Source organism: Gopherus flavomarginatus, chromosome 3, assembly GCF_025201925.1.
Source record: "Gopherus flavomarginatus isolate rGopFla2 chromosome 3, rGopFla2.mat.asm, whole genome shotgun sequence".
NCBI classification, from domain to species: Eukaryota; Metazoa; Chordata; order Testudines; family Testudinidae; genus Gopherus; species Gopherus flavomarginatus.
This window is the reverse complement of record NC_066619.1, coordinates 222,250,975-222,539,332: the sequence shown is the minus strand read 5'-3', so window position 1 is coordinate 222,539,332 and position 288,358 is coordinate 222,250,975. Positions and strand designations below refer to the sequence as shown.

The 288,358-nt window shown below is 42.8% G+C and overlaps 4 protein-coding genes across 8 annotated transcripts; 1 reads left to right on the top strand and 3 right to left on the bottom strand.

Moving 5' to 3' along the window:
* Nucleotides 1-5,710: 5,710 nt before the first annotated feature.
* On the bottom strand, nt 5,711-14,771 carry ING2 (inhibitor of growth family member 2). 2 transcript variants are annotated; one of them, XM_050945403.1, is made up of 3 exons: nt 14,594-14,748; nt 13,763-13,918; nt 5,711-7,034 (listed from the first exon to the last, which is right to left on the bottom strand). In XM_050945403.1, the coding sequence occupies exons 2-3, from the start codon at nt 13,773-13,775 to the stop codon at nt 6,367-6,369; spliced, it is 681 nt and encodes a 226-aa protein (XP_050801360.1). In that variant the 5' UTR covers nt 13,776-13,918; nt 14,594-14,748; the 3' UTR covers nt 5,711-6,366. The 2 variants fall into 2 exon arrangements, with proteins under 2 accessions (XP_050801360.1, XP_050801359.1); XM_050945402.1 differs by lacking the exon at nt 13,763-13,918 and having other exon boundaries at nt 14,594-14,771.
* A 22,126-nt stretch (nt 14,772-36,897) lies between these two features.
* On the bottom strand, nt 36,898-41,020 carry CDKN2AIP (CDKN2A interacting protein). Of its 4 annotated transcripts, none has more exons than XM_050945324.1 (4): nt 40,584-41,020; nt 40,329-40,459; nt 38,607-39,250; nt 36,898-38,210 (listed from the first exon to the last, which is right to left on the bottom strand). In XM_050945324.1, the coding sequence occupies exons 1-4, from the start codon at nt 41,015-41,017 to the stop codon at nt 37,140-37,142; spliced, it is 2,280 nt and encodes a 759-aa protein (XP_050801281.1). In that variant the 5' UTR covers nt 41,018-41,020; the 3' UTR covers nt 36,898-37,139. The 4 variants fall into 4 exon arrangements, with proteins under 4 accessions (XP_050801281.1, XP_050801279.1, XP_050801280.1 ...); XM_050945322.1 differs by having other exon boundaries at nt 36,898-38,534; nt 38,619-39,250; XM_050945323.1 differs by having other exon boundaries at nt 36,898-38,534; nt 38,655-39,250.
* Nucleotides 41,021-112,194: 71,174 nt separating this feature from the next.
* LOC127047275 (claudin-22-like) lies at nt 112,195-112,863 on the top strand. Its single transcript, XM_050945413.1, has one exon. It carries the CDS (start codon nt 112,195-112,197, stop codon nt 112,861-112,863), a length of 669 nt encoding a protein of 222 aa, XP_050801370.1.
* Nucleotides 112,864-117,103: 4,240 nt separating this feature from the next.
* On the bottom strand, nt 117,104-275,092 carry WWC2 (WW and C2 domain containing 2). The gene is made up of 23 exons (XM_050945314.1): nt 274,557-275,092; nt 216,415-216,524; nt 191,199-191,402; nt 189,261-189,337; nt 183,009-183,088; nt 174,427-174,556; nt 172,467-172,613; nt 170,668-170,741; nt 165,832-166,074; nt 159,729-159,818; nt 158,285-158,907; nt 149,827-149,950; nt 145,148-145,228; nt 144,974-145,060; nt 142,090-142,282; nt 140,028-140,192; nt 139,073-139,182; nt 138,067-138,262; nt 136,333-136,497; nt 133,996-134,088; nt 132,038-132,280; nt 123,793-123,920; nt 117,104-118,937 (listed from the first exon to the last, which is right to left on the bottom strand). The coding sequence occupies exons 1-23, from the start codon at nt 274,685-274,687 to the stop codon at nt 118,871-118,873; spliced, it is 3,561 nt and encodes a 1,186-aa protein (XP_050801271.1). The 5' UTR covers nt 274,688-275,092; the 3' UTR covers nt 117,104-118,870.
* Between the last annotated feature and the right edge of the window lie 13,266 nt (nt 275,093-288,358).

The following is a 288,358-nucleotide window of genomic DNA, read 5'->3' as shown; positions in this document are numbered from 1 at the left end:
GCTCTCCAAGATTTTGATTTTGAAATTCAACACATCACAGGAGCTTCTAACAAAGTAGCTGATGCACTCTCCCGTGAGAGTTTCCCAGAATTCAGTAGTTTAAAAAGTGTTCTTAAAATGTAGAAGTCTGTTAGTTATATACTTAGGAGTATATGTAAAGGTGTATGTGTTGTATTAATCTGTTTATTTTCAAGTTCTAGAAGGAAATCGCCGCCAGTGAGCTTCCCCACTGTCTGCAATTTGGGGGGCGTGTCATAAACAGATAGCTAAGGGTTAATGTCTCTTTCACCTGAAGCACCTGACCAGAGGACCAATCAGGAAACCGGATTTTTTCAACTTTGGGTGGAGGGAATTTAGTCTCTGTGTCTTTGTTTTCTGGCTGCCTGCTTGCTCTGAGCTTTGGAGAAGTAGTTCTACTTTCTAGTCTTCTGTCTCTAAGTGTAAGGACCAAGAGATCAGATAGTAAGTTATATGGTTTCTTTTCTTTGGTATTTGCATGAATATAAGTGCTGGAGTGCTTTGATTTGTATTCTTTTGGAATAAGGCTGTTTATTCAATATTCTTTTAAGCAATTGACCCTGTGTTGTATCATCTAATACAGAGAGAACATTTGTACTTATTTTTCTTTCTTTTTATATAAAGCTCTCTTTTAAGACCTGTTGGAGTTTCTCTTTACTTCAGGGAAATTGAGTCTGTACTCACCAGGGAATTGGTGGGAGGAAGGAATCGGGGAGATCTGTGTGTTGGATTGCTAGCCTGATGTTGCATTCCCTCTGGGGGAATAGGAAAGTACTTTTTGTTTCCAGGATTGGGAACAGAGAGGGAGATTCACTCTGTTTGGATTCACAGAGCTGGTGTCTGTGTATCTCTCCAGGAGCACCTGGAGGGGGGAAGGGAAAAAGGATTATTTCCCTTGGTTGTGAGACTCAAGGGATTTGGGTCTTGGGGTCCCCAGGGAAGGTTTTTCAGAGGGACCAGAGTGCCCCAAAACACTCTAATTTTTTGGGTGGTGGCAGCAGGTACCAGGTCCAAGCTGGTAACTAAGCTTGGAGGTTTTCATGCTAACCCCCATATTTTGGACGCTAAGGTCCAAATCTGGGACTAAGGTTATTACATGCACTTACTAACTTCTATCAACCACTGCAGGTATAGAGTGGTGCTCTCCAACCCTGTGGTTTCCTAAAATCCTTGTTAGCACTGACCCCCCCACCCCACCCCACCCGGCAACACCTATCTTTTCATGTGCTGTATATTCATGTCTGCTTACTGTATTTTCCACTCCATGCATCTGATGAAGTGGGTTATATCCCACAAAAGCTCATGCCCAAATAAATGTGCACGTCTGCCACAATGACTCCTCCTTGTTTTTACTGATATAGACTAATACAGCTACCATCTGAAACTTCAAATCCATAAGGAATCCTTGGATATTCATTGAGAACTAGGCTATTAGTCAAAACCCCATACTCCACATCCTCTCTGCGCCATAACTTTATGACACTTAGTACTACTTTTAACTGGTTCACTACCCACACATGCAGTGTAATCCCCTATAGCATGATGGAAATAGCGTTCACAGCACAAGGAGGAACTAATTTAAGATAATTCTGGTACAAACAATTTGTACAAGCAAATAACGCTTATGCACATATCAATTTTGTGCTTGTATATTGATATAGTGTCAAACATAAAAATGGCAGCCATGTTGCAAAAATTGGGACATTAATGCAAAATCCAGTAAGCACAAGGGAATAAAACCTTACCAGAAGAACACTAGTAATTCTGCATCACTAGGAAGAATTTGCGTAACCCAATGGAAAACAAAGATCCATCCCTGCTTTAGAAAGAATTAAATCTTGCATACTGTCAGAGTTCCATCAAGCTCAGAACAAAACATGGGAATGACTGCAGACAGCTATGAGACAGGAACAGTGCAGGCAGCTGAATGAGATGCTTAGCAAATCTGATGTTCAATGCCACTTAGAGAGAATGGCACTGATATCAAAAGAATGTTTTTGTAGATTCTAAGAACATCTGAATATTTGTTCTGTTAGAAGGTAGAGCTTGATTGGTTTGGACTATCTGTTTTAATTGTCAGGCTGCCCGCAGTTTAGGATAGATACACTTCTACTGTATAAAAGCAAAGCAAGTTTTAAAATTTATTAAGGTCTCCTCAGGGGCTTCTTAGGATAGGTCTACACGGGGGGGGGGGGGGGGGGGAGTTAACTTAAGATACGCAACTTCAGCTACACTAATAGCATAGCTGAAGTTGGCATATCTTATGTCAATTTACCTGGCTGTGAGGACAGCGGTGAGTCGACCGCTGCTGCTCCCCCGCTGACTCCACTTCCGCCACTCACCGCAGTGAAGTTCCAGAGTCGTCAGCAGAGCGATCGGGCATCGATTTTATTGTGTCTAGTATAGACACAATAAATCGATCCCCAATAGATCAATCACTACCCACCGATCCGGCAGGTAGCGTAGACATACCCTAAGACTCATCTCCCAGGAAGCAGCTGCCACCAAGCACCTTTAGATGATTTTTTTTTTTAAAGTGATTGTTAGAACTGCCTATCAACCACTCTCACTTATCTGACACCTACTCCTTTATTATGGATGAGAAAACAGTTCCTAGTACAAGTTACTGTTAAACTACAAAATGATTGAAAGCTTAATTAATAGCCATAATTTAACTGATGCAGAGCCCCTTTTTGCCTCCCTTTTCCCACCCCACTGTGGCTCATTATAAAAGAGGAAACTGGAGAGTCTGGATCAAAGGAGGGGAGTATAGTGCGTTTCTATGTGCATGATGGAGAATTTAAGTCACTTTGCCATGGACCAGGTATTGTGTTCTGAAAATAAAATGCAATTATTTATTTTATGTGTCTTTGTTAAAGAAAATGTCAGTGTCAAGAGTTTGCACTGGGTGCTGTTTTTCTTTGGCAACAGAATTAAAAATAATTAGAAGTATAAAGCATTAGAAAGAGCCATAGGTCTTAAGTGAAAAGGCTGCTCTTGATGGAATGCCTGTGTAAGACGCTCCACATTAGGGAAGCAATTCCCTGCTCTGCTGAAAGTTAGGGACAGAGTGCCGGTATTCTAGTGCAATAGTCTGGATGGTGCTGCACTGCAGTCCAAGATCCTGCTCACAAGGAGCATTTTTCCTGGCCCACCAGCACATTTTGCCCTTGGCCCTCTGCTTATTTTGTGTACCTGGCCTTAAATTTTTTCCTCTATCATATTTCATGAAAAGAACTAGTTTAAATATGACTAACTGAGAGGGCATTCAAGTTCAAACAAGATTCACACTGATACTTCTCAAAAGTGTACAGCATATGCATTGTGAAGAGCAACTCAAGTATGAGTTATCCATACATGATGTTCTCACTTGGTAACGCGAATAGCTTAAGAACAGCTTTAATCGTTTTACCTCATTACTCTTAGTTCATTTATTGAAAAGAGCTGTTTTCCAAGCCCAAATGAATTAAGATGGTGCAGGGTACTGTGTTCCCCAACTCAGTGACAACAGTGGAGTTGAAGACGCTAAACACCTTGCAGCATTCAGGCCAAGGTTTCTCTTGAAAGTTTCTAGTGATAACTTAACCAGAGAATAAGATAGAAAGGTAAATTTTAGAATCACAGTATGGGATTATGGCACACTGCCACACATGAGAAATCCCTATATTTCTTTTGACGGGAGAGATGTAAGTACAGATAGACCCAAAATCTCTTTTCCTGCAGCAGCTAGCTGAAAGGACTTCTACATTCAGTGTCCTTAAGTTTACTGACTTATTTCATATCCACTAGATGTCATTAGCATGGAGGATATGAAGTAAAAAAACCCAATTCTGCAGTAGTCATGGTGACTGATAGCCATTTGATTACTTTCGAGGGGTTATCCTTTAGTTTTTCCAGAGAAACACTAGGAAATAGGGAGGGTATTAGACAACCAACACTTCAAGCTACCACATGACTCATTTGGTGTCCCTGCCACTAAGAATAAGGCTTCCTATATTGGCTATTCCGCAGGTGAGGTAAGATACAAGACTGCACAAGTTTGGGGCTCACTTCCCCAGATCTTTGGGCACAAGAATTTCTGTTAGTTGAGTAGTGCGCTAAATATACTTTGATTTCACAAACCACACTCTTTGAAGCATCATTAGCCAAAAGCACTTAAAAAAAAAAAAAAAAGATGCACAATTGCTTAAACTGGGAGCTAGCAATCGTATTTGAAAACTTCCTGAATACATACTGACCCACAGATTTTCCACAGGTTTGTCTCAAAGTACCTGGACCATCACCTCCATTTAATTTACAATGATTTAGCTTGTGAGAAGTGGCAATCTGCAGCCATCAGACCCACAACCCCAATGAACCGTAAGAAAGGGGCATCTTCTCACCAATAAAATCAGAAACATAAAACAGGTACTTACCAGCTAGGAAAAACAAAAGTGGCCATCTTACAACTGGCAGCATAACGCTGCCTAATTTAGAAGGCAATTTTGCACTGGAGAAGAGCATTAGAGACCAAGAAATCACCAAAGAAGTAGGCTACCAGAGAAGTGGCTTCATGGATATTGTGAATACCAAATCCATGTCATGCACCCAGTAACTTCTGGGCCCTTTTCTTTGGAAGGCTCCTCAGACTGCCACATTCCTGGACAAATACAAGACCCACCATGAGTTTCTCTTCTACATAGGCTGCACTCCTTCCCACCTGAAAGAGACCAGCTCTTTGCACCTCCCTGCTTCCCAGTCTCCCTTAGGAATAAAGCCAGTTAGTCTGCTTTTAAACCATAATGTCTTTCTATACCAGATGCTAAGTGGTGTTTAAAAAGCTTGCTGGCTGTGGAGTTTTAAAGCATCAATCTCCGAGGCTGTCTAGAAAAACCCTTGGAGGTTTCCTACAGATATAACTGCATGTGTTACATGCAGTTGATGGTCATATTTTCAAGCTTTTCGTATTTCTGGGGGCTGGAAACCTTTCATTAAAAAAAAAAGCTTCCAATCTCACACTCGCATGACTGGGAGCTGCAGCCATAAGCACACATGTATGCCTTAATCCAGGTCTGTCCATGACTAGATCTTAATTCCACTAAGGTGGAGGCCAAGTTTGAGGAGCCCAGAAAAGCATGTGCAATCATATTTTGCACACGTACATAGATGTTGCTCACAGATTAAGAAGGAGTTGAGTATATCAATATTCCTCTGCCAGCACCAATTCAAGACTTGTAGAGGTAGCAGCAAGACATAGCACAGTAGCAATATCAGAGAAGTGATACTCCTGGGGGAATTCTGTGCCAAAAAAAAAAAAAAAAAAAAAAAAAAAAAAAAAAAAAAAAAAAAAGAGCTCTGTGCATAATTTTAAAATATTGTGCATATTTTGTCAAAACATCACAATTAGGACAGTGTGTGTGGGGCACCTAGGAAATCACAAATTCTGCAGGAAAACATTTAAATCATATGCTGAATATTCATCCTGTACAAATTCTGCATTGCATAGTGATGCAGAATTCCAGCTGTGCAAGAAAAAGAGCCTTACCACAGACAAGCCCTCCTGTACACACCTTAAAAGTCAAGACCAACAGAAACCCCATTAGGATGCTTCCTAGAATTCTTCCACTAAAGACATGCATAAGAAGTATACACAAGACAGTCATGTTCAAGACTACCATAATTGCTACCCTATCCAGAAACTGACTCCCAAATGTAAAGTCACCAAGGGAACAGTTTAATATTGACATAAAAAGCATAAATTAGTGGCATTTTCTTCATGGAAATACATTCATCATATGAAAGCCACTGAAGAAACAGGTTGCTTTCTAGCTTGGAAGACTATTTTACAGTTAACAGTTGAATTCTTGAACCCCCATTCCAGATATTATGTGATGTTAACACAGAATCTGAAAACTTGAGGCATGGGATGTAGAACGGATTCAGTTCACAAGCAATTGAGATTCTAGTAACTGTCTGAAGTTGTGAAACAGGGCTAGAGAAGTTAAATACCATTACTGATGCTCTTTAATACAACCTGTCTCTCAGTGCTTCCCCACCACCATTACTTTCAGGATTTTTTTTAAATGCTAACACAGGGAGTTTAAATGAAACAAAACCCCCCAAAAAACCCACAACACTACTTGTAATTCCATCTGTGCAGTTCTGAGGCCACCTTGTTTCAAATATTTGGTTATTCAGTGCAGAAAGTTAAAGATCACAGAAAGTATAACAGATTTTAATACTCCATTAATACTATAGATTAAAAAATATTGCATAGTCTTATGCATTTTTCCTAAAACATTGTTCTCTGTAAATTAAACAATTTTTATAAAAAAGACACACAACCCTTTAAAACATTTATAGCATTCACTACCTCGATCTTCTATCCTTTTTTGATTTGTCAGTACATTTGTCCATAGTTTTCTCATTATCTCCTCTGCACTTGGGACAATACCATTTCCCCTTTGGTTTATAGGTGAGTCCAACACATGAAAAATGAAACCACTCAATGGGACACTGTTCATTGTCACATCCTATCATTTCTCCATAGGACACTTGGTTACATAAGCAGTAAGTTGGTTCATTGGGATCTATTGCAAATTCAACAGGTGAAAGTTCTCTTTCTTGTTTGGCCTTGGAGCGTTTCTTTTTCTTGGCCGATTTGGATCTCTTTTCTTTAGGTGGCTGGTCATCGCAGTCTTCAATCCCATTTGTTATATGGCACAGATCACGACTTTCGCTGGTCCGCTGGCGACGGGGTCTACGAGAAGATCTTTCTGGTTGGCAAGATTCCACTTTTGCTTTTTCTAAAGGCTTTTCGTTATCTGACTCTTGGAAACACCAAGAGTGGGTCTCCATTTGCCGGGCCCTATTCTCTACCAGTTCAAGCATCTGAGTAACTATTTGAATTTTCTCATCTCCCAGTTCTTGGCTGTTGATTAGTGCTCGCTGAAGATGCTGTTGCAACCGTTTCTTCTGAATGGGATCACTTTCTGTCTTATATTTCTCATATACATCATCGATTTCTTTTAATGCTTCTATAAAAGATAAACCAGCACAACAGTTTTTAGTCAGGGGGAAGGGAGGAAGAATTATGCATCACAAAGTGGAACATCAAGAAAATGTAGATGTATTTCTTCCAAGAGGTAGTTCAGTTTAACATGCATACCATATACTTCAGTTAGCAGAAAATTTATTCCATGAACATAGGCTATAGGTTAAGTTAAGTATTTAGTGCTACTCTAAAGACAGGCCCTCAGAGAGGGAACTCTGATTTAATTATCAACAGAACAGTCTGCTGCAATAGAGTTTTTGCAAATTGTAAGGAACAAAAAAAAAAAAAAAAAAAAAAAACTATTCAAAACACTGGAAAGACTAGTACACAACTGGCAGGAATCCTTGGTACATGTTAGATTGCAATAGTTAAGAGTCCAACTGACAAGCAAGGAATCTAGAGTTAGCAATTCCCTAGCCCATCCAGTGGTAAAGACAGTAGAAGGAGAAAATTTCTATATTAAAGCAGGACTTAGTGCTCTGCCAAAGACTAGTTAAATAGCCTCTGTGCCTCAGTTTATCCTTACATACGATTAACCTAACCTCAAAGGGCACTGAAGCAGTGTTTGTAATGCACAGCAATCCACCAAAGAATTACAGTCATGCATAGCTCACTTTTGGCACTGAACAGTAATAGGGTAGATTAAAACATGCAATATTAAGAGTGTTTCCTTAATATATAGGGTGTTTTTTTGGGGCTATTCCATAATAGAAACAAGTGTCCATCTACAATGTCTAGGGATAATGGGCCAGATTAAGAACAGTCAGCTTTACCAATGAGTTTCGTTTTTTTCTGCCATGTTTTGTTCAAGACAGACTTCTTGAAAATTTAGCCTTAAATTAGGCATAGTCAGTTATCTATAGGTTTGAAAAGTGACTGAAAAAAGCTACTGTAATGTAGGCCTACTGTAAGTCAGTGTAAATATGTCCACGCAAGCTTTTTCACTGGTTTAATGGAACCAATTTAAAACAGATTTTGGTTAAACTTGTGTTTAGACAAGGCCTCAGACTGTGAACTTTTCAGGGCAGAGGCCACATCTTCCATGTTTGGTGCATCACAAAACATTTTCAACAACAATACAAAGACAATTTTACTAGTGTCCACTAAACTTCTAGAGGCATTTGCAGGACTGATGATTGGTTTATTTTCCCCTTTTTTTTGGTTTGGCAAGTCATGCACTATCATGCCTCCCTCTTCCAAAACAGCAACAAAGAATCTTCAGTGCAAGTTAAGAGTGCACTGAACTTCAATTCTCTTATTATGTTCTTTTAGAAGTATTCTTTCCAAAACTAATGGTAACCTAGAACCTTTATTACACTTAATGATAAAGGCTTTGCTAAACATTAAAATAGCCAGCTGCTAATGTGATATCTTTAAAGTCTTAGTGACACACTGTACATGTGGTAATATTAGATACAGAGTTGTGACTTACTGAAGTGTCAGTGGAAAAAAGTACAGGTACAACTGTCCTGTAAATATTTTGTTTGTCTGTAGTGTTTTCAGTGTATACATACCCTAGGTTGCAAATGATGCAGGTAAATAGCTTATATAACAACTGTCCCCATTATAATAAACAGACTACACATGTTCTGAAACTTCATGAAATAGCCTACTTACAACATCTAAACTTAAACTGACAACATCCCTTTGAAGTCTAAACATGAGATGTGTCCTCTCCACTATTCCACCCAGCGGACCTGAAATCCTAGAGCAGTGTTATAAAAAAAGTGGAGTCCAATCTCCTCAACCCAAAGGCTGAACATATTACTTCATAAAGGCTAAAGGGCTGCTGTCAATGCTCTGGAGTGGATTTTCTGTCCTGTGCTGCTCTCTTTGCCATTCAAGTGAAATGTGAAGGAGGTATCACTTGCAAGTCCCCAGTGGGGATTTCCTTTATGGGGGAATCCTGTGGAGTGGGTGTTTCCACTGAAGTGCTACAGTGACACAGGTGTAGGCACTACCTACACAGATGGGACAGGTTCTTCCATAACCCAGATAATCCACCTTCCAAAAAGGCAGTACCTAGGTCGATGGAAGAATTCTTCTGTCAACCTAGTACTGTTTATATCAGGTGGGGAAGTGTGTGTGTGGTGGGGTGGTTGTGTAGGTTAGCATACACGCTTTCTAGGGGTATGTGAATTTTTCACCCCCCAAGAAACATCACTGTAACCAATGTTAAGTTCCTAGTGTAGACCAGCCCCGACATTGAAACAGTGCATGAGAATGTCAAGTAAAAGTAACTAGCTTTCTGTTTCTCTATGTTTTATTCTTTGGATCACTTTGTAAGATCTCCCCTCAAGAAGGGTGCCACAGTTTAAGAACTATGGGACTAGCATTTGTCACATGAGCAACTGAAATACAAGAAGCAAGCCGTAAGAGCACCAGTTATTTAATGTTCCAGTTTTAACAATTTAAGCCACTAGGTAACATTGTTTAAGACTTTTTTTTTATAAGTTTGATTTGACAGTGTTCCTTTAATGCAACTTTTAACTGAAACGGGATACGAGATGGAGACAGTATATACTCCTGAATATATGTAACTACTTTGGACAAGCTTCCACATTGTGTTCTGACCCAGAGTTTAGATTCTTTAAACAGTAAGCCATATCTACACAAAAATTGTATGGCTTAACAATCCAGTATAGTTAAAGTCAGTACAACTCTCCTAGTCTGGACACAATTATACCAAGTATAAATACGCTTATATAGCTTATTCCCATATGGGAAGGAAAATAAGATACCAGTATAAGGCACAGTATACCTGTATAACTGCATCTATTTTGGTAAGATGAATTTCACTTATAACCAACATAGTAACGTCATTACAAAAATCATGCAGACCAGGCCTAAAACAGGGCCTTGTCCTGATACTAAAATATAAAGGAATAAGGGATTAGAGGAAGGGACCACCACAAAATTAGGATGTCCACTTTATTCCTTGGGTGCATATCTTAATTACTCCACCCATGTTTTCTACAGATAGTTTCTTCAAGGTTAACCAAATATAACACAATTTCAATTATTCAAATCTCACTTATCTGAGCTCCCCATTTATTCAAAACAGTGTGATTTCTCCAAACTTTTTAAACTTAGGCCATGTCTACATCTAAAATTTTGCAGCGCTGGTTGTTACAGCTGTATTAGTACAGCTGTATAGGGCCAGCGCTGCAGAGTGGCCACACTTACAGCAACCAGCGCTGCAAGTGGTGTTAGATGTGGCCACACTGCAGCGCTGTTGGGCGGCTTCAAGCGAGGTTCGGGGAACGCGAGAGCAAACCGCGGCGAAGCTGGTCTCCTTTCCCGGTTTGCTCTCTCGTTCCCCGAACCCCGGAACAAGCAGGTCTCCTTCCCTGCGGTTTGCTGGGTGGTTCGGGGAACGCGAGAGCAAACCCGGGAAAGGAGACCAGCTTCGCCGCGGTTTGCTCTCGCGTTCCCCGAACAAGCAGGTCTCCTTCCCTGCGGTTTGCAGGGTGGTTCCGGGAAACGCGAGAGCAAACCGCGGCGAAGCTGGTCTCCTTCCCCGGTTTGCTCTCGCGTTCCCGGAACCACCCAGCAAACCTCAGGGAAGGAGACCTGCTTGCTCGGGGTTCGGGGAACGCGAGAGCAAACCGGGGAAGGAGACCAGCTTGATTACCAGAGGCTTCCTCAGGTATGCTGGGATACCTGCTTATTCCACGGAGGTCAAGAAAAGCGCTGGTAAGCGTCTATACTTGATTACCAGCGCTGGATCCTCTACACCCGAGACAAAACGGGAGTACGGCCAGCGCTGCAAACAGGGAGTTGCAGCGCTGGTGGTGCCCTGCAGATGTGTACACCTCGTAAGTTGCAGCGCTGTAACTCCCTCACCAGCGCTGCAACTTTCTGATGTAGACAAGCCCTTAGATTAGCCTAGATAAAATTGTGCTTTTTCCGGCCACAAGAGGCTGCTGTAGCACTTGGTGGTTCATCCTTCTCCACAAAAGTATTTTGTTAGTTTTGAGAGGGAAGACACTAAACCAGGCCTGGGAAAAAATAGCTAACCTAGTTTCCTGGAGGACTGGGACAAGGGTGCACTACATTCAGTCCACTCTTGCTTAAGTCAGTTCTACAGTTAAAGGGAAACTGAATCTGAAAGCCAGTTTACTTGGTGGTACTGTTCTACTTGTTTTCAATAGACCACTTGTCTAGGCTTTCTTGGGTTAGATACTTCGATGGTATTTGATTACCTGATGCTGTACTTCAGTTTACACTACAGGTTAAGCTATTTTTCATAATGTAGCATTTCTGTAAGAGGCCAGAGTTTTCTCTTGAGAGCCTTTTCAATCTCTATATTGCTGGTTTGGGAACATACACCATATAGGGGTATCTTTTAAATTTATTCTTGCAATGCAATTTACAAAAAGGGTACATCCTCTATTTCTTAGAGTCTGAGACAAGGGACAACACACACCAGGTTCCTTCCCTCTTTTCCCAAGCTCCTAGACTCCAATCCCACCACCACTGGTCACTGATGCTGCTTCTTTATAGCAACAACAAGAGCAGAAAAACATTTAGAGAAAAAAAATTCAAGATACTGAAATGTTATGGTTAAAAGTCAAAAAGCATCAAAAATCAGGGTTTTCAGAGCTATAGCGCTTGGCAAATGCAACTTGGACATCATGTATAGCAAGAATAAATGCTTGCCTCATGTAATAAGTTTAAGACACCCCCCCACACACACATAGATCATTTTAGACTGAAGGTTTGATCATGCATGACAGGTATTGTTTGACTAGAGGTCAGACACCTGCCTGCCCCCCCCCCCCCCCCATGAAGCAGTATCAACAACTTTTAAATGGTCTAAATTATACTAGCCATGCTATCAAAATGCCTTCAAATTGGTCTGGGAGAAAAATCCTCTGAAGTTCAGTGTTCTCAAAAAGCAATAAAAATAATAGATAAAAAGCTGTAACTACCTATGGGGCCAACAGAGAAATAATTTCATTTTAATGTATGCAACAACAATACATATCAATTCTTAGAGATTGAATCTACCTAACATTTAGAAAGTGGTTGCTCAGGAATAAACTTGTGTGGTTAAGAGAAACTGCTAGACTGTTTGACCTTGACAACAGGATTCAGTGTACCTCAGCAAATAAGATATTAATTAGAATGATAATTCAAACTCAGGAAAGACACATGAGACCAAGCTTTTGTAAACTTTATGGAATCCAGAAATTTAACAAAAACTTGGTCTCATGCATCTTTCCTGATTAATTAGAATGATAATTCCAAGAATACCTTTTCAATTGCCATACAGGCCACCTTAAGGGAATTGACAACTTAAATATCTCCATTCACCCAAACTGAAAAGGATTAATAATATTTTGTTACAAAGCTGGGTAACCTGTATCCAGTTGTGCTCTCTCTAGTCTTTTAGTTGATGCATCATGAAGATTGGAACTCCCTCTCTTAGCAATACCTTTTTGATGTAATCTGGTATCTCTTCATTCTTTCACCTGATAATGCCATTGAGTTACAGATCCCAGCAACAATTAGAATGAAGGGCTTTAGGATAGCCCAAACAAGAATCTGAGTAGTGTGTCTGGAATGGAATGTTTTAAATCCATGTTTAATTTACACTTCAGTTACAGATAACATTTTAACTACAGCTCAGAGTGTTTTGCTGTACTACAAATTGCTTCTAGTGTTTAACAGAGTTGAGCAACACAATGTTACTAGTTTGATTATTCCTCATTCCCCATTCTTTGAACAAACCTAAACATTTAGAGTGATCAGGGTCAAGCATGTGACCTCATATCTCAGAACAGTAAATGTTAATTGTGTTTATGTTCAAAGTAGTTTGACATAGTAAAGGATCAAAAGTCTGTTTATTAATGAGTATTACTATATGATAAACCAATGCCTCAACATTCACACAGAGAAACTAAATTACAGCAGCTGTGGGAACTATGAATGACTTGCACCTTTAGAAGTCCCAACACTGCATTACTGATTCATTTAAGAAATGTTTGCCTGTAAGGTGGGCTCCTAGATATGATAATACAAATAAATTCTTGATAAAACAGAAGTTCTGGGACAGTCCACATCCAAGGAGGCTGATTTGAATGTAACTATTCAGTTATGCATTCAAGTCATGCTGCACTGTACAACCTAGTAGATAGAACTGGAAGTCTTCCAGTGACTTACTGAGACCCATGTAAATTCCTTAACCAGTACCACTTCCCCATACCACCCCCTTGCAAAACTGGGACAACACTTAAGCATCTCATTAAAACACTTAGAAGTTGTGTCACCTTTCATCCAAGAATTTCATGTATCTCCATCCTACAGCACACTGTGCTCTATAGATCATGCTAAATGTGAGGTTCCAAGTGTGGTGAGATTAAGGGGACAAGCAACTCCTCAAGGAGCAATTTCACAGCCTAGTGCGCTACAGGGTACAAAACCCCAGACTGCACAAATTGCACATTCAGTTCCCAATGTGTAATCTAATAAAATCATAGCAGGACGGGATTCCAGAAAGAACAGCTTGTCAGAATGAAGAGACAGAGAAAAGCTATGAAAGGTTAAAATAAACCAGTAAGACTTTACATTCATCTTAGCCAGTTTAGAAGGTATTACCAAACATGTATGAGTTAACCATGAACTACATATGCAATAGTTTCCTCAATACCGTGCCCATCTCCCCAGATTATTTTCTAAAAATTTAAATACTGTAATTAGTCAAACCTGCTTGCAGCATTACTTCTAAACTCAATTCCTTGATCCTCAGAGGGGAGGTCTTAAGTCCACCGTGCCTTTGCAGTTGCAGATAAAGACCTAGACTCTCGTGCACCCAATAGGTATGTCGAACAGCCAAACTTTCTAGGAGGCGGATTCTCTGCCCTAGGCCAGAAGTAAGTGCTATTTTGTCCTTCCAGAGCACTCTCGCGCAAACCCCTCAGCACATGCTCTTCCCACCGGAACACTGACATAACACCGAGCAGCTCAGAGACTTGCCCACGCACGAGTCCCCGGCCAGCACATGTCACCCTGCCCAGGCTGGGGCAGGGAAGAGACCCCGCTCAGAGACTCGCCACCAGAGAGCGGCGGCCTGTCATTGCCAGCTCCGCCGCACACCGAAGGGCTCCTCCACCCCCAGCTACGGGGGCTCCCGCAGCTACAGGGAGTGGGAGGGGAAGAGAGATATAGAAGCAGCCACCACCCCCAACTCCCCGGGATGCTGAAGCCCCGCGCTGCCCGCTCCCTCCCCAGCCCCAGCGGGGAGGGGGCCGCTTCCCCCGCCCCCGGAGCCTCTCCAAGCCTCCCTCCCCGCGGGGCTGGCCATGACCCCTCCCCCAAGCGCGGGGGGTGACAGAGCTGAGGCAGCGAGCGGGGGCGGCTCCGCAGAGCCAGGCCCCGCACTGGGGCCAATAACCAGCCTCAGACCCGCAAGCACAGAGCCGGGCCCCGCATCCCCGCCCCTCGGACTCCGCCTCAGAGACCAAACTCCACCCCCTTGGGCCGCGTCTCCTCCTCCCAGCCGGGACTCGGCCGGCCCCGGCCCCGGCCCGCGCTCACCTTGGCACTGCGTGTCCAGCTCCCGCAGCAGGGACACGTTGCGCTGGATGTCCAGCGGCAGCGACTCCACGCACTCCAGATAGTCCTGCACGTAGAGCGAGAGCAGCCGGGCCCGCTCCCCGCCGGGCCCCGCCAGCGCCGCCGGGCCCGGCACCAGCTGCGGCCCCCCCAGCATCATCTCCCCGCGCCAGCAGCACATGCACCCCCGGCCGCCCCCCCTCCCGGCGCTCACACCCCGCCGGGGGCGCCCTGGGCCGGACCTCTGGGCCCTCCCGCTGCTGCTCCCTGCGGGCTGCGCACGGGGCTGGCCGGCTGCGGCTCCGCTCCCGCCGCTGCCCCGACGCGGCTGGCAAGTCCCGGGATCACTGAGTTTCCCCTCCGCCTTGGCTCCGCGGCCGCTGCCGAGGCAAACCACTTGGAGCCCCCGCCCCTGGCCGGACGGTGGCTTTGCGCATGCGTGAGGCCCTGCCCTAATAAGGCGCTGCTGGCAGCGCTGTGAGGGGTTCGCATTCTCCCGCCTTCCCCTCCGGCCCGCTCCTATTGGTTCGAGGACTGGACAGGAATGGGGAGGCGGGGCTCTCTTAAAGGGCAAGTAACACTCCTTCCAACCCCTTCCTCCTCAGCCCTGGTTCTCTCTCCTGCTCTCAGAGGTGGCTGGCAGACAGGGGCCGCTCCCAGCCCGTGGGCGGTGGGACCCTGTGCCGTCACCCGTCCCACGTAGGCTGCGGCTTGCCCCGTACTGGGGCAGTGCCGGGCTCCGGGGGTGGAGGGGGAGAGGGAAGGGGGCGTGACACACTTTTTAAATGCAAGTGGGGCTACTCCACTGCCCTTCTCTCCTAAAGGCAGGGGGCGCACAGGTGTAAATCACTACACATTGTGTCTCAAGGCAGTTGAATGCCATAGCTGCGCCTAGAGATGATGAGGTGCTGTTATACGGTATATTCTGAAAACTGATGTTTCTTCCACCGCACACTTTCCCATCCATGGTTCCTGGGTTCAGTCACCCTTTGCATGTTTCTTCATCCTTGCAGGATGATCCCTGTAACATACTGTAACTAATTTATGATATAAATCTGCCACAACTTGTGAAGAAGTTGCTCTCTTTCATCCTCCTCCCTTCCCCCAAAAAAGAAGGGGTGCCCAGTGATGGATCAGGAAGTTTGGTATTTTCTGCCTACATCGCTTACATATTTGAAGATAAGGTTCTGTCCTGCACTTTCCCTTCTGTAAGTATCATCTTTGGAACCATTTCAGCATCTGAAAGAATAATTCACCTTGCTGAAACCTAATTTCTGGTTTCCAAATGCACTACACGGGGGGTATGGCGAGGCAGAGGGAAGTTCTACTGTAGTGCAATGTATATGCAGGTAAAAAGTGTCTGCGGGTAGCTGCTACTTTTATCATCGAAACATCTGCAGCAGCTATGGCTAATTTATTTCTAAATAGAAATGCATTCGTTAGGATGGGGACAGATTTCTACCAGCAGTACACTAATAGACTATAAGCAGGCAAAAAATACCTTTCCACTACATTAGAATATGCTCCAAAAGCACACTTTTCTCACAATGGCAATTTATATGGTGTGATCTCTAATTAATTTATAGTATTTGAGTTGCAAGTAGCTCTATCTTAGGCCATTCTAGCCCACAATAAGAAATACTGGTTTTCTTGAGGAAGGAATAAGATAAAACGATTCATGAAAAACTATTATTTAGAAAAGTTCTATGACAATTTATCCCCAGAATTTCAGAGAATTATAAATAAAGCCTCAAAGAAATTTAGTCTTTTCAAGTCCACTTGCCTGCCAACAAAGTCTCTAATTTTAATAGAGCTTCCTCTCCCCAAAGTCTGATGCAGAATTTCTCTCAGACATCAGCAACAAAAAGCAGAGGCTTATATTTCTTAGCAGTGAAAGCCCTGAAACAATTATATTATTCAAGTTTACTTACCAAGAAATTTGGATTTAATTTACAAAACTCTTTTCAGCTATTTTCATGTGAATTCTGCTACATTGACAATATTTGCCATCATAACATGGCCAACTGACAACTCTCCGACTCCGCCTACTACGAAGAACTCAGAGAAGACCCAACTGCACAGTTTACCCAGGAATTTAAGGATTTCATCAAATCCTGCCTGAAACAATTCCAAGAGAAACTCTACCACCTCATCCCCCCACAATTCCACCCCAGGGAACTTCTACATGCTTCCCATGATATACAAGCAAGGGATCCCAGGCAGCTCCATCATATGTGGCCATGGCATTCTTACTGAAGGAATATCAGGACTCATAGAAACAATCCTCAAGCCACTCACCACACAAATGGCCAACTTCCTCCAAGACGCAACCAACTTTCACCAGAAACTCCACAACATTAACAACCTCACTCAGAACATCATCCATGCCACCATGGATTTTTTTCACAAATCAGTTTCCAAAGTGAAAAAAACTAGCCAGTTTCATTTTAATTTGCGGTAAATTGTTAAAAAGTTTAATTTTATGGCACTGATCATCACTATATGGATGATTCAGACCACATTATCAATGCAATATCTACTGGTGTTATCAATAACAGTTATATTGTAAAAAATTGAGGACTTTATGTACTTTTCTTCCAATGCAAAATGACTAGATTTATAGAACTGGTACAAAATGCTTTAAAAAGAAGTTGTTTATTTTGAGTTGTTGTAGTTACACTTGTAATGAGTATGAACATCTGTCTCATTCTGCAATTTTATAGAATTCAACTGAAAAATACAAGTTTTCATTGAAGAGCAGTGAAATAAAGCAATAATCGTAGTTTTCTCTTAAGTCAATGACAGCACGTTTAAACTGCTAAATCCCAATCTATTTCCATGATCTAGGATTATGCATGCACCATTGGTAGAGTAATATTCAATAAAATTAGTTCTGAATAATTCATAGAGGGCATGAAAATGGTTTTATAGATGTCTGTCTTCTGTGTAATCTTACTAATACTGTTAAAAGTTTGCAAATTGTGTGACACTGTAGAGTTTCAGTAGTAACCTTACCAGTGCTAAGTAAAATGGTATGACACCTTCCTATTCTGCCCAGTGTTTCCCTGTTTACATGTCTAAGGATTGACTATAGCATTATACAGTTCATTTGTTTTTCCATCAGGACCTCTATATATACTGATCAGTCACTGCTTTTCTGTATACAGTCCCCCATTCTGTAGGCTTGGCCTACATTTTTTGTTACTACATGTACCACTTTGCCTTTGGCTATATTAAAATGCATGTTTGTGCCTAGTTTGCCAAGTGATACCGATTGCACTGCATAACTGACCTTTCCTCAGGATTATATTTTCTACAACACTAATCTTTGTCCTCCGTAAATTTTATAAGCAATGATTTTATATTTTCTTCAAGATCATTGATAAAAATCTTAAATATAATTGGGCCAAGAACTGATCTCTGCAGAACTCCAGTAGAAATAAATCCATTTAATGATGATTCTGTATTAATAATTATATTTTGAGAGCGAATAGTTAGTCATCCTTAATATGTCTTGTCATAAATATAAAGGAAAGGGTACTAACCTTTATGTGTGCAGTAACATAAAATCACTTCTGGCCAGAGGTACTGAATCACTTTACCTGTAAAGGGTTAAGAAGCTCAACTAACCTGGTTGGCTCCTGACCAAAAGGACCACTAAGGAAAGAAGATACTTTCAAATCTGGGGGTGGGGGAGGGGGAAGAAGGTTTTGTTTGTGCTCTTTTTGTTGTTCTCTCTCTGAATGGAAGGAGAGACCAGGCAGAAAAAACATCTGAAAACATACCTGAAATGAGCATCTAAGATTACAAAAATTGTAAGTAATGGCAAGAAAATTCATTAGATTATCTTTTGTTTTACCTTTGCCCCAGGGTCTGTGATAATGTGGTGATATGCCCTGGTTTGGTTGAAAACATGTCCTGGTACCGGTTGATCATCCCTCCTTCTTCTGGTTCTGTGTCAGATCAGGGGATATCCTGATCTGCTCATGTAGGTTATTTCCCTGGACTGGGGCTCTTGGACCACTACACATGCCTCTTGCTCGTGCCAAGGTTTCAAGAGGTGAATGTGATAAATCTGTTCTTATTTCCGGAGTCCTCGCTGCTGCACCTTGTAGGTTACTTCCCCCACGGGTTCAACCACCTGATAGGGCCCCTGACATGGGCCAAAAGCTTTCTTTCTGCCATGGGTACCAACACCATTTCACGATCCCCTGGTTGTAACTGTCAGACTTTTGCCTGGTGACTATAATGGGTTTGCTCGGCTTCCTGCACCTTTTCCAAATGTTCCTGTACAATAGCGTTGACCCGGGCTATCTGGTCTCTCATCTGCAATACATATTCAATTATATTTCTCCTCTCATTGGGTTCCTTTTCCCAGATTTCTTTGGCGATATCTAGTATGCCACAGGGGTTGCACCCGTATAATAACTCAAAGGGGAAAAACCCAACTGAGGCCTGAGGTACCTCCCGGATTGCGAACATAAGGTAAGGTAGTAGGGTGTCCCAATCCTTCCCGTCCCGACTTAACACCTTCCTTATCATAGCCTTGAGGGTTCGATTAAACCTTTCTACTAGCCCATCGGTCTGTGGGTGAGAGACTGAAGTTCTCAAGGTATGTATGTGGAGCAGGGTACAGAGGTCCTTCATTAGCTTCAACGTAAATGGGGTTCCTTGGTCTGTTAATATCTCCTCTGGTAGCCCCACTCGGGCAAAGATCCCCACCAGCTCTTTGGCTATCGTTTTAGAGGCCGTGCTCCACAGGGGGACGGCTTCTGGGTAATGAGTAGCATAGTCCAGAATGACAAGTATATATTGGTGGCGCAGGGACATCTCCAGGAGTCCCACTAGGTCCATGGCTATTCGTTCGAAGGGCACCTTTATGATGGGAAGGGGTACTAAAGTGCCCTCAAGTGAGGACAGGGACTGTGCAGCTGACACTCCGGGCAGGAGGCACAATACCTCTGCATTTCTTCATGTACTCCAGGCTAGAAGAACCATCATAGGACCCATGCCAGGGTCTTCTCTACCCCTAAATGCCCCCCAAAAAGATGACTATGAGCAAGACTTAATACAGCGTTCTGGTGTTTTTGAGGTACTAGGAGCTGCTGTGCCTTCTGCCCCTGTACTGATGCAACCCAGTACAAGAGAGCCTTTTTCATTATGAAGTAGGGTCCTGATCCCTGGGTTTTCCCTTCCACGGGAACCCCATTTATTTCTGTCTAAAGTTGTCGTATGTTGGATCTTCAGTCTAGTCCTGTCCAAAATTTTCTCTCACGGGGCTAATCTGTTTGATTAGGGGGCCAGTCTCCATCACCTCTCCTGGTTCAGAGGCATTAGGGTTGGGGTCTGGCTCGGGTGCTTCTCCCTCCAGGACAGCCTCCTTTCCAGCTACCCCGGTCCACCTGCCTATCCCTGGGTCAGGATCCAGGTCCCCAAGTCCCTAGCTGCCTTTCTTTCCCTTTTTGTCTTTCTGCCCCACTTGGGAGTGGAGAACAAATCTGGGGATATTTCAGAGAAGATTGGGGGTTGACAGTCTACTGTGGATGCCTTCCTAACTTCAAGGTTTCCCCCTTTCTCCAATCCCCTTACTGGGAGCAAGTCTCCAAATCCTGGGAAGTCCCTCCCTATGAGCATCAGGTATGGGAGTTTAGGGACTACACCTGCTGCTACCTCAGTAGCATTCCCTTGGATTTAAACTTTTACTGGGAGGGTGGGTATTAACTAACTGTCCCATGGACGCATGTCACCCCTGGGTGTTTTGCCTGTAGCAACCAACTACATTTCACAAGCTTTCCTAAGACGAGTGTGATGGCGCTTCCCGAATCTATCATTGTTCAGTCTCTACTCCATTTAGCCTCAATTGCCTGAAATATTTATTTGTGTGGGGTTAGTGCAACCCCCACAATGTGAACTAGGGAGCATGGGCTTTCCACAGCTTCCTAGATTACACTGCATAGGCTCCTCAGCATTTGGGTACTGGGCAACTATGTGTCCCCACTCCCTGCAGGCATTACATCTGTATGGAGCCCTAGGCATTCCCTGCTTTCTCGATTTGGGTAGCCTAATGACACTATCTTCTTCCCCCTCAGTACTCCGATTCTTTGTGGCCTCCAGTGGGCCGTCAGCTCCTCTCTTTTTCCACCTGGGTCCTCCTGGTGGCCTAATCTCCCAAGCTCTGGGGCTTGGTGCTGCTAGTTTAACCCGGGGTGCCTCTTCCTTAACTGGTCGAGTCAGCTCTCTCGCCGTCCTTCGCCTCTTTACCAGTATAACAACCTCATCATAGGTGGAGGGTTTGTTCTGTCTTACCTCTCATGTACCGGTCAAAGACCAGAACCTCTAGTATCTCCTCCGGACTCCGGGACTTGGTTCGTAACTACTTTCGTGTGAGATGGATGAGGTCATATAATTGGGACTGTGGGGTTTTGTTTTCCTGGTACCTCCACTCATGATACCTCTGGGCCCGCACTGCTGTTGTTACCCCAGATCTGGCCAGGATCTCTGCTTTCAGCTGGGGGTAGTCTGCTGCAGCCTCTTCAGATATATCATAGTGGGCCTTCTGGGCCTCCCCACACAGGAATGAGTCGAGGATGCTAGACCACTGATCTTGAAGCCAAGTCTCCTGTAGGGCTGTCCTCTCAAAGGGCAGGAGATATGCCTCTACGTCTTCCTCCTGCGTCATTTTCTGCAGCCAATTGCTGGCCCATATGATCCGCATCCCACCATGGCTGCAGTTCATCTCTGTAAGGGCCTTCACTTGGTTTACTAGTTCCCGCAATATTGTACGGTCTTGAGTGACCTGGTCCATTAACAAGCATTGGTCTCCTGTGCAGCTGCACTGCCTCCTGTTGGGTGGCTGCCTGGACACGGGTAGCCTCCTGCTGGGCAGCCGTGGCTTGTATCAGTGCCCGCAATACGTCCTCCATTGTGGTAGGGGAAAAAACAAATGAACTCCCCTTTAAAGAAAAAAAAACAACAACACCCTCCTGCTTCTGTTGCACTGTGCACACCAAATCCCACACCAGACACCAGTTGTGACAAAGTTCCTCCTCTGCCTTGGTGGGTCCGCTTGCCTCAGAGATTCATGGCAGCCCTCAGTTTGGCCACTTTTGCCAGTGGCTCAAACCTGCTGTCCACTCAGCTAATCTCATCACTGGCCAGAATGGGGAAAAGGAGGAGAACAATCCTCGCAGTCTCTGCTGACCCCCCTAGTGGATTGTGAGCCAGGCCAGGGACCTTCCCCTCTGGTGGGACCCACAGTCCAGGTCAACTCCTCTTGTATCAAAATAGGGAGTTGAGGAGATAGGGGGAACCCGGGTCCACCCTCTACTCTGGGTTCCAGCCCAGGGCCCTGTGGATTGCAACTGTCCATAGTGTCCCCTGTAACAGCTGCATGACAGCTACAATTCCCTGGGCTACTTCCCCACAGCCTCCTCCCAACACCTTCTTTATCCTCACCACAGGACCTTCCTCTTGATGTCTGATCATGCTTGTACTTCACAGTCCTCCAGCAGTACACCTACCACTCTCAGCTTCTTGCATCTCTTCCTTCCAGCCCCTTGCACACACCTCACTAACTGAAGCAAGGTCCTTTTTAAAACCAGGTGCCCTGATTAGCCTGCCTATCCTAATTGATTCTTGGAGCTTCTCAATTGGTTCCAGGTGTCCTAATTAGCCTGCCTTAATTGGTTCCAGCAACTTCCTGATTGTTCTGGAACAGCCCATTATCTCACTCAGGGAAAAGGGACCTGCTTATATCTACCTTCTATCACTCTCCTGTAGCCATCTGGCCTGACCCTGTCACAGTAGATTATGGTTTTGACTGTGTTGGATTCCTGAGACAGAAGGCTTCATATGAAAAAGGAACAAGCCATTTTTGCCTAAGAAAAATAAGGATCTTGCTGACATGTTCCTACAGCAGCAGTCACTTTTTGAGGGGAACAGAAAATAATACAAAGCCAGGACCGGCTTTAGGAAGTGCGGGGCCCAATTCAAACAGTTTTGATGGGGCCCGGGCAGGGATGACTTAAAAAAAAAAAAACCCCACAAATGTAAAACGGTGCTCTGAGTCTTCGGCGGCACTTCGGCAGTGGGTCCTTCAATCGCTCCAGGTCTTTGGTGGCACTGAATGACCTGCCGCCGAAGACCCAGAGCAAGCAAAGGACCTGCCGAAGTGCCGCCGAAGACCCGAAGTGCCGCAAGGTGGGTAAAAATTAAAAAGGTACCTCTAGCCAGGGAAGGGATTTGCACTGGGTGCGGGGACCTCTTAGGCGCGGGGCCCAATTCGGGGGAATTGGTGGAATAGGCCTAAAGCCGGCCTTGAAAGAACCACACCCCTGCAACAAAGGGAAACTCAGCAAGTTTATGAGAAAGAAGTATGCCGTGCAACTTCAGGAAGAGTCAATGACTGATTATTCTGGACCCTCATAATGCCATAATTATATTTGCATATGTTTATGTTCATTTTCCCTCCAGGTCAGGCAATAAGTATCCTGAAATTTGAGTACTATTTTGAGTCAATGGTCGGCATTTACAAAATTCAAATATTACGGTCACTACACTGATGAGTTAAAGATTCTTCGAAGTCCCTAGGAACCTCTTGTTAAAATTTTGCCACCAACCTAAAGTGAAACTTGAGGCAATTTCCTTACCTTTCAGGAATTCATTGTCTTTCTGGAAAATGCTGAACCATCCCTTCCAGAGATGACTCATCCCTGATGAGGATGAAAAAGAGAATAACTAAAAATACTGCTGAAAAAAAAATTTTCAGTTATGAAATAATCAAGTAGCCCTGACTGGCAGGTATCTTTAAATATTTCCCAAGGAGGCATTCACTGCCACCACCATTTCATCTTACCCAAGTGGAACACTGTGCTATACTAACAATATACATGTTTTTCAGAAACAATTTATTAGTATTTCCAACAAAGTATAGCTATGTCTTATTCTTTGGTTCTAGTTTTGACAAAACATTTTTGTTTAAACAAGAAAACAATGAATGGAATGACCTCTTTCTAGCAAAATCTCAGAATTTGTACTCCATCCTCATCCTCCTTGACCTGTCAGCCACCTTCAACACAATTAGTCATGCTCTTCCTAAAATCTTGTTCTCCCTTAGCTTCTGTGACTGTTGTCTCCTGGTTCTCCTTCTACTTACCAGTCCAATCACTTCTTCAGGTGTCATTTGGAGGATCCTCCTTTTCTCCTCCTCCACCTGTCTGTGGGGGTTCCACACAGCTTTGCCCTTGATCCCTTTCTTTTCTCCCTCTACACCTTATCTCTCGGTAATCTCATCAGTAAACACAACTTCAACAAACAATTTTATGCTGATGATTTACAAATCTCTCTCTCTTTTCCAGACCTGTTTCCTTCTGTCGAAACTAAAAATCTCTCTGATATCTCTTCCTGGATGTCTAACTGTCAGATCAAGTGCTAAATGGTTAAAAGAGAGCTCATAAGCTTCCCCCTCAAACCTTCCTGCTACCTTCTTTATCTGTCACTGTGGAAACCACCACCCTCCTGTCTACCACTCAAGCCTGTAACTTGAGCATCATCTTCAACTTGGACCTCTCTAGGTCTTCACGTCCAGGTTACACCTAAATCTTGATGATTCTTTCTGCATAACATCTCTAAGATGTGGCCTTCCCTATCCATCCACACAGCTAAAACTCTTGTCCAAGCTCTCATTATCTCCATTCTCGATTACTTTGACATCTTCCTGTCTGGCCTTGACAAATGGAATCTTGCCCTGCACATATCCATTCCAAATTCTGACGCAAAGATCATTTTCCTAGCCCATCACTTTGACCATGTTACCTCTGATCCCTCCACTGGCTCCCCCTTCTCGGTCACATTTAACATAAGCAACTTGTTTTCACTTTGAAGGCCCTTCACAGTCAACCTCCCACCCTGGCTGTCATCTCTGATTCTCTATCAAGATGTCAGCCTCTACCACACACTTGTTCAACTTTCAAACAAGCACCTTTGTGCTTTCTCCCATGTTGCCCTTCACTCTTGAGAGGAGCTGCTTGTAAACATCTGCAAAAACTACCTCATTATCCTCCTTCAATACTATCCTTAAAATTCTCCTTTTCCATGATGCCTACAAACAGCTCAACAATTGTTAGGCTGTTGGTGTGAGACCAATGCTTATCATGCTGACCTTATTGGCTCATTGTTTCCTTGTGCTCTCCAGACCATGTCTGTATCTATCTGCTGTCTCTTTTGTTTTTAGATTTTAAGCTCTTTGGAGTAGTGACTCTCTTCTGTGTTTGTACAGAACCCAGCACAAGGGAGTCCTGGTCCATGACTATAGCTCTTTAGCACTATGGTAATACAAATCGTTGTCAGATGCTCTTACTACACAAATGATCATAATAAATAATAATCATCCCTCAGCTCTTCATCCCTCCTCTACCCAAACATATTAATCCAAGGCATGATCACAGATCAAGGAGGGAATTTTTTTGCAGAAGATTATTAAAATATTGGTAACACCTAACAGAGTTACTCAGCATCATTACATCACTTAAAACACAACGTCAAAAACACAAGAAGAGTTAAAAAAACGAGAGAGGTTGGTTAAATCTGCTTTTCTTCTTATGTAACAAATATTTTTTCAAAGTGAACTCATCTAAGATAGCACAGTAAGTAGCTTTGCAGCCTATTTGATCCCAGCCTACTAAAGCCACACTCAGTCAACTGCAAGTGGCAATTCTTTAAAAGATTCTAGTTTCAGATGTCAGAGCTAAAAATACATTTTCTGTAACAGGAACATTGCTGGTGGGGAAAAAATATTTAACTGGACTTATTGAAAGTCAGCTATGTACTGCCTTATTTATAGACAATTGTATGTGGTACTTGCAAATCCTCACACACCATTTTCAAGTCATCTATTTGCAACAGCACTCAGTATAATATTTCCACTCCTCTCTCACTGATTTTTATAAATATTGAAAATATTACCAGGTAGCAGTTATTCTCAAACATGGAGGTATCTTAAATGCAGGTAGAATCGAGTGTGTCTGATTAGTCATGTGCAAGCAGTACGTTATTCATAATCCTAGATCACTCAGAATATACTCTTCATTTTCCTAATGTTAGCATAGGTCTTCAGTCAATTCAGTCTTTTATTCCTACAAGAAAGGAGAATAATATTTATACTAGATAAATCTATACAATATGACACCAGACTACAAAATATTACATGGAATACGAAAACAAGTTTAAATGACTAGAATACATTTCAAGGGAAACCTAGAAAGTGGAAACACATCATCTGTAGTACTGTAGTAGCAAATAACAAAGCTATCTAAATGGCATGTAAAATAATAGCTAAGGGTTGTCAATTTGGGTACAACATACGACATACAAATTTGTGTGAAAAATATGTTTACATAGCAGAGATAGAAGACCCTGAAGACAACATTTTTCTTCGAAGTAGATGTGAGAGCTGCTTCCACCAATAAACAGAGATACCAAAGCAAGACATTAGCTCCCTACAGCCTGAGAGATCACAGCACCATCTGACGAAACTAGAACACTCAGATTTCATTACCGTTTCTCCAGATCTGTGCCATCCCTCAGTGTTTTCTTTATGACAGGTTCTTTGACAGAATTTTGTTATTTGATTCATTTAACATAGCTTCACTGACATATGGCTGTTCAGTATGACAAATTAGAGGAGAAAAGAGGTAAAGAAAGGAACAGTATAAAATGGTGGCTGAGTTTCCAGATTATAATAAAAATGTCTGCTACATATACTGTTGGTTTAGAAGCTCAACAAGCTCCACCTCAGAGAGGCCCCAGACCCAGATCAAGGTTCAGGAACAGCCAGCAATTATCTGCAGATATTATCTTGTCCTTCAGAATCTCTATTTGCTTTCTTAATTTTTTAAAGAAAATCTCTATCTGTTACGGCTGAAGCGAAAAACCTCAAATGCAAATCTCTCAGTGCAGAAATGTGTCAGCAGAGAGCCTCGAACAACAGCTTTTAGAGATCTGAACTGTCTTATTCATCTCAGTAAGAAACTAAGGCAGATGCCCCATGATTGGAACATCGTAATTGTAATATTAGATCAGACCAAAGGTCCATCTGGTCTAATATCCTGGACGTGACAAGTATCAGATGCTTAAGAGCAATGTGTAAAAACCTATAGTAGGCAGAAGTAGAAGTAGTCTGCCCCCCCTTGGGTCTCATACTATAATAGTTAATAGATTGACTTAAGCCCTGATGCACAGGTTTAAATTCTGGAAGGGATACTGTCATAATTAATTCTGATAACTCTGGATATTACGCTTATATGGATATCCATATAAATATTCATTTCCTTTTTTAATCTTGGTAAGTCATGATGATCATTTAAGTTTTAACAGTAACTATTTTATCCCTGGTGTAAGATAGCGTAAGATAGAAGAGGACAGATCACATGTCTGCATAATTTACTGTGAGGAAAGTATAATTTTGGTGCTAGGTGATGTTTGGGAGATTCACCAACTTTTGTTTTTCCCCTATCAGGAAGGACCCTAATCCAAAGAGTCTGGCAGGGTTCATGAGCATATAGAAGCCCCATCAAAGGGGAATCAAGTGGCAATGCTATCATATTTTGAACACCCAAACAATTAATTGTGTGTGAGGTCTCATTTTGGAGATTCACGTGGGTGGAACTTATTTGTGGAAGCAGGTTGGAATAGTACCACCACTTTTCTTCCTGCATTCTGAATGCTACCCCAGACAGAGAAAAAGTCAGAAACAGAGACAGCCAGCACAAGGGAATTTGGACAGCAATGAAGTTTGACACAGAGCAGTTCAATTACTTGTCAGTAGTCTAAAGTAAGAAAAAGCCATTAAATAAACAAGTTTAAAGAAAAAAAAACAGCTTATAATTAAAGATAAAACCTAGATCAACTTAATAGCTTGAAGCTACCCTTCTGACACTGGATCGGCCTAATATCTCGTCCAAATCATGTCCATTCAAATCAATAGAAAGCCTATGGACTTTTCACCACTGTGTCATCTAGCCCTGATAAAAACATCTAAACTCTCTTTACACTAAGCTTTCACTATTGCTATCACTAGCGGTGCTGCACTGGTGGAACAGTACTAGTTACATTTCTACCACTGCACACAAGCCTACACAACTGCAGTTTGAAGGAATATATTTATATTCTGAATGAATCCAGGGCCTGCTTCCATTTATGTGACTGGAACTTCCCATGGGTCAGGTGAGCAGGATTTGAATTTATTGATTGATGCAATAAATTCCTCCTAGTGCTGCTGATTCTTTAGTTATACTGAAATCTATTTTACTCATCTAATTTATACATCCTTAGTTTGCTTAATCAAAACTACTATTTGCTCCAGATACGTGTCATGCTTATTTCATCTGCATCCCATTCTTTGAAATGCACCTGAACTGTTTGAAGTCCTGATTTAGGCAATAGAGGTGCTAATTATTTACTTGCAATAATTAGTTATGTCAAGGTTCACAGCTGATCAAACCAGTTATTCCTGACATGTTTAGGAGTGTATCTGTCAATTCCCCAACACATACATTTCTTCCTGCACCTATATATAGCAGTGACTTCCGGTAAATTAATTTGGTTTGATCCACCCAATCCATTCTGTTGTTAAAGGTTGTGTGGGTATTTGTACAATTTAACGGCCGTACCTTATGTTCCCATTTCCAGGGGGTGCCTCAAGAACTATGTCAAAAGAACTCAGTCTCAGGTAACCTAGGATTGTTGCTGCATTACATGTAGTTGCTGCTGGCAAAAGACCAGGCGTTCTGAGAATGAGCCCCGTTGTGTTGGTGCGGCAGCGGGATCCCCCGGAGGGAACCGCGCCTGCGCACTACCTGCGTTCCTGTGGGAGTGACGGGCAGCCCATCCCGCGCCCACCCGCTCAGCCCGGGGGGCTTCTCGGCGGGAGAACGTGAGCCTGCGAGGCGGGTCACTGCGCGCTACCGGGCGCGCGGCACTCTCTGCCGGGGGTCCGGGGACTTTCCCCTAGGCGGGCTCGGGAGCCCTGGAGGAACCAGGGTCCTCAGCATGTGGCCTAGAGAGCAGGTCTTCAGAACGCCCTGGTAGTGCAACTCCGCGGGCTGCCTTATATCGGCCTGCATGTAAAATATTTTACAGTCACAGTGAGGCAACGGGCCGCAACCCCAGGGGGAGATGGTTTATCTTACAGCGCCCCAGAGACCCACACAGGGAGCGGGGCTCCACGTGCTCGGCGTCCAGCTTAAACGCAAAGTAACTGCCCCAGCTACAGACAAACATTTACCTCTGAGCGTCAGATCTTGTTGTCACATCACGTGTGAATATATTATGCAGATTAATATCGCTATGGCCCCCTCCCTTCCCAATGGGGAGGAGCTACAGAGCAGAGTTTGCAACGGAGGGACGGGGTCGGGCATTGTTTTGTGTCCCATCACACTCGAGTTACGTCAGAGGGGCTGCAGCGCAGCTTCTAATTCTGCTCAGCGAGAAGGGGATGCTGGGCGCTATAGTGTGGAGAAGCGTTGGTAGCAGTGCCGGTATCTGCTCCCAGCTGTCCGTGGTCTTCAGATCCTCTGCCTTCTTTCTCCAACACATCCCTCATAGTCCTTCTGCAGGGACCATAACGTTCACCCTTCCCTCCTTCAAACGTGGGCACCCGGAGGGCCCAGCTGCATCTGTCTTGGGCCACTGACTGGAGTCAGAGTAACGCTAGTGAACCAACTGGTCTTCCACCACAAAGTGATGATTTAAGGGGGAGCGCAGTCTAGATGAAAGCAGTTGCACCCCTGCTGCATCTTTGCTGGAGGTGGGGCTGCAATGTTCTTGTGTAGTTGGGAGGAAAGATAAACATCAATCTCAATATAATTGCTTGGGTGGTTCTGAAATAATGAAGGCTCAATTAGTGTATGTTTTTGTGGGTGATTTTTAAAAAGCAAGCCCTGATTAACCCAACAATTACACACATCCATCTCGCTTTAGGGGTAGTTTTCAGGCTACTCATGGTATTATCAGGCCTGGGGTGTTTACAAATAATGGTAAATGTTGATGACTTTGACATATCCAAAAAGACAAAAAATAGATAGTGTTAATACCAAATGTAGCTGGCTGAGTTTGCAACACCTTACACTCAACTTCAGTGCCAAAACAAGGGCAAGGTGAGTGAGGCACTTGCCTTGGGCACACAAAGCAGAGGGGCACAGCTCTACCATGATTAGCAGTGCTTTGACAGCAGCTCTATCGTCGCTGCTTCCTCGGCGGCAATTTGGCGGCGGGTCCCTGAGTCCTTCTCAGAGGGAAGGACCTGCCGCCAAATTGCCGCCGCCACTTCATTCATTCTTCAGCAGCAATTTGGCGGTGGGTCCTTCTTTCCGAGTGGGACTCAGGGATGCACCGCCAAATTGCCACTGAAGAATGAATGAAGTGGCGGTGGCAATTGGCGGCAGGTCCTTCACTCCAACAGGGACTCAGGGACCCACTGCCAAATTGCCGCTGAAGAGCCTGGAGCTGGCCCTTGCTTCAGGTGCAAAAATTCCTTGTTATGGCTCTGCTTGATTTGGTGGCATTTCTTTGTTTGGATGCAATATAACTTTTGAATGTCATATTGGATCCATTCCAAAATTTCAGGAACTGTTCTAGGCTTTAGTAGGCAGAATTGTATTGATTTTGGGTAAAATCAAACCAGAAGGGGAAAAAATGGGGACACAGAGAACCGCGATCATCTGTTTAGCAGAGCCACAGTTTCAAGCTTCTCTGCAATCTATAGATCGGGGTCAGCAAGAACTGGTGTGCCAAGTCTTCATTAATTTAAGGTTTCGCGTGCCAGTAAAAGGTTTTGTGTGCCAAACCAGCAGCGCGTGTGTCAGACAGAACCCCAGACAGGCATGTTATAGGGATATGTGTTCCATCTATTGCCCAACCACAGTTAGGGAATCCCATTGCAGCAAAGCCATCCATTATGACCTGCACATTTCCCAGAGTCACTACCCTTGATAGCAGAATGTCAGTGATTGCATTGGCTACTTGAATCACAGCAGTCCCCACAGTAGATTTGCCCACTCCAAATTGATTCCCGACTGACCGATAGAAGTCAGGCGTTGCAAGCTTCCACAGTGCTATCGCCACTCACTTTTCAACAGTCAGGGCAGCTCTCATCTTGGTATTACTGCGCTTCAGGGTGGGGGTGTCATAAACAGATAGCTAAGGGTTAACGTCTCTTTCACCTGGAAATAAGTATCTGAAGCACCTGACCAGAGGATCAATCAGAAAACAGGATTTTTTCAACTCTGGGTGGAGGGAAGTTTGTGTGTGGGTCCTTTGTTCTTGGTCTTCTGCCTGTCCCTCTCAGCTATGAGAAGGATTTTTTCTATTTCCTGCTTTCTAATCTTCTGTTTCCAAGTTGTAAGTACAAAGTTGGTTTGTTGTTTTGTATTTACATGTCTATAGTGGCTGGAGTGCTTTGAATTGTATTTTTTTTGAATAAGGCTGTTTATTCAATATTCTTTTAAGCAAATGACCCTGTATTTGTCACCTTGATACAGAGAGACCATTTTTATGTATTTTTCTTTCTTTTTATATAAAGCTTTCTTTTAAGACCTGTTGGAGTTTTTCTTTAGTGGGGAACTCCAGGGAATTGAGTCTGCAGTTTACCAGGGAATTGGTGTGAGGAAGAAGTCAGGGGGAAATCTGTGTGTGTTAGATTTACTAGCCTGACTTTGCATTCCCTCTGGGTGAAGAGGGAAGTGCTTGTGTTTCCAGGCTGGAAATGGGGGAGGGTGGAATCCCTCTGCTTAGATTCACGGAAGTTGCTTCTGTGTATCTCTCCAGGAACACCTGGAGCGGGGAAGGGAAAAGGTTTATTTCCCTTTGTTGTGAGACTCAAGGGATTTGGGTCTTGGGGTCCCCAGGGAAGGTTTTTGGGGGGACCAGAGTGCCCCAAAACACTCTAATTTTTTGGGTGGTGGCAGCTTTACCAGGTCCAAGCTGGTAACTAAGCTTGCAGGTTTTCATGCTAACCCCCATATTTTGGACGCTAAGGTCCAAATCTGGGACTAAGTTATGACAGGGGGAAAGCAACTCACAGAGTTCCAGGAAAGTGGTCTTATGCATGCGAAAGTTTCACAGCCACTGGGAATCATCCCATACCTGCAACACTATGCAGTCCCATCAGTCTGTGATTGTTAGCCAGGCCAAGAATTGGCATTCAACTTAATCAACCAGCCCCACTGCCACCATGATGTCCCAATTGCCACAGCCTGTACTTTCAGGAACATCTGTGTCCATGTCCTCATCACAATCATCCTCGTGCTGTCATCTCTTAGCCATGTTCTGCACATACTGCAGTATAATGCACAAGGTGTTTACAATGCTCGCAAGAGCAGTGGTGAGCTGAGCGGGCTCCATGCTTGCCATGCTATGGTGTCTGCATGGATAACCCAGGCAAAAAGGCGCTAAATGATTGTCTGCAGTTGCTTTCACAGAGGGAGGGAGGGAGGGGAGAGTGACATGTACCCAAAACTACCTGCGGCATTTTTGCCTCATCAGGCTTTGGGAGCTTAACTCATAATTCCAATGAGCAGTGGATTGTGGGAACTGTGGGATAGCTTCCCACAGTACACTGCTCTGTGAGTCGATGCTAGCCATGGTTGTGAGGACGCATTCCGCCGACTTAATGTGCTTAGTGGGGACATACATAATTGACTGTATAAAATCGATTTCTAATAATCGACTTCTATAAAATTTATCTAATTTTGTAGTGTAGACATACCGTTAGTTAGGTGTGATAAGACTGCTTTAGACACGGCATACAGCCTGTTGTTTTAGTCTCTAGAAAGCATTATACTTTTATTTGTAACTCATGGTTATTATTGCCCTGGCCCTTAACTTTTGTTAATAAACTTGTATTTGTTTTCACTATAGATTACTCGGTTGTTGTATGGACCTGATACTCAGTTCAATCAAACAAGCTAGTGTGTGTATACTATTCCCTTGGGAGGAACAAACTTGGTTATTAACTGAGTGTGTCCAACGACAGGGGCTGTACACTTTAAGGGAAAGCTTTTCAAGTTTTAAGCGCAGACAAGACCTTAAAAAAGTGTGAACTCCCTCACAGACACTTATTCTGAATTAGTGTTCTTGATTTAGTTTATTTTAAAGCAGTTTAACTAACCCACTATATTCTTTCCTGCATTTCTGCACACAAGTCACAGGTCTTTACTTTTGTGATCCTCCCCCTATTTTATACACTCTATGGTTATAGAATTGTTTATATTAATCATTTGTGTCCTGTATGTTTTTATTTAGAATTGAACAGGGCTTAACAATTAAGGCTCAATACCCTTATAACCAGTTGCAGATCAGGAAACTGGGGGACCTGGAGTTTACAAAGGCATCAAAACAGCCAGAAATTGAAATACAGCTTTCTGACTCAGTGCTGTGATGAGTTCAGCAAACACCATTTCCTTCCACTATGAGTTCGGAGAAATTCTGACTGACCCCCCCACCCCCCTCCCCACCTTTTAAAAAGTCGAGTTAAATTGTATCTTTGGTTAATACTTAATTCAAGCACTTGTTTGTTGGGACCACTTCTTTAGCTGCACGGCACACAGAACTCTCACTGAAATCAAAAGTTACATACCTTACCACCAATGAGTTTATTATGCAAAATAGCTATAGAATCATCACTTTAATGTATTGCAATCAAGAGTATAGAGCTTAGGTACTCAAGATGTTACCACAGAATCTGGGGGCCTCACACTCTTTAATGTATTTATCCTCCCTCACAACCCTCTGAGGTCGGGAAGTAGTTATCCCCATTTTACAAATGGGAAACTGAGACAGAGACTAAGGTCCAGATCTTCAAAGGTATTTGGAAATCTACTTTGTCCAAGGGCACACATCAAGCCTGTGGCAGAGCAGGAAAATGAACCCAGTCTCCAGTAGCCTAAGCTGGTACCCTAACCACTACACCATCCATAAAATACATTTTCTTACCTATCAAATTTAATCTGATGACAATTTTTTTCCCAGCTGTTGCTGCAGCAAACTCACCATCAAGCTGTATTCTGCCTTCTATGATACCATCAGAAATTCAGGAATTATAAAGTAGTTTTGTCAATTCACAGGACTGAAGAGAACCATGTAGACCAGGGGTTGGCAACCTTTCAGAAGTGGTGGCAGGAGTCTTCATTTATTCACTCTAATTTAAGGTTTTGCGGGCCGGTCATACATTTTAATATTTTTTAGAAGATCTCTCTCTACAAGTCTATATATTATATAACTAAACTAGTGTTGCATTGTAAAATAAACAAGGTTTTCAAAATGTTTAAGAAGCTTCATTTAAAATTAAATTAAAATGTTGATCTTACGCCACCAGCCTGCTCAGCCTGCTGCTGGTCTGGGGTTCTGTTCATCTAGGCCGGCAGCAGGCTGTGCAGGGCTAGCAGCCGGGACCCCAGGCTGGCAGTGGGCTGAGCGGCTCAGCCCACTGCCGCTCAGGGGTTCCATCCGCTGGCTCCTGCCAGCCGGGATCCCGGCTGCTGGACCCGCTCAGCCCGCTGCCAGTCTGGGGTACCTACCTTCTCCCTGGTTCTGGCCCATTCTCTTCCTCTCTCTGCACTGAGCTGAGGGTTGGAGTGACTGAGCACAGGGCTGGGGGTGAAGGGCCTGGCCAGGAGCTAGAATGAGGGAGGGGTCTCAGGGTTGGGGTGTGGGGGCACTTACCTGGGCAGCTCCCATTTGGTGTGAGGGATGCAGGTGGGAATGTGAGTGGGGGTGCAGGAGCTCCTGTTTGGTGCTCAGGGTGGGGATGGGGATGTGGATGTGAGTGGTGCATGGGATGTGGAAGGGCTGGAGATGTGGGGGGTGCAAGAGTCAGGGCAGAGGGCTAGGCACATGTGAGGAGGTGCAGGTGTCAGTAGGGGGGTTGGGTATGTGTGGGGGTGCCAGAGTCAGGGCTGGGGTCATGCGGGGGGTGTGTGTGAAGGAGTCAGCAGAGGACTAGGTGGTACAGGGCTTAGGGCAGGGGCCTGGGGGTGTGCAGGGGTGCAGAGCTCAAGGCAGAAGACTGGGTGATTGCCCCCCCAGAACCCCCAACCCCCCTCACTCCTTGTCCTGACTACCCCCTCCTGGGACCCCACCCCCTATCCAAGCCTCCCTGCCCCTTGTCTCCTGACTGCCCCCCTAGGACCCCTCCCCCTACCTGTCCTCTGACTGCCCCAACCCTTATCCACACCCCGCACCCAGACAGAACTCCCTAGACTCCCATGCCTATCTAACCACTCCCCATCCCCTGACAGGTTCCTCCAGAACTTTGGACCCATACAACGCCCCCTGCTCGCCCAATCCCTCTCCACACTCCTACCTCCTGATAGCCCCACTGAACTACCAACCCCCCCAGCTCCTTGTCCCTTGACCATCCCCTCCAGAGATCCCCCCCTGCCTAACTGCCTCCCCAGGACCCTCCTTGCTGCCTGTCCCCTGACTGCCCTGACCCCTATCCACCCCCCATCCCCTAACAGACCCCGGGACTCCCATGCCCCATCCAACCCACCCTGCTCCCTGACTGCCCCCTCCAGAGACCCCCGCCCCAACCACCTCCCCAAATCCCACCCCCCCATCCAACCCACCCTGCTCCCTGTCCCTTGACTGCCCCCATCCCTTATCCAACCCCCCCCCCCGGACCCCTTACCATGAGGTTCCCCGCTGATCCGGAGCCCTGCCGCCGCGCACGCAGCGCTCTGAGGGGCAGGGTGGGGCTGCGCAAGGCACAGGCCTCCAGATGAGCGGGGAGCATCTTCCCCTCCCCATGGAGTCAAATGGTGCCCCGTGGGAGCGCTCAGCCCCAGCCCCCAGAGCGCTGTACACCACGGCATGGCTCATGCGGAAGCGAGGGGGAAGGCAGGGGAGGGGCCGGCGGCTTGCTGCGCTTGGCCCAGCACTCCGGCCCTGGAGCGCGGACCCTGCAGCTTGCCGCATCGGCAGGATTTTTAATGGTACACTGGGGTCCCGGCAGGCCCCAGCATGCCATTAAAAATTGGCTCGCGTGCCCTCTTTGGCACATGTGCCATAGGTTGCCAACCCTTGATGTAGACTATTCCTCAACTTTTATTAGCTCTACAGTGCTACCGGTTGTAGAATTTGATATTGATAGTATAGAGCAGATCTGTTGAGTAAGATAGCACCATTTTTACACAGAAAAAATGCCTACCACTATTTTAAATTTGAGAAACTCCTTTCACAGCATTGAAAAAGCACTATGAACAACATGCTCTCAGCCATTACTTTTATTATTCAGTGTTTTATACACTCCATTTATAATTCTTTCCAGACTGCTGCACCTAAAGGGCCATAGTTTTCCTTGATCTCTGTATGAAACTTCCTGATATCAGTTTGAGTACTGAGTGTGTAAAGAGAGTAAAATAAGGCTCAAAATATGAGTATACTCATTTCAGAAGACACTCAACACAACAGAAGCACTTGCATTTCCTCTGCCCCTACATTTAATTGATGAGAGTGGGAATAGTATACATTCCATTATTTACTGGAAAATATTGTTATTCTAGTTTTACATTACTATCTCTTGTGCATCTTAATAAAACAATAAGAACCACCAGTAACTACACCTTGAAACCCATCCACACTGAAGCCAGTATAGTTTTCTTTTTATATATAAAAAAATACTGCTCCGTTGATCATTTTCACAGATGCTTCTGACCCAGTTTAATGTCTAAGATTTTTTTTCCAAAAGAGATGTAACTAACGTTTATCAAAATGGTGAGTTTTCAAAACATTTAATAGCTAAAACAAAATATTAAAAGTGAGGATATCCCAGAAGTTTATTATTTTTAATAGTAGCAGTCATAAAATATGCTTATATAGAAATCCATGTTTATCTGAAAAACAAAGTGTAAATGGTATTTCACAAATTTAATTTGGTTAAAGAGTTTTGGTGGTTGAAATCACCCTGATCATTATTTACTGACAACTTACTATTGTAATAATGTTAAACAGGATCACATATTATTTTAGGATTAACTTTAAAATGTTACAACTTTTCATAAAAATAGTCGGCCAACTATTTTCTCTCTTTTAAACAAGAATAGTCAACATTGTGGGCAACAAATTTCAAACAGACAACCTTTTCCTTGAAATTTAACAACTTTCAACTATTCAAGTACTATGGTCCCTATATACATTCCTATGCAGCTAAAAAGACATGGTAGACAACTGAGCACACTACCACCAAATCGTAAGAATTACAAAATTATTAGACTTTAATCAAATTGTACCTTAATCTTTTAATTAAAAATAGAAGACTTAGGTAGACTATTTAGCAAATAAAACAGCACGCTAGTGTGCTCTATATTAAGGCATACCTTTAAATGCACACTTCTTGCCATCTATAAGAAGTTATTTACAATTGCTACAGTGTGAAAGGAACAATAATGTAATTGTTCTGCAAAACTGAGAAATACAAAATATCTGGAAGCCTACATTTTCAGAGTACAAAAGTAACCCTCAGTTCTTATGTGTCCTACAGGATCTCTTGAGGATTTCTTAAAGCTGGGGGTAAATTTGAGGGTTTTGATTCTTCATCAAGAAGTACCAAATCTTCAATTTCACGTCCTTTGTACTTTCTTTTACATATCTTTACAATAACATTCTTCTTTAGAAATAATTTCAAAGCTTCCCTCGAAGCTATAGCTTTGGCATTTTCCTTACTTTTTCCACAGCCAGTACCCAAATAAACAGACTTGCACCTCAGTTCACAAACTATATTTTCATGAGAGCTTTTATTTTGAGGTAAGTCTGCAAGTTCCTTCAGTGGAACAAAAGTTACATCTAAAGTGGCTTTCACAGACTGAATGGATGAGTTTAGAAGTTCTGCATGATTCACATTGGGACTAAAACCTCCAACAGCAACCAACTTCCAAGCCACAGATTTGTACAGTCTATTGAAAAAAGGCTGTCTTTCTTTTGCATCTTCACTTGTTAATGGCTTCCATGACACTTTAGCAGGACTTTCACTAGTCTGGGAGCTGCTTTTGGAAGCCACCGCTGATGCGCTGGTCTGGGAACTGCTTTTGGAAGCCACCAGTAGAGCGCTGGCCTGGGAGCCGCTCTTGGTAGCCGCCGCCGCGGGCGGAGCGCTGGCCTGGGAGCCGCTCTTGGTAGCCGCCGCCGCGGGCGGAGCGCTGGCCTGGGAGCCGCTCTTGGTAGCCGCCGCCGCGGGCGGAGCGCTGGCCTGGGAGCCGCTCTTGGTAGCCGCCGCCGCGGGCGGAGCGCTGGCCTGGGAGCCGCTCTTGGTAGCCGCCGCCGCGGGCGGAGCGCTGGCCTGGGAGCCGCTCTTGGTAGCCGCCGCCGCGGGCGGAGCGCTGGCCTGGGAGCCGCTCTTGGTAGCCGCCGCCGCGGGCGGAGCGCTGGCCTGGGAGCCGCTCTTGGTAGCCGCCGCCGCCAGAGCACTGGCCTGGGAGCCGCTCTTGGTAGCTGCTGCCGCCAGAGCACTGGCCTGGGAGCCGCTCTTGGTAGCCGCCGCCGTGCTGGCCTGGGAGCCGCTCTTGGTAGCCGCTGGAGCACTGGCCTGGGAGCTGCTCTTGGTAGCTGCCTGAGCGCTGGCTGGGGAGCTGCTTTTGGTAGCCACTGCCGCAGGAGCGCTGGCCTGGGAGCCGCTCTTGGTAACCGCTGGAGCACTGGCCTGGGAGCTGCTTTTGGTAGCCGCTGCCGCCGGAGCACTGGCCTGGGAGCCGCTCTTGGTAACCGCTGGAGCACTGGCCTGTGAGCTGCTTTTGGTAGCTGCTGCTGCCGGAGCACTGGCCTGGGAGCCGCTCTTGGTAGCCGCCGGAGCACTGGCCTGGGAGCCGCTCTTGGTAGCCGCTGGAGCACTGGCCTGGGAGCCGCTCTTGGTAGCCTCTGCCGCCGGAGCGCTGGCCTGGGAGCTGCTTTTGGTAGCCGCTGCTGCCGGAGCGCTGGCCTGGGAGCTGCTCTTGGTAGCCGCTGCCACCGGAGCGCTGGCCTGGGAGCCGCTCTTGGTAGCCGCCGGAGCGCTGGCCTGGGAGCCGCTCTTGGTAGCCACGGGCGGAGCGCTGGCCTGGGAGCCGCTCTTGGTAGCCGCCGCCGCCGCCGGAGCGCTGGCCTGGGAGCCGCTCTTGGTAGCTGCCGCCGGAGCACTGGCCTGGGAGCCGCTCTTGGTAGCTGCTGCCGCTGGAGCACTGGCCGGGGAGCTGCTCTTGGTAGCCGCCAGCGCCGGAGTGCTGGCCGGGGAGCTGCTCTTGGTAGCCGCTGCTGCAGCACCGGGCAATGTACTCTTCTTTTCATGTTTGGTTTCCATAGTTGAATGATAATTCATTCTTGACTCAGTTCCAGATGAAGCAGGTGCTGCAGTTGAATTTTGCTTGGTAGTTGTTTCATAATTAGCTGCTTTTGTTTCTGTTCCTGTTCCTGGCACTGCACTCTTTTCTTGGTTTGAGATAGAGGATGACAGTGAATGCTCTGAATCTTTTCCCACATCTTTTTCCTCTTTCTTTGGCAACGTGCTCTCTGTCTCCTTGGAAACTTCTGTCTTTGTCAACTTAGCATCATTTCCAACATCCTTACAATCTCTGCTTTTGTCAACAGCTCGTTTCTTGCAAGGTTCCTCTACCCCTTCTAAAAAACATAAACAGAGTTATGTCCTTACTTCCATAGCTATATAATGCATAGCTCCCTGTCTACTGGCAATTGATTTAAAGTGTCTAGAGAGATTAGTCCAAACAAAAATCTCTCCTGGCCCTAAAACTGATTAGTTTAAATCAGTGGTTCTCAACTAGGGGTATGTGTACCCCAGCCAGAGGTCTTACAGGGGTATATCAACTCATCTAGATATTTGCCTAGTTTTATAACAGGCTACATAAAAAGCACTAAAAAAGTCAATACATACTAAATTTCATACAGACAAAATGAGAAAATAAGTAACTTTTCAGTAATAGTGTGCTGTGACACTTTTGTATTTTTATGTCTGATTTTGTAAGCAAGTATTTTTAAGTGAGGTGAAGCTTGGGATATTCAGGACAAATCAGACTCCTGAAAGGGGTACACTAGTTTGGAAAGGTTGAGAACCACTTGTTTAAACACCCACAAACTCAAGAGTTTGAAATCTGATTCCAAATGTTATCTTGAAATTCCAAGGCATTTCAACCTCAGAGAGATATGCTAAACTGGGTGCTATGATACAAACATAGATCCAGGGTTCAAATGCAAGGTTTTGATTTGGACACCTATTTTGCTTACTAAAGCTCTTCAAAGCACTGTTTTCTTTTGAGAATTTATTTAAAACTAGACACGTTTACAGCCAATATGAAGTTGGATATGCTTCACATTGATCATCATTAATATGAGAAAAGCCCACTGTGAGCATAATATAATGGGGTGAAAAGTCAGAGAACAAATACTTGCAACAGGCTGACAAACCTATTTAAAGAATACTTTTAACTTAGTAATTCAGAAGCATTTGATGCAGTCAAACAGCAACACTATTGCTTAAAAGAGCAAGATACCATACTCTCATGTTTAAAGTTTAACACTAAGACTCACAAATGAGAGTTAACACTGACATAAAACTATTATCCTGAGAGGTTTTAAATCCTGGCTATTTCACCGATTATTAAAGATGGTCAAAGACAAGTTCTCAACATTTGAAAATCGTTTTCTAGACTCCTAGGAATTGTCACAGCTATGATCTGCTAACCATTGCTACTTGATATGCCTCTTTTCTTCACCTTGGCAACCAGTTCATCTCTCGTAGTGTGGGCAGGCGCATCGGTCACTTTGATGCCTTCAGCCATTTCCAGCACCTTTTCCATCACTGACAGCGGGTACCTGGGCAGGGGAGACAACGAGAGCGAGCTCAGCACGTCTCCTAGGGAAACGCGCGCCCGGCAGGCCGCAAACGGGGCGCCCCAACCCTGGTCAGTGCCCCTCCGCCACCGCCCACCCCACTCACCGGCAGCCGAGGAAGACGTGGTTGGCCCACACCATGGAGAGAGAGACGAGGCGCTGCAGGGCCCCGCTGTCCCCAGCCGGCGAGCCCCCCGCGTTGCGCAGCAGGAACTCGCGGCGGTGCCGCCAGTGGTGCTCGGGCTCGCAGTCCCCGCGCAGCGTCTCCACCCAGGCCGTCTCCTCCCGGCTCCGGCCCAGCGGCTCCGAAGCCGCGGCCTCCGCCATGTTCGCGGCTCGGCCCCGCGGCGCCTGCCCGCCTCGCCTTCGGCTGAGGCCGCTACTGCAGCGGCTTCCCGCCTGCACGCGCGTCGCGAGCCCGACCACCGGCGAGCCCGGACCCCCTCCCGCCTCGAGCCGCTGCACCGGGCGCGCGGGGACCGCTCTCGGAGCCAAGAACAACGGATGCAGCCGATTCGCCGCTTCCTTCCGTCTGTCCATTATGACCTCACTACCGGTGCGGCCGCCCTCTTCCCTCGGCGGGAGAAACCGAGCCGCGGCAGCCAGCCGCCTTCCCAGCGTGCTGTGCGGTTCGAACTGGTGTCTGTTGTCTCTCTCGGGCTCTACCGCCGGGAGCGCTTAGGGAAGCGGGCGGCTGCACCGCCCTCATAAATAGGAACGTCCGTCCCGTCCCGTTCCAGGAGTGATTATGACGTCATCGGGGCGCTGTCCAAGCTTTGTGCCCAAGATACCTGGCAGGAGGGTCAGGGTCTGCTTCAGAGCAGGAAGGTTTTCCAGGAATTGGGATTTTCCTGCCCCATTGCATGGTCCCTGCCCTGGCACCGTGTCTGCACTAGACCCCTTGGGAACAGGGCTGCCCAGAGAATTCAGGGGGCCTGGGGCAAAGCAATTTCAGGGGCCCCTTCATTAAAAAAAAAGTTGCAATACTATAGTCTCGAAAGCAGCAAAGAGTCCTGTGACACCTTATAGACTAACAGACGAGGCTAGCGATAACGAGGTTAGTTCAATTAGGGAAGATGAGGCCCTCTTCCAGCAGTTGAGGTGTGAACACCAAGGGAGGAGAAACTGCCTTTGTAGTTTGCTAGCCATTCAGAGTCTTTGTTTAATCCTGAGCTGATGGTGATGGTGTCAACTTTTTAGATGAACTGAAGCTCAGCAGTTTCTCTTTGAAGTCTGGTTCTGAAGTTTTTTTCCTGCAGGATGGCTGCCTTTAAATCTGCTATTGTGTGTCCAGGGAGACTCACGTGTTCTCCAAATGGACACAAATCAGATATTAGGAATGGCAAGAAAAAAAAACCTGTACACAGACTCCTCTCAGACATGGCCATGGAGTGATCCCTCATAAAGTATTTTTTAGCTTAGAGGAAAATACACTGGCTTGGGAATTAGGAGACTATGAGTTTAAGTCTCCTACTGTTTCTGTGCACTTCACAACCCTTAATACAACTCTTCCTTCCCACCCCTGCCTTGCCCTCAGTTTTCCAGATGCCAGTAGCAGCTGTGCTTTCTGTGCCTTTGCAGCGCTCAGAAGTGAGATAGCAACTACAGCCACCATTGCCTGTGGAAGGTAGTGCCAATATCCAGTGCCATTGCCCTGTACTCATACCCATGGAATAGGAACCGAAGTTTTATTGTTTCATGACATCAAAATTATTCCATCACCACCCCCCCACCACTTGCCTTGGTGGGCCATATTCACCATGGCTGGGGATGGAGAGCAGTGCTGTGCAGAGGCACTCCAAAGCTGAAGTATCAATAAACATGTCTTATAAAAAGTTGTGGGAATAAGGAAAGGGAGTTTTGAAATTTTATCTTTCCCTTTGTGTTGTGACTGTAAATCCAATGATACATCAGTATGTTTATATCAACAGCTGCTGCTGTTGTGGCTTGGAGGGATGCTGCTTCCACATTTACAGACTGCCTGACACTAATGAGGAAAAGAAAGAAGAGAACTAGGGAGAACATGTTTAGTGAGATCCTTCAAGCCAGTGCTGCATTGGACTGCAAATAAATGGCTTGTTGGAGGGCTAATATGGCTGATGGCATGGAGAAGGAAAGAGCAGGCAAGCCCACAGCTTCACAGTCACTGGCCTCTTAGAATCATGGTTGGTGTATGTGTAGCTGCAACAGACTACATTTGTGCACTGAAATGGACAGAAATGTTTGCTGCCTTCCTAACTTTAAAGTTACATTCTGTTAATCTATGCTAAAAGATTGTATTGTAATGCCGGTCTTTCACATTGGTTTTCTGCCTTAGTTTTGCCACTCAATAATTTTCTGTTTTTGGAGACTATAACTATCTTTATTAGTTCACAACACATGTTGCAGAATGAATAGCAGTACTCATGCCACACCGTACTTGCAAATGTACAGCAAGCACCATACAACTCAGCTTCAGAAAAACACACAGTGCTATTTATAAAGGTATAGCAAGCACTACACATTGCTAGCAGTACCAAAGCTCAAGGCCCAGAGAACAGTCCAGCACAGAATGCTACTGTGGCTGACCGTTTAAATGCTCTTTCAAAGCCTCCCTCAATGGCATAGCTCCGTGCTTAGCTCTTGTAATGGGCCTTTTGTCTGGCTTTTCAAGGTCAGCAGACAGAAGCTCTACCTCTGCCCTGGGAGCAGCTTTTTCCCCTTTGCCTCACAGATATTATGCAGGACACAGTAGGTAGCTATAAACAGGGATAATTTTCTCACTGAGATTCAATCTAATGAGTAGACACCACTAGGGTCCCTTCAATCTACCAAAAGCATATTCAGTCATTCTGCATCTGCTGAACGGCTAGTTGAATCTGTCCTTCATACTGGAGGTGACCAGTGTTCAGTTTCATGAGCCTGGAGAGCAGGGGGTAGGTTGGGTCCCCTAGAATCACAATTGGCATTTCAACATTGCTGATGGTAATCCACCGGTCGGGAAAGAAAGAATGTCCCTACTTGCAGCTTTCTGAACAGTCCTGTGTTCTTAAAGATGTGAGCCTCATGCACCTTCCCTGACCAGTCACACTGATACTGATGAAGGTCCCCAGTGATCCACCAATGTTTGCATAAACATAGAAAAGTAGCCCTTTCTGTTGATGAAGTCTGTGGCAAGTAGGCTAGTGCCAAAATATTCATGTGCATGCTGTTTATCTCCCTACCAGAGTTTGGAAATCCCAATGCTGCAAATCCATCCATTATGTCCTGCAATTGCCTGTAGTCCCAGCCGTGCGTAACAGGATATGATTAATCAGGGCTGGCTTTAGGAAGTGCGGGGCCAAATTAGAACAGTTTTGACAGGGCCCCGGCAGGGATGACTATATTAAAAAAAAACAAACATGTAAAAACCCACATGGGGCTTGTACTCACCGGGCGGTGCGCCGAGTCTTCGGCGGTACTTCGGCAGCGGATCCTTCACTTGCTCCAGGTCTTCAGTGGCACTGAAGGACCTGCCGTCAAAGTGCTGCTGAAGACCCAGAGCGAGTGAAGGACCCACCACGGAAGTGCTGCCGAAGACCCGGAGTGCTGCCGGGTGAGTAAAAATTAAAAAGGCGCCTCTAGCCAGGGAAGGGATTCTCACTGGGCACGGGGCCCTCTTAGGCGCGGGGCCCGATTCGGGGGAATTGGTGGAATTGGCCTAAAGCCGGCCCTGTGATTAATGACCCTAAACACTTATATGGCAGTGGTCCCCACTGTGGATTTTTCAAACTAAAAATGATTCCCCATTGACTGGTAGCAGTCTGGCATTGCAAGCTTCCAATCACCATTTGTTTCTCCACTGTCAATGCAGCTCTTATTCTGGTGTCCCTGCACAGGAAGGTTGGAACAAGCTGGGCACATAGATTCATGGTCTTTCATGTCTGAAAGTTCTGCACCCACTGCTCATCATCCCAAACCTGCATTATGATGAAATTCCACCAGTCAATACTTGTTTTTGGGGCCCAGAAGTGGCATTCCACTGTCTGTAGCTGCTTTGTTAATGTCACTAACAATCTTGAATTGTTTTTTGCTATGTCCCTCAGCTAACTGTCCTCCAAGAAATTGTCGTCTCTCCTGTTGTTGTGGTACTTCCAATGGGTCTCCAAACACAGGAGAATTGTGCATCCTGTGTTTGCAATGTTCATGAGACTATTGCAGATCTTTGCAGGTTCCATTCTTCTGTCAGAGATGGTGGAGACTGAAAAGTGCTTTGTGGGTTTAAAAAAAAAGTGCAAAAATTAATTGATATGGATGCTATTATGGCACAGAGAAAGTTTCATGCTGGGAACCTGGATCTTAAGTCCTGAGATCCCTGGGTTGTCATTTTTATCCTATAACAAATTGCAAAAAAGTTCCAAAAAGCATAACTCCAGATGGCAGCGTGCGACACACTGGGATACCTACCCATTGTGTACCACATTTCACATCAACACTACACTGCTGGTGAGCATGCTCAGCGCTGACGCAAGCAGCCAAGTACGTACGCACAGGAGCGATATACAAACTTTGGTGGCTCTACGCTAATGTAATGTGCATTGACCAAAGTTTGTAGTGTAGATATGGCTTTATAATCCCTTCTTCATTATTCTGTATTTGAGGGAATTCATCCATTCCCTGGTACTAGACTGATGCCTAAACTGGTGGGAGACAGCTTGTATTTCCCCAATTCTGGAGCTACTGGCCATTTCGTCTGATTGCACACTGACTGGCTTGGCCCCCAAAGACATTGTGACAGCTGGGAAAGAGGTAGAGCACAGGACTGCCTCTTGCACCTCTGACAGGCTCCAGGAATATCTACTGTGCTGAAGGCTCATGTTGATTGAGTGTAGCGGCCCCCAGTGCTGGTAATTGTCACTGGGGAAGGGCTTTGCATCTAGCTGGTCTCTTCGCACCAGTATAGCCAGTACTTAATTTGTAATGAAAGTTGTGCCGGGGCTCAAGTAATTTTTTTACTATCATAACTGATGCAGCAAGCCCAGAGGTGCCAGGGCTATGAACTGTTAAGCCTAGAGGTGCTGGAGCTCAGCCCTAGGAAGCCCTGGCACAAATTAAGAACTGAGCATAGCCTTTTCTTTGGTGCAAAGTGGCTGAAGGGCAATGATGAATTGGGCCTTATATAGCTTGTGACCTACTGTGCCTGGGGCAGCCCTCACTGGAAAAGCCAAGGTCAGGGGCAGGCTACAAAAGGAAGAGCAGATACTCCCAAGACTGGTGGGTAATGCTGAAGTTAAACTCCTCAACCAGTCACACACTGTGCTTCTGATCCCCCATACTGGTTATTAAGAAGCAAAAAAGAAACCACCCAGCCCCCTTTAATGCATGTCAGTTCTCTGGCTCCCAGCCAGCACATGGGTGTCCAGTACAGTGAGAAGTTATTTAAAAAACTCTGCTCATATAATACAGAATGTTCTTCTGACCCCAAAAGGCCACATTACCAGGTCAGTATAGGTTTGGATCTTACCCAAAATACCATGCTGTCAGTCAATCCTTTAGTGTCTAAAACTAAAGATTTATTATAGAGAAAAAAGAAAGAACAAAAAGAGCGATGTTAAATGGTAAAGCAGTCACATACATACAAAGATTTCAAAGTCCATACATCAGGTTCCTAGCAGTATGGGTGAGTTTGCCAGTTTGAAAGTCCCTCTGTAACACATTCACAGCTTGGATGGGTCATTCAGTCCTTTGTTCAGAGGTGCGTTTGAAGAAAGGTTACTCCAGTAGAAACAGGAATGAAGACAAAATGGAAAAGATGCAGCTGCCTTTTATAGTCTTTTGCCATACAGCGTGTATTTCCTTTGTTCCAAACACAAGCTGCCCAGCACATGGCCTGGCAGCCTTAGGGTATGTCTACAGTACCCAACGGATCCAAGGGTAGTGATCGATCTATTGGGAATCGATTTATCGTGTCTAGTGTAGATGCGATAAAATCGATCCCTGATTGCTCTGCCATTGACTCCGGAACTCCACCGCGGCGAGAGGCAGAAGCAGAGTCGACGGGGGAGCAGCAGCAGTCGACTCGCCGCCATCCTCATGGCCAGGTAAATCGACCTAAGGTACGCCGACTTCAGTTGCGTATCTTAGGTCAACCCCTCCCCCCCAGTGTAGATCTAGCCTAAAAGTTCTGGCCATAGGCATGCCCCTGCATGCCTTGCTGAGTCATAAAGTGTATCCCTTGCCTTCTCTCAATGGGTCAGTTGTGTAGCTGATGTCCCTTGATGGGCAGTCAAGCAGGCTAGGCAATGCTGATGCCAAACTGTCAGGGGGTGTCATCCAGATGCACAGTACAAATTTGGAACTACAGACATCTCATACATACAACTTACAATACAAAGGTGGTACAAACACAGAAACAAGATGATCATACCTGGCAAATTATAACATTTTTGCAGATACCTTACAAGGCATATCTGGCATAACTCATTGCGATTTTACAATATTAGTACACGTAATATCCCAAAGTGTCCCCCAAATTCCATACAGCGTCACATAGGTGTAGGTTGATTTAGGAAGTGTACGTAGAAGAGAAAAGAAAGAAATCATGTGCTGTTAATTAAAAAAAAAAAGAGGCAGAAAAAAGAATGAGAGAGGCAATGCTTTCATTCTCACCAGGGAAGGCACTTCTGAAGCTAAACACCTCATTGGTGGTGCTAATACTGTGCAATTAATTTTCAAGATAGGAACAAAAGAGAGGTGGTTTTGTTCCCACTAGGCAAAGCAGTTTTAAACACCTCATTGATGGTGGTATTGTTAGTCATTTGGGGCTCCATAATAACTTCTCTTGGTAAAAACAAAACTAAAATCTCCAGGTGAAACCCTCCAATGGCTATTGTCACAACAGTGCACCCTCACTTGCTATATCAGGAAAGTTTATTTCTGCTCCTGAAACTAGTGTAGCCAGATCCAATTATTTCTGTGACGCAAAGTCCCACTGAAATGAATAGGGCAGTTTCCCCATTGAGTTCAATTATATTTTGTGCTATAAAGATAATATGCCATGATACTATTTACACAGCTTAATATGAGCAGTCTGCACCTAAGAGCACAGCAAAGTAAAAAGAGCTCAGAGTTATTATCACAGTAGGGTGAGAACAAAGGGCTCTTATCAACACATTGGAATAAATTCTTAGAGCGCCATCCATGGGTGGGTCCTTGTAATTATCATCAGGCACTTACAATGAAAGCTCCAGGTTGGATTCTGTTAAAAAAGCAACTTGACACCATCACCAGGAAAACAAAATTGCAACTGACGTCTCACCCTCACACAAGATGGCATTCACGTTCCACTAGTGCAGCACATCAAAATCCTCACAGTCAAGCAAGGGACATCAGTGTATTTCAGTTCTACTAATGCATGTGTGGATGTGCACCACCTCCCACTGTGTCCCAGCCAATGGACCAGAAAACATGGAAACACTAATTTGCATTCTCCCAATCTAATTGTCTCAGACCATGGAATTTTATTAGATACCATGTCCTCCAAGAATCCTCAATACAAAGAGGAAATGCTTGTTAAAATAGCATCAAGGACTTTATTTAATCCCATCAGCAGATGGAAATTCAGGATGAAGACTACTATTAAATTCTTACTTCCCTCTGTTGTGCCACTGTAAACAACTCTGCAGTGTAAAACCGCCCTCTGTTGTGAGGCTTCATCATAATCAAGAATCATGTAGTGTAAGCTTAGAGAGTAAAATTACAGAGATAAATGAAGGTCTTAACTGAATCTCTTCCCTACGTGCGTATGTGTGTGTTCTCCACACCTTAATGGTTGCTTTAAACATTGTTTTGTATATAATAAATTGATATGTGGAGCTGGTAACACCACCTGTTACTTAGGCTACCAGACACTTACCATTATATGACCCTGTTTCCAGCTGTTTATAACTTTGCTAAACTTCCACTATTTGGGCTGAAAATTTCCATGCTGGTGGTCTACCTCAGTATGTTTTTTTTTAAACATTTGGTTCTGAGAATGAAACAAGGGAAAAATACGTTTTGCTCATCTTAAATTCTTGAGACCCTTTCTCTCGAAAGCTCCATTGCCCAAATGGTTTGGAGCAGGGGCTTGACATTTGGCAGGAGGGGTGGCCTTTGTGTCAGGGATGTGCCTTCTGCATCCTCGTGAAAAATCTGCATTATGTGGCCAAGTTATCAGCCTCTGAAAAATTGCAGTTTGCACATTCTCAGTAGACAAGTCTTCAATTTTAGTAGCTAAAGTCTCTGAAGATTCCCACAGCTCTTAGTGCTGACCAAATTGCGCACATGCTATCCCCACAAAACAAGTGCTCGTGCACCATCCCCTCACCACTCCAATGTGTGACAGGACTGTACATGCATAGTCCTACAGAGCATGCTCCAGTTCAGAGCTATGGGGCTAAGAAGGGCTTTCACCATAATTACTGCTCCAGACCATGGTGAGGCAAGCCATTGGCACTGAGAGCATAGGAGCCTCTCTCTCTTGTGCTTTCAATGTTGCTGGCACACAGGCAGCATGGAGGTGATGAAAACAGTATATAAACCTGAATAGAACAGAGGAGGATGCTGACTGATTGAAATGCAGAGGGGACAGAAGCCAAACGAGGTGGAAGGAAAGGATTAGACTGGGACAAGGACTCTGACAAGAATGAGACTGGAAGGGACAGGAGAGAAACTGTGACTGGAAGCTGGAGCAGGGAAACTGGGCAAGATGTCTGGAAGCTGGGGGAAAAAGCAAGTTGGGGCTGGTTGGGCCAGGAGACTGGGATTAGGACTCACTGAGCAAGAAGACTGGGCTTATGAGCCAGGGAGGGAAATGGGGACTAGGAGCCAGTTGATTGGGTGAAGTGTGATGCTTCCCAGGATCACCCAGGGTTATGACACACCTCACAACCGCCTGCCTTTAGTGTGAAGAAGTCTTGTCTGTACCTGCTGTGGATCAGCTCTATGAAACCACCTGTCTTTGGCAACACAAGCACTTCCTTCCAGGCCTCCACAGGTCTCACTCTGTACAGGTAAGCACTAGGTACATGCCAACCCCTGAGCTCTCCAAACGTCCCTCTAGAGTGCTCAGTCCCTGCTCCACTGAGCACTCACAGAACTCTTAGATCCATTAGTCCCAAAGTAACAATACACACCAGTTTGTATGCCTCAACTCAGATCACCACTTTGCTTCACACCACAGTAGTTTATTTATAGTGAAAACAAGAATAAGTTTACCTGTGGCACCTTAGAGACTTATTTGAGCATAAGCTTTCATGGGCTACAGCTCACTTCTTCGGATGCATGGAATGGAACATATATTGAGGAGATATATATACACATACAGAAAGCATGAAAAAGTGGGAGTTGCCCTACCAACTCTAAGAGGCCAATTAAGTAAGGAAAAAAAAAACAAAAACTTTTGAAGTGATAATCAAGATAGCCCAGTACAGACAGTTTGATAAGAAGTGTGAGAATACTTGCAAGGGGAGATAGATTCAATGTTTGTAATGGCTCAGCCATTCCCAGTCCCTATTTAAACCTAAGGTGATTGTATCTAGTTTGCATATCAATTCTAGCTCAGCAGTTTCTCACTGGAGTCTGTTTTTGAAGCTTTTCTGTTGCAAAATTGCCACCCGCAGGTCTGTCATTGAATGACCAGAAAGGTTAAAGTGTTCTCCTATTGGTTTTTGAGTGTTATGATTCCTAATGTCAGACTTGTGTCCATTAATTCTTTTGCATAGAGACTGTCCGGTTTGGCCAATGTACATGGCAGAGGGGCATTGCTGGCACATGATGGCATATATCACATTGGTAGATGTGCAGGTGAATGAGCCCCTGATGGTATGGCTGATGTGATTAGGTCCTATGATGATGTCACTTGAATAGATATGTGGACAGAGTTGGCATCGGGCTTTGTTGCAAGGGTAGGTTCCTGGGTTAGTGCTTTTGTTCAGTGATGTGTGGTTGCTGGTGAGTATTTGCTTCAGGTTGGGGGGTTGTCTGTAAGTGAGGACAGGTCTGTACCCTAAGATCTGTGAGAGTGAGGGATCATCTTTCAGGATAGGTTGTAGATCTTTGATGATGCGCTGGAGAGGTTTTAGTGGGGGGCTGAAGGTGACAGCTAGTGGTGTCCTGTTATCTTTGTTGGGCGAACAGACACTGAAGTGATAGTGAGTAAGAATATTGGAAACAAAAGGTTACATATAACACAAAATCATAACCTGCTTTCTAGAGGCTCAATTTAAATAACAAGTTCTCCTCCTGTCTAAAGAAGCTTCTCTCTCCCAAAGTTCTCTCCAGCATTTTCAACCAAGCCTGGCTGAGATCCTTCTTTCATAAAGCAAACTTGCTGTCCAATTTCTTCCTAGCTGAAGTCTTTGGCCCATAAATATACCAGAACAAACTTTTGATGTGCATCTCAAGACAGGGTATCGCCCCCTGTTGTTTACATCTTCCTGTTAGTTATCCTCTCTCTGAAGTTTTCACAATTCTTCATTAGCATTCGGCTAAGACTGGAGGCCCATTGTGAACTAGGAAATACTCAGTTTACATGTAAACAGTTGGATGGCAGAAACATCTCTTGTCTGAAAGAAAACTTGTTTTTCACCTTTGCTGGTGATCAGACCCTAGACATAGACTTCGGAACATAATTTTCAGTGTGTATACATAGCTCCTTAGATAACATCTGTACATGCATTTTGCAATGATATTGATGACTAGTGTGACTCAGGCTTTTATTAGAGTGACACTTTTTGGTGAACTAGAATGTAATTATGAGGGGGATTCCTGTAACTTATGCATCTCTTATGCCCACTGCCAGTTAGCGTCAAGAAGTCCCTGGGTCACAGGGAGAATATTGAAATTGCATGAGGGGAGGGGAAAATGAACTGACTGGACAAGGAGAATGGAGCTAGGAACTAATGTTGCTGGGGTGGGGGAAACGGGAGCAAGAGAAGAGGAGAGACAGATCTGCCAGCAGGGAGTGGGAGAGGGGCTTGGAGAGAGACTGAGGCTGAATAAGAAGATTGGGAATTGGAGCCAATGTGGGAGTGGGACTAAGGAGACAGATTGGATGAAGAGCTAGCAGGAGAGAACTGGAACTGACTGAGCAAGGAAACTGTGAGCCAAGAGAGGCTGGGACTGGCAGCTGTGGAAGGAAATGCTTGGGGCCAGGTTTGACTGGCAACCAGTCCGCTGAGGGAGGGGAACACAGTGAATGAAGAACTGGCAGGAAGGGTGGATACTGGGGCTGGCTGGACAAGCCATCAGGGCAGGGCCAGTGTAACCACTAGGTGAACTAGGTGGCCATCTAAGGCGCCAAGATTTGGGGGCGCTGAAAAGCAGTGACCAAAATTTTTTTTTACACTACAGTATTCATTTTTGAAAGTTTATAATAAGCGATGCTCCAGGGGGAGAGGGGAGGGAGGGTGCAAGATGGAAGTTTTGCCTAGAGCAAAAAATATCCTTGTACTGGCCCTGCGTCAGGGGAGGGATGAATGAAACAGGGGAAGGAGAGCCAGATCTGTCAACAAGGTGGGATGTAGGGGGAGAACTGGGACTGGCTGGGCAAAGGCACTGGGACAAGGAGTCAGCGAGGGAAGACCGGGATTGGATGAGGAGCTTGGGGAGATAGACTGGTACTGGGATCCTGTGAATGGAGGACAGGCAAGACAAGTCAAATGAGAAGCTGAGACTGGGGAACTGGGACTGTCTGGGCAAGGAATCTGGGACTGAGATGAGAAGCCTGAGGAGTTATGGCTGGTACTGCATTAGCAAGGAGATTGTGATTGGGATGAGGAGCCAGGTGTGGAGAGGACATAAGGTGTCAAATTTGGGGGAAATGGGCAGAAGAGTCTATGCCCATTAGAGAACAATCCCCTCCAGAGCATGGAATGGAACCCAAGATTGCCAAGACTCGTCATTCCTCTGCCATCAGCAGATATCTGTGAAATTCACGGGCAAAATGTGTCTTATCTCCCTCTACTGCTGGAACACATAAATATGACAACCTACTATTGCTATCAGTTATTGCACTAGCTCAAGTGGCAGAGATCCATGAGGTGGATCTAAAGTTCCAACCCTACTGATGACCTGTGTAGGCATCAATATTATGCCACATGAAGGCATTTTTTTTTCCAGTTTGCTCTTTTTGAAAAACCTAGGAAATGACATACCAAAAATGCATTCTCAATGAGACTGAAGCTACAGACGGCCCTTAGTTAAAATGCCCTTTTTCAAAATGACCAGTCTTCCATTGTTTACAATGAGAGTGAAGTCAAGCTGCCTCAGGGAAGATGATGGCCCCCTATGCTGTCAAGAGTCGGGGTGGGGGGAGGAACACTGGAAGGAGCAGGTAAATAGAAGCAGTGGCCATCTTTACTAAGGACAAGCTGTCATGGAGAATAATAACAGATAGTGGCCATTTTGAAAAAAGGCAGTTCTTTGTGGAATTCTCTGAAGTAGAAGATTTTTCTTAAGTCTCTACTGATGGAGAAACTTACAGATATGAAGAATGATGGCAAAGATGACCATTACTGCACCAGCACTTGTCCTTCAGAAGCTCAGATTTTGGTTTTTGTTTTGCTTGTTTTTTGTTTTTTGTTTTTGAAAGCAAGTCTGTAGCCATTATTGTTATAAAAAAACATTAAAAAGTCTGGAACAATAGTTTTCAGAGCTGTGAAGTACCCATTCATCTCAAAGAGGTGTGAGCTCACATGCCAAGTTACTAGGAGAGGGAGGCTATAGAGCTGCAACATTTACTGTGATTAAGTTCTCATTTTGATGCCTGAAATGAGGGGTGTTTGGGAAATTCCCCAACTTTTGGTTTTCACCAATCAAGGCAAAGCCAACCCCAAGGAACCTAGTTTTGCCCATGGGCTTATTGAAGCCCCACCAAAGGGAAGCCAAGCTAATGGAGCCCAGTGGAACCAAGTGGCAGTGCAATCATATTCTGAATATTGCACTGTCTATTGTGAGCAGTCTCATTTTGGCAATCCACATGCATAATTTATTTGTGGACAGAGCCTTGCAGAGTACCACTCCCCAGTGAGTTGGGAAAAGGAGCTAAATCTACAAAGACATCCATTCTTCCCAATGTTCATTTGGCATTTGAGTTTATAGAGTTAGCAAAAGTAAACAAAGAGTTTAAGGCCATAACATCTTTTAGGGTCAACAAGACCTGAATCGGTATGGTAAAAAATAAGGAGAAGATACCTTTTATATAAGAGCCTACATTTTTTCTATAGAAGTCTTTATGTATCATAAAGAAACAAAAAAGAGATCAAGCCCAATTTTTTTTCTTGCAGGTCACCTTTAAAGGGTTTACAGATAGATCATTAGGGTTTCATATGACAGCTGTACACCAGAGCCAGAGAATCCAAGAAAAAGATGATAAGGCCCAAAGATTCCTTATGTAAATATTAAAATGGGGAGAATGAGATCACTGTAACCCAACCCAAGATCCAGGGCAAGAAGGTTCTCTCTGACAAAATTGGAACAAGGAGTGATGGTCTACTCATGACACCCAAAATTGTAAACCACTGTAGGTATGCCCACACCTCAATAAAAGACCCACCGCATCGCCATGGCTGGCTCAAGTCAGCTGACTCGGGCTTACAGGGCTTGGACTGTGGGGCTAAAAATTGCAGTGTAGATGGTTGGGCTTGGGCTGGAGCCCAGCCTGTGAAACCCCAGTGGGGGGAGAGTCTCAGAGCCCAGGCTCCAGCTTGAGCCCAAACGACTGCACTGCAACTTTTAGTCCAACACCCAAGCCCTGTAAAACCAAGTCAATTAATCTGAGCTCTGAGACTTGGTGCAGCAGGTTTCTTTATTGCAGTGTAGACATACATCCCTGTCACACCTTTGCTTCAGCAGGTGAGAGTTTTGCTGATGATTAGATTGCATCACCGCCCTGCCACACCAGCCTGTCTGCTTCATCAACAAACTCCTTGAGACTGCCAGGCTAAACTTTGCACTGCCAGTAACATACAGTGAACCCTAGTTCCCGAGAGACATCTGGGCTGCAGTGTCCAGTCCCTCTCACTGGGACACACAGCAATTATTCGCTGCTGCATCCAAAAGACTGTGTATACACCAGCCTGTTGGCTAGCTGAACACTCACACTTTAGCTTGATACACAGCACTCAGAAGGTTTTGTAATAAAACAAGAATACTGGTAAGTATGTTAACAAGGACCAGAGATTTAAGTGATAATAAGCAAGAGAAAATTATCACTTAAATGATACTTATGATACTTACAAATGAAAATTAAGCAGGTTTTCTAGTGTCTAAAACTTATTTTTAGCAAGTTACAATCTTTGCTTAAGCAGTTTTCTTACTTACTGCAAGTTATCTGCAGCTCTAACTTTCCAGGCAAGAGGATCCAACTTTCACAGGCTCAGGGAGTGCTGTAACCAGTGTCCCCTAAGTGATGGATAACTGAAATGTCTATTTGCTCCTCTTATGTTACCAAAGCCCAGTGTCTCTGCCTCAAGAGCCAGGAAGACTTTCTGGGGTGCAGACTCTGACCTTTGATGTGAGCTCACTTATCTCTTTCCTCTGTTACTTGTTAACTTGATTTCTTTGTTTAACTAACATGTACATGTACTTTCAATAGCCTCTGCCTGTAATGAAGCCAGTCAGACAGAGGAATCCCCTTTCCTTTGTCTGGGGCAGACTTGATGTATGCATGGCCTCCCAAACACATTTTAAGAACATATTTGCAAGACACATGTATAACTCTTTGTTCACAACCCATACATACAGTAACTGCTCACTTAAAGTCCTCCCAATTAACATTTTTTCATTATTAGGTTGCTGACCTATTACAGAACATACTCATTTAAATTCGTGCACTGTTCTATTATAAGGTTGTTTGGCTCGCCCGGTTCTGCACGCCTGCCCGGCACTCCTGCCAGGGAGTGGGGTTGGGGAGGGGCTTGCCCCATTCTGCCTGCCCAGTGTTTCAGATGGGGAGCGGGGTTAGGATGTGGGGGCTGGCCCTGTTCCACCCACCCAGCGTTCCAGCCAGGAAGCGGGGTTGGGGCCCGGGGCTTACCCCACTCCACCCACCCAGCATTCCAGCCAGGAAGCGGGGTCGGGGCCCGGGGCTTACCCCACTCCACCCACCCAGCATTCCAGCCAGGGAGCAGGCAAGCCCGCGACCCTGATCCCCCACAGGAGTGCCAAGCGGGTGGAATGGGGCAAGCACCCATTCCCCCGCCACCCCTCTGCAGGAGCACCAGGTGGGCAGAGCAAGACAAACCTGCGCACCCTAACCTCGCTATGCCCCTGTCTCAACAGGGCTTCACAATCATCATTGGTGAGTACAGTATTAAATTGTTTATTTAAAACTTATAATGTATATGTATATAATGTCTTTTGACTGTTGAAAAACATTTCCCTGGAACCTAACCTTCCCTATTTAGATTAATTCTTATGGGGAAATTGGATTCACTTAATATCGTTTTGCTTAAAGTAGCATTTTTCAGGAACATAACTACAACATTAGGCGAGGAGTTTCTTCATTACTCAATGATTTTCATGACCAGTGCGTTACCAGTTTTTGTATGATACCTTACTCGATACATTTTAATAGTACAATAATATTGTATACAATCTGTTGATTCAGTTTCTTATACTTCAGATTCAGTTTAGACTCCAAGTTCTCCCCATGTGTGGACCCTGGTTGTCACAGTAACACACCACCATGCCTTCTTGTGTTCTCTTCATACATATAGTGTATGAGGTTAAGAGTACCTGTAAATCTGGATCCTTAGTTCCTTGAGTCAAACTGCCCAGACCATAGATGGAGAGAAAAATAACTAATATTTTGTTGGCAAGAGCTGGGGATGGCTGCATTACACAAATGGATGCTATTAAATCTTTATACTACTGCACCATCATGAATTTTGTATGTGCCACATATTTTATGGACACAAATAGTTATTTTAGAAAAGTGATATAGAGTTTTATTGGAACTCCGGGCAAAGATGTCAGGTGTAATTTGATTTATTGTTATAGAAAATCATGGTTCTGTTTTTCAGTGTTATACCAATAGTCCTGACAACCTGCAATTTACCTGCCATGAACAGCACATCCTGAAGATAAAAGATTGTTTTGCATACTACAGTATTTCTATCTTCTGTGTAATAGTGGATATTTCACATTAATTCCACTGGATGGCACTGAAGGAGACAAGATCGCATGTAAGCAGTTCCAGAAATTCAATATTACCTTTAAAAGTGACAATGGCTTCCTTGTTCAAGCTACTGCTGAAATATCAGGCAAATGTAGCCTAGTTTTCAATTCTGATACTGTATATTTGTAATCAAAGCCATCTCTTAAGCATTGTTAACTGTAGTTACAAGTAAGTTTGTAACTTGTAACAAACTTACTTGTAACTTGTAACCGAAGCAAAGTTGCAGAGTTGAGCATGACACTGGGGCCCTGAATCTAAAATACTCCTCCCCCATGGGCATGCAGATGTAGGGATTTGATTTTGACCCACTCCGAGGTACAGATTTCAAGATTTTGCTCTGAAAACTTAAAATGTCTTTCATGACACTTAGGAAATCTGTAAAAATTAGTAACTCTTATAGTTACAAATGGACTAATATTAAAGGATATTAGCTTGTAATCACATCTTTTTCACAAACACATAAGAGTTTGCAGCTATGAATCTCCTTGAATTAAAAACTTCTACCTGCATATGAGAAGCAGTGTAGTGTTTAGGAAAACATCCACATTTGGGTCCTTGTCCTACAAGGCTCTACACAGGGCCTCTCTGTTTAGGAACTGCAACATCATACCGTGAAGTTACACAATCCTTCCCAGTCACTCCGGCCCATAACCTGGGAGTCATCTTTGGGTCCTCCCTCTCTCTTAACCTGCACATCCAGACTGCACTAAATCTTATGTCATCTTCCTCCATAATATCTCTATGATCTACTATTTTATCTCTGTCCACATCACCATAACTCTCATCTAGGCCTTTATCATCTTCCACCCTGACTACTTGTAGCCTTCTCTTCTCTGCCCTGCCCTACCCTACCCACCTGACTCCCTCAAGTCCATTTAAAATGCTGCTGCTAAGATTATCTTCCTGGCCTTTTGTGAATATATAGTTCTCTCTCTCCCACATTCCCTCTCATTGAATCTCTTCCTTCCTTCTCTCCTCTTTTTCTACAAGCTTCTTGTCCTTACCTTTAAGGCCCTTCGCAATTTAGCCCTTTCCTGCTTATCCATTCTTGTATCTTACTGTGTCAGCATCTGTCATCTCCACTCTCAACCAATGGTGCCGGCCTCCATCTTCCAAGCCTGTGTTTTTATCATAAGCATGGTCAAGCTTCCCAACAGGCCACTCTTCACACACAAAATGCCCTCACTGAACTATACCACTACTCTGTCCTTCAGATGTCTCCTCAAGACCTACTTCTACCATGTTACCTATGGCAAATGCTAGTAGCTAGGCCAGTGGCCTGTAGGAACCACTGATGTCATTATTATTCCTTTATGTGTATATATCTATATGTGTCAACTTGAAACCTCAAGTTTATGTGACCACTTAAAGGTGATTGCATACAATTATGAGTTGATACAGAATCTGGGCTTTGGGAAAACAAACACTCCCAAAAGCTAGGAACTGGGGAATCGAACTGTCCAAGAAAATCACTCATGAATATCCCAGGCTTGATTGTCCACTGCCGTGCACCATGTGTAGTCATTCAAATCAAGGCAAAGAGGGCATAACATGCTACCAGAAAAAATGATAGCATTTTGCACCAACTTTGCACAAGTCCTACCATGAGTGCAGGGGACTGGACTAGATTAGCTCTTGAGGTCCCTTCCAAGTCTACGATTCTATGACTCTATGATTAAGTTTAAATGACTACATAAGGGGCAGGGAAATGAGGAGTCAGTGGCATAGCATACCAACGACAGGATTTCCTTTCACCTAGTTCTTATCTGTGTTGACTCCTCTTTAACCTTATAAGAGACATGTATTACAAACATCATCTTCTTCTTCTAGCCTTAGTCTCATCAATATGGGATTAGCTCTTGGAGTCCTTCTCTTCCCTTCCAGTCTGTCTTGAAGCAGTTCCTTGGAAACTCCACAGATAATCAAGTCCTTTTGTGTGACATCCATCCATCCAAAACCAAATGAAGGTTGAGGGGAGATATGACTGGTATCTATAAATGCACCAGAGGGATAAATACAAGGAAGGAAGAGGAGTTATTTAAGTTAAGCAACAATGTGGACAGAAAAACAAATGGATATAAACTGGCCAGCAACAAGTTTAGGCTTGAAATTAGACAAAGGTTTCTAACCACCAGAGAAGTGAAGTTCTGAAACTGCCTTCCAAGGGGAGCAGTGGGGGTGTAGCAGGGTAGACCCCTGCTCCTGCCCAGAAGGGGTTAAAAACAGCCCTGAGAGGGGGCTGTAGCTGGGGAAAGCAGCCTTTAGGCTGCTTTGATTGGGGAAGTGGCTGCAGCTGGGGCCACGCCCCAAACGGAGCAACAGGGCCTTATAGGAGGGCCAGGGAAGCCAGAAGATGACAGTCTCTCTCTGACTGGAGAGGGAGATAGGCCTGGCTGCTTGGGAACTCACCTAGGGGACCTAGAGGAAGGCAGGGCTGGGGAAAGGCCTTAGGAGTGGGGAAGCCCTAGACCAGCAACTCCCCAGGCTGTAGGGCCTAGTTCTAGGCCTCCTAGGTACCGGGCTTGCAGAGGGGCAGCCAGAGGGTGGGTAAAGGCTGCCAGTCCAAACCCCGTTGCCTATGATGAGTGGCTGATACTGCAGTCTGCCCCAGTGAATGGGGGCTAGATGGAGACTGGGCAGTAGCTGTCTACAGAGGCAAGGTGGGGATAGAGGGTGGGGGTCCCTGGGAAGGGGAAACCCTCAGAGGAAGGGGTTACTGCCGGGGGCAGTCCCCAGCTAAAAGGGCACTGGGTCCAGGGAGGGACATGGGGCCAGACTACAGGTGGATCACCAGCCTGCAGAGGGTGCTCCGGAGCTGGAACTGAGCCAATTCCCCAAAGACACCAGCAAGGGGAGCCGTGGGGGCGAGTCCACTCATCTACAGGGGGCAAAAAACCTAACTGACTTCAAGACTGAGCCTGATAAGTTTATGAGGGGATACTCTGAGGTGACTGCCTACAATGGCATGTAGCCAATCTGCGACTGCTAGCAGCAAATACCTCTGACAGATAGTGATGGGACACTAGATGGGGAGGGCTCTGAGTTACTACAGAGAATTATTTCCCAGGTGTCTGGCTGGTGGTTTTGTCCACATGTTCAGGGCTTAACTAATCATCATATTTGGGGTCGGGAAGGAATTTTCCTCTGGGTCAGATTGGCAGAGACCCTGGAGGTTTTTTGCCTTCCTCTGCAGCTTGAGTCATGGGTCACTTGCAGGTTTGAACTAGTGTCAGTGGTGAGTTCTCTGTAACTTTAAGTCTTTAAATCATTATTTGAGGACTTTGGTAACTCAGCCAGAGGTTAGGTGTCTATTTCAGGAGTGGGTGGGTGAAGTTCTATGGCCTGCAATAGATCAGGAGATCAGACTAGATGATCTTGATGGTCCTTTCTGGCCTTTAAGTCTATGAATCTATGTAGTTTTGGATCTCCCAAAACTCTTCTCTTAAAGATGGAGGGTAACACCCTGTTTCCTATATATTATTCCAATCTTCTTGTCACATGCTCAAGCCATATAAGCCTCAGCTTTTCTATAATTGGTATCACCGTCACAGTTCTTCTAATTAATTTGTTCCGAACATGGTCCATTCTTGTAACTTAGAGTTGCCAGGTGTCTGGTGCACTGTTCAATCAGATGTACTGACTGGACACCAAAAGTTTGGTTACTGTGGGCAGGGGAGGTGCTGGGTCATCAACCTCTACCAGCCCCTGCTCAGTTGGGGGTCACCTCCTATCTGTAGGCAGGCAGGAAGGCTCTGCATCAGGCTGCAGCTCCTGTCCCAGCCTCGGAGCAGAGGGACCCCAGCTGGGGACAGGGAGGGAAGTGGAGAGGATTGAGCAAGGAAGAAGGGCAGGGGGCAGAGCACAGAGCAACAGGGGGAACGAGTGGGGGGAAGGGCTTTGAGGGGAAGAAGTGGAGTAGGGGGTGGAGGCTTGGGGGGGAAAGGCAGAGCAGACAGTAGGCCTGGGGAGAAGAGGTGGTACAGGGCCAGGGCCTTGGGTGGAAGAGGTCGGACAGGGGCTGGAGCCTGGGGGAACAGGCAGAGCAGGAGCTAGGCTGCAGGGGAGGAGGTGGACAATGCGAATGTAACTCCAAACTTCCATCTTAGCATTTTTATTTCCACCGTGTTCAAGATCAGCTCCTGTCTCTTCCTCAGTTCCAAGCATTCAAAGCCTACACGAGTGCAGGCCTAATTATTGTCTTGTAGATCTTACTTTTTAATTTGATAGGCATTCTCTTATCGCAGGTCATTCTGCTTGAACTTCTGTACCTTTGATAGTGGCTTGTCTTCCTGCCAGGTATCATCGAATCTAAACAGACCATCTGCTTTATTTCTGCTGATTTTCATGCCATTTCTTTCAAGTACACACCTCCACCTCTCTAAATCTGCTTTCATTTCCTCTTTTCTCTCCCACACCAGGGTCACTGGAACTGGAGGGCCAGGTGGGCTCTGGTCTCCCCACTTTTAAAAGTGGGTAAGCGCTGCCCACCCACTTTTTAACATGGATGTAGTTTGGAGAGCAGTGGGTCATGTGCCCCCCCCCCAAAAAAACTGTAAGCCTCGGGCAGGTGTGGAGGGCAGGAATGGGGCTGTGCTTTGTGGCGAGGGAGCTGTCATAAACAGATAGTTAAGGGTTAATGCCTCTTTTACCTGTAAAGGGTTAAGAAGTTCACCTAGCCTAGCTGACACCTGACCAGAGGAACCAATGGGGGAACAAGATGTTTCAAAAGGAAGGAGGGAAGTTTTCCTTTGTTAAGAGCTTCAGTTTCAGCCGGAGTGAAAAAGATCAAGGAACCAGCCTCTTATCAGAGTAGTAAGTTTTAGAAAGGAATAAATAGGTTTATGTTTATTTTCTTTGTAACTTGTCTTGGTACCATTAAGGGAATTATCAAATTTGGGTATTCTTTTTGTATATTAAAATTTTTGCCCAGGGGAACATACTCTGTGTTTTGAATCTGTTGCATCTGACGAAGTGGGTATTCACCCACGAAAGCTCATGCTCCAAAACATCTGTTAGTCTATAAGGTGCCACAGGACTCTCTGCTGCTTTTACAGATACAGACTAACACGGCTACCCCTCTGATACTTGTCTGTGAGAGTAGCTTGTATGCTAATCTCTCCTAGAGGGTTTTCTTTTACCTTTCTTTTCTTTAATTAAAAGCCTTTTTCTTAATATCTGATTGATTTTTTCCTTGTTTTTAGATCCAGCCACTTATCATAGGCAACGGGGTTTGGACTGGCTGCCTTTACCCACCCTCCGGCTGCCCCTCTGCAAGCCCAATATCTAGGAGGCCTAGAACTAGGCCCTACAGCCTGGGGAGTTGCTGGCCTAGGGCTTCCCCGCTCCTAAGGCCTTTCCCCAGCCCTGCCTTCCTCTAGGTCCCCTAGGTGAGTTCCCAAGCAGCCAGGCCTATCTCCCTCTCCAGTCAGAGAGAGACTGTCATCTTCTGGCTTCCCTGGCCTCCTATAAGGCCCTGTTGCTCCAGGAACAGGTTTGCAGAGTTGGAAAATGAGGAAGGGGCACTGCAGGTGGTCGCTGAAGGAGAGAGGGCAAGGAAAAAGAGAAGAGCTGTTAGTCCTACAGGAGGAGGGGAGGAGTCAATGGAGGCAACACCAAATATAAGCCCCAGGAGGATTGTAAGGGTGAATAGGAATCGAGAGGACTTGCAGCCAGTGGGTGCAGGGGATAGACCGGAGAATCACACTGTCACCAGGAAAAGGCAGGTCTACGTGATTGGAGACTCCTTACTGAGAAGAATAGACAGGCCTGTAACTAGAGCTCATCGGGAGAACAGAAGGGTGTGCTGTCTGCCGGGTGCTAAGATACAGGATGTGGACCTGAGGCTGAAAAGGATCCTAGCGGGAGCAGGAAAGAATCCGTTGATTGTCCTTCATGTGGGAACGAATGATACGGCTAGATTCTCGCTGGAATGTATCAAGGGAGACTATGCCAGACTGGGGAAGACGCTTAAGGAAAATGAGGCTCAGGTGATCTTCAGTGGGATTCTGCCGGTTCCTAGAAAAGGGCAACAAAGGTGTGACAAGATTATGGAGATCAACAGATGGCTCAGGCAGTGGTGCTATAAGAAGGGCTTTGGGATGTACGGCCATTGGGAAGCATTTACGGACAGAAGACTGTTCTCTCGGGATGGACTTCACCTGAGTAAGGAGGGAAATAGACTTCTAGGATGGAGGCTTGCCCAACTGATTAAGAGAGCTTTAAACTTGGAATTTGGGGGAAATGGTTGGGAGATGTCCAGGTGATCTCCACGCCAGAATTTAACCTTGAGAGGGAAGAAAACCAAGTAAGAGGGGTTACAGCCGTGGATAGAAGAATTGACATAAGGAGGAAGGGTAGTGTAGATACCACACTAACAGGTGATGCTGGTGGTAGAATATCTGTGCCTAACAGAGTAAAGAATGTCAGTGAAGCCAAACAGCAAAAATTAAGATGTCTGTACACTAATGCGAGGAGCCTAGGTAACAAAATGGAGGAACTAGAGCTACTGGTGCAGGAAGTGAAACCAGATATTATAGGGATAACAGAAACATGGTGGAATAGTAATCATGACTGGAGCACAGGTATTGAAGGCTATGTGCTGTTTAGGAAAGACAGAAATAAAGGCAAAGGTGGTGGAGTAGCATTGTACATCAATGAGGAGGTTAACTGTAATAAAATAAGAAGTGATGGAATGGACAAAACAGAGTCTGTCTGGGCAAAAATCACACTGGGAAAGAAAGCTACTAGAGCCTCCCCTGAGATGGTCTGTAGCACACCCCAAGCACTGCCGGGATCTGATTTGGATATGGATAGAGACCTCTTCAATGTTTTTAATGAAGTAAACACTAATGGGAAATGTGTGATCATGGGAGACTTTAACTTCCCAGATATAGACTGGAGGACAAGTGCTAGCAAGAACAGTAGGGCTCAAATTTTTCTGGATGTGATAGCAGATGGATTCCTTCACCAAGTAGTTGAAGAACCAACAAGAGGGGATGCCATTTTAGATTTGGTTTTGGTGAGTAGTGAGGACCTCATAGAAGAAATAGTTGTAGGAGACAACCTTGGTTCGAGTGATCATGAGCTAATTCAGTTCAAACTAGATGGAAGGATAAACAAAAATAGATCTGGAACTAGGGTTTTTGACTTCTCAAGGGCTAACTTTAAAGAATTAAGGAAATTAGTTAGGGAAGTGGATTGGACTGAAGAACTTGTGGATCTAAATGCGGAGGAGGCCTGGAATTACTTTAAGTCGCAGCTGCAGAAACTATCAGAAGCCTGCATCCCAAGAAAGGGGGAAAAAACCATAGGCAGGAGTTGTAGACCAAGCTGGATGAGCAAGCATCTCAGAGAGGTGATTAAGAAAAAGAAGAAAGCCTACAAGGAGTGGAAGAAGGGTGGGATTAGCAAGGAAAGCTACCTTAGTGAGGTCAGAACATGTAGGGATAAAGTGAGAAAGGCTGAAAGCCATGTAGAGTTGGACCTTGCAAAGGGAATTAAAACCAATAGTAAAAGGTTCTATAGCCATATAAATAAGAAGAAAACAAAGAAAGAAGAAGTGGGACTGCTAAACACTGAGGATGGAATGGAGGTTAAGGATAACTTAGGCATGGCCCAATAGCTAAATAAGTACTTTGCCTCAGTCTTTAATGAGGCTAAAGAGGAGCTTAGGGATAATGGAAGGATGACAAATGGGAATGAGGATATGGAGGTGGATATTACCACATCTGAGGTAGAAGCCAAACTTGAACAGCTTAATGAGACAAAATCAGAGGGCCCAGATAATCTTCATCCAAGAATATTAAAGGAACTGGCACATGAAATTGCAAGCCCGTTAGCAAGAATTTTTAATGAATCGGTAAACTCAAGGGTTGTACTGTACGACTGGAGAATTGCTAACATAGTTCCTATCTTTAAGAAAGGGAAAAAAAGTGATCCAAGTAACTATAGGCCTGTTAGTTTGACATCTGTAGTATGTAAGGTCTTGGAAAAAATTTTGAAGGAGAAAGTAGTTAAGGACATTGAGGTCAAGGGTAATTGGGACAAGTTACAACATGGTTTTACTAAAGGTAGATCGTGCCAAACCAACCTGATCTCCTTCTTTGAGAAGGTGACAGATTATTTAGACAAAGGAAATGCAGTAGATCTAATTTACCTCGATTTCAGTAAGGCATTTGACACGGTTCCACATGGGGAACTATTAGTTAAATTGGAAAAGATGGGGATCAATATGAAAATTGAAAGGTGGATAAGGAACTGGTTAAAGAAGAGACTCCAACGGGTCGTACTGAAGGGTGAACTGTCAGGCTGGAAGGAGGTTACTAGTGGAGTTCCTCAAGGATCAGTTTTGGGACCAATCTTATTTAACCTTTTTATTACTGACCTTGGCACAAAAAGTGGGAATGTGCTAATAAAGTTTGCGGATGACACAACGCTGGGGGGTATTGCTAACACAGAGAAGGACTGGGATATCATACAGGAAGATCTGGATGACCTTGTAAACTGGAGTAATAGAAATAGGATGAAATTTAATAGTGAAAAGTGCAAGGTCATGCACTTAGGGATTAATAAGAATTTTAGATATACATTGGGGACACATCAGTTAGAAGCAACAGAGGAGGAGAAGGACCTTGGAGTATTGGTTGATCACAGGATGACTATGAGCCGCCAATGTGATATGGCCGTTAAAAAAGCTAATGCAGTTTTAGGATGCATCAGGCGAGGTATTTCCAGCAAAGATAAGGAGGTGTTGGTACCGTTATATAAGGCACTGGTGAGACCTCATCTGGAATACTGTGTGCAGTTCTGGTCTCCCATGTTTAAGAAGGATGAATTCAAACTGGAAGAGGTTCAGAGATGGGCTACTAGGATGATCCGAGGAATGGAAAACCTGCCTTATGAAAGGAAACTCAAAGAACTTGGCTTGTTTAACCTGGCCAAAAGAAAGCTGACAGGGGCTATGCTTGCTCTTTATAAATATATCAGAGGGATTAATATTAGGGAGGGAGAGGAATTATTTAAGCTTAGTACCAATGTAGACACAAGAACAAATGGGTATAAACTGGACGCTAGGAAGTTTAGACTTGAAATTTATCATAACCTTAGTCCCAGATTTGGACCTTAGCGTCCAAAATATGAGGGTTAGCATGAAAACCTCCAAGCTTAGTTACCAGCTTGGACCTGGTACTTGCTGCCACCACCCAAAAAATTAGAGTGTTTTGGGGCACTCTGGTCCCCCTGAAAAACCTTCCCTGGGGACCCCAAGACCCAAATCCCTTGAGTCTCACAACAAAGGGAAATAATCCTTTTTCCCTTCCCCCCTCCAGGTGCTCCTGGAGAGATACACAGACACAAGCTCTGTGAATCCAAACAGAGTGACTCCCCCTCTCCGTTCCCAGTCCTGGAAACAAAAGCACTTTCCTCTTCACCCAGAGGGAATGCAAAATCAGGCTAGCAAATCCAACACTCACAGATCTCCCCCTGAATTCTTCCTCCCACCAATTCCCTGGTCAGTATAGACTCAATTTCCCTGAAATTTCCCAGAAAAGAAAACTCCAACAGGTCTTAAAAGAAAGCTTTATATAAAAAAGAAAGAAAAATACATACAAATGGTCTCTCTGTATTAAGGTGACAATACAGGGTTAATTGCTTAAAAGAAATATGAATAAACAGCCTTATTCAAAAGAATACAAATCAAAGCACTCCAGCACTTATATTCATGCAAATACCAAAGAAAAGAAACCATATACCTTACTATCTGATCTCTTTGTCCTTACACTTAGAAACAGAAGACTAGAAAGCAGAAACTACTTCTCCAAAGCTCAGAGAAAGCAGGCAGACAGAAAACAAAGACTCAGACACAAACTTCCCTCCACCCAGAGTTGAAAAAATCCGGTTTCCTGATTGGTCCTCTGGTCAGGTGCTTCAGGTGAAAGAGACATTAACCCTTAGCTATCTGTTTATGACAAAATTAGATGAAGGTTTCTAACCATTAGAGTAGTGAAGTTCTGGAACAGCCTTCCAAGGGGAGTAGTGGGGGCAAAAGACATATTTGGCTTCAAGTCTAAGCTTGATAAGTTTATGGAAGGGATGGTATGATGGGATAGCTTAATTTTGGCAACTGATCTTTGATTATCAGCAGATAAGTATGCCCAGTGGTCTGTGATGGGATGTTGGATGGGATGGGTTACTGCAGAGAATTCTTTCCTGAGTGCTGGCTGGTGAGTCTTGCCCACATGCTCAGGGTTTAGCTGATCACCATATTTGGGGTCAGGAAGGAATTTTCCTCTGGGGCAGATTGGCAGAAGCCCTGGAGGTTTTTCGCCTTCCTCTGCAGCATGGGGCATGGGTCACTTGCTGGTGGATTCTCTGCAGCTTGAGGTCTTCAAACCACAATTTGAAGACTTCAATAACTTGGACATAGGTTAGGGGGTTGTTATAGAAGTGGATGGGTAGGGTTCTGTGGCCTGCTTTGTGCAGGAGGCCAGACTAGATGATCATATTGGTCCCTTCTGACCCTAAAGTCTATGAGTCTACGAGTTGGTGGGAGAAAGGAGGTGGGATGGTTAATTTCTCCTTGTTTTAAGATCCAAGGGGTTTGGGTCTGTGTTCACCAGGGAATTGGTGAAGTCCTTCAAGACTACTCAGAGAAAAAGGTAATACTTGGGGGTGGTGGCAGCAATATCAGATCTAAGCTAGTAATTAAGCTTAAAAGTGTCCATGCAGGTCCCCACAGCTGTACCCTAAAGTTCAGAGTGGGGAAGGAACCTTGACAGGAGCTGATGAGGCAATCAGCTCCCTCACCCTGAAGTGCAGCACCTGTGGCACTGCTCCAGCCTGCCTGAGACTCAGAGGTTGTGCCAGCCTCTTCCTGGCTGGGGACTGAAGGGGGCCTGAGGCCTTCCCTCACCACAGAGCTCGCCCTTGCTCATCTTTGTCCCCTTAGTGGCTCCACCCCCTGCTCCTCCTGTTTCCCCCAAAGTCCCACCTCCTGGCCAGGCTGGAAGTCAGAGCTGGGCCATGATAAGAGCTGCCCAAGGATCCTGGGCCACAGTGGAGAGCCCAGCGCAGATGGAGGATCTGAGGCTCCCCACAGACGCCCAGGTTACCTGGGTGGCTCTTACCACAGCCCCACTCCAGCTTCTGGCTTGGCCAGGGGCAGAGCCATGGGGGAAGAAGAAGAGCAAGGGGAGGGGCCACAGAGGGGCTGGGGCCTTGGGGTAAAAGGAGGAGCTGGGGTGGGGCCATGTCCCCCGCCCCACTTCTACTGAGGTTCCGGTACTCCTGTCTCCCACAAGCACAACCTCATCTGCAAACAGCATACACTCGGGGAGCCACTTCCGGAATGGTTTCTGTACACATACTTTATCCTTTTTTCAATGCTATTCAAGGATATCAAAGCATTAGAAAGCAGTAGCAAAAAAGTCCTCACAACCCCTTTGGGAGGTAGGTAAGTAATGTTATCCTTGTTTCATAGATAAGCATTTGCAGCACAGAGGCAGGGTGACCAGATGTCCCGATTTTATAGGGACAGTCCTGATTTTTGGGTCTTTTTCTTATATAGGCTCCTATTACCCCCCACCCCATCCTGATTTTTCACACTTGCTCTCTGGTCACCCTACAGAGAGGTTAAGTGACTTGTGCAGCTAAGGTTAGAACCCAGATCTTCTGTCTGCCAGTTCCAGTACATTAATCACAAGGACATCTTCCTGCCTGCCTAAAGACAAAGCACTGTTTAAGGTCTGAAATGTGACCCTTAATACAATATAGATAATTTGTGTGTGTGGTAATTACAAAGGGGCTGCCTGCATAACCATGGCCTTCTCGGGAAACTGATTAAGATATCCAAAAACAGTCTGTACTTATTCGGAAAGAGCGTTAAATTTAATGTTTATGCAAATTATAGTTCTTAGTGGCAAAAGTTAGTATGTTGGTAAACAGAGGAAGTGAAACAAAAAGTCTATATCAGGGACAATGTTCATCATGACCTCTCAGAGGGAGGGCAACACAGTATCTTCTCTATATTATTTTGAAAGGTGTTCAAGTAGTCTGGTTGGCAGCTTCACTCCATTATTTCACATCTGTTTGATAGACAGAAGAGATAGAGATTTTATTAAAATGTAGTGAACCATCAATAATTAGCCTGTGGCAAATTAGTGCAGAGCTATGCTACATAATACATGTAGGCATAATGGATTAAGATCTGACACCTGTGAAATTATGAAAATGATGCAAAGTAATAACTTCCTGAGACTGGAATGATTGTTGCTGGTGTTTTGTAAGTTGTTTAATGTGACAGGGAGGGATCTGGTTCCCTGAATAGGTGAGCAATCACTGTAAACTTCATAATGCTCTCAATCCATTTTTTTACCCAGTGTATGGCAGACGGTACTCACAATAGCAGCAACATAGATTTAAAAACTAACACTGCTAAAATACAGAAACACAGAGAAAGGAGGGAAGAAAAGTGACGTTTTGATATTTTGCATTTTTTTTACATCTTTTTTGATAGTATCTTCTATTAGGTTTTTTTTTCCACTGTATCTGCCAGGAAAATTTGTGCATTCCTGAGTAGAAATCTGACTTTTAAAGTCAGTCACTTAGCAAAATGCTTTTAAAAGGAGACACACAAAAAAAGAAACATTAACCATGAAAACACTGTAAATATTTATAGGCAATATATGTTTAATTTCCTGACAGTTTTAATTAAAAACCCCATCCAATAGCAGTAGATTATAAATATTAGGGGTAAAGTTGTTTCTGGCACAGAATGGCACTTTTTCTTCCAAAAGGGACATTACTAGTTTGGGGCTACTGTCTCTCCTGCAACCCAGCCAGCATAGTTGGGACTATGTGGTAGTGGCGATACTACAGCTTTTTAAAGGGTGCAGCAGCCAGTGTCGTCCCTAGAGCTACTGGAGGCATTGTGCTTGCTAAGCACTGCAGGCCCACTTCAACATCACCCCCAATGCAGAGTTTTAACTTAAAGAAACAAACAAAAAAATCTCCAGTCCTATTACTGGTCCCTCTTTGCTACTCTGGTGTGGCATAGGGACTGGTGCATAAAGTTGGCTACCTGGATTTCCCCAATGTAGAGGGAAATCCCAAGTTGGAAAGAACCAGCCATAACTCCCATTGTGGGTGAGAGGTGGTTGGGCATGACCTGAAGACAAGTGGCATGCTGGAGCACCACTGAACTTGGGCTGTCTCCTGGCTGTTGAAATGGAATCTTGGGACTTGTATTGCAAGGCAAAATCTAGAGCAGCCCTCGGGGTGCTCAAAGTTACAATGGGGGATGCACTGGCCCCAGGCTTGTCCCGGGATCAGGGAACCACAGACATGGCATAAAGTAACCAAAGGTGGTATTTTAGCAAAGATATACAGCTAATGTGCTCTCCTCATGGCCTCTGGTTTTATACAGAGCACAGCTCAGTCAGGCTGGAGAATTGAGTCCATGATAGCCTGTAGTGTCTTTGGAAGACTAGGTAATGATACCTGTCGTCCACATTTGCTATTTGCAGGGACAAAAAAGTTGCCCAAATATACAACAGCTGCAAATAGGTGAGATGTAGGTCCATGTCTTTCATGCAGATGACTCTTAGGATAAGGGCAGATCTACACTTAAAAATGTTGGGATTCCTTTTTCCACTCAGCTTATCCAGAACACCTTGCCCAATTCTGGGAGAATATTTCATCCAAACAATTCTCTGGGATCCAGAAAAATTCAGTTTGATTCCAGATTTCATCACTCAGGTTCCTTTATTTGGCATACAGCTGAGTTGGTTAAACTCAAGCGTAGGGGATGGGACTAGACCATACCACACATCCAAAACTACACAGAAAATCTCTTCCTATATATACACATTTACATACCACATTCCATTTACTATACATTGCATCACACACCTTTGGATTAGTTTAGTTACTTTGCAGGAACCAATCCCCGTGCAGCATGCTCTGTCCATGCATTGTCCATGCTCAACCTCATCTTTACATTCCTAACTTGATCTTGTCCATTGTTACTAAATGGTTCTCAGGGTATTCTTCCTTTTATCTTAGCTGTCTCAGACATTCTGTCTTTTTAGTCTACTGATCTATTTACTTATATTTAGTAGAGGGGTTGGCAACCTTTCAGAAGTGGTGTGCTGAGTCTTCATTTATTCACTCTAATTTAAGGTTTCGCATGCCAGTCATACATTTTAACGTTTTTAGAAAGGCTTTCTGTAAGTCTATAATATATAACTAAACTATTGTATGTAAAGTAAATAAGGTTTTTAAAATGTTTAAGAAGCTTCATTTAAAATTAAATTAAAATGCAGAGCCCCCCGAACCGGTGGCCAGGACCTAGGCAGTGTGAGCGCCACTGAAAATCAGCTTGCATGCTGCCTTTGGCACGATAGGTTGCCTACCTCTGATTTAGCACAAACATTTGTTTTCAGCCTAACAATCTGTTTACCTCCCCAATTCTATCCTCCTAGAAACCGAGGCCTCCCTCCATGTGTTAATTACTCATGTCAAGCCAGGCCTCAGCTGCAGGTCAGAGACCGAAAAAGGACAAGCAAAGAATCAGACTCCCTGATGTCTGGCCTCCTCCCTCCCTTTGTGAAAAGTTCACATGGAACTTATGGGGTGTGGAAAAGAGCCAGGCAGGAAAGTGGGAGTCAGCCCAAGAGGAATGATAGCTGGTTGTACCTGTCCCAGTTCTCCTGACAGAGTGAATCAGGAATTCTTGTTCCCAGAGAAAGACCACGAGAGAAGAAAGGAAACAGCCAGTTTGGCACAGCAAGAGCAGGAGACGCACAGACAAGTGAATCTGACTTGGCCACATAGAATTTCCCTTCACAAGAGGAAACTGAGCCATTTCCTAGCCAGGGAAAAAAGGATCCAGAGCCAGCTGCAGGAGAGACCTTCAACTCGGCCCCAGCTACCATGAGGCAGCTGATAACCTGAGGAAAGAGAGGGACTTCCTGGGCTGATAAGAACAAACTGAGTGATCAGGGGGCTGTCCCTGCCAAAAAAATTAGATAGTGTCAAAATGATATTCAACAGCTATTCTATTATTTTTTAACTGTAGGACCCCCTCCCCAATAAATAACATTGTTTACATCCCATTTAGCTGACTGAGGTAAGCTCTAGGGAAGTGGTTCCCAAACTTGTTCCGCAGCTTGTACAGGGAAAGCCTTTGGCGGGCCGGGCCAGTTTGTGGACCTGCTGCGTCTACAGATTCGGCCGATCGCGGCTCCCAGTGGCTGCAGTTTGCTGCTCCTTGGCCCGGAGCAGCGAACCGTGGCCACTGGGAGCCGTGATCGGCCAAACTTGTGGACACAGCAGGTATACAGAGCGGCCCAGCCCACCAGGGGCTTTCCCTGTACAAGCGGCGGAACAAGTTTGGGAACCACTGCTCTAGCGGGGAAACTCTATGGCAAAAGTCAACCACTACCTAACAGAGAGGAGCCTGACCTTGACCAGATAACATGTATTAAAGTGTCAACTTGCTGTACCTGCTCTAGGGTTTTAACATGTTAGTTAACATAAAAAATACACCTTTTTTCTTAGTGAAGACAAGGCCCTAGAATTTAACTCAACCAGTTCAGCACGTTAAAGAACAAATTGCTATGTTTTGACTAGAGCGGTAGGAGATGTTCGATTTAACGAGCTAACATGATCTATTATCACACCTTTAAAGACTAGTCAGAACAAACCCTCAGCTGTCCACCTTGAAGCCTACATCTTTTTCCTGAATGGTTATGATTAATTTTGAACTCAGCAGTTTGTGTGAGTAGTTCATGTTACTTCATCCAATGTGCATTACCTTGCATTTGTCAAGACTGAATGTTACTTCCTTTTGTGATGCCTAATTACCCAGCTAGGTTACATCTGTCTCAAGTTCCTTTGAGTTTCATTAATCTTGACTATTCTAAATGATTGTCAGCCATCTTGTTTTGCCACTCTTTCCAAGTTCCTAAATGAATATATTAAACACATTGGTCCTAGTGTCACTCCTGGGGGCACCATATTGTTATCCTGTGGTAAACTGATAATTTTTCCCTACCCTCATACACTTTCTAATTCATGACAAATGTCATCTTTCATTCCTTGACTACTTGGTTTCTTTGATAGCCTATTGTGAGGGATTTCGGTCTTATCTAGACTGGGGATTTGCCCCTTTTACAGACATTGGAGGCTTCTAGTGTAGCTGCACCAGTGTAACCCCCAGTGTAGACTGGCAAAACAGTTATTTCTGCCAGTGCAGCATACCCTGGTTTCAAAGAGTAAGTGTTAACAATTGAAATAGCAGCTTTCCCCACCCACACTAGGGGTTTGCACTGGTTCTGGAGGCTGGCCACCAATGGCTGGAATCAGGACAAATCCCTAGAATAGGCAAAGGTTTGTCAAAGACTTTCTAAAGGCCAAATAAATTATATCAGTTGCTTTTCCTTCATCCACTGTTTTGTTGACACACTCAAAGAATCTTAGTAGATTAAAGAGATCAAGATGCAAATTAATGATGATTACAGCCCTGGATTTGCTGTGCCCAATGTAAAACATAAAACAAAAACATGTCAATTAAAAACCAAAAGTGGGTCCAGGGCAAAAACAAATAGATCCTAATAGACCAAATGTTTTTAGTGTAAAATTGAACAACCTGCTTTGAGAAAATAAATATTACAGACACCCAGATTACCTACAGCCAGCCTTTGCAAAAATCTTTTTGCAGATTTGAGATGCAGCAGAGCATAAATTACTCTCTCACCTCTCCTATGCCTGTTTCAGGCAAGAACAAGAAGTTTAATCAATAGAAAGGCTTAGGAAAATTTAATATCTGGAACAATGCCAGCATCCAGACAATGAGCCAGCTCTTTAAATGCCCATTCTTGAGCACACTAAAGTAAAGTAAATGACCAGATCAGAATGAGCAGAATCAAGACCTACAACAGAGGAAATGAGAACTCCAGAAGAGCTCACCAGTTCTTTTAGGTGTAACACCCTTCTAGCAATGCATCATGTATGCAAAGCAGCCCTGAGTAGGGCTCTGTCCTGACGGGAGAGTAGAGCTAGGGGTCAAACATTGAGAGATGGCCAGAAGAAAGTGAAATGAGATTTAATATAGATAAATGTAAGGTAATACACCTGGGAAGAAATAATAATCAAAATGAGAGGCTGCTGTTTAGAAAACAGTAGTGGGAAGAAAGGCCTGCAAGCAATAGCCAATTAATTACTGTGGATAGAAGCTCAAAATGTAACATGGTTGCAAAAATAGAATGCCATTCTGGCACTATAAGGGTGGAGTTTGCAACCATGATTGTATATGGATCACTTATAAAACAAAACAGATGTGATGATAATGCTCTGTATTAGCTACAAACCTCACACTGGGCCTGAAGAGGTTAAAAGGCAATACTGGCTCCAGGTAGCCCTGCTCTTCTGGGCTTGCCAAGCATGCTCTGCCTGGAGGAGTGGGTTGAAAGTTGCTCAGGAGCCCAGACACATGGTGGTGGACAGGCTGCCAGAGAAATGTCGCTTTCTCTGGGAATCCAGACAGAAGGTTGAGCCTGAAAGGGGATCACAGACTGGGTCAGGCCTATAGGCAGAGCCTTCTCCAGCCACTACCCCCTTTGAGATCTTGGAGGGCCTGCTCATTTGGACTTTTTGTTAAGCAATTGATTGTTTGAACAATAGGGGCCATGCTCCAAACTAAGGGAGCACATAGTTAGGAAGTAGCCAGGATGGCAGACTTAGACTCTCTGCAGGGAGGAGCTTGCTGGTGTTACTTTCCACAGGGCCCTTGACTGGGGCCTTGTGGAAAGGAAAGACCCAGGTCCTCCTATCATTCCCCATGTAAGGGAAAAGGCCCAGATGCAGGTGGAGGCTCTAAGCATTCCCATCCTGGGGTCAAAAACCAGACATCTTTACTGCCCCTGATGGACAGACAAGGGGCTGGAGGTCAGGTGCGCTAAATGCTAGGCCACCCGGCCCTCTGAGCACCCTATCTCATACCCATAAAATACAAATTACTAGTAACAATTATGAGTTTTCACCTTGAGAAACAACAAGTATGCTAATCACAAACTTCTGAAAAATTTGTAAAGAAGAGCTTTCCTTTTTTCTCTTTGGGATTTGGTTTACAATGACGTCGAATGATGGTTTAAAGTGATCATTTTGATACTGTAGCTAAGAATGAGAAAAAAACAACAACCCTTCTTTTATAAAAAACAAAGTCAAAGAAAAGGACTATGTTTGAGAAACTATGCATAGAATTAAGATTATCTAAGGCATCTGTGGAAAAGTCTACTCACTACAACTGCACCCCATTGTGGCTGGGCAGGGTGTAGGGGCCTCCTTCTTTACTGCCCCCTGATGACAGCTGCTCTAGTCCTGCAGTGGTCTGCCTCTTCCGGTGACTTGGCTCTCAAGCCAACTCACTTTTAGTCCTGCCCTTTCCAGGGAAGCCCAAGTCAGCATGCCAATTGTCTGCCAGCTTCATATCATGGGTTCAGTCCAATTTCAAGCTTTTGGGGCCTGCCAGTCCTTGCCTCCAGGGTCTTCATTCCCTCACCTTCGTAGGCCAGAAGGGGAATGCCGGCTCATCTAATCAGGTTCCAGCCCAGGGACCCTGTATAAAGAAGAGGAGGCCTGTTTTTTCAGACCACCTGATGTTTCCCTGCGCTGCTTCCTACCATGGTCTGTAGCTAAGTCTTCCCCAGAGTCTCTTCCCCGGCTGACTTTTCTGCAAGTCCCAAAACAAAGGGGTGCTGAACTTTTTATGAGAAACAAAAAAGTCTTGCACCAGGCCTACCTTTCTTAAGGAGGACTTGACTCTCATATGTCTCTGGTTGGGTTCTAGCCCCAGCTGATCCTTTGTTCCAGGAAGCTGCAAGACAGTCTTCGATTAGAAGCTGGCACTAGCCAGGCCTTCCTTCACAGGGCTAGCTCAAGAATTCTCCTCCCTTTCTCAGTCAGCCACCACTGAGCTGTACTTTTCTTCTTTTATCTCCTCCTTCCAGGCTTGACACCTTGCACTTGGGAGTGGAGCTGCTTGGGCTGACAGGCTCTCATTAATCCCTCCTGGTCAGCATGGGGACTGTATCCCCCATCTTTTGGATACGGACTCATTACAATGACAAGATTCAGTATGAGGAAATTCTTTTGCTGGGAGACTAATCACCAAATGTCAAGATGTTTCTTATTTAAACAAGACACATTGCTTAATGAACATTCTTAACAGATAATGAACAACAGTTTCAAAATGATCTATGTTCCATACAAGACTGGATGAAACATTTAATTGACATGTTGAGAAGTCAATGTGGAGTGAAGGTCTGCAAAGCAAATGCAGCCAAAGAGTTATAAGAACTGAGTGGTCACATGCCTGAGAGTTGCTTGTTTGGAAGTTCACAGTCACACAGATCAGAAGTACACACAATCAATTCCAGTTTTAGATGGGAAGAAATAAAAAGAACAGCACTATCACAGAGGGTTAAAGACTGATTCAGCTGTTTCATCCTGCTGGGGTAGTGACATGCTAATGTATAACTCAAATGGGTTTTATTTTGTTGAATAGTGGACTGATTAAATATGTTTATAAAACCATCAAATAGTATGGAAATACTCTATGTAATGACCAGAAATCTTCAAAATGAAGATTTCTGCAAATAAATAAAATCACTGATGAAGAAACTTCAGCCTGAGAAAGAATACAGAGCTCTGCAAGATTAGCCAAGAAAGTTACAGCACCCCAAACAGATAGGCTCCACAGAAGTTTTACAAAGACTACAGAGCTACATATGGCAGAGGAAGAGATCCTACGAAAGGATATTTTAGGCACATGTCATTAGTAGCTAACTATTGAAGTTCTGAAAGCATGATCAGAATTTCCCAAAATGTTTGCTTGTGAAAGTTTAAAGATTGTGGGTTCTGAGAACAAACCCAGACTTAGGATGTACAGATGTGAGGTCCTGTTTTCTAACTCTAAAAAGCTGATGAATGAAGCACAACCTATAGTGTGTTTGGGCCTCCTGGTTTTTTTTTTGTATGAAATGAGTATTGTTTTCTGATTTGTGCACATCAGCTTTTTGACCAGGACTCAGTCAATACAACAGACATTAAAACTGAATAAAAGAAGCTTAATACTGCCAACAAATCATTTTCCACAGCCAAAGGACCTGGACAGGATTGGAAATTATTGGAATTATTGGTTGGCCTCTTTGCCAAAGGCTACAAGCGTGAGAGGTACATAGCCTCTACACAAGCTATGTGTCATCTGGGGACTCCCCCCTATGCAATTATAACTTAGACCATCCCTGGCAGGTGTTTGCCTAACCTATTCCTAAAAACCTCCAATGACAGGGATTCTACAACCTCCCTTGGTAACCAGTTCAAGTATCCTTATAGCCAGAAAGGTTTTCCCCAATATCTAACCTAAATCTCCTTTGCTGCAAATGGAGCTCATTATTTCTTCTCCTATCTTCAGTGGACATGGAGAACAATTGATCACTGCCCTTTTTATAATTACCCTTAACATATTTGAAGTCTGTTATCAGATCCCCCCTCAGTCTTCTTTTCTCAAAACTAAATGCACTCAGGTTTATTAACCTTTCCTCATGTGTCACAGGTTTGCTGAACCTATCATTTTTGTTCCACTGGACTCTCTCGAATTTGTCCACATTTTTCTTAAAGTGTGCTGTCTGTCACACCCTGAGGCGTAGGTGGTGTGACTTATTGTCTGAGGAGGAATCTGGCCTACTGGTTGAAGCAGAATCAGACAGCAGAACTGGAGGCATGGTCAGGAGGCAAGCGAAAAGTTGGAGCCAGGAGTCAGGCCAGACCCAAAGGGCAGACACTGGGAGTTAGGAATCAGGAGATAAGAGGCAGGCAGAGACTAGGGCTGGAGCAAAGACTGGGCAGGAAGCAGGACTGGCACAGCTAAGGGCATGGAAAGCACTGAGCTGCCACTGTGCTGCTATTGCGACAGAGTTTAAATGATGATCTGTCGGCTCTTCTGACAAATCAAGGATCACAGTCACTCAGTGCAGGTTTATTGGGCCTCGCTGAGCTCATTGGGGGTTTTAGGCAATTTAGCCCAGAGGCAGCTGAAGTCCTGACTGTGCCCCAAACTGGACATAATACTCCAGTTGAGGCCTCACCTGTGTCAAGTAGTGCAGATGAATTACCTCCTGTGCCTTACATACAACATTCTTATTGGTATATCCCAAAATGATATTAGCTTTTCTTGCAACTGCATCACATTGTTGATTCATATTCAACTTGTGTTCCACTATAATCCCCAGCAGTACTACCACCTAACCCAGGGGTGGCCTACCTGAGCCTGAAAAGGAGCCGGAATTTACCAATGGACATTGCCGAAGAGCCACAGTAATACATCAGCAGCCCCCCATCAGCTTCTTCCCCTTCCCCCTGCTCCCAGTGCCTCCCACCCACTGGCAGCCCCACTGATCAGCGCCTCCCCCTTCCTCCCTATCAGCTGTTTCAAGGCATGCAGGAGGCTCTGGGGAGGGGGGGGGAGGAGCAAGGGCATGGCAGACTCAGGGGAGGAGGCAGGAAGGGGTGAAGTCGGGGCAGGGCTTGTGGCCACGTCAGGAGTTGAGCAGTGAGCATCTCCCCACACATTGGAAAGTTGTTGCCTGTAGCTTCAGCCCCCGAGTCAGTGCCTATAAATGGAGCCGCATAGTAACTTCTGAAGAGTCACATATGGCTCCGCAGCCACAGGTTAGCCGTTTTGTAGTTGTACATTTGATTTCCCCTTCCTAAGTGGAAGTACTTTGCATTTGTCTTTATTGAACTTCATCTAGTTGAATTCAGACCAATTGTCCAATTTGTCAAGGTCATTTTGAATTATAATTCTGTCCTTCAAAGTGCTTGTAACCCCTCCCACCTTGGGGTCATCTGTCCCACCTCTCCCTCTCTATACCTGTTCATAAGCTGACCCCCATCTCTGGTGCTTCCCTTTTTTACTAAAAAAAATTTGGCTTATGAATGAGTATATATGGTAACTGGAATCAGAGCAGAATTTGGCCTACTAACTGCTTTATCCAAGTAAGGGTTCATAGAGACCATCTATGTTAGCCTTAGACCTCACAGGCAGTCAGAGAGTGTTTTAACATATTCCCAGATTTGGACCTTAGCGTCCAAAATATGGGTGTTAGCATGAAAACCTCCAAGCTTAGTTACCAGCTTGGACCTGGTAAAGCTGCCACCACCCAAAAAATTAGAGTGTTTTGGGGCACTCTGGTCCCCCCAACAACCTTCCCTGGGGACCCCAAGACCCCAGTTCCTTGAGTCTTACAACAAAGGGGAATAAACCATTTCCCTTCCCCCCCCTCCTTCCCAGGTGTTCCCTCCCTGGGTTCCTGGAGAGATACATAAAAGCAAGCTCTGTGAATCTAAACAGAGGGACTCCACCCTCCCTGTTTCCAGTCCTGGAAAACACAAGCACCGAGAGGTCTAACCTCCCCCCTCTTCACCCAGAGGGTATGCAAAAAGTCAGGCTAGTAAATCTAACAGACACAGATTTCCCCCTGACTTCTTCCTCCCACCAATTCCCTGGTGAGCTACAGACTCAATTCCCTGAGTTCCCCACTAAAGAAAAACTCCAACAGGTCTTAAAAAGAAAGCTTTATGTAAAAAAAAAGAAAAATACATAAAAATGGTCTTTCTGTATTAAGGTGACAAATACAGGGTCAATTGCTTAAAAGAAATATGAATAAACAGCCTTATTCAAAAGAACACAATTCAAAACACTCCAGCAACTACACACATGTAAATACAAAAGAAAAAACAAACAAACAAACAATAACCCCTATTTTATGATCTTTGTACTCACAACTTGGAAACAGAAGATTAGAAAGCAGGAGACAGAAAAATCTTTCCCATAGCCAAGAGGGACAGACACAAGACAAGAACAAAGGACTCACACACAAACTTCCCTCCACCCAGATTTGAAAAAGCCTTGTTTCCTGATTGGTCCTCTGGTCAGGTGTTTCAGGTTACTCCTTTCCAGGTAAAAGAACATTAACCCTTAGCTATCTGTTTATTTCAGAGAGTTAGAGAGCTAGGGAGAACTATGTTATCTCAGCCTGTGTTAATCATGGAGTTAAAAATGGAGTTTGTGTCTTTTATACAGGGAAAATAGATCTTGACAAACAAATTTTATTTGTATCTTAGTGAGATTACTAGTTTCATTGATAGAGATAACTGTGACAGAATATACTTGCATTTTTGGAAGGCATTTGACTTAGATGACAGTCTGCCTAAAAAATTAGAACAAAATCAATGTGTCCAAAATTAAATGGATTAAAAGTTGGCTAACTGATAGATCTCAAAGTGTAACTGTTAATGGGAATCAACTAGTATGGGGTATTTCTGGTGGGGTTATACTAAGATTGGTTCCCAGCCCAGTGCTGACATTTTTATCAGTGGCCTGGGAGGAGAGTAATTTCCTCCTCTGCAGGAATTACTAGATGAAATTCAAAGGCTCCTGTTATTATTCAGAAGGTCAGAGTCGATGATGATGATGATAGTCTCCTGGATTTAAAGTCTGAGTCTATAGATAACAATAGTAATTTGTTACAGTGATGTCTAAAAGTCTGAGACAGTGACCTTTAACAGGTTTTTAAAAAGTACTCTTTGTTAATTTAGAAGAAATCAGTTCATTATAGGCAGCTGAAAGAGTATAGTAAAATATATTAAATTTTGTGTCTGTCATAGCACATGCTGTGGCTGCTTAATATGTGGTTATAAACCAGAGAGTTTAGATTTAATAAAGTTAGAAGAAAGAATGAGTCTGTTTCCATCCTATTAACTTTCCAGGAAAGTCAATAGACTTTCAAGAAAATAAAATGTTTTGGATGATCAAAGTAGAACTGACTTTATACTAAGTCATTTCCATACCATGTGATCTAACATACATATCAAACACTTAGTCAGGGGTCTACCTCTCAGCACACTTACCTCTTATGAATTGTAGGCACTGGTTTTAGTGAAGGGCATGGGGAGGCAGACCTGTCTTTCTTACTTACAGGCAGATAGCATTTATCTTGTCTTGGTTTATTCATACCATGTCTCTTGGTTATCTGAATTAAGTCAAAGCCCATTTTTCAGGATGCATTTTAGATTAAATAATGTATAATCCAAATGAAAGTGACAGTTGCAGACTATTAACCAGAACTGACTACATTCTGAAGAGTCAAATAGCTTGCAAAGCTTATTGAGAGCATAATCTCTTTTTAATAGCATGAACCCACAGAACTCTAGGGCCGTTCCTTCCTCATTATTTGGAAATGCTAAACAATTAAAGAGAAGCTTTATTTTCTTTACTTTCCATTGTTTGAGCACCAAATGCCACATTATGTCCTTGGTTATGTGCATGTAGAATGGGAATTGCACATACATGACCAAGAAGTTCCCCTTACAATACTGACTGATTATTATACTCTTTCCCAGAGTTTCTCAAATTTGTGGGCTGTTGATTGCTTAATTTGACATCATTTTAAAGGAAAAAAAGGAAGTGCTGATTACAAAAACCTATACAATGGTAACAGGCCAACCTGAGTCACTCACATGCAGTTGCACAACAGAATTGTATAAATGATGAATGACCGCACAGCTGTTGCATGCCTGCTACATGTTAAGGCTTACACCATCATGTTACAGGCATTGTGAATCTGAAACAAAACCTGTTTACATTGCAACAAAATCCTGCTTGCTGTTGCAACACCATCCAGGTGAAGCTTAAGCACCACAAAAAGTAATATGAACAGCTGAAGGGGGAACTGCATGGAGAATCGGCCAGCCCCCCATCATTTTCCCTGTGCTATGGAATTGGGCTCCAGGAACATGGGTACGTTTTCATTTGTACTGCTCTATATGGTCAGCTTTTGAGAAGGAGAGATGCCAGTCGTTGCTCTGGTGCAGCACCAAAAACATGTCGCTTCTTCAAGGACCTGCACGTCATCCTAAGTGGTGAACCCCTCCTCCTCCGTGAAGAGCCCTGTGGATACTTCAGGGAGATTGGAGGCAGCAGCCAGTGGAGTCAATCCCAGGAATGAAGTGGTGGATGAGGAGGTCGAGTTGCAGGAGGATGTGGGACAGGCGACAGGGTCATCCAGTGGTGTGGCAATCCAGGACTTTGACTTCAGAGGGTCTAGCCAATCCCAGCAGTCAGGCTCTGGCGTGCCTGAAACAGGAGAGAGGAGCTCCGGTAAGTACTCATTTTGCTTTGATACTGCACAGTGACATGAGGTAGATGTGTCCTTTATTTTGTTACAAGGTGCACATGGGAGAAGGGATAGAAATTAACAACACTAGATACTGTTTGCATTTGCTTCTCATTCCCATGTGCAGCTACGCAGCGGGGGCCCTGTGGAAAAGTTTGTTAATGCACACTGGGATCTGTCAGGAATCCTCCAGAGAGATCTCTAGGAAACTTTCCTGCAGATACTCTATCATCCTCTGCCAAAGGTTCCTTGGCAGAGCTGCTTTGTTTCTTCCCCTGTTGTAGGAAACTTTGCTGCACCAATCAGCAATTACTTCTGTAGGAACCAAAGCAGTACATAGGCAAGCAGGATAGGCACCTAGTCTGAAGCTGCATGCACATAGGAGATGCACCCTTGCTTCCTGGGTTACCCTCAGCTTCAATCACACCTGCCTGTGGCAAACAGTGCCAATATTCAGAGTAATGTCCCTGTGTGCTTGTAGTGATTCCCCTTCTGAAACCACCCAGACCCTTTGTCTCATCTTGCAACTTTCCCTCCTGGGCTGAACGCACCATGTTAAGTGCTCTGGCCATGCTGCGTTCTTGCCAAGTGAGAAAGAAGTGTATATGACTTTTATGATTCAAGCCTGAGTACGCTCACAGTACTGACTGTGTATTGTTTTGGTTTTTTTTACTTCTGCAGATGTACCTCGGAGGCTCCTACACATCAGCAGAATACCTCCCTCAGGTAAGGAGGCAAACGGGAAGGTGTAAGGAAGACATTGCCTGATCGTGCAGGCTTAAAGGGGAAGCCTGTGTATACCGTAACATACCTGCAACATCCAGTGGAGTTAGAAAAATCTGCTTGATCCAGCTTGATTTAGTTGGGGTTGGTCCTGCTTTGAGCAGGGGGTTGGACTAGATGACCTCCTGAGGTCTCTTCCAACCCAATCATCTATGATTCTATGATCCAAATATTGCCTAGTGTAACAAAGTTTAAGATTTAGACTGTACACTTACCTTTTATTTTTTTGGAAACTATCTCTGACCTTTTGTGCCTACCACTTAATCACTTAAATCTAATCTTTCTGTAGTTAATAAATCTGTTTTATATTTTACCTAAAACAGTGTGGTTTGGTTGAAGTGCTTGGGAAATCTCAGCTGAGTTTGCAAAGGCGAGTGTCTCCCCTCTCCACATTGAGGGAGGGGCAGACTGGGTAATGAATTTACACTGGTCAAGCTTCTGATCAGGACAAGATGGTACAGTTCTGGGGTGGAAGGCTAGGGGTTCGAGAGATTTGCTGGTGCCTTTCTCAGTGTGATTCTTGAGTGGGTCAGGGAGCATTCATGCAATTTAGCTGGGTGTGGGGCACCAGATGCTGTTGTGCTGAGTGATAATAGTGCCCAGAGGGGTTTGCTGCTTGTCACTAGCAAAGCATTGTGAGTGACAGCTCAGGCTGGAGAGTTAAAAGGGCACAGCAGTACCCCAGTTCCAGCTTGTACCCCAAGGATCTCGTCACGAAGTCAGCTGTCCTGAGGATGAAGAATTCACTGCATCCAGTCTCACATGTTCAAGTCAAGGGGCCATTAAATAGCTGAAAGTTCACACACTGGTTTCAGCTGCTACAAAGGTACATGAGGAAAGGCACACATTACTGAAAAACGCAGATTTTTACACTCTCCTTTTTCATACACATTTAAACATAGCACTCTAATTGGGAAAGTTTTAATCGGGAAATCCAGTTAATGGAGTCATCTCTGAGGTAACCAGTTTAAGCCCAAAGGCAATGCAATGCCTCATTAAGCTTTATTATAAAAAACTTCTGCTTAATGGAACACTTCCCTTATTTAATGGGGACTCATTCAGGTGATTTTGACTTGGTGTCTCTCAACCTTCTGTAACCCTTCTGCCTGTCTGAGTTGGCAGCAACAAGGGCCGAGTTCAGTATCTAGGGGTTCCATTTCAATACCATAATGCAAAACCGACTCGAGCCCCCACCCAGTGACCTGGGACAATTACATACCACCCCCACCCTGGGCACCTCTAAGAGGCAATACTTCCCTCTCGCAAGCATGGCATCTGAGTGTAGCAAAATCCTTTTATTAAAGGAGGGAAACAATGCAGTGTTATGTTGGGGAAACATCACAAACAGGATTCATAACAGATCATGAGCAAAAGACGCCCCCACCCCCAGTAGGTTTGGCAGTGTTCTTTTCCCCTAGGGTCTGAGTCTAGCAAACCCCCCCCCCAAAAAAAAAATCACCCAAAGTCCCAAACGTCCAACACCCCAAAAGTCTCTGTCCCTGGTCAGTGCAGCCCCAGAGTTCAAAAGTTTATCTGCAGAGTTTTACCTTCCAGCCTGGGTGGAAATGTCCCCCCCTCCACCCCACAGGGGTGTTAAGGGGCACCTTACGTGTCCAAGGCCGACTACCCACCTCTCCATGGGGTTCTGCTGCAGCCTTCACCGTGAGCTCCGCCAGCTGCTCCACTCCTCCAGCCATCCCACCAACTGTACTGCTCCACCAGCCATCCCATGAGCTGCTCCAGCTGTCCTACCAACTGCAGTGCTATGCTCCAGCAGCTATCCCGCCAACTGTGCCACTCCACCAGCTGCTTAGCCATATATCTTCAGCCTCCCACCCCCACTACCTAATACAGCACTCAATGATTTCAGCTCTTTAGTGAATTCAGCCTGTAGTAGGGGGAGCCCTAGTGCTAGTGCACCATTGGCCCAAGGTGAATTCAGCTCAGCAGCCTGTAACTTGACTCCTAATAGAATCAAGATTAGCTCTGATATTCCAGTGGGAATGGAGAAAGGGGTGGGGAGGAGTTCAATTGGTGTTTCAGGCCCTCAGAAGGGTCCTATGCCATCAGGTACAAATACCTGTCCTCAGCCCCTCCCTCTCCATTTACTGGGTTTTGGAACCCATGTCCCTTATCTAACAAGTGCGACTTAGTTGATAGCAAGTCACTCCATCATAAAATGCCAAGTAAGGTTCTACTGCCCTTGATTCAAATAATCAGGGTAACACCACTATTCTTCCTGCCCCAATAACAGAGAAACTGGGGATCCCACAGCAGTCAAAGTGACCATTTGGGCTGCTGGGGGCTCAGGCTAGGCCAGGTGGGTGTGCCTATGCAAACAAGATCAGCCCCTGAAGTTCTTTTCCACAACTCACCACCAGATGTCAGGTTAGAGTTCATCCTGACTCTGCTTACACTTCTTTTGTTGTGTGTTTGTACAGCACCTAGCACAATGGGATCTTGTCCCAGGACTGGGACTCTTGGGTGCTACACCAATGCAAATATTCATTGTCTTTGGGATATTAGAGACTGGCCTGGCAGTACTTGAATACACAGGCAGCATGTGACCCACTGACGGTGGGAGGCTAGTCCTGAACCTCACCCCTTCTGCCTGAGGCCCTGCCCCTTCCATACCCCCCACTGGAGCCCAGAGCTCCCCCAGCTCTGGAGTGCTGGGAGGGAGAGTGGCATGGACCCAGCCCCCTACTCCATGCTGGAGTGCTGCGAGGGTGAATCATAGAATATCAGGGTTGGAAGGGACCTCATAAGGTCATCTAGTCCAACCCCCTGCTCAAAGCAGGACCAATCCCCAACTAAATCATCCCAGCCAGGGCCTTGTCAAGGAGATGCCACCACCTCCCTAGGTAACCCATCCCAGTGCTTCACCACCCTCCTAATAAGGTGTGTGGTGTGGCCACAGCCCCAGACCACCAGGAGGGTGCCCCAGCCAGAGCCGGGGCCACCACACAGGGGGAGCTACAGAGTGGGATCCAGAAAGAGGCCTGGTGGGCGGAGCATGGGTGAGGTCACACCTGCTTGTTTGGAGAGGTACAGCCTCTCCAAGCCCACGATACCTACTGCACATACTTGAATAGCTGACAAAGATACAAGGAAAACCAAATATTTACTGGCAAGCCTGCCTCTCTTTTTAACTTTGATATTCAGCTTTTATTGAAGAAACATATCTGGTGTCATTGCACAATTATGTAAGCAAAAGAATCCTATTTCGGCTAACAAAAACATATAGACTCATCTTTAGCTTTTATTCTTTCACTCTCCCAGGGATGAGAAAATTGCAATGGGGTCATTTACTTAGGGCCAAAAAAATAAATCCAATGCTCACTTACACCCCAGTAATCATGACATCAGTAGTGCCTCAGTGAGCAACACATCCCTTAAACTGTAAATGTTTAGTAAAGTTGCATTAGTTTTATTTGTTATTTTAGTGAATTCATGGCACATTCTTACTGTTTGATGATTATAATAGATCTTTATTGAATTATTAAGCAAAACTTTTAAATAAAACATCAAAGAATCCTTTTCTGCTATCAATTTCTTCTACAGTCATGGGATGTATCAATCCTCAGGACTACTGTCCCCATCAGAATACCAACTCCACTAGCTTTATTTCTAAATGTACTGTACAAAAGAATGTTCATCTGACCCAGCCTTTTAGTTTTGTTCTTTTTCTTTCAAGACCATGAAATGAGTATCTCATAAATATGCAAAACTAGATTGCTTTTCTTGCATGTATCTGAAATAAGGTCATCTACTTCTGCCTTGCCTTTCAGCAGTACTTTACAAATTGTGACAAAGTTCTGTCCTTGTCTCCACGGGTCCTGTGTTTCCTGACAGATTTCAGAGGCTCACTGTGACCCTCCACTTAACCTCTCTCTCTCTAGAGACAAGGGTCATGGTGTACTGACCCATTTTCATCATAAGCCAGCAAGGGAGGTGAGGAGAAGCTATCCTCCCTTGCACAGTCTCTGTTGTCTCAGAGTCTCAGTGATTAGTCAAGGGGGCAAAGGGGGGAGCCCAGGCCCACCCTCTACTCCGGCTCCAGCCCAGGGACCCTGATAGTATCAGCTATAGTAGCTGACCTTTTAGGAACAAGACACATACAATACCCTGAGCTACTTCTCCACATCAGCCTCCACTTCCTCAAGCTCCACTTCACCCTTACCTCAGGACCTCTTTCCTTGTGCCTGATATGGTATGCACAGCTCAGTCTCTCCAACAGCACAACTTCTCACAGCTCCTGACATGCATGCTCACCTGAGTGACTGGGAGGCTTTTAACTAGTTTCAGCCAGCCCCTGTTTGGCTTCAGGTGTCCCAATCAACCTAACATCCTCCCTGCCTTCTGGAAAGAACTTAATTGCCCCAGGTGTCTTAACTGACCTGGAGCAGTTGCCATTTGCTTATCCTGGTAACAGGGATTTGTTTAACCTCGGGCTAATATCTGTCTCCCACTTCTTTTCTATAGCCATCTGGTCTTGCCCCATCACAAAACATTTTCAGCCTCTCAGCACCCCTTTGTATTATGATTCCCATTTTACATATGAGAACACTCAGATACTTCTGAAAATTGAGGAAATGATTTGCCCAAGGTCACTGAGTGAGTCCATGGCAGAATTGGGCATATAGACCAGAATCTCTGACTTCTAGTCCCATATTATAATTATTAGGACACATTTCCTCTTTGTACTACAAATTACTGGTTTTTCTCACTGTGCCATCAGAATGGCAGTGGTTCTCTAATTATACCCACATTATAGAATAGTGAGAGTGATCCTCACTTCCACACAAGGCGAAGATCTGACAGTCAAACTAGAATCCAGGTCTCCTGATGGCCAGTCCTGTACTCTATCCATTACCTAATGCTGCTTCCATAGGTTTCAGTGGAGTTGTGCCTCCTTATATCAGGGTGAAAACAAGCCTTAAAAATGCAAATTGAATATTATGCAATAAAAATCAGAGAAAAGTTAATGGCCTTTAATCAAAGACATTCTCATGCTACTCTAAATAAGCAGTTTCAAGATCACGTCATCATCTCTCCCACCAAATGGATTTAGAATAAGCAGGTTTTTTTCTCTCTTTGCTTTGAATTTTATACTTATTTTCAAATTAGATAAAATAGTAGACTCCTACTCCGGTAATAAAATATTCCTTAAAACACAACACTAATATTTAGATGTGATAAATCTAAACTTGTAAAAGAAATTCATATAGCTCCATGGGGGGTTGGCCCTAATCATGATGAGAGATTGAGGCAACTTCAAAATAAAAAAAAAAAAAGTGTGTGGGGGAGAGAGAGAGAGAGACATCACATGATGGTAATTGGAGGGATAAGAAAAGGACTCTCAATTATTCTATAATCACAAGAAATAGATAGTGGATTGTAATAAATTAACTTGACAAATGGGAGAGGCCAGGCTATCAGAATGAAGAAAGATTAGTTGTAAGAAATAAAATAAAATAAAAAACATGCTTTGATTCATCATGAAAAATCAAACCAAGAACAGGTACAGGATCACTTTTGCAGAGTGACATACAAAAATGTATAGCTTACCTATTAACATGATTAATGAACTTGTAAAATTATATATATAAACTTGTTCCCTTCTTTGCCATCTGCTAGATAATTTGCTCCAGGAATTGGTGTAAATTTTCTAAAGCCTAAGTCTACACTAGAAAATGTTTGCTAGTTTAATGATATAGGTACAGCTATACTGGCAAACCCTCCTAGTGTAGATGCAGATTTATAGCAGCAAAAAAGCGTTTTGTGCCAAAGAAGTTTATACCAGTTCCCTGAACAAACTAAGCTATATAGGGAAAAACACTTTTTTTTGCTGGTATAATTGCATCTAGACTTGGGCTTTTACAGTATAAAAATGTGGTGAAACATCCCTAACTAACATTGCCATATTGCCAAAAGTTTTACAGGACCTTCAGAGGTCAGAAGCAGCATTTTTTCCAGCAGAATGGATACATTTGCTTGGCTTTTACATTATTTTATATTAAGTAAATTTGGCAAGGGAGCCCTCTTATTATTGTTACGGGCAATAGTTTAAATGCATCACTTGAAGCTCTCCATTTGGCAGTGTTGAGGAGTCACAAAAAGAAATTAATCCCCTGTAAAAATGCAGTGCTCAAACTTTAAGATGTTTCAAGACATGTTTAGATATTCTGAAAAGCCAAACTTTCTTTTGACTCCTGCTTTGCCCCACCTTTCTACAGCATTGTTTATGTAAAATCTTGAAACAACTTATCTTTCCTTTGTGATCAGAAATTCTTTACCCCCCCCCTCCTTTTTCCTTGTAGATCTTACTGCTGTCCTTATAAAATAGCTAATTTATATTATCAGATGCCCACGGTCATGCAGTGTTTCAAGTATACAATATTAATTATATAATACAAACTGTATCTAGAATTTCAAAAATCTTTGTGTTTCAGTTTGCAACATTTCTGCAAGGCATTTTTTCAAAGAAATGTTCCTGATTTCATTTGCCCAGCAGACCATAAATAATCTTTTTTCTTCTACCACTGAAATACTGACTTTATCTTTTAACCTTCATATTTCTTGGCTGAGCTTTTGGAATCTCTCATGTCAGAAATTTATAATTATTGTTTCTCTCTCACATGATATGTTGTGCATTTTTGCTGCTGGCTTTTTTGGTTGTTAGTTATTTCAACTAGTCTCAGTCTTCTCAGATCTTGACAAATAATCCCAGTTACATTGATGTGCTTGACAATGTCAGTCCTGCGGCTGAACCATTCATATTTTCATTCCATCAGATGTCAAGAAGACCATGGTGTCTCATTGTTCATTGGTCTTTCCATTTTTGCTGTTTTGTGGTACAAAAAGATTCCATAGAGACAAGGCCCATGCAAGGAAGTTTTGCTCCCTAGGCAAAACTTCCACCTTGCACCCCCCACGCAGCTAACCCCACCCCCCCACGGCAACTAACTCAGCCCCGCACCCAGGGAGCCCCCCCACAGCAGCTAACCCTCCCAACACCACGACAGCTAATTCCTCTCCACCCCTTCCCCCCACGGCAGCTAACCCTGCCTGGGGAGACCTCCCCCCACCCCCGCCATGGCAGCTAACCCTGCCTGGGGAGATCTCCCCCCACGGAAGCTAACCCTGCCTGGGTTTTCCCCCAGATGTGGAACAATCATTGGCACAGGGTTGTTAGGATTGGCTGTGTTCTGTTGCTTAGCCTTTTCTAATTCCAGGGCCTTACAGGTTTGTCAGTTTACAGTCCAGGGAGATGATACTGAGTGGCCTGAAAGTGTCTACTATGAAGGGAAAAAAAACGGCGGCATGGAAGAGGTGAACCTCTCAACCACTCTGGAACGTCTGCAGCGACAACAAATCAAGGAGCTGTGCACTAGCTTCGCCTCATTGTTCTCAGCCACCCCAGGACGGACTGAACGGGCATACCACTCCATTGCCACAGGTAATGCTCACCCCATTAGAACACCACCCTACCGGGTGTCTCCTCACGCCCAAGCTGCTATAGAATGGAAGATCCAGAACATGCTACAGATGGGTATAATACGCTCATCTACCAGTGCATGGGCATCTCCAGTGGTTCTGGTACCCAAACCAGATGGGGAAATACGCTTTTGCGTGGACTACTGTAAGCTAAATGCGGTAACTCGTCCAAACAACTATCCAATGCCACGCACTGATGAGCTATTGGAAAAGTTGGGACGTGCCCAATTCATATCTACAATAGACTTAACCAAGGGGTACTGGCAAGTACCGCTAGACAAGCCTGCCAAGGAAAGGTCAGCATTCATCACCTATGCGGGGGTGTATGAATTTAATGTACTTCCTTTCGGGCTGCAAAATGCATCCGCCACCTTCCAGAGGCTGGAAGATGATCTACTAGCAGGACTGGGCGAATATGCAGTTGCCTACCTCAATGATGTGGCCATTTTTTCTGACACCTGGCCCGAACACCTAGAACACCTGAAAAAGGTCTTTGAGAGCATCAGGCAGGCCGGACTAACTGTTAAGGTCAAAAAAGTGTCAAATAGGCCAAAACAGAGTAACTTACGAGGAACCATAAACCCCCTACAGACCAAGGTGGATGCTATCCAAAAGTGGCCTGTCCCAAAGTCAAAGAAACAGGTTCAATCCTTCTTAGGCTTGGCCGGGTACTACAGGCGATTTGTACCATACTACAGCCAAATCGCTGCCCCACTGACCGACCTAACCAAAAAGACCCAGCCGAATGCAGTTAAGTGGACTGATGAGTGTAAAAAGGCCTTTACCCAACTTAACGCAATGCTCATGTCTGATCCTGTGCTAATGGCCCCGGACTTTGACAAGCCATTCCTAGTAACCACGGATGCATCTGAGCGTGGTATAGGAGCACTTCTCATGCAGGAAGGACCGGGTCACAACTTCCATCCTGTCGTGTTTCTCAGCAAGAAACTGTCTAAAAGAGAAAGCCACTGGTCAGTCAGTGAAAAGGAATGCTACGCCATTGTGTACGCCCTGGAAAAGCTACACCCATATGTTTGGGGACGGCGGTTCCAGCTACAAACTGACCATGCTGCGCTAAAGTGGCTTCATACTGCCAAGGGGAACAACAAAAAACTTCTTTGTAGGAGTTTAGTTCTCCAAAATTTTGATTTTAAAATTCAGCACATTTCAGGAGCTTCTAACAAAGTAGCTAATGCACTCTCTCGTGAAAGTTTCCCAGAATCCAGTAGTTAAAAAGTGTTCTTAAAATGTAAAAATCTGTTAGTTATATACTTAGTGGTATATGCAAAGGTGCATGTGTTTTATTAATCTGTTTATTTTAAAGTTCTAGGAGGAAATCGCCACCAGTGAGGTTCCCCACTGTCTGCGATTTGGGGGGCGTGTCATAAACAGATAGCTAAGGGTTAATGTTCTTTTACCTGTAAAGGGTTAACAAAGGGAACCAAACACCTGACCAGAGACCAATCAGGAAACAAGACTTTTTCAAATCTGGGTGGAGGGAAGTTTTGGGTGTGAGTCCTTTGTTCTTGGTCTGTTCTCTTTCTGGGCTCTGAGAGTGACCACAGAAATTTCCAGGCTTTCTAATCTTCTGTTTCCAAGTTGTAAGTACAAGGATAGTAAGACAATAGATTTATATTGTTTTTTTGTATTTACATGTGTGTAGTTGCTGGAATGTGTTAAATGGTATTCTTTTTGGATAAGGCTGTTTATTCATTTTTTCTTTTAAGCAATTGACCCTGTATATTGTCACCTTGATACAGAGACCATTTTATGTCTTTTTCTTTCTTTTTATATAAAGCTTTCTTTTTAAGACCTGTTGGATTTTTTTTTAGTGGGGGCTCAAGGGGATTAAGTCTGCAGCTCACCAGGGAATTGGTGGGAGGAAGAAGACCGGGGAAAGGGAAAATCTCTTTGTGTTAGATTTACTAAGCCTGACTTTGCATACCCTCTGGGTGAGGGGAGAGAGAGATTTGATCTCTCGGTACTTGTGTTTCAAGGACTTGAAGCAGGGAGTATCCTAGGGTCCCCAGGGCGGGGAAATCTGGGAGGAGGTAAAGAGGGGGAAGGGAAATGGGTTATTTCCCTTTGTGGTGAGACTCAGGGCATGAGAGTCTTGGGGGCTCCCCAGGGAAGGTTTTGGGGAGACCAGAGTGAGCCAGACACTGGAATTTTTCTGGCTGGTGGCAGCGATATCAGATCCAAGCTGGTAATTAAGTTTGGAGGTTTCATGCTAGCTTCTCATGTTCTGAACTCTAAGGTTCAGATCTGAGTAGGAGAGTTGTGACACCATGGTGTCTCATTGTTCATTGGTCTATCCATTTTTGCTGTTTTGTGGTACAAAAAGATTCCATAGAGACAGGGCCCATGCAAGGAAGTTTTGCTCCCTAGGCAAAACTTCCACCTTGCACCCCCCACCCAGCTAACCCCGCCCCCCCTATGGCAACTAACTCAGCCCCGCACCCGGGGAGCCCCCCCACAGCAGCTACCCCTCCCAACACCACGACAGCTAATCCCTCTCCACCCCTTCCCCCGATGGCAGCTAACCCTGCCTGGGGAGACCTCCCCCTACCCCCGCCATGGCAGCTAACCCTGCCTGGGGAGACCTCCCCCCACGGAAGCTAACCCTGCCTGGGTTTTCCCCCATCCAGCTCACCTCGGCTCCACCTCCTCCACTGAGCATGCTGGCACCGCTCTAATTCTCTTCCCCGCCCAGGCGTGTGGTGCCGACTGGAGAAGACTTAGAGCAGGGGCTGTGTGTTCAGTGGAGGAGGCAGAGTGGAGGTGAGCTGGGACAGGGAGCTGTTACCCTGTGCGCCTCCCCCCCCACCCCGTTACTGCGGGCAGCCCTCCCCATGCCCCCCCCCAGCTCACCTCCACTCCACCTCCTCACCTGAGGGGACTTTTAGGTGCCCTCAATCACTAGGCGCCCTAGGCGGCAGCCTAGTTTGCCTAAATGGTTGCAGTGGCCCTGCATAGAGATAAGCAAGGTTACATATAAGGCAAAGAAGCTATAACTTTAAAGTATCAGAGGGGTAGCCATGTTAGTCTGGATCTGTAAAAGCAGCAAAGAGTTCTGTGGCACCTTACAGACTAACAGACGTTTTGGAGCATGAGCTTTCGTGTGAATACCCACTTCGTCAGATGCATGTAGTGGAAATTTCCAGAGGCAGGTATAAATATGCAAGCAAGAGTGAGTCAGGCTAGAGATAACAAGATTAGTTCAATCAGGGAGGATGAGGCCCTCTTCTAGCAGTTGAGGTGTGAACACCAAGGGAGGAGAAACTGCTTTTGTAGTTGGCAAGCCATTCACAGTCTTTGTTTAATCCTGAGCTGATGGTGTCAAATTTGCAGATGAACTGAAGCTCAGCAGTTTCTCTTTGAATTCTGGTCCTGAAGTTTTTTTTGCTGCAGGATGGCTACCTTTAAATCTGCTATTGTGTATCCAGGGAGATTGAAGTGTTCTCTTACAGGTTTTTGTATATTGCCTTTCCAAATAAATTCCTAACATGCATCTGAGGAAGTGGGTATTCACCCATGAAAACGCATGCTCCAATACGTCTGGTAGTCTATAAGGTGCCACAGGATTCTTTGCTTCTATAACTTTATAGACTCTTTAGACTTTTGGCCACACCAGCTCTTGAAATTTGGCTGTCTAGTTAATGGCTCTCTCTCTGTCAGACACAAACAAGACAATTTGCATGGTTCAATTGACTCAGACATGTGTGCCAGATGGTCAGGTTACTGCAGTGCTGTAGTAGGAAGGCGTTGCACCATTAAAGGTGCATCACTTTGATGAGAGGCTAAAAACTGTGTCCCACTTCAATCAATTTCTAATGGCTGTCTGGTTCTCAATGGCACATTAGTCCCAGGAAACAATGCCAGCTTTGAGATTCTTGAGCCTCCAGGTCAGCAGCGCACAGAACTAAGTTTTCTAAAACACATTCAGATGCAGATTGATTTACATCTTGTGTTACAGAAGACAGCCTGAAGACAGGACAGGTGGATGTACAGATAGCAGGGAAATGTTTATCAAGGGTGCTCTTAGTGGCAGCCAGAGGCAGTTACTGAAGAATGATGCAAGGCAAAGTGAGCAAGCTAAGAAAATGTTTTCTGCACCATTGGAGAAAATCCAAAGAATGCTCACTTTAGTCTGAACATAGGAACAGCCATTACTGCGTCAGACCAGACCATCTAGCCCAGTGTCTTGTTTTCTGACAGTGGCCAATGCCAGATGCCCCAGAGGGAATGAACAGAACAGGTAATCATCAGGTGATCCACTGGTGGCCACTGTGACGGGTTAGATTACAGACCCCCCCCCCTTGGGAGTTGGCACCTGCTGTGCCAAGACTACCTCTGCTCCTGCTTTCCCTGCCAGCTCGGGATCCCAGCACCCTGTCTTACTGAGCCAGACATGCCCGTCTGCTCCAACATAGACCCAGAGTCTGAATTACTTGCCCCAAACAGCTGCAGACTTAACTAAAAGCAGCTTACAGAAGTGTTCTTATCTTTAACACTCAGATGCCTAACACCCAACGGGGTCTAAACCCAAATAAATCCATTTTACCCTGTATAAAACTTATACAGGAGAAACTCAAATTGTTCACCCTCTATAACACTGATAGAGAGATATGCATAGCTGTTTGCACCCAAGATATTAATACATACTCTGGGTTAATTAATGAGTAAAATGTTATTTTATTAAATACAGAAAGTAGGATTTAAGTGGTTCTAAGTAGTAACAGACAGGAAAAAGTAAGTTACCAAGCAAAATAAAATAAAACACGCAAATCTAAGCCTAATACAGTAATATAATTGACTACAGATATTATCTCACCCTGAAAGATGTTTCAATAAGTTTCTTTCAGAGACTGGATGCCTTCCTAGTCTGGGCACATTCCTTTCCCTTGGTACAGCCTTTGTTCCAGCTCAGGTGGTAGCTAGGGGATTCCTCATGATGGCTCTCCTTTTTTGTTCTGTTCATCCATTTATATATCTTTTGCATAAGGCAGGAATCCTTTGTCCCTCTCTGGGTTCCCACCCCTCCTTCTCAATGGAAAGACACCAGGTTAAAGATGGATGCCAGTTCAGGTGACATGATCACATGTCACCGTAAGACTTCATTACCCATTTGCCAGCACACACGTATACAGGAAGACTTACAGGTAAAACAAAGCCATCTGCAGTCAATTGTCCTGGTTGATGGGAGTCATCAAGATTCCAAACCACCATTTATGGCCCACACTTTGCATAATTACAATAGGCCCTTAGAGTTATATTTCATATTTCTAGTTTCAGATACAAGAGTGGTTCATTTATACAAATAGGATGATTACACTCAGTAGATAAGATTTGTACTGATACCTTACAAGAGACCTTTTGCATGAAACATATTCCAGTTATATTAGCATATTTTCATAAAATCATATAGAGTGCAAAGTCACAAATTTCATCTGCCATTTTGTTGCCCAGTCATGATTAATTTTGTTTAATTAATTGCATGAGTTAACCATGATTAATTGATAGCCCTATGAAATTGACATCATATTGAGAAGACTGTGGGCAGTTCCTTCAGAACTACTGTTTCAGGCTACCTACAGACATTCCCACGTATGACTTATAGACAGATTTTATTATCTAATTATTTTTTATTCCCTTATTGTGGGCCTGGGAATGTTAGGCCTGGGACCATGACTGAGGAATGTAGTATTATGACTTGAGTTTTAGATTCTGCAATGAATTCCATGCATGTGTAATCTGGAAAATGAGTCTCTGAATAGATTTAGAGAAAACATAATGATGGTAAAGGCTTTATTAACATGAATTTGGACTGGCTGCATTACTACTAGTGTGGTACCACATAAATATATATATATTTTTAAAAGGGTATAAAATTGATTTTTGTTGCAACAAAATAAAAATAATAAAAAATAGTCATGTGATACACACAACATAGAACAGAAGACACGCACATGACATACAGGACAAACTTACAATGAAAAACAAATGGTGCCAGAATTCTACCCTTTTGGCCCTGTCATTGGGACGGGTCAGCCTGTTCCTTGTTAGCTGTGTGGAGTGTACAAGTATGCAAATGTTCCGATATCTGGTGTCCAGTACTTTTTAGGTGTGTCTCTTTTTGCAGTATCAGCCCTTTCCTTGCCAGCTTCTGTGAGCAGGGCCTGCCTCTGGCTCACAGCTTAACTTTGCTTTATGTTAGCAAAGTCTTGAGCATTACTTTAGTTCAGGCCTTAGGCCTCATACTAGGCCTTTGATACCAAGGTTTATATCTCAGGATCTTCTCTTACTACATATTCCTCCACCAATAAAGCCAGGGTCACTTAGCACTGAATAGTCCTAACGTACAGGCCTTGGAAGGAGGATGGGCACTCTGTAAATATCTAAGATAGACTGACAGCTAGGGAGAACAAGTAGAAAATTAATAGACTTTAGAACCCACTAAAAGTTACTTAAAATAGTTTTTCTCTACATATTGTCACAAACAATATTACATTGTGATATGCTGGCACGTTCCAAGGCTAGAAACAAGTGCTGTGTATCCACTTGAGAATTTCTCCTTTCTGTTAAATACATCAGCTTCCATATGTTATAAGATCCTGGTCCTTAAATAAGTCACTGTCCCAGGAAGGAATATTGTCCCCATTTTGGTTCTCAGACTAGGTCATTTAGGGGATCATTTCTCTGCAGTTTGTTTTGTTTTTAAGATATCAATTGGAAGGTTCTCAGCAGAGCTGGTCAAAACATTTCAAAAAATTTTAACAAGAAAAGGGACAGTGTTTTGTGAAACTTTTAATGAAATATCTCCCCATTTTTGAACCAGCTCAAGTTCTTAGTCTGGTCATGAGAGCAGATTACTGGGCAGAGAGGGGCCTAGTTGATCAAATATGCATAGTAAATGCAATTTAATCACATCTCTACCCCATAAGTGTGTGTGAGTGTATGTATAGCATAAGAATGGCCCTACTGAGTCAGACCAAGGGCCCATCTAGCCCAGTATCCTGTTTGCCAACAGTGGCCAATGCTAGATGCCCCAGAGGGAATGGACAGAACAGGTAATCATCAAGTGATCCATCCCCTGTCGCTCATTCACAGCTTCTGGCAAACAGAGACTAAGGACACCATTCCTGCCCATCCTGGCTAATAGCCATTAATGGACCTATCCTCCATGAACTTATCTAGTTCTTTTTTGAACTCTGTTATGGTCTTGGCCTTCACAACATCCTCTGGCAAGGAGTTCCACAGGCTGACTGCATTGTATGAAGACATACTTTCTTTTATTTGTTTTAAACCTACAGCCTATTAATTTCATTACCGTACTCTGTTAGACATAGTGTGCATGGTACTATGTTACTCAAACATCTTATTGACTTTCTGTATCTTTATGTATGAAATTGCCATGTTTTCCATGTTCTTTACACTCTTTTTTCCTCAATCTAGTTGCTAACATTTGACTTTCACATTATTAGTTTGTTAGTCTCAGCCAGGAAAGTCCACTTCATCTTTTTATCTTAGGTTTTTATTTATTTCTGTACTCTGTACAAAATCCCCAGCTCTAAGCAGATCCTGGAATGCTCATTTTTCAGCAGCTCCTGCTGAACACTATGTGAAGTAGAAAGTAGACTCTTCTGTTAGACTGGCCTGACACAGAAATAAAGCAGATTTTGTCTGTCTGAAGTGAGCAAACATGGTGAGTAAGTCAAGAACATATCTAAACGTCAACTGCACTCAAGCAGTACCTTGGCAATTACTTTTCCTCAGACCAGAGGGATGCTGGCTCAAGTGCTTACATTTGCATTAAAGGTTTCTGTTTAAGGGCCTGATCTGACAATGTGCTGAGCGTTCACAGCGCTCACTAAAACTAGAGACTGCAGAATGTGTTCTGTATTTTGCAAAAGTGATATCCTCTCAAGGGACGTAGGGAGCACAATACACCAAGTCTGGTCTCAACAGCTTCTTCTTCATTAACTTGCAAAATGATCCCCAGGGACTAGGCACAACTCCCCTGGAATATGTGTTTGTGCAGTATCCTAGAATAACTATCCTGAACCCCCAGAACACAACATCCCTCCCTGTCAAAATTCAACAAAAATTCCTTGATAGGAAAATCCACAGCTCAGTATAGTAACTAGAACTCTAACTAGAGGTGCAGGGTAGACTATGCAACCTTGTGTTGTAAAAAAAAAAAAAGGGGGGGTGGGAATTCTGCCCCAAGTCACTCCCTTACACTCTATCTACCTATAGATTCAAGTGGACAGAGGGTTTGTGATGTCTCGTGGAATGGCTGCAGACTGGAGTAGATGTTCCCAGCGTAACCAGGAGAGGTGGAAGTTCCACTGGCCCCCCCAGTACTAAGCGATAGAGTCCCTTGAGAGGTGCCCTCCAGTACCTGCCCTAACAGGAGGTTTTTAAAGTCAGGCTTGACAAAGCCCTGGCTGGGATGATTAAGTTGGGAATTGGTCCTGCTTGAGCAGGGGGTTGGACTAGACAACCTCCTGAGGTCCCTTCCAACCCTGATATTCTATATGTAACCCTTCTGCCCCTCTGAGTTGGCAGCAACAAGGGCCAGGTTCAGTATCCAGGGGTTCCATTTCAATAACACAATGCAAAACAGGCTCGAGCCCCCACCCAGTGACCTGGGACAATTACATACCCCACCTCCCGGGCTCCTCTAGGAGGCAATACTTCCCCACTCGTAAGCATGGAGTGTGAGTGTAGCAAAATCCTTTTAATAAAGGAGGGAAACAATGCAGCATCACACTGGAGAAACACCACAAACAGGATTATAACACAAACCATAAGCAAAAAACCCACTTCCAAGTACATTTGGCAATGTCCTTTGCCCCTTAGGGTCTTAAGTCCAATCACCCAAAGTCCAACAACCCGAAAGTCTCTGGTTAGTTCCACCCCACAGTTCAAAAGTTTATCTGCAGAGTTTTACCCCCCCGCCTGGGTGGAAATGGGTGGGGGCACACATAGGGTGTTAAGGGGCACCTTATGAGGGCCAGGGCCAACTGCTCCGCCTCTCTGTGGAGTTCTGCTGCAGCCTTCACCACGACCAGCTCCACTACACCAGCTGTACCACTCCTCCAGCCGACCCGTGAGCCACTCCAGCCGTCCCCACAAACCACTCCACTCCGCTCACTGTTCCATGGGCTGCTCCAACATGCTGCAAACTGCTCCGCTCTGCCAGCCGCTTAGCAATAGTTCTTTAGGCTCCCCCACTAGTTAACACAGCACTCAGTGATCTCAGCTCAATAAGCTTAGCTCTTTTAGTGATTTCAGCTCTTAGTGATTTCAGCTTGTAGTAGGGGAGCCCCGGTGCTAGAGCACCATTGGCCCAACATGAATTCAACTCAGCAGCCTCTAGATGGACTCCTAATAGAATCAAAATTAGCTCTACTCTTCAACAGTGGAGAGAGGAGGATGTGCAATTGGTGTTCCAGGCCCTCAAAAGGGGCCCATCCCAACAGGTACACACACCAGTCCCCAACCTCCCTGATTTCAATGGGTTTTGGCACCCATGTCCCTTGTCTAGCAAGTGCTACTTAATTGATGTTGAGACATCTGTTATAAAGCAGTCTCATAGCTCCTCATTCACATAATTAGGGTGACAACACTTTATTCCTCCTGCCCCAATAACAAAGAAATTGGGGATCCCAGAGCTGTCAAAATAACCATCCTAGGCTGCTGTGGGCTATGCTAGGTGGGGTGGGTGTGCCAATGCAAATACTTAAAATTCCTTTCCACACTCCCCATAACTCACCACCAGATATCAGGGTAGAGCTCATCCTGACTCTGCTTACATCTGATTCTATGACTCTACCGCCTCCAACTCTGAATGTGGGTGAATTACAGAAACAGAAGCATCTACTGATCCAGAGATGAGGAGTCCTTTGAACCTGACTCAGGTTCCTTGCCTCCTCCTTGGGCACGTGGATGATCTATATATGCCATCTCACGAGGGAATCTCCTAAGCAAAGTGATAGGAAAGTGGGCCAATAGCTTTTAAGATCATGCCAGGCAACAACTTGGGCATTCCCACAAAATTGTGAATCCAAACGCATATTCCAGGAGACAAAAAGCAAGTACCCTGTTGACAATTGTGATTGTGTTTCATCTCTTTTTGATGTTGACACACTTGTTTCTCCCAGCAAAGTTTCAAGAAACTCCAATATTGTCCACATATCAGCAGTTCCAAAGGCGATACACCGTTGTGGCATGAGGGATTGTTCTATAATTACTCAAGAACCAAGATACCCTGGTCTTCAGCAACCCCTCAGTAACGTTCCTGAGTCCTTTCTCAGAGAGTGCTATTCAGTCCTTTACCAGCTATTCATGGATAGGTGGTAGGGAGCAGATATTATATGTTTGAGCAAAAAGGCCTGGAATTCCTCACTGGTAAAGGCACTAGCATTGTCTGAGACCATGGTCTCAGGCAGTCCATGTGTGCTAAACGTGAACTGAAGTGCCTCAGTAGTTATAGACAAGGTAGCTACTCTGACTGGCATGGACTTCCATCCACTTGTTGTGGTGGATGCACATTCCAAGGAACAATGACCCAAGAAATGGTCCAGCATAGTTGATGCGTAGTCTGATCCAAGGCCTTCCTGGCTATTTTCATGGTAATAAGTCTGCTACTGGGGGCAATTTTCATAACAGTTGGCATGTGGCACAGCCCAGTACCACTTGTACACTCTCTCTCTCTTGGCTTGGCTGCCAGATATAACTTCTGTCCAGAGATTTCATTTTGGTTGCCACACAGTGAGCTCCGTGCAGTTCCTCCAGTATTAACTTTCTTGCCTTGGGAGGTATTATGATTCATGATCTCCAGACTAGGGCCCCCACTTTGGAAACTTAGTTTGCCTGTGAGAATAAGGATGAATGTCTGAAGATACCATCAACTTGGGCCATCCATGTTGTACAAAATGAGACACTTGGGACAGAACAGGATCTCAGTTAGTCCACTGAGCAATCTGCTTAGCTGTTAGTGGAGCTTCTCCTACTCTGCCTAAAGCTAGAACTACTTCCTGAGATACAAGGGTGTCTTTTGGTACTTTATCCCCCAGAAGCCAATTGAGGCTGTCTGCATTAGCAATTGCCCATCCAGACTTATCGATAAGGTGATACGAGTAGGCTGTTAGCAATAGTGGTTTGGAACGGGTCCCAAATGAGGAGAGATTAAAGAGGCTAGACCTTTTCAGCTTGGAAAAGAGGAGACTAAGGGGGGATATGATAGAGGCATATAAAATCATGAGTGATGTGGAGAAAGTGAATAAGGAAAAGTTATTTACTTGTTCCCATAATATAAGAACTAGGGGCCACCAAATGAAATTAATGGGCAGAAGGTTTAAAACAAATAAAAGGAAGTTCTTCTTCACACAGCGCACAGTCAACTTGCCTAAGGTGGTTGTGAAGGCTAGGACTATAACAGGGTTTAAAAGAGAACTGGATAAATTCATGGAGGTTAAGTATATTAACGACTATTAGTCAGGATGGGTAAGGAATGGTGTCCCTAGCCTCTGTTTGTCAGAGGGTGGTGATGGATGGCAGGAGAGAGATCATTGCCTGTTAGCTTCACTCCCTCTGGGTTACCTGGCATTGGCCACTGTCGGTAGACAGGATGCTGGATGGACCTTTGGTCTGACCCAGTACAACCATTCTTATCTTCTTATGTTATGTTCTAATAATACCCAATTTGCAGGCAGGCAGGAGCCAAAGGGGTAAAAGCTTTGGCCTCCCTCAGAAGTGGCTTATGGTCACTTATTATAATGAATAAGAGATACTGGTGGACTGAAAAGACAATAGCCAAGCTTTCCTTGTCTAATAGGGAACACCGTTGTTCTGCAGATGGTAAGGAGTGTGAGGCATAACAAACTGGCCTGCCAGTCCCATCTTCCATTCAATGCAAAATTACTGCGCCCACACCTTAGGGTGTAGTGTCAAGTAAGTAACAGGGCACACTTGGGGTCAAAATGCACCAGGAATTTGGCTGACTCCAGAAGCTCTTTGATTTCTTTGAAGGCAATCTCATAATCCTTACTCCAGTGCCACTCTGCCCCCTTTTTGAGCAAAGCATGAAGGGGGGAAAGCTATGTTAACAGATTTGCAATGAATCATCCATAGTAGTTTTAAAGACCAAAGTACGCCTGGAGCTCACTCACATTTTTTGGAACCAGGGCTTCTTTGGTGACTTTAAGTCTTCTCTTTTAGTGGTTGCAGTCCTTTCCCTAAAACATAATGTCCTAAATAAACCACCTTCTTGGCCATAAAAACATACTTTCAGCACTTGAGTCACAACCTTTCTTCCCTTAACCCTTGTAGGACTTCATCTAGGTTCTGGAGATGTTCTACTGACTGTCGTGTTGCAAGAACATTTTCTAGATATACTACGATATGGAGCAATCCAGCCAATAACCCTTCCATGACCCTTTGGAAGATAAGACAAGCAATGTAAATTCTGAATGGTAAGCAGGTGTACCAACAGAGTCCCTTACATGTATTGATAGCGACCACAGTTTTTGAGTCTTCATTCAGGACTAACTGTTGGTGAGCACATCTAGTTTGGTAGAACAAGACTCCACCTGCCAGCTTGTTGTAAAGATCTTCTATATAATATGAGAAATGGGATAGTGCTCTAAGTGGGTAGCCTGGTTAGCAGTTTGTTTGTAATTGCCGGTCAGCTTTTACTACGGGTAATCCCAGAGCAGCCCATTCAGAGAACTTCCCTGGCCAGATAATCCCCCGAGTGTCTAAATGCCACAGTTTCTCTTCTAGCCTGGCTTGCAGAGCATAAGGAATGGGGTGGCCTTGCAAAATCGAGAGCATGCAGTGGTATCTACCTGTATTTTCACCTGGAGATTCTAGAGCTCTCACAGCTCCTCTATAAATACTTGCTCATGTTTTTCCAAAAGGTCAATGACTGATCTTGTGCTTATGTGATATGAAGGTCCCAGAAGTCTTTTCCAGTCCAAGTTCAAGGTGGAGCTTCACTTCCATCCAAAAAGGTTTGGCCCTGTCCCAGCTACTACAAAGAGAGGCAGACGAGCCCTCTGTGGTCCTTGACTTCCACCCTCCCCATTGAAGGATTTGAGTATTGCTTGGGTAAGGGATTAAAGTCAAGCTGGGACATGCATCAGAGGTAATTTTGTAGGTCTCTTGCCTCCAAAACTGTAGCCACTGCCCTGCATCAAGCTCCATTTTCACATTCTGCCCATTCAGCTGAAGCTTGACTAGGATTGGTTCCTTACAGGAGTCAGTCTGATTCAAGATAGCGTATAACTCATCTTACTCCTCTTCCTCTGATTCAAAGTACCCAGCTGATGCTTCTTTCACATGGTACATCCTATTCCCCCCTTGTGTTCCAGGTATCCCCATATTATGTGCCTCTAGTTCTGCAGCACCTAGCCAAATGCCCCTTCTTTTACAATAACACTGAATCTTTATGCCTGCACACTGTGTGACAATGATCCCCCTCCCCACACATTGGTAGCATTCCCTATTCCCTCTAGCAATAGCAGGTCACCTTCATAGTGCGGCTCAATTGTCCCTTTCCTATCCTCCAACTTGTTGATTCACTTGGCAGGGATTTGTGAAAGGTCGTGGCTGCCTCTGGTAGCCATCTCTAGTGCCACAGCAATATCCATGGCCATTTGGGGTTTTACAGTGGGCTTTGCCAGAATCCTTTACTGCATACTTTCATTATTGATGCCAGAGACAATGCAGTTGCATAACATATCCTCCAAACCATTTCCAAATTCCAAACTTTGGGCTGCTAGCTGGCATAGATGTGCCATAAACTGTGAGACAGATTAATAAGGCACTCTGATGCAGGAGTTAGATTTAAACCACAAGACACTAATAGATGGTTTTATAATGATCTGTCACTGCATCAAATGTCACCATTCCAGGACTACTTGGCTCCAGGAAATCAATAATCAGTTCCTAGGTCTCAGCCCACAACACTGAGGTAGATTTGTTATATCCATTACGACAATAGGTAACAGCAGATGCATTCTACATAACATGTCCATGTTTCCTTCTGACTGAGGTTCAAATTCCCCACCCTGCTGTGGCATGCCATTCCCTTGCGTGGCTGAAAAACCCAGAGTCTGCACCTCCTCGCTTCCTTGGATTCTCACACTGGTTTTGCAGGACAGCTAGGCCCCTTCTCTCCTCTCAGGAAAACAGCCGTCCTGGAAGCAGCTTTTCAGGAGCACCACAGTCCAGGTAAAGTGCTTTGCACCTGTCAGTCAGTATACTCTCATCGCCAATATGTTACAGCTGCTCAGGGGGTGTGCAGGGAGAACACCACACCAGGCCTGGTCTCAAGAACTGCTTCTTTATTAATGCACAGAATGACTCATAAGGACCAGGAAAAACTCCCCACCAACTATCCTGAATGCCCAAGATACAAGAAAAAGGCACTCAGCACTTTACAGTACTTGGCAATGGGCTAAAATGCCACAGATTACATCAGGTAAGTATTTCATGGGATGAAATATTATAGATCTTAAACAATCAACCATTTTCATTATCTTCTGTCTCTCCTGGTTTCTATGAATATGATCGTGACGTTATCCCTACCCAATGAAGCAGAATTAATCAGGACTCCTGCAATCCCAAACCAATCAGCAGTACCACATTTTACAACACATCATGCATTAGAGTTATTTCTGCTCCCGGCATCTCATTTCCACCCCCTACATGCAATGTCAGGGGTCAGCTGATAGATAGAGGCAGAAGAGCAGTGCCTGTGTGCATGGTGCCCTCACTGACACTAGCTTGTCATAATGAGTGTTGGGTAATGCTAGAGAAGGTTACACTTCTCACAACTCAGACAAATTATTTTCTTGGAAAGAGGTACATCAGTCAAGGAAATCACATCTCCATCAATGGTCAAGGAACAAGATTTCATACTTGCAGTATATCAGAACTACTATGTTCTAGATTACCTGATCAATAAGGATTTTCTAACCTAGTTAACACTAATTTTTAATTTTGGATTGGGATGGTGATAGAAAAGTCTTTTGTGGGGCTTGTGCAGTTAATCTTAAAATATTCTTTATTCTTCTATTAAAAGTGATGGCAAATCCTTGTTTCATTTTGATCTTTTGACTAAATTTGTAAAGTACAAACAGACCTTGTACTTCTCTCTTCCTATTCCCTTTCCTCATAGATCATCTTGTTCAATTCCCATTAATCAAAAATCTGAAATAAGGTGTTTCATAGGAGTGAAAGGTCTTGCTATCGGAGAATTAGTTTCATTTCTTCTAACTAGAATTGTATATTCTAATCTTTGAGTCTTAAGGGATCTCACAGTTTCTTTTACATACTCGCAAGGGCTTTTAAAAACATATCTATCACATTATGTAATACAGCTGTAAATGCCTGGTTGCTTCCTTTTCTATAGCTGGTAAAACATTATCTCTGATCATTTCACTACAGCCACTAAGGGACAGGGATAATTCCGCTGTGGTGGTTTCAATAGGAAGCAAGTTACACCTTTTCTTCCAAAAATCTGAATAAACCAGCAGGTCACCGTAGCTCCTCCCTTTATTATTATAAGATACAAGAGATTTAATTAGATAATTTAGATATAAATCATCGACCTTAGATTAGATTTAAGGACATTCCAAGTGGCTGCTAATATTCTTTCTTAATAAAATCATGCATACACTAACACAGAACACGCAATATAATGAGACAAATCCTCTCCTGTGTTAAGGTGTGCTGGATGCTGGAGATGGGGGAATCCATTATGCAGTTGGTTACAGCTCCCTGATTCTCTCCTTGTGCAGCTCCAGACCATTCTTTGGCATATGTCAAAAGACTGTCCACCAGCTAACAACTACAAGAGTACATTGGTGCTTTGGCCATACCCTACCCTACCCCAACCTCAAACCACACACACACACACACCCCGCAGAAGATGGAGGCGACACAGGAACCAATTACATTCATTTTATTCTGACTGAAAATTCCTCCAGGGGAGGGGAATTTTCAGATGGCCAGAGGCAGCCACTATCCATTCCTCTTTGTGCTGCCGAGCAATGCAAAGGGGCTAGATTGGAGGAGAGAATGGGGTCCGTTATTTGTCTTGCTTCTATTCAATTCTATACATTAAATGTAATTGCATCTATCTCTTTCTCTTGTAATCTCCATACACAACATGCTCGCATTTATTCCATTGTCTGATAACTTTAACAATCCTACTTCTCAACACAGGGGACTTTAAAAAACCGAAACAAATTATTTAGAAATGATACCAAAATGAAGTTACTTACTTTTTGGCCCTTTTTATAAATTCTCTCATCTAAATATCGAGTGGATGTTTTATGAAAAAGTAGTGATCCTTGAACTGATTTCTGTGTATGATTAAAAAAGTAAACCACTGTATGTTTTTGTTTTGAAAGGAGAAGAAAACAATCCATATGGCTTGCCCACCCTCTCCCCTCAGCATGGTCCCTAAATTCCATTTTCCATTCACTATCTTGGCAAGGTCTGATAGAATATGTTTTTATAGTTAGGGATTCTTCTGCCCCGCCCCCCTCAATTTGTTCAGCTTGTATCAGTTACTATGGACTACTGGCAACTTTTGTGCACCCCCTCACAGCTGCTATTCCAGCTCTACCTAAGGTCCAAACTAAGGGTATGGCTACACTTGCAGCTGTAGAGCGCTGTGAGTTAAACCCACCTTTGTACAGCTGAGTAGGGAAAGCGCTGCAGTCAGGAACGGGGCCAGGGTTTTTGGCGCCCTAGGCGGGGGTCCTTCCGCGCTCCCAGTTGTTGGCGGCAATTCTGTGGCGGGGGGGGTCCTTCCGCTGCTCCTGGTCTTCGGGGCACTTTGGCAGCAGGTCCCGGAGCGAGTGAAGGACCCCCCGCCGCCGAATTGCCGCCGAGGGTGGCAAAATGCCACCCTCCCAAATCCTAGTGCCCTAGGCGACCGCCTAGGTCACCTAAATGGAAGCGCCAGCCCTGGCTGCAGTCTGTCCACACTGACAGCTGCCAACGCACTGTCGTGGCCACATTTGCAGCTGCACTGGGAGCGGTGCGTTATAGGCAGCTATCCCAGCATTCAAGTGGCTGCAATGTGCTTTTCAAATGGGGGTGGTGGGGTGGAGTGTGACAGAGAATGGGGGGGGGGAGAGAGAGTGGGTTTTTGGAGTGCTGAGAGTGTGTCAGCACGCTGTCTTGTAAGATCAGACCCCCTCCTTCCCTGCCTCTCTCTCACTCACTGAAAGCAAACAGCAGCTGTTTCTTTTTTCCCCCTCATAGACCAGATAAGCAGCCGCTTGCCAAAACAGACCCCAACCTCTCTCCCCGCCCCCTGCTGCCTCTCTCTTCAAGCAAACATTAGCTGTTGGCACTCCAAATAGAGCCCCCCCACCTGCCTCTCACTCATTCAAAGTAAATAGTAGCTGTGTTTGTTTTTTTGATAAGCAACCCCCAAAACGGAGCTTTGAAAGGGCACTTCCTCCTCTGGAGTTCACAACAAAACAAGAGAGGACACTTCAGTTAAAAGGATTATGGGGAGTTTCCAGAGGTCAATCAGTGCGTAATAACATTATTCCCCATTTACACTGGAGCAGCAGCTTCTCAGCCCACATGCAATAGCTATTATTCCTCTTGGGGAGGTGGAGTACCAGCAGTGCTGTAGCCGCGGAGACACAGCATTCTACATGCCTTGCCAGTGTGGATGGGGAGTGAGGTACAGCACTTTGGGAGGCTTTATTGCACTGTAACTCGCAGGTGTAGCCAAGGCCTAAGCTCATAATGTTTAAATAAAGAACATTTGGAAGGTGGGGAAACATGAAGAGTATTTTTAAAAGTAGTATTTCTCTAAGCACATTATTTCCTACTCTGTGCATGAAGCGTTCATGGGGGGTGGGTACAATTCAAGGCAGTGTACTGCACTTTACTGAAACCTGCAAACACTTAACAGAAAGCACAGAAAAAGTCAAGTGATTAATGAAAAAGTGAGGTGAGGAAAACTTAAAAGTTCAATATCTCCAGAAAACCAAAGAATGGTGGTTTTGCTTAGCACTGTTTATAATGTACTTTCATCAAATTTCCCCTTGCAGCGCTTTCACAAATAGGCCGGCACTTGCCTGAGGTTACTTCCTCACAAGGATTCCTTTATATGGCACAAAATAAGATATTCACATAGGTTAGAGATGCACTGACCACTATTCAAAGAATAAATAGCTTAGTCACTTCATGGAAATACCAGGCACACAGCTTACTCCTGCTATCAGAGTAGTAAAAGTCACTACTTGGACTTAAGCTGAATATTTCTGTTGGATACACATCAGCTTTAGTTTTCATGTTTTTCAGCAACCAACAGCTTCCTAATGTTCTTTGGAAGAAAATATATATATATGGTCTATTGTGTTTTGATACTAATGAGATCAGCTCTGATTTCTAGGAGAAATCATGTAATTCTAAAAACTCTGAAGAAAAAATAAATATCATTAAAGTAAGATTCAGAATCCAGACTGAAATGGTTTTACAAGTAATGAGGGGAAAGTTAATGTATTTGTTTGAACAGGATGCTATGTAGACAGAGGAGTTTAAACCATCCCCCCCTCTGCTTAAGACTTGTCATGCCGGAATGAATTGGAGACATCAGTTTGCAAACTGATACTTGGAGCTATTTAAAATGAATGACACGCTCTCAACATATTCTTTGATGTTATTTTTAAAATCATAGGTTCCAGTCCTGCATCAGGTGTTGTGCCCTTTCCAAGCATTGATGCCAATGGGAGTTGAAAGTGCAAAACACTCATTGGGCCATGCAAGAATAAAATGGCAGTAGTAGCACCTTCTATAGAAAGAACAGAATTTGGCCAATCTGTACACAGATACCAGCTGCTTAGTCTCAGGCACAGTGGATGCTCTCTCTAAGGCATCTGGTGCTAAGCACCATCAGAGACGGGACACTGGACTCAAGACCACAGATCTGACCCAGTATGGCAATTCCTACTGTCCCGCTGTTGCAGGGAAGAATTCAGTAACAGTGTCATAGTAGAACAGTAACAAAATCATAGTGGGAAAGTCCCCCTGAGCTTTGCATTGAACAGGCCTTCCTTACATTAAAAAATTCTCTTGCCAAAAATCTCTCACACAACTTGAGTTCTCTGAGAAACCCTCAAGAACTCTGATGTGTTTATGTCCAGACACCACTCATTACAGAAGTGTGGTCTCAGTTATTTATTTTACTTAAAAATGAGCTGGTATAAGGAGACAGACAGTCCTTATCCCAAAGACCTGACAGTGTCAGTGGGGCTCCTGGGGTGGGGATGAGGTGGGCAGTGATGGCACTCTTCCAAGCTCTGCCCACAGAGTAAGCTCCCACAACAGGAGACAGGACTCACAATAGATTGTGTTGTTGCTGAAAATATGATCACACATGCTCTGTGGGCTCCTTGAGCTCATTTCCCCCTTACTGGGGTCCAGATACACCCATGGGTTCAACTGGACTGCTTGGCTGCCTTGTCAGCAAAGCTTGGATACACAGGCGGCTAGTGAAAATATTCTCTGTGACGGGAGGGGGGGGGATAGAAAGGGGAAGGGAGATCACTGTGTATGTTATGGCTTGGTGTGGAGAAGAGGAAGTTGGAGAGGGAGTCCACCGTGCACTCACTCCAAAGCAGTGGCTCCTGACCTCCTGGGCTGGGCCTGGCTTTCCACTCTGGCTGGTAGCTCTTGCCATTTGCAGATTTGCTGTGGTGAGCTCCACCAGCTTGAGGGGTGGCACCCACTAGCCATTTGACCACCCCAAGATGACAAGGAGGGGGCCGGGAGAGGCGAGGGAAAAGATCAACCCTACATAACACTCTAAAGTGAAGATGGGATGCTGATGCCAAGGGGGGCCCTATGGGGGGCTTCCTGGAGGAGCCATAGGAGCAATTGAAGAAGTGGGGGGTTGGTGCTGCCAGGAATTGAGGGGAGGTTTTAAAAGATGGATGTAATGGGGAGTGGGGCTTGGAGGAATGGTGAGCAGAGGGAAGGGGAGGGCTTGGGGAAGGGTTTTGGCAGCGTGATTTATGAGGCATTTATTTAGGAGGTTGGGTGATGAGAGGGGTTTATTTGTGATGTGTATTTGTGTGACAGGAGTTGGTGTGGTGGAGAGGTGGGATGGGTGGAGGGCTGTGGCTGAGGAAGTTTGGTGACGTTGGGGTTTATTTGGGGAGGGGGAGAAGCTTGGGTGTGTATCTGGGGATGAAATAGAGGGGGCTAGATGGGTGTAAGCAGGGGCTGTGGGAATGGCAGGTTGCGTGGCTATGGCAGAGAGGTTGGATGGGGGGTGGTGGAAGGGCAGGGTCAGGGGTGGGGCTGGGAGCACAGGGAGCTCTGTCCTGGTGGCCACAACTGGCTCCCCCCCCTTTTGAGCCCCTTCCCCCTCTTCTGTCCTCCATCTCGCTCATCTCCTTTTCTGGCATCAGCCCCACTGACGGGCACCACCGACAGAACTGGCTTGCTGAGTGCACTCAGGACAGACTCTGCCTCCAGCACGACGCTGGGGCTCTGCAGACTTGCCTTGATGCTGGGCTCAGAGGACTCTCCCCGCTCATCCTGCTGCTGGGCAGCCAGGAGGCGCAGCACGGAGCTGATGGTGGCGCTGCTGGAGGCAGGGCTGCATCTGCAGAGTGGGATTGCACATGCAGCTGGCAGGACCTGAGCCCCCCTCTAGCCCTAGCCTGTCACTCCCTATGCTTGTACATGTCAATGAGCTTCTTCACTTGTTTGTGGGGGCCCTCTTGCCCCTCTGGGCTCTGATAGGCTTCTTCTTGATTGGAAGGGGTGGAGAAAAGTGGCAGCTTTCTCAAGTCCATCTAGAGGTGCCAAAATGAGATGCCACTTGCAGTAGATTGTGCAGATTTTCATAGTATAGCTCTCCTTTCTTATGCGCTTTGATGAGCAATGAAAGAGTTATACTTGAAGTGACAGTGTAATTATCACTGGGTATCTGAGAGGTAGCAGAGGTTGCCTGAACCTCAGCTCTGGTGGAATGCACCCTAATCTGTACAGGTGGGTCAAAATGGGTTACCCTGTAACATGTCTTAATATAATCTGGGACCTATTGTGACAGTCTGAGTGGAGATTCGTTGGTCCTTCATTCTGTCAGTATGCATTAGGGAACAGTTTTGGAGAATTCCTGAATGACTTTGATCAGTCCAGATAGTAAGAAAGAAACTTGATAATATCCAAGGTGTGAAGTTTAGCTCCTCCAAAGTGGAGTGAGGCTTGGGGAAACATACAGCTAAATGGATAATCTGATTAGGATAACAATGGATTGCTGTCTTTATGGTATTTTGATTATTTACTCACTTCACCTTTGCCCCTTAAATGAGTCAGTCCTTAAAAAAAAGCACATTTTAGGACAAACAAACATAGAAAAAATGAAACATAAAAAGATCTTTTACAGAGAGTCTTCTAGAGCTTGTGACATAGAACAGGAGAGCGGAGGGTAAGCCATTGTGTATGTTGAGGAAGTCTAAGAATAAAGATTATAGGAAAACAGTCCTACCTTTCTTTACAAGGCCTTGATTTACATCCCTGAAATCTCAAATTTTGCTATTACAATGAAGTCCTGTTGCAGACAGAGCTGGCTTTTTATCACCACTTAAAATCTAATTAATCCGTATTGAAGCACAAAGATTTCTGTTGTTATTTTAGGGTGAGGGGTCATAGAGCCTTCTTTGTTCATCCTCAGACTTGTAATCATCAGGCATTGGGATATAATTTTACCAAGCAAATTGGAAGGTAACAGATCAAATCTTTATCAGAAAGCCTAACTCATGGTTTAGCAGAGTCCTTCATCCTTTACATGAAACATTATATTCATGAAGAACAAAAAAGTGCTTCAGAGTTTTCAAAGGGTTAATATCTAAGCTTATATTCAGGGCACAAAGAACTAAGATCATCATAGCTCCAACCACCAGAAAAGATATCAGCTCTTATAGAGACATTCCTCCTAAAGCTTTTTGGACTGTGCTCTTCTAATGGCTTTAGTCTACAGAACTGTGATGCAATTAAGTGGCATTTTATTCTCTCTGTTGGGATGGTTTCTATCCTGTCTCACTACCTATTTACCTCAGTGGAAAAATCTCAATTTAGAATTAAATGAATTGGAGATCTGGACCATGGGACTCTGGCAAGCTTGTGTTGTCCAAGAGGAAGGGGGAATGCAATGCAAGGATTTTGATTCTTTCTTGGCTTTGCCTCCAGAGCTTAGGATTTCTAGGATTTTGATGTTTATTTCAAATGGATTAGGTCTTTTGGGCCTCGTGCTTTCAGGTTTTGGGTTGGACTGTTTAAAGATCGGTGAAAGACAACAGGAACTAAAGAAACGGCTATTACTGCTTGGAGGAACACTCTTCTGGATATCAGGAATTACAGCCATAGTCCCAGTTTCTTGGGTTGCTCACACTACAGTCCAGGAATTTTGGGATGAGAATATCCCAGATATTGTTCCCAGGTGGGATTTTGGGGAAGCACTATTTGTTGGCTGGTTTGCTGGATTTTGTCTTATACTAGGAGGGTCACTACTTAATTGCACTATCTGTTCAACTGAAGTCCATCCATCCTCAGCCCATTACACAGTAGCAGAAATGCAAGATCACTGTCAACACTTGGAAACTGAAAATAGTCCTGAAAATCTAGGAGTTTAAGTAGTACAGAAAGTCATCTCTTTCTTTCAAACTTGAGCGCAAGGCAGAAGCTTGTTCCAATAATAATTCAAAGGACTCTTTGTTACTTAGCTGACTCACTAAAGTTGTGTGTCTAATTCTTTCTTCCTGTAATTGTTATTTCAAAGTAGTGTCATCGCCCCAGAGGGGCAAAACTGTTAAAACTTTTGTTTCACAGAACATTAAAGCAATCATGACTGCAGAGAAGAAACACTACTTTGTTTTGCTATTAAAGCTGAACTGTAGACCCCCAAAATATATACGGTTGCTTTCTTATATGTTGGTTAAGAGCCAAAAATGTAAGTTTCCTTTTCATATGAAACCAGTTAAGTGGAATTCAAAGGCTTTGACTCCTTATGGCACCTATCTGATCCAGTAACATTTTCATGATCTAGAGTATTTTCATCTCTAAAAATAGCCTAAAAATACTTGTATTCTGGGTATAGACTTTTGCTACAGAGAGGAGATCTCTGTGTAGGAACTGTGTTTCTTTATCCAGAAAAATTGAGAATTCCCAAAACCCTAAAAAGACTTCCAGAGAACTAGATTTTTTTTAAAGCATGTCTAGTTTCTTAAAAACGCTATATGTACTTCATCAGCATCACAGGCCACTGTCCCAAAATAGCGAGTCATTTGTTTTCCCAACCTAATACTGGAAAAAAAAGACACAAAAGTTAACGTGGATGTTCTGGCACCTGCATATTTCATATACAAAGAAAAAAATTAGAGCCAGGGGTAGTTGAAAAATACCTAGTTTAAAGAGTTAATCTGCTCATAAGCATTTTCTATTTTATAGAGTATAGGAATTGAGTTTTTAATAATGAATACTTGATCTGCATTCAATGAAAGATTTCTGTTAGACTTTTCTCATATGTAACAGTTCTTGTGCATGTAAATCGTTTGATGTTAAACAAATATACTTCTTAAAACTTGAGAAATACTGCATTTCTTTTACTATATGCAGACAACCTTATTTGTTAAAATATATAAAGTTTGCATGGGCTTATCCAAATACATGGAATGTGAATTATTCAGTTTATGAATTATCATCCTAAATAATTAATTAAAAACATCCAGACCTATTAAAAACTACTTAAGGAAAAGGGTTGGAGTATTGTTACCCAAACAGTGATAGAAAGGGCACTATTATTTAGCGTACGCTTTTCTGTTCAAAGACAAGCTATTTTCTGCAAAGCAAAACCAATGGAATATGAGCCCAGTTGCAGCCACATCTTTGAATTACTGATTTATCACGTTATTTCTCTATACTCAAAACAAATCCACACGGAACCAGATAAAACTAGATCAGTCCAAGTCCTTCTATGAAATAGCATATACAAGAGGGGGAAGTATTTCACAGCTTACAAAAGTTTATGTTTAGTGCAACAAGCACTAAACAGAAAATTTATCTGTATTAGTTGGCAGAGATGTTCCTAAAGCATTTGGACTCTATTATTAAAATGGATTTAGCCCACATAAGTAGGATGTAATTAGCTGGAATTTTATTGTTTTTGTTAGAATAAGTTTTAACTGGTGCTAATAATAATTTGTCAGACTGGAAAAAAATCTCAATTTGGATTTAACTGATCATGGGACTCTGGCAAACCTGTACTGTTCAAGATGAATCAAGAGGAACACAGTGTAAGGATTTTGATTTTTTATTAGCTTTGCCTACAGAGTTCATGATTTTAGTGTCTACATCTAATGGGCTTGGACTGAGTCTTCTGATCTCTAGTTTTTGGATTGCCTGAAAATGGGAGCTTCACAACATGAACTAAAGAAATGACTGTTTATTGCATAAAGGAATACTTTCATGGATATCTGGACTTTGAACCTTGCCCCCAGTTTCTTGCGTTACCCATGTTATAACACATACATTTTGGAATGAGGCTATCCTGGAGATTGTCCCAGATGGCAATTTGGCTGGTTTGGTAGATTCTTTGTGATTTCTTTAAAACTCTACTAGAAGAATCAAACTTTTCAGTTCAGGATTTGTAGGTTTATCTGACACAGATGAACCACCTCATCTACAAGGTGTTAGATTTTTTTTTAACTTTCTTATTCACTTTAATCACCAAGTTTGAAAGCTGCATCCTTCCTGCAAGTCTGGTAAACCATTTTCATGTTCATCGTAGAGAGAAAAAACAATTGAAACTTAACAGTGATTAGACTAATTACTCTGATTGTATCTGCCTATATGATAATAGTTTATGACTGTGCAGATCTGGTAAATAAGAAACAAAATCATAATATATGGATGTTTAGTTAAAAAAGTTACCCCAGATTTTCATGCGTTGATCAATGTATCTGTCATATAAAAAGAACTTACTATGGATCTAAAGTATGAGTTTTGGATTTCCTGTTATGGAATATAGACCTGATTCTATTATATTAAATGGAAAAATCTCCCAGTCACTTAATTTACCTGAGCAAGCATTTTTCTTTGACTTATGTATTTCCAACACTTAAGCAGCCTAAATATTTTGCATTGGTGGATTTGCTGTGACAAGAAGGTAATGGGCAAGAAAGTTCTAGGTGTCCATTAAAAATGTTTATGCAAGACCTAGTGGGGTAGATCCTCGGGTGGTGCAAGTAGTCACAGCTCCACTGACTTCAGCAGAAGTATGGCCATTTACACCATCTGAGGCTCTATCTCAGTCTCTCTGTTCTCTTATGTGCTGGGGTGACAGACAGCAGAGGAGGGAGGTTAATGTGGTAAAGTGGAGTCCAGAGTTCCAAGCCTATCTTATGTCACATGTAAATATATTTTTGGTACTATCAATTAATAAAGACCTCAATTTTCTCTATCACAAAAGCACCACATGCATTGGCACAAACGGTAGCTCATAAGAGCCTCAGGCCTAGAATATATTCCAGGACAATACTGAGCTGTGTCGTCTGCATGTGGAAGTTTGCACTTTGGATGGTTGTGGTCATAGCTATTATACACCACTTTGATGAGCAGTGAATCTACTTGGACATTAACAATGTAGTTTAAGTGAAAAATGATGAGAGCACTTTCATCAGCATGATATGCCACAATTCTATGGATTAGCAGTGATTGACAGTAACACTACAGTGACTTTCTGAAGTTAACAAAAATGGTAAGGGAACATCTGCTTTCGAAGAGAGCTCAGAGACAGCCCAGAAAGCAAAGAATTCACTAAAATTAAACACTAGTCTACAAAACAGCTTTGTTAACATTTTTTATTTTTTTCAAATCACTGAAACACATTGAAAGTGCAGAGACGAAAGTTAATCTATGTGATGTATTTGCATAATTTTACAGACAAAATTAGAACAGAAACACATTCGGAATATAACCTGATTAAATATTTAGTTCAGTCCTGAGCATTCGATACTTAATACAGTATAAACATAGCAATAGTAAAAAAAAAGATTTTAAAATTGTTTGATTTGTATCCTATAATAATTTCTGTGAACTTTGTTCATTTGGCTAAAACAATAATATTGTTTTGTACCTGTAATACTTAATTTTGATATACACAATTGCAATTACATACTGGTAACTGAAACACGAGAACTAATTACTACATTTGTTAGCCCCTGTGCAGCGTAAACTCTACTTCTTTAAGAGTAATATTTATAAATTTGAACTTTATGGTTTGTTCATATCCACTTTTAGTTCAGTCTATTGAATGTTTCAGCAGTTTGAATAATTTGAATTAATAAAAACACTCCTCCTCCCCGCCAAATTGTTAAAACCTGCCTATAAATAAGTTTGTAACACTATGAATGATTTGGAAAGTGAGGAGAAAGAGCTTATACATTTAAGTCTGTCTCATTTTAAAAATGAGCAAATTTTGCAAACTAAAGCCATCAGAACATTATAGTTGTGACCACACCCAATCAGAATTTATTTTTTTTATACTCCTCTGAACGTTATTCAACATATAAAGAAACAGCAGCTAGTCTGGCAAGAATTTAGAAAGCTGTAAATATTTCCCACAATAGTTTAACATCAAACATTTTAAATGGCCAGAACTGAACTATATTTAACAGAACATAAATAAGACTGTAAATAAATAAAAAAATAAATCATACGGTACAATTCTACACATCCTACAAACATTTTATATAATCAAACTGAGAAGCTGAAACAGTCAACCTTCATTTCACCTCTACATTAAATGTCAAACTTTTGTTTTTAAAATTTGACCTCACAAGCATGAATCATATCTTCTTGTTTCTAGTAGTCGTCTTCTTTTTTTTTTTTTTTTTTTTTTTTTTTTTAAAAACAATCCAGCAATAAATGGATATCCATGAAGAATTATGCTCAGTCAGTTGGGCTGGCTGGCACCTGTTCAAAACTGTGTGGCATCCAGTTATACATTTAAGAGGTTTGAAATAATAAATGTATTTGTGTATCACAAGAAAATCCTTGGTGTGTTTAACAAGATTCTAGGCACAGAATTTTCTTACCTTGAACTCAGAAGACATTTGCAAACATATTGTAGCTATGTTCTCTTCATCTTTCAACAAGACTAATTACTTTCTGGAAAAGTGAAGTACTATGTATAGGTGGCTTGTCAATATAATCTTTAGGTTAAGGACAAAGATTCTATCCACAGAATTAAAAAACAACAACAGCACAACTTTGAATTTAACATTTTTTTCAAAAAACTTCAGAGATTATGTACTGTAAATACAAGTTTAGCTACATCATTTTGGTGGTAAGATCAACCGAACAGTGTGTTGTAGATGCTTTATTCCAGATCTGATGCAGTAGCATGCTTTCCCAGGGACTATGACAAGAACACCCACATTTTGTAACAAAAAGGTCTGATCAGATAAGATAAAATTCTATTTTGATAGACATCTTGTTCACATTTACTCCTTAAGCTTGTTCAACTTCAATCATTATTCTGAAAAACAGCTTGTATTTTATTTACTTAAAAAAATAATGAGAACTGTAGTACATATCCTACTGAAATATTTGGTTTTCTAGGTCACAGACTTTTCCAGGATGGATTTCTATACCAACAATACTTCTGGTACTTGAGTCAGTGGATTCATTATGAATTTGATCGGTAGTTTTTCCTCTTCTGACAACAGCACAGATTTAATTTTTCCTGAACCTGATCTTTTTTACATACTGCTTGTTGACAAAAGTAGACAACATTTAGGTCAAAAGGTTACATTTCAAGGTAAGATTTTGCAGCACAGTGGTATGACTACTCATATATAAACACCTTGGTGTGAATTTGATTCAGCTTCAGTTTCAGAAAGCAGCTGCCCTTTTGGTAGTTTCACTATAAGAGGTTTTAGGGTTACTGGTCGACCCTTCCCTTCCCCCTCCCCACCTTGCAGATGCAAAGTACTGTACAGTGCAACCCAAAGTACTGTACATTCACAAAATGATATTCCTGCACTCCGTACTCCATGTTCTTCCTTCATAGAAATAAAAAGGACAGTCAAGAAATCATTTTCAGAAACAAAATCTCCATGTAGGTGACGGAAATCTAAACAGCACCTGTTATGAGGCAGCCTTGCTGTTTTGGAAAGGAGCTTGCATTCATGGTTAATTTCAAACTATAAAAAAGTCACACTTGTACAAAAATATTGCATGGCATAACTGCCATCTTCACAGTCTGCTCACATGAAAATAGTGAAAAGATAAACAATCTTCTGTCGAACGTAATATTTCTCAACACAGTGCGGTTCAACAGGATGCACGCTTTCCTTTGTTCCATCTTTACAAAATACGAGCACACATGCGATACATACAAACTTTACAAAATTAGCATCGGTGTACCAGAATTGTTCTACTTTGGTTTTCTGGTAGTTGTGGTTGGTTTGTTTTTTTGAGCCTTTTAACATACAAGAACTCAGTTCGCTGTATTTTACAAATGAACATCTTTATAGTTGGATGTAAAATAGAAGAACTTTAAAAGCAGGAGGCTATAACTACAAAACGTTCATCTAAAAAAAATGAGCAAGTGGAAAAACACTCCAATGAAAAATGTAATTATACATCATCTGCTGGTAGGGATGGTATGTTGATCTTTGCTCTTGTGAAGTAAGCTATCTTCTCTCTAGAATCAGAAAATAAGTTTAAGGAAACCTTTAAAGTGATTAGCAGCTAAAATATCACAAGAACTCCAACAGCTTCAGTATATGATGAATAACGTAGGAGACAGCTCTTTAAAATATCAGTTTTATGCAAAAATTTCAAGTACAAATAATTTGTTCTATTGACTAAAATCCTTAGAGTCAGTGCTTTCAAGCTATCCAATAAATATGCTTGCAGAGAATGCTGTTGCCAGAGAAGTCTGGAATGAAGGGCCTATATTATGCAGATTTATCAAAATAGAGAGAAGCTCCAGTGGGAAGAAAAAATGGAGCTTCTCAGTACAGCAGTGGCAGCAACAAAGAACTCGTAATCATAACAGTGAGATCATGGTAACCATATATCCTAATATGGCATTAAAAGGAGAATAATCACTGCTAAAAAAGCATTTGACATCTGATCCAGACTTTCAGAAAGAAAATTAGTGGAAGGAAAAAACAGGGCAGGAGTAACAAGCTGCATGAATACCCTCAAAAAGAGGTTGATAGAATTGTCACTATATGTGCCAGTTGCTTCCCCAGACCTATTATCATCACCTCAGTCTTATCTGGATTGCACTTCAGTTAGCTAGCTAGCTAGCTCTCATGCATGTGCCAATCTCATCCAGACACTGAACTGGTTTTCAACAGCATTGCATGGCTTATATGGGAAAGATGCAGAGCTCGATGTCATCAGCATACAGAAAGCACCTCCCCATTAGCCCTCTCGGTAGCCCAGTGGACATGATGAAAGAGACAGGGACAAAACAGAACCTTGAACTCCGCAAGACACTGCCCCTAGAGGATAAAGAGCCACACTACTCTTGGCGAGTATTTGGAAAAGGAAGGAACGGTGGTGCTACAGAGCAGCTACGCCTACTCTTGCTACAGTCTACAGCAAATCTGTAACATTTCATAGTGAACAGTATTGAAAACAGCAGATTTATCAGCACAGGCATCAGGATCTTCACACTTCAGTGTGAGATCATCCACCATTACTACCAACGCCAGTCCAAACCCAAGTTTGTACCAGATTGAAAAGTTTCAAGCACATCTGGACCATCTAGATACTCATAACTGTCTATCACCTCCAAAAATGGGAGACTAGACAGTAGTGACATTTAACCACAATGCGAACGTTACATATTGGTTTCTTGAGCAAAGGTTGCACAACAGCTCCCTGAACAGATACCACCTATATGTCCTGTCTCATAGACTCAGACTCATAGACTCTAGGACTGGAAGGGACCTCGAGAGGTCATCGAGTCCAGTCCCCTGCCCTCATGGCAGGACCAAATACTGTTTAGACCATCCCTAATAGACATTTATCTAACCTACTCTTAAATATCTCCAGAGATGGAGATTCCACAACTTCCCTAGGCAATCTATTCTAGTGTTTAACTACCCTGACAGTTAGGAACTTTTTCCTAATGTCCAACCTAAATCTCCCTTGCTGCAGTTTAAGCCCATTGCTTCTTGTTCTGTCATTGGAGGCTAAGGTGAACAAGTTTTCTCCCTCCTCCTGATGACACCCTTTTAGATACCTGAAAACTGCTATCATGTCCCCTCTCAGTCTTCTCTTTTCCAAACTAAACAAACCCAATTCCTTCAGCCTTCCTTCATAGGTCATGTTCTCAAGACCTTTAATCATTCTTGTTGCTCTTCTCTGGACCCTCTCCAATTTCTCCACATCTTTCTTGAAATGCGGTGCCCAGAACTGGACACAATACTCCAGTTGAAGCCTAACCAGCGCAGAGTAAAGCGGAAGAATGACTTCTCGTGTCTTGTTTACAACACACCTGTTTATGCATCCCAGAATCATGTTTGCTTTTTTTGCAACAGTATCACACTGTTGACTCATATTAAGCTTGTGGTCCACTATGACCCTTAGATCTCTTTCTGCCATACTCCTTCCTAGACAGTCTCTTCCCATTCTGTATGTGTGAAACTGATTGTTCCTTCCTAAGTGGAGCACTTTGCATTTATCTTTATTGAACTTCATCCTGTTTACCTCAGACCATTTCTCCAATTTGTCCAGATCATTTTGAATTTTGACCTTGTCCTCCAAAGCAGTTGCAATCCCTCCCAGTTTGGTATCGTCTGCAAACTTAATAAGCGTACTTTCTATGCCAACATCTAAATCGTTGATGAAGATATTGAACAGAGCCGGTCCCAAAACAGACCCTGCGGAACCCCACTTTCCAGCAGGATTGGGAGCCATTAATAACTACTCTCTGAGTACGGTTATCCAGCCAGTTATGCACCCACCTTATAGTAGTCCCATCTAAATTGTACTTTCCTAGTTTATCTATAAGAATATCATGCAAGACCGTATCAAATGCCTTACTAAAGTCTAGGTATATCACATCCACTGCTTCTCCCTTATCCACAAGGCTCGTTATCCTATCAAAGAATGCTATCAGATTAGTTTGACACGATTTGTTCTTTACAAATCCATGCTGGCTATTCCCTATCACCTTACCACCTTCCAAGTGTTTGCAGATGATTTCTTTAATTACTTGCTCCATTATCTTCCCTGGCACAGAAGTTAAACTAACTGGTCTGTAGTTTCCTGGGTTGTTTTTATTTCCCTTTTTATAGATGGGCACTATATTTGCCCTTTTCCAGTCTTCTGGAATCTCCCTCGTCTCCCATGATTTCCCAAAGATAATAGCTAGAGGCTCAGATACCTCCTCTATTAACTCCTTGAGTATTCTAGGATGCATTTCATCAGGCCTGGTGACTTGCAGGCATCTAACTTTTCTAAGTGATTTTTTACTTGCTCTTTTTTTATTTTATCTTCTAAACCTACCCTCTTCCCGTAAGCATTCACTATATTAGATATTCCTTCAGACTTCTCAGTGAAGACTGAAACAAAGAAGTCATTAAGCATCTCTGCCGTTTCCAAGTCTCCCGTTACTGTTTCCCCCTCCTCACTGAGCAGTGGGCCTACCCTGTCCTGTCTGTAGGAGGTGGTTGACAATCTCCACTAGTAATGGACCTACTACTCTTCTGCTGACCTTTACCTGCCAGGAATGAAGTGAATTCAGAAAGACAGCAAAACACCTCTAATAGCTCTCACTGAATTAGATTGAACTTGACTCCTGATCCTGCCTCGCATTCACAGTAGCAGGCAGCCACGCCCAAATCTGCTCAGTTTTATTCACAACATATCCCTCATAACTGGATGAACTTTACCAACTACCCCATGAAGGCAGCTCTGATCAACAAGCTATCTGTCACCCAAACCTAATCTAGTGATTGAGAGGTTTTGGATTATATGGCAGAGGCAAAGAATCTTTCCTTTAAAATCTTATGCCATAGTTATGTGGGAGGCAAAGACTCTTTATGACTCAATATCTCAACATCAGCCTCTGATTTCCGTCACTGGAGACTTTGCTATCATCATTCTAACTTCACCCGTGAAAGGTGATCTGTAGACCAAGGCAATCCATGAGGGCAAAGCCAGATAAGATGGTGCATAGGACACGCCTTATAGATCACGGATGATAAATGTTTACAATATTCTACCAACCCATCAAGAGTGAACTTTCACAGGAATATCTTTCCACAGGGCCTCCTAGAGGTGCTCTACTTTCATTAGTCTTTGAATGGGGACCATTAAAACAGGTCCATCACCTGACAGGACTGGTGCGCCCTAAACTCAAACTGTAAGAGGTTATTTCTCCAATACACTGAGCCTGGTTTCCAACTGCCTAAGCTTGAGCTCTGGTTCAAAACACTAGATCAAGAGTGCAACTACGTGAACTGAGCCAGTAGCTACCAGTTCACATAGTTACATGGCCATCAGGAACTTCAGAGATGATACCAAGGTTTTATCATGCCGATGGATGTTGAAGTCATCGTGTAACTATCAGCCTCAATTCCTCCAACAACCCTATGGTTAGGAGCTTCCACAGTTCATGCCAAGATCTAGGAGAGCAATGGGTTGATAAGCACCCAAAATTAGTCCCAAATTATCTCCATTCCAAGACTCACACACAAGATAAAGACAATATATTTTATCCAGTTCTGCAGTGAGTGACTGCTGTATTCTGAGTTGGAGGCAAACAGCATGGCCATACTACCTCCCCGCTCAGTCTCCTTAGGTTGAATCTGTACTGAATAGCTGGCTGCTGCATCAAAATGGATCCATCGGTATTATCCTACCAGCTTTTAGTGATGCAAGCAAGATCAAGTACTTCATCCTTAAGTCACCACAGGTGACACTATTAACCACCAATCTTGCATTTAATAGCATGAGCCTAAGGCTAGAACTACCAACCTTTTAAAAGTTAACTACAGGCAAAACCGACAGAAATGAAATTTACAAGATTTCATTTCTGGTTTATGCTGAACAAATCCCATAAACAATCTCTACCGGCCTTGGTTCTCCCTGCTGGCTGTCGAAAGGGACTGGAGGGAGCCAAAGACTCACAGCCAGCCATCCAGTTGTGGTGCCAGTTACGAGGATTTCCTGGTCAAATGCATATTGCCTTAACACTCACTATTAGGTGTTCTAGATTGATTGGCATCAGGGAGATTTACTAAAATTATGCCAAAGAACCTCTGTTACTTGAAATTCTGCCCTTTCTCCCCCAACTCTGTTATTTAGTCTCTGAAATCACTAAACTGTTACACATCAGAGCCCTAGATTAAGAGAAGATTTAGATTTGACTAATACAGCATTGGTATATTGGCTTACCCTCATCGATAATTCATGTTGCAACACTGCAGCAAATTGACCAATTCTAAATAAAAGGACGTTCTTAAAATGAGAGCTTAGACTGACTAACTTCACAGATTTAGAAGAGCCAGAAGACCAACCAGAACATGCTGTACCTGAACGACTGCACTTGCAATGGCACTTTCTGGCTCTGTTCCCGTAACCGACATACATCCTTGGAAGCTTTTCTCATCAATTTTTCAGCACTTAAACCCTGTTTCTGTTCCTCCTTTGATTGTTCAGCCTGTAGAGGGGAAAAAATTACAACATCCAGCAATTGACAATTTCAAAGAGGCTGTAGGAGGAAGAATGTGGAGTTAAACTCATCAGGCAAAATCTCTTTAATAAGGGAACGTAGCACAAAGTTACTGACATCTCAAGTAGAAGTGATGAGCATCACTTCAATAGGGAGGTGGGCATTAATTTAGAAAAGGAAAGAATGCACCAGCACTTCTACTAGTTAGATGCCTGAGATGAGATAAATTATTTCCTGGGTTTATAACAGACTAGGGCCATGCCAGTTTGAACAATACCAGTCATTGCCTGGCCAAGCGTTTAGTTACAAAAGGGAAAGAGAAGGTGCCTTCCTCATATTTAAAATACTTCTGCCCATTTATACTCCTTTACAATGCTCATCTTACCAGCTTCTTAAAAAGAGACTGGCTCGTGACTGGAGCTCAGCCCCTCTAATGTTAACAATTTTAGATCTATTACTTACAAATGACCATTTGTTGCAGTATTGCTAAGGAAAATAGTAGGGCTGTCGATTAATTGCAATTAACTCATACAATTAATCAAAAAAATTAATCACGATTAAAAATTAATTGCTATTAATCGCCATTTTAATCGTACTGTTAAACAATAGAATACCAATTGAAATTTATTAAATATTTTGGATTTTTTTCTGCATTTTCATATACACTATAGTCAGTGTTGTAATCGAAATCAAAGTTTACATTATTTTTTATTAAAAATATTTGGCACTGTAAAAATGATAAACAAAAGAAATAGTATTTTTCAATTCACCTCCTACAAGTACTGTAGGGCAATTGCTTTGTCATGAAAGTGCAACTTACAAATATAGGTTTTTTTTGTTACATAACTGAACTCAAAACCAAAACAATTGGAAACTTTAGAGCCTACAAGTCCACTCAGTCCTACTTCTTGTTCAGCCACTTGCTAAGACAAACAAGTTTGTTTACATTTACGGGAGATAATTCTGCCCAATTCTTATTTACAATGTCACCAGAAAGTGAGAACAGGTGTTCACATGGCACTGTTCTAGCCAGCATTGCAAGATATTTACATGCCAGATATGCTAAACATGTGTATGCCTCTTCATGCTTCAGCCACCATTCCAGAGGACATCCTTCCATGCTGATGATGCTCGTTAAAAAAATAATGCGTTAATTAAATTTGTGACTGAACTTCTTGGGGGAGAATTTTATGTCCCCTGCTCTGTTTTACCAGCATTCTGCCATATATTTCATGTTACAGCAGTCTAGGATGATGACCCAGCACATGTTTGTTTTAAGAACAGTTTCACTGCAGATTTGACAACACACAAAGAAGGTACCAATGTGAAATTTCTAAAAATAGCTACAGCATTCGACCCAAGATTTAAGTATCTGAAGTGCTGTCCAAAATCTGAGAGGGATGAGGTGTGGAGAATGCTTTCAGAAGTCTTAAAAGAGCAACACACTGATGCAGAAACTACAGAACCCAAACCAAGAAAGAAAATCAATCTTCTGCTGGTGGCATCTGACTCAGATAATGAAAATGAACATGCATCAGACCACTCTGCTTTAAATCGTTAACAAGTAGAACTCGTCATCAGCGTGGATACGTCTTCTGGAATGGTGGTTGAAACAGGAAGGGACACATGAATCTTTAGCACATCTGGCACGTAAATATCTTACAATGCCGGCTACAACTGTGCCATGTGAATGCCTGTTCTCACTTTCAGGTGACATTGTGAACAGGAAGCGGGCAGCACTATCTCCTGCAAATGTAAACAGACTTGTTTGGCTGAGTGACTGGCTAAACAAGAAGCAGGACTGAGTGGACGTGTAGGTTCTAAAGTTTTACATGTTTTTATTTTTGAAAGCAGTTGTTTTTTGGTGCATAATTCTACATTTTTAAGTTCAACAGTCATGATAAAGAGACTGCACTACAGTACTTGTATTAGGTGAACTGAAAAATACTATTTTTTTCTTACAGTGAAAATACTTGTAATCCAAAATAAATAAGAAGTGAGCACTGTACACTTTGTATTCTATGTTGCAATTGAAATCAATATATTTAAAAATGTAGAAAAATCCAAAAAGTATTAAAATAACCTGTATTCTTTTTTTTTTTAAATTGCACAATTTATTATGATAATTTTTTTTAATCGCTTCACAGCCCTAGAAAATAGTATTTTTGTGGCAGTCACCAAATTGCACCATGGAGTTGGGGTACAGCCACGCAGCATTTTGGAGCAAGTGAGAGCCCATCCCTCTCCCTAGGTTCAGAGCCAAGTTCCAGCCTGAGCCACAGCTTCAAAGTGCTGTCTACACAGCTACTTTTAGAGTGTTAGTGTGAACACTGCTAGCCCAAGTCTGTCGACACACACCGGGAGGCTCACTCCTGCTTGTGTCTTCATAGCATTTTGGAGCATCTTGAATGTATGGGCTACAAAAAGCAGCACACTTGCAACCTGTTGAAAATGAACATCACTAATTTGCCTTCAACATCAAAGTCTATTGTACTAACATTTTTTTATATGCTCCTATTTCTTGCACTTCATTTTTTTAAATAGAGGCAATTTTGCAATAATATAAGAGAAAATATCCACTTCAGAACATTAATACTTAACCACGTATTTTAAAGGTGAGAGAAGGAAAAACTAAGCATCAAAAATAGCTGTTTTTCCTGTATGTTAACAATCATTATATTAAAAAATTGTTCTACTATACTTGCATTGTGTGTCTGCACCAATGATTATAGAAAAGTTACCACCTCGAATAAAGCTATGGTTTATTAGTATCACTGCTGAAACCACACACCCATCCCTCTGGAAATCCCTCCCTCCCCTCAAAACATCAAGTCAGATTTTAAAATTGAGGTTAATACAGAAATATTTTCCCCATTAGTTCTTGGACATTAGCAAGCATGGTATATAGACAGCAAGAATAGCAATCTGCAACTTATTGCTGGCAATGTAAAGTAACACTTGGAACATTAATATATGTTTTGTCAGTGTCCATCTATTAAAATCACAAGCATTCCCAGCTAATGTTAACTATCGCAGTATGTAAGCATATACTATTTCAAGTTCTCTACTTTTATTTTCACTTCACATATCTATGATATTTCTGGAAATTGTACCACATTTAAGAGTAAATAGCAGGAAAGGAATGTGCTGCCTCTGATAAATGCAGAAACAAAACATTTACAGTGAGAAAGACAGACTGTTAAAAGAAAATTCTCAGCAGATCTGGAAAAAGCTCTCCCTGGGTCAGATCTGCATTTTCAGCACAGGGAAGAAAAGGTCACAGCCACATGGTAATGTTTTTTTTTTCTATGGTTCAAGAAAGATAAAATAGCCCCAATTCTCTCCCTTCCTGGTAAGATAAGTGTGGGTCTCAGTGTTTCACTTGCTTCTGCAAAACGTTACAAAATCATTTTAATAAAGGATAGAGAGGCATTTATAGAAGTTCTGGTGAACTAGGTAACCTTTTAGTATGGATGTAAGGAGTCATATAGTACAACACGATCATGTCACAGCTTACAGTTTGTAATTATCTGGGGACAGCACTTGAAAGAGTGACTGGTAGGGCTTCTTGTTATTCAAAGCCTTGAATTAACTCACTTCAGTACTTAACAACACCCAAGGAGTCTGTGCTAGCACTACAGGCAGGGGCAACAGACTGGCCACTCTGCCAGACCTGAAACGACCTGTTACATCCCTGCCCACCAACCCATTTATCAAAGTGCTTGCAGCTCCCATTTCAAAACCTGAAAAAAATAGCAGTGAAGAAGTATGTTTTCAGAGCACTTTCAGTAACTGAGCTGCAGGCCCTGTTTCCCCTACCTGAGCAATTCCTACATCAGGTACTGGAGGCGCCATGAGCCTGCACTCTCATGTTTAATTGGGAAGGGGCTGAGTTTGCACCTTCCCTCAATGGAAGCAGCAGGCACTTCAGCTGATGATGGATTTCCCAAGGAGGCAGATACCTCAGTAAACAGGCCCTGTGCCTCTGTACTAGCTCCCCAGCCCCTCTCTCCCTCACCTCCAACTTTGTCTGAACCCAAAGCAGTATGGTTTCTGATTGGGATCCCCTACTAACCATTGCTCTTAGAGACCCCTTGGTGGCAAGAGGTCATGAGGGAATGTTCCCACCAACAGTAGAACCCACATCCCGTCCTTGTCCCAACCCTGCCCAGGACACACAACCTGGACTCCATGGGGGTACTGGAACATGCCACAGAGGCTGCACTTTGCTTTTGCTGAGTCTCCCCCATCTTGATCCCCCGTGTTCTTGTACCTTTCACCTGCAGGTATGGAGGGGACAAGGACACTCTGAAAAAAGCAATGCAGATCACTTGGCTCTTGCTAACTCGTTTTATTAAAGCTCAGTGCAGCATCACCAAGCTACCACATCACACACTGTAGGTGAAAAGGTGAGTGAGCCTCAGGAAAACTGAGCACAGGAAAGCTCTCCCCTGTCTAAGCGCATGAGTTCCCAAATCATTGTACAGAACAGACCCACATGACGATAGACATTTTCTCTTCTCCCATTACTAACAGAATGGACCATCTCTTCTCCCCATTCATGAATGTGGTGATCATCTCCCTTCATCAGTGTAAGGAGCTGAGACAGTGATTAGGTGAATTTACCTCATGTAAAGCGGTAAGGGCTTAAGTGTACTTAATCAATCATACACACACAGAGGCTAGTAACATATAAGGAGGTGCATAACCAATATAATCAATACAATGAGTTAGGGTTACCTGTAAATAACCCTTTTTGGGAAGAAGTGCAAAACAAAGCCATTTGCCTAATTCAGATTTAACTTACTGTGTATTCTCTTATTCAGCTCTTGAAATGTCCCTGATATTTGGGTACAACAAGGATGAAGTTACAATGAAAAGTCACAATGACCCAGCCAAATATAATCAGAATAAACAAGGAAAGTCCCCAAAGTACCAGACAAATACACAAGTTATACAGGTAAACAAGTTATATAATTTAGGGCACAATGCAGAAGGTTATATTTGTTCAAAAAATGTTATTATTATGTAATGAATCAAAGGAGAGGGGTATTGATAAAAGTACAGAATCATTTTGGGTATAAAAGACTGTACTGAGACGTTAAGCCTTTGCCTAGGGTGTGTGCAGCCTGTTCACTGGCCTGCCACCCTCAACTGATCACTATGATGTGGTACTTTGTACCTATGCTGAAATAAATCTGTTCGTTGGATCCGAACACTGGAATTAGCAGTGATTTTGTCTGTTAGAGCAAGCAGTCATCGTCTGCTTTGCAGACATTTAATATGAGTGTTTAGATCTTTTGGAAAAAAAAGAATAAAAATGTCTAACTTTTGCTGTTCTTTCCACTTCTCCTTCCCACTTGCTCCATTTTTCTCAGCTGAAAACCAGGTGAACAGCTATCACCCAACTCTCTGCAGACCACTAAAAAGTGCTCTACAGAGCACAGTTTGGCAGCCTCTGAGCAGATTAATGCCCGGGGTGAGTAAGTTTCATATTGATTCAATGCAACAATTCATTTCTGAGCAGCTGTTCTAATTTCCTACACTGAATTGCAGTATGAAAGCGCACAGGATATCAGTTCAAAACTTCTTAAAAATGAAAGACTCTCAAAACAAAAATTTGAATTAACTCTGTCAGGGGATTTTTAAGATCTGAGGTTTTGACTCAGGCCCAACATTTATATTGTTTTTTAACACTGCCTAAAAAGAAACATCTGTCGATGGCAGTTTTGTTTTACTATACAGTCTTTATTTCTGCAATTGTACTTTAAAAAATATCAGTGCTGCAAGCACAACATGTAAAAAGGGTGCTGAAACCAAAGATCTGTCTATGTGGCATTAACCTCATACTACAGATTATCTCCAAATGGAAAGGTTAATTTACCAAACAGGGAAATAGAATGGGCTTTTTTTTTTTTTTTTAAATAATGAAATTTGGAAACCTTTCCCAGAATGGTACAGTAGATCAGAACTTTAGAGGACTATACTCTAGATATGTAAATACTGAGGATGTGATGAGAGCTGTTTTAGGGAACTCATTTTATTTATTATTAAAATATTAAGACACCTGGATCTTATTTTGAAATGCTGGACAATGTTTCTATTTTTTCTGATCTCTTCTGTCTCCTTAACCCTATTCAAACCAGAAGAAATACATCCCATTGCTGAAGAACTATACAAGGTTCTCTGCATTATGGATGATCACACTAGTCCTGTTGGAGTAGGGGATATACACCCTATATGCGCCGGAGAGGTCTCCACATTGGCTCCAAATAGGTTGCTGTGGTGGAACTGTTGTAACAGACCAGAAAGGGACCACTGAGTTTTTGTTTACACTGGTGACTGGGAAATCCCCCAAGCCTTCAGGTTTTGTTTTCACTGAAGATTATCTAAAATTCTCCCACACTTGGTCCTAACTATGCTGGGACTTGCAGGCTTTGTAAAGAAATACACTCATGTTGTCTAGACTAGCCTGTTTAGCCTACACAGTGGTAAAGTGGCACTAGCAGTCAGTCTACAACAGCATTCTCAACATTGCTAGCACTGTTGGGGACTGCGTCAGTACTAAAACAACCAACCATAACCACTCAACGCAACCGCAGGAAAGTATCCTACAAGCTCTCAGTGTAGACAGCTGTAGGAGGTGCAGAGAGACTGATTCGTAGCCTGGAACAGAGGTATTAGAAGAGACTGTACTGTAGCATTACAATCTGAATGCAACTTGGGGGTGGATGCCATTCTCCTTAATTCTCCACAGAAGCCTAGGCTTTGCATTGGGAACTTCAGCCATTGGTTCCCTGACACTAGAAATGTAAATTAAGGGACCTTTACAGTGCTAACTAATGCAGAGATCTGTACATGGTAATGGGGATAACTATGGATTGGAGTAATCTTTTATTTTTTAATAAGCTAATAGCTTCATATTTGTCTACAGTGTGGAGGTAGAAATAAGGTCTGATACTCAATTGCTTAACAATTTTATCTTTTTTTCCTTAAATAATCGAACTCTTCTAGTTACAAAACAAGAAGGAGCTTAAACATACACAGAGAATCCACGTGGATAAAAATAACAAACTTTGCACTGTCAGCACATTTCACCCAAGAATCTCCAAGAATTTTTCCCAACGCGGAGCTCTCCACGCTACTGTGTGTTAGTATTGCATAACCATTTTAGAAAACAAGGAACTGAGGGACAGAGAGGATGTGTGTCTTGCTTACAGAGAGTCTGTGGTAGATCCAGTAATTGATCCAGGCAATGTGAGCCCCTACATTGCTCTGATCAGTAGACTATTTTACATACTATTTCTTACTTATTTTTTAATCTTTTCTGAAATGCATCTACCTCCTGGTGGGTGAAACTCAGCTCTCCCTGGCCAAAGTCAGAAAAAGGGTGTTCTGAAGGACAAACTCAGCTGGGGTGGGGGTCCTGTGGGGCTGCTGCACAGCCCCTTCACAGGTATTATTACAGTCTATAGTCTCAAATCATGTCTTCTGTCTCTCTGTGCCCTCTTTGTTGAGGTTTCTAGTCAGCTACATCTGTGTAGAGTTTGAGCCAGCTACCCCTGAATAGCAACCCCCCCCCCCCAACAAAACAAAAACATTGACTTCAATGGGAGGAGGACTGGGATTTAAGATTATTAAATCTTTAAACGGATTTCTATATTGTTTCAGTACACAAACCCCGCCTTCAAATGAAAAAGAGTGTTTCACCTCCAAATTAATTGGCTACTCAATTTGATGTTCAACTTCAGAATAACATTACTTCCAGTGTTCAGCGAATTCTAGGTTTAAATAAATAAATAAATAACTTGATCTTGGATTAATTCTTTAGTAGATGTTTTCCTTAGATTTCCCATGATCCTTTACTCATGTTACATAATTCAGCTTTGTAATTAGTTAAACTTAATACTCTTGTAAATATCTTCTAAAAACATCTAAACAACCAAATCAATCGAAGAACCTATAGTAAAGGGTTTTTAATTGTTTTTGTTTAGTACCACTATGGACCCATTCCATCTATAGACAGGACATTTTTCATTTGTGCTTCCTTCACAACCAGACTGTAACTACTACTACTATGATGGCGTTTTGTTCACTATTTATACCTGCTTTTCAGCTTGTTTCAAGAGCTTTTGGAATCGCTCATCCTCCAACACACACTGGGGAAGGTCAGTCTCTCCTCTGGCTTTCATCTCCTCAAGCTTCTGTTTAAGATCGCGCAGTGCCTGAAGTTCATCGTTCAGCCGATTCTGTCGCGTTCGAGATGCCTGGAGGTCCAGCTCCAAGTCAAGAGAAGTGCGTACAGGGGGCTCTTGCGTAGCTCTTCGCATGATCGACTGGCACACAGGCTGAATTGTTCAGGAATGATAATGTAATAAAAAGTAAGACTACATTTAGTATACAAAGGCTGAGGTAAGGAGTCGCCAGCTGGGTAAGGAATGTTCACATTTACTTTTTCTGAGCACAAGTTGCCATACTAGATCAGGTCAAAGTCCACAGGCCATCTACTCTGGAACTCTGCTTCTGGCAGCAGGGAGTGCCTAAAGATTCACAAGATGCTGTAAAACTCCTATAGTTTGCACATTACAGATGCCATATGGCTATGCTAGAATAGCCATGCAAGCACAGCCCCCACTCCCAGGAGTTTTTCTGTCCAGCAGAGCACTACCTCCCTTAATGACATTAGCTATGTTGCCAGAAGCTCTCTCTCATGAAGATAGCTGCATCTACAGTGGGGCTTTTGTTGGCATAACTATGTCGGTCAGGGGTATGGTTTTTTCACTCCCTTGACTGATGTAGCTATGCTGACATAATTTATGTGTAGACCAAAAGCCTTAGTGAAAAATTGCTTTCTGACCTTCATAGCAACACAATTATAAAGTATGAGATTTAATAGTCATTAGCTTTCCTAGCTTTGCATGTGTGTCATTAATAGTTATAAAATTATCCAGGACTTCTAAAATTCCAGACATAGCATTTGATTCAATGACCTCCCATAGCAGGCCACAGTCCAGCAAGGCACTTAAATAAATGTCTAACTTTAAGCACGAGTAGTCCCATCGATTTCAGTAGGACTATTAATTTTCTAAAGTACCTTGCTGATTTGGGAATGCCAGAGATTGACCATAGTCTGTAAACAAGTATTTCCCTTTCAGTGCTTCAAAATTTATTTCCTTTAATTTAACTGAGTTTCCTCACATGATGGTCAGAGTAACCCCACCCCCCGACTTTGCAATCTCTTCTCCCACATCAACTCTGCCATCCTGCTAAGTACAGTCAGTCTTCCTTAGACCCTTTCAATGCTTGTTTTATCTCTGATGCCTAGTAACCAAAAATGGACACAGCCCCCTAGGTGAGAATGTACATTTCATTTTATGTATTGTCATAATATCCTTTTCTCCTTCAAATCCCTTCATTAGTCACAAAAGTTCTTGGAGGAAATTCATTGAAAAAGAAAACTTAAGTATGGCTGAACCCTTGAAACTATGGGATTTGCCCAACCCTTTCAACAAAACTATGTTTAGGCTGAATGTTGTCTGTGTGTTCTTTATATATACTGTATATAAACATGCAGAATATATTATTTTATATTTAAATAGTGTGTTGCATTATTGAAGGATCCCGATGACTTTTATACACTGTACAGCATCTCTCTGAAACAACTAACCCTAAATGTGAGGGTGGCAACTACCTGGCGCACACCCTAATAGTGAAGAAGGTGCAATTCTTCCCCAGGTTACCAGGGCAAACCTCTACTCTCACAAGAAATGCCATGGGATCGTTACTATCCAAACACTGGCGAGACAATTTTGTTGCTAAAGGTCTCATTCAAAGGACCTACACATAATTAATGGAACTCTGTTTATCTGCTTTGGAAAGATGATGGGCCGAGTCACAGTTGTGTCAAGATTTGGATCTGGGATCCCAGGCTGTCTCGGTGTTTCAAAGAGATATTGAGATCACTCTAGAGACCCCAGATGCCTAAAATCAAGCTGATGGTTTAAAATGAAACAGAAAAAAGTAGCAGATATGTGGATCACTGCTCAGGTGAGACAGCACTTACCCTTTTAACTCTCAAGCTCCTCCGTTCTGTGGCATTTCTCACAAAGAGAGACTTTTTGGCCAGTGTTGAGCTGTCACTGTCACTTCGATTCAGCTGTCAAAATATGGATATAAACACTCTGATATAAAACAGCGGTATATTTTAATACAAGGCCTGTTCTCTTTTTAAGTTAGAAACATTTAGAAAACCTCAAGGATGTTGATGTGGATCATTCTTGGGATTCAATAAAACCTCTCAGTCAGATAAAATATATGTCCAGTGTTAGCATCTTAAAGAACGCAGAGACATTTCCTGCATGAAAGCAATCTGAAGCCATATACTGAAACCTAGGCTATTTAGTGGTATGAAGGATAACATTAGGTAATATGACTCTTTTTGTTCTTCAATTTATATTGCCAATCCAGACAACATCAGTGATTCTATAACGTGAATATAAACATCCCCCCCATACACATCAAGACATTTCAGCAGTTTTTACTTGGAAGCAAAATGATGATTCAGCCAGTAGGTTGGCAACTTAACTTCTTAGCTGAGACCCCATTTCCTAACATTTTACAAGTCAAGCCCCGCTTTCAGGGGAAGGGAATCCTCTACTACCTCATGTACTCTTAAAGGCCCACTCACTTATCAATCTTATATGCCTCCCCTGGGGGAGTGGTGGCCAACACTGGCTTAGCCAATCACATTCTCTTCCTCATAGAGCACATGACAGTCACAGCATAATGATGACACACAGGTGATGGAAGGTTACTCATGGCTTGAAATTGACTGTTGCATCAGTCATCAATTATGGTGAAATTAAAATAGGATCATTTGCAGTTTACAATATTTTACTGAAAATGCATTGTGGATTGTTTAAAAAGTTTAATTAGCTTAGCACAGGGCATACTGCCAAAGTATTGGCTGTTTTACAGTCCTCTTACTTGCAAGGTTGCGAATAATATTCACTTGCCTGGGGTAGACCCTTATCAACAGAGCTGCACAGGGAAAAGCAAATTACTCTACACGTTCACCTGGCCAACAAGCAACAATCTCAACCTCAGTATTATTTGGATTGAATGTATGTATGTGCAGATCCTTCTACAAGAACAGTACTACTTCTCAGAAATCAGTACCACAGACTAAACAACAACAGTGGCTCTTTTCTTAGGCCATGTCTACACTGCGTACCTTACAGTGGCACAGCTGTGTCACTTGTAAGGTCCTTCGTGTAACAGCATTTATGAGAAAAAGAAGAACCTTGTGATATCCCTAGAGAGAAATCAGTCTTCTCCCATACAAACTCAGCTGTTAACTCATCAATACTAATGATCAGACATTAGCATCTAAACGTTAGTTAAACACTTTTCAACGGAACAAATGGGATTTTGGTCCCTACCTGTCCTTTGTGTCTTTGAGACTCCCCCTACAAACTCTACTGACTATACATACTTCATGAAAGTCACTTTCAAATCATCATCTGAGAAGAGGTGCTTTACTATAAGGGAGTGGACATCAGCTGGAGTGAATTGTCTGTAACTTGAAGTCTTTTTAACCATGATTTGAGGACTTCAGTAACTCTGCAAGAGGCCAAGGGTCTATTACAGGAGTGGTGGGGGAAGTTATGTGGCCTGCAATATTCAGGAGGTCAGACTAGATGATCACAATGGTCCCTTCTGTCCTTGAAGTCAATGAGTGCATATCCATCAGATGTTTTCTGCTCAGGACATGCTGCACAGTGGGCGAGGAAGAATGGTCTTGTGGTTCAGGCAGCGGATGCCCAAGGCAGAGCTCAGGGACACAGTTGCAGCAGGGTTTCAGAACTGCATCATGTAGATGGCTAACCGTACTATCCAATCTGAAATCATGGTAATCTTCAAAAAGTGATTCAAAACTGACAGCAGCTGAGCTTTTTCCAGGCTATGTTGCTCTCACACTGTACTGCCAATGCACTGTTTGCTTATTGTGAGCTTTATTCTAGCACATTTTCAACAGATCAAAATTGCCAGATTATTTCAGTGCATTGTGATGTGTGAATTACTGTTCTGTTTATACAGTGAAACACACCCCTTTGCAAAGGTCCAACACAAGACACTTCATAGATACAAGCCCTCTGCAAAGGGCTGCTTTTCATCCATAGTAATAGTGTTTTGACACAATATACTGAGTTCACTGTAAGCCTGTTCCACTGTGCATCAGTACGTTGTTTTGAAAATCCAAGGAAAGCACAATTTAGACATTTCCAGGTGAAAAGTGGGTTTTCCCAGAACATGACCCATTGTCACTAATGTGCCATTGCCAAGGAGTTAAACGACTCTTTAGTTAATAGCATCTCATGGAGAGTGCTTTTCCTCTTACCCTACAGATGTACTGATTCCGCTCTCCTGGAGAGAAGGTTTGCGAGCGCACTATCATGCTGTTCCTGACAAAGGGACGCTGTCTAGAGCTCAAGCTGGCTCTGTCCTTGGGTCGGACTGCCATATTCTCATTAACTGCTTCCTCAGTATTAGTCTCTTTATCAACCTGTCAAGAGAAATTTAAAATAAAAAAATACATACACACATACACTCCCCTGCCAGCGACATACCTTGCAAGCACTGCTTTCTACTCTCCCAATACCATTTAAGTTGAAATCCAACACAGAAAACAAAGAATCTTACCCATAACTAAGTGCAGCAGTATTCAATTAAAAAAAAATCAGTTAAAAAGTGTAAGAAAAACCTTGCCAGGTGTTCCCTGTGCCCAATACAATTGCCACTTCCATCTGAAACTTCTACAGCAGGGCCTCACTAATCTGTAAACCACAATCCAGAAAGTCCGTACTCAGGACAAACATTTGGGTTTGCAGTTTACAGCTGCACCATGAGGTTCTGATGCTGTGCTGGGGCAGGACTGAGAACAGTGATGCCACATGCCTAAAGGACTAACGGGGCATTTCATATTGCCCCTGGACTCCCTCTCCGCAGCAAACACCCTGAAACATGGTAATATTGCTGACAGCTGCAGTTCTTCCTTGCCCACCCCACGGCAACTGCTTATCTACCAACCTCACCAATCTGAACTGGGGCTTCCCAGTCAACTAATTCATACAATATTCATTAGGTCCTACTTTATTTACTGCTCCCACTGAAGAAAGCATTTAGGTATCTTTTCTCCTTTTTCTACAGCAAAGTTGATAGTTCTTTGAAGTTTTCACTTATCTAGTTGTCTATACAGACCAGAGAATGTCTTAAGCAGCATCACAGCAACTGCAGGAGGATTTGGCACTAGTAGGTCATATTTCAATCAGTATTGCAATCAGATACTGCACCGCCACCTGCTGCTAGGCCTCTGACTCACTGCTGAATGCAGGTCTTCTTAACAAGGCTTAAATCACAGCTTTAGGCCACCATTCAGTATACTACTTAAGCATGTGTCTAACTTTAAGCAGGTGAGTTGTCCTAGGCATGTGCTTAACATCAGGCTGAATCAGGGCCGTGATCTGTGCCTGCCAGCCTGGTCCCTGTCCATTTGGCCACTCCCTGAACTAACAGAGAGCTAATTACAATCCCCAGTAAGTCACTAGACCAAACATTGAACTTTTCCGAGTTCAGATGGAAGATTTATGTCTAAATTCCCTGCACTAACTTCAAAGATCTTAACTTTTTTTGACAGCACAATCTTTAGAGAAATACGAAAAAAACTAAAGATGAAATCATGACATACATAAGCAAAAAAATAACTTACACATTCATAACCTTGAAGGTACTAAACTCATTTTCTTTCAACTTGAATTTTTTCCTTACTCAGAGACCAAGTAAAGACTGGAGTTTTAAGGTCGTTGTTTTTAAGTTAAAACCATGCAACATTTTCAACTAGAATGAATGTTAGAAGTTCACACTTGCCTAACTCAAAAATGACCAATCTGATTTTGCTCAAACTTACTATACAAACAACTGCTATAATAAATGTCACGATCATCTTTAAGCTTTCAAACCCAACATACTATTATGGCATACTCCAAGGGAAAGAAGAAAATAAATATTTCATAAGACTAAGTGGTGTCTTCAGACATGCAGTATGCTTTAGGGAAGCACAATCTAAAATATTCACCAGTGTCGGGACTACAGCAGCTAACTGATTGCCAGGGGCATCAGCATGGTCACTTTCTTCCCCACCCTTGTCTTCATCTCTCTCTGCTGTATCAGTGCATAATCTCAAGTTATCTGTATCTCCGCCTTCCTCTGCCAATTTAACTCCATCCTCTTCATCCACAATTTCATCAGACGCCTCTGCTAGCATTTCTAACCTGCAAGAACAAAAGTAACCCAAGTTACCCTTGAACTGACAAGACCCACAGGAGAAAAGTACTGGAATGCCTAAATCCTGCACCTTGTACAAAAGGCGTATTGTTATCAATATATTACCCTGATAAGAACAGGATGATTATAGTATCACCAAATGCTTCCAAGTTACTCATGTGAATGCATTTTTAATATATGCTCCAAGTCAAAATAGAAAGCTCTGTTATAATTTACCTTCGAGAACATTTTAACAAAGCACACTAAATTTGACAGCACCATGCTGCTCTGGTGATAACGCACACAACAGAAATTTAATGCTATGAAAAAGCCTTATTAAAGCTTCCTGTACATGATCACACATTTCTGTATGACAACTACAGAAAAGGCGTACTGGGAAATGCTGTTCCTTAACATACACAACAAGATACAGTAATTTAGCAACAGAACCTGTCCCCACTCATGGAGAAAGTTCACAACTCCTCCAAAACAAAAACCAACGGCACATATCCTGTCTATGACATGCAGCAGCCCCCTCACCCTAAATCCTATTAATCTCTCATTAAAGTTTATGGATTACAATAAGATGGGACAAGTAGCATTTGTGATATGGCATTTTGGGACACTGTCAGTGAGTCAGGAAGAACTGAGTGGATTACACAGAAGCGGGGGAGGGGAATTAGAACATTCAGTGTATTTGGTAAACTTAAGTGAAGAAGATAATGCATTGTCCCTGCAGAGGAACTAATTTTTTTTTCCTGGCAAGTAAAGCACTTTTCCTAGGCCTACAATGAGGTCAATGTAAAGAACAGCTTTACCACTCTTCATCAGCACCCCTGTTCTCTTGCCCCTCCTCTTCCTCCTCCAACTCTTGCTCTACCGCTTCCAACTCAGCAGATGTCCTCTCCAGCAGAGCCGAGACAGCATCCTGATGGTGTAAATAAAGAGAATGAAACTAGACACAGTACATTAGGCAAGAAATGACAACGCTTACAAGAGTTGCATTTCCCTGGCATTCCCTTACACCAGGAAAATGTAAGTGATAATAAAAAGGCAAAGTATGGAAGTTTATGCCGGGGATCAGAATTCCAGACATGCTACATACTAATTAGTTGTGTGAAAACATTCAAAAGGAGATTTAAGTATTCTAATAGGGTGATACCATGAAGTATATTTCTTATCTAACGAGGGGTGATTACACTATCGCCTAAACAGGAAGAAAAGATTATTTCTTAAAATCGTGTATGTCTCATGCTGTTCTTGTGATGCAAGCACAAAGCAGAAAAGTTTGTTTTCGCTGGAATGATTAAGGTACAATTTGCATAAAAAATATTTTTAAATGCAATGAAAATATTTTAACATGTGAATGCAAAGAACAAAAAACAAAGCTGTTTTCAAAAAACACACGAAAATAAGAAACCAAATTAACTAACAGGGAAGTTAGGGAGACTCTTATTTTAAAACCAATGTAAGGAAGGTCAGAGGAAGGAGAGATTAAAAAACATAGGACCCAATCCTGCAACCCATAGTTAGGCCCCGATTCTACAAACACTTCTGAACATGCTCAATATTTACAACTCCATTTGGGACTAGTCAAGTTAGCATGCATGTGAGTGCTTGCAGGATTGGAACCCTAGGCCCTAGTAAAGTTAACAAATGAGAACTGCAGTTTGGTGCATATAACATTAGTGCAACTTCCTCAGTGGGGTGAGGAGTAGGAGGTCAATGCCTTTTTTCTTGCTTTCGCTGGCTTAGCCAACACACACTGCTCACCAAGTCCAACGAGCCTGACAATTGCTTGTAAGGCAGAAACATCGATTCCTCATTTTGTTCCTTGTTCTTTTTGCCAGGAATTTGCTTGCAGGGCAGCAGATTATACCACAGAGTATAGGTCTCATTAGAAAGTGATAAATCTGCAAGGCTGAGCTGAGTTCCAGCCTACACGGAATGACAGATGGAAGGAAAAAGTTAAAATTGGTCATTTTTCCTGTATGAGAGCTGAGTTCTCATTCTACAGTATTTTTCATTGTACAAAGGGCACCACAAACTTGACAAGCATTTCTAGGCGTTTTACAGATCAGAAAGCATTGTTTTTTCCAGTGATGAAACAGGGTTTAAAGACCAAATGGAAACCTGTGCAAGCTACTCAATATTGCATATACTTTTTTTTTAAATAAAGAAAATACCGAGCTGGGCATTTACCTGTTACCAAAAAATGAGACCCCTGAAAACCCCCAAAATGCTTCTCTGGTATTCTGAAGCACTAAATAATGAACAACTGTTGGAGTCCACTGCAAAGTGCACAGCTTGGGTTCTGGAAAGACAAAGCCACAATACTAATCCTATGGAGGACATTCTGGTTGATCTCAGTCCACTTCTCAACAGACAAATCACCCACAACCACCAATACTAACTGGAATCTTGCTGGCAGTATCAGCAAAGAAGAATCAGAGTGAATAGTAGGGGAGATTAAGCTATCTTTTCATTCAGGGAAGGGAGATCTTCAGGTGAAGGTTGAGGCTTACTGGTTGGGAACTATGAGAAAATTTGCACTATTGCTGTCAGGGCTATACCCTGGAGATTTAAGTTCTCTGTTCTGTAGCTAAATAGAGGATTTCAGTCTCCATGGCTGTCAGTCTGAGTGTCTGGTTGGCACAGTTCACTGACAGCCCTGACAGGTGTCCCTTCGCGGTGAGGGAGATCCTGGTGCACATCTACCTGGAAGGCATGAAGTGACAGCCCCTCTTCTGGCACCTCCAAAACCTCCTGCTGAGGTTCCAGTGCATTTCCCCCCACATCTTTTCCTGTACGCATTCCCCAACTATAACTCCACAAAGTTGCTGGGCCACCTCATCAACCTCCTCCTGGCGCTGGCCAAGATAACCATCCATCGGTCCAGGAGGAGGATGAAGCTCGAGGGGAGGTTCTTCACAAATGTGGGGCCTACTTGTGGACCCTATTTGTCTCATATACCTGTGCAGAGTTCCTTTGGGCAGTGTCCACTGGCTCCCTGGACGACGACTCAGAGCTATAGCCATTGTTCATGGTTCACAGTTTATATTTTAAAGAGTCTTTGATTATTAATCACTGTGCCTCATACATACCACCACTGCCACTGGGCAACAATATATGATGACAGTGATAACAAATACAAAATATGGAAAGGCTTCAAAGTAAAACAATGATCTCTCCCCATGACAGCGTCCTGGAAAGGAAATTTCCTTTTGTCTTTTTCACATAATGGCAAACTTAATGGTAAATGAAAGCAAGTTATTAGTTATGTGCTGATGACACAGTTAACCATGTCAGACGCCAGAACAAATGGATAACGTCCCAGTCTCTAGTATCCTGGATTGTTAATGTCACATATTATTACAATGAAGTATACTAGTCTCAAAACATGGAGCTTAATGCAATCTACAGAGTTGTGCAAAAGATTTGCATTCCAGGCAGTGTTTTGTTACAACACAAGTTTGCATCACTTTGTTTTATATATTGTATTTTATACTTTGGAGACCCAATTCTACTCTGACTTGCATCAGAGTTCCAGTGACGTTCAGGTGAAATTACTCATGATCTACATCTGTGTGCTATACATCAACTTGTCATTGTGCAATATCATGGCAAGACAGAGCTTTTAAAACTGTCTCCATCCAACATCGTATTGTATACATGTGGAACTGCAGAGAAATGTAATCATCAGTGCTATTGAGACAACTCAGATGTGGTGCTGAATTCTTCTGGGAGCGCTGCAGAATTCTAGAAGCCATATTCATCAGTGGGGAATAAAAACAAACAAATGGATGCCAAGCAAAGCTAATATAAAAATGCATACCAGGCATTCTTCCCGTCGAGTTTTACTGACAGAACAGACATCTACACGTAATGTCTTTTGCTGCAAAGCTTCTTGGGAAATGGCTACTCTGAATATCTCATTGAATAAAATGGTTTCCATAGCAGGATGGACTTTAGTGCGGAACAGACAGCTGATATCAACTGAGGATGGAAGTACTGCTACCCTAAAATACCTGAAAGGAACAAAATAAAATGATTTACATGTGTAGCAAATAGCACCTAGTATGCAAGCACAATTACAATTTAAGATCATTCTCAAAATCCAAAATTAATGGCTTCTTAACATTTTACCCCGTAATTGTCTCATGCTCAGCTGCAGGTGCACTATGCTTAACACGTGCCAGCTGCCGAGGGGGAAAGTGAATCACTGCAGTCAGCCTTCCACCGTGGAGGGAAACTGATCGCAAAGTCTGAAGGAAAAGTGCATGCCAGGGAAATAGACAGGCAACAATTCAGTTGGGAGGAAGGAGAAAGAGGGGACTGATAAATTTAACTTCCCACCTGTCCCTTGCACAGCCATTTCCCCAAAAGTTATTTCTGTGCCTTGGGAAGGTAATGACAGATGAGGTAGGCATTGCTGACTCTATCCAAATGAATCCTTTGCTTTAGTATTAAGTGAGAGATGCTGAAGATCATGTCACAGAAAGTGGGACACATTATCCTAATGGAAACAAGAAATCCTAGAAAGTTGAAAGATCCTTTTGGAGCAGAGAGAGAGTTGGAAAATTGAGAGAGAAAAGTTAAACACTTAGAAATGACTTCAGTAGCATGGTGGAATGCACTGTACCTCATATTTCTGAGAAAAAAAGAAAAATGGAAAACTAGTAAGAGAGACAGAAAACAGCTAGGAAAGATGAGAAGCAGTACTTGACGGAGTTTAATATTATGCTAGTATTTAATAATCACACCCCTACTTCCACGCGTAGTTGTAGCCTAAGTTCAACAGTCTCTGTACTCTTATTGACACCCTGGCCAACAGTGTGATTTCCATATTTGAATTCTACCTTAACATATGCATCAAGTGTACCAAGGATCTTTCCTTAACCCTCATCTTTCATGCACCTTCTCACTTTAGCTAGCTTCATTTTTACCTCACTATCAACCATGTTGGACTTCTCTTCTATACTGAAGTCCTCTAACTACAATTCCCAAGTATCTGCTTTTACTGACTGTGTCAGGTCAAGGATATGTCAGCTTTCTACTGCTGAATACTCTGACAGGCACTGACAACTGCATGTCTTAAATTCCAAATTGTGAAAACAAGGTTTCATAAAACCTACCATCAACAGCACACTACAATTCTTTTTTTAAAAAGGGACCAATGAAAACAGGTGTTTTTTCCACAAATGCACATTCTCCGGTGTGTTTCAAAGATGGCAGTACTATGTGAATAGAAGTGAAACTGACTTCATTGATTGCCAAGCTAAGAAAAATGTAAATGACTCATAAATACAGACAAGTATACTGGATTTCAAAAATACTTTCACTTCTAACAATCTATGGCTTTGTATCAGAAGAAAACAGCTCACGTTTTTTAAACTAACAGTATATCTTGGAGTCCTTTCTGTGGAGTAAAAAATTCTTTGCCCCAGGTCTCTGACTTCAACCTTTTACTTCGGTCCCAAGGCCAAAAATATTGGGAATCAACTTGTTTTTCTTACTAAATCTTCAGAACATTGCTAATATTTGTACTTCAGTTGATCTTTAATGCTCTAACTTCGACAGCTTTCTTCATACTGTACATTAGCCACGTCTCATCTCAACTTTCCAATTTCATGGTCTTTCTAAATTCGTGCACTACAAATTTAAGGGGGCATAATAATGGTAAACACAACTATTAACTCCAAAAAACAGATTGTGTCACACACATCCTTCATGTTCACTGGCTTCCTATTGATCAGTGAACCCAATTCAAAATAGCCTTAAAAATACTAACTCTCCATGGACTGGCTCCATCCTACCTCTAATCATATTAAACCTCGTAACAGCCTGTTGAGATAGTCATATATTATTGCATCTATTTTGCAGCCTGGAAAATTGAAGCAGTTGTTTGCCCAAAGTCACACAGCAAGTTAATTTACAGATCTAAGTGTAGAACTCAGAGATCTTTAATCCCAGTTCCCTACTCTAGCTACCATAAAGTCCATCAACGGCTGTTAGCCAAGATGGTCAGGGATGCAATCCCATGCTCTAGGTGTCCCTAAATCTCTGACTGCCAGGCGCTGGGACTGGATGACAGGGAATGGATCACATGATAACTGCCCTGTTTTGTTTATTCCCTCTGGAGCATTTGGCATCAGCCACTGTCAGAAGACAGGATACCGGACTAGATGGACGACTAGTCTGACACAGTATGGCCATTCTTATGTTCACTAAGAACACTCCCTCATTTCTTTCATTCCTTCCTACATCAGCCATTTTTTAATACTTTCATCAACCTGTTTTCCATTTTTATTGTTTTGATATTTCTATCTATACAGCACAACACAGAGCCTAATTTTTGAGAGGCCCTCAAACATCACTGGTTAGAGGTGATGCGCCTCAGCATTTTTGCTGAGCCACTTAGAGTTTATGAAATTGCCTCTTAAACTTATGACAGGCCTTTGTTTAAAACTAATATACACTATTTTAAAATTATTTACAATTTTACACACACATAAGACCACATATATACACAACCTTCTGAGAGATTGTTGGAAAGATATAGTAACAATGATTTTTTACCTGCTATTTAAAATGATTATAACATTTAATTATACAGTATCTAAAGCAACAGTACCTTCCAAAAGGAATGAGTAAAGCATAATCACAGAAATCGTGCAACGTACACTTCAGCATTACTGCTCAATGATTATTTTACTTACACTCTGGAACCAAAGGGGACAGAGAAGGCATGAAGATTTCTGAGCTGCATTACAATTACCACAAAACTTGAACTGCTTCGGTCATATCTGTTAAGATAAGAAGACAATGTGAGGCAGTTTTGCCACAAGCTTCCCTAAATACGAATAGATGTTTCCCATTTGCTTATTACTTACCTAAGTCCTATTTGCACCTGGGCAGCCTCTAGAATTGTCGTGTCATCTTCACTATATGGAGCATCTTCAGTTTCATTTGGTCTAGATCAGGTAAGTAAATAATTGAATATAAGGGTAAGAAAATCATAGTTAACTTTCAGTTATCATAGAAGAATACAAAAAAACCCCATAAGCCTCCCAAACCCCCATAAGCCTCCCAAATTGAATCACTTATCTGTAGCACAACTAAGAATTTCTGTGTTCGTACTGCAATGGCACAGGTTTTAAGACCAGATACTTCAGTGTCTGAATTAGGAAAGGCCTCAGGCCAGCTGTTTAAAGTGGTCAGACTAATAGGTATGAGTGCAATAACGGTGACCAGCTATGCACAGTACATGGATTCAGGGATATAGAGAAATAACGTCCTGGGAACTAAAGAGATGAAAGAACATTTGGCCACACATGGTATCAGGAGCTTATTTCAAGTCCAGTCTATCTGGGGGGTTGGGGCGCTGTCCAATGATGAGGATTCTATGCAAAAAATTATAACAAAACCTTTCCTGAAGAACCTGTATTCACAAGTACTAGGAGCACTAGCTCTCCAGCCCTGAGGCTGAATACTACCCTGGCATTAAAAAGAATCACACATACACACTCACAAAATGATTTCCAGATATGGAAATTGATTGGCTGTTTGAGGAAGGACATGGCATTAATAAGATTCATTGATTTTATGGCCAGGAGTGACCATTTTGACTATCTAGTCTAATCTTCCAGATAACACAGGCCAGATACATCACTTACTGATGCAAAGAACAATGCACACATTCAATACAGTGTCAAGACATCATGCCATGATTAGTTTGTGATTGGGACTCCATTCTACATTTACAGCTCTCTTCTCATAGCTGTCCAATCACTTCTTGATTGGGGGCAAAAGGGAGGAAAAATACCTACCTACTCTTTCTCCCCACCTTTTGTTGCTGGAAACAAAGGAAGTCTCTCTCTTCTTTCCTTCCTGCATCTCTTGGCGAATGGTAGACAGGAAGGGGATTTCTTCCCTCTTCCATCTGCCCCACCATTCTTAGCTTTTTAGAGGGATAGGAAAGATCCCCACAGATCCTGCCTATTCATATTCTGCTTGCTGCAACTGGGACAAGCAGCATGACGTATGCTCTTGTGACCAAGATGGACTGGGAGCCAACAAATAGTCTCCATGACAGCCACAAACAGCAGCAAAAGTCACCGCACACGACTATAATCTAGGGCTGTCAAGTAATCATGATAAAAAAAATTAATCACAATTAATCACACGATTATTCGCGCTGTTAAAAACAGAATACATTTATTTAAATATTTTTTGATGTTTTCTACATTTTCAAACATGTTGATTTCAATGACAACACACAATACAAAGTGTACAGTGCTCACTTTATTTTTTATTAGAAATATTTGCACTGTAAAAAACAAAAGAAATAGTATATTTCAATTCACCTAATACAAGGACTGTAGTGCAATCTCTTTATAATGAAAGTTGAACTTACACATGTAGAATTATGTACAAAAATAGCTGCATTCAAATATAAAACAATGTAAAATTTCAGAACCTACAAGCCCACTCAGTCCTACTTCTTGTTCAGCCAATTGCTCAGACAGACAAACAAGTCTGTTTACATTTGCAGGAGATAACGCTGCTTCTTGTTTACGTCACTTGAAAGTGAGAACAGGCATTTGCATGGCATTGTTGTAGTCGGCATCGCAAGATATTTACGTGCCAAATATGCTAAAGATTCATATGTCCCTTCATGCTTCAACCACCATTCCAGAGGACATGCATCTATGCTGGTGACGGGTTCTGCTCGATAACAATCCAAAGCAGTGCGGACCGATGCATGTTCATTTTCATCATCTGAATCAGATGCCACCAGCAGAAGGTTGATTCTCTTTTTTGGTGGTTCAGGTTCTGTAGTTTCTGCATCAGAGTGTTGCTCTTTTAAGACTTCTGAAAGCATGCTCCACACCTCGTCCCTCTCAGGGTATGGCTACATCTGGAATTTCAAAGCGCTGCCCCGGCAGCGCTGCGGGAGCGCTGCCGCGGCAGCGCTTTGAAGTGTGAGTGTAGTCAGAGCATCAGCGCTGGGAGAGAGCTCTCCCAGCGCTGCATGTAAACCACATCCCTTACGAGTGTAGCGTGCAGCGCTGGGAGCCGCGCTCCCAGCGCTGCTGCCCTGATTACACTGACGCTTTACAGCGCTGTATCTTGCAGCGCCCAGGGGGGTGTTTTTTCACACCCCAGTTGCAGCGCTGTAAAGTGTGAGTGTAGCCAAGGCTACTGATTTTGGAAGGCACTGCAGATTCTTAAAACTTGGGTCGAGTGCTGTAGCTATCTTTAGAAATCTGATATTGGAACCTTCTTTGTGTTTTGTCAAATCTGGAGTGAAAATATTCTTAAATCAAACAACATATGCTGGGTCGTCATCTGAGACTACCATAACACAAAATATATGGCAGAATGCGGGTAAAACCATGGAACAGGAGACACACAATTCTCCTCCAAGGAGTTCAGTCAGAAATTTAATTTACCCCACCCCCTGCCTTTTTTTTTTTTTTTTTTTAAACAAGCATCATCAGACTGGAAGCACGTCCTCTGGAATGGTGATCAAAGCATGAAGAGGCATATGAATGTTTAGTATATCTGGCACATAAATTCCCTGCAATGCTGGCTACAAAAATGCCATGCGAATGCCTGTTCTCACTTTCAGGTAATATTGTAAATAAGAAGAAGGGAGCATTATCTCCCGTAAATGTAAACAAACTTGTTTCTCTCAGCAATTGGCTGAATAAGTAGTAGGACTGAGAGGACGTGTAGGCTCTAATGTCTTACATTGTTTTGTTATGGAATGCAGTTAAGTTAAAAAAAATATACATTTGTAAGTTGCACTTTCGACAAAGATTGCACTACAGTACATGTGTGAGGTAAATTGAAAAATACTATTTCTTTTGTTTGCCATTTTTAGAGCAAATATTTATAATCAAAAGTAACAAAGTGAGCACTATACACTTTATATTCTGTGTTGTAATTGAAATCAATATATTTGAAAATGTAGAACAAAATATTTACTAAATGTCAATTGGTATTCAATTAACAGTGTGATTAAAACTGATTAATCACAATTCATTTTTTTGAGTTAATCACGTGAGTTAACTGATTGACTGCCCTACTTTAATCACAAGCTGAGAATTACCTGTGTAAGTCTAATTCCACCCAAACCTTGCATTAGACAGGGACCAAGGAAGTAGCAATAAGATTTGATGTGGAATAGGCTTAGTTTAGGCCTTAGAGTTCAGGCTGAAGTACAGATCCACAGCTTTAGGACAGGACTGAATGGTGTGGATATTCCTGAGATGTTCTGGTAAGATTTTAGTTCAAAGTGGTAGAAATCTCACAAGATCTTCTATGTTAGGTTTCATGTGAATGGTTTTGTTTTGTCTTTTTGATTTGAGAAAGTCTGAATCTACTAAAAGTTTTACCAGAACTTAAATGAAGCCTCACTCCCTCTACGACACCATAATGCAATGGTTCTCAACTGGGGGTCCAGGGCCAGCATTGGACTCCCTGGGGCCCAGGGTAGAAAGCCAAAGCCTCACTGCATGGGGCTGAAGCCCAGGACCCTGCACCCCGTCATCTGGGGCTGAAGCCGAAGCTTGAGCAATGTAGCTTCATGGGGGCCCCTGTTGCGTGGGGTTCCAGGTAGTTGCCCTGGTTGCTACTCGCTAATGGCACACATGGGCTGTGGAGTTTTTACAGTATGCTGGCGGGTGGGGGAGCTCAGAAAGGAAAAGGTTGAGAACCCCTGCCATAATGTACCTTCATTTGCCCAGCAAGGAAGGCTATTGTGGCTGCTACTGAAACATTTGAAAGAGGGATAAAAGGTAAGCATCTCATTAAAACACACATCCTGAAGTCCTCAAACCTCTCTCCCCAGGTCTCTTATTATCAGACACATGCAAAAGTTGAGGTGAACACTGAAGATCCTAGAGAATCCCCACAGCCTGGTTTTGTTTGTAATATTCTTAAAATTCTATTATCTGTGCTAAAATTTGTTTATTGTTCTAAGAAGCCTATAGTTTACATATTACTTTTCTGCTTAGGACATACTTCTAGGAAGAGAAATGGGAATAGAAAACACTATATTAGAGCAACATGGCCAAATTAAGGTGCCTAAAACAATTTTAATCTAAACCTTAACTATAGTAGCACTGGTGGTCCACTATAATGTGCATGTTTCCTAATTTATAAAAAAGTAAATATTTTGTTAATATACTTTTCTTTATAAATTAAGCTGCAGATGGGTGGATGGGCAGGACAGAAATAAATCTCCTGGGACCAAAGTGCGCTAATGCAGTCAAAAAGTTTCTCAGGGTATGTCTACACTACTTGTCGGTTCGGCGGGTAGTGATCGATCTACTGGGGATTGATTTATCGTGTCTAGTGTAGACACGATAAAATCGATCCCCGATCACTCTGCCATTGACTCTGGAACTCCACCGTATGCGAGAGGCGGAAGCAGAGTCGATGGGGGAGCAGCAGCGCCTCTGTCCTTACGGCCAGGTAAATCGACTTCAGCTACACGAATGTGTATCTTAGGTCAAGTTCCCCCTCCCTCAGTATAGACCCAGCCTCAGTTTCTTAAACCTACTGTTTTACAGAAGCTTCATATACACCACTGTCTCCAGCCACAGACTCATCAGACACTGCAGCAGATACACAAGTTGCTTTCTCCTCAAGCAGCTGACTTACTACTCTTCTTGGTAAGTCGACACCTAAACAAGGGAGGAAGAATAAAAATTAATGTTGGACAATTATCAGCAAGGTAACTGCACAGCTTAGAACACTGCCAAGTTGAAAATGATGACCCTGAGCTCAATTTCATGGAGTAATTCTGTTTCACCCCACTGAACAGATACAGGATGTATTACCATTGTCACATATTTTAGTTCGGGGGTTTACATGTCTAAATTGATGAGCTTGAAAATGTAGGACTATTATTCCCTTTCCAAACACAGGCTTCTCTCACCCTTATTAGTCTTTATCTTGAGCTTTGAACCTACATTTCCAATTTTAAATTCTTACTGTAATAAAATTTCAACAGCACACAAAACCAGTGCTGACAACTATGCTTTATTAAAAATATGTAAGTGATATAGAAGCTTCAGGATTTCCCTCCTAGAAATGTAAACTCCCATTTGGTTTAGCAAAGGAATGCCTAACACTATCATCAAAAACTTATTCTGGAGAACCTTTAGCACCAGCTACTACTTAATTTTAACCTCCAAGTCATATTCATATGCTAGTGTCCTGCAGTGAACACACAGCATTAATTGAAAGCAGCATTTTGCCATGAAATAAGTTGCAGGCCTATGAAGCTTTTTTTTTTTTTTTTTAAATTTGCAAAGGAGTGAGGATGTTGGTATGTGTTACGCACACCTCCTGAGTCATGACTTTACATCTTGTTAAGATGTTAAAAATTTAAGGCTTCAGTTTAGAGGATCGATTGCTACATTTCTGCTTTTATTTGTAGCAGTACGGATGCTTTTTCCTTGATGATGAAGTGCTCCCCCCATGTGAGCGGTGAAGGTGATGACAAGATTTATTGATTACCCCCAGGAATAACCACAGATGCCTGTAATTGACTTTGACAAGGACAGAGACTGACTGTGGAAGAACTACATGGTTATTCCAAGTTGGCTGCTGCCAGCAGGGACCTGTTCAGGAGAGTAAATCTGTATGTACTTCATCTATACAGAAGCGCCTACAAGAGACAAGTACAGAGGCACTTTATCTGCAGAGAAGTTTTGTATTGTAAAAGGTGGCATTGGAAGCACCACCAATTGTTAAGTTCATCTGCTTTCCATTACAGAGCTTTATTTTTAGTTGCTTATAATACTTTGTCAAACTTTAAGCATTTAGGCTGAAATTTTCCATGTAAGGTGTCTGCCTCAGACTGAATTTTTTTTTGAAAGTTTCAGTTAAAACGGTACAGCCATTTCCAAGATTTAAATTAGGGAAAAACAGGTTTTGCCCACATTCAACATATTCTTATAACCATTTCACTGAGGAGCTCTAACACTCTGATGCTTTGGTACATAGACTTGAATTTGGTGTGATATAGGCGAAGTGCCCTAGGGTTGGGATGTGCCTTTTGCTGCTTTGTAAAAATCCACATAAATTAGACCAAATTATAAGCCTATTAAAAAAACCCTGCAGTTTGCACATGATCCGTAGGAGCTTTTTAAAATGTGACAGCTAAATTCTCAAGTCAGGTCTATCCTTAAAACGCTGTAGTGTCAATGGGAGTTTTCTCCATCGGCATAAGTAACCCGACTCCATGAGACGCAGTAACTATGTCAATGGGAGGGCTTCTCCTGTCGATACAGCACTGTCCACACCCATGGTCAGGTCAGTAGAAATGCTTTGCTTGGAGGTGTGGGGTGGATTTTTCACACCCCTGAGCAACAGCATTATACCAATGTAAATTTTACTTTAGACCTGGCCTCAAACTATTCCATCTGCACCGAGCAAGCTCTATCCCCTAGCTGCAGAAGTGAAAGTAAGCTAGTACGGTCCAGTACAGCATACTATCAAGAGTGGTACACCGTGCCAGACTGGACCAGCTTCTCCGGCGGTAATTTAAAGGGCCCAGGGCTCCAACTGCTGTGGGGAGCCCTGGGCCCTTTAAATCATCGCCAGAGTTCCGGCAGCAGGGCTGAAGCAGGGATATAAATGTCCCGGAGCTCTGGCCCCTGCAGGGAGCCCCAGGCTCTTTTCAGCGCTGCCTGAGCCCCGCTGCTGAAGCTCCGGTGACTTTTTAAGGGGCCCTGGGGCTCCCCGCAGTGGCTGGAGCTTCTGGCCCTTTAAAAACTCTGCCAGAGCCCTGCCACCGCTACCCCAGTGGCAGCAGGGCTCCGGAGGCTATTGAAAGGGCCCGGGGCTCCCCACAGTGGCAGGAGCACTGGGCCCTTTGAATCCCCACTTGAGCCGGGCTCCAGTGGGGATTTAAAGGGCCTGGGCTCCCTACAGCGGCCGGCACCCCTGGTCCTTTAAATTACCACCCGAGCCCTGCTGCCACTACCCCAGCCGCCACTACCCCAGCCCTAGCCTGAGCCCTGCTGCCCCAGGGTAGCGGCAGTAGGGCTCCCATGGTATTTTAAAGGGCCTGGCACTCCACGGTAGCTGGAACCCCAGGCCCTTTAATTCGCCTCTGAGCCCCAGGGCTCCCAGCCACCTCTGCAGCTGGTAGCTCCAGGGTGATTTAAAGGCCCCAGGGCCTTTAAATCTTGAAAGGTCCCACCTCTTCCCATTGAGGCCAAGCCTCTTCCTGTTGAGGCCACGCCTGCTCAGGACTCCAGCAAACCAGTAAGTCCTTTAAGTTACTTTCGCCCCTGCCTAGCTGCCTAGCAGCTGATCAGACTATGCATGCACCAACCACACAGCTACTTAACAAGCTCCATCCCAGGGCTGAGCAGAATGCTTTCTACAATTGCTCCTACCAGGTGCAAGGGTCCTACAGACAATAGCCTCATTCATTACACAATCCTGATTCATTCCCTGAGCACCATTCATCCTGTCCACTGAATGAGGCAGGGGTCCTGTGGAAAAAATTGTACGTGATCATGTAACAAAAGACTATCATAATACAGATATACAAAGAGGCAGTTAATTGTTTCTCGCATTTCCTAACTTTTGAGTGTTTGATTTTGCAACCTTAATGTACTTTTAATGTAGGCTTTTTAATATATATTTTTTTATATTTATACACACACGGCACTACACATATTAATAACAGGAAATCTCAGCATAAGGATTAACTCCATTTATAGCTTTTAAAAAAATATAAGTGCTTTTAGAATTAAAGATACAGTGACATTATCAAAAACGAGAGCTACAATTTAGGGCTTTTTTTTTGCTGACCTATATCTCTCTTCTCCATATCATCCCATCAAAACATTTAAAGATATATTTCTTCAAATCAGCAAAACCAGGGCCCTGGATTTCTCATTGGCCATAGTATGCCTGCTTTTCACACCTGTCTTTTCATTCGCCCTGCCCACTTGGACTTTGTGAACAGCTAGAGTATCGAAAGTTAGCATAAAGTTAGTTGTTGAAACTAAGCTGTATTTTTTTTAAATTGGTTGTGACTCATCTGGCCACTGAAGAAGTGAACTGAATCATTCGCCCACCACTTACATCAGATTCTGTGAGGCTTCTAAAGCAAACAGAACACTAAGTTCCATCACACTGAAAAGAAAAAGAACAGCAAGAAGTAAAGGTAAAGCTAAGCTCTAATTTTCCACTTCACAGATTCAGAACACTTGGGCTTTAGAGTTTGTCTACAAAGGAAAATAGTTGCAAAAAAAAGCCAGGTGTGAGTTTAAAGCACCATAAAGCAAGTACATCAACTCCTCACTTAACGTTGTAGTTATGTTCCTGAAAAATGCAACTTTAAGTGAAACAATGTTAAATGAATCCAATTTTCCCATAAGATTTAATGTAAATGCGGGCGGAGGGGGGGAGTCGGCAGTTAGGTTCCAGGGACATTTTTCTGGGGCAGACAAAAGGCATTATATACTGTACAGTACTGTACCGTAGTTGGGAATTGCCCCAGCTTACCTCACACATGCACAGCCCGCTGCAGGCAAGGACGCTAGGAAGCACCTTTGCAGCAGCAGTTTCCCCAGAGAAGAACAGGCACCGACTTTGCCGGGGGATGCTCCAGGCCCGCCTCTTCCCTTCCCCGCTCCACCTCCTCTCTGGAGCATGCTGCATCCCCACTCCTTCCCCTCCTATCCCCCCGAAAGTCCTAAGCGCTGCCAAACACCTGTTTGGTGGCACTTAGAACTTTCTGGGAGGGAGGGGGAGGAGCAGAGACACGGTGCTTCCCCGCTCCTCCCCCTCTCTCCCAGAAAGTCTTAAGTGCTGCCAAACAGCTGTTTGGCGGTGGGGGAAGCGCTGGGAGGGAGAGAGAGGAGGTGGAGAAGAGGAATTTGTGCATTGCTCCCTTGTAAAGTCACTACTCTTCCACAGAATCTTACAAGCAGTGGACAGGGCAGGCAGCCAAACGATGTTATAAGGGAGCATTGCACAACTTTAAACAAGGATATTCCCTAGTTGAGCAGTGACGTAACTTTGAAACAATGTTAAGCGGGAGGATGTTAAGTGAGGAGTTACTGTAGTGTACTAGCTCCCTCTTGGGAGACACTTATTCCACACTAAGAGTGCCGGTGTGTGGGTTAGCTTAGTCCACTAATTCTGCAATAGCTATTTCTCTGAGTAGAGAAGTCCTTAGTCAACTTCTGATATCTCTTTCTGTGCATAACTGAAGGAGACAAAAGGAAGTCCCAAGTGCCTCATGCAATCCCCTGCTGGCTCCCCATGCTATGAACTGGAAAGTATTGAAATTCTTAGCACAATAAAACTGTTGAAAAAGATGCTGCAATATATTCATTTACATAATAGATATTTTAATTCTATCTTTCCTTTAAAAAATTACCTTTTTTTAGGTTGCTTTTTCCAGGTGCTCCTTGCTGGTAAATATAAGCCAAAAATGACTGAGTTTGTCGCCCCAATTATCAAAGTTGGGCATATAAATTGGGCACCCCCACATTATGCATCTGGACAACCAAATTAGTACTTAGATGCCCAAATACCTATGTCAGACAATTAAATGCCAATGTAGACCTGAAATGGTTACTTAGGAACTAACTGGATCACTGTGTTGGCTACGTGTTCTTTTAGAAAAACACAAATTATTGAAAAAATTACATCATTATTTTCGTTCACAATAACTCAGCAACTGGGAGATGAAGAATGGTAAGAAAATAGTATTTATAGACCTAACATATGTAATGAAATGGGATTTATGTAACTAACATCTGAAACTGTATTTGAGGATTCATTGAAAAGAGAAACAGTTAACTGGTAATGCCAAACAATCAGAGCAGTATCTTCTCCTGCAACACTGAATGGGCAGTGACAGCCCTGAAATATGGCAATTCTGACACAGCAACTATTCACTTTTGATCACTAGGGCAAATCCACACACAAAGCCTAGTATAACTGGTTGGACGGAAAGCAGGATGTGTGTCCTGGAAATTACATCCCCAGAACACAAAGGCCATTGAGCGTATGTTTATTTCTTTCTACCTGGAAATCATAGAAAGGAGGAAGATTTTTTTATTTAAAGGAAAGAGAAGTAGCCTAACATAAATAAATAAAAGACACTTTCTGGCGAGACATTTTGTTGTGCCAGACAAGAGGGTCCGACACAAGGATTTGATCTCTTGCAAGTATATGAATGAAACTGACAATAGCCTGCCTAGGCAGACTTTCAGCAATGTAAACCTTAGGTATGTTGAGGAATCTGTTTATTTTTCTATAATTTATTTTTCTGTATTTCTCAAATAATTAATGAAACTGGTTTTTAAAGAGAAAAATGCTGCCCATTCAAAGATAGCATGCTGTCTTCCAGCTCAGAGGAGAATCACACTGCAGGTGCCCTCACACAGTGGGGCCAGCAAGACACACAAAAGTCTCTAAATCTAAAGGTACTTCTCATGTTCTGGTCTAAAAGGCAAGGATGGAAGGATCCTCTCCCAAGGAAAGTGTGTTGTGAACAACTAAAGCCAAGTCACACAAGACACATAGGGCACGCCCACACTGAGCTGGAGCTGTAATAATGCACATACATTAGCTTTGATTGAGCTAGCATGCTAAAAATAGCAAGGTAGCTGTGGTGAGCTGGGTGGCATAAGGGCTTACCGGGCTGGGACTTCACTCAGGCCGGCTAACCTATCCCATTGCCCATGTGCACCATCATGGCTACACTGCTATGTACCCAAGCTAGAAATTACACTTCCAGCTCCAAGTGTGGATGTACCCACAGATACTGAGGAATAATTGTTACAGGTGGTTCAGAAAGGGAACAGATGATCTTGTGATTAAGGCCTGGGACTCAAGAGAATCTGGATTGTGTTCCTAGCTCTGCCACACAGTCGTTGTATGAACTCAGGCAAGTCACGCAGGACCCAATTTTTAGAAGTGCTGAGAACTCAGTTCTCTCATTGACTTCGAACAGGGCAGCAGGAGCTCAGCACTTTTGAGAATTAGGCTCTTTAATCTCTGTTCCTCAGTTCCTCAATCGCAAAATGGACATAGTATATGACAAGATAAATCCATTATTCCTCCAACCAGAAGCGCCATAAGAAAATCCAGAAAACAAACATGCAGGGACAGCGTAACAATATACGCCTCAACAATTGCAACAAAGCCAGCACTTTAGATTCAGTAGCAATTGGTCACATCTTGGTAACTGGGATTTTAATAATGTTGCAACTGTTACTTAGGGGAACTACAAATATATATTACAGAAGACTGTCAACGAATGAAAGTCTCTCTTACATTGCATGCAGCAAATCTATACGGATGTTTCTTCTTTGCATAGCCTGAATGAGGAAAATATCCTTCCAACATTCAACAACTGGGAGGTTTTTTGCACCTAAATTGACATAATCCTCCATTTGTTGCCATCCTTAGTGGTATCTCCTCTGCACTTTTTTGCTGATTCAAGAATGGAGACAGCAACACTCTTCTGTGCCTCTACAAAGTTGCCACCATTCCTTGGGCTTAAACTACAAGCATCAGAGAAAGACTCTTTGCCATTACTGTTGGATAGATTCTCCCCACCCCGTTCCCCTTAGTGGGATTATTGCAAAGAAGAAGGAGGGCTAGCTATGGCAGGGCATGAGAGATTTGGCCACTGCTCTACTGTTACTCAGGATTCCTGTCTTTTGACCTGCTAGTTATTGAGAACTGAGGTATTCATACTGAAGTCACCTACGGTTCCACAGGATGCTCATGCAACCTTCCTTTGCCCTTCAGGTAGTGCCCAGATTCCTTGTTATTTCTCACAACTGCACGAGAATAACTTTAAAAAAAAATGTTGGGAACTAAGTAGTAGAGGATCATGCATCACATAGACTTTCAACTTTGACAAAGTCAGTCCACTGGAGCCATTTTGACAAGGATTATTGTTCCATGAGATTTGGCTATCACCACCAGTGCATAAGAGTTCTACAGTTTGATGAAGTCGGAGTGACCATGTTAACCAGATTTCAGAAACTGTTTTTTGAAAAATGAGATGTGTATGAGCTCTTTTCCTAAGTCACAGAGTATGTAGTAACAAGAGCAATAAAAAAAGAATCCAAGGCTGGACAGCAACTTAACATCTTGGCCAGAAGATGGCAGGGCAATATTTTACACAAAGCTAACTCCCTCCCTCCCTCCCTCCCCCACTGCCTTCCCCCAAATCAGGGTATGAACATCTCTCTCCACTGTAAAACTTAAACAAGCAGAGCTCTTCATATAGAACTGAAAAGAAGCATATTAGTACAGGATTCCCTAAACAGCCAATACAGTGGTTATTGAATCCCAACTATTAATTAGCTCAGTAGTGCAACTGCATGCTAATTGCCTCTCTCTGTTTTCTGCTCTTTTCATCCTTCTTGGGCAACTTTTAAAAGAAAACACATCTTTCTGGGCCTAAAAACCAAAAGACTTGCAAAGAAGATTATAGATCTTGATGTTTGTAAAAAAATCCTCAGAGTGTCCATGAGTACAACTAATATCTGGATGGCTTCAGCCTAGACATTTTTAGAGTATATTTGCAGAGCTCCGTTATTTAACCAACAAAAAAAGAATATTTGAATGTCTTCAGTTTAAATTAAGTGAATGGGAGTTGCATCACTGACTTCAGTGGGAGAAGAGTTCGACCAATGCTCAGATACTATTTTGGAAAACCAACAACAAATTATATTCTAAGGTAATGAAGAAGACAGTTGACTACCTACTAAAGACTTCATCCTATAAAGTTCATTGGATTGATTTCAATGTAAGTTGCAGACTCCACATTTTGTAGGACAGAACCCTAAACTAAAAAATGTACATGTTGTTCCTAGTATCCACGATTGCCCACAAGTGCACGTGTAGCCTGCCCAAATTGGTTATTGATCATATTAGAGGCAGCCCTACATTTAAAAGTCAGGACCTTATTTAATTTTTATCCATTTCATAGAGATTTGAGATTACAATTATTTCTTTACCTGCATTTCCTTCACGTAAAGGCGACAAAGGCTGCCTAACACTTTCATTGAGATCTTTATCATCTGTAAGAGCTTGTGAAGTTGCTCTGGCTTCAGAGTCCAATGATATTTGGTTCTCACAGAGACTAATGCCTGCAAAATCACCAGGCAATTCACAGTCTTCAAAGTCTGTGATGAGGTGGTGCAGGGGGGATTCTTGGGCAGACACTGAAAACGCACCTTCCAAAACCAAAGGAGACCCTGGTGGGGACAAGGAAGAAAGGGAGGATCTTGAAGACAGTGATGTCACAGATTTGGGTGGCTCAGTCAATTTTGGAGCGTGGCCTGCTGCCAAAGACCCAGAAGAGTCACTGTAACCCAGTCTCCCATGGGAACTGACCACCTCATTTTCATGAATGGTAGTGATAGGCCCAGCAGGAATGTAACCACTCTTTTCTTGCAATATGAAGTCAAGTTTATACTGATAGTCCAAGTCTGTTATTTGATCGCCTTGGTTATAATAGAGCTCTGTGGAGCTGAGGGAGTTTAGTGATCCCCTGCTGGATGTGTTCAGAGACCCCCGACTGGATGCTAGGGATCCTAGGCTGCTCCCTGAAGACACAGATAACATACTGGCGGAGAGACTGCAAAGAAAAGACAAACAACATTTATGTTATTAATCTACTATAGACCTGATCACCAGCACACAATAGTAAAAGATGAGGTCTGAAGGAGTGCACTCATAGACCACAAAGGAGATGTTATCCCTATAACAGTGTCATGAGGTATTTAAATTATAATCCTGTCAGGGCAGTGAACGGGTCTTTAAAGCCTCTGTACAGTAGGTACAGGTAAAGTCAACAATAATGTAATATCATAAAGTCAGATTTTAAAATAATGAATTACAGGGAAAAATGTCACTGTGGTTACCTTTCATTGCAACAAATTTTATTTCTGGAAAAAGTACGTTAACTAAAAAAAAAATAAAATCAGAACAAACTGTTTACATTAATGGTTATGAAGATGTGCATGCAATGAGGCTCTGTTGGCAATAAATGCGGATGTTCGTGCGCAGTCAAGCTTATAGATACAGTCATATTAAAAAAAACCCAAGGGTTTTCATTAGGAACAAGAGTTTTTTGGAGACATTTCATGTACTAAAGATGGTTGCTAAGCATTTTTTTAATCTAAGCAAGAAGATGCGTTGCTCTCTTAATTATAAAACACGCAAAAATTCATTCTTATACACTTACTAAAGTTATATAGATACAGTAGATTTGCACAGAGAATGCTAGAAGCAACTGCACCTATGTGTCCTGCCACATATATTAAAATGAACTTGTTTCAGTCTCCAGCTAGCAGAAAATCTAAGAATGAAGTACAGACATATTCAGTGCTTCTGCACCACAGCTGAAAACAGATCTTTACTTTTTTCTTGTTAAAACAATGTAAAATGCAGCCTTACCTTTTAAGCTGCAAATGCAAATAAGTAGTTAACTTAGTAGTTTCTTCAAGTTTCTGAACCAACTCTTTTCTTCTCTCTTCCAATTTCAACCTGGAAAAAGAACTATATTCAAGTATATAAAGAAATTATAAAATATACAAGGCACAAAGTAAATATGGAAGAATATTTCATAGATAAGAAACAAAAGCTAATGCCTCCCACTCCTCCTTAAAACCCATTTCCTTCCCCTTGCTTGTCATTGCTAATCAGTTCAGACTCCGCTTGGTCTCGCCCTAGCTTCCAACTACATTGTACAGCCTAAGAATCTAAGCAATTTCGAATAGGGACTGTGTAATGTAAGGCACCACCCAAACCTGAGTCATCATACAAGTAATAAATAGGATCTGTATACACCCGATACCGAGAGAAATGTCATGCAAGCAAAGAGAAAGAAAAAGAACAGGGATAGCGGTTTGGAAAACAGAGCAAAAGCTTCATCTATTGCATTTTAGCAAGCTGTATATTGGCTGCTTAGCTAATATAGTTCCACCAAAAAACGCAAGGAAACTAAACAGGAAAGCAAATAGTATTGTAAATTCTGAAAATTTAAGAACTCTGGAGAACAGTATGGGAAAACACAGAAAAACTCAAGCAAAATCACTAGGGTTTGTCTATGTGGAGACTTAGAAAGTAGCAGGCTAGGGAGTATATCTAACAGCACACCAGCTTTGTGCAGCAACTCGCTGCATGAACACTGCTACTGTGTACAGTAAGTTCCGTAGTGCACGTTGACATGCTGTTTGAAACAGGAATCACGACGTGTCCCTTTGTACATCGGATGTTTCATATATCTGATACTCAAAACAGGATCCAAGTTAACAAGTAGGTTTAGAATTCAGAGATGTTGGATAGTATCCAGGACACACAGTACTGCACCCCAAACATTCTAGTCTTTGCCCGATAGAGTCACAGAAGTTAGAGATGAGATCCCCCCATCATCATTCAACTCATCTTCACCCCAGCGTAGGATTGTTCCCTACTGTACATTTGTCCAGTCTAGCTCTAAAGATCCAAGTGGTGAAATGTGTCTGTTTCTTTTGGATGACAATTCAAAAGTCCAATAGATCTGTCAGAAAAAGCTCTTCTGACAGACTCCTGTTCAGATTTTACCTTAGCGTAGTATTTATTGATACCTTCATACATAATGTGAGATACATTGTTATCTCTTGCTGGAGTAACTAATGCCCTTCCCATAGTTGTGGATTATGATGTTCCCCATTAGCCATTGCTCAGTCAAGTTACACACAACATTTCTTTGAATCACAAGTATTAGCCATTTTTAGGTTAGTTTTAAGAAGTTTTAGGCTTATTTCAGAAACTTTTAGACTCCTCACTCAGTACCAGCAGGAACAAATCAAGGTTCAAATGTAACTGAAGAGTACACATTCAAAGATACGATTTCTGCATGAAAAACAGATTATTATACTCAGAGGGTTCCAGGATTAAGCAAAGCACTTAAGAAGCCTAACTTTAAGCAGATGCTGAGCAGGGATGGCCCCATTCAGTATCTTGATATTGCTGCTGATAGTCTCCCAGGGCTCCCAAGCTAAATCTTTCAATTTTTCTGCTGCTTGTTATAATCTATGATTTCAGACTCTTTCCCCATTTCTGCCATTTTGTAATATTTCAGTTTTTTCTGCAGTTATTTAACTATAGTTTCTCCTGTTTCTCTCTCCCCAGGCAATGTTAATCTTCTACTAATATTTTTGTGACTTTTTAAAGGTGGCTTTTCACCTTTCCTTGTAGAAGCAGCAACTAGTTAAGGAAGGAGGTGCAAAAATTTGTAACTTTGAGTTACCAGCAACAATGAAGACTAGAGAAAATGTGACTTTTGCCCTTATCAGTGTCCCTTACTCATATACGTGTATTTCTGTTAGCAAGGCTGTACCATCAGTTGAAAATGAAATTTCCTCTAGATCAATCTACTGGTACTTCTAAGATTTCTCTAGCTATTATATTTAATGCAGTTCAGTCATTGGAAATAACATTTGATTATTCTGAATCAATGTTAGTGTTAAGTGAAATTACATCTAATTTAGAATGCGATGTCAATTCTGTCGCTAAATCTCAAAGATTTCAGTGATAGGATGGCGGAGTCACAAATACAAGTTGACAGCATAAAATCATTATCAGGAGTACCAGATTGCAATAGAATATAAACTAAAAAACCTGAGGCTTTGGGAAATTTTTTGAAGTCATGCAATATTTATATTTTAGGTATTATTGATATCAAATGGAAATCAACTAACTGACAATGCTTCATATTCATTTAATTCATTTACTGAATTTAATCCTCCTAGTCACTATTCCTAAACTTTTTGATTTCCTATTAAATCATCTTTAAATATTCCTTGCTACTGGTACCATATGCTCAGTCACTGTTTCACCAATGATGGTAAACAAATCTTGAGTCAAGTCTGGAAATCTAAATGGAATATTCTTTAAGTGATAAAGGAAGTCAATAGAGGTTTAATCCATGACCTCAGTGGAGCTAGGATTTCACCCCAAGCCCGATGCAAATAAAGTAAGTCTAGGCAAAATAGTCTTGTTTTAAGACCAGCATTTCTCCATGCTGTATTTCCTGTTGAATTTATAATAGTTTAAAGACAAGAAGGGCTTGGTTAAGGATATTCTGTAGCCTGAGTTACATAAAATGATGGCCAATTTGCATGAGTAGTAAAGGGAAAGTATTAGCATCCTACTTGAATGATTTGTACTATTTTAAAAATATTTCTTTAGTGACTAGTAATAGATCATGTATTGTTAAAGCTCATATGCCAAAGTGTTAGGTAATTATACATGTGTTTTTCAGACAGTCTGATAGGTTGTACTTTAAAAAACAACAACTTATTTTCAGAAGTTAATTCCACAATCTGTAATTTCTACAAAATATATACATAAAATAAAGACATTTAGATGAGACTTAAAATAGCATTAAGAAAAATATTTTAGGCCTGATCTTCAGCTGCTGTAAATTGATCTAATTCTAGTGAAGTTTACATCAGATGAAGTTCTGACCTCCCTTTTTTTTTTTAAACAAAGAACAACAAAAATATGTAGTGTGATTTAAAGGAATGCAACTGAATTATCAGCAGAACTTCTAGAAAATGACAGAGAATTTGTCTTAGTCCTTTTCTACAACAGAGCAGAAATGTGAAAAAAATATATACTAAACACATCAGCCATTTTCTAGACTTAGGGACAGTTCCTTCACATGAGAAAGTTTTCTAACTGAGTAGGTGAAACCTCAAAATGTAGCAGCTTCACTTCTTCTGCGCCCCCCTCCCCCCCTTCTTCTCCCAACATGATCTGGACATGGTTGTAGATGCCAAACACAAGACCATACCTCCATTTTGGAAGCAATACTGGAAGGACAAGGATACAGAAAAACTTCAAATTCATCAGATAACTCCCTCAAAGACCAGACAGTCTACAATTAATCAGGGGACCTTTCCTAGGGCCAAAAAGATAAAGGAACTCACTACCATAAATGGAAATCAAGGAGAAACAGCAGGTGGCCCTTTTGAAAGTTCCATAACTAGGAAAAACAGAATGCTATTTCTGTGCGATAATATGGGAGGCTCCTCAGAGTAGCCAGGATAGACTTTGCCTGTTCTTTTTTGAATCTGATATATGATCTTTACCCACTTTTTTAAATGGTCTGTGAGTACAGCTACTCATGTCAGTTTTACCTACCCTCTCCCAGATATCCCTAGGCTACACTGTGAAACCTGGTTTTACAAAGCAAATCTTTTGGTTCAGATCTCTTTTTCTTACTATTCTTACCAAACTTTGATAGGATCTGCTGCTTTCTAAGATGTTGCTTCATTACAGCAATCACAGCTGACATACTCATTTGAACCAAACAGAAGCCTACCATATTCACTGAAGGTTATAAAAAGACTGCAATGTAGCCACACTGCCATTTGTTGAAGAAAAGATAGGTTTTGTGAACTGGCTGCTCCCACAATCACCGGAGGGGTGATTCTTTTGTCCTCTGGGAAGTAACATTTGGAGGTTTTGACCATTAATTAAAGAAGAGTTTAATTCAGGAAAAGGTTCACCTTTGAATCCTTTTACAAAATTTTGAGTACCTCAAGTCAGCACGAGATGCAACAATCGAGTTTAGTGTGAAAAGACCCTATTTACTTTGGAGGCATGGGATTCAGTTATTAAGTTATAAAGGGGTTACAGGTTAAGATTCATTACAATGTTCAAGCAAGCATGAGACACTCTAATCTTCAAGTACCACCTGCTGGTCAGAAGGCAGAATACCAGAACTACTGACAGCCTCGGAAGAGACACAACATTCTGCAATCCTAGTTAGAGGACAGTTTGTGGAGGGACAGAGGGAAAGGCCAGTCCGGAATGGGTCACCAGCCAGCCACACAGTAAACTAGAGTCCTGGAAAATATATCACATCTCTTCTTCACAGTGGAAAAAAATGTAACTTACTCTTTTATTATACTCATTTAAATTAAGAATGTGTCTTTAGTGATAAACATGCAAATTCAGACACAGACTAAGAAATCAACTGCTAGCATAAGAACCAGGATCCAGTTGTTACTTGTTAGCCTACTTATCAAACTCTTCATTTACACTCTTCAATTGTTATAAATGTGATTTTATGATTTTGTTTTTCCTGTTTATTACTTGACCAATGGATGCTGAAGAGCAACATCTCTGGTAACTTAATCAGCGATTACTAACACAGCTGGTTAATTTCTTCCTTGGAAATTTAGTTTCATTCAAACACATCTCTACATCTACAAGGCTCTATCCACTTCTAATTCTCACATGATTCAGGAACTATTCTTGAGACTATATATATTACTAAACATACCCAACATGCTGGCTCTCTGAGTAATTCCTCTCTGCTATACTTCCTTCCAAATTGCCTTATTTTTCCTGCCCGCCCCTTCCCACAAGTCTCCCTACATCCCATCCTCAAACCTAGCCCAAATCCTTCCCAAACCTAGACTTCTGGAGTGCAGCATATATAGTCATTGCCTGCTCCCCCCATTGAAGGGTGAACTGTACAAAGATGACAAAGGTTTAACACTTTAAATCATCAAATCAAATCTTCCTGTCCAAAAAGTCAAGAGGAAATTTTTTCAGTAGTTTTATAAGGGCTGAGATCACACCTCACCCGCTTCTGTGGATAACTGAAACAAACCACAATTTAAAGCATTAAAAAGGGCGTAAATCAAACCTTGCTTAATCCACCCTTTGCTAATACACAACTTACATAATCTGCACACAGAAATGGGGAGTCTCTTCTCTACTCAATTATTTAGGGCTCAAATCAATCTAGCTCCCATTGCCATTCACTTTAATGGTACTCTGAGCAGGATCAGACCTTTGACAGAGTGCTATAGCGAAAGTCTGAATATTGACTTCTTTATTTCTACCAGACATACTACAGTATATTTACTAATGCACGAGAAATGATCCCCAATAAAATTTACATCCACTATTGTTTAACATAAGTCATATTTTGTGACAAAGTTTCCATTGATTTTTTTCAAGCTCTTTCATTAGCTGGCAAAACTCAGTATGTTGCAGGGGGTATCTCATTTACTAGTGCAAATTAGTGAAGTTCTGCTGCAACTGTCCTCTGCTTCTGAGCTAAAAGCAGCAAAACTTTTGCATTTTTTGTGTAATAAAACCCACAGTGAGAGGTTTCAGATGTTGCAACAATCAAATAGCCAGAGTTCAAATAGCTTACAGCTATTATCCGAAAGCAGTGAATGATGTATTGCCTTCCTGATGGTATGCGGACATTCCTCAGTTATCCAACATCTGTCATAGGCATTTCATGCTGGTAACAAATGGAGAGCAGCCAATACTGCAGAGCGCATACAGGGTGTGTGTTTTTTCTCATGATACAACAGGATCCTCTGTGTTACTGCCCAGTGGATTAATAATAAATGTAATTTTACGATCTGCACAGAACAGTTACTGAAGGGAAATGGTCCATCAAGGCACAGCACAGACCTGCAATGAGTACAAAGGTTAAACTGCAGATAACAGTACTTAACATTAGCAAAAGATGAAAATGTACCTCTCAGCAAGTGCTTGACTAGGAGTGCTTTTCACAGACAGCAGCTCTTCTTCCAGCCTCTTTCTTTCTGCTTCCAGGTGCGTTAGCTCATCTTGAGTGCGTTTGCGTGGTGTGACAAATTGGAGTTCTTTTAAAAGCTCTTCCTTTTCATTGATCAGCATCAGTTTTTCCTTCTCAATATCCAGTGCTCCAGGCCAGGTCTCACTATCTAATTTAGATAGCTCAATCTTTAAGTTTGCCATGCTAAAACAAAAGATACATGCGTTTGGGTCTGGCACACTGAACAGTGCCAAAGAACAGGGAGTGCAAAATGGAGACAATATTTAGAACCAACAACAAGGGTGGGCGACATGTACATACCAGCGTATAGATTTTGCACAAAAAGTTATGTTTACAATTAATGTTGCTTCACGAAAATGTAGGAATTGTCACACTGCATCAGACCAGTGGGCCATCTAGTCCAGTAGCCCATAACTGTACCAGATGCATCAGAAGTACAAGGAACCCCATTCCTTGCCAATATGGGGAAGTTTCTTCCAAAACCCAGGCAGCTAATGACTGGCTTATGCCCCAAAACACGATCCCTTATACATTTTTTTTATTCATATATGGGGGCATACAAAAATGTGAAGATTTATATATTTAAAATGTCAACTTCTTTCTGCTATAGTCCAAAAGCTGACTTAAAAATACAGTTTACAGCCTGAATGTTTTGAAAATGTCAGTCTGCTGACACTGTAGAAGCACTGGGTAGATCATGGAACCAAGAGAGGTACCCACTTACCCTAAAGTGCTAGAGGTTGGTTGCATTGCAGTAATAGCATACTTGGACAACTTTGTGACATAATGAGCATGATATCTGGGCACAAATTCTAGTGGCAAATAGATGACAGACTCAAAGGACGAAGGAAGTCCTGCTGAAAGGTACGGTACCACCAACATTTGCAAGCAAAAGGAAAGGGAGATAACCTATTTAAAAGTCTGAGTGAATTGTCAAATGTGTTAGACTGCACGTCTTCTGCTTATCATCAGAACAGACACAGTATGTCTAAAGGTGGTAGAAGCTTCCCAACATTATCCTGCTAACATGACTCAACCCTGACTAGGAAGGACTACTTCTAGTAGTTCCCTCTCTGTAACCATTCAGTCCTCAACCTCTCTGCTGAAACTAACATGGGCACAAATTTGTATTGTGGCTTTTCATGACATAGATACAGAAGTCCACTGGGAGCTACAAAGACCATAGAACTTACATCACATGGGCCACATAACTACTGGATGGCAACTTTCAGTAACTACTAACATGAGCTGGATTTCAATAGGCCACCTAGTTCAAAAGCTGTTTATCCCACCGATTAACATTTCCCGGAGCCATTCAGCACCTCTCCTCTTCTAGACTGGGAGAAGGACAGAGCAAGGGAAGGGTGAGAGAGAAGCTCATTGCAGGACAATTCAGGGTAAGAAGCAGAGTGTGTCTTGTCATTGTTAAACAGATGTGGGTCAGATCCTCAACTGGTTTATCAGTGTAACTACACTGACTTCAATGCCAATTTACACCAGCTGAGGATGTGGCCAACATAATATTTCACAAATAGATTAAATTTGCTATTCACAATCTCTCTGCAGTCAGGAAAGACCCAACATCAGCTGTTCTTTAGCTTCAACCAGAAAAGCCATAAACAACTGCCTCAACATACAGGAAAATTAACAATCAAAATGCTAAATAAGCATGATATTATTAGCATCACCGATCACAAAAAAATAGGTTTCTCAATAACCTGTCCACCCCATTACTTAATTCAGAAATCAGAAGGACAAACTTGGTTGAATCACAAACTGAGATCTTTGAGATTTCCTCCCCACTCCAACATCAATACCAGCAGCTTAAAAAAACCAAAACAAGTCAGTTGCATGATATTTTATAAAACAACAATGAAATCAAAGCTGAACACAGTACTTTAAGCTCAAGTATGAAGTCAGTAACCAACCAACCAGGGAGACTGAAAAAAAATAAACTGTTTAATTTATATGTAAACATTTTTTGGAGCCTCTCAATATATCAATTATTCATATTTAACATTCCGTTAGGGAAGAGAGACTTGCAGGGAAACAACTGGTTGGTTTCACATTGAGAATGGGATGTAGAGACTTCTCTTCAGGTCACTGGTTCAAATCTAGCTAACCTTGGTAGTGCCTGATAGTAGATGCTATGGACAGCTGTTCAATGGCTTTTGGGACGAGTTGGTGGTCTCAGAGCTTTCTCTGATGCAGCCAGCTATCCACTATCATAATTGGCACCCTTGTTAGCAGTCTCATCAGAGGGGAAAAGGATTAAATGGACATGAAAACTGAATTACCCTCTCACCCTCTGAGGTAGTCCCCACTTAACGAGGTCAAGGCACATTAGAAAGAGCTTCATCACAGTAAGATATCATTGCTCATGCAGTATCTGCCCTCTGTGAATAAAGATTTCCAAGTTGGGCACAGTTTATGAGCACCAAAATTCACTTGAAACATTGTATACTTGTTTAAAAGTGTTTATCTGCTGTAGTTGAGGCCAGTAAAGCTGACTTTTTGTAGCAACATCTTAGTTTGTCCCACAGGATTTGCTATTTTCCAAGAAAGAAAGAAAGAATGAACTGCAAGTAGCCTTTTGAAAAAGAAAATATTTTTTGGATACTTTCCAAACTGGGAAATCCATTTGAAAGTGTTTTTTATCTTCCTTGGCTCTTTTAATACAAGACAAGTGATTCACACATTTGACACTTCAGAAAGAAGGGTCATACTTATTACTTTTATAATAATGATTATGGCTACCATAATCGGCATGAGAGATGCTGTGATATGATTACGCATTGAGGTTGAGGACAAACTGGTTACCTTTGTTCATTATTTCAAGATACAGTAATTTTATCAAAAGCATTCTCTAGTCACTGATAAAACCAGGATGTCCCTTCCCTTAAAAGGAACCTTTAAACGTGTTCTCTCTTTCAGGAAATCTCATTTGCTTCCTATTAGAACTGAAAAGGATACAAATTACTGGGTTATTTCCAGACATGTCTCCATTAAGCTACAGCCCAAATTCTAAACAGAGATCCATTCAATTAAAATGACATTACTAAAATGTTCTAGTTATAAAGAAGAAATACTTGGAAGTTCAAAGTTAAGGTTTCATAAAAACCTTTAAGTCTTTCCCAAATCCCATATGTAAAGAGGGGAGAGCTAGATCTGATAGTGCAGTATTAGGATTCCTATCAACACATACTTTATAGGATGGGTTTGGTAGACCAATGCAGTCAGTGTTTTTGGCCTACGTGGACAGAGAGAAGACGTGAGATGCCGTGTTTCTTGACACCAAACACATCGTTGAAATGGAGGATGGCCTATGTTTAAATTAACAGTCCCTATGGAAAGGTGCTGTACGTTGGTATCTACAGTACTGGATGCTAGTTGATGTTATTTACATTATGAACTAGAGCCAAAAAACATAGAACTTTTGATAATGAGGTAAGCTCCACAGCCCTGGCTCTTTACATCTTTGCAGACAGTACTGATTTACTGGCAAAACCAAGTTTTATGGTTTATATTGGACGTGGTTGAGGTACAGTTTCCCAATAAGATCATTAGCTGTTAGGTGCTTATATGGGGCACAATAAAGGTTGTTTGCGTAATCTCCTGCCTTTTACTCTTAAAAAAAATAAGTTATGTTTTAATTTCTAGGCCTTCAAATGTCTCCTCTTCCATCCCTGACTGCCAATGTTCTCATGTTCTATTTACAACTTTAATAGTATCTTAGATCTCATTTTTGTCTGGGAATTTCCTTAGTTCTTTAGAAATTGAAACTTCAGTGTGAAAAGCCTCTCTAGGGCTTCTGTTTTCCTCTCATTATAGAGACAAAGCCTCTTCACTGATGAGGTCATAAGCTTGGTTTCTGATAAAAGCTTGACTTCGACATATCTATTTTGTGAAGAAGTATCAGAAATAGTATCAACATAGCACAACTGGAACACTAGTTACAAGTGACCTATGTACATATTATGTCTAAATAGGGATAGTAAATCTCTTCCTAGTGCTACATAATATTTTCTGGTGGTCAAAGAGAATCATGTGCAATTGACAGCTTAGGACCACTCTGACCTGCAAAACTCGGTTACATTGGTATTGTGGCAGCCTTTAATCAAAATTTCATTACTTTTCTGAGCAGTCACTGCAGCATTTTCTTTGAAGGACATCCCACATTGATCAGTTGTGGAGATTTTGATTTCCTTTCTCCCGGGGCAAAGCATTCAAAAGGATACAATTGGTTAATTTATCCAAGCTCCCAGGGGAAATTAGATAATTAAGCAAATCAAAGACTATACTGGAACGCGCACTCTGAGAAGAGACAACTCTGTAAAACCAAAAAGCCACTTGTGCCATAGTAAACTGAAGCCCTGATCCTGCAGTACGATCTACATGGGCATAAGGGTTTGCCAGTACTTTGAGAGATTGGAAATTAACACTTCGTTTACTCCACTTCCTTAATCCTATGAACTGCAGTCAAATTATTGTATTTCTGCATTGTATGTCTGTATTTTTTTTCTAAACATGAACTAATATTAAACTAGCATTTGTGCGTTACAATAAGAACAAACCAGTACTCAAGTCGCTGACAGAAATAAGAAAAAGGAAAACAGCCTTGAAAAGAGTGGATTGGCTGCAATTTGTCCAAAAATACCCTCCACTAGATGTCATGGCAAGCACAAGATGAGTTGTACTGCTGCAGAATGCATTATATGCTGAAACATGTTCCAATTCACAATCTACTTAATTTAACAAAGCAACTAACCCTATTACCTTCTTTTTGCCTCTTCATACTGAAGACTTAGTCTGACTTTTTCAGCTAAATTTGATCTACTTTTCACTCCCATCTGTTGAAAAAAAAATCACCTTTATTATGGTACAAGACACATCCATAACACAAAGCAAATGCATGTGCTACAGAAATTACTTCAAATGGAAACGTGCCAGTAGTAGCAATATAGTCTGCCAACTGTTTTTCACTACAAGGTGTAATTAATACACTACTCAAATTCACAATGTAGAGTGATTTTTTCTCATGTTTGTTTTTGTTTTCAACTTCTAAATTGACATTAGGGCCACATTCAGATCTGGTGTAAGCAGCTGTGATGCCATTTAAATCCTACTTTGAATCACATTGATTTCTTCAAAAGTTCTGACTTCAATAGAATTCAAAGTAGAATTTCAATGGAACAGCATTTGCTAAAGACACACCTAAGTTACGCCCTTAGGCCATGTCTACACTTACCAGGAATCCACCCCGCTGCGATCAATGCAGTGGGGTTGATTTAGTGGGTCTAGTGTCTCCAGCCCCCCTTTGTTGCCATCCAGGTCCCCCAGCTGACCCATGGCTTAGACCTTACCATCCACCAGCCTCATGATGGTAAGGTCTAAGGGTTTCGGAGGGCTGTGAGAACGGAGGGGGTTGGCTCCCTGCTGTGCCAGTCATTGGAGTCCCCAAACCCCTCCCCTCTTCTGTTCCTTTATCCAGGACCTCCTTTTAAGTCCTTTACCAGGCCATTTATCTGGTCACTGGCTGCTCTCCCTATGGAGTACCTGCACTGAACACCCTCCCAATGTTACAAAATAAGTTGCAACATATGGCCTACCATCTTTTCTATTGACCAGAAAAGGTCCATCCTCACACCTGCTGTGAGGAAGGCAAAAAAACCACACTCCACCGAAGCCAATTCTGGTGGTGCGGGAAAAATTCCTTCCCAACCCCCCTTTAAAAGGGGCAACTAGTGTAATGCCCACAGCAGGTCTTAACCCATTCGCTTCCACTAGGGGGTGGGTGTTGGCTTCCTTTCTGCTTGGACATAGAGACTTGCTCCACCCAGGTTTCATACCTTTATGCACATTCTTGGGGAAGGAGGGGGTGAGTCACCGCCACAAGGCACCTTTTGCAGCAGTTTCTGACCTTCCTCCCTTCCACCCACCCTCAACCAACCACAAAGCAGAGCTGCCTTCTTTGGGTAAGCCCAGACAACTTTTGCCCTGCCTTTAGTTGTGGTGCGGTCATTTAGCTCACTAACATCAAGGAAAATGCCAATGTTTGATAAACATTTCTGAATGCAAACTCATGACAGGTATCTGGGTTACTGACATACAGAAGATTTTAACGACAATCACTGAAAGGCTAATTCCACCAACTGGTTTTCAACAGGACAAAAATTAAATTATTAGGTAAATTTTGAAATCCTGTTCTTGAAAGAGATCAGCTTTAAACTTCACCTCTACGTTACTTTGTTTTCACAATATGTTTTAAGATCATACAAATAAATAAGAAATACTATCCAGTTATAGAACTGTTCATCTATATATGTAGGAATTTTTGATAAAAATCAGATTACTATATAAAGGCTTCATGACAAATTATTTTTTATTTAAATTTTAAATAAAAATTCAGATTAAATTTTTAAGGGGAAACTAAAAACTTACCTGGCACTGGGATAGATAATTTTCTCTTACAGCTAGTTACACACACAGCAATAAGAGTAAAGATTCCAATCCCATTAACAGCAGTATTCTCTCATCACTCTCCCTTTACCCTTGCCAAAATGAAAAGGACTTACATCACCAGAAATGTCTGTCTGAGACCCGGCATCCAGAGTTTGTCTAGAAAGAGACAACTGAGAGTTTACAGAGCTGGACCTCAAATCTGGTTCAGATCTCCCAATGGTCTGGTCAACATGAAATCGCTCTCTCAACTTTGCAAGGCTCTGAAATCAGAGAATGCTTTACTATTATATCTTTGCACTTCAGGAACATGTCACCACTGCTATATATCAATGTATAGTTTAAGAACTATAGTGTGAAGCTTGTTTCCTCATTCAGCTCCAGATTAGACGGGGGGAGGTATACAGCTGAGTGTCTCTCTTCCTTTGAAATGTCCACTCAGTCTGCATTCAGATGAATGCTAGGACTGCATGAGCCTAGTACCACCAGCCACTGCAAACATACCAAGAGAAGAATCCAGGGCCTTGACCTAGTGTCCTCTTTGTACCAGCCAGCACAGCTGGCCAGCTGCAGAGGGGAATGCATGGGAGACCTCTTAAGAAAGCTGTTTCTAAAAGGCATAACAGAGCTCTTCAGGAGCAGAAGGACCACAATATAATCTGAAAAGGATCCCATACATCAATTGTATCTACCACACAGTCTCTCTGAGACATTTAATCAAAAATCTCAAAAGAACAAACATACATTCAGTTTTCATTTAGCACTAAATTATCTAGGCATCCAAATAGCTCTATTGGTTTATTTATACCCAGAAACAGATCTCCATTATATAGCTGCTCAAGATGAAGTATGTGGTCTTTGGGGAAGACACTACATCTTCTCCTGTGCTTGGAATACCCTGAGAACATTTTGGGGACTACTTCAATATAAATAATAAATGGTCTTTTCTACTTTCATAGATGCAGAAACTGAGGCTTGGAGAGGGTGATTTGCTCAAGGTCACACAGCAAGCTAGTGGCAGAAACAAGAATAGAACTATGGTCTCTTGATTCCCAGTCCCAATCTCTGAAATCAAGTTGCTTATATTTGCAAATTACTTTTCAGGCAGCGCCATGAATTAAACAAATGTGGCCACCGAACTTCATGGCACAATACACAGTAAAGTTCACTGATCAGCTGGACAGGATGAAATAAAGGAAAAAGAGCTCTGCTATCTTTCAGTCATTTGTATTCCATATGCAAATGGAAAGTCAACCTTTCCATGTCCTAATATTTTATAAAGAATTGCTGATCCAAGCAAATAGTGTAACCATTTCAAAATAAACAGGCAGAAAACACTAATTTAATCTTGGACATGGCACTCACAACAGGCTTATTCTTATAATATAAAATCAAATCAATACATGACACATAAATGCACTAGATAAAAAGATAATAAATAAAATGCCTAAGACAAGTAGACTTCTCAGGCAAAGTGAAGGGTACATTATGGCCCTTATGTAATGACAAGAAAGACGCTTTTGTTGTTGTAGTTGTTGTTGTTAAGTGGGCCAACTAACTGACTATTTAGCTAGTTATACCAAACCCTGTTTTCAGGAATGGGTACAGTGGAGGCGAGACTCAGGGTGCAATCATTGCTCCACTGAAATCAATAGCAAGACTTCCACTGACTTTAATCTGACCAGGATTTCAGCCAGGGTTCTTAAGTACAGGAGGGAAAATATTTAACATGCATTCTCAATCTCTCTCTCCCTTGGCACTATGGTTTGTATTGTTGATGTTTGGCTCTTTTAAAGCTATGACCACAGGAACTTCTGGTCAAAGCCTAGATATTTATGTTCCCATCCTGACACTGGCAGCAACTTGCTGTGTGACCCTGGGCAAATCATGTAATCTTTAAACGTCTCAGTTTCTTCATCTGTAAATTGGTATATTTTGTGTTGCAAAATTCTGAGTTCCTCTGATTAAAGACATTGTACAAGTGAAGAGTAGTTTACAACACTAAATCAGGTTAGGAATTTAAAAAAAAAAATTTGACATCAACACCTCAAGATAACAATCAATCAATACAAATACCTGCATTAAATCTTGTTTTTCTCTTTCTCCTGAGCTTATGGCCTTTCTGATAGACTTCAGCTCGCTCAGAATGGCTTTGGCTTCACTCAGTTCATACCCACTCTGACCTCCAGACATTTTTTGATCAATTCTGTAAAAAGACAGATTGGGAATGCTTGACATAAAAGAGAAAATGAAGATCCTTGCTGGTCCATTTCAGGAACAGTTCATTTCGAGAATGGGGGATTAGAGAGACAGCTTCCTTATTAAAATAACTACTTACCTTTCAGACAAAGGGAAAGGAAGTTTTCATTAAAATGTTTATCATGTAAGCCTTGATACATGTTTATCATGTAAGCCTTGATCTATACATCCCACATCCAGTACCAAGCTCAAGAGTTTCTATAGCTATGTGTACGTACATTAGATAAATTTGGGAAAAAATGCCCAGTGGCATCACCACCAATTCAGCAATATCACTGAATCAATCCTCAGTGCAGACAAGACTCCAGCAGCAAGGTTAATGACTCAACAGCAAAGAGATCAGAAGCTGTTGGAGCCTTCTCTAAAAGGAGGACTCCTGCAGATACTAACATGAATACAGCTGAACTGGTGGTAGCACTGGTGGAAATTTTTTTTCTAAATTCTTCTGGTTTTGACATCGCCTTTGGGTGCAACATAAATAAAATGCCAACTCCTGAATATTTAATTGTGGGGAGGGAGGTGAAGGAATGTATGGATTCTTGCTGCTGTTAATGATCACGGTATAGTCTGAATGTTTTTTTCTTACTTTACACTCTCCTGCTCATCTCCCCCGCATATCCAGGGCACCTGTGGCACTTTGACAGGTAAGCAGAAAACACCACCACCAAGCTTCGCTCAGTGTCCCTCGATCCATCCTATTGTTAGGCATTCAATGGTTAAGAACAGCAGTTCTGTTCACACAGACAATCTCCAGGCTCTCTTTTACTCACAGAATCTCTGGAGAATTAACATCATATTCCAGACAGTAGGTAATTTACAGAGCAAACAATTCTTGGAATATCAATGATTTTAAAAAGGGTTTGTTTTTTTTAAGATGGTTACTCCGTAGAACATAAAGACAAAAGGTATTTCATTTTGTCTTGCCATGTTTACTTCAACAAGTGCCATTTATAAACACATTTCTCCTATCCTATTTTATTGAATATTTCATAGCATTGTGCAAACTATTACAGTTGTGCCTCGCAGAATTTAAACAAAAACAGGCATCTTCACAAAGATTATCTACTAAAGAATACATTTTATGCAATTGATTTTCTGCTTCTATCATCATCCATCACCTTCATTTGAAGAGGTTAATCTTGTGAGTGAGGAATGCATAAACACATCCAGGATCAGAAGTTATCTTGAGCATCCAGTTCATGCATGGTAACTTACAAGAATACTTATAACAGAGAACTATATTTTTCTCTCTGACTTTGGACATTAAGATCCAGTTTTCAAAAGAAGGTGCTAGAATTGCAGCCATAATTTTTCATGTTCAAGGTTTTGTGCAAGGAACTGCAATTGTACAAGTTAAAAATTACTTAGACAAGTTAGATGTCCTCAAGTCACCAGGGCCTAATGAAGTGCATTCTAGAATACTCAAAGAACTGACTGAGAAGATATCTGAGCCATTAGCGATTATCTTTGAAAAGTCATGGAAGACAGGAGACATTCCAGAAGCCTGGAAAAGGGAAAAAAATAGTACCAGTCTATAAAAAGGGGAAAAAGGACAATCTGGGGAATTACAGACCAGTCAGTTTGACTTCCGTACCTGGAAAGATAATGGAGCAAATAATAAAGCAATCAATTTGCAAACATCTAGAAGATAATAAGGTGATAGTAACGTGATAGTAACAATCAGCATGGATTTGTCAAGAACAAGTACTGTCAAAGCAACTTAATAGCTTTCTTTGACAGATTAACAAGCCTTGCAGATGGGGAGAAGCAGCAGACGTGGCACATCTTGACTTTAGTAAAGCTTTTGATACTGTCTCGCATTACCTTCTCATACACAAACTAGGCAAAAGCAACCTAGAAGGAGCTACTATAAAGTGGGTGCATAACTGGTTGGAAAACCGTTCTGAGTTTCACAGTCATGCTGGAAGGGCATAACGAGCAGGGCCCCGCAGAGATCAGTTCTTGATCCAGTTCTGTTCAATATTTTCATCAATAATTTAGCTAATGGCATAGAAAGTACCCTTATAAAGTTTGCAGATGATACCAATCTGGGAGGGTTTACAAGTGCTTTGGACGATAGCATTATAATTCAAAATGATCTGGACAAATGCAAACTCCTCCTCTTAGGAAGAAACCATCAGCTGCACACATACGAAATGGGAAATGTCTGCCTAGGAAGGGGTACTGTGGAAAGGGATCTGGGGGTCATAGTGGACCACAAGCTAAATATGAGTCAACAGAAACACGGTTGCAAAAAAAGTGAACATCCTTCTGGGATATATTAGCAGGAGTGTTGTAAGCAACACACAAGAAGTAATTCTTCTGCTTTACTCCACACTGATTAGGCCTCAACTGGAGTACTGTGTCCAGTTCTGGGCACCACATTGCAGGAAAGATTGTGGACAAACTGGAGAAAGTCCAGAGAAGAGCAACAAGAATGATTTAAAGGTCTAGAAAACATGACCTATAAGGGAAGATTGGAAAAGAGAAGACAGAGGGGACATGATAACAGTTTTCAAGTACGTAAAATGTTGTTACAAGGAGGAGGAGAAAAATTGTTCTTCTTAACCTCCACGGATAGAACAAGAAGCAATGGGCTTATGTTGCAGCAAGGGAGGTTTCAGTTTGGCATTAGGAAAAACTTCCTAACTGTGAAGGTGGTTAAGCACTGGAATAAATTGCCTACAGAGGTTGTTGAATCTCCATCATTGGGGATTTTTAAGAGCAGATTAGACAAACACCTGTCAGGGATGGTCTAGATAATACTTAGTCTTACTATGAGTGCAGGGGGCTGGACTAGATGACCTCTCGAGGTCCCTTCCAGTCCTATGATTCCAAGTAAATTAGCTATTTGTGTGCAGAAATGCAGTCTGCACACACAAATTTAAATTTTTGCCCCCATGTGCAAAGGTTTGGTAATGAAAAAAAATCAAAATCAGTGCCAACCATTATAAATGCTGGAATAAAGTAGACCATGTTTTCTGAAAGGATTGCCAAAGCCAAATATTCAGTTTTACCTGCAAAAAGGTAAGTGCTGCATGAATTGTTTAATTGACAACTGTATGCATAACACATTCTACATAGAAACTTGGATGTATCTTTTTGAAAATTCTGTTCCGTAGCTGTAAGCAAATGATGAATACCCACAGCAAACCAAACATGACATTTACCTTTTGACTCATTTTTATTGCACAGCAGAAAAATGCTTTTTTCGTCCAGAGCACTTTCACCATAAAACAAAGGCAGTTATCACATCTGGAAATTGCAATGGGTGCACATTAGAGAAGTGGAAATATATGTTTGTTTTGGCCCAAACTAGTTATTAGCTCCCATGATCCGAATACAGTTCCACAGCACTGAGACCATAACCCAGTACATACGTTATGGAAGAACCAGGCTTTAGAAATAAAGATAAGGGGTTGTAAAACATTTCCACTCAGCACTAGTTTTATACAGACAAAATATACTGGGTTCCAATTTACATCAGAAACTCTTATGAGCCGGGACACAGTCAGTGCCAGTTGTCACTTGATTTTTCATAAATTACCTCTTTTCTAAGGTCAAATAGCTATAGGACATGCCTATGGTCTAGAGCCATGAACAAGTGGTCAGGTAATAAGCTGCATGCTGCTTAACAGAATGATGTGCCACATTCAAACTGCAACTTCTTTATTCTGTATGTAATTAAGATGGACACGAAGGGTCTCTGACACATGAAATATTCTGTCTTCCTGTTTTAAATTAATGGGATTAGTGCTGTTCAGAAGTGGCTGCCTGAATTTCTACAACAAATGTCCATTGTTTTCCTGTGGTATGCTGTTGACAGTTTCTCAAACATGCTTTGGATTCCTATCAAAATTACTTGCAAGCAAGCTGCTTTAAAACAATACTTCATTGTTGCATTAATATAATGAAGCCAGCGTGCTTGGCTAACCTTTAATCCAGGGACAGTGGCATGAGTTTTTATTACTTTAAGCTTCAGAACTGTGGGTTTTTTTTTGTTTTTTTTTAAGTGTGCCTCCAGTGAAGTTTAATTTATAGTTAAATAAATCCAGGCAATTATCTTTTCCCTTTCCTTCCTCTCATCATATTATAGATTTAAATAATGAATATCTCATTTTTATCCACAATTAAAGAGTTCAAGGGGCTGATATTACGAGCTGCTGCATGCCTTCCACTCCCATTTTGACTTTGGTCTCTATATGCCAACACAAAGGAAAATAATTTAGTTTAGTAATTAAGCTACATCCCCATCCTTAGTTCTCATTGTACTATGATTGAAGCTGTTGCAGCAATAGTTCTGTTCACTTTTTTTTGCTATCAGTTTCCTCAACCAGGAATTTCTTCTGTCTCAGAGAATCAGATTGTGTAAAAGTGTTCTATTAAACTACACAGGAAGTAGTGTATAGTATGTTTTAGTTAGTACAAGTTACGACATCTTTGGAGAAAGGCTATCCTTGTGGCTAAGGCACTGCCCAGGGGAGCAGAGAGATTTGGGTTCAAGTCTCAACTCTGCCAGGTTGTGTGAACTTGAACAAGTCACTCTCTCTGTGCCTCAGTTCACTATCAGTAAAAGAGGGATAATAATTCTCTTCTCCAGTAACTTTGTAAGTTCTTCAGGACAAAGACTATTATTATGTGACCATACTGTACTCAGAGCCATAGCATTTTGGTTTAGTCAGGATCATTAAGTCTTACCATAATACAAATAATGGTATTAATAAAATGCTGTTCAGACTAGTCAAGAAAAACATGTTTGTTAGCAAGGTGACAACTACAGTATGTCCTGGGTCACAACATGCTGTCAGTTTCTTTAGCAATAGTTCTGAGCAATGCTTAGTTACTTGGGGCCTGATCTGCAGAAGTGAAGCATAGCTGCTAGTGCTCAGAGCCTCTGAAAACCAGGCCGCTAGAGCCTGACTATGCAAGGTGCTGAGCACCCTTAGCTCCCATGGAATTAAATCAACTCCTTGCAGTATGAGACCTTTAGAGCCCATCAGGCAGCTCAGAAGTTGCGCTACTTTATTTATTGATGCAATCTATGGCTGAGGCCATGCTAACCTACATATAACATGTTTTCCAATGACTGCTATACATTTCCATGACTAATACACACATGGATTGTTTTCCTGTGTATGGTACTAGCCTAACTATGCCACAATCTGCTCCTAGGTAGTTTATAGAGCATGGTTATGTAACTCCCTTCTCTTCATTTTTGTTCTTATTGTCTAGTGTTTTGCCAAAAACCTTAGCAGCTGTTTCTTCCTGCTCTGAGTTGATACCGAAACATGCCCAGACAAGGTGGCAGTATAGAGCCTTGAGTGACTGCAAACAAGTAGTAGTAATTTAGCACACTAGAGGGAGTGCAGGAAGTTAATCTGCTCAGTAGCTGCGCTGAAGCTGGCATGGAAGGCTTCGTTCATAAGAGCAGACTTTCTTGCATGTACATACACCTTTAGCTAGAAGCTGGAAACTCCTGACCAAGCAGTAGTGATTTCCAATAGGGGTAAAACTGGCAGACATTTTGAACACCAATCAGATCCAGCCAAGCACTACAGGAAGAAGATAGAACTGCTAGGACAGGGGCAGGCAAACTTTTTGGCCCAAGGGCCACATCTGGGAATAGAAATTGTATGGTGGGCCATGAATACTCAAAAAATTGGGGTTGGGGTGAGGGAAGGGGTGAGGGCTCTAGTTGGGGTGTATATGATCCAGGGTGCGGCCAGAGATGAAGAGTTCAGGGTGCGGGAGGGGGCTCCGGGCTGGAGTGAGATATGGGGGGAGGGTGAGGGCTTTGGCTGGGGGTGTGGGCTCTGGGCTGGGACCGAGGGGTTTGGAGGGTGGGAGGGGGGATCAGGACTGTGGCAGAGGTTTGGGGCGTGCGGGAGTGCAGGTTGGGGATGACAGGTTTGGGGTGCAGGAAGGTGCTCCAGGCAGATATTGAGGGGTTTGGAGGGTGGGACGGGGATCAGGGCTAGGGCAACGTGGAGGGCTAAGGGGTGCAGACTCCAGGTGGCGCTTACCTCAAGCAGCTCCCAGAAGCAGCAGTATGTCCCTCCTCCGGCTCCTATGCGGAGGTGCGGCTAGGCGGCTCTGCGCGTTGTCCCACCTGCAGGCACTGCCCCTGCAGCTCCCACTGGCCGCAGTTCTCAGGGGCAGCACTTGGGGCAGGGGCAGTGTGCAGAGCGGAGCCCTCTGACTGCCCCATGCGTAGAAGCCGGAAGGGGGCCGAGCTGCATGGAGCGGCCCCTGACCCTACTCCCCAGCAGGAGCTCAAGGGCTGGCGGGCCAAATCTGGCCCATGGGCCATAGTTTGCCCACCCCTGTGCTAGGCTGAGTCTGTGGACTGGATCTCAATACAGTTTTTTGTAATTTTACAGAAGTCTGTGAAATTGAGGCTGGGAAAACATCACAAAGGAAGAATCGTAGATTGGAAGTCCAATGTCTCCGTGAAGCGTATTACGTCACTGAACCAAAGACATCATGTGTACCTAACAGCTACAGTAATAGTCAGTTTTTCTTATCTGAAATTGTGTACATGCTCAGTATTGCGGACGCTGAAACAACTAGTTATGTGGTGAACTGGATGTTTTCTCTTGTTGTCAATATTATACCCAGGATGAGCCCATGTGAAAGCAGAAGTACCAATCCTTGTATTTATTTTATAAAGGTATAAACATATATATTTTAGGATTTAGACCCTGTGTAACATTCTTCACTTTAAAGAAAAATAACAAATCACTAGTTAGTGAGGTTACTCTAGCTAGGGTGAGTTTTAACGGTTGTGTTGTAATGGTTTATATTAGGAATGCTATTCAGTAAAAAGAAATTTGAAATTGCTAATTATGTGCATCTGCTTAACTTAGTAATTAAGTGTGTTATGGCTAAGACTGGTACTGAATTCCCAAGAAGTGAAACTGAATCCTCTTACAATTTCCACTTTTAGTATTTAGAGGTTTCCTACAAAAAAAAAAATCAAGCTGTCATCTCTCCCAAAGATGTGAAATCATAGTCTGTGCAAATACTCTAAAATCAGAGGGAGGAGTTCTGTAGCACAGAATCGGTAAATAAATTGACTTACCTGCCTCTCTATGCAGGTTTCAGTTATAAAAAGGTTCTGCAGTAAAAAACGATCCACACTTTCACACTGGTCAGGATAGCGGCCACCATGGGTTGGTTGCCATCACAGGAAGTACCTTTCTGCTGCAGAACTAGCCTGGCTGATGTTCTGATACTGAAGGGCTCGTCTACACTACCAAATTAAGTCGACTTCAGTCGACGTACCGCCACCGCAATAATTAAAGCAGAGGTTCATGTCCACACTTGCTCCTTCTGTCAGTGGTGCGCGTCCTCACCAGGAGTGCTTCCACTGACTGAAGTGAGGCATTGTGGGACAGACAGCTGGAGCCCAGAAGTCCTCTGGCTGACAGCCTCAGCTGTAGGCATGGGGCTCAGGGCGGTTCCCTCTTGGCCCCAGCCATTGGCAGGTACTGGCTCATAGCTGGGACACCCCAACCCAACAGCCCGAGCTGTCAGCTGGATGCCAGGTTCATATCTATGAGCCCGAGCGGGCTGCAATTTCACAGCAAGAAGCCTACCAGCGGTGAAATTGACATTTTTGTCAGTTTTCTGGCTACTATTATTTGACATTTAGACTCCCGCGGGGGCCTCACAGCTGGATATAACAGCCGATATAAGTAACGTCATGTCTACTAGAACACTGTGTCACCCTAACTACATTGATGTAAGTGCTACACCTCTCGCGGAGGTAGAGTTATGTTGGTGCAGCGGGCTGCTTACTTTGGTGCAAGCAGCATTGTACACTGGAGACACTGACATAATTAGGTCAATGTAAGGTAGCTTACTTCGACCTAACTCTGTAGTGCAGATAAAGCCTGAGAAGATTCATGATGCAGGGCTCGAAAGTGATCCATTTACAAAGGTGAGATCTCCCTTAACTCTCAAAACTGCAACTCATTTTGAGCTTTTCTCTGCTGTGCACTGTTCACACCTCCTTATAGTAGCAGACCTCTCTCTCCATGCCAGCTGAGGGGGCAGGCAGGATCTAATCGCCCTTCTTATGGGACTTGCAACAAAGCCTCCTTCCTGCACTTTTCCAACACACTTTTGTGTAATGGGCAAGTTACATGTGAGATGAAACTAGTTTTACTGCTTTTTTCATTCCCAAAGCAGATTTGTGGTTTCTATCGATTCTCTGGGGCCTAATAAAAAAAGTTTTAGCCCTTTGGAAACAGTTTATTTTTGGTGGATTCTTTCCAGCCATTTTCTTATTCCTAGTCTTTTCACTACAAATCTGTGCAATCATAATTATATTTGGTTTAGTCCTAACTAGTGGATTGAATTATTTAAGTCAATTTCAATTATTTTCTTATACTTACTGTTGCAATGTTTCAAAGCCCTGTTCTTTATAGAGCAGTTCTTGCTTCATATGAAAGAGTTCCCTCTTCAGCTTCTTAACCTTTTGTGTGAAATCAAAACAAGAATTAGAAAATTCTTCTTGTTAAATAGTGCAAAGCATGGTTTCCAACAGTTAATGCAGTCTCTACATTAGATTAGTAAAATGTGTGTGCTATGTGTGATGCTTTTTAGCACGTATCTAAAACAAAGGCATTCTGTTATCCTCTTGATGTCTGTGTGCAATTTACCTCTGAGTTAAAGGGACAACGTCAGATTAAAACACATTTTCTTATTAGCATTGACATTGGGTTACTAAACCTGAGAGAATTTTAAAATGTAATTTACTTTTCACTAGTTAAGCATGCATGATAACTATTAGAGAGACCATGAGATTTTTTTTTAGTTTTTTTTTTTTAGTTTTCTATTATATTTTCACTTGATCATTCCAAGAACCTCTCAGTTGGCTATATTTCAAGAGCGTCAGAAGAGAAAGTGTTCCTATTCTCCTCATGAATTGTTCCTTTTTATTAAACTAGGATGTTGGCTTGTCTGTTTAGCCTGTTTGAAATACAAAAAGTAAGCACTCAGCCTGGAAAGAACAGAATAGTCAATTTCACTTTTGTTTCTACACAAATCAGTTTCTAGATTCTCAGACAATCACAAGGCTGGTCTGTTTTGGCTACAAATGCATACACGCCAACTATCTTTATTTAGGAGGAACATTTGAGGTGAACATTTTTCCTACTCTGACCAAAAAAAAATCTCAGTCTCATGGGGATTAAAAGAGTATTCCTATTTTTTCACCCTAATGTTGCTATTTCAAATGTTGACAGATTGGGCTGCGTCATCCAAAAATGTCTGTCAGTGAAAACAAAAAGCTCTGTTGGAACTGTTTTTAAATGTCATGTAAAAACTTACTAAATAAACTAAACCAAACTGTGGAGGCCAGATATAGGACAGTGTCCCTTTAATGTAAGTAATAATTACTTAATACATCACAGATGTCATTGTGGCAGTGACACCCACATGAAATTGTGGAGTCTTGTGATAAATTGCACTTATGACATCTCTGACAACCATACTTGCACTCTGCACACTAGCCAATCTCCCCTGGGACTACTTTTAAGTTTTCAAATAACAATTGTTTGAAAATGAAAACCCTGCCAAATATCTTCTATCTTCCCCTGCCATGATGGACGTTAAGCTTCAAAATTACATTTGCCAGAAGTCCAGGATATACAATATTCAGTCTTGCACCAGTGACCAGTTTAAGGTCCAATACACAAATCACAAGGGCTAGAAATCAATGCTGTCTCATTTGGAAAATGGAGACTCTCCCTTTTCCAGTGAAACACACAGCACTTGCTCCCAGCCCTGGAAGGTCATGAGATAGAGGATATTTAAAATTACAACATCATTTTGTATTTATGTAATTATTTATGTAACTTTAAAGCTTTCAAAAACTGTATTCAGTAACATTTCTCTTCTTCCATGGAGTGCATAGTTGACTCAGAAGTGATATACAGAAAAATAACCCATTACATTTTTTGCTGCTTAAACATCCTTAATTTTCTTTTCTGTGAAGTGCAGCAAATAGGGTCTGATTCAAAACTCATGAAAGTCAATTCTTTCCATTTATTTCAATGGGCTTGTATCAGGGCAAATAGAATACAGGATAGTTTCATATTAAGATTTTATGGCACTCATTAAGTTAGAATGACCTCTACAAGACAATCATGGGTTTAGCACTCATAAGTAGCACAGACATCCTAAACTAATGCAGATACAGTCTTTCTATTCCACCATTGTCTATTCTTTATATATAGCACCACTGGCAAAGTTGCTGCTTTACAAGCAAGATGAAAAAGACAAGGCTCTTACTCCAAGGAGTTTACAATGTGAGGTTAGACCAACGATAAGTCACACAGAAAGGTACTGGCAAAGTGGTGGTAGACAAAAGCAGTGAGATGCCACCTTCAATGGGTTCACTTCCTTGCCAGGAGAAAATGGTAAAAACCTGGTTGTGTTAATTTCTAGTTAATCAGCAAAATTATATTAAAAGTAATTATGGGTTTTGTTACAATAGAGAACTGGAGGGAATATATAAGCAAAAAAGAAATTATATCCCAAAATTTGTATTTTTGAGAACATGTTCACAGAACTGGATGGACATTCCCTACACATTCTGCAAAATAAAATATAAAGTTTACACTCTCTCTCAAATCTAAAGTTAGGGTCCTAAATAAAATAGGCCTGATATTTAAAGGTGCTGAGTATATGCAGCTCTTACAGTCTTCAAAAGGGCTTCTGGGTGCTCAGCTCTTCTGAAGATTTAGGACCTAAACATTTGGGTGCCTAAATACATCTTGAGGAGCCTAATTTTAGGCACTCAAGTTTGAAATTTTTTGGCTTATGTCTTTTTCCTTAGTAGAAATAAATGGTTTCAAGCATTTATTGTTTTCAGTAAAATTTCTTATCTAAATATAGGGAGTTGGTCTGGACTCATGATTTTGGAAATACAATTTGTAACTGCTTCCTTTGATAGAAATCAAATTATTTGATGTTAGACATTTAACGTGATAAAGGGAGTGGCTATAGCAAGCCTAATTGTAGATATCCTGACAGAAATGTTACAATCCAATTCACTGACCATATCAAAGGGACATTAAAGCTCTCATCTGCTACCCACCATCTGACTAGCAAGACATTTTCCTAACTATAAACAAACTGAGAACTAACTAAAACTCCAATCCCCAGGAATGATTTCACTCAAAACTTCCAGTTAAGGGATAGAAAAACCTTAAAACTAACATGACATTCATGTTTTATATAATGTAGAGATTAAAACCATCCCCACTTTCCCTAGAACCACAGAACTGCTAGCCCTCCCGACCAAAAATGTAAATGTATAAGCACTTTCAGAGGACACACAGAGATTTCAATTTGAGGACTGGATCCCCCAGCAACTCACAAGTGTTCCTAAAAATCACCTTCTAAACATCCTCTGCTGTAATTCATTTCATTATCCTGAGTGTTACACCGGTGCCTTAGGCTCTGTCTACTCTAGCACTTTTGTGCTGCTGTAAGATGTGCAGTGTAGACATAACCTTAGGTGTGCTATCCCAGAAGAATGTGACCTACATGATGAAGCATGACCTCTGTTTGTTTACTGCACTCTACTTACATTAAGGCATTCTATTCTTGTGCTCCTTGTCCTCTCCTTCAAGGCTTTGTATAATCCCCTTCTGCCCCCACACACCTCTGCACTTGCTTCATCTTACACCCTCTCCCACTGCCCATACTCTTCTCCAGGGGTCAATAATCTTTCAGAAGTGGTGTGCCGAGTCTTCATTTATTCACTCTAATTTAAGGTTTCGCATGCCAGTAATACATTTTAATGTTTTTAGAAGGTCTCTTTCTATAAGTATATAATATATAACTAAACTATTGTTGTATGTAAAGTAAATATGTTTTTTAAAATGTTTAAGAAGCTTCATTTAAAATTAAATTAAAATGCAGAGCCCCCCGGACCGGTGGCCAGGACCCAGGCAGTGTGAGTGTCACTGAAAATCAGCTCGTGTGCCGCCTTTGGCACACGTGCCACAGGTTGCCTACTCGTGCTCTTCTCTAAGCTTCCTGCCTGACAGTCCTTTTGTCCCTCCTCCTTACTCCATCTACAAGCCTTCTTCCATGCCTATGATTTGAACTAACCTTCCTCTTCACTTTCAAATCTCTTCTTCAGCTAGGCTTTTCAGTGCTAACCCCTTCTCCCTCCCAGCATTCAAATATTAATAGGGAGAAACATTCTCTTTGTTAAGCTAAATAGACTGCACTCCTAGAGTATATCACTAATAAGGCATGTTTTCTAATCTTATAAACATTTTCATGATGCTTCTCTAAAACCTCTCCAATTTATCAACATCTTTCTTGAATTGTGGGCACCAGATCTGGACACAGCGGTGGTCGCACCAGCGTCAAATAGAGGTAAAGTAACCTCTATTCCTACTTGAGGTTCTGCGTTTATGCATCCATGGATGGCATTAGCTCTCTTTACCACAGCATCGCACTGGGAGTGTGTTCAGCTGATTATCCACCATGACCACCAAATCTTTTTCAGAGTCACTGCTTCCCAGCAAACAGTCCCTCATCCTTTAAGTATGGCTCACATTTTTGTTCCCAGATGTATACATTTACATTTAGCCATATTAAAATACACATTGTTTTTGCCCCCAGTTTACCAAGCAATTTGTCCTCTTTATTATTTACCAGTACCCCAGCTGTTGTCATCTGCAAACTTTATCAGTGACGACTTAATGTTTTCTTACAAGTAATTAAAATATACAATGTTATACAGTGTAAGGCCAAGAACCAATGCCTGTGGGACACCACTGGAAACACACTTATTTGATGATGATTCCCTGCTTACAATTACATTTTGAGACCTGTCAGTCAGCCAGCTTTCACTCCATTTAATGTGTGCCATGCTAATTTGATATCAAGTTGGTTTTTTTTTTTTACTCAAAATGTCATGCAGTATTAAGTCAAAACACCTCACAGAAGTCCAAGTATATTACATCAACACTATTACCTTTATCAACCAAACCTGTGTTCACATCAAAAAAGATCTCCAGTTAGTCTGACAGATCTATTTTCCATAAACTCATAGCGACTGACAATTATGTTACCCTCCTCTAATTCTCTATCAATCCAGTCCCGTATCAGCTGCTCCATTATCTTGCCTGGAAACATCAGACTGACAGGCCTATAATTACCCAGGTCATCCTGTTTAACCTTTTTAAATATTGGTACAACATTAGCTTTCTGCCAGTCTTGTGGAAATAAATATGGTTAAGTTCCTTAGCCATTCCTAAAGGCAGCCATCCACATGCAGAGGCAATCATCTGCCCTCCCCATCACATTTGTTCTTCTCCAATCCCTGGCCTTGTCATCCTGTCAGCCTCTCCTACAGGCTTAAACCCTCTTTCCAGAGGGCTCCCGCCTCTTCAAGGGTTCCTGAAACTTCCTGCTGAAATATGTTCTTTAATCTGCTGGGCAGCCCACTCCCTAAAAATTAAGTAACTGGCAATAATAAACCTGGGTAGGGGAGTGGGAAGGGTGTGCATGACCTGAGAAGCAAATTTACTGCAGTATGGTATGTGTGTGTGTGTGTGTGTGTGTGTGTGTTAAATGTTAATTTGGAAAAATAAGTTAAACGTGTGACATCATACTACTTCCCAAATATTGGCTGTTGATAACACTAATTGTGATTTTGACTACATATGAAGAGGAGACGTGACTTTGGGGCTGCTGTAAATGCTGGGAATTGTCCAGCAGGGGACGCTGAAAGCTCTACAACCAGCACCCCTTGTGTAGATTCTATGCATACAGAACCTATGTATCCCTAGCACGGATTCAAGCACCAAGCATATGAAGGTGCTGTATTTCCAACCTGAGCAGATTTTGACAAGACAAAAAAATTCAATACCAAATGGAGAACCCAAACTGCCGAAAAGGCAGTGTTTGCCACAGTTCACATAGCGGAACTCCCTCGTCCTACTTAGATTTTAAATTTATTCTACACCATTTCCCCCCTTATTTAAGGTTAATTCATGAGTGCAAGCTATAAATCAAACTATTTATTTTTCATATTATTAAAAAGATAACCAAATTCAATGCCTATAATATGCAGAAATCTTTTAGTAGCTGTGTACAGAAGCACACTTATGCTCATTACTTTGTATCTGCAGATTAAAACAAGTCCCAAATTATCCTGGTCATTGCAAATCTAAAACCAATTCTGCCATGAGAGCCCCAAAGTTGATTTTAGAAATAAAAGGATCTCATTTTAAATTACGCACAGGGTGCTGATCCACATACTAGGCACTTTTAAAGGATTTTGCCCTCTTGTTTCCCAGCTTTCGCCTTTAAAAAGGAATCAATCAATTATTGAATTATTTTCTAGGTGAAATTAGTTATGAGACATATTTAAACCAATGAATATTCTTCTCAAAGTTAAGTGTGTTCCCATTAAAAATTAATTGGATTGGTTTTTAGGATGATTTGGGTAACAGTTTAATTAAAATGTTTGAGCAGCATTTAGCCAGAATGCTAGTTGGGTTCAATGTCTGAGTGCAAAAGATCTAAATCTGAGTCTCTGCTAGCCCATGCTCAGCACACTGCAGTCACAAACCTTAAGCGCAGAATTCCAGTGGAACTATATTAAGCATTCTCACCCTTAATCTTGTAGTGGAGATTTCCGCCTTCAGAATGTCAGGATCATATTTTGTGCTGGATGAGGAGCCTGAGAATACTTATTTTAAAAAAACAAAAAATTAACTACTTTCAACCATTAATCTTGAAGAGTTCACTTAGCACTAAAACTATGAGGTTAACATAACAGTGCAAATAAAATGGGCATTACTTTAACGTATACATCTTATTACAGTAAAGTCAGCATGCATGTGAAAATAATTAATCAATACTCAACAAATTTTCTTCTACTTTTGCTACCATCATTTGGATGAGTTCAAAAATTTAAGAGAGGAGAAGCTCTTTGTCTAGGATGGAACCCAAGGCAAGTCCCCATTTCCCCCTGCTTTCAACACCTGGCCACCATTCTTCTAGCTGGGCAGCACACTTTGTGAGGGAAGGAATCTTCAGAGCTCAAGGAGCTCTCACATCAGATAGGTTTTCTGGAAGGTGGGTTTATTCAGCTGGCTGAGACAAGAGTTGCCAACTTTCTATTTGCAGAAAACTGAATACCCTTGCCATTGTCCTGCTCTACCCTTCCCTGTGGCCCCATCCACCACTCACTCCATTCTCCCCTCCCTCCATCACTTGTTCTGCCCCACCCTTGCTTGCCCTGCCCACCCATGCTCAGTCCTTCCCCGAGGCCCCCTCTCCCCCGCACTCACACCATCCCCACCCTCATTCACTCACTCATTTTCATTCAGCTGAGGCAGGGGCTTAGGATGCTTGCGGGGGGGAGGGCTCTAGCTGGGGATGCGGGCTCTGGGGTGGGGCCAGAGATGAAGTGTTCACAGTGTGGAAGGGGGCTCTGGGATGGGGCAGGGGTTTTTGGACCCCCTCATGGGGGCCAGAAATGAGGAGGTAAGGGTGGAGGAAGGGGCTCCAGGCTAGGGCCAAGGGTTTCAGAGTGTAGCAGGGGGCCCAGGGCTCGGGTAGGGGGTTGGGGCATGGGAGGGGGTTTGGGTTCTGGGTAGCGCTTTCCTCAGGTGGCTCCTGGGAAGCTGCAGGTATCTCCCTCTTTCTCCTAGGCAGTGGCACGGCCAGGCAGCTCTGCATGCTGTCCCTGCCTGCAGGCATCGCCCTTGCAGTTCCCGTCGGCCCTGGTTCCCAGCTAATGGGAGCTGCGGAGCCAGCGCTCAGGGCAGGGGCAGCATATAGAGTCTCCCTGGCTGCCCCTACACTTAGGAGCCAGAGGGAGATGCTGACAGCTTTCCGGGAGCCGCATGGAGCTTACTGTGGGCGGCCAACCGGACTTCTAACAATCCAGTCAAAAACTGGATGTCTGGCAATCCTAGAGCCTGAGGTTCACTACTCTTCTCTTCAGGAGTTGAGCTTGCTGCTTTTTAAACACTACCCACCCTGGAGTAAGATATTTGGCCAACAACCCAAACACAGATCTCTCAAAAACACTATATTTGGCCAGCAGGTTCCTTCCTTTGTTTTGGGGATTTAAATCAAAATGATCCCACTTATTTTTATTGAACCTCATGCCTTATATCTGCACACATTTTGCAAAAATTAAAATAAACTGTTACCAACAGCAAGCAGCGAAATCTACTGCTCCATCTATCATTGCCACCTATTTACGTACTGAGTACTTGGTGGCTGCAAGCCAAAAAGGAACAAGTGATCCTGGATCCTTAGAACACCAACCCACCTAATCTAAATTCCAGCAAACCACATGGAGAAACAGATTTCAGAGCCAAACGCCTGGCCCAAATTTCTGTAGGAGTTCAACTGTGTTGGACAGACCAGAGCTCTCTGTACCAGAACACAGTTGCCTTAAGGGGCAAAAAGTGGAAAGACTGTCAGAAAAACAGCCAGGGGCTCAAAACATTAGGACTAGTCTTGAATTGCAGAACAAGAGCCATTACAATACATGATCAAAGCAGTTACAGCATACGCCTTTCTAATGTACTTACAGCTAGTACGAGAACTTGATTTTTCTTTGTAGGCATCATTCAGACGTACATACTCATCCAGGGCGAGTGCTAGTCTCTGTTCTTTCACCTGGTACAGCTCCTTCTGGGTACTGAGCGCATCCTGCGCTACCATGAGATAGTCTTTTAGCATTCGCTCTTGTTCTTGCCTCCATTGTTTTCGGGGATCTTCTATCTGTGTGGTTTCTTAAAAATATATAGTTTTAAAAGCTTCAATTTAGTTAAATAAATTAAATTTGCCACGTGAATAGACTTCAGTGTGCCAGTCACTTTTATTGTGTCTACAATTTTGGTTTTATTTGTAATTCACAGTTCTAGTTTAAGTCTAGACTATAGGGCTAGTCCCTCCACAAAAAGATAAGTCAGAAGAAAGAAGCTGGAAGCCAGTATAAATAGCCTGGATACTCCACAGTTTCTTCAGCTGGTTTAGCTGTCTCAAAGAAATTAAAAGGGATCCAAAATTGTAGTTTTAGTACTACATGCATTTTTTTAAAGTGTCCATTTTATTACCTTGTTAATTTAAAATGACAACTAAGCTTTGACTAGTAGGCATGTGGAGCAGTTTATTTTTATAAAAGCATTTCTTCATTTTAGGGTGAAGACCAACTTTAAAATGAACAATTAATGCACAATAGGTAATACAGTAGTATACATTCTAAAGTTTCTAAACCATTGGTATTGTCTTCTGAACTGATAAAATACTTAAAATTTTAGGAAAAGCTTTCTACCTGAATTACAGCTAAGGTTCTGTTATAAATAACTAGGTCAATATAAAGCCCTTAAATGAGCACAAACCTCTTGAAATCTAGTTCTGTTTTTTTTTAAAGTTAATTAAAAGCACTTTCAGGTACCAGCATTACACCTGTTCTGGAGTCCCTCTACCATTTTGGTGGTTTTACAAACACATTTTCCTAATGTTTTAAAATGGTTTTCTCCTCATCTCTGCTGAGTGAAAGGTTAAATTATTTTTCTTAATGTGTATTTGTGTTTTCTCTGCCATTAGCAATCTAATGGAGGACTGTGAATCCACACAAACAACATAAGAAAAAGTGAACCTGACTACACAAAATGCTGTTAAATGCACAAGGTAAACACTCTTTAAAGTCATACTCACATGGGCTTGGATATGCAAGATTGTAGAAAGGTTATTATATTGCAAGAAAGAAATGTGATTCACAGGATATAAGACTGCCTTAATGCAGATATGCAAGGGGGCAGAATTACAGCAGCATTGTCAACCTTAATTTTAGCATTTCCTGGCTGCTTAATGCAGTGTTAGCTTGCACCAAGTTATAATAATAAAGGAGAGGAAAGCTGATGTTATCTTCAGTCATCGCCATGGCAAAGCTATCCAATCTGAAACCTAAACGCTGCAAATTCCATTATACATACAAGAAGATCATTAAAACTCTTGGCTCACTTCATGATTTAAGCTTGACTGATAAATCTTTAGCTGATAAAAAGGTACAATAACTCCATATCAAGTGACAAAAGGGAATATTCAATAATAAATATTGATCACTTAAAAATATGAATCCCACAGAATACAAGCTGCTCTATTATAATCAAGTGTCCTGTTTCACTCCACTTTCTGATACTAACATGCCCCTCACTAAAGACATTTTCCTACATCGCCACCTTCAGGTCCTCTCAGGCTGCAAACCCAAATGCTGGTTGACCAATGGTCCAAAAATCCCAGACTCCCACCCTTTGCAGCCCTTGAAGAACTCCATGGTTGCTGCTCCCTACCGACACCCTTCAACATACCATGTGACATCACAGGGCACGCAATTACCCCATCACTCTATGCTAGGGAAACACAGCTTCACATATACTAACTTGCAAGAACCACAGTTGGTGTATGTGTAGCCATAGCTATGTGGGTGCACTGAAATGGACAGAAATGTTTACTGCCTTTCCAATTTTAAAGTTCCACACTGTTAATTTATATTGCATTGCCTGTGTTTTTTTGCATATTGTTTTTACGCCCTGTTTTTCCCCCCTCTATAAAGTTCAATTTTGGGAGAATAAAATCATCTTTATTAGTTCCCAATACATACTGTAGAATGCATAGAGGTACTCAAAGCAAACAGTACTTGTAAATGTACATATTGCATGCACCACATAGTTAATGGCTTTAGGACAACACCTGCATTTATAAGTGTACAGCAAACACTATTCAATTCCGAGCAACACCCAAAGCTCCCGGCCTACAGAATACTACTACGGCTGACTGTTAAAGTGTTCTTTCAAAGCCTCCCGCAACCACTTATTTCTGACTTTAAATGCTGCTCCACCTCTGCCCTCCAACCTGGTGGCAGCTTTTCCCCCTTTTGCCTCATAGATACTATGAAAAACACAACAAGCAGCAATAATCACTGGGATATCACTGAGATCCAAACTAGTGAGTGAACGCCACCACCAGTGTCCATTCAATCTATCAAAAGCACATTCATTTTCCATCTGTTGAGCCAGTAGTTGGATCTTTCCTTGGTGCTATGAAGGTGGCCAGCATACAGCTTCACAAGCCAGGGGAGTAAGGGGTTGGCAGGGTCCCCCAGAATCACAACTGGCATTTCCAGTCAGGAAAGAATGTCTGTACCCGCAGCTTTCTGAACAGTCCTTCCTTCTTGAAGATGTGAGCTTCATGCACCTCCTCTGAACAGCCCACATTGATATTAGTGAAGCATCCTCAGTGATCCACCAGCACTTGCATAATCAAAGAATAACAGCCCTTTCTGTTGATGTACTCTATGGCGAGGTGGGCTGGTGCCAAAACAGTGATGTGATGCAAATCCATCCAGTGTCTGGCATATTGTTGAGAGTCTCAGTCCTGCATAGGCAGAGATAATTAATAGCCCTACACACTTGCATGGCAATGGCTCCCACTGTTGATTTTCCAATTCCAAAATGCCTTCTCACAAACCAGTAGCAATATGGCTTTGCAAGATTCCAGAGTGCAATCACGATTCGCTTCTCCACTGTCATTCTGGTATCATGCATTGGAGGGCTGAGGGGAGCTTGGCAGACAGGTCCAGGAACGTGACCTTTCACATCTGAAAGTTCTGCAGACACTGCTCATCATCTCAAAAACTACATTGTGATGCAATCCCACCAGTCATTTCTACCCCACCACACACTATGAAAATTTCCCCAAAGGCATCGCATTGGACAATGGAGCATGGCACACGGGGATACCTATCCATGGTGTACCGTACTTTGCATCAACAGAAGCACTCTTGATGTGTAGGTGCAGTGCTGACGCAAGCAGTCAAATGTGCACAGATGCCTGAGAGATTCATGGACTTCAGCAGCTGTACACCACAGTGATTTTTATTGACTGAAGTTTTTAGTGTAAACAGAAACTTAAGCTCCTTCTGTTCCAAGGCAAGATCCCTGGTGATAATAATTATCAATAATACTTTATAGTCTTTCAAATTTTATCTTTTCTGGTGCTAACATTAGGCATACCTGGGAAGGCAGAAAGAAAATGAGACAGTTCTTTAAATAAATTCACAAAAACAACAAGATGCCAAATTAATGAGAGATTTGAGAATATAATGTTGGTGACTCTTCTCCGAATACAGATACATGACAGCGTAGTGCACTTCAACTGGAAAAGTATACACCAAACAAGCATAGGAGCGAGAGAGAACCCATCACATAAAACTTAAGTGCAATACATAAAAGATTAAAGCAGGGCAGCTTTATTCACAGTTGGCTTTCCAACAATCTCAACAGGGAATCACTCTTTAAACTAACTTTAGCTACACAACCACAAAATCCAGTCACCTGCTCTTTTCCACAGAGACAGCCGACACACACAAAGAAGCCAATCAATACCATTTTTCCCCCTCAGATGGGCAACACATGTCTCCACCAGTGCATTTATTATTGCTATTGTGCTTTAAAACACCTTCACAGCTATTTACACAAAATAATGAGTGCTGTGTTTTCAGAGGTGTTCCTTCTTGTAAAGGAGGATGCAGCAAGGACTCGAATGGGCCAGCGATCAAATAAGATTAATACAGTTGTGTTGTTTTTTGGAAGGATGCAATGATGTAATTGTATTTTAAGAGTGACACTAGTAGCAATGGAGAATAATTTTACAAGATTGGAAGGTCTTGTCTTCAAGCATATTGTAGGTAATTGCGCTATAGGTTTAAGTAACGATTGCTCAATGTGTGGCTCCAAAGCCAGTTGTAGCCCACAGAGTCCTAAAAATTGTAGCCTACAGCCCCGTCCTTGTGACTGCAGGACAAGGACAAAGATGATCAGCAACAGATTTTTCTTGCTGACAAACTTAATGAAGCAATTTCTTTTTGCCTTTCAAAACTGCATATACAAACCAACATTATAATTATGTGAGTTTATTTTAGAATATGTGCATTCATAAGTGCCCCTCTGCCTCCTGGAAAGTTGTTAATGTGGTCCCTTCTGTGACTTCAGGATTAGGAGACTAGGTACTTATTTATACAGGGAAATTGGCCGGCACAGATATTCTAGAGTGGAAACTCTATTTCACTATAAATGTGATTTTATTGAGAAATATTTACTCCACTCAAAGCTATTCCAGAATAGCCTTCATGTGTAGATAAGGCTTTAAAATCCCCTCAAGAGATGCTTTTCAAAATAGAGGCTAGTTTTCACTATATGGCCTTTTAGAAATGAGTGAATAACAACTCATTAGATAAAGAAATACATTTAACAATGTAACTTCACATAAATATATGTTCATGTGAAAATTCAGAGCCACACTACTGATATAACAGTTTACCAGTTTCTACATGGGAGTCCATAGACAGACAAAGTTTATTGCCCTTTCCTGATAATGTAATGCTACAGTTCTGGAAGCAGTGATCATTTGGGTGAGTGAGTAACTCTGCTTTTTCATGCTTTCTAATGTTCACGGGGCATTCAAAATTAAGGGTTCATTTATTTCAAAGCGAATTTCACACTGAGATGACCCACAATACCCTTCTAAGGGTTTTTGCTTGAATGAGAATTGGTTTTGTCATACCTGACTTCCAGTTGTTAAACTTTTAGGTGGGAATATCATCAGGACAGTTAAAGGTATGCCACTAATGGGCTGGATTTCTCAGAAGTGGTAATGGCACAGGGAGCCTTTAATCTCCAAGTCATTAGTTGAAATTCAGCCCAGCACAACAAAAAAAATGCATTTCCATCCCATAGCTGTTTAATAGCTTATGTGAAATGAGTTTGGGGGTTTCAGTCCAGCTTCCAGAGGATAAGAGTCTACATCATAAGACACTCCATCACAAACAGCAATCTTGTTGGCTGTGTTAGAGACAAGCACTTAATGGGTATGGATAGTGAACTATACTCTTACCATTACAGGCTATTCCTCCAGGTCAGGATTAAGACATGTCGGCAAAGAATGGTAGGGAATCCAGCATAGCGTGGGCAGGATCTGTTCTAGTGAAGAGAACTTTAATCCTCATAACTTAAAAAAAGCTTATTACCTTTTCATATCAACATTTTCTGCAGCACCAGAGACCCATTTTTCAAGGTCCAGAACCAGCATGCAGTATGGGCAACAGGCAATAAGGAGCAGCCCTGAGAAAGAGAAGCCACCTACACTCAAGGATGAGAGGGGCTCATACTCATCACACATAAGAGAAGGAGACATAGGATGCTAGCGTCAGGGAATCCCTTCTAGGGGGGAGAGAGGCATGCATCTACCGACCTGACTGATGTCTGAACCGGTGTGCTGCCTGCTTGGAGCCCACAACAATGATGGAAAGACTGAGGAGGCTTATTCATCGCTCTGGCAGGTGATCAAAGTCCACTGGCAGGTATGAAAAAAAGATGACTAAGCTAGTAGTTGGAGCTGTGTGTGCACGGCGCATGTAAGTAAAGTTACAACAGGGTCATTGGAGCAACAAGAGGGCAATCAGTGGAGGAATTTACTTAACTCTCAGCGGTGCATACGTAAATGCAAGGAGTATGCAGAACAGTAAGAACTGGAAGTCCTAATACACAAACCAAACTAAGACAATTGGCACCACAGAGACTTAGTAAAACAATTCACATGCCTGGATTACTGGTGCAGAGGGGTACTGCTTATTCAGGAAGGGGATAGACAGGGATAAAAGGAAGCAAGTGTTGCATTATACATCAATATATACTATTGTTCTGAGGTCCAAAAAGATGCGAAAGGCAGACCAGCTGAAAGCTGGGTAAAGATAAAAGGTGTTGATGATTGGGTGGGAGGGGGAGAGATAGGGACAGCATCATGGGAGGAGTCTGCTACAAATGGTGGTCAAGGATCAGGCATTTCTAGAACAGAACAGAAATATCTAAAAATACAAGACCTGGTAGTAATGGGAGACTTGAACTAGCTGGACACCTGTTGGAAAAACAATATGGAAAACCAGAAAAAAATCTCCAATATATTCTTAAAATGTATTGGGGACAATTTCTTGTTTCAAAAAGGTGGAGGAAGTAATCAGGGAAAAGTGATTTTAGACTTGATTCTGACTAACAGGAAGGAATTGCTAACAAATCTGAAGGTGGAAGGCAGTTTGGGTGAAAGTGATCGTAAAATGACAGATTTCATGATTCTAAGGAAGGAAGGAGTGAGAGCAGCAGAATAAGGACAATGGACATCAAATAAGTTGACTTAAGGAAACTCAGAATTGGTAGGTAAGGGCCTATAGGAAGAAAATCTTTATCATTATTATACAGACACATTCTCTTCATGTGTCAGTATAAAAATGCCTGCATCTGTAATTTTCACTCCATGCATCTGAAGAAGTTTTTTTTTTACCCATGAAAGCTTATGCCCAAGTAAATCTGTTATTTATTTGCCATCAGACTGCTTGTTGTTTTTGTGGTTCTTAGACATGCATGTCCCTGTAGGAGCTCCACTCTAGGTGTGCTTGTGCCCCTCAAGTCCTTGATCAGAAATGTTCTATTAGCAGTGTCCATTTGGCCCACACATACGCTCTATACATCCTCGTGCCGTGCTCTGAAGGTATATAGAGCTGGGCTGGCAAACCACCCTCAGTTCCTTTTCTATCTGTATATGCAACAAGAACAAGCAGATGCAGAGAGGAAGGAGGGCCCATAGAGACACATCTCAATGTACCAGTTACTGCACAAGGTAAGCAACCTTTTCTTCTTCCAGTAGCATCCCTGTGGTGCTCTGCTCGGCACTAGTGAGGCCTCAGTTGGAGTACTCTTTCCAGTTTTGAGCACCAGACTAAGAAAGATGTAGACCAGTGGTCCCCAGACTTTTTTGGTCTTGTCCCACCCTTACCCAGGCCTTGGCTATACTTGCAGGTGTGCAGCGATAGGAGTTACAGCTGTCTTTGTACAGCTGTGTAGGAAAAGCGCTGCAGTGTGGCCACACTGACAGCTACCAGCGCTGTAGTATGGCCACATTTGCAGCATTTGCAGCGCTGTTGGCAGTGCTGCATTATGGGCAGCTATCCCACAGAGCACCTTGTCCCATTTTGGCGCCGTGGGTTGTGGGAAGGGGGCAGAGAGTGCGGGTCATTCTGCTTCCTGTCCCATCGCTCCATGATGCATCGCTTCACATCCCAGTAATCCCTGTTTTTCCGTCCACGTTTGGCGCCATCTTGACTCTCTCAACAGTTTCTGTGCAGCGCGATTTCTGTGGGAAATGGAGCCCAAACTGCTGAGGAGTATGCTGACGAGTCTCGCCAGCACATCACGTTTGGCAGTTGAGCTATTCCTCATGATCCAAAGTGATGAGTCCGACGATGATAGCGAGTCGCCTGACGCGTACGACACGAAATTGCTGCTGGCATTCACGGAAATGCTCAGCACCGTGGAACGCCGCTTTTGGGCTCAGGAAACAAACACTGAGTGGTGGGATCAGATCGTCATGGAAGTCTGGGATGACGAGCAGTGGCTGCAGAACTTTCGGATGAGAAAAGCGACTTTCATGGGACTGTGTGCTGAGCTCGTCCCCACCCTGCGGCGCAAGGACACGAGATTGAGAGCTGCCCTGCTGGTGGAGAAGCGGGTGGCTATTACAATCTGGAAGCTGGCAACTCCAGACAACTACCGATCGGTCAGGAACCAGTTTGGAGTGGGAAAGTCGACCGTTGGGATCGTTTTGATGCAAGTTTGCAGGGCCATTAATCGCATCCTGCTAAGAACCGTGACTCTGGGAAACGTGCAGAACATTGTGGATGGCTTTGCAGAAATGGGTTTCCCTAACTGTGGAGGGGCTATAGATGGGACGCATATTCCTATTCTGGCACCACCCCACCTAGCATCCAAGTATGTTAATCGGAAGGGGTATTTCTCTATGGTTCTCCAGATGCTTGTGGATCACCATGGGCATTTCATTGACATTAACACAGGCTGGTCTGGAAGGGTGCATGACGCACGCATCTTTCGGAACACTGGCCTGTTCAGGAAGCTGCAGGCAGGAACTTTTTTCCCAGACCGGAAGATCGCAGTAGGGGATGTTGAAATGCCCATTGTGATCCTTGGAGACCCCGCTTACCCGTTAATGCCTTGGCTCATGAAACCATATACAGGGAAGCTTGACAGGAGCAAGGAACGGTTCAACTACAGGCTGAGCCAGTGCCCAACGACTGTGGAGTGTGCTTTTGGCTGTTTAAAAGGGCGCTGGAGATCTCTGTATGGGAAGCTAGACTTGGGGGAAAGCAGCATTCCTGTGATTATATCCGTGTGCTGTACCTTCCATAATATTTGTGAAGGGAAGGGTGAAACGTTCAGTCAGGCATGGACCTCTGAGGTTCAACGCCTGGAGGCTGAATTTGCACAGCCAGAGAGCAGGGCTACTAGAGAGGCCCAGCACAGGGCTTCAAGGATTAGGGGTGCCTTGAGGGAGGAATCTGAGGCTGAAAACTAACAGTAATGTTTGGTGCCTTGCACGGGAGTGAAGTGCAGTGGTTACAATGTTAGTAGGAATCTGTTTTTCCTAAGCTGATTTGCAGTGCCTGTTTCTTTCCTGGGCTAAGGTATCTTTTTACTTTCTGCAATAATAAAGACTGTTTTCAAAGCCAAGAGTTCATTTATTGAAAAGAAAATAACTTTATTGACAGACACACAACATTTTGGGAACCTAAAAGGGCAGCGGGGGTGCGGTGGGGAACTGTACAGTCACAGGTTTGAATATGTCATGTCTGGAGTGCTGTGCAATGACTGCATAGTGATGGGGGTTGAGTGCAGAGGGTAAGGGTCGTAGTTTTCAGGGCTGGTTGGTGAACGTACAGGTGTTGGAGGCAGCTGGTCGTGGTGGTGGTGGTAAGAACCTGGATGCTGGGGAAGGGGGTTTTGAGCTGACATTGGGGCACAAGTGAAAGAGCTTTGGCACGGGGAGGGCGAGGGCGGCACGGTAGTGCTCTGCCTGAATGTCTACAAGCACCTGGATAGAGTCCGCTTGCTGCACCAGGATGCTTATCAGCTGCTTTGTGCTTTTCTTCCTGGCCGCTGAGTTTCTTTGGCAGATCCTGCTTTCCTTTTCCCTCCAGTCCTGCAGTTTTTGATTCTCTCTGGCAGAGTGATCCATAACTGCTTGCAGCAAGGCATCTTTGCTTTTTCGCGGCTTCTTCTGGAGGTTTTGGAGTCTTTCAGCTGTTGATAATACAGGCATCCGAGAAGTCGAGGTTGCTTGTAGAAAGGCAAAAATGACAACAGTTAACAGAGGCAGCATTGTTTATATCTCAGGCCTTGGCTACACTCACACTTTACAGCGCTGCAACTGGGGTGTGAAAAAACACCCCCCTGGGCGCTGCAAGATACAGCGCTGTAAAGCGTCAGTGTAATCAGGGCAGCAGCGCTGGGAGCGCGGCTCCCAGCGCTGCACGCTACACCCGTAAGGGATGTGGTTTACATGCAGCGCTGGGAGAGCTCTCTCCCAGCGCTGCTGCTCTGATTACACTCACACTTCAAAGCGCTGCCGCGGCAGCGCTCCCGCAGCGCTGCCGGGGCAGCGCTTTGAAATTCCAGATGTAGCCATACCCTCAGACAGTTATTCGCACACAGTGAAGGAGTTTACCGTCTTCACAATAGCATAATTTTCCCATGCCAAAGAGAGCGCACGTAACCCACAGGAGCCCCGAAACGGTGAGTAAGGGGAACTGATTGATTGCTTCTGGACTGTACTGGGGTTTCTGTGCATTGGAGAAAGCAAACAGCTGCAGGGGACACCTACACTGAACAGTCTCCCAACATTTTCCACAGGAGTTGATCCTGCAAAATATCTCGCTGCTGCAGGTCACCTGGGAAGCGTGGGAGGGTCTTCTACAGCAATGCGGATTCCGCCTGGCCCCTATGCCGCTTGCCTGTGTGCAGCAATGGTTCCCCCATCCCTCACGGCACAGTGGCGTGGACGGATTAGCCTGACCACAGTGGCTCTCCCAATAAACTTGCGCAAGCGCATTGCCCATGCTCTGGCTGAAACTTTTGAAGAGATTATCGACGCCGATTACCGCGACGTGATAGACCACATCAATGGGCTATTCCACATCTAGGCATGCATGCATGCAGCTCTAACCCTCCCTCCTCTCCCGAAACATTTCCATCCTGAAAATACAAGCTGCTTACCGGGAACCCGCTCCTCTGCTTGTCCTTCACCAAGTACCGGCTGCTGCGACTGGCTACCTTCCTCCTTGCTTGAGAAGAGCTCCTGGCTGCATGCTTCCTGGGACTCCGGGGCGTCTCCCCACCACCCCAGTACCCTCACTCTCGGTTTCCTCCTCCCCCCCTCCTCCTCCTCTTCCACCTCCCCCCTCGCTCTGAAGTGTCCATCGTGGTCCTCAGATTGGCGGCGGGGTCACCCCCAAGTATCATGTCCAGCTCTTTATAAAAATGGCAGGTCATGGGGGCAGCACCAGAGCAGCGGTTTCCCTCACGGTCTTTGCAATAGGCACTCCGCAGCTCCTTCACTTTAACCCTGCACTGCAGCGCGTCCCGGTCATGGCCCCTTTCCATCATATCTTGATATCTTCCCATAGGTATTGTAATTCCTATGGCTGGAGCGCAGCTGAGACTGCACAGCTTCCTCCCCCCAAACACTGGTGAGGTCCAGCAACTCGCCGTTGCTCCAAGCTGGGGCTTGTTTGGCGCGTGGCGGCATGGTCACCTGGAAAGATTCACTGATTGCATTCCACACCTGGCTGAGCAAACAGGAAAGGGATTTTTAAAATTCCCAGGGCATTTAAAGGGCGAGTCACCTGAGGCCAGGGCAATAAAGTTCGAACTGATGAGCAGAGTGGCTGAACAGGCAGTCTGGGATACTTCCGAATACCTCTGGAGGCCAATAACAGTGCTTTTGGTGGCCACACTGGCAGAGCAGCGCTGCATCACCAGCGCTGCAGTCGTTATTCCCCAGGCAGAGGTAGAGTACAGCCAGCGCTGTATCCAGGGAGATACAGCGCTGGATCTGCCTTGCAAGTGTGGACGGTGTGTTAGTTGCAGCGCTGTAAAGCCACCACCAGCGCTGCAACTCTCCAGTGTAGCCAAGCCCTCAGTCTGTACTTCCCTGGAAGTGGAACCACAGCCAGGATTGACGGCTAGGAGCCAGAGCTAGAGCTGAAGCTGGGACTGCAGAAAGGAGACGGGGTCAAGGCCAGGGCTGGTGCCACAGCTGGGAGCAGGACCAAAGTGAAGCTGTGGGCAGAGCCAAGGCCCCACCATGCCCCCTCAAAATGTTCCTCCCCATCCCCCTAAATGGGTATGCCCCAGAGTGTGGGGACCAGATGTAGACAAACTGGAGAGTTCAGAGGACAACAACAAACATGACAAAAGGTTTAGAAAACCTGACCTATGAAGAAAGGTTAAAAACTGGATATGATTAGTCTTAAGAAAAGACTGAGACAGTCTCTAAATATGTTAAGATCTATTATAAAAGAGGATAGTTATCAACTGTTTTATAGGCCCACTGAAGGTAGGACAAGACACAATGGGTTTAATCTGAAGCAAGGGAGATTTAGGTTAGATAGCAGGAAAAACTCTCTTACTTTAAGAGTAGTTAAGGATATGCCTACACTACTGCAGAGCACTTGCACCACTGCAGCTGCACAGCTGTAGCACGTCAGTGCAGACAGTACCCATGCCAGCAGGAGGGATTCTCTGTCAGCATAGGTATTCCACCTCTCCAAGAGGCAGTAGCTGGGTCAAAGGGAGAATTCTTCCATCCATTCGGCACTATCTATACTGGGGGTTAGGTCAATGTAGCTATATCTCAAAGGTGTGGTTTTTCCACACCCCTGAGAGACACAGTTATATCAATGTAAATTCCTAGTGTAGACTAGGGATAAGTCTGGAATAGGCTTCCTAGGGGGGTACAATCCCTGTCACTAAAGGTTTTTAAGAACATGTTAGACAAACGCCTGCCAAAGATGATCTAAATTTACCTGATCTTGCCTCAGGGCAGAGGGGTGGACTAGAGGGCTTGTCAAGGACCCTTCTAGCCCTACATTTCTATGATGGCTAGCTGGTCACCATCATATTCATTTGTTTTTTGCGAAGAAAGTTATGAAGCCAATTTATGGCACAGGAAATACACCTCTACCCTGATATAATGTGACCCGATATAACATGAATTCAAATATAACACGGTAATGCTGCACTCCGGGGAGTAGGGGGTGGCTGCATGCTCCGGCGGATCAAAGCAAGTTCGATATAATGCGGTTTCACCTAAACGGTGTAAAAATGTTTGGCTCCAAAGGACAGCGTTATATTGGGGTAGAGGTATACATAAAATAAAATGTACTAATGGCACAACTAGACATGAACAAAAATGTATCTCTAGATGTATTTTATTTTTAATAGTTTTTTTTCTTGTTCTAAGAAGCATTCACATGACAGCAGACTTCTCAAGGAATATGTGGGGGAAGGGCCAAAAAAACATTGCTTAGATAAAAAGCCCTTTGTCTTACTTTTTAGTGTTAATTTCACTTATTTAATCATGACACAAATGCAGAATCCATAATACTGCAAAATATGTGCTGCAGAGACAATGTCTGAATGTAGGATCATTGTATACCAACTAAAATTAACCGGACAATTTGTTTTTAACTTCATTTGCCGAAGTCGCTTGCACGTTGTAAAGTTAATCAATTTTTCTATAACATCTTTATTAAAATCACTGTGCTTCAATTATAAGCTATTTCAAGTGAACAGTTTGTATATTTATTTATTTAACAACAAGAACAACTGGGGATCTTACTTTCTCCAATATTCAAGATCTGTGAGATGCACCATACTTCTATAAAATTCTATAAAATGAAAAGCCAACACTTATGGTTTCTACTGGGAGAATTACACAAACAGAAAGATGCCACGTTTTGCCCAAGAAAATTCCTGACCACTAGAATTATTATACCTCTTATGTACAGTTTTGTTTTTTTACTATAATTTTTAGTGCTAACGCCAAAGTGGGGACAATAGGATTCATGACCAACAGCAGTCAAGGTTCAAAATACTTAATCTGGGATAAGAATTTGGGCCAAATAACAATTCAGTGCCAACAAACTAGGACTTTTTAAAATGATGTTAAACTGCTCTTGAAGAAAGTTGTAACCAGAAGGAAAACAGAATATCTTCAGTACATCACATTACATGTGCATGGGAAACAAAATGCTTCATAGGACATGAAGTATTTCAATTTTTCATTAGTTCACTTCAGATATTTATGTTCTTGTTTGCTACAAAGTAACTCTGCCAAGTCTTGGTTTTAAAAAAAAAAAGTCTTTGTAATTTCCTTTTGTTATTATCTTCAGTAGATGATACTTATTTATTATATAGAATACTAAAACCTTACAATCTACCAGAAGCACAGTGTAACAGTAGACAGGAGAGAGTTGGACATTTTTATTCCAGGAATAGCAATGCTATGGAAGTAATAAATTTTCAGCATCTCCCCTGGTAGACTCAAGTAGAACTGTTGACTTGCTCCAGTGTGAACCACATGCAGCTCTCCTTGGCCAGAGATTTGGCCATTAGCCACGGAGGAGGAATATGGCCGAAGCTGTGTAGGTAGAAGATGAGAGATTTCTAGGGCTCCCAGAAGAAAATACCAGAGAGATGGTAGATTGTTGCTTCAGGTGGACGTGAGTACCAAGAGAAAAGTACAGACTCATAGAATTATACAATTCACGTAGGAGAAAAAAATGTCACCTGAAGATTAAGACACTCCAGTAAATTACACAACCAGGGAGGCACGTTCATGTGGCTGGGCAGCCCGAACTGGGTCTCTTGCCCCATGACCCATGGCTCTTCTTGCCTGCTGCAGGGGAGTCATGCTTCCTTGATTTCTTTTTGGACATCCGTGATGGGGAGCAGTGCCTGGCTGAGCCCGATGCTGGAGGTGTACTGCGCACAGAGGCCGAGGTACTTGGTGAGTCTTGGTGAGACTGCTCGGAAACCAGATGAAGAGCAGACTCCATGAGCTGAGCCCGCAAATGACTATCCCACTCCCTCTGAGTCCTGGGCTGAAAGTTTTTACAGATACAGTACTTGTTCTTCAACTGAGGCAGCCACTATGGAGGTCACTCACAGGCACAGGCCTGTTACAGTCCGCTCAGGGCTTAAACCAGGGAGATCGGAGAATGCCCCACCTGGGGCGAAATCTGCACTGGGACTCTAACTACTATATACAAACTATTTACAAGGCCCTAAGGCTCTAAGTCAGTAGAGACAAAACCGCTAGCCCTTGCTATGCAAGCAAAGGCACTCTGATTAACCACCAGGGTGGTAAGAAGGAACTGAAAGAGCGCATAGGGCCGGACGCGCCTGATATACCGACACACGAGCACAGTATTCAAAGGAGTGCCACAGCTGACTCTATGGATACCGCTAAGGCAAAAATTTCCAACGACCGCACATGTGCAAACCTAGAATGGTATCTACATGAGCAAGCACTTGAACTGGTGCCAACTATCGCAAGATAAAACAAAACAACTTGGCCTTAATAGTATCTAGTAGTTGTAATACTCATTTATAAATTTTACCTTAATTACTATTTATTTTGATATATGAATTTTAAAAAGGGTGTACCCAATTCTATGATTAACATTTCCGGTAGATTTGTTTATCAGACAAAAATACATTCGTATCTTTTTTAAAAATAGTGTGCAAATATTTCTCAACTCAGCTAAGCTGACAAAATAAACATTACATGTAACTGAGATGGAAGCCTTAATGAATAGTAAAAAACAACCTCACACCTGCACTAGTTTCGGGTAGATCAGCAAGGGTAAAAACATGCTACTAGACAATATTGGACACTACAGTTTACATTCCAAAAGCTTAATGTAAGCAATATTGACATTGTGAAATACTGCACAATTCAAACTTGAGCCACAAAAGGATTCCCAACTACACTTTTGAGAAAGGATTCAAAACAAATAGTGTCTCATTTCCATTTGATACATTTGCTCAATGGGTATCTGAAGAAGAAGATAAACAGAGTATGTTACAGAGGCAGTGGGTTTGACCAAACCCTGTGGCCCTTCAAGATCACCGAGTCATAACACATAATATGGTTTCAAAGTTATCTAAAATACAGAAGATGAATTAGTGGAGTATATCCCTCAATGATAAAAATTTCACACACAAAAATAAATTCACATTCCACTAGTTTTATGGATGGGGAAGTTTATGATTTATAAGGACAGCATGGAGCATTAGATTGCAGAGAAAGTGTTCAGAGCATTTTTCCCTTTGTCCTCTTCATTCTGTTAGGCACCTACAGATAAAACAAGTCTCCTTTCCTCCAACCATTTTCTTCAACTTCCCATAAACTTAAAATAATTCACTCACACACCCCTTTTTCTCAGGAAGTTTATACTCAAAGATTTCTACTAGGAATGATGGAACAAAACTGTAACCAGGTCACTGAGCTCATGGTGTACCAGTCCTCTCTCCATGTCTGGTAACAGGGCTCTAGGGAACTTCAGTTCAGAGGCAAGCACGAGGCTTTACAGTATCCAGCCCTTCGTGGGGTCTCAAAATAAGAACACATACTTCAAGCAACAGAGAATTCTTTCACTAGGACTTCCAGAAATAAAAGATGTGAGAACCTGAAGACTCATTGTAGGATAGGTGTATTTTTTCACTTTCCAAGATTCTTGCCTCTGTCCCCAAATACCCTTTCCCTGAAGTAGATGCATTAGCACCAGGCTAGTGGAGAGAGAGAGAAAGCAAGGCTCCGTACGGTAGACAAACCAGTCACAGGCATAAGCTGGTGTCAAGGCCTGGAAAAACGTGACAAGAGCTGAGATCCTGTTGCCATGACATTGCAGGTTGAGTTACGGCTGTCAAGCAGTTTAGCCAAACCACCAGGGGCTGAAACTGCATGAAGGAAGCAGCAGGGGGTGGAATGATCAACTCCACTGAATTTTACGTTCAGAGTGCAAGGGATCAGGAGTAGGGGCACCATCCCTGACTGTCTTCTTCCTCTCTATCTCCCTTCTGCCATACTCTTTTTATTCTCTTATACCCTGTCGATGAATCAGACTGAAAGCAACTCATGCGTTGCACATTCCATGCTTCCAAAGTAGGAAGCAAAAGTGACTCAGACAGAAATACTTTTTGGCATGCAGAGGTGTAACAAATCTGTGTAGGGAATTATGAGAGAAGAGGAAGACATACAATTGATTGGAACTTACATTACACAATATTCTAAGCATGTACAATGGATTGCTTTCCATTCTACTTGTAAGCGATTAACTAACACAACTCTTCCTGGGCTCCACTTCTCTTGTGTTGTGAAGCTGTCCCAGGCTTGTGGCATTGCATATCACATCGATTATTTATGCATCAAATATTTGCTCTTCTCCAAGCTCAGAATGGAAGCGATTTTTAAAATTGCTTTAAAATATTTGTTATTACTTTTCCAGATTAAAAAAAAAATGTAGTAAGGAAATTTTAAGGAGGGGAAAAAAAGCCTCTCTTTAATATAGTAATGTCCACTATTACAATCAACTACACACAAGCACTGAGATGGTTAAGCACATATTCCAAAGCCAAAAGGTAAAGAAAATATAGTAGATAATCTTTAGCTTTGCTTATGGCATAGACGTGTCTAGCTACAATCACTTAATCACACACACGAATGTACCGGACAAGGTTATTTGTCAAAATCTAAACATTTTGGAGACTTTGATTTTGACAAAGTTTTTCCAGAAACAAGGCATGGTTCCTGGAGGGCTACCAGGGAGCCTAGGCTTCCAGGGTCCATGGCTCCAGGGGAGCTCTGGGGTCAGGGACTCCAGGGTTTCCAGTGTGTACGGCAGCTCTCCAGGGGGACTGCCCCTCAGGGCCTGGGCTCCATCCCCTTTTGTGGAAAATTCTGAATTTTGTTTTAGTTCCAAATCGAAAAGAAACAAAAATTTTCAAAGTATCAAAATTCCCCATGACATGGAATGCCTCTTTCCACCCAACTCTAGTTTTTAGAGAATTAGGGAAGAGTTGTGGAAATTATAAATGGGAAAGGAAGAAAATAAAAGGTGGATGAAATACTCTACATCTATTTGAAAGTAAAAGGCACTTGCGGGGAAAAACAGCTATCAAATTCTGAACACAGCAAATAACGTACATTATTTATGTAAGCAAAGATGCACTGAGAAAACATGATGTCCTAATTTAAACCATCAAAAGCATGGAGACAAAAGCTTTAATCTTTTACACTGTCTATAAACAGATTGGGGAAAGTGGGAACAACATTAAGGACTGGACTACCACTGGGGCTAGACAATGGAGATTTGATCCTCAGAGCAACACAGAATATATTCCTCAGATTCTCCTAATCAAATGCCTCACTTTCCATCCCCCAATTCCTGCTCTCCCAAAATTTAAACATACAAAGCTACTCCAACCTCCCTACCTTTCCCATAGCCCTGTCCCATCAAACAGTGACCAGTCTGACACTGCTTGTTTTACAGTACCAGCCTGACTTCCTCTTGCAAACTCTCCCCAGCGCTAGCTCCTGACCCGGGGTCAGCACGGGAAGTGGATTATTTAGGGAGTGCAGGATATGGAGTAAAGGGAAGTTCCAGGCAGCGTGAAAGCAAGGCAGAACTTGCTCGACTCCAGAGTCCCTTCCCAGCGGCCCCGGAAAACCCTAGGCAACTAGCCAGTACCCTGGTGTTAATCATATACCTGGGAATTAACTGGTTTCCTAATCTAACACAAGTTTCAAGGCGTTTCAGCATTCAAACCAGACTAAATGATTTTTACGTATTTTGGGGTGAAATTCATTTTATTCTACTCCTGAGGGAATGCTGCTCCAATGTGCATGTGCAGAATTCATGTGTCCCATAGAATTATATTTTTTTCTGCAGAAAATATATTCTGCCCCACAAGTGCTGCAGTTCTGCCTTTCACCCACAAGAGCCACTGTGGCGCCAGAACAGCCAACAACATGAATTCAGCAGGCTGTTCTGGTGCCACAGCGGCCTTCGGTAGGCAAAAGATGGAACTGCAGCACTTCTGGGGCAGAATGTGTATTTTGTGTGGGGGGAGGGGAATTCTGCGTGTGTGCAGTGGCACAGAATTCCTCAAGGGGTAGAAGTTCATCACAGCACCTGGCCCATGGAGCCAGGTTAGAACAGAGTGGGGCACATGGGGCAGCTGGGGGGTCACAGACAGGGGTTCAGAATTGCTAGTGGGGTGACAGCACTGAGTCAAGCAGCTGAATGGGAGTGGGGTGCATGGCCACATGGGAACAGGCAAGGGGGACTGCAGGGACAAATGGAGATGGGGGAGGAGGCTGCAAAGACCCACTGGGATGGGGGGGTCCGGGAATGGAGGAGGTGTGCCTGACTAGGATGACCATATTTCCCGATGCTCAGTACAGAACACCTGGTAAAATTACTTGCATTCAAGCAAGTTTAACAGCAATTAATCAGAACTATGCAGTACAAATTAACATCAAGTTGACTGCAAAGAATTCTGTGGCACCTTATAGACTAACAGACGTTTTGGAGCATGAGCTTTCGTGGGTCAGATGCATCTGACGAAATGGGTATTCACCCACAAAAGCTCATGCTCCAAAACGTCTGTTAGTCTATAAGGTGCCACAGGATTCTTTGCTGCTTTTACAGATCCAGACTAACACTGCTACCCCTCTGATACTTGACATCAAGTTGACTGAGCCCCTGTTAAAAAGAATACTGTGTAGTTGGATTCTTTTTATTTACCTTCTTATCTTTAAGACTTTAGGGTTCACATGGGGAGGAGTGATGCACACCCCTACCCCCACTACACAGGGAGAGGTGACACACACTCCCATACACCTCTCTCACATGGGAGGGGAGCGGATGACCGACCAACTGGACCCTCTCTGTCTGGTGCTCTCTGCTCTCCATGCCTGGCTGGACCCCCAGGCCAGACCCACCTCTCCTGGTACCTGGCACTGCATCTTCCCAAGGCAACATGTGAAGGGAGGCATGCAAGCCCTAAGGACGCATTGTGCACCAGGGCCCAGGGAACCTGACTGTAGGGGCTTCTGCAAACCCAATCAGAGAGGTGGCTCAGCAGGGGAGGGTGGGGACAGAGCAGCCCTGTGCTCCCTGGGGGCAGGACCCAGGGTGAGGAGAGGGATGGATGAAGAGGATGCTAAGCCCCTGCCCAGGGGACTGCTGTGGAACCTGCAGGGTCCGGGCAGAAACAGGCTGGAAATCGCTTTCCCGCCCCCATCGCCACTCCAGAGTTAGCTGAGGGGCAGAGAGGCTTCCCCATGCCAGTGCTGTGTAGGGCTTTGGCACATGCAGGGCTCAACTCCTCCTGGCCAGCATCCCAGGCTGGAGGGTCTCGCGCTTTCCCAGAGTGCAGGCCCAGCCAGAGGCAGTGGAGGAAGGAAGGAGCCTGCTGGCCAAGCTGTTAGTGAGCTGAGCACTCCGACCGGGGGCTGGTTCCCTGCACAGCGCTGGGAGTGTGTGGGTGGGGGGGGGGGATCTGGAGGAGCAGCAGGGCTAGGAAGGGGCAAAGCAGGCAGAGGACAGCAAGAGGGGGAGCACATAAAGGGACAATGGGTGGGCAGCAGAAGCAACATGTAACCCTTCGCTGCCTGGTGCCTTCCCGCACACACCAGTGCCGGCCGGAAACGGGAAAGGGAATGGAGCCCTGCTGCTCTAGAGCCGGCACACAGCGGGGGCTGCACTGATGGACCAGCAGGGAGAGCGGCCAGCCCTGCATGCTGCGTCTTCGCTCTGCCACCAGCCTTCTAAGCCCACACTCATCAGCGACCCCTGGACGTCCATTCACTGCTAGTGGGTGGGTGGCTGGCGAGCAGGGATCCAGCCAGAAGTAGGACCTGCCAGTACTGATGGGGGGACAAGGGGAGAGAGAGAAAATACTGGACAATTTCCCCGTTTTTAAGAAAAAGTCGGGACATCTGCAGGAGGGCTTAAATACGGGACTGTCCCTTTAAAAACTGGACATCTGGTCACCCTATGCCTGACTGAATGGGAGAGGCTTGGGATTAGCCAGGGTCTGCATGGGGAGGCTCCCCAACAATCCTGCCCCTTCCTCCCCTTGTCCCCCCCCAAAAAAACCAGTTTCTTACTTTTCTACCCACACTCAACAACTCTCCATGCTCCTTCCCTCTCCCTCAGTTCCTCCATTACTCTTGACACTCACAAGACTTTGCACTGCTTTTGACGGGTATAGGAAATACAGTTCTGTTTTGTAAATTAAATGAATTACTCAAAAGTTCTGTATTAATATGTAAGGAATCCATTTGTCAAAAAATTACCAGAATCTTTTTTTGGTCTGTTTTGTTACAAACTTGCTGACAGATATTTTGAAATAAATTACCAAAATAATGTAAACTGGCATGATTATATTGTGTTATTTTGACAAATAAAATATGCAGATTTCTGCACATTTTAAAATATTGTGCAAAGAATTATTATTTTTTTAAACACAGAATTTTTTATTTTTTGGTGCAGAATTTCCCCAGGAATTGGCTTCTACTCAGTTCAGGGAATATGCTTGATACAGTCATTTTAGGAAGAAAGAAGAAAATGAAGACCCTTCTGTTAGGATACCTGAAAAATCACTTAATACCAAAATTTGAGGAGGTAGATATAGGAAACAAGAGGGAGAATGACCCCACACATATCCATCGCTGTTTATGGCAATGTCAGTGTCTAATTTTGGGTGTTAAAAGGACACACAAATTGGAAATCTTATTTCTACCTGAGTTTATTGTGCTTATTACAATTGTACATAACATATGAAGCCTGGTCTGAAAATAACTCAAAAGTTAAGTTGGCATAGCTACACCAGTCAGGGGTGTGCAAAAAAACACAACACACTCACAAGAAAGAAAAACACAGTATGACATATTCCCAACCTGATCTCACCCATTCCAATAATAATGTTTATTAAAATTAAAAAAAACCCACACACTTTGGTGAAAATTGTTGCTATCTAAAAGTATGGAGCATTGGTGGGCAGCCCGCAGGTTGCCCACCACTGGTATGGAATATTTCCTGCTTCCCAATACTTCCTAGCAAGTAGATGTGTGGAGCAGTGCAGACAAAAGTGTAAGCCAGGGTGGCCAACCTGTGACTCTTCAGAAGTTACTATGCGGCTCCTTGTACAGGGAACAACTCCGGGGCTGGAGCTACAGGCACCAACTTTCCAATGTGTCGGAGGGTGCTCACTGCTCAACCCCTGGCTCTGCCACAGGCCCTGCCCCCACTCCACTCCTCCCCTCCGTCTGCCATGCCCTCGTTCCTCCCTCGCCCTGACCCCCAGAGGCTCCTGCACACCATGAAACAGCTGATCATGAGGTGTGGGGAGGGAGCAGGAGGCGCTGATCAGCGGGGCTGCCAGTTGGTGGGAGGCACTGGGAGCAGGGTCGGGGAGCTGATGAGGGGCTGCTGATGTATTACTGTGGCTCTTTGGCAATGTACATTGGTAAATTCTGGCTCCTTCTCAGGCTCAGGTTGGCCACTCCTGGTCTAAGCCATTGATTTCTGCAGCACTTAAACTGTTCTTTTGAAAATTGCATGAAATTTTTTGTTTAATAAAAGTGTTCAGCACTGACCTAGCACTGTTTCCATTGAAATCAGTGGGAGTTTTACCACTGACATCACTGGGAGCACACGGAGATCAACACTGAGCTCTTTCGAAAATCCCACTGTAAATTTCCTATCCTTTATAGCTGTTAAGAAAACCACCATTACTTGAACTAGTACAATACTGTCTTCTGGGTTGGCAAACACACCATCCCATTGTCTAGACAGGTGCTCACTATCTTGTTGCTGCTTGTTACTACTGTTACTCAGAACCCTGGGGCCAGCTGAGAAACTGACAAGAATCATGTTAAATTAATGTATTTGGGGAAAAGCTGTGAGCAGGTAGAATAGCGGGATGATGCAAGGAAAAACAAAAAACAAAAAACAAAAAGGGTGGATGGGTAGTAGAACAGTGGACAACTCCCTCCTGCCTGCAGAATCAAGGAAGCAAAAGGGGGCAGTACAGGAGAGGTTGCATCTTCTCTCAGCTGCTGGGGGATTCACATTTAAAAGATACTTCCTACTCAGAGACCAATACTTAAAGCAGAACTTCAAAACAAACTCCACAGCCAGCAGCTTGGTAGGAATCCCTGTGACTTTCCCCATTCCTTGTGGAATCTTACCAAGATATTGCCTCATGGTATTGTCACTAGTGGGTCCTTATCCCCGTTTATCACACCTATTAGCCGGAGACCAACTGTACTCTCAACTAGCCAGTGTCTGATTTCTTCTCTCCCCACCCCACCCCATTCATAAAATGCATTTATTTTATCGCATGACACTTGGAGAATGACAAAGACAAAATCCATGATTAGTACGGATGAAAGAATAGAAGATAAACTAGAACTACAAGTCTAAGACAGACTCAAGAATTCCACTCCTGGCAGTACAGCCCAACAATCTGTCGATGATGCAGCAAACAGGAGCAAACAATGGTGGTACTTTTTGCAATTAACCACCCTGTACCGTTGTTTATTTCAAAAGCATCAGAGTAACACATTCATTCCAGTCAGGTGAATTAAAGCTATAATCTCAACGTTTGGCAAGTTAGACAAATGACCTGCCTCTGACCCTTACCAGAGGCTGCTTACCTCCCAGAGACTCAGACAAAGAGTGCTCTCTTCAGAACACCACCTCATACATGCCACATATTTTGGAGAGCAGTAGATGTTAACTACCATAAAGTTGATAAATTTCACTGAAATTGCAACAAGGTAACATAGATTAATACAACAGAGCTGTACATGTCAGATCTCTCACTTCCAAACAATGGGTAAAAAAAAAAACAAACAACAAGTTTAACTAAACAAAAACCCAACACACCTATCTGCATTCCATTAACATCCATCAAATACACTTACAAAAAAGGGAAGTTAGCTAAAAATACTTCTATTCTGTTGCAGTCACAGGAAAGTATAAGCATGTACACAACTGAGGAACACACAGTTCTTCTATAACCTGTTATAATTGGCAACTGAGAATATTCATGTCTCAGGAATTCTAACCGTGGCAATTTTAAAGCAAAACCATGCACATCTAAGTTCCCATGGAAGTGCAAATTAGCACTTATAAACAACATGGCCTCTGTCCATGTACAGAAACAGATTATAAAAAGAAAACATAACTTTTTTTTTTTAAAGGTGAAGATTTTTAAATAGTGACTAGTAATTCTGAATGCCTCAATTGTTAATTGGTGTCCAATTTGAAACACCTTAAAAGGGGCATGATTTTCAGAGTGGTGGTATTCAAGCTTTTTGAAAATTAGGCATCCAGAAATCTAAAGCACTCAAAATCTCACTAGTCATGTTTGAAAATCCAGGTTTATAAGCACGTCAGCATGAACACTGAAATTCCTGACATGCACCACAAGTTGTGCACTGGGCTGTATAATGGGATTTGTAGTAGTAATATTTTGCATTCCCTCAAAGTATATTGAATTCGGATTCAGTGGCACTGTTTTTTTTTTAAATCATTAAAAATTCTATATTCTGATTTTTTTTAAATTACATTAACAATCGAAGCCAAAAGTCTTATAGAGAGAGAAATGAATGAGAAAAAGACAAGTTTGCTCCAACAGCATTGCTCTAGTTTTAGAAACATTTTTTCCTTCCTTGCTTCTGAAGAGCAGATTTGGTAAAATACTTCCCTACTTTTATCGAAATATATTTATTTAGAAATATTTAAACCATAATAAAAGACAACTGAGAAATCTCTGCTCTCTTACTTGGTTACACAAGATACTTTTAAAATGGCACAATATGCACATTTTAGATGCTAAGGAGCCTTTTTGTGAAAACGCTGAAGGCATCATTCAGTATTGAACAGCTAGGAATGGAAAAGCACAAAAGGCAAAAATACTTAAGGGAAAATACTTACCTATACAAATCTAACATACATTAGATTCCTAAATTTTCAAAGAGTTGTTTAGGATCTAGACACAAAACCCAATGCAACTCTGAAAATGTAAGGGGTAGGGGTAACTGTCCTATTATACCAACATAGGTCTCTACTGTAAGCGTATTGCATGCAGCCTGTGGAGTCACACGAAGGATGAATTACTTCCAATGGCTTTATTTTTTCCCAAAATTACTATAGATGAAATAATTTGCAGTGTAGATCTATTATAAAAGAATGTTGTTCTTAAAACTACAGTATGTTTGCCAGTCCTTGTTTGGAAATTACACTGAGTAAGCACTTCTACCCAACACCAGCTAATCTTCACTGGTTCAAACTGCCATTAGATTGAAGCTGATGTTTCATTCCTCTTCTAAGATTTCCTCTGTTACTGTGAATTACTGAATGTTCAAAAGACTCAAAATGTCCTACATTATGCCTCCAACTGGCAATTATTTGAGTCCGATATCAGAGGTTTATTTAAGAATACTAAGCCTTCTCTACTTACTGTACACATCTGAGCAGTATACTTTTTCCACAGCAGTTCTTAGAAGACTGAGCCTTTTGATTAGTTCTGAGCCAGTATCATTCTCAGAAAAAATACATACTTACAGGAAAGCGTGTTTGCGTTTTTGGGGTGAGGAAGGGACCTGTTTTTTTAAGCAAGGCACTGAACAGGCTTCCTATGAGTTACATGTCTCATAAAAAAATCCTTCCTCACTCCTACTCCTTCTTTAGGAGAAGAAAGTCTAATGCAGCTAAGCCTTCTCATATGATCAATAAAACAGATCAAAAAGACTTACTGTTTATGTGATCGATATAGTAGACACCAATCTGAGGATCATATGCAGCTTCCCATCCCCATGGCAGTTCATCACCAACACAATCCGCGAATGACAAAGGCTTTGTTAACCTAAAAACAAATTAGAGTAATGCAATTAAAGCAATGGGCTTTTTCTTGAAAAATTCTGGACCTTACCCTATTGTTCATAATTAGAAGCTAAGGATTGCTATAGGAGGGCTAGCAGGAGGAAAGGAGAAGAAAAGTTGCCAAACGACATGGAAAAATAACCTCAAGTTCTTGAATGAGTTTCCAAGGATATCCTTCTGACTATATTAACTTAAAGTTGGATAAATGATCCCCAAAATTTGCCTAGCCTGGGCACTCTTGATTGAGAAATCTACTGTAATGCTATCCTCAAACTCTCCAGTAATTAAACAGCAGCAGCAGCCAACAGCTTGAAAAATCTACCCTCCTACTTGACTCTTGTAAGTGCGAGGACCTACGCTTTCAACCTTGATTTCCAAAGTACCAGTCCTCTGCTTTAATCATAAAATCATCCTTCCTCCCCAGTGTCCACAAAGAAAATTCAGAGAGCTGAAAATAACTTCATGTGGTGTACCATATAGGTAATCCTGTTCTGATGGACATATATCCTTGGAAGCATGAGTGGCAATATGAAGTAAGACTACTAAATCTTAGAAGAAATGTCTAAATCAGGGGTCGGCAACCTGTGGCACGTGAGCCAATTGTTAATGGCACGCAGCTGCCTGCTGGGATGCCACATGCCATTAAAAATCCTGCCGACACAGCATGCTGCAGGGTCCGCGCTCCTGGGCCGGTGCATCCTGCCGAGCGCAGCAAGCTGCCAGCCCCTCCCCTGCCTTCCCCCTTTTTCCCCTGGAGCCCTGCCCTCGCGCAGCAATATTTGGCTCCGTGGGGAGAGAGATGCTCCCCGCTCATCCGGAGCCCTGCCGCCTCACGTGCAGCCCAGTTTCACCCCTCAGAGCGTTGCACTGGAGGGGGAAATCAGGGAGTGGGGGATGGATGGGGCATGGGAGTCCCAGAGTCTGTTAGGGTGGATAGGGGTCAGGGCAGTCAGGACAGGGAGCAAGAAGAGTTCTGGAGGGGCAGTTAGAGTGGGGGTGATCAGGGAACAAGGAGCTGGGGGAGCTGGATGAGTCAGGAGTTTGGGGGGGGGCTGTCAGGAGGCAGGGCTGTGGAGAGCAGTTGGGGCAGGCAGGGAGCGGGGCGGGGGGGGGGCGTTGTGTGGGTCCAGAGTTCCCGGGGTCGTGTCAGGGGTCGGGGAACGGTTAGATAGGCATGGGAGTCCCAGGGGTCTTTCTAGGTGTAGGGGTGTGGATAAAGGTTGGGGCAGTCAGGGGACAAAGGGCAGGGAGGCTTAGATGGGGGTGGGGTCCCAGGAGGGGGTAGTTGGGACAAGATGGGATGGGATCCGATTAGATGGGATGGGATCTGAGTTACTGCAGAGAATTATTTCCTGAGTGCTGGCTGGTGAGTCTTGCCCACATGCTCAGGGTTTAGCGGATCGCCATATTTGGGGTCGGGAAGTAATTTTCCTCTGGGGCAGATTGGGAGAGGCCCTGGAGGTTTTTCGCCTTCCTCTGCAGCGTGGGGCATGGGTCACTTGCTGGTGGATTCTCTGCAGCTTGAGGTCTTCAAACCACAATTTGAAGACTTCAATAACTCAGACATAGGTTAGGGGTTTGTTATAGAAGTGGATGGGTAGGATTCTGTGGCCTGCTTTGTACAGGAGGTCAGACTAGATGATCATATTGGTCCCTTCTGACCCTAAAGTCTGTGAGTCTATTGAGGAGCAGGGGGTGGGGGGGAAGGGGTTGGGGGTTCAGGGGACCAGTCACCCAGCCCTCTGCCCTGAGCACTGACCCTCACTCTCATACATACAGACACACACACAGACACATATACATATCCCAGGCCCCTGCCCTGAGCCCTGTACCACCCAGACCTCTGTTGACTCCTTTACCCCCCCCATGACCCCAGCCCTGACACCTGCATCCCCCTCACATGCCCCCAGCCCTCTGCCCTGACTCTTGCATCTTCCCCACATCCCTAGCCCCCCCCCACATGCACCTGGCACATCCCCACCCCCACCCTGAGCACCAAACTGGAGCTCCTGCACCCCTACTCACATTCCCACCTGCATCCCTCACACCAAATGGAAGCTGCCCAGGTAAGTGCCCCACACCTGAACCTCCTGCCCCAACCCTGAGCCCCCTCCCTCATTCTAGCTCCTGGCCAGACCCTTCACCCCCAGCCCTGTGCTCAGTGCACTCCTACCCTCATCTCAGTGCAGAGAGAGGAAGAGAATGGGCCAGAACCAGGGAAAAGGTAGGTACCCATTGGAAGGGCTAGGACCCCAGACTAGCAGCGGGCTGAGCGGGTCCAGCAGCCGGGATCCCGGCTGGCAGGAGCAGGCAGATGGAACCCCTGAGCGGCAGTGGGCTGAGCCGCTCAGTCCGCTGCCAGTCTGGGGTCCCAGCCGCTGGCCCCGCACAGCCCACTGCCAGTTTGGGGTTCTGGCTGCTGGACCCTTGCCAGCCGGGGTCCCGGCCGCAGGCCCTGCTCAGCCCGCTGCCGGCCTAAGGCTATGGCTACACTTGAAACTTCAAAGTGCTGCCGAGGCAGCGCTTTGAAGTGCGTGTGTGGTCCCAGCGCTGCATCTAAAACCACTTCCTCATCGGGTGTAGCTTGCAGCGCTGGGAGCCGTGCTCCCAACGCTGCTGCACTGTTTACACTGACACTTTACAGCGCTGTATCTTGCAGCGCTCAGGGGGGTGTTTTTTTCACACCCCTGAGCGAGAAAGTTGCTGTAAAGCACCAGTGTAGCCAAGGCTTAGGTGACCAGAATCCCAGACCAGCAGCGGGCTGAGCAGGCCGGTGGCGTAAGATCAACATTTTAATTTAAATTTTAAATGAAGTTTCTTAAACATTTTGAAAACCTTGTTTATTTTACAATCAACATTAGTTTAGTTATATAATATATAGACTAGTAGAGAGAGATCTTCTAAAAAACATTAAAATATATTACCAGCATGCAAAACCTTAAATTACAGTGAATAAACGAGGACTCGGCACACCGCTTCTGAAAGGTTGCCGACCCCTGGTCTAAATCATAAGAGTGAGTGTGTGTGCATGCAGCCCACAAAATTAAAAGTTTCTCAGAAGCTCATAATGCATGCTGCAGTGATGGGGGCCACACTGAAGTCAGTATATTGTGTATGTATCAGCAGTCAGAGCAAGGTGACTTTACCAGCCTATCAAAAATAAAAAAAGGGGGGGGGGTGTATTCACAAATGAGATTTTACTGAAACAATTCACATACCCTTTCCCCATCTCAGAGAGGAAATAGGACTTATCTACAGTCATAGGGGCCTGATCCAGTAGCCATTGACTTCAGTGCAAGTCTGATCAAGCACAAATAGAGATTACACCAGTGTTGCTTTTAAAAATTCTTTATTAGTGACAGGTGCAGCTGCACTGGTGCTAACAGCTGCTTAAATGCTAGCATAGGCAGGACACAAACATTTTTACCACCAGAAATCCTAGGGCAGGCCTGCATAACATGCGACCTGCAGAGGCTCACTGTGCGGCCCGCACCAAGATTCAAAAGGCTCTGAGCTGCCCGCAGCGGCGGGGAGCTCAGAGCTCTTTAAATCTCAGCCGCGGCCGGGATTCAAAAGGCTCTGGACTGCCCGCAGCAGTGGGGAGCCCAGAGACATTTAAATCTCAGCCGCGGCCGGGATTCATAGGGCTCTGGGCTGCTCGCAGTGGCGGGGAGCTCAGAGCTCTTTAAATCTCAGCCGTGGCTGGGATTCAAAAGGCTCTGGGCTGCCTGCAGCGGTGGGGAGCACAGAGCCATTTAAATCTCAGCTGCAGCCTGGATTCAAAAGGCTCTGGGCTGCCCACAACGGTGGGGAGCCCAGAGCCATTCAAATCTCAGCCATGGCCGGGATTCATAGGGATCTGGGCTGCCCGCAACGGCAGGGAGCTCAGAGCTCTTTAAATCTCAGCCGCGGCCACGATTCAAAAGGCTCTGAGCTGCAGGCAGCCGCGAGCTCAGAGCTCTTTAAATCTCAGCCGCAGCTGGGATTCAAAGGGCTCTGGGCTGCCCGCAGCCACAGAGAGCCCAGAGCCCTTTAAATCTCAGCCGCCAGGGCCAGCTTTAGGCCAATTCAACCCAATTCCCCTGCATCAGCCCGCCCCTAAGAGGGCCACATGTCCAAGCCCCAGTACGGTGTACCGGCAAAAGCCAGTGCGCTGTAGTGGGGTGGCCCAGCTTCCCCAGGGGGCAATTTAAAAGGCCTATGGCTCCCAGGCCCTTTAAATTGCCACCAGAGCACCACTGCTGGAGCCCTGGGGTAGGGCTGTGGGGGCTATTTAAAAAGTCCGGGGTTCCTGTCGCTTCTACCGCCCCAGCCCTTTAAATAGCCAACGGAGCCCCACCACTTCCCCAGGGTTCCAGTGGCTATTTAAAGGCCTGGGGCAGTAGAAGAAGGGGAGCCCTGAGCCCTTTAAATACCCCCAGAGCCCTGGGGCAGCGGGGCGCTCTGGGGACTATTTAAAGGGCTGGGGCTCCAGCTGCCTCTGCCGCCCCGGTCCTTAAATAGCCGCTGAAGCCACACCGCTTCCCCAGGGCTCCCTCGGCTATTTACAGGGCTGGGGCGGTAGAAGCAGGGGAGCCGTGGGCTCTTTAAATAGCCCCCAGAGCCCTGGGGTAGCGGGGTGTGTGTGTGTCTCCAGATGCCTTTGCTGCCCTGGTCCTTTAAATAGTCCCCGGAGCCTCACTACTTCCCCAGGGCTCCTGCAGCTATTTACAGGGCTGGGGCAGTGGAAGCAGGGGAGCTCCAGGCCCTTTAAATAGCTCCTGAGCCACAGGCTGCTGCTGCTACCCTGGTGGGGGAGGCAGGAGGAGGAGGCATTCACCATACAGGATGAGCTGTACCCCCTGTACCTACACCAGTTGCCCGCAGCCAACCCCTGCCGCACCTCCTGCCCTGCCTGCACCAGTTCCTGTCTGCAGCCAGCCCGTCTCCAGCCAGCCCCTCACCCCCGGCATTGCCTTCAAGCCCTGCATCAACCCGTCTCCAGCCAGCCCTGCACCCCCTTCCCTGTCTTCAGCCAACCCCTGCCGCACCCCGCTGCCTGAAGCCAGCCAGTCCTGCACTCCTTTGTCTCCAGCCCTGCCAACTCATGCCACACCCCCCGTGGCCCTGCCTGAAGCCAGCCAGCCCATCCCACACGCTGTCTCCAGCCTGCCCCACACCCTTTGCCCAGCCTGCAGCCAGACCCTACCTCCAGCCACCTCCCCACCACCTCCAGCCAGCCCCATGTCCACTGGTGCCCTGTAGTTCCCAGGGAAGTAACCCTGCACACCTGCTTCAATGAGGTGGGCAGGGAGCAGCTGGGACCCACACGTGCACCCTAGCACACCCTCAGGGAGTGGCTGAGCTCATTTCTAGTTCAGACACATCTTTTTAAAAAAGAATTTTAGGTAGGGTTAACATACATCTGTACTTTCCCAGACATGTCAGGATCTTGGATTTTGGATCTTAAATTGGATCTTAAATTGCCATCCAGGAGGAAAATATGGACGTACGGTAACCCTACTGGTACAAAAAATACATACTGTGGCAGAACTTTTTATAGGGAACCGGTTGCTAAGAAATGAAAGGCTTTTTTTTTAACATGGTTTTTTTTTTTTCAGTCATCCCTGCCGGGGCCTTGCCGAAAATGTTCGAATCGGGCCCCGCACTTCCTAAAGCTGGCCCTGCCAGCTGCGGACGGGATTCAAAGGCTCTGGGCTGCCCACAGCCATGGGGAGCCCAGAGCCCTTTAAATCTCAGCCACGGCCGGGATTCAAAGGGCTCTGAGCTGCCCGCAGAGATTCTCGGCCGCGGCTGAGATTTAAAGGGCTCAGGGCTCCCCGCCGCCACAGGCAGCCCAGAGCCCTTTGAATCCCGGCGGCGGCTCCAGCGGATGCGCTGGGGCTGGGATTTAAAGGGCTCGAGCTCCCCTCAGCAGCATGAGCTCTGGGCTCTTTAAATTCCTGCCCCAGCCCCACAAAGATCCGGGTTCCCACAGCCGCCGGAGCCCTGGGCCCTTTAATTTGACCCTGAGGGCTCCCAGCCAGCTCTTCCGCTGGGAGCCCCTGGTTGATTTAAAATTAAGTATCAATTCCCCACCCCCAACCTTCCTTTTTGGCTCACAGCTGTTTTGGTGGGGCGGCACTGGGAAAGCAGTGGGAAAGGAGGGTTTGTTTCTGCAGGGCTAGGAGGTGCTGGGGCGGAATGTTTCCGCTGGGCAGGGGCGGAAGGGGGGTGGGTTTCGGCCCTCAGCTGTTTTCCTTGGAGTAATGTGGCCCTGGCCGCTTTACGAGTTGTGCAGGCCTGTCCTAAGGTTTCATGTCACAGTGGTAAGAACAAACATGTGTCTTGAATGCATTAGCCCTTTCAGCCCTTAGAGCAACAGTGAAGCTGCATCCACTGCTAACAGGTAAAAATTGTTAGCGTAGACATGACCAGAATGTGAAAAATGTTCTTCCCAAGATGCAGCAGCCTTGAATCTCCTAATTAGACCCACAGGCCAAGGCCTGAGGAACTCTGTAGGATGCCATCACACCACCAAATCTCCAGTAGGAATACATTTTTAAAGTCTATATCTTCCTCACTCATCACTGACTTCCTTTCTTCTCTGTGCATTGCTTAAATCTTTGCTTCCCTCATTCTTTTCTCCTTTTCAAGCTCCATCCCACATAAAAAAATTGAAGTGTTCAATGGTTATCCCTAATCAATAACTGTAGCATGTTCATTTTTTATTTGATGACTACACAATGACAATCACTTCTAACCAAACTACAACTCTGAACGTTTCCCTGTGGAGATTCCCACATGGTGTGTGTGAGTGAGAGAGAGACTCGCACTGCGGATTCTCTTTGGATGGATTTCAATCTAGAGTGAGAGAGAGAGATGCATGCATTGTTTTGGGAGGAGGGAATAACCCTTTTTTTAGAATAGTTAACAACAGGTTTTACAGGAACCACTGTTTCTAACAAGGCACAGTGAAACAGACTATAACCATAATAGTTTACCTCTGTGTCACATCAGAAAGAGACTATCTTCCATATTAAGGTTGAGTAAAGCCTTCCGATATTATACTTTTATTTCATTTGGAACAAAATGAGTACTGGTTTTCCAGCTGAAAGGATATATTTTGAGAAAAGGAAGGGAATGGAAGGATTTGGGGATTTACTGTCTACATATCAATAAGATTGGAGGATGCATCATAAGGTGACCTTGATGAGAGAAGATCATAGGATACAACAGTAGAACTCCCACAACTGTGCTGACCATGCTCATTTCAACTCACATTATGAAGCCCCTAGTGAAGAGTCCACTGTCACTTTTACTATCATTTCACCATTATAAACTAGATTTGACACACACTCTTATCACAAAAAGCTCACAGCGTCCCCAGTGTCCCATTCTCCCCTCTACCTCTCCCCTCCCCATTTATTATTAAATTATTATTATTTCTTACAATTCAGGCCAAGGTAAAATTGTTTTGGTTTTTGGGGCAGAGGATGAAATTATAAGGTTATGATAAATTTGGAATGTTTTATGTTTGGTAAAGCTTTTTGTTGTTCTTTTGTAACTCAAACCCAGTTTCATTTTAGGAAGCCAAAACTTTTCATGCAGTTAGATTCTCCTAGGAACTAGAGCACAAGTTTGGTTTCAAAACAACTGATCCACAAACAAAATCATTATAAGAATTATAGGGACTGAATCTTAAAAACACCTGCAGTCCTAGTTCAACTCTCCCATAAGAACGGTCATACTGGGTCAGACCAATGGGTCCATCTAGCCCAGTATCCTGTGTTCCGACAGTGGCCAATGCCAAGGGCTTCAGAGAGAATGAACTGTTAGAACAGGTAATCAAGTGATCCATTCCCTTTCATCCACTCCCAGCTTCTGGCAAACAGAAGCTAGAGACACTCCGAGCATGGTGTTGCATCCCTGCCCATCTTGGCTAATAGCCATGGATGGGCCTATTTGCCATGAACTTATCTAGTTCTTTTTTGAACGCTGTCATGTTTTTGGCCTTCACAACATCCCCTGGCAAAGAGTTTCACAGATTGACTGTGCTTTGCGTGAAGAAGTATTTTCTTTTGTTTGTTTTAAACCTGCTGCCTATTAATTTCGTTGGATGACCTCTAGTTCTTATATGAAGGAGTAAATAGCACTTCCTTACTTACTTTCTCCACGCCAGGCAAGATTTTATAGACTTCTATCATATCCCACCTTAGTCATTTTTCTTCCAAGCTGAAAAGTCCCAGTCTTTTTAATCTCTCCTCATACGGAAGCTGTTCCATACCCCTGATCATTGTAGTTGCCCTTCTTTACACCTTTTCCAATTCCAATATATCTTTTTTGAGATGGGGCAACCAGATCTGTACACAGTATTCAAGATGTGGGCATACCATGGATTTATATATAGGCAATATAAATATTTTCTGTCTTGTTATCTATCCCTTTCTTAATGGTTCCTAACATTCTGTTAGCTTTTTCTGACTGCCACTGCACACTGAGTGGATGTTTTCTGAGAACTATCCACAACTCCAAGATCTCTCTCGAGTGGTAACAGCTAATTTAGACCCCATCATTTGGTATGTATAGTTGGTGCAGTTATCAACACAATTTCAAGTGCCATTTTGTTGCCCAGTCACCCAGTTTTGGGAGATCCTTTTGCAACTCTTCGCAGTCTGCTTCAGACTTAACTATCTTCAGTAGTTTTGCATCATATGCAAATTTTGCCACCTCCCTATTTACCCCTTTTCCTGGATCATTTATGAATATGTTGAACAGCACTGGTCCCAATACAGACCTTGAGGGACATCACTATTTACATCTCTCCATTCTGAAAACTGACCATTTATTCCTATCCTTTATTTCCTATCTCTTAACCAGTTTCTGATCCATGATAGGACCTTCCCTTTTATCCCATGACTGCTTACTTTGCTTAAGAGCCTTTGGAGAAGGATCCTGTCCAAGGCTTTCTGAAAGTCTAAGTACACTATATTCACTGGATCACCTTTGTCCATATTTGTTGACCACCTCAAAGAAATCTAATAGATGGGTGAACCATGATTTCATTTGACAAAAAACATTTAGACGCTTTCTCAACAAATCGTGTTCAACTAAAATGTCTGATAATTCTGTTCCTTACTATAGTTTCAATCAATTTGCCTGGTATTAAACTTAGGCTTACTGGCCTGTGATTGCCAGAATTGCCCTTGGAACCTATTTTAAAAACTGGTATCATATTAGTTATCCTCCAGTCATCTGGTACAGAAGCTGATTGAAATGATAGGTTACAGACTACAGTTAGTAGTTCTTCAATTTCATATTTGAGCTCCTTCAGAACACTTGGGTGAATACTACCTGGTCAGGGTGGCTTACTACTGTTTAATTGATCAACTTGTTCCAAAAACCTCCTCTCACAACACATTCCACTTGCCAAAAGAGCTGTTTACATGACTTGGTATTCACCAAGCACTGCTCATTCTCAGATCTGCCTGTTCAGTCTCCAACCACCACTTGCTCTCTTTCAATCACCTGGATCGATTGGTCTTCAGCTGTTGTTAAGACTGCGCCAATCACAACACATCCGACATTCTTCTCGCATTCTTGCCTTTCTTCTCCAAGTTCGTCCAAAACGTTTAACAATGTCATCTTCCCATCTTCTTGGAGGCCGACCAGGTGGTCTTTTCTGTTGTTACAGGTACCACTTAGTAATGATTGCGGTCCACCTATTGTCCACTATGTGGCCCGCCCATCGTATCTTCTTATATCTGCTTTCCACGACAATATCTTTCACACCGCTGCATTCTCTAATCATTTCATTTGGGATACGATCCAGAAGGGAAAATTCCCAACATAGCTTGTTCCATTGCCCTTTCAGCTACTGACCTGCCTTCGGGTAGCCTGCTGTATGTACCAGAAACCACTGCCACTCTGGTTGGGTGAATGAGAGCTGAATGCAGCTTTACCTGTGGAAAATATTTTTTGTAATGGTCCAGTGGAGCTGTGTCACAGTATCCCCAAACTGTTATATGGGGAGTCAGCTGTGAAAAGCTGCTCACAGTTTCATTTCAGAGCCTGAGGAAAGCTTGCAGTGAGAGAGGAGACAAAAGTTCTCTTTCAATATCACCCACTAAACTCTCCCTCATGCCCTAGCACTCAGCCTTCATATGACTTCATCCTTCGGCACTGATGACTTCTCATTACTCTCAGCCCTCACCTACCTCTCTTCCATCAATATGGTTGTTGATTCTCTCCATTCCTCACTCTCCTCCACCCTTGACTCTTTGCCCCTCTCTCCAATCACAAGGTCCACCCTGCCAATCTTCAGCCCTAGCTCATCTGCAACATCTACTTCCTGTACTCCTATTCTCGCACTGTGGAGTGTCTCTTCCATTACAAATTTGTTCTCCTCTTTCAGTACTGCCATCTTCCTAGCTAAACAATGCTACTTTTCCAACTTAACTGAATCTCACACCCTCCTTCCTGCCACTCACTCCTCAGATGTCCTCCTACCTCCATTTCTCTCTCTCTGCAAACTATCTTGCCTATTTTTTTTCCCAAGAGAAAATTGACAAAATCTGATGACTTCCTCCGCCCTTTAGCTTGTATTCCTGTTACCTTCAAAAACTCTTTCCTCTTCCCTTGTCACAGGTGGAGAAGTTTCTTGTCTGCCCTTATCCTTTAACCCCTCCACTTACCCCAGTAACCCCAGCTCATCCCTTGATCTCTCTTGCACTCCCACATCCCCTCCTTCACTCTCCTCCTCAACCTTTTACTCTTCTGATGCTTCCCCCCTCAGTACAAACATACTTAAGTTTCTTCCATCTTAAAAGATCCATCCTTGACCATACAAGCCTCTCCAACTACTGCCCCATCTCCCTTTTAACTCTAAGATCACTAAATGCCTTGTTTATAATCACTTTTCAGTTCTTCTCCTCCCATCCTATCCTAGATTCCTTCCAATCTACCTTCCACCTCTTGCACTCAACAGAAACCACACTTGCTAGAGTCTGAATCAGTAATCCATCCTTAATCTCCTGACCCGTCAAGATGCCTTAGGCAGTTGATCATGCTCTTCTCGAAATATTGTCCTTCCTTGGCTTCCATGACTGTCTTCTTCTAGTTCTCCTCCCTCCTCTAGTATGTCTATCACAGGATTCCGCTCAGCCCCCCCTTCAGCTTTCTGCGAGGGTTCCGTCCTTAATCCCCTTCCCTTCTCCCTCTACACTTTTTCTCTGTGTAATGCCTTCTGCAAACATAAATTCAGCTACCATCTCTGCCTTTTTACTCCTAATACAACCCCCTTCCACAAAATAAAAGTTTGCCATAAATGAACTCATATCCCCTGCTGAATATTAAGTGTCAGGCTTTAAATGTACTGTATTGCACAAATTAAATTTCATGTCCATTTCATTTAATTAAGTGAGGGTTCACTGTATATCTTTACCTTTCCATAAAGTATTGCACTGTCCATTTTGTCCTACAATGCAAATTTTGCTACTACTTTTGTAGATAGATATCCGAGCATTCTGAGAAATGCACATCTCTTTACTCAATGCTCTAGCAATTAGCAAGGCAAAGTATGCATATGTTATCACTTAAACTTCACAGAAAGAGCATTTATTAGACTATAACTGCAACAATCCAGTGACAGAATAAGGTCACAGGACCACCCAACTGGAATCTGACTCACTTGACTATGCACTTCCTCACAGTGGTGCGTAATGAGGACAGAGGAAAGGTTTCTATGACATACAAAAGACTATACATTGACACAATACAATGCTAATACATTTTTATTTAGCTTTCTGGTGTTTCCCCATAACAATCTCAAACAGCTTTAATTACGACAAATACTGTGAACAGAAATGTACGATCAGCTTCAACCATTTCATCCTCTTGTTTTGCACAAGGAAGATATAAAATGTTAAATCCTCTTTGTTCCTAAATATTACTGTAGTTAGAAGTTCAGAGAACAGCATGCTAATGGTCCAAGCAGGTCAGAGAACTGTATGCCTACCAGTCCAAGCAGGGTATTTTTGTAATGATTTGCCTCTTATTGATTTTACAGAGCAAAATAAATATAAAGCATGAAATTAAACAGACATGATCCTTCACGCTAGGTTGCATAAATTTCTGCTCTCTGCTTCCAGTACCCATGTCCTTTGAACTCAAGTTTATAATGTAAAAATTAAAAGGAAAGGAAATATTGGTCATTCACTGAAATGATTAGCAAAAGTATGTATGAAATGTAAACACAAGTGTGGGATTTCTTGTTTTTTGGCACCAGATTACCATATATTGTCACCTCATACCATAGGAACCTATAAAGTGCTAGACAGAAGGTGCCAAATACTCAAAAGAAAAGATTCTGTACTTGTGAACTCACTGCCTGAAACAGGAAGTAGCTTTCAGTTATTGTACCAGGCAAAAGGATGGTATTAAAAGAAGGGGAGGAAGAAGTTCTAGAGGATTCATTAGTACTCTATCTTGAGCTGGATCTTCATGTGCTTGAATCACTTATCTAGTTCTCAAAAGTTACAGTTGGAGTAAATTTGGCAGCACTATGACCACTACTTCTAACTCTCTGCCAGACTCGCTTCCAAAATAGAGATTCAATGAGTTCATTTGATCCATATTTGTCAGAATGTGTTTGCTTCTGATATCATGCAATAAAAGGCGCAACACTCAGGAGGGCTGGGAGAGAGAGAATGTAATTTCCATGACATAGGTCACGGTCAGAAAAGATGACATTCCTGTCACTCTGACTTGCGATTACTGATACCAGTGTAAGCCAATCATCTAAGCTACTCTGCAAAAATCTCATCTGTTCAGACCATCTGAACCTGTTTGCAATAACCTTGCCCATTAGAATGGCTGTCAATTCTCTTTTGTAATTTTTAAAAAAAGAGATGGCACAATATTTATCACCTGCCTAGCCCTAGAAAATGACAGAATTTGCATTCCCACACCAAACTATTCATTCGTCTCTCCTTCACTCATACAGTTCTGTAAATCAGCTGGTCCTTCGTATTATTTCAAAGTAGTCGTTATCCTTGCTTTTTCTGACAATAACTGGCCAGCAACTACAATGTCTAAACATTGTGAACCTTTTGCACACCTGCAGGCAGTGCTTTAAAAAGGAATCTCCGAAAGCCCCGGCACTGGTACCCACCTCATTGAATGCAAAGACAGGTTGCATAGGTACCCACTGCAAACAACTGAGAAAAGATAGGGACATCCTTTTGGATGGGTCTGTCATAAACAGATAGCTAAGGGTTAATGTCTCTTTCACCTATCAAGGGTTAACAAACAGTGACCTGCAAACACCTGACCAGAGGACCAATCAGGAGACAAAATACTATCAAATCTCATGGAGGGAAGCCTTTGTTTGTGGGTTTTGAGTTTGGCTTTGTTCTCTCTGGGTCCTGGACGGGACTAGAGGTGCAACCAGGTTTCTGCCAATCTCCCTGCTACAGTCTCTTATCTATTCAGAACTGTAAGTAAGAAAAGGCGGTCATAGTCTTTTAATTTGTTTTTTTTTTTCATTTGCGTATGTGTACTTGCTGGAAGTAGCTTAAATTGTGTTTCTGCTGGAGAAAGTTTCTTTCTATTGTTTATAGTTAAAAGACCCTGTAACTTTTTACCATCTAAAATGCAGAGATAAACCTTTTACTTTTTTCTTTCTTTTTTATTAAAAGTTTTGCTTTTAAAACCTGTGTGATTTTTTTCTCCTAGTTAAGGTTCAAGGGAATTGGTGGGGAGAAGGGAAGGATAAATTTTCTCTTTGTGTTAGATTCACGTAGCTTGAATCTGTACGGCCTCTGGGTGAGGGGGAAGGTAACACTCCTCTCGGTGTGGTGATTCAAGAAGTTGAATCAGGCGATCTCCAAGTGTTCCCAGGGCGGGAAGGAGCTGGGAGGAAGAAGGGAGGGGGAAGGGAATGGTTTATTTCCCTTTGTTGTGAGACTTAAGGAATTTGGGTCTTAGGACCCCCAGGGAAGGTTTTTGGGGGAGACCAGAGTCTATCAGGCGCTCTACTCTAAGTCCTGATTGGTGGCAGCCTATCAGATCTAAGCTGGTAATTAAGCTTAGGGGAATTCATGCTAGTACCCATATTTTGGACGCCAAGGTCCAGAATTGGGAATTATACTTGACAGGGTCACTTGATGGGCAGGAACTCCACAATCAGAGAAGAACAAGCCAAGAATGGCTTGTTGGTGAACCCTGTCCTATCCCAGCAGTGGCTCTAGATGTGGCAGGCTAGGTATCTATGTGCTAATCTTGGCCCTAAGACCAGCATTATTAGATTTGCAAGGTCATTTTGCAGTGCACACTGAATCACTGCCCTAATGTGGTACTCATTTCACATAGGAAAAAAAATGTTTTGTTTGGCTGGGGCTTTTTTGTTTTTTAAAAAATAAAGCGTGCCAGTTATTTTAGCTATGCTAAAGTAAAGTTACTGAGTAGTTCAAGTGAAATGTCACTCAAATTTTTAAAAATGTGAAAATCCTCAGTTATATCAAGTTATGTTGCTGCTGCCCAGAATCACTGGTAATCTTAACTATATTGTTAATTGGAGCTGCTCATGTACATGCACATACAATATAAATAATCCGATCCGGCTTTGAGGCTCAGGTGCTACAATTTGGAAACATACTCAGATGACTATAGTCTTGATGTTCATGCACAGGAGATGACACTACAATATTTGTGGTGCTAGGTGTTCTTTCTGAAAACTGAACTGGACCCTCACATTGGAAGTCTATTGTAGATAGGATACAAATAGTTAAAGGAGGGATGCATGTTTAAAAAGGAAGCAGGTTTATTAGTTCTATCAATAAACCCCTCCCGGTTACATTTTATATAGTTTTGTTTTCTTTACAAGGTTTGGAGCATATCCTATTGGTAGCGGCTCAAACTAAATTGTTAGAAACTTTTAACAAATAAACTGAAACTCAGGCTAACTGGACCCTGCTGAGTCCAAGTTGGGAAGTTTTCTAAAATTCTGACGTGGTCCTGGATTATTCCTGCTCTTGTAATAGCTTTGTATGATAAAGCCTTTTTAATACCAAAGGTGCTTACACAAGTCAATGGGTTTGAAGGAAATATATTTCAGGTTTTCTCGTGAAGTGCAATGAAGAAATATACAGACTACTGCCCATATTAAGGGACAAAAGAATAGCGCCCTCATTACTGTAACTGCAGTAGAACCCAGTGTTGTTGAACAAGGCAAGCACACAAAGGTTCTTAAGACTTAATGAAACCAAGTCTCAGTGGTTTTCAGTGATGTCTCCCTGCATCAGTATTAAAAATAGCTTAAGTGCTAGTGTAAAAAGGACAAACCAATGCGCCCTCTAATTTTTTACATCCATGTGCAGAATGAATTTTGTTATGTGCACCAATATGGAGGTAATGTTTGGTGGGGGTGGGGCCAAGAGGTTTGGAGTGTGGGAGTGGGCTCAGGGCTGGGGCAGTGTGTTGGGATGCGGCTGGGGATGAGGGATTTGGGGTGCAGGAGGGGGTTCAGGGCTAGGACAGAGGGTTGGGGTACAGGGGGGTGAGGACTGCAGCTGAGGGTGCAGGCTCTGGGGTGTGGCTGGGGATAAGAGGTTTGGGGTGCAGGCTGCCCCGGGGCTGGGAGAGAGGTGCCTCTCCCCACCTGCGTGGCCACACAACTTAAAAAGGGAAGTTCAGACTATGTTCAATCTCATTTTAGAAAATGTGACTGAAGCTGGAAAAAATACTTTTTCCTTTAAAAAAAAGTTTTAAACACAGCTCTGAGCCACCTAGTACTGTTGTCACCATCAACTAAAAAAAGTATCAGGGAGCAGAAGCCAGCAAAGCAAGCGATGACTTGTTTCATTCTATTTAATGGATATATTTTCTAAACTGGGTTTGAAAACAAGCAGCAAGGTTTAGGGAAGGAGCATTTACAGTCTTGGGACAGGATATGTGATGGGATTTTGAAATGGGAGAATTTATCTGCTCTGTTAGCTTTTTACTCAACATAAGTGCCTCTTCTCAGCAATTTAGGCCCCAACTCAGTGCTATGCTGAATGGGGTGGTTTGCTGAACTGGGGTCTTTAGTTCTCATCTAGAGAAGCCTGTTCAGACACTGGTATTGCCATGTGAAATGGCAGTATCGCTGTATTATTGCTTAATGCTGACCCACATAGAACTGCACACATCATACCAGATTGCACACATTCCTGAGCAGTCATAACTGGCAACAGAACTGTCTCTCATTGGAAAGTGGTTTATTCAAAATTTCAATTTCTGTCTACAGTAGAAAATTATGTCCCATTCCTCCAAATGTTTTTCCAATAACTGATCCGCTTGAGTCAGTTTTGAATAGGATTTAACTGCTAGCATTAATTGGATAAAGCTGTTTTCAGCCTTATTACAGAAAACGTTCTTTCCAAAACTTGCTTAACTCAAAATTTACTCTTAGCCTCATCATTCAAGAAGGTTCTTCAGGCCATGTGTTTTATGGTAGAGAGAATTTTGTGCACTAAACACAAACAAACAAACGAAGTTCCAGTTTTGCATTTGTTATCTCTGCAGAAAAGTATGGCCTCCATTCATTTTAATGGTAGCACACACTAAGCAAGTAGTAATTTTGGAGAAGTCTCTTCATTGATGAAAAACAACAGACTAATGAATGTCTCCCTTTTATAGAAATAAAGAGGAAAGCATTCATTTTTCCCAAGAAGAGACAGTGAAATGTAAAGCAGGTGGCAGAGCAGACCTTGGCAAATACAGTTTTTAACAAAACTAGGTTATACAAATCAAGACTCACACATAAGGCTACAGGGTTTTTTCCTCAAGGATACCCCTAACTCAACAGAGCAGTCACAAAGCAGCTATGGCAAGAAAGCTAATGGTCTTACACTAGCAAAAACTGCTTCAGTAAGAAGGGTGGGTTTTTTGGTGTTCAGACTCAAATGTATCTGCCCAAATTTAAAAAAAAATTAGCTTTTTCTCTACCAATATATTCCCTCCTCTGTCTCCCCCCCTCCCTCAATCTCTATAATGTAGGAAGGGGAAAACTTGTAACACAACTCTTCAGATCCTCTAAAGATCTTGCCAGTCCCCTCCACAAAATATAGGGAAGTGAAAAACTGATATTTCTTTCATGGACAATTGGAGGGAGAGGAGGTGGAGGGAAGGCAGGAAGAGTTAAGACAACACATGAGAATTTAAACTTGAGAGTCTATTCCTCTTAGAAAGAGGAACAAAGCTTTTACAGTTCACTAATTTATGTCTCTTAAAAGTATCAGAGGGGTAGCCGTGTTAGTTTGGATCTGTAAAAGCAGCAAAGAATCCTGTGGCACCTTATAGACTAACAGACGTTTTGGAGCATGAGCTTTCGTGGGTGAATACCCACTTCTTCAGATGCATGTGGTGGAAATTTCCAGGGGCAGTATATATATGCTAGCAAGCAACCTAGAGATAACGAGGTCAGTTCAATCAGGGAGGATGAGGCCCTGTTCTAGCAGTTGAGGTGTGAAAACCAAGAGAGGAGAAACTGGTTCTGTAGTTGGCAAGCCATTCACAGTCTTTGTTCAATCCTGAGCTGATGGTGTCAAATTTGCAGGTGAACTGAAGCTCAGCAGTTTCTCTTTGAAGTCTGGTCCTGAAGTTGATGTCTGTTGATCTGTTTCCTTATTTCCTCGTGCGGGTATTGTAGTTTTGAGAATCCATGCAACAAACCTCGATGCCAACTCTGCCCACATATCTACACCAGCGACACCATCACAGGACCTAACCAGATCAGCCACACCATCACTGGTTCATTCACCTGCACATCCACCAATGTAATATACGCCATCATATGCCAGCAATGCCCCTCTGCTATGTACATTGGCCAAACTGGACAGTCCCTACGGAAAAGGATAAATGGACACAAATCAGACATTAGGAATGGCAATATACAAAAACCTGTAGGGGAGCACTTCAACCTCCCTGGCCACACTATTGCAGACCTTAAGGTGGCCATCCTGCAGCAAAAAAACTTCAGGACCAGACTTCAAAGAGAAACTGCTGAGCTTCAGTTCACCTGCAAATTTGACACCATCAGCTCAGGATTGAACAAAGACTGTGAATGGCTTGCCAACTACAGAACCAGTTTCTCCTCTCTTGGTTTTCACACCTCAACTGCTAGAACAGGGCCTCATCCTCCCTGATTGAACTGACCTCGTTATCTCTAGGTTGCTTGCTAGCATATATATACTGCCCCTGGAAATTTCCACCACATGCATCTGAAGAAGTGGGTATTCACCCACGAAAGCTCATGCTCCAAAACGTCTGTTAGTCTATAAGGTGCCACAGGATTCTTTGCTGTCTCTTAAAAGGCTCCCATTAACATCAATCAAAACTATATTGCTTGTGTCATAATTGTGATATTGTTCAAGGGCTCTGCCTAGTCCCCTAGTTACAAAGAGGACTAACCTTAGCTAGCATCCCACTCTTTCCTTTCACACAAGTGCTCAGGAAAAGAGCTGACTGACTGACAGAGACCCGGAAGGGGAAGAATGCTTTTGGTAAGGAAGAGATCCACACCTAGAGGTCAGTAAGACTAGGTTGAACTGCATGTTGGCAAGTTCCTGCTTATGTTATTAGCAGAAAACAAATTTAGTTTAATCATCAACCCTGGAGAAAAGGCCCTGCTGAATGCAGTGGTATTTTCTGCCACATCATTCCATCAGCTCACAATGTTGGAAATATCAAGTAACTAAAAGCAGAAAGAAAGAGGTGAAAAGTACCATTTTCAGTTTTTCATACAGGTATGCTATACTATAAAAAGCTGAAGTACTGTAGAGCATGCCACTCTATAGCACCATGTTCAATGCAGAATATTTTGGAAGTGTATTACGGGGCTTTTCGGTGCTATGACAGTTTTCTCCCGCATTTTTCTTTCACACAGCAGTAGGCCCTGCACTAGCATGTAAAACCTTAATATTAGATACATGGAATGTTAAGAATGTCAGATAACCATTCCCTGTGCAGGGATCATTCCACGGCCATAAATCAAATGATATGACCTTTGAGCTTTCCAGAGGAAACTCAGAAGCAGCGGAATTATAAAAAAGGCCATTATGTTGGGTGCTATTACAGGTTATTTTAAAATACAGTTGTGCATGGTGATAAACACAGAAAACTATCATATTTAAGTACATAAAAGTTTTAAGAAAACATGCTACTAACTTTAATTAGTGCATGTATTTTAGTTAAAGTACTTCCATATTTTTTTTAATCCTCTCTTCCTCCCTCCCCCACAACTCTCCTCCCTGTGTTCAGTAACTACCTGTAAACTGAACATGGAAATTTGTCTTACCAATTTTCCTTTCTTCCTTCTGGTTTCAGGCACTGTTTATTACAAGGTTGCTGTTGTGTGCTGGACAGCTATGTTACTGAGAAATAAAGATCACTAAAGTATTGGTTTTAAAGACCTTTACCACAACGGCAGACACAGATGGATTTTGCAAGTAGCATTATTTGAACAGCTTAAGAATGTTAGGCATTTCAAAGGCAAATAAGAGAAAGTCTGTTCCAAAGAGCTTACAACCTTATTTCAGACATGATGCAACAAATAATGGGGAACAAAGTGACATTAGGGTGGGAATACTGCATTAGAGGCTTTAGAAAGGGAAACGATAATAAATGACAAGCTTATTATAGAGATCAAGTCTTTTATCCCAATATTCTGGAAAGTTTGACAGCTTAGAGAGAAAACATTGTACCTTATATGTTTTCAGAAAGTAAATAATAGAAGTGACTTTCCTTACATCTAGAGAACAGATCAGGCTGATATCTACTGCATTATATGCTCTGGCAAATAAGCTGGACCTGCACAACAACTTCAATAGCACAGTAAATGCAGTAATTATGTGTGAAGATTTCTAAAATCTGGTTTTAAAAATTATTGATTTAAATTTACTGAGCTACTATATTTTAAAATATAGCATCTTTCCCATGGCTGTATTGTTGACTAGAAAGCAATTTTCTTCCAGCTCAGTCCACATGTAGCAGAGGAAGGAGTTTCATTGCTCTGAATGATTGCTGGGGAAAAGGAAAAACAAGAGGAACCTGGGTTTTCCAAAGGGAGCACCAGGGCCGCTGTGGGGGTGGGGGTGGGGGTGGAATTTGCTCCAGGCCCCGCAGGGGCCCCCACAAGAGTTTTTCAGGGCTCCTGGAGCAGGGTCCTTCACTCGCTCTGGGGCCCCCAGAAAACTTTCGCGGGGCCCAGGCCCCCAGAGCATCTTCTGCGGCAATTCGGCGGCGGGGGGTCCTTACGCCCTGGGACCCACCGCTGAAGTGCCGGGTCTTCGGCAGCAATTTGGTGGCGGGGGCCCCCCACCGCTGAACACTCCAGGCCCCCTGAATCCTCTGGGTGGCCCTGGGGAGCACCGACAGTTTCAGTAGAATTACTATATGGGAAATCAGATCACTTTTACCCAGGAGCCTAAATTTTAGGCAGCCTGGTTTGAAGACATCGGGCTTTATCTTTGAATTTGTGCCTTTTTTCCCTTTAATGTACTGTTCACATTCTGAACCTCTTTATATACATCCATAGAGCATGTACTGATGTTTAAAACTGGTTTAGACACTGATCCACAGAATATTTAGCCACCAAACATATGGTGCAGGGGAGGACACGGTGGCTCTGGCAGCAGCAGAAGTTTGGGCAGCCCTTTGTTAGATCAGTGGAAGACGGGTAACAGTTGTTAGAAGACTTTCATCCTCTGTTTCACCAAGATAACAGCACTGAAAATTAAAATGCCTGGCCTCCTGGCTGACCCGTGGTGAATGTCCCCAGCGAAGGACAAGGTTGTAGACAGAGGAATTTTTTTTTCTTCCAAGTTTAATTTTGGAATTGGAGAAAAAGTATGTCTGAGTGTACCTTTAACTCAGACAAAGCATCTGAATAGGAACCTGAATTGAAAACCGCCATCATCATACATGAGAGTTAGAACCTTTCACTTTTCCTTTTTCTTCCCTTTTTGTGACTTTATATTCCATTTCTACAATTCACCCTGCTCACCTCAATATCCACAGAAAATGATTTGAAATTTCACGTGCAGAATTCCCCTTCCCCTGAAGTGTCCACTATAGTAAATAATATTTGTAAGTGGAATTTTCAAAAACCACTCACTGTTCATCTAACTCTGCTCTCACTGAAGTCAATGGGAATTTTAACATTGATTTCAATGGAAAGTGACCTAGGTCAATGCCAAGCACTTTTGGAGAATCCCACCCATATTAGCACCTTAAAGAGCTTTACAAACATTTAATTCCAGGAATACTCCTGTGAACTACTGTAATCAAGTATAAACATTTTAAAACAGGTAAGAAAGGACTTAAGTAAACAATCCAAGGTCACAGACGGCCTGAGCAGAGGGCCCCACTGAAGCTAATGGAAGTCTTTGGTTCAGACTCACAGCAATTCAGTGGCAGCGGTAGGATTGGCTGGGGGGGCGGGAGGGGAGATCCTGATTATGTGTCATGCTCCAACCATTAAGAAGCATAATCACAACAGTTATATAACTCTTGAGGGTTAGACTAGACTGCCAGTTTCTCTTCCAATCACTTATTTCCCAACAATTCTTAATACATGTTTCTATACAATCTGGCATACAGCTCAGCTTTCGTGTGCAGCAGAAGGATGGACTAGATCAGAGGTTCCCAAGGAGTGGTTCAGCAAGTCCTCGCTGATGGTCTTCAGAGACCTGGCAGGTCAGATGGTGCTGGTTCTCCCCATTTCCAGCTGCAAACTGCATTAAAAGACAACTAAAACTACATTATGAATTGCTTACATGGAAAATATAGCTGCCACATGAATTTTGTGCGATTGCAAAGACAGAATCCATGAGACAGTGAGCTGGAGACCATCTTTGTATTAAGATGTAACCACAGAAAGTTCAACAACCCTTAGACTAGATAACCCAAGGGGTTCCTTCAAACTACTTCACCTGCAATTGCATGTAAGAGCAGCAATCTCTAGAGAAACTACACCTTTGCAGAGTCCATCAGACCACCCACTAAAAAGTGAAATGTACTGGAAATATCAGGATGACTTGGGGACTGGGGAAAAACACAGAAAACAGACACAAAAAAGACTTTTACAGTTTAACAAATAACTTCTTATCAAAGATAGTCACTTCACATAAAAGTCTAACAGTAAGCTAAAAATCACTAATATTGAAATCTCAAAGTACTGTAAAACCACACATCCGAAAACTTGTTGTTGTTATAATAATATAAAAGTGTGCCAGTTTAGATTTGTTAACCCCACCTCCACACACACAGAATCAGACTCCTTGAATATTTAAAATTCCATCTTTCAGTGCATTAGTTAAAATGAAAATGCTTTTCTATGTGCAGCCCAAGACCGATCCATAACATTCATACACCATATTAAAAACAGTATTGTTTCTGATGATTTCGGTACTGAGTCCCTTTAGCACCTCCAATGTTTTTACATTCTTTTGCAATATTAATCGAATTTAAGTCTTAGATGGGATTTATTCCTATTGGTAATAAAGTTTAAGGCATGAGAAGTATGCAAAATAATACAACAGTAAACATCCAAGCGTTCACTGAAAGTTCTAACACATACATCCTCTCCTTCAAAAGCTTTAACTAATACAGCAAAGCAAGCACTGGTACGCTTAGTGACTAAAAGGAACACTGCACATATTCATTAATTTGTTTAGGCAAGGACAATATATTGAATTACATTTCTCTTACTCATTCGAGCACTTGACCCTACTGTCCAAGCTGATTTAACGATTTGTAGGTCAAATATGTTTTTCTGCTGTTATCAGGACGGAACTCAGAAGGGGGTGGTTATAAGGATTATAAACCCTTTTCTAGTCTCAACATATCAATCACTGATCAAGAGTTCCTCTTTAATGAGCAACATTTGGCAAGACAATTACTTAAAAGTAGGAGCACTTTCCCCAAATTACTCCTGGTTCCCAGATGCTTAACTGTCCCTTGTAAACTTTCATTTCAGGAGCAGAAACAAGTCATCAAACCTGTGAAAACGTTTATATTTCCATAAAGTCAATGTATTTAGAACATAAACATTTCAAATTAAACTGGTATTTATTGTAGAGAATATATATTATACATACTGAGAAAAACTGTTCCTCAGCTTTTTCAGTCAAGGACACCAACCAGCTTGTCAGACTGAAATGTCCTTTGTACTAGTCAATGTCTGCTCTCTCCACCCAAGCAATTCCATGCACTTTTACTCAGAGCATGGACTACCCCATCCCCCAGTCGCAAAACTGGTTTATGGAGCAACTCAACTCTGTTCCGGGTTAGAGTGTGCACAAATAAATGGGAAGCTGAGGACAGTGCTGCATAATCTATCATAGAGGCTCATCATTGTGGCCAAAAGGGCATGAGCATATGATCTTTCTAAATCTGTCGTGGCATTGGTAACACTACACGGATACCACTGCCTCGAGTCCAACTGCCTGGCAGTCACCATTCATGCATTCATTCCTTTTTCATCTTCACTATTCAACTTCTTTCTTTAAGGCTTTGCTACCCCTAGCTCTCTAGATCCTAGTATATACACAATTCTGGTGCCAACACACTCACATATACAAAGATGCACGATCACTCCTTTTGCTTACAGCTCACTAGTCGCTGATGCCACTGGCTTAGAAGGCAAACAAAGCTATTTTTCTTTAAACTGGACTATGAAACATAGTACACCAGTACCATCACCAACAGTATATAATAAAATCAGCAGCGCTTCAAATCTTTAAAAAATGATACAAAAAACATTAATCTTCATAATACCCCTTCCCTCTGCGGTAGGTAATCAATCATCATTACCATTTTACAGATGGAAAAAACAGAAAGCGGTAAAGGCCCACATTTTCAAACTCAGTTGCCTATAGTTAGGCACCTAGAAACATATGTAGGCATCTAAAAGTAGAGCTTTTCAGAGGGAGTAACTTATTTCAGTGGGAGCAGGGGCACTCAGCATCTCTGAAAGTTAGGTCACTCACTTAGATGCCTAACATTAGTCACCTGAATTTGAAAAATTGGGCAAGTGGCCAAAGACCATTCATTATTTATATTGCAGAAGTATTCAAAACCATTTCGGATGCTTTTCAAACAGAGGAAGACAGTTCCTGCCTCACAAAATACAGGTTTTAAAAAAGCTCATGCAATAAATCTGTGGCCAAGAAGCAAGAAGAGAATTCAGGAATAATCCTGGCTGCCAGGCACATTCTTCCACACATTAAAATTAATAAGTGGGGCTACACTTTGATATCCCTTGTCACATCTGAAATTACAACTTCAGTATGTAGCAATCAAAAAAGAAAAGAACAGCTGCTATTTTATACAGAAACATGCTAGGTTGGTTGCAACCTACAGTACTGTGTTTTACATTAGCTCCAAAAAGGGTGATATGGCACCAAACTGTGCAACCCAGGCTCAAATCTCTCAAATAAAATGAGTTTAGTAGATTCAGCTTCAAGGGACATAAGTACAGATTACAACGGATTGTGGTTTTGTTCAGAAGTGCTCAAGGCTGAATCTACACTACAGATCTTATATCAGCATAGTTACTCCAGCATAGCCACCTAGTATAGGCCTCGTCCAGACTAGGGGAGGAAAATCGATCTTAGATACGCAACTTCAGCTACGTGAATAACGTAGCTGAAGTCGAATATCTAAGATCGAATTACTCACCCGTCCAGACGGCGCGGGATCAATATCCGCGTCTCTCCATGTCGATTCCGGAACTCCGTTTGGGTTGATGGAGTTCCGGAATCGATGTAAGCGCGCTCGGGGATCGATATATCGTGTCTAGACTAGACGCAATATATCGATCCCCGAGCAATCGATTTTAACCCGCCAATACGGCGGGGTAGTCTGGACGGATAGATGCACCAAACATCGACAGGAGTTCCAGCATAGGAACACCACCTCAAATACTTCTGTTTGCATAGCTCTATCAACTCTGGGGGTTTTGCAGCCAGAGCCATGTCTCTAGGGGGTGTGGTTTGTTCACACCCATGACCAACATAACCACACTGGTATAAATTTTAAGTGTAGACTAGGCTTTAATGTTCAAATAGTACGATCCTGTGGCAGTCAGGATCATTACTCATCTTTACAGCACCAAAAGCGGTACATGGCTGTTTACAATTGGTCAGTGTCTCGCACAGAATGCACTGCTAAAAGGTACAAACAGGAAAAGTACAATACAGGACATTTCTATGCAAACAAGTGCCATACAAGTAATCACAGGGGGAGATTATATCTGGAAAGGATTGAAGTACATTGGCATAGCTGTGCAAGAAGCTGTCTGCAAATGGCTCTACCAGACCATTATGCTTATCTGTAACCAGGACCATTAATCTCTCCCATTCATGAACATAATACTTCACCAAAACACATAACTCAAGTGAGTTTTCTAAAAAACAAGTTTATTTGTTTTTAAATAGAGTTGGAGACTAAAATATCCCGTGTTTGCTAGCTTGGAAGTGCTTACCCCCAGGAAAATAAAGTTTATATTAAATATTCATTTACATGAAGTAGCATTGTAATGATCAGCTGCCTACAAGACTTGTTAGTGAAAAGAGATCAAGACCTCCAGTGCAATATCCCATGTAGCTCTTTTTTTATTGGGGGGGGGAGGAGGGGAAGGAGGGCAAGGGGTTAAGATTCTTTTAGGTTTTTTCCCCCCCCATATTCCCTATTATATACAAACATACTAATTCAGACATTTTCAGATACAGTATTTGTCCTATCAGCCAGCCACTTAAAAAAAAAATTGGACAAGTTAGCATTGGAAAAAGTACAGAAAAGGGCAACAAAAATGATTAGGAGTATGGAGATTAAAAGGACTGGGACTGTTCAGCTTAGAAAAAAGATGACTAGGTGGGGACATGACAGAGGTCTGTAAAATCATGAATGGTGTGGAGAAAGTAAATGTTATTTGCCCCTTCACATAATGCAAGAACCAGGCATCACCCTGTGACATTAAAAGGCAGCAGATTTAAAACACAACAAAGTCAGCCTATGGAACTCATTGCCAAGGGGATGCTGTGAAGGCCAAAAACATAACTGGGTTCAAAAAAGAATTAGATAGGTCCATTAACAGCTATTAGCTAATAATGTCATGGATGCAACTCCATGTACTGGGTGTCTCTGAACCTCTGACTGCCACAAGCTGGGACTGGTCACTAGATAAATTGCCCTGTTTTGTTCATTCCCTCTGAAGCCTCTGGTACCGACCACTGTCGCAGTACAGGATAGTGGGCTAGACGGACCATTGGTCCAATCCAGAACAGCCATTGTTATGTTCTTATCTTTCCCTAATCTTATAGCTGTGCTGTCAAAATTTATAAACTGTTACAGGGCAGACAACACTAGAATCCTGTTATTTATGTAAATAAAATTCAGTGGAAAAAAGAAAAGCCTTCTATAAATGCTCTTGTCGAAATTATAATCCACAAGAATCACACTCTGCTGTGGAGACATTTTTTTTTTTATCTCCTTGAACCTTCACCTGCTTCCAGTGAAGTCAAGAACAGATCCTTTCATGACTTCTAAAGTTACAGCTGATGGTTGTGATTTAGTGGATTTGCTCATAAATAATTATTTTGCATAGCTTGGCCAGAACTGAAACAGTGCCTATTTCATTTAATCTAGGACTAACATCATGTTGAAAATGAACCGCCCTCCAAGCATATCAGCTTCTTACATAATTTGATTCTATATACAAACAAATTGCAAACATTAAGTCTTTACATCACAAACAATCATAGACAAAGTGCAATGGGACACTTTACACTTCCAACAGGCTAGTCAAAAGAAGAGGGCAGAAAGAATCTTGTTTAATGTCTTATTCAAAAGAATAATCCACCATACTAATAAAGAAGTTAATTCATATAGCATCTTTCACTTGTATCAAAATGCTGTGCATAATCTCTAAGGCAATAAGACATATTAAGATAATAACAGAAAGAAACGTCTGATAGTTCATCATCCTTGATAGTTCTGCTGAAAAGGATCTGGGGGTTATAATGGATCACAAATGGAACGAGTCAACAACGTGATGCATCTGCGACAAAGACTACTATTCTGGGGTATATTAACAGGAGTGTTCATATGCAGGATATGGGAGGAAATTATTCCACACTACTTGGCATTGGTGATGCCTCAGTACTGGAGTACTGTCCAGTTCTGGGTGTAACACTTCAAAAAGGATGTGGATAAATTGGAGAGAGAGTCCAGAAGAGAAAAAAAAATTGTAAAAGGTTTTGAAAACCTGACCTATAAGGAAAAGTTGAAAAACAGGGCAAGTTTAGCCTTGAGAAAATGACAATTAAGGAGGGGAATGGCAATTCTTCAATTATGTTAAGGGCCGTTATAAATGAGACAGTGACCAACTGTTCTCCATGTCCACCGGAGGTAGAACAAGTAGTAATGGGCTTAAATTACAGATAGACAGATTTAGGCTAGATATGCTTAGAATATTTGTGCTAATAATGACAGTTGTTAATATTTAGGGTACGTCCAGACTACCTGCCATATCGGCAGGTAGCGATCGATTTATCGGGGATTGATATATCGCATCTCGTCTAGATGCAATATATCAATCCCCAAACGTGCTCCCTGTCAACTCCGGAACTCCACCAAAGCAAGTGGCAGTAGCTGAGTTGATGGGGGAGCCACCGCCGTCGATCCCGCGCCATGAGGATGGGAGGTAAGTCGAAATATGATACGCAACTTCAGTTACGGGAATACCATAGCTGATGTCGACATATCTTACATCGACACCCTCCCGCCAGAGTAGAAAAGGCCTTAGGCTAATTAACCCCAATCTCTCAAAATTATAGAAATTAATTCACAGTGATGAACAGGCTTCCAAGAAGTTTGTGGAATCCCCAATCATTAAGGGTATTCAAAAACAAACAGACTGAAAAGCATCTGCCAGGGATGATCTAGATTTACTTGGTCCTGCCACAGTGCGAGGGGCTGGACTTCATGAATTTGAGGTCCCTTCCAGCCCTATGTTTCTATGACTCAATAATTCTAGGAATATGACAGTTTCATCATTGGATACGATCACAAGTTCAGCTGTGGAACATGATTCACTAATCTTCTGTTCCAGACTGGAGAAATATCTATGTATGCATGGCATATTTTGGTAACTGTTTGTGTGTCCATTCTAATCTCACTTTTTTCTTTTAAGAGCCTACAAAAATGCAGGGAAATTCAGAGTTAAATCTGCAACTCCTTTCTTTACTGATGCTGTTATGCCTTGGTAACAGAAAAGTAATCATAATCAGCCGCAATATCTGGTCATAACAAAATAAAGTATACTTCAATTCTGGAGTTTTTCCAAAAGCTGCACTGCATCCTCCAAGTAAATGACAAAGAAAAGACATTAACTAAAACATGTAAAAATAAGTACATTAAAAACAGTAAGCTAGCTAAACAGGATGCTGCCATCTTGAGTGTGTGATAATGCAAAGTAGCGCACACACAAAAAATTACAGTCAGAGAATCTTGGAAGTCAAAATTTCAGTGTGCATGTAAAGTAGGTTCTCTAACTAGGGTTCCGTGTTGGTCATGGATTTTGTGACTTCCTGCAACCTCCGTGACTTCTGCAGTGGCCAGTGTGGCTGACATGAGAGCAGCCCAACCAGCTTGCCCCAGGACCAGATTCTCAGGCAGCCTTGCGGACAGCCACACCGGCTGCTGCTGGAGCAGCTCTGTAGCTAGCCACTCAAACTTCCCCACAGCCAGCCACATCAGCCGCTGCTGGAGTAGCCCTGGTCCTGGGGCCAGCCACTGCTCTGGTGGCCCTGGGAAGCTTGTCCCAGGGACTACCTGAGCAGCGGCCACTGCAGCTAGTCCTGGGGACCACCAGAGCAGCAATCCTGGAGCCAGCGGGAGCAGCCGCAGCTTGGCAGCTCCCAACAGCAGCAGCCGCCCCCCCGGGGGCGCTTCCCCCTGCAGGTCATCCTGCAGTTCCCTCTTCTCTCCCCTTCCCCCCCGCAAGATTCAATCAGGGGTATTTATGGTATAAGTCATGGACAGGTCACGGGCTATGATTTTTTGTTTCTTGCCCATGACCTGTCCATGACTTTTACTAAAAATACCCGTGATTAAATCGTAGCCTTAGCTATAATATATTTACAAATGAGTTAGTTTAATATTCCTTAACTGAAACTGATGTTTAGGCTAATTATCCCCACAACACCGCCAAACTATAGAAGTTAATTCACAGTGATGAAACTGATTTCCAATGTTTTCCTGTGGCGAAGCATGTGACTTTACTCCCACATTACATACATCCTGGGTCTAACCATAAACTGCATCCAACTAGAGAGCCTGATGGCAACGTGGCAGGGTAGCTTTTATAAAATACCACAGTGTTGCAACCTTTACAGTAAGGCATGGATAGGGCACCTCAAAACCCTAGCTCCCACTGCCTTATGGGTATTCCTTGGTTGGAATAAAGCTAAGGGACATCACCCTGACAGAAGTGTGTCCTCACTGTCGGCAGAAGCTCTAATCTGTTGCTCTCTGGCAGAAGCTACAAACTTTGAGGTACTGAACTTTTGGACTTGGTCTGGCCTTAGAACTCCGTCTCAATGATCTAAAGGGTGGACGGTAGATTTAGGGCAGCCTCCACTCCTCCATGCTCTTGACTAGGCGCACGCGTCGAAGGTCTTGGTGTGATGGTCGCACAATTCTATAAGGGGCATAGGAAACCTGAGGCAGCTACCAAGACATCTAAGCAGTCGTTTTCAGGAGTGGCCTGCTTGCCTCTTTAAGTAGACCCCAGAAGAGGCAAGCCAAAAAGAGCCATGCCCCAATCCAACCTATCCTGGCTGAAATGAAATAAAGTTACCTGCATGTTGGAATGTTTGGACTTTGACTCCTGGGTTCAATTCAGATTCTGATGTATGGAAAACAGCAATACTAAACTATGAATTGGTTAAACTTAGAATCGACATTGCTGCATTATTAAAAAAACTCAGCTCTCAGATACAGTTTCTATCCAAGAGAATGATTACACCATATTCTGGCATGGGAAGCCAGCAGGAGAAAGGAGAGAAAAGGGAGTGGGCTTTGCTGTTAGCAACAGCTTACTATCTTCTTGTGAAAGACCCGCTGCTGTATTTATTAGACTCATGACACTTAAAATGTACACCCAGAATGGATTCATCAAGTTATTGTCTATGCATCTACCCTTCAAACTAGCGATGAAGACAAGAACATTTTCTACCATCAGCTTGAAGAAGAGATTGAGAAAACTCATAGAACTTAGACCAAGGCTTCGGGACCCCTCAGGGGGTAACAAGGGTATTACATGGGGGAGGGTGAGGTCGTGAGCTGTCAGTCTCCACCCTAAACCCCACTTTGCCTCCAGCATTTATAATGGTGTTAAATATATTTAACAAGTGTTTTTAATTTATAAGGGTGGAGCAGGGGTCGCACTCAGAGGCTTCCTTTGTGAAAGGGGTCACCAGTACAAAAGTTTAAGAACTACTGACTTAAACCATTATAATGGCAACTTGGCAACTTCAATGCAAGAGTTGGATGTAGTTTTGAGAACTGGCCTGGTATTCTGGGGAAACACTGCAACGTTTATAGCAAAAACCAAGGTGAAGGAGCTGGTTCTGAGAGATTTTCTGTTTGTGGATAATGCAGCCTTGGTTACCTATAGTGAATCTTGCATGCAAAATCTCTTGAGTAGATTTTCTGAATCATGCAAGAGCCTTGCATTGACAATTAGTTTCAAGACGACTGATCAGGTACCAAGGGGTGGAAGAACCTGTGCCTGATGTCACTCCAGAGAGTAAATCTCTTGGCGTTGTCAACACGTTTTGCTATTTGGAATCTTGATCTTCAGACTGAAATGACTAATACACTTGGAAAAGCAGCTAAGAATTTTGGGCTATTACAGAAATGTACATGGAAGCATAGGCGCTGACTCTGTGGGTGCTCCGGGGCTGGGAGTGGGTGCTCTGCACCCACCGGCAGCCAAGCTACCGCCTCCTCCTTCCCCTCCTAGCGCGCTGCGTCCCCGCTCCTTCCCTTCCTTCCCAGTGCTGCCCACCCTCACCCCCAGCCACCTAACAGCTGTGTGGCAGCACTTAGGACTTTCTGGGAGGGCGGGGGAGGAGTGGGGATGCAGCGCGTTCAGGGGAGGAGGCGGAGTAGAGGCAGGGCAGGAGTGGGGACCTGGGGAAAGGGGGTGGGAAGGGGGCAGGGCTGGGGTGGGAAAAGACAGGGCGGGGCAGGGACTTTGGAGAAGGGGTGGAATGGGGGTGGGGCAAGGGCGATGCAGGAATGGGAAGAGGCGGGGCGGTCGAGCACCCACCAGGCAGAGGGGAAGTTGGCACCTATGCATGGAATAACAGCAAACTATCAACTAAGGTGAAGATATGAATTTACAAGAGACTTGTGTGCTGTCATCCCTGCTTTATGGTTCAGAAATATGGACTACATACGCTAGGCACATCAGGAGACTGAACAGTTTCCACATGAGAGGACTGCATAAGACAAAAAATCCAAACACAGAGGTGCTGGAGTGTGCAGGACTGACACACTTAGAAATCAACAACAAGAAGAGGAGGTTGCGATGGCTGGTCATGTCAGGAGAATGGGAGGAGGCCATATCGACAAGAATATTTTGAATAGCAAGATTCAGGATGGCTCTAGAAAGCGGGGTTGCCCTTTACAGCGGTACCACACATGTGCAAAAATTATATGAAGTCATTGCTGTTGAATGTAGAAAGCTGGGAGAAGGATATAGAATGCTGTCCAACTTGGAGGGATTATCTGGCCACATGAAGTGGCTCTGATCCAGAGGACGGAAGCAAAGCTAGAAAGAAGAAAACAGCATGCTGTAATCTTGGACTAACTCAGACAACACATGGAACTGTGAAATTTGTAACAAGCTATGTCGCTCTCAAATTAGGCTTCTCAGCCATGAGCGGATTCATCATGCACCCGATTAGGCCTCTGAATACCATGATCCAGTTTGGATTGCCAGTTGCCAGTTATGATGACATCAGCAAACTGAGCCAGTTAAGAAGTATCCTTAAGATTGTATCCCTCACTATGGACAGCATTTATTCATTTAAAAGGAGATACTGAAGCAGTAACACATTAGAGCAGTAGTTCCCAAACTGTGGGGCACATCCCCATGGGGGTGCAGAGGAACGTCCGGAAGTAGGGGGCAGGGGCCCCCAGGCCAGTCCCCACAAGGATTTTAATTGAAATACAAGCTACTTTTTTTTTTTAACTGACATTTCTCTGAATTTATGTTAATAACCCCATTTAGGGCTAGTAAATAGTCAAGATTAATTTTAATATTAAATTTAACTATTATTTTTAATATTACTATGAAAAACTAATTTGGTACAAAATTAGAATTCATCTTCATCTACATCCAAAACACAGTAAGGCTACATCTAACTTTTATCATTAAAAAGTCTGTTGCTCAGAGGTGTGAAAAAAAACACACCCCAAACAACAAAAGTTTTAATGACGAAAAGCACCAGTGTGGATAGTGCTTTTGTCAGTGGGAGATGCTCTCCCACCGATGAAGCAACCACCTCTTGTTGGGGGTGGTTTTATTTTGTCATCAGGAGAGCTCTCTCCTGGCGACAAAGAGCAGCTACACTGCACACTTTACAACAGCTCAGCTGTAGCAGCACAGCTGCTCCATTGTAAAGTGTGCAATGTAGACATAGCCTAAGTCTCTTTAGCTTCCTTGATCTTTCAACAGCTTGAGACTCAAAAACTCCCTGGCCTTTCACTGCTCTATCAATATCTTCTCACGGTACTCCTCCTACCTCTCCAATTGCATCTTCAGAGTCTCATTTGGTGTATACTCCTATATGCCAGCTATCTTCACAGAGCGTTCCTGAAAGCTCCTGCCTTGAAGCCCTGCTCTTCTCTCTGCAAAGACTGTTTCTAGGCGCTCTTACCCTGAAGCATGGCAGTACACACCACCTTTACACAGACACCTGACAAATCTATTTCTTTTCTTGTTTCCCCACCAACCAATCTTGCATCTTATTCTGTCCTTCAGGTATCTCCTTGTGGATGTCCAGGCTAAACTCAATGTGGCCAGAAAACATGCTTTTGAGCTCACCCCATTTCAAGGATTTTTTTTTTTTTTAAGAAAACAAACAACCAGAGGCAGATGGAAACGACCTTTAATTGTTAGAAAGCAAAGGTTATATGACAAGGGAAAAGTGTTGAGAACTAACATGCATTTTCTGCTGCAATATAAAGAATGGCAACAGTTTCTCAGTCAGTTACTGTAGCAGATCATTCTACTGGCCATTTGAATTCCTGTGAGTAAAAACGTATGCCAAAAGAGCCAGATCCTGAAAGGACAGAGCACCTCTAGAATGAGACTTGAAGGCACGTAATACTTTGGTCCTCATCCTGAACCACTAAAGACAATGGAAGCTTTGCCATTACCTTCAATTAGCACAGCAATCATCATTAGTTAGCTAAAGCCAAGTTGAAAAAACATTAAGTCTATCCATCAGAGGCTTTAGATTTCAGTGGCTTTAAGTTGTACGAGGCTATTCCTTCAAGCCAGAACTTCTCTCTTTACTAAGTTCTAAGACTGTGAACTTTAAAAGTAGTTGCTGATAGCAATGAAAGCTACAATGCTGCCTTATTTTAAACAGAGATACTTTTACAAAAACATGGTGCCTAAGCAAAAAGCACTGATTGAACAGTAATCTCACACACTGTACATATCTTCTGTACTGGATGAGGCATGATGCCATTAAAGCAAGTTTCAGAAGACTAAAACGCAGCAATTTCACATACTTCTAGAATTTCTTATAAAACTACATTTTTTAAAGGATTATTTTGTAAGATCACTGAGTATTTGGCTAAGAGTACAGTTCCCATTCAGTCTGAGCAATGCAAGACCAAAATATGAGCTTGTATACACTGGAAATATGTGATAATACTTGTCTTGGCAAAAGATGATGTCTCCATTTGCCATTTATTATTCTTTTAAGCTAAATAGCAAAGATTTACTTTTATGAGATGCCCCAGATACAGATCTCTACTATCAAATACGCTGTGTAATGTTTCTGTATACATTTTAATGAAAGCATACTACTAGCTACATAAATATTAAGTAGATAGTACAGTAATACAAAATTAACACACTTTAGATAGTATTGCCTTCTCCAGTCTTCTATGCTATATGCCTTCTTCCTTTGGAAAATGATTTACTTTATGCTGTATTCAAGCCTTAAAAAGATCAGACTTTACATACTGAAAGACTTGGCTTCAGATTTTCCCCTTGCTGGGGTTAGTCATCCAGGGACAGATTTTCAAAGGTATTTATTTGTTTAAAGATACGGATAAGCACCTATCCCTCATTTAAATTAATTGGAGTTAGGTGCCTAATCTGTTAAGGTGCTTTGAAAAAAAAAAATCCCACTAGGCACCTGCATCTTTAGATGCCTACATACATTTGAAAATCTGGTTCCCAGAGCCTTATTCTACTCCTGGATATAAAGGAACAATAACTCCAATGGGAGTTGCACACACGTACATGGACACAGAATTTGGCCTAATGAGGGAACAGATTGCCTGTAAACTGGGGGTGGTGGATGAACTTACTTTTTGAGCTCATTCCCAGGGACTCAATGTGGCTATCATTCTATTTTAGAACCTTTGCAAGAGGAGAGGTGCAGGAAAGAAGAGAAACTACAATTATCTACACTCTGACATAATTCTGTTTTCTTTGTTTTAGACTCTGGGGATTCTCTTGCATGTTTAAGAAAAGCAAGAATTTTCTGGCTTGGCATATATAACTAGTGAGAGGGGAGAAAAATAAATCTTAAAGGAATTTTGAAATGTCTTCGAACAGAACAAGGATTGACTTAAAAATCAGTTCGAAAGGGAGATTTCCTTTTCTGTTTTTTTTTTTAATTAGAAGTTTAAAAGGGAAAAAAAATAGTTTTGAGTGCTCTCTGCAATGAAAATGAACAAACAATTATTTCACTACATGATTCTAAAAGCAATACACATTTGCAAGTTGAAATCACTTACATTTCCAGTTCTCAGTGAACTAAATGTGTTTATTTGTACCAAGCTGCCCAGCACTTTCATAATTAAACAGAACAAAAGCAGAGCTTTGAAACTAACAGAGAAAGTAGTAGTTTTAGTTGTTTCTTAAAACATGATCTGTGTAACTTCTGAGTTTGTCGACTTCCAGCCTGTGACTTGTGGCCCATGAAGATCTACTTCTGCTTTATTTTTTTGTCAAAATCTGTTCTCAAATACATTTTTAAATAAAAAAAATAGTTGTGCCTTACTGTCATAAACAGATAGCTAAGGGTTAATGTTCTTTTACCTGTAAAGAGGTAACACCAGTAACCTGAAACACCTGACCAGAGGACCAATCAGGAAACAAGACTTTTTCAAATCTGGGTGGAGGAAAGTTTGTGTGTGAGTTCTTTGTTCTTTGTCTTGTGTCTGACCCTCTCGGCTATGAGAGTGATTTTTCTGTCTCCAGCTTTCTAATCTTCTGTTTCCAAGTTGTAAGTACAAAGATAGGAAGAACATAGGTTTATATTGTTTTCTTTTGTATTTACATGTGTATAGTTGCTAGAATGTGTTAAATTGTATTCTTTTTGAATAAGGCTGTTTATTCATTTTTCTTTTAAGCAATTGACCCTGTATTTGTCACCTTAATACAGAGAGACCATTTTTATGTATTTTTCTTTCTTCTTATAAAGCTCTCTTTTTTTAGACCTGTTGGAGTTTTTCTTTAGTGGGAATTCCAGGGAATTAAGTCTGCAACTCACCAGGGAATTGGCGGGAGGAAGAAGTCAGGGGGAAAATCTCTTTGTGTTAGATTTACTAAGCCTGACTTTGCATACCCTCTGGGTGAAGAGGGAAGTACTTGTGTTTCCAGGACTGGAAACGGGGAGGGTGGAGTCCCTCTGTTTAGATTCACGGAGCTTGCTTCTGTGTATCTCTCCAGGAACCCAGGGAGGGAACACCTGGAAGGGAGAAGGGGGGGGGGGGAAATGGTTTATTTCAAGGACTCAAGGACTCAAGGAATTTGGGTCTTTAGGGTCCCCAGGGAAGGTTTTTTGAGGGACCAGAGTGCCCCAAAACACTAATTTTTTGGGTGGTGGCAGCTTTACCAGGTCCAAGCTGGTAACTAAGCTTGGAGGTTTTTGTGCTAACACCCATATTTTGGACGCTAAGGTCCAAATCTGGGAAATATGTTATGACATGGTGGCAGCGTTGTGGGAAAGATAGAATCCAGAAGCCAGTAAAAATATTTTCTTTTTCTCTGCTAGGGCTTTTAAGCAGAGAGAAACAGTTTGTTTTTAAAAGGAACCAGAGAGAATTTTTTTTTCTGCTCTCTCGGAGTTTTTGGCTTGCATATTAAGCAAGGAACCATTAAGGAACTATTACGGGTCTTTTGTGAGACAATAGCACTCCCATTGAGAGTCAGGTATACAGCAATACACATGCAAATAAAGTGGTTTTTCTGGCTTCCTTTACATTTAAAAGGTTAGCTAGAGGAACAAAGGCACTGTTGCTAGGCAGACCCCAGGAGGCAACAGAGCCTGCAGTTCAGACAATAAACACCAGAGGGCATCCCAACACAAGAAAACAGGAACCATGCCTTCCAATACAAAAATGGAGGCTGAAGAACAAATCAAAGAAGCTGAACACAGGCGACAACTGGAAAAAAGACAAAAAGAGGTGGGGCTGAAAGAAAAGTAAGAAAACATCAAACTTGCAGCCTACAAAAGAGAACAAGCAGCCAAAGAGGCAGCCCACAAAAGAAAACTAGAAGAAGAAGAGGTGGCCCACAGAAGGAAACAAGAAGAAGAGGTGGCCCACAGAAGGAAACAAGAAGAAGAGGTGGCCCACAGAAGGAAACAAGAAGAAGAAGAGGTGGCCCACCGCCGAGAAATGGAAAAACAACAAAAAGAAAGTGAAGAGAGGGAAAAACACAGAAAACAGGAACTGGACTTAGCGCATGATCTGTGTAACTTCTGAGTTTGTTGACTTCCAGCCTGTGACTTGTGGCCCATGAAGATCTACTTCTGCTTTATTTTTTTGTCAAAATCTGTTCTCAAATGCATTTTTAAATAAAAAAAAAAAGTTGTGCCTTACTCCCACCTTTCTGGACAAATTCAAATGAAAGGGTCCTAAGCTCTACCCCTCACTGATATCACCGCTATATGCCAAGGACACACAAAAGAGCACTCCCCTGTCATTTTCTCTTTCTTTATAAACTGCTACATTGTCTGGGTTAAAGTTGTTTCATTGTCATAAACTGACATTATGAGCAAGGCTTCTGATTTGGTATACGTGCTCCTTTAATAAACAGATATACCACCTTGAAGAACAAGAGAACTCCTCCAATGGCACTGAAGCAGCCACAAGTTCATTGTCATGCGAAGTCTTGACAATTTACTGTACTGCTTATTTCTTGACATCACATCGCTGCAACTCAGCATCTCCACATATTACGCAACACAACCATGAAGTGTGTGAGACATTGTCAGGACATGTTTTGTGCCTCCAGCATTCCAACTACACAGGTAAATAAAAAACCTCCCCTTGTAGGAAGCATGGAGTCCGTAGATACCAGGGAAAATTGCCACATCTACCTTTCATAGTGGTGTCGATTGGATTTGGATCAGTGCACAATGAGGAAGTTTATGGTCTTATATAACTGACACTGAGGGGGCTCAAAAACAGTGAACAATGGGCCGAGAGGCTCTTTACCTACTTGTTCTTCTGTGCTGGACTGCTCTCCCCTCTCCACAACCAGCTGCTGGGAGAAGTGGAAGGAAGCAGTGGTGCTTGGTGACCCTCACTGGCAGCTGAGAACATTAATCTGGTTGGTGGAGCATGGTGACCTGCAGTGGCAGCTGGGGACATTAGCCTGGTGTGCTCTCTCTTAACCACACATTCTGAGCATAACTTCAAAGCACTCACTGAAAAGTCTGTCTGGTACCTCCTTGGAGGCCTGGTGGAAGCAGAGGGGATAAGTCTTCCTGCATTCTCTGGCCCCAATAATGTTTGAGCTATCTCAAATGCCCCCCAGGCGTGCCCTAAGGCATAGCAGAGGTGTGGAAATGGCTGATCTCCAGACTCTAGAGAAGTGGCGGCAGAATCTAGGGGGACAGGTGAGATTCGCTTTATGGAGAATGAATGGTGGCTCCATCTGGTAGCAGAGCAATCTTGCCTGCCTCTTTTTCTTCCTACGGAAAAGGGTCAAAGAAAAGCCAAGTTTGGAATGACCTGCTCAGGAGGAAAATTCTGCCTATTAAAGAGGTCAAACTCCCCACTGAGAAACCTGAAGGGGATTGGAGCAGGAGATCTTGTCCTTCTCTCCCACCCACCCCCACAATCTTCTTCAGCCTTGCTAGCTCCTCAAGCAGCTGCAGAGAGGTACCAGTCCGTCATCATAGCATCTCTGAAGGAGGGAGCAGAATTGAAGAGGAAAAATAAAGTCCCAAAATGCAAAAATAGCCGCAGGACAAAGCTGGAATTCAGGAGGCCAAATTCCTAAACCCAACAGTTAGTCTGAAATTTGAAGTAAAGTTTTGAATTTTTGTCAGAAAAGTTCTGCAGCAGGGAGTTCTCGTTGAACTTGGCTGTCGCTGTGGAGGCAGAACAAAACTGGCAGGAACTGCCCTCCCCCTAAATTCTCCAGTTGCCAGTAACTGACAAAATCAGATACTGGCCCCAAGCTGCAAGCCAGCTAAAGACCCATCGGAATGTGGACATTAGCACAATGAAAAATTGTGCCTTCTACCATACCTAGTCACCCTTAACCACCTCTATGTTTATTCCACAATATTCATACACATGGAATTCCCTGAGAGGGACCACAAAGCCACTACCTTCTTTAATTCCTTCCTGCAGACTTACTTCTTCCATGACCCTACTGTTGTCTACTTATTTAATCTGTCTCATGAATTCATACAGTACTATATATACACAAGTATAACTCCTATGGATCATGGTGGAAGTGCTCCCCAGAAGGCATGTACCCCTTATCAATAAAAAAAACAGTTCAAATGAAAATCTGCTTCCCATAAGCAGTAACCAGTTTAACAGAATATACAATGAACAACAACATACCACAAGGAGGAATAGCACAAGATACATCTATTATAAAGATTATGTTTAAAACAGAAGCATCTCTTAACGCAATATATCATAACTTGAAATACTTCACATTTTCTAGCTGCAAAATTGAAAATATTCCTATTATTCATCACTGCAAGAGCTTTTTAAAATCTAATTGTGCCATATGAGAAGCAAGGTTCAAAGAGACTACTATAATTGACAGCCTCAGGTCATTTAAATGCATGACAACTTCAAGACAGAACATATCCAAATCAAGTATACAACTGGCAGTTCACAAATGTCAGTAAGAAATGAAAACCAAATACAAAAGCTTTACTTTAAGTTGAATTCACTAAACTCAGTTAGGAGACCAAACTTCATGTCACAGAACTATTTCTCCAATATTTATTAGTGTCATCCAGACAGAGAGTATGTAGAAAAGTACAGTGATATTAAAAAAATAATAAAAATCTGAGTCAATCTTTCATCTTGAACTTGTCACAGGAATAATGAGGAAAAGCATTTTAAAACTTGAGACTTCATAAAAGACAAGAACCTCTGCAGATCTCTCCTCTCTGAATAGTAATTTTAAAGATGATATTTAAAAACATATCTAGCCCCTAGGTAAAAATCTGGTACCCCAGTGCAGAGTACTCTGTGTCTTGTGACTAGAAGCTAGACTGCTAAGTAATGAAAAGCCAAGACCTTTGCACAAACATAACTTTAGAATCTAAAGGGGAGACAATGAAAACAGCCATTCCACAGGAAAGTCAGGGGTCTGCTTTGTTCACTACCAAACGTATCAGTCTTCCATAGACTGGCTCACCATTGGACATAATTTTTGAAGCTAGGGGATGGAATTAATTTAGCTGCTCTCCACCCTTACTTGTTTAAAACAACTGGATTGTTGGACAGGAACTACTATGATTTATTGAGTACAGCAAGATGCCATTCAGAAGAGTTACACTCAGTCTTCTACTCCTGAGCACTTTCAGGAGAGAACTGCTGGACATCAGTCCCTTCCAAGAGTTCTAAGTTTGGAAAAGATAAAATGTCTTTCATGTTATGACTATGCTAATTTAGTATGAAAAAAAGAGGAACACTAGCCTTATTGCTCCACTGTAAATTAATTTAGCATCTAACTGCAGGGCTCGAAAGAGACAATCCTCAGTGGCAACAGAAATCTTTGCCAGGCAAATGCTATCAACATAAGCAAAATCTAAAGCTTTAATAAAAATATGTACTTGCTAGCGCTTATGGATGGGCGACACTTTCAAATGTAGACCAAAAGGGTAAACTGATGCACTGTTGTTTTCCTAGATCTTCTGAGAGAAAGGGGCAGTTTCTGTATTGCTCAGAGATTTTCCCAGACTGCCGTACAGTAACACTGCACAGGGTCTTGTCAGGTTTCACACACTTCTGAACAGAAGAAGTGGGCACCAGTGAAACTAATAAGAATCAGATGAAGTTCACAATGCTGCTCAGGAAAACTCCAAGCAGTAGGACATATAGTGGGGGAAGACAATGACACCCCTCCCCCCACAAAGAGAGAGAGAGAGACTGGGTGAAGTGTAGACTGACAGACACCCCTATAAGATCAGATCATATAGCAAAGAGGACCTCTAACCCTTAGGTCTCCAAGAAATATCCTAAAGGTCCAGACAACAGCCTTCAGTGCCCTCGGTAATAAAAATGAATGGTAGCCTGATTGCTTCACCCTTTAGTCTTCAGATTCCTTAGGACAGCATCCTGCCTTGGTCCACCTTGAAGGTGCTGAAAAGAGTTATACTTTCAGGAACGACATTAAGAGTATGTCTACACTTCAGTTAAAAACCCATGATTAGCCCAGATCAGCTGGCACGGGCCAAAGGGCTGTGTAACTGTGGCGTAGGCATGCATGGTGCTGTACAAACAAATAAGACAGTCCCTGGCCCAAAACACTTAAAATCTATGACTAGGAGCCTGACAACGGGTGGGAGAATGCGTGCATGAATGTGTGCGCGCAGGGAGATATAATCCTTATATTACAGATGAGTAAATGATTTCTACAAGGTCACAAAAGGAAGTTCATAGTAAAATCAGGAACTGAACCCCAAACTGACTCCCAGTCCAACACCTGCCCACAAGACTATCCTTCCCCTCATCATTCTGCAGATCACTCCCTGCTGAAAAACAATACCAGAGAAATTCTTTTTCCTCTGTCATGGTGCTGATAGGTCACTTGCATGCCAAAGTGGCTAGTCAGAGCCCTGGCAGGTGAAATCACCACTGACAGACAAGCTGCCTACCATGCTTCTTTCACAGATTAACTTTTGAACAGACTGAAGAATGTGGATCACAGTTTACCAGGCTCTCCTGTGCTAGAACAAAGCCCTCTCCAATCACCTACTAGAAGAAAGTGATATTCTCTCTCTCTCTCTCTCACACACACACACACACACACACGCACACGCACACGCACACGCACACGCACGGAAGCTCCCCCCCACAGCTGGATACTATCCAACCTGTTGTGTTTGGGACTCAGCTCATTGGACCCTGTGTGCTCTTTAAGCCTCAAATCTGAGCAGACTCCAGGCACTGTCCCTGGCTATGGTCTCTAGACATTATTCCAAGGGTGTAGATCCTGTTTAGCACCTACTTCTGAGAGCTGGGACCCTGAAGTCCAATTGCTCAGCCCCTGATACTAGTGCTGGCCCCTCAGACTTTCCTTTTTGTAGCTTACAATAACCTCCTCCCACCACTCTGAATTTACTGTTTAACTCTTCAGGGGCACAAGACATTGAAAGTGAACAGACATTTTGCACAGGACTGTAAACACCATTACTCTATACTGTATACTTGAAAGATACACAGATCTAGGCAAAGTAAACACACGTTGGCATTTTCCCTGCCATTCTGGAGGAGAGTTTTTGGGCATGGGAATAGTTGTCTAGAGCATCTGAGGGTATGGCTACACTTGCACTTCAAAGTACTGCCGCGGCAGCGCTTTGAAGTTTCGAGTGTGGTCGCAGCGCCAGCGCTGCGAGAGAGCTCTCCCAGTGCTGCACGTACTCCACATCCTCTATGGGTGTAGCCTGCAGCGCTGGGAGCCGCGCTCGTGGCACTGTTTACACTGAGGCTTTACAGGGCTGTATCTTGCAGCGCTCAGGGGAGTGTTTTTTTCATACCCCTAAGCGCGAAAGTTGCAGCGCTGTAAAGCGCCAGTGTAGCCATGGCCTCAGATCCTACTCCTGGAGCTCATGACTTTGCTCCAGTCTAGACTCACGGCACCTCCCTCAGCCAACTAGCCTTCTCTTACTTTAGCTGGTTCCCTTGTTTAACCAAACTCCCTGCTATGAAAATATGCCTCTCTCCCGCCCAAAGCTTCCTGACTCTTGCTCTGTAAATCTCCCCCCCACCAACACCTCAACTCTGCTGCTGGGGATTTTCCACTCCTCCTCAGTGCATAATTGAATGCACAAGCTTCTCCCATCTTTAGTCAATCCATTGACCCAAGGTGTTTCCATCTGAACAGTTGACCAGTTAAAGTTTAATGACCAACTATTGTCCCTAGTCTGGCAGACACATGCTACGGCCCATAAGCAAATGGTGGCTGCCACGTCCACATAAAGGCATTCCATGATATAACAACTTCTTAATGTCAATCAGAATTCATACATTGTATATAGACGGATTCCTCAAGTCATCAGTGATCATAACCCATATGTTTCTATACCAGATTTTTTTGACCCAAAATAAGTCAAGTTCCGTCTTGTGAGTCAGCCAGTTCACACACACAAAAGACAAAACAAAACAAAAACAACACACTTCATTTGCAACTTAGCTTGGGCACAGTGGCAAAATATCTTTCTTACTTGTACCTTCCTGCCCCACCCATCACCCCCTTGTAAATTGGGGTGATCATCCCCATTTTACAGATGGGCAGTAGGACACAAATACTCAATGACTTGCCTACAGTCATATAGGAAGTCTGACAAAGCAGAAGTTCCCCAAGTCCTAACCACTGGGCCAACCTTCCTTTCCCTATGGAGAAGATTTTATAATGGCTAGTTAGCTTCCAATCAAGCAAAAGCTTGTTTTGTAGAGAAGTTGGTTTTAATAGAGCATCGTAAGCTACATGTATGATTAAAAGAAGTCAAACACTGCAATTTGCAGTTGAAACTTTCACTTGTTCATAGCATGAACTCCGAGAGTCAAATGGATAGTCTTTTTGGCAATCTCTCATTTAAAAAGAGTTTTCCCAGAAAGGTATCCAATATGCCTATAGTGTGTCACCGGCATAAGCGCTATTTTTAATTTTGTTTAAATGCTCTCTCTTATGTGACTTTTCTACTTCTTGGTCCCACCAAGTGCTATGTATGACTTCCTTCTCAACTCTGAAGACTAGGATTCTTTGAGCAGTGGCTATGTCTTCAATGTGTTGTGAAATACCAAACACACTGCCAGTGCTCAAAACGATCCAGTGAGAACAGTCCAACAACAGGTGGAGGCACATAACTGCTTGCAGATTTTAATACTGGAAAGCTACAGTGAACATGCTGCTCCCTCACAGCTATCATAGCTCACCAGTGGTGCTGGAATGCTTTTCATAGTGAGTGTGCTGAAAGCCAGCAAAAACTATCCCCATACTTTTTACCTCATGCCACCCCCCTTTCCCCCCCACAGCTGAGGCAGAGCCAGAAGTCAGAACCCCGCATACACCCCCTGGTGTGGGACTTGCAGCCAGGCCCCTGTGGGTGCAACTGGGACCCCACGGGCTCAGCCCAGAGCGTGGCAAGAAGCTGAGAGCCTGCGTGTGCAGCCGGCACTCCTCATAAAACCTGCGGGTACTGCAGCACCCCCCACATTCCTAAGTCCCGCGCCTATGTAGCTCACCATTATTTAAAGTTGTTTCATTCATACAGAAGAGAAGTGTCTTCTGGGATTCCAACAGTCTCCCTCTCCTAAAGCCCATTTCTTCACATTAGAAGTTAGCTAGTGATCAGTTGCCATCATTTACCCAGGGCACATTGTATACGAAGTCCATCTGGAGATTCCCACTTCCATGGCCTCTTTTAGGTTGCATTTTCTTCTGTATACCTCTGTACAGTTTCCGAGGATTGTGGCCAGACTGAAATGCTCCCTACATGGTTCACTCTGTTAACCGGTTTAATAGTGACCTGAAACCTTCCCAATGCTCAATTTCAACGTTATGGCAGATATAATGTTCGCCCAAAATTTCCACCTTACAAAATGTAGTTGGTTGAAGCAAAGTAACTGACTCTCTGAGACAGATTTCCAAACAAAAGTTTCTCTTTTGCTCTCATCCTGCCCAAAAGCAGTTTTAAATGGACACCTCCCAACAGATCACTCACTGTTTACTTTTTTTTAATCAACTCACAAACAAAATAAAAAGTTAAAGAGACAATGTTTTTTCAGCCTCAAGCTCTGAAAGTCTTAACAGAATTTCACTTGGCCCATAAACTCCTAAATGAACAATTCCAAATATCACAATTAAGTCTCTTATGCCTACAGTATTTTTTTCCATTCAGGGTCTCAAATTGTGCTATCAGAGAGCATTCCAATGAGAAAAACTGATGATTAACGTCTGTCATATGTTGTTTATCTTCCCCACTCTATGGTTAAACTGTGTTTTCTTAATTTATTAAGATGGTAGACTGTGTTATTTGGGAAGTCAAGGTTGAAGTAGAGCTTTGCATTTGGCTCCAAGAATGGTGAGATTTGAGGTTAATACTTGATCACATAAGAGCTAACTGACTTTTTGCAGACTGACCCAAGTCTGGTAATAGAGCCACTTCCTGAAACATATGCCACATAGATGTACTTTCACCTTATTATAATATCTTCAAGAGAAGTCAGCAAAAAAACCAAACAAATTTTTAACATTAATAACTCCTGAATGTACTAAAGATGACTCTCTCTAATTAAAAACATTTTCTGCTCAAGAGCCATCCTTACTGCGCAATGTTTCTGGATATCTGATATTTCATCTATCATCCAAATACCCAGCACAGATACTAGTTAACCGTTATTTCAACAGTACAATCTATGCAAGTACCTTTTCAACACTGTTTGCATTTGGTGTTATTTAAAACCAGTGATTAGCTTTACAACACCTTAGTCTGTCAGTACACAGGTGGCATATTATAATAAATTAAATTTCACACACATCTTAGACATCATTGACACGATTCAACTTCATTTCAGGTCTGTGGCACACTAAGGATGCCCAGGTGCCTAAAAACCTTCAGACAAATCACAAAAGCAGACTTTCTGAATATATCTTATCACTTCTTGGAAGAAGAAAAAAAAAATTCCACTGCAGCTCAGCAAATCCCCTCCCCACTTCTATGGATATGACAGAATAGCATACCACGCTACTAAAATGAAGTGCTGTTATCTATGATACTGCAAACTCTTTCAAACAGAAAGCCTATTCCCAGGTGGACTGAATTGTTTATGGCATTAGTAATGGGATCTGGAGCAGTCTCTCTAGATCACTGGTTCAAATCCACCTTTCCAACCAAAAGTCACTATCCAACAAATGTTTGGAGACCACCATGAAACAAGCAGATAGTCTACCCACTTCCTAACTGAGAAGGATCCAAGCCTCAAAAAACACCATTACAATTACATCATGGTTGGCAATCTCAGCAGATAGCCTAAGCCCTGATCTATAGCTGAAACTTAGGTTGACCTTGCTAAGTGACTCAGGGATGTGAAAACCACATCTCCCAAGGGTACGACGTTAAGACAACCTAAGCTCAAGTACAGATACCACTAGGTCGACTTAGCTACCTACTGCCTCAGAGGGAGTGGATTTACTACAGCAATAGAAAAATCCCTTTCATTGCTGTAGCAAGTACCTACACTACAGTGGTATAGAAGCAGCTGTACTGCTGTAGCACAGGCAGAGGTGGATTAAGATTTATTTGGGCCCCGGAACATCCCACCCCAGCCACGGAGTTCCACACTCTGCTCCTCTACTTTCCCCAAGGCCTCACAGTCACTGTGGCGCATGCCCCCTTCAGGGGACACAGAGGAATGTTCGGGGGGAGAGCACCACCCAGCCCTGCTCTGACCCCAGTTCCCCTCTGGCCCCAACCCAACCCTGTCCCCAGCCCCAGATCTGCTCCTGGTCGTGGCCACGCTCCTGGCTCCCGAACGCAGCCCCCAGTCTCAATGCGACCCCTAGTACCTGCTCTTGGCTCCGGCCCCTGCTCCCAGGGGGTGGGAAGAACCTGGTGGGGGAGGCACAAACGAAAAAAGTTTGGGGACCCCTGGCCTCGGATAACTAACTATATGTCCCATTTTGGCCCCGGATGTCCCAACATTTTGGCAAAACTGGGCATTTGTCCCATTTGCTCTTGCCAACTGATCACCTGGGGTGGGGAGAGGATGTTGGGCCAGCCCTGCACAGGGGAGGAATGGGCTTGCGCAAGTGGCTCAGGCCAGCTCCACACGGAGAGAGGAGGGAGAGGGAGCTTGGGCCAGCTCCGGGCAGGGGGAATATGCTCACTCTACCACAAGCTCTGTCTTCTGGTCTGGCCAGGGGATGGGGCCTCAGAGGGAAGAAGAGGAGCAGGACTGAGGGGAGAGGAGGAGCAGGGGGCAAGGGCCAGAGTGCCGGCGCTCCTGCAGAGTCATAAAGTGACCGGGGCCCATGCGGTAATCCACTACTGAATGTAGACATATCCTAAGGATTGAATTAGTACATATAGAAGATAAGTCCTTCAGGACAAGATCAAAGCTGTTACCTTTATATCTTTTATGGAGGTGAACTTCAATGGCAAAGAAACCCCTACAAAAATGAACATCCAGCATTAAAGTGAAGTTCAGTTTTAGTCATTTTTAAAAGTCTGGTATCCAAAAATCTCAAATATTAAAATAAGATTGTTTAAAAGGTAATCTTGTAACAAACAGATTTCTTCCTGGAAGCCAAGATGACAGGCAAGTGGCATTCTCTTGGTAGGTCCGAAGCCCATTTTCTCAATATGTCTTGGCAGCCCTCTCATTTAGAGGGCCACATGAGAAACATGGCCACTGCTCAACATTAGGGACATCCAATGAGTATGTTCACCAAAAGTTTCTGGTAGGTTTATCAGGGGGAAGAGGAGCTCTCCTAAAATGAACAGCTTCAGCTCATTGCTCAAATCACTGAGCTAGAACAGACAGAAAAGAGAGGTGGGGGAAGGATTGTTGAACAATGGCACATAATACCACTTCCTCTATGGAAGATCAGATTTTTTTTTTAATTTATTTATTTTGCCTAGCCAGATACAGGCCCCTGGGTGCAGGTCACACATCTCTGTGACAGCTAATCTAATTCTAGCACCAACTTCTGCTGTTTAAAATGCCTACATTGCTTCAGAGGGCACTTTCCAGAATTAATGAATCAAAACAGAAATTGGGCAGAGTGAAAATAAAAAGAAAAAAAAATACACTCTGTTCTCCAAGCCAGGTAAATTCTTCATGCTAAATCTGTGTGTCTGGGAAATGAAACCTTCAATAGTTTGGATGTATTCCCAATGAAGAGGTCAGGCAGGTTCTGAGCAGAAATTTGCAGAAGTCCATGGATCTTTTATATGGATTACAGCACCTAGCAAGCAAAGGAGAACAATGGATAGCAACTAGCAACATAAGTAAGGAAACAGATCCAACAAAAAGTAAGCCATATCACTCCAGATGCTCTGTTTTGCTATACGCAATCCAACTTTTATACTTTGGTAAGCATAACATGATCACCCAGCGAACCTCAAACTTTTGTTCACTAGCAGTATCAAGCTATGAGACCAAAAAAAGGGCAACTAAAATGATTAGGGGTTTGGAGAGGGTCCCATATGAGGAAAGATTAAAGAGGCTAGGCCTCTTCAGCTTGGAAAACAGGAGACTAAAGGGGGATATGATAGAGGTATATAAAATCATGAGTGATGTGGAGAAAGTGGATAAGGAAAGTTATTTACTTATTCCCATAATACAAGAACTAGGGATCACCAAATGAAATTAATAGGTACCAGGTTTAAAACAAATAAAAGGAAGTTCTTCTTCACACAGCGCACAGTCAACTTGTGGAACTCCTTACTTGAGGAGGTTGTGAAGGCTGGGACTGTAACAATGTTTAAAAGAGAACTGGATAAATTCATGGTGGCTAAGTCCATAAATGGCTATTAGCCAGGAAGGATAAGGAATGGTGTCCCTAGCCTCTGTTCATCAGAGGATGGAGATGGATGGCAGGAGAGAGATCACTTGATCATTGTCTGTTAGCTTCACTCCCTCTGGGGCACCTGGCATTGACCACTGTCGGTAGACAGGATACTGGGCTAGATGGACCTTTGGTCTGACCCGGTACGGCCGTTCTTATGTTCTCATGTTCTTAAAAGGGAAAGCACAAAAGAAGAAGTTTAGGAATGATAAACAGAGAACACGCTAAATGGGAAAAAAAAAAAATACCTGAGGTGGAGCAACTTAGAACAAGTCATCTGTTTACTATGTGAGCTGCTATGTATTGTGTCTCACTTACCACAATAGTAAACCACAATGTCTGACTAAAACAGCTCAATGCTTAGCTGCTCTGCTGCATCCCATAATTTCTCTAATCATTTGAATACTATGTGAAGAATGTTCTGTAAGCATGTCAGATGATTATTTCCACAACATTCCACCATTCACTAGGACAACTGTAAATGTATAAAGTTCCTTTTATATTTTGCAATGCTTGCAATACAGAGGTTAAAAAGGTCTTCACTTCATGCCAGATTGTTACCTAATTCACGTATCTGTGTACAGCACAGTCATTTGCTTCAGTTACAGTGGAATGCATTTTACACAGGAAGCGCTTTCCATCCCAATGGATCTAAGCTCACTTCACAAGCCATATAAACATTACTATTGGAGGCAGTCACACTGGGGCAACAGGAAGTCATTCGATACACTTCACAACAACGTAAGGAGAGGGAGGGAGGGAGGGTCGGGGCAAGTTTGGTCAAGGACATCAGGGCAAGCCCTTATACTTACCAAGTGCCTTAGTAGTTAAATTTATTAACCTTAATTTGGAATGTTGCTGATTTTGCACTCTATGCGTTTTATGACTTTCAAGCCAACCTTTGTACTTCTGGACAATTTAAGCACTTAGGGTGACCAGATGTCCTGTTTTTAAAGCGACAGTCCCAGTTTTGGGGACTTTTTCTTATATAGGTGCCTATTACCCCCCACCTCCTGTCCCGTTTTTTCACAGTTGCTATCTGGCACTATACGCAGATGTACAGATACTCTTTCTTTAACCTGTGTAGGAGACAATTTTAACATTTGCTTTAATAAAAAAAGTTTAAATCTAACATTCTTGCAGAACAGCCAGGAAGGACCTCAGTTTTTGGATTCTCATCTGAGCTCTGCATTCAAACTCAGGAAATTTAACTCATTCGTTTACTTTAGAAAGATGACATCTGAGTCAAACCTCTGAAGATCTGAAGATGTCTAATCTTTCACCATCAAGCCATTCTCTCGTTAGAGAAAGTAATTTTTTTATACAAAAGTGTCTAATCTGTATAAACAAATAAAATACAATACAAGTTAGGCCTGATCCTGCAAACATTAAAGCATGTGCATAATATACTCACATGACTAGTCCCATTGACTTCTATGAAAGAACTTGTGTGAGTTAAGTTACATACATGCTCAAGTGGTTTGCATGAATGGTCAAGGGAAAATAAAGCCCAGATCCTGCCAACTCTATCCCAAGATGCTTTACAGGATTAATGCAAATACAACAGAGGAGGTACAACCAGAATGGAGTTGAAGAGGACTGATTTTTGGAGTTGTCAGACATGTTGGATGAGAAACAAAACTGGTCTTGAAAAACACTGACTGCACTATGTTCACAGGCAAGCCTAGGCACCATGGGGTTGTTTGGTTTTTGTCATCTCAGAACCCAATACTGTATTGAGAATAGGCAAAAGCCTGTGCTCTCAACACAGGCTCAAAGCCTAAACATTTATTTTCCCCAATTTCTAAATATAAAACACTACAGTAATGTAGTAATTATGCATCCACTTATTATGTCCTGGAATAAATTACTTCTATAGTCCAAAGCTTCCTCGATGCTCATGAGTCACTGCATTTTTGTCATATCTTGAAAAAAAAAAAAAAGTTGTAAATCAAGCTACTGGATCTTGTACTAAGTAACAATGTGTAGAAACAAAGAAGAGCCTAGCCTAGAGCACATAATACAATCTGTGGTAGCAAGTGAAATGTTTAAAAATTAGATCAAAACCCAATTGATAACACACATTTAACAAAAAGGAATGACACAAAACTTATGGATTTCTCCTTTAACAACTTTGGGTAACAGCAAACTGTGAACTAAACGGCATGTTTGTTTCCAACAAGGAAGTTTCATACCTCATACATTTCAAATGAAAATGCAGTACACTCCCTCTGTGAGGCTGTGTTCTATGGTTACCAATGGTTTTAAAACTACTTCACTATTTATTCAAAATCTATTAAGTTCATTAGAGGTACCACTCTCTCCATCCCAGAAAGTTATATTTCATCCAGTCCCAACCACTTCACCTTCCCTGCTTAGTAAACCATTTTTCACAAATGAACTTCCTATTAAACCTGTGTAATATGGAAACCGATTCAATATCCCCTGGGTCAAGCCCTACATAATTTTGGCCATGATCATGCAGTCTAATTGGCACAGGCAGACCCCTGATATCTTTATGGAGGTATACTGCATGCGCCTAGAGGCCCACCTGCACAAGTCACTTTGCCAGATCAGGGCCTTACTCTCTTGCTATGATATCAGTATTTGTTTGAAAACCCTGCTTATGAAAAATCAGACTCGCATCTCTTATTGATGTCAACTATAAACAGACATTATACACAGCTATTAATAATTATATTTATACTTCTGAATAGGGTAGTCGATTAATCGGAATTAACTCACGATTAGCTCAAAAAATTAATCATGATTAATAGCAGTTTTAATCACACTGTTAAATAGAATACTAATTGAAATTTATTAAATATTTTGGATGTTTTCTACATTTTCATATATATTATATTGTGTTGTAATTGAAATCAAAGTGCATACTATTTTTGCTTGCAAATATTTGTACTGCAAAAATGAAACAAAAGTGAAAGCATTTTTCAATTCACCTCATACAAGTACGGTAGTACAATCTGTCACGAAAGTGCATCTTACAAATGTAGATTTTTGTTACATAACTGCACTCAAAAACAAAACAATGTAAAGCTTCAGAGCCTACAAGTCCTACTTCTTGTTCAGCCAATTGCTAAGACAAACAAGTTTGTTTACATTTAAGGGGAGATAATGCTGCCCTCTTCTTATTTACAGTGTCACCAGAAAGTGAGAATAGGCATTTACGTGGCACATTTGTAGCCGGCATTGCAAGGTAATTACATGCCAGATATGATAAACATTTGTATGCTGTAATTTAAATCAATATATTTGAAAATGTAGAAAACATTCAAAAATATTTAAATATTTCATCGTTAAAGATATAAGGGGTAACACTCCTAGGCAAGAGTCACCATAGTATTTCAATTATGGTAAACAAATGCCAATATTTTAAAAAGTATGCATACCACGCATATGGAACAAGATGCAATTTTGTTAAAAAACAAAAAACACTGCTGTTCTGCAATACTGGCTGATGCTATCATAGTATCACATAATATTAGAATTCTGCCTCGCACTTCATTTCACAATCCTGCAGAAGGCAGGATAAATAGCTGAAGGTCTGATGCCAGGAGTTCAGGGACCTTTAGCATTTTACTGTGGGTTCAATTCCTGCACCAGGCAGGTTTATTTAAAAGAAAAACCCTGCAATCAGACAGAGAAACGAGTTCCCAGACTTCCACTGAAACCAAAGTGAGGGACTAGGGAGTTGCACAGGAAGCACACTACACTGGTTATAAGCAGGAGAGACCATGCAGGAATGGATGGAACCTAGTTATTTGGGGTAAGAGTAAAGGACGATGGAGTGCTAGCATGTAGACTGAAGCAAGTCAGGAACCACACTAACAGGGTTAGATGCCAAATGATCGGTCTCAGTAGAATCGTTTATAGAAAAGTTGTAGAACTTGGTGTGTCAGATGATCTGCTGCATACTCCTCCTCTTCACTACCAGAACAGGAAAGGTCATTTGTACCTTAGTATACAGAAGATTTATTTAATAGACTTACTCTGGTGACTCCATGGTTAAGATCATGTTGATATTTGTACTTAACAGTATTAAAATTCCTATATTTCATAGTTTGGAGACTAAGTCATTAAATTTTACACCACAACTCTTCAAAAGACAACTGAACTTTCCACCTTTTTTTAGTCAAAGTTAAAATTTACCCTTTTTAAAAGAAATTCAGGCCATTGCAGTTAAAGAATCATCACCACCACAACCCCCAAGTTTCACATGCAAATACATTTTCATAGCACCTCAGACAGATGCGAACAGAAAGTCATTTTATTTATCTGTGATAACATTGTTTAGTTCTGTGATGAGCAGATCCACTAGGTACTTCTGTCCTCTGACGCTGCCCCCATCCAAATAGCTCTCTTGCCTGGGGTCCATACTTGGATCTTCACAAAAGCTCTTGCCTGCACCGTACCCCAGCTACCTCTATGCCCATGCCTCCTCTTCCACCTCTAATCACGCCTCCTTCTCAGCCTTCCTGTAACATATGTCTGAGCAGCAGCTCCACTCCTCCTCAAGCAGCTGCAGCTTCAAGTCTCCCCATATCCTGTCCCTTCTATGCCCCCTGCAATTCACAGGATAGCAACCAGGAATCACCAGAGGAACAGAGAAGAGACAAAAAGATTGGGGCAGGGATCGACTTTTTGTTGTGTTTGTAGCGCACCCGACATAATGGGGTCCTGTCTATGACAAAGCCACCCCTAGGTAATATAAGAAATAATAAAGCTCCTTGTCCCTTCCATGTGGAGAAGGAATAGAGCTTTTAATGTCCAGTGTCTCCAACCCAGAAAACCAAAATGGCACTACTGAGGATTTGGGGATCCCCAGTAAAAATCCCAGCACCCTCTCCATCCTAGAAGCTGGAAGAAGCATGGAGAACTGGGCTTCTTCTCCACTTCAGTGGTTCACAAGATAACTGTATTTCACACCAACCTCTAACTAGCAGGTTTATCCCTCTAGCTACTAGCTGTCTGGTAACTATTTCAAACCCTTGTTTTGGTTATGCAGACAGGATATTTCTAGAGCAGTCTCTAATAGGCAAACACCACAACATGATAAATCTATCACTGCTTTGATAAAGTAATCTGTAAATTCTCTAGAGATACATTTCACCAACTCTACAAGAGGCAAAGAAGAGGAGGGGGTAGTTCAGCCCCCGTGCTAATTCATTCCCTGAAATTCTGCTGAGATTGTTGACAAGTGTATCTATCAGAGATAATTATGATAGCAGATTTTATTATATGGAACTCATTTTATGCAAATGACTAGAAGGATATCTGTTAAAGGTGACTGGCAGCCACTACAAGGCTATGCAAAATTTACCGACACTTAACTGCCCAGAAACCAACACAAAACACAAGGAGACCCACTGCCCTGGTGAGAAATCCAGCACTATCCAATTTCTGGAAACTGGAGGGAGCTGAGATTCCTATTTAGCTGCTGTCGCTAAGCCCTCCTTGCAGCTCCACCATTCATGCTAGCCTCCAATGAGGTGTCTAATAAATGTGAAGCCCTTCCAACATCTGTTGGCTGCTGCAGAACAGAAGCATATTTTCACTGTTTCCTTCTCTTCTACTCTAGGCTATTCTACTCTACCCTTGCCTCAGCCTCTTAACGGATACAAAGGGACTAGGAGGGAAATGTGTGTTCTTCTATCCCTCTCCCACCTCTTACTTTGGTCTTCCTCCTCAGTCAATAGCTGGTCTCTGCCGCTTTTCATATCTTTCCAAGCTGAGACAGAGTGAAACTGACATGGTTTGTGTTTATTCCACCGTTGCCTAATAGGTTCTGAACAGCAGCAGTGGAACTGAGAAAACTGGTTAGTTTTCAGTCTGCTGTAGCTTAGAAAAGCAGCAGCAGTATAGGCAAGGTTGTCAAGTCTGTAGATTTAAATAATAAAAATAGTTCCAGGCTCTTTGCATTCCAGTTTGAATTCAGCTCAGTTCTGCTTCTCTTTACACTCCATACCTTAGAGGTCCTGCTTTTTAGCCACCAGTCTCCTCTAGCCAAGTCAACACAGCCCCTGAAGTATTTGGAGGAGGTCGCTGCCAAGCAATGCAAAGCACTCCAAACCCCTTAGCAGCAGAGTGTATTACAGTACCTCTAACGCACTTTCAGCATGCATGGACTTGGAGAGTACGAAAGTCAGGGGCCAAATCATTCTCACCAACAAATATGAGAACCATTAAAGTCAACTGGATTACTCACAAGTGAGGTGAGCAAAACTGAGCCCCGGTCCATGAATTGACTCCAGGTCTTCTTCTTTGTAGTGCAGAGTACAATCATTATGTCAGCAGGCCTGATCCATTATACTCAGCAACATGGCTTTAAACTGGGAATTTGGGGGGGGGGGGAGGAGGGGAGGCCAGGCAAGGATCTTATCCTAGGAGTGCCTAATGTACTTAGCCAAGATATACATACTATATATGTATATAAAAATTGCATATATTCCTATGCAAGCAAGTTTCACCAAAGCTTTGAAGGATCATCAATATTTTCAATTGCCAGGTCAGTTTCCACACAAAAGATGCTTCACACATCTAGTCTTTTCTCTGTTAATAAAGAGGTTCCCAAACTGTGAGCCGAGGAGCACTTGCTGATGGTTCAGACAGTTGCCTAGTCACAAGACGGTGGATCCCCCACTATTCTCATCTGCTGAATCAAGTTCAAAGAAACTAAAAATGTATTACATTTTTTTCCCCAATGTTGCTTTTATCTTTAAGCAATTGCTGTGGTTTCCCCCGGGCTGTTATGGAATTGCAAATGGGAAGGAAGCTGCCCACAAGACAGTATCTTATTAAGATTTAGCCAAAGTTATGAAAGAATTTGAGAATCCCTGTACTACTGTATTCCACAAGTACATTATGCAACTGTTTTATTTTATTCAGTTTCCTGACGTAAATCATAAATCGAAAATACCTAGCTGAATAGATATAAGTATGTTATCAAGTCAGTCTCAGGCTTTCCAGTACATCACCACCACAGTACCTCAGCACTTCATCTTGACAGTTTTAGATACATTCCAAGATCATTAAGAATCCACACATTGCTATATTGATGAAAACCTGGAGGCTCATGTTGTAGTTCTTCTGACAGCTTTCTAATCTGTCCTGTATAGTATATCAACATGCATTTTTCTAATATACTTATATTTTCAACATAATAGAGCCCAGAATGAGGTAATCACAGGCATTTCAAACAAGTTATTTCTGCTATTCCAAATCTAGTCAGCAATCTAAATATTGATGGCATGTACAGATACTAAAATCTTATAGTGCATGGACAATCAGCCTCTTTTCCATACAGGTAATTCAGTTTCAGTTGAGCCATATCCACTATTTTATGGATTATCTCAAGTGCCTCCTGCAACAAACCTCTTTCTGTTTGTTTTGTAATAGTAAGAAACAAGATTGACAAGAGTTAATAGAGTTACTCCAAACACTGTCTCCTACACTGTTTAACAAGGACTTCACTCCATTAGTCCTCATTAAAGAAAATACATCTAGCCTCCGGAGCTTGATTGTGTTTCAAATCCTCTTTCGCACCTTGATTTTTTTTTATTTTTTTTAAGAGAAATTAATTTACAGAAATCCCTGCATGATGAGAGAGAGATACAAAGTGTAATTCTCTTAGCTCATATTTAAAACAAAAACTAAAAAACTAAAAACACAACTCTGTAGTAATTGGAGTAAAGACTCAAATGTACTAGGAAACTAATCACACAAATACAAGATAAATATGGCTGAACATTTTAAGGACAATAGAATCCACAAGTGTCAAATGTTTCTTTTGTTTTAAAGTGTTAATTTGTTCAGAAGGCAGTAATATAGATAACTGCAATCAGAATTTGACTTTCTATTTGCTTTATGCTATGTTCTTGTCATCTGTTTTGTAAACACAAATCTAGAACAAAACTGAACTGAAAACACTAATTTCCAGGAACATTGAAAAACTCTCTATTTTAACTATCAAAAGTCAAAAATATTTACCAAAACTTCTTCAGAAGCCAAATATTTAAACAGATCCAACAAATATCACTGTCCTGTGAACACCACCATGTCACTGACATTTACAATATATTTAAGTTGTTTCAAAGTGCAAAGGAAGTCAAACAACAGGGTTAACAGTGTTGGAACAGTTAATTCCAATACCATGTACATCAGGAAAGTAGGCCTGACTGTGTATGATGCTTGTCAAAACTTTCACTATGCATCTAACAAGCAGTAAGGCTCTGACACTAGCTAGCTTCATCACAACTGCCTTTTCTAACTTCAGCAGGGAACTATAAACCAAGACCTTCATGGATAATTCATCATGGTTTGTGCCATAAATTTATAATGCCATTTGTAAATTTCTGATAATTGGATTACAACAGGCTTCATAATAAGGCTATAGCTTGACTATGTACAAAGTAAATAACCTATATTTAAGAACTTTTTAGGCCACAAATTAAAACAGATCTCAGGTTTAAAAAGTGGCTTATAAAGTAAAAGCCTCTCCAGAACTGAAAGATTTACATAAGATAGTTGGTGCCTTAGAAGGGTTTGAGTTGGTTTTACTCCCTCCCACCCCCAAGTTTTGTCTTTTGTGGTTCTTGTTTAAATATATAGGGATGAAAAACACAGGGAACATCCCAGTCTCTAGGTGGGGAACTGAAAGGATTTAGCCTGGCTGAGGCCTACTTAATAGATGAGGCCTGTAGAGCTCTTGCAGCCTTAGCTTCTTCACAAAAAGAAATAAGAACTACATTTTGGGCTACAAATATCAGGCATGTTCATGGAGCTTGGAGCAAGGAGACAGGCAGTTTCCTGACCTGAGCTTTCACAGTAAAGCAGACTTAAAATGCCACAGCCCTGCACTTTCACAAACTGAGGGATTCAGACCCAACTATACCATACTTAGGAGTCAACGGGATGCCTAGCATTTGCTTCTGGGGGTTGTCTCAGGAAAAACTGTTATAGAAGTTTGTAGAGGACAGACAAGTAAATTCTAACTGCTTTCAATTTTTAAATCTCTTTCTTTCCTGGAATCCATGGGTCCCCAATTCTCAATATCACACTACATGAAGGAAAGATTTCATAAAACTACAACTGTATACACACACAGGCTGCATATATTAACCATAAAGAGCATGAAAGCTAGTTTTTAATAAGATTAAGGGTGGGGTTCACCAAACAAAAATAATCACAAAATAGATACTGTTAAAAAAAAAAAAAGAGGTGAAACCAAATCAATGAGAGACAATAAATACTGAACTGCCAAAAGGATCAGGCTGATTTCCTTGATAAACAGGCACTCGCTAGCCAGGCCCCCCTTCCCAGCGTTTGTTTGTGGGGGGAATGCCTCAGTTTCCAAGGCACTCTCCCTTCCCCACTCCTCTTCAGTCCGCTTCCAATCTGAGTGAGCGCAAGACACCCCCCGCAAGTCCCAACACATCCCCACCACACATAACCCCCACCCTCATCCCCTGCCACAGGGCTGCTCCCCTTTGTCTCTCCCATTATACAACGGGGTGGGACCCTCCTGCCCCCCGACCCCCACCCCGGGGCTCCGGCTGCCGCTTCTCAGCTGGGCTCACACTGCGGCTGCCGGGTCCCCCCTACGCCTGCCCTCGCCCCCATCCCCTCCGGGCCTCCCCTCCCTCGGTCCGCGCCCACCTGTCCCGGGGGTCGATCCAGCTGGTCTGCTTGTTGTTGTGGTCAATGTAGAAGACTTTGCCGTCGTAATCCCGCGCCTCCTCCCAGCCATCGGGTAAGGGGAGCTGCCCATTCCCCGCTTTCCTAGGCATGGTCAGGCGCCGGGGGCAGCTGCTCCATAGGGCCAGGAAGAAAGAAGGGAAGCGGGAAAAGCCCCCAGTAGAGCCGGGGGACGGGGAGGGGGGGATCCGGAGCCGGGCCTGGGGCGGGGAGCGCAGAGAGTCTCTTGCAATCGCTCAGGAAACCCTCCTCCCCTGCTCGGGTTCAATCCACCATGTCTTGGCTGCCGCCGCCTGCTCCAGCAGCACCAGCGCAGGGGTCCGGGCTGAGCCCAGCCGCTCTCTGGGTTCGGAACGGGGGAGCCCGGCTCAGCCCCGGGCAGCAGTCGCCACCGCTCATTAGCATGAGATTAACATCCATCTCATCTGCATGCACATTCCTCGCCGCTGCATTCCTCAGCGTTAACCCTGCCGCTGCTGCTGCCCACAGCAAGCGCGGGGGGGCGACCCAGGCCTGACAGACCCCGCCGCGGGGGAAGGGGCGACAGGCGCGGCGGGGCCGCCAGCAGCAGGCGAGGGCTGCAGAAAGGGGGAAGGAGAGGGGTAGGCAGGAGCTGGAGGGGCTTCCCTGTCCCGGCGCTGCTTCCCAACTGAGCAGCACAAGGGTCGCTGCCCGCTCCCCGGAAAGCCGGCACTTAGCCCTCACCCCCAAGCTAAGGGGGCCCGGGGCTCAGCTGCCTAGCGGGTGGAAGTGGCCCGCTGGGAAGCCTCCCTTACCCCCTGGCTGGTGGAAGGACTATGCCCTCTCTGATCTCTCAGCCCTGGCCCAGGAGCCAGAGGGGCGTGCCTAGCATGCACTGTACGGTACTACAGCTAGTCTGTGCTCCTCAGGGCCAGCAGCAGACAACCGCTAGTGCCAACCTCCAATAGGCAGAAAATCATGCAACAGGCTCTCAGAAATCATGAGATGTGACTCTGAAAACAGAATTTTAAAAAAATATATAGATTGAGTTCCTTTTAGTTGGCTGCAGGTTGCTGAACCTTGAGGTTCACTCAGCTTTTGTTTTCAAGCTTTCCTCCACAGCCATAAGGGCTAGGGCCTTTCATTTAAACACACCAGTAAATTGAGGCTCTCGCTTAGTGAATCGGCTCTAGTAGCTAGGAGTTTAAATAAATTCTCAGATATTACAAAACTGGGCAACATTGCAACCCTGTATCCCTTAATCATCAAGTTTGTACTCTGAATGAGGCCAGGGGCTATGTGGAAGAAACACCATGTGATGATGCAGAGACAACCTTAATCCAGGAATTTCCTGAGTTGTGAGCACTTAGGTTTGCAACCTAAAGTTTTTAAGGTGGTTGTTGGTGGTGGTGGTGGTGGTGGGGGGAGGTGTTGTATGAAGTTATAAACACAGTATGAGACATTCACTGTTAAAACTCAATATCACCAATTTCTTCTATTTTATAATAAATGTGTGGTAAAGTTACTGCCCCAATATGCCCCCTCCTGGCTGCCTAGGGCACTGCTGCAACTATTATCTCAGCTCTGGTCTACACTACGAGTTTAGGTCAAATTTAGCAGCGTTAGATCGATTTAACCCTGCACCCATCCACACGACGAAGCCATCGTTGTTGAATTAAAGGGCTCTTAAAATCAATTTCTGTACTCCTCCCTAATGAAGGGATTAGCGATTAAATTGACCCTGCTGGGTCAAATTTGGGGTGTGTGGATGTAATTGGACAGTATTTGCCTCCGGAAACTATCCCAGAGTGCTTCATTGTGACCGCTCTGGACAGTGCTCTCAACTCAGATGCACTAACCAGGTAGACAGGAAAAGCCCTGCAAACTTTTGAATTTCATTTCCTGTTTGGCCACCGTGGCGAGCTGATCAGCACAGGTGACCATGGAGTCCCAGAATCGCAAAAGAGCTCCAGCATGGACCACATGGGAGGTACTGGATCTGATCACTGTATGGGGAAATGAATCCTTGCTATCAGAACTCCATTCTAACAGACTATATGATTAAGTGCAGCCAGACACCAGGGGAGTTAGAAGAGTGCAGCAGGATGTGCTGTGCATCAGAGAAGCTTTGAAAACCAGTTTCATGACAGGCCAGGCTACGCTGTGAAAGTTCTGTTCATTTCTCCTTGATGAAAACCCACTCCCTTTGTTTACTCTACTTCCCTGTAAGCCAACCACCCTTCCCTCCCCCCTTTGATCTCCACTTGCAGAGGCAATAAAGTCATTGTTTCAAATTCATTAATTAATTCAATCACACAAATGGGGGAATAAATTGCCAAGGTAGCCCAGGAGGTATGGAGGAAGAGGGAAGCACCAGGATGGGGCACCCCTAGAATGGCATGCAGCTCATCATAGAAGATGGGATGATGCAGCTCATCATAGGGATGATGTCTGTGGCTCTGACCCAGAGCAGCTGTTTGCCTCTCTGGTAGGCTTGCCTGATGTTCCGGACAGGACTGAATCTTCATTAGATGAAACTTAAAGAAGGGAATGACCTGGAGTCACTCCCATTTATGACCAGGTGCCCCCGACTGACCTCACCGGGGCCAGCCAGGAGCATCCATGCAGAGTCATAACAAGGAATTTTTGCGCCCAAGGCAAGGGCTGGCTCCAGGTTCTTCAGCGGCAATTCAGCAGCGGGTCTCTCAGTCCCTCTCAGAGGGATGGACCAGCCACCAAATTGCCACTGAAGAATGAATGAAGCGGCGGCAGCAATTCAGTGGTAGGTCCTTCCCTCCGAGAGGGCCTGAGGGACCCACCACTGAACTGCTGCCGATCGCAGCTTTTCCCCACCCCTTCCAACCCTACTTGGGTGGTAAAGCTGTGCCCCTCCGCTTTGCGTGCCCGAGGCAAGTGCCTCACTCGCCTTGCCCTTGTTACAGCACTGCACCCATGTCTGCCCAGGAGCCACCAACAGACCTCACTGAGGCCGACCAGGAGGAACCAGGAGACAGCAGCAGATGGTACAATATGGCTGCTAACTGTCTTTGCTAACTTGCAAAGGCAAGGCACTGCTGCTGTGTAGCACTGTAGTACCATGTCTGCCAGCAGTACCCAGGAGACGTATGGTGACAGTGAGCCGAGCGGGCTCTGTGCTTGCTGTAGTATGTCATCTGCACAGGTAACTCAGAAAAAGGTGAGAAACAATTTTTTGCCGTTGCTTTCAGGGGTGTGGGGGGAGGGGGCTGAGAATGTGTACCGAGAACCACCCACGACAATGTTTTTGCCTCATCAGGCATTGGGAGCTCAACCCAGAATTCCAATGGGCGGCAGAGACTACAGGAACTGTGGGATAGCTACCCACAGTGCAAAGCTCCAAAAAACAAAAAAATGATGCTAGCCTTGATACTGTGGATGCACTCTGCTGACTTAATGGTCTATAGCAGAGACACACACAATCTACTATCATATCGATTTATAAAAAACGACATATTAAATTGACCTAATTTTCTAATGTAGACATACCCTCAGTTTCCCCCACTCTTTTGCCCTGCTCTGGCTCTTGGAACATCCGATTCAGTGGCTCTCAAGTTTTCCAGACTACTGTACCTCTTTCAGGAGTCTGATTTATCTCACATACCCCCAAGTTTCACCTCTCTTAAAAACCACTTGCTTACACAATCAGAGATCAAAATAACAAAAAAAAAAGTGTCACGGTACACTATTACTGACATATTACTTGCATTCTCATTTTTAGCATAGAAGTATAAAATAAATCAATTGGAATATAAATATTGTACTTACATTTCAGTGTATAGCATATAGAAATTCAATGTTGATAAATTCAAAGTAATGCACAATGGAAAACATAATCCCAATTATACATATAAAACGATGGGGTCTAAATTAGCTGTTACCACTCAGAAAAGAGATCTTGAAGTCATTGTGGATAGTTTTCTGAAAACATCCACTCATTGTGCAGTGGTGGTCAAAAAAGCTAAGGGAATGTTGGGAATCATTAAGAAAGTGACAGATAAGACTGAAAATATATTGCCTCTATATAAATCCATGGTATGCGCCATCTTAAAAAAGGGTATTAGAATTGAAAAAGGTTCAGAAAAGGGCAACAAAAATTATTAGGGATATGGAATGGCTTTCATATTAGGAGAGATTAATAAAAAAGGGACTTTTCAACTTGGAAAAGAGACAGCTAAGGGGGGATATCACAGAAGTCTATAAAATCATATCTGGTGTGGAGAAAGTACATAAGGAAGTGTTATTTACTCCTTCTCATAACACAAGACCTAGGGGTCACCAAATGAAATTAATAGGCAGCAGGTTTTAAACAAACAAAGGGAAGTATTTTTTCACACAACATAGTCAACCTGTGGAACTCCTTGCCAGAGGGTGTTGTGAAGGCCAAGACTATAACAGGGTTAAAAAACAGAACTAAAGTTCATGGAGGACAGGTCCATCAATGGCTTTTAGCCAGAATGGGCAGGGATGGTGTCCCTAGCCTCTGTTTGCCAGAAGCTGGGAATGGGCGACAGGAAATGGATCATTTGATGATTACCTGCTCTATTAATTCCCTCTGGGGCACTTGGAATTGGCTATTGTCAGAAGACAGGATACAGGGCTAGATGGACCTTTGGTCTGATCCAGTATGTCTGTTCTTATGTGCAGTATGAACAAGTCATTGTCTGTATAAAATTTTAGTTTGTACTGACCTCACTAGTGCTTTTTATGTGGAGTGTTGTAAAACTAGGCAAAATATCTAGATGAGTTAATGTACCCTCTGGAAGACCTCTGTGTACCCAAGGGTACACATACCCCTGGTTGAAAACCACTTCCTGTCACACCTGTGCATTATGAGGTTAGAGGGTTTTGTTTTTTTTTAACCTTCATGCTCCGTAGTTATACATTCAAACTGTCAAGTTAGTTGCGAGTCTGTCTCTCATTTCCCTCTTCTTCCTTCCCCCGCCCCAATACACTTGCAAGAAAGGGCTGCAATTTTGGCCAGCACTAGGCAGGATGTCAGAAAGCAAACAATGCCCTATTTTACAGTTAGGTCTAATCCATTTATTCACTGTAGTCTTTTTTCATATCCCAGCAAATTTCTCTTTGTTCCCAAGAAAAGAAGCTACATTAGTCTCTTGAAGTTGTATATCCACATCCACCATAATAAGGTAACAGTGAAATAAGAGACTAATAAGGCCCTGACTGCAACTGATGTCAAGCAGGGAGACTTCTGCATATGTACAGAACCTGCCTTCAGTGAGGCTCCTGCATAGATTCAGCAATCTGCCCACTCATTGTCAGTTACAGGACTAGAGCCTATTCAAGCAACAGCTATATTTTGTTTTTAATTTAGACCGTTACATTGAAGCTGGTCTGTGTATAAAATTGAGACCTGTTTTCTAGTGATATTGCTGAATACTTCTCCTCTGCATTATAATTTGGACCTCTCAATCACCTCTAGTTTCATTATATTGTAGTTTTATGTGATCTCCACAGTGACCAAATGCATGTGACATGCCTGGGAAAGGACAAACTGGTTTTCATTTTCACTTTTAAAAATGTTCTTTCCTTTAATAAAAAGATCTAGGACTAGATACACTGAAAAAAAAATCTAGAAAATAGAATCTTGTCTTCTAAAAGTAGCTACCCGCTATTTATTTTTGGCATTAGTGTAGAACTCAGTATAGAAGAAGATATGGTCTTTAACTATGCTTAAAAGCAGGCCTGTTCTGCAACTATTATAGTTTCTTGCTCTGGTGGGCCATGCACACACCTGGACATTTCATAAGGCCCACTGCCTGCTTCACTACAATACACTAATGCCCAATTCATTAGCATTTTGTCATCATGCTTACACACTTGTGTAAACCAAAATGATGTAAACAGACAATACTATACATAGAAACAACTTATCTAAATATAAAATCAGTACAGGTGACTTTAAATCTTATTAACATATATAGAATTTGTTGGGCTCACATGAGGTTGTGCTTAGGTTTGTGTAGCCCTTCTGTGTGATAAGGTTGGGCACCACTGTTCTAGTCTAAAGATTCCCAGCAAAGGCAGGCGTGTGATGCAGAAAATCTACAGTACTGAACCAAAATGAACCTCATTTACTTCACCACTCCCCCCGTAGTTAATTTTGACCCCTTGGACAATAATTAAGTGCAGTATTATGATAACCAACAGCTAATGTTTTGGAGTAAAAGCTTTTACCTTATTCATACAAGATCCATGCTTAAAGTTTATATACACACTTTTGGTTAAACCACTGTAGAAAATACTCAAACTTTCCTCCTTTGCCCCAGCAGATGGAAGTGAGGATTCTCTACTCTAGGGGAATATGTATATCAAGACAAATCCATAACACCCTGATCTTTTGAATCCTTACAGATACAAACACTCAAGAATTGCTACTCAATAGCAAGAGGTCTTGTTTTACTTTATTCGACTACTACACCTTAATCATAAATAAAAATATTAGAGCCCAATCTAGCAAAGCACTTCATGTCAGCACTGAGGGGCCAGAGTAGTATAAAGGGACATTAGTGTACATGAGAACTTGGGCCTGTTTATCAATAAGAATTGGAGGTTTTTAAAGGAATATTAGAACTGTAGGCAACAGGGTCCTGCCTGTTCAATCAAGTTTTGCTTTTGCTCCTTGGTAACTAGATTGGTAGAAATCCAGCTCTCTCCAGTCTGTTGGCCTGTGTCAGACTAGATGATCACCAGGGTCCCTTCTGACCTTAAAACCAATAACTACAAAGAAGTTTTTCAAATATACCTACATCTCAACTGACACGGTCAGTACAGTATGCCATAGATTGTTCAGCTTAATTGTGCAACACAGCATAGTTTAAAATACTAGAATATGTCTACACTGTAATTAAACACCATGGGTGACCTGTGCCAGACAACTTGGGGGCTGTTTAATTGTGGTGTAGACATTCAGGCTGATTGAAGCCAGAATGCCTACACCTCAATTAAACAGCCCCTTAGCCCAAGCCAACTGGTATAGACCAACCAGGGGTGTTTAATTGCAGTGTAGACATAACCTTAGAGACACATAAGTGTACATGTGAAGAGATTGTCAAAAAAAGAAGAGCAAACTATTTTAATATCCTGTGACCATGTAATGCTACATTCAGTGCAACATAGGAAAATTAGCTGTTAACCTGAAATTGCACTACATGGGTCAGAACCTGAGCTGGTGTAAGTCAATGTAGCTCTGTTGATTTCAGTGGAGGTGTGCTAATTTATACTAGCAGAGGGTCTGACACTATCTTTGTACCATGCCTAGCACACTGGGGCTATGACTTGGTTGAGAAGTCTGGGCATTACTGCAATGTAAGTAAGATTAATAGTAACATGAGTTACTATTTCCCTCTACTTGGTAGTGTACCTCAGGGAGCTGGAGAAGACTTGGTATTATACCAACTTGAAAAAACATTGCTATCTGAAAGTTTTGTACCTACTATCTTTACAGGTAAGATATGCCAGGGGTAGGGTCAGATACATAAGGGGTAGCTCCACTATTCCCAATTGTCCACCAGCATAAGATCCCTGAGGAAACGTACACTAGTGGTATAAGTTAAAGCCGCACAAGAGTAACTAACTTATCTTAGCGCCAAGTAGCTCTGGATCAGGGGGTCACAGCCATCTTCCTGCAAACCCCTCCAACTCCACTGTGTTTGGCTAGGGTGTGAATGGAATAGAGAACTGAGCCTCAAATATCCTGACAGAACTTTGATCTTAAAACTTCAGACAATAAATGAGTTTGAAATGACACATTTGTTGTCTGAAGTTTTGGATGCTTGAAGTTCTTGATGACAAATCTGGTCAACAAGGATATTATACAATGGCTTTCCTCAATTACAGTCACTGTAGAATTCTGAAAAATGTAAATACAACATTGTAAAAAGAAGGGGGAGAAATTAGTCTCAAGATTCACAACAACGAATTCAAATTAAAAGGGACTCCATTTTAAAAAAATATATATAGTGTGCTAGTGTTGCTACTGTCAACTTTGACTTAGTGACTCATGTATAATTTCTTGGAATGGAGAATTTTCTTAAAACTAAATGTAGTATTCTGGTTGGATTTATCATGAAGTACTAAGTGTTGACATTTACTTGGAACAAGAGAATAGCTTTGATCATGTCTACTTTTCTCTTCACTCCAAATCCTGTTCTTCCCATTGAAGTTCCACAGGACCAACTACTTGTGGTAAACATAGAGCAAGTTCTACTATTACAGAATTATGCCTTTACAAAAAATAATTATAAAAAGCTCAGGTGTTCTGGATGATTAAATTAAAAATTGGAACATTTCAGGTGTCCTACAAAAAGATATGGAATATAGACTCATAGACTCATAGACTCATAGGTCAGAAGGGACCAATCTGATCATCTAGTCTGACCTCCTGCACAAGGCAGGCCACAGAACCCCACCCATCCAATTTTATAACAACCCCTATCCCAGGACCGAGTTATTGAAATCCTCAAAAATGGTTTGAAGACCTCAAGCTGCAGAGACACCACCAGCAAGCGACCCGTGCCCCACGCTGCAGGGGAAGGCGAAAAACCTCCAGGGCACCTGCCAATCCGCCCTGGAGGAAAATTCCTTCCCGACCCCAAATATGGCGATCAGCTAAACCCTGAGCATGTGGGCAAGAGTCACCAGCTAGCACCCAAGAAGGAATTCTCCGCAGCAACTCAGTACCCATCGCATGCAACATCTCCCCGCAGACCATTGAGCAGACCTGTCTGGTGGTAATTCAAGATCAATTGCCCAAATTAACGATCCTATCATAACATCCCCTCCATATACTTATCAAGCTTTGTCTTAAAGCCAGGAAAGTCTTTTGCCCCTACTACTTCCCTCGGAAGGCTATTCCAGAACTTCACTCCCCTAATGGTCAGAAACCTTCGTCTAATTTCAAGTCTAAACTTCCTAATATCCAGTTTATACCCATTCGTCCTCGTGGCTACATTAGTACTAAACTTAAATAATTCCTCTCCCTCCCTAACGTTAACCCCCTTGATATATTTATATAGGGCGAGCATATCCCCCCTCAGCCTTCTTTTGGCCAGGCTAAACAAGCCAAGCTCTTTGAGTCTCCTTTCATAAGGCAGTTTTTCCATTCCTCGGATCATCCTCGTAGCCCGTCTCTGAACCTGTTCCAGTTTGAATTCATCCTTCTTGAACATGGGACACCAGAACTGCACACAGTATTCCAGATGGGGTCTCACCAACGCCGTATACAACGGTACTAATACATCCTTATCCTTGCAGGAAATACCCCGCCTGATGCATCCCAAAATCGCATTTGCTTTTTTAACAGCCGTATCACATTGGCGACTCATAGTCATCCTGCTATCAACCAGTACCCCAAGGTCCTTCTCTTCCTCCGTCGCTTCCAACTGATGCGCCCCCAACGTATATCCAAAATTCTTATTATTAATTCCTAAATGCATGACCTTGCACTTTTCACTATTGTATTTCATCCTATTTCTATTACTCCAGTTTACAAGGTGGTTCAGATCTTCCTGAATAGCATCCCTGTCCTTCTCCGTGTTAGCAATACCCCCCAGCTTCGTGTCATCCGCAAACTTTATTAGCACATTCCCGCTCTTTGTGCCAAGGTCAGTAATAAAAAGGTTAAATAAGATCGGTCCCAAAACCGATCCTTGAGGGACTCCACTGGTGACCTCCTTCCAGTCCGACAGTTCACCTTTCAATACGACCCTCTGGAGTCTCCCCTTTAACCAGTTCCTTATCCACCTTACAACTTTCATATTCACTCCCAGCTTTTCCAATTTAACTAACAGCTCCGTGTGCGGAACCGTGTCGAACGAATATCCTGGGATGGCAGAGTCCCAGTAAAATTGGGCTACCGTTCAAGTGTAGATGTGTGAATTTTCAAACTTATACAATAACTTGTCTTCCAATACAAGTTTTTTGTAATGATGAAAGAAATTTTTTTTGTCTTTGCTATAGAAGTATTGATCATATACATCTGAAAAACAGTGAAATTTTACTATTCTCTTGCACTTATCACTGACAAAAAGAATTAGACCAATAGCTATTTCAACTAAAAATGTTAGAGGCGGAGAGAGAGGAAGGGATAAGAAATCTTACAATAAAACATTGCCTGCAACTTTTAACTATGGAGTTATAAACAGCATCTTAATAATAAAACCTTTTGCTAAAAACCTCAGAAGCACTTGTTAGAAATTGTTTAATCATTCAAGGCAGCAAACATCCATGATTCACACTACTAAATGTTTCTGTGGATAAAGATAATGAGATACAGAGTTGTAGTTTGTTCTGCGAACCAGGGGCTTGATCATAGTCACGTTAGGTTCCAAGGTGGTAGCCTGCAGAAGCTCCTTTGGTATGCAGCCTTGAGGCTATTGCTCCCTTGGAAATGACCACATAATGCAGTCTTTTTGGCATTAAATGGCTGATCATCGGTATTACCTGTCCACCAAGTCTGCCTTTTCTAGGGGCACAGTTGTAGACACCACGTAGATTTATTGCTCAGGGGAATCATATCATTATATTCAGGTCATACCCAGTGAAGGTACCAAATAGTACAATCTCCTTATCTCCTGGCCCAACACAAGCTGGAAGAAGGCCAGCAATAGATAACAGAATGAGGATTTCCATTCACTTATACTTTTAAGCAGGGAACACTGAGGGGACGTCTCCTGTTACAGCTCCCTTGGTTTGCCAAAAGTGACAATGTGTCACTCCCAACAGGTATTTGAGCAGGTCCAATTCCATCCAGTATTGCATCAGTACAAGGCCTCTAACCACTGAGGCAAAAAACTCTCTTAGCTGAAAGAGGGAACTAGTATATGTATCTGTAAATTCGACATTTCATCTAACAGAGGGCAGTGGGTCAAATACATAGAAAAAGTGAGGGACGTACAAATACAGGCCTTGTGTCTGAAAAGCACTCTGAAAAGCAACTCCAAAAAAATGGCATATTAGTGTTCTATGTTTACGGCCTCTGATTTCCCAGAATTAGTGTAGTCGTTTTACAGATAAGACGTTTTCAAACTGCAAACAGCATGTGGGATCTGGGTCAAAAAGGGTTCTCTCCTTCTTGTGCATCACCACCTGTAATAAAGGTCCTGGGAGTCAAATTAAACTTCTGAAATTCCATTGTCTTTAATTTATTCCCACTTGTGAAAACCCTACTGCCTTCAAAGTGGTGTGTACAGGCATAATTCATTGCACCTGAGTAAACAATTCTGTTCCTTCCTGCATCTCATCAACAGAATCCAGGTTGTCCCCTCTTGGCCAAGTTGGCTTTGCAGGGTGAATGGCAGTAAAGTAAAAATGTAAAATTTTTTCCACAGAAGTCAGCGTAGATGACTGCATACATCCAGGAAGCAGATCTGTTGAGGGTGACTTTGCGATATAGCCATTTTTCGAAGTACCACCACCTTGAAGGTCTCTACCAAATGAGCAACGCTGTTACATGTCAGGCTTATGGATGCTCAAATATCTTTGACTAATGCCTTATAAATTTGTAACCTCTCACCAGGTGCCATTAGCAGTAGTAAGGTTCTGGTTTCAATCCTGCCAGGGGGGATTCTTTTAAGATTTTAAATTAAATGATGGGGGAAGGGGATAATCTCAATCAAGCCAAACTTGATCCACTCCCAGGCCTTAAGAACTTAAATTTTAACCCACTCTATCTCCTTTGTGAGTGTTGCTTCCCTACTCACAAATATTTCTAAGCAGTCCTTGGGAACATGAAACCATCAAAACCACTTTTTTGAGAGGAAAAACCATAATCACCATATATTTATATAAAATAAAATTAGAAAAAATTTAGTGTCTGAGGGTTATGGATGACCCAGTAGTCAGTGTCATGCCTGGTTGAGGTTCAGAACTTATTCAGGAAACAACCCCTTCCCTTCTGCCCCAGCCTCTCTTATAAATTCAATTTAGACTCAGGGAAGGTCAAGGAGACAGCTGTCCTCAGACTGACTGTCCCACTCTAGTGAAACCAACAACCCAAACTTCCCCATCTAGTCCCAAAGTCAGCACCATAGGATTCAGAATTTCTCAATAGGAAACAGAGTAGAATACTTAGATAAACCGCTCAAGTTCCCTGTTGAATTTTGGCTCCCACAGCTGCTACTCTGAAAACTGCTTAACCAAAGTCCACTACTTGTCAGCTCGGGGTGACCCACTTATACATCTCATAATTTCTCCCTGCTTACATAAATATCATCACTTGCACTATATTCTATCAGATCAATTTCAAAACACAGAACAAAACTTCAGACATAAAACACTGTACAGGAATGCACTGAGGAAAAAAATTTATGTAGACTGGCAGGCTCAATACTAGCTTTTCTCCTATCCACTTCACCCCTCTTCTCCTATGGAGGGAGCAGAGAACTTCAAGTCTTCTAGCTCTCAGGTTTACAAATGCATGTAGTAATAATTAATAACAGAAACCCATTTGTAGACCTCTGGCTTCTAGAGGGCAAGATAATGCTTGAGCAAGTCTGATTTCAGTAAGTTTTCCTGACATTCACTAACTCGTGCACTGAAACTTGATCAGTTTTGCATAGTTACAAGTTTTACAAGGAAATGTCACTCCATCTCATTCAATGATGGAAAAGGAGGCAGAGGGAGATTGATATGATAAGGATGGAGAAGTACAGACTGCAACTGCAGGTGAGTAAGTCTGATGGATGGGGGTTAGTGATCCAGAGAAGATTAGTGGGTGAATGTGACTGTTGGAGAAGTGAGGAGGTCTAGATTGTACATGAGTAGTTGGGATATGTGATGGAGGAACGGGTGATGCCAACAGGGGTGTATTTAGAAAAAAATCAGGACCATAATCGGTCAAGTCACCATAAAAAACAAAGCAGTAGCCTCAACCTTATGCAGCATTAATTGTCGCAGTGCAATAACAAATATACTCCTTCCTCAAAGTTATACCTTAACCAACATGTCCCACCCAAAAGACCCCTTTAAAAAACTCCCCTCAAGGCTTCCACTGTTTCCTGAAAGCCAACAACTTTTGATTGTTGATTGAGCACGCAAAGTTCAGGGTCTGACCTCACTGAGAAATCATGCTAACAGCTCTCTTTTATATTGAATTAGCTTAATTGTAGCAGTAGACGATAAAGATGAAAGAGTGACAATTGTTCTTTGGAAGTAATCAATCCCAGAGGCCCACCTGCTTCTGGTAAGACAATCTTTGTGGAGAGTTGTGGTGAAAGCGTACAGAAAAACATTTTGTTTTGGGGCCATTTTGTAAGTGTGGCTAATGCACTGGATTATTATGGGATTTAAACAGTTAGGATTCCTGAATTGTGCAGGAGCCATTAATATCATTCCCATTCTGTGCTTCTCACTCCCAGCACCAAAGCCAGCAGTGTTATAAGCCTTACTGGATCATCATACTACCAGTATTTGTTCAGGTTCAGTTTCTGACTAGTCTGACTCCTGTATGGTGCAGTACATAAAAGTAAACCAGATAAACCACTTGAGCAGTGCTCAGTGCATTCTGGAGTGATAGTGGAAGAACTATTTCACCATTGAGATTATGCCAGGACTGGCACAGTGAAAGATCACAGTGGTTAGCCTACCAAAAAAAAAAAAAAAAAAAAAAAGTGCTTCCAGAACCTGAACAGGTGTTACAACCACTTGTGTGTGGTCATGAAGGCTACGTCCAGACTACCCGCCGTATCGGCGGGTTAAAATCGATTGCTCGGGGATCGATATATCGCGTCTCATCTAGACACGAT

Excerpts from the sequence above, each read along its gene's own strand:
- LOC127047275 (XM_050945413.1), top strand. The coding sequence starts at position 112,195 with ATGGCTTTAGTCTACAGAACTGTGATGCAATTAAGTGGCATTTTATTC.
- CDKN2AIP (XM_050945321.1), bottom strand. The coding sequence starts at position 41,017 with ATGGACAGACGGAAGGAAGCGGCGAATCGGCTGCATCCGTTGTTCTTG. Across the intron at positions 40,460-40,583 it reads CACGTCTTCCTCGGCTGCCG|GTACCCGCTGTCAGTGATGG; the intron begins GTGAGTGGGGTG and ends TCCCCTGCCCAG. Across the intron at positions 39,251-40,328 it reads AGGCATATCAAGTAGCAATG|AAGGGGTAGAGGAACCTTGC; the intron begins GTTAGCAGATCA and ends TATGTTTTTTAG.
- ING2 (XM_050945402.1), bottom strand. The coding sequence starts at position 14,771 with ATGATGCTGGGGGGGCCGCAGCTGGTGCCGGGCCCGGCGGCGCTGGCG. Across the intron at positions 7,035-14,593 it reads GCTGGACACGCAGTGCCAAG|AAGCATTAAAAGAAATCGAT; the intron begins GTGAGCGCGGGC and ends TATCTTTTATAG.
- WWC2 (XM_050945314.1), bottom strand. The coding sequence starts at position 274,687 with ATGCCTAGGAAAGCGGGGAATGGGCAGCTCCCCTTACCCGATGGCTGG. Across the intron at positions 138,263-139,072 it reads AGGGGTGCTGATGAAGAGTG|GTTAGAAATGCTAGCAGAGG; the intron begins GTAAAGCTGTTC and ends TTGTTCTTGCAG. Across the intron at positions 136,498-138,066 it reads CTGCTGTAGTCCCGACACTG|GTTGATAAAGAGACTAATAC; the intron begins GTGAATATTTTA and ends TTCTCTTGACAG.